This window comes from Erinaceus europaeus, chromosome 2, assembly GCF_950295315.1.
Source record: "Erinaceus europaeus chromosome 2, mEriEur2.1, whole genome shotgun sequence".
Taxonomy (NCBI): domain Eukaryota; kingdom Metazoa; phylum Chordata; class Mammalia; order Eulipotyphla; family Erinaceidae; genus Erinaceus; species Erinaceus europaeus.
This window is the reverse complement of record NC_080163.1, coordinates 41,904,298-42,192,655: the sequence shown is the minus strand read 5'-3', so window position 1 is coordinate 42,192,655 and position 288,358 is coordinate 41,904,298. Positions and strand designations below refer to the sequence as shown.

Below are 288,358 nucleotides of genomic sequence, written 5' to 3'. Positions count from 1 at the left end.
TGATTTTCTTGGAGTCAGGGATTCCTGCTACTGTAAAAAAGGAGATATCTCTTCATGATTTCAGAATAGGGAAACTGTGTCCAAATTAATAAGTTATTAACTTTTTCTTTTCAGCATTATGTTCCCTTAAGAAAGAAGAAGAATTTGGCTCATTGAAAAAAAGATATCAAATTTTGTCCTGTCTTGGCCTATTTAATAGAGAACCTGGTTTTTATTCTAATAGAATCACAAAGTAGCTCATCCTTCCAGACACTGGGTGCCCTAGATCATTAGCCTTTCATTTCTTTTTTTTTTTCCTCCAGGGTTATTGCTGGGCTTGGTGCCTGCACCATGAATCCACTGCTCCTGGAGGCCATTCCCCCCCCCCTTTTTTTTGTTGCTCTTGTTGTAGTTTCGTTGTGGTTATCATTATTACCATTGTTGATGTTGTTCATTGTTGGATAGGACAGAGAGAAATTGAGAGAGGAGAGGAAGACAGACACCTGCAGACCTGCTTCACCACCTGTGAAGCGACTCCCCTGCAGGTGGGGAGCCCGGGGCTTGAACCGGGATCCTTACGTGGGTCCTTGGCTTTGCGCCACGTACACTCAACCCACTGCGCCACCGCCTGACCCCCTAGCCTTTCATTTCTAAAAGCTGTTTGCTTCAAGAACCTGTTAGCTTAGTTAGTTAGAAGCTATAGGGGCATTTTCCTCCAGTTCCAGGATTTGTCCAGTTATCTGACTCTTTATTGGTATAACTCTCATTAGCAAATAACATTTAAGCCATAAAAAATTACTTCATTTTTGAGACTTTCCTGGACAAAGGTATATGTGTGTGTATATGTGTGTTTGTTTTGTTTTATTTTTGTCTTTCTGCCAATACAGATTTCCTGACCACTGGCCCTTATATTTCATTTGGATGCTTGTCAGTTTGCTTCTTCAGGTACTGAATCCAGGGAGAACAATGTCCACTTAACCATCTACACACAATTTCCAAGCAAAGATTTGTCATCACTGTTTTATATCTGTGGTTTAAAAATATTGATTGATTTTGTGTCAAATGCTTTACTTGACACTAGTGCCTTTACAATGAGTAAGACACAGTTCCTGTCTTCAAGAAGCTCTTATCTTATGAAGCAGTCACATGTAAACAGGGCTTTAATGCTTTATACTTACACACACACAGAATCCTATGAGACTAATGATTAGAATCTTAATGGTCCTGGAGGAATCAGAGAAGGTTGTTTAGAAGCATTTAAGCTGAGTCTTAAAACTCACAATTTTGTAGATCAGTGACATTATTGGGTTGTCAGAAATGTTGTGATGTATTTTCCATGCAAATATGAGTCATGAATTTTTCTGATAACCCAGTGCTGTTTTCTATTTTTAAAATAGTGATTTAACAATGATCTACAAAAATATAAGATAATAGGAAAATAATCCACACCATCTCCACCACCAGAGTTCTGTGTCTCCATTCCCCTCCAGTGGAAACTGTAATAGTTCTCCCAAGGTCACAGATATGGATTGATTATATATTTAAATCAACCAACTAATCAATCTGCTTATCTATTTTTTTTTTTTTTTGCTCACTTCTACTCACTTCTATGGTTCTTCCTTCACTTCCTTCCTAAGTCATACCTACAACTATTAAAACTTCTGAGTGTCCTTCCTTTTTCTTCTTCCATCCCAGATAAGGGAAACAGTGCCTGACTTCCTTTTGTTTTCCAGATTCTTTTCCCTCTCATTGATAGTATAAAAACAAAAACAACTGGTGACAAATGTTTCTGGTCCCAGTGGAATAGGAGTTCAGAACCCTCTGGCTATATTTCCCCTCTGGAAATATGAACCAAAATTCTTTTTGGAGTGTAGAAGGAGGGAGTTCTGACTTCTGTAACTGCTTCTTAGATGTATATACACATTGACCAGTCAATTCATACCATGTTTCTATCTTTACCTAGTATAGTGGGCTCTGGAGAGGTGAGTTTCCAGGACATGTTGGCAAGGTCATCTGCCTAGGTAGTAGTAGATCAGGATGGGATTGTCATAACATCTGCAACTTAGTGGCTAAAAGGAAGTAAGATGTAAAGCAGGACAAAATGTTTAATAGTCAGGAACCAAAGAATTGGCATAGAGCAAATGAGAAGTGGAAAGAAGCTAGAAAGTCTATTTTGGCTACGTTGTAAGAGGTTCATGACTTTAGTAATCTTTGCTTGAGCTTGATGGTTTACATGGAGGTGAACTAGAAATCTAATACTATATTTTCTGTGTAATAGGGATTGTCTTTATACTCTCATTAGATAATTTATAATGTATAAGTTTAAAAACATTAAGGCTTAAGTTTTAAAAATTATATTTAGTTTTATTGATTTATGAGAAACACACACACACCAGAGAATTATTCTGTCACATGTAGTGCTAAGAATTGAACCTGTGACTTCACATATGCATAGCATGTGTTTAGTACCTATTGAGCCACTCCCTTGATAGGTTTTCTTTCTTTCTTCCTTCCTTCCTTTCTTTCTTTCTTTCTTTCTTTCTTTCTTTCTTTCTTTCTTTCTTTCTTTCTTTCTTTTTTAATAAAGTGAGAAATATTGACAAGACCAAGGATCATTATGGACCCAGGATAATTATGGGGTGCAGACGGTGGGAGGTCCAGCGTCTGTAATTGCTTCCCCACTGAACATGGGCGTTTCCAGCCTGTCTCTTTCCTTAGTGGAGCAGGACTCTGAGGAGGCAGGGCTCCAGGACACATTGGTGGGCTCATCTGCACAGGAAAGTGTGGTTGGCATCATAGTAGCATCTGGAACCTGGTGGCTGAAAAAGAGTTAAGATATAAAGCAGAACTAATTGTTGACTAATCTGAACCTGAAGGCTGGAATATTGAAGATGAAGATTTAGGGTCTTCATTTTGGAAAAAGCTAGTAGGTCTATTATAGGTATATTCCAAGGGGTTTATGACCCAACTAGTTTTTGCCTGCGCCTGATATCTAATATGCAGGTGACCTAAGTCACTGTCTGGGGGAGGGGGTGGTGGTGTCATAGTTGGAAAAAGGACCAGAAAACTGGGTCAGGCAAGAGAGTAGCTCCTAAGTATGGGGAAAGTATATAAATATTGTTAACTGTAAACCCCATCTATTTGATTTGGGGCCCATATTCAGCACAAGAGCCTATGTGACCTCTGCATCCCTGTAGGTCTGAGCTCAAATTCTGTGGTCATGGCTAGGAACAGTCCAGGCTGCTTGAATTTTAGGACCCATCTTCCTTGGGTGGAAGGTAGAGTATGTTGTCTAACTACTGGTCCTTGTTCGGGTGCCAGATGCCGGGATAGCCTGAGAGTGCTTCTTCCCGAGCATGTGTTCTCTAGGTTGGAGAGGACTCCACTGGAGCCAGCCTAGGCTGCTGTGTGGGAGAGGAATCAGGAACTCATGTCGGGATAGCGTCGCAGGAGAGAGACTCTGGGACTCGCGGAGCCGGAAGGCAATCCAATGTGTATTTAATCAGAAAAGAAGATTCTTTTATACATCCCAAGAAGGAAGTGGTAGGGTGTGACTAGGAGAGGGGGCGGACGAAAAAGAGAGTGCAAACCAGTGTGGATTAAATGGTAGAAAATGGGGTGTGACTGGGAGAGGGAGCAAAGTGAAAAGAGAGTGCGAACCAATGGGGATTAAACCAGTGCCTTGCAGACAGGGTGGGTCTCAGGTAAAAAAGTGATTATGTAAATAGATCACAGCATTAAGCAGTGGAGCAGGGTGGGGGGGAGCTGGCATACTTCCCAACAGTCTAACCTCCCTTTGGAGAATGGAATATTCCCTACCACTGTTGATCCACACTGAGGACAAGGTCCTATAGGGTCCACATAGGGGTCCATTATGCTATTCCTGATGGAGATGATCAGTGACAGTGGCAAAAGGGATCTGTTAGAGGTCTAGGCCCATCATTTCTATGTGGGAATTCCAGGACTCCCCAGCTAGGGCCCCAAGTGATAGGGTGGCCTGGTAGTGACTACAGAGTCATCATTAAAGTATACCAGCCTGTTGCCTTTATTCTTCTTTTGTAGTCCTTACTTTGACAAGGTTAGCTTTGGAGTGATTGAGGGATGTGTAATAGGAGGTAGGTGAGGAGGATATCTATGTCTAAGTAGAAACTATTTCATTAGGTACTTTATGGTGTCATTTTGGGTCTTTTTACTTGCTTGCTACATTTGTTGACTGACTGTAAACTATAGTGATGCACTTTTGCTTTAAGTTATATGTTTTCCTCTAACTTATGGATACATGTATATATGGCCTATCTCATGGGCCCTGGTATATATCTAGATTTTGAGGTTTGTTAAGAGGTATATCACTGGAACTGGAATTAAGGAGTCCTAGAAGCTAGGAAAGGTCTCACCAAAGTAATGAATCTGAAGAGTTGCCATTCCACACCCAATATCTCTGGGCACAGTCTGAAGTGAAACTTGCCAAGGTAGGTACTGGTTGCTTTGATTAGGTTGGGATCAGCAGATACATTATCAGTTGGTATGAACTGAGAAAAGCATGCAGCAAAGTGAGCCACACCCTAGAGACTACAAAACTGGGAGAAATATGGGCTTTCTAGAGAAAGGGGAAGATTCCTGTTGCCCTAGGGTCTAAGAAGGCAGTAGATAGTTATTGCTATAAACAGATTATTTGGCAATTGGGTTAATTTTAAAAATACCATTGTTAAGATTTTCTGTATCATACAAGACCTCACCACAATTTATATCCTTTTGTGCTAGTTAGATATAGCTATATCTTACAAAATAATACCACCAGTTGCATTTGTTCTGCCTGGTCTAAGCTTTTAGGAGATTTAATATTTCAAAGAACAAGTCATTATTAGAATTGTATTAACAATTTGAGCCCACTGTTAAAATTCAACCTGATTACCAATTTGAAGTCTTAATTGCTTAGATTGAAGGAACATGTACTCAGAGCTATGGTCTATGTATCAAAAACTTTGATACTTATGATCCATTGTTCCTATTTCATAGTAATTCGTGATTTGTGAGACTACAACTTAACAGGAGGAGAGTATATTAACACCATTCACACCACTAAAGGTCTATGTCCCTCACCACCCCACCCTCCCACAATCTTCTTCTTCTAGCATTTGCCCTTCTTCCGTAGCCAGTTAATGGCTTTGAAAGTGACTGGGATCCATGTGGATTCAGTCGGCTAGGAAGGATTGTCAGTTTCCCCAATGAATGGGTACTCACGGGATGCGCCATGGGAAGGTCGATCCAATGCATCTCACCCTCCCACAATGAAGCTGAACATCTATCGTCACCCTCCACCCAGAGATTTTTACTTTGGTGTCATACTCCAAACTCAGTCAGATTCTCTTTCTGTTTATTTTTTTCTTTTTTGTGTGTGGTCCATTAGCTTGTATGATAGTTTTCCATCCTTTCACTTTAAGTCTGTGTTTGTCTTGTTGGGTCAGGTGTGATTCTTGTATCAGCATATGGTTGTGTTGTGTTTTCTGATCCATCCTCCCACTCTGTGCCTTTTTATAGGTGAGTTTAAGCCATTGGCATTTATTGATATTATGGATTTAATATATTGCAGTTCATTATTCAACAGTTTTTTATTTGCTCTGATATATGGCAAGTATTTTGGGATGTTCTTGTTTATAGGAGGTCCTTTAGAACCTCTTTCAGGGCAGGATTGGTGATGGTTGCCTCTTTTAACTGTTGCTTGTCTGAGAAAGTTTTTATCTGTCCATCTAGTGTGAATGAAAGTCTAGCAGGATATACTATCCTTGGTTGAAACCCTTTTTCATTGAGAGCTCGATAGATATCTTGCCATTCTCTTCTGGCCTTTAGAGTTTGAGTGGAGAAGTATGCTGATAGTTTAATGGGTTTTCCGCTGTATCTATCTTTTTGTATTTCTTTTGCAGTCTTTAGGATCCTTTCTTTATCCTTACTTCTTTGCATTGTAACTATTATGTGTCCTGGTGTCTTTAGGCCAGGGTTGATTCTGTTTGGGACTCTCTGGACCTCTTAAATCTTGATGTCCTTCCTGTTGTTTAGGGCTGGGAAGTTTTCCTCTGTTAATTCCTCTAAGATGTTTACTTCCCCTTCCTCTCTTTCTTCCTCTGGTAGGCCAGTTATGTGGCCAGTTACTTCTTTTGATCATCCCATATGTCTCTGTTGTTTTCAGTCTCTCTCTCTCTCTCTCTTTTTTTATTTTCTTAAGAATATTTATTTATTAAAAAGGTAGAAAATTTTCAGGCTTGGGAGAAAAAACTCAAAAAACTAGTATAGCCATAGGCCCTTTGGAATATAACTAAAATATGCCTACTAGCTAGATACAAAATGGAGGACTCCCCCAACTCTTCATTTGCAGTATTACAGCCTTTAGGTTCATGATTAGTCAATGATTTACTTGGCTTTGTATGATAACTCTCTTTTCAGTCACAAGGTTCCAGATGCTAGCATGATGCCAACCAGACCTCCCTGGACACACAACCCCACCAATGTGTCCTAGAGCTCCAATTCCCCAGAACCCGCCCCACTAGGGAAAGAGAGAAAAAGGCTGGGAGTATGAATTGACCTGTTAATGCCTATGTTCAGCAGGAAGGCAAATGCAGAAGCCAGACCTTCCACCATCTGCACCCTCCAATGACCTTGGGTCCATACTCCCAGAGGGTTAAAGAATAGGAAATCTATCAAGCAAGGGAATGGGATACAGAGTTTTGGTGGTGGGAACTGTGTGGAGTTGTACCCCTCTTATCCTATGGTTTTGTCAGAGTTTCTTTTTATAAAAAAGAAAATAAATAAAAATAAATAAATAAAATTTAGATGGAAAAAAAGGTGAATTTGGTGTAGGGCACCAAAGTGAAAACCCTGGGTTAGGGGTGAGGGTGGATGTTCGGCTTCATGGGGTGGGGGGGGAGGATGGGCTGGGACAGTCTTAGTGGTGGGAAAGGTGTTTATGTACACTACTATTAATTTGTAGTCATATAAATCACTAATTAATATGAGGGGAAAATTGATTGTCTCAAACTTTTTTTTTCTGATGCATTTATTATTATTATTATTATTATTATTATTATTATTATTATTTTAAATTTCTATACTGGGGAATTACTGTTTTACATTCAACAGTAAATACAATAAATTGTACATGCATAACATTTCCTAGTTTTACATATAACAATACAACCCCCACTAGGTCCTCTGTCATCCTTCTTGGATCTGTATTCTCTCTACCCACCCATCCCAGAGTCTTTTACTTTGGTGAAATACACCAATTCCAGTTCAGGTTCTACTTGTGTTTTCTTTTTTGATCTGTTTTTCAACTTCTTCCTGAGAGTGAGATCATCCCATATTCACTCTTCTGTTTCTGACTTATTTCACTTAACATGAATTTTTCAAGGTCCATCCAAGATCAGCTGAAAACAGTGAAGTCACCATTTTTTTATAGCTTAGTAGTATCCATATATATATATATACCACAACTTGCTTAGCCACTCATCTGTTGTTGGACACCTGGGTTGCTTCCAGGTTTTGGCTATTACAAATTGTGCTGCCAAGAACATATGTGCACACAGATCTTTTTGGGTGGGTGTGTTGGGTTCCTTAGGATATATCCCCAGGAGAGGAATTGCAGGGTCATAGGGTAGGTCCATTTCTAGCCTTCTGAGAGTTCTCCAGACTGTTCTCCACAGAGGTTGGACCAATTTACATTCCCACCAGCAGTGTAGGAGGGTTCCTTTGACCCCACACCCTCTCCAGCATTTGCTGCTGCTACCTTTTCTGATGTATGACATTCTCACAGGAGTGAAGTGATACCTCATTGTTGTCTTTATTTGCATTTCTCTGATAATCAGAGACTTGGTGCATTTTTTCATGTGTTTCTCAGCCTTTCGGATCTCTTCTGTGGTGAATATTCTGTCCATGCCCTCCCCTTATTTTTGGATGGGGTTATTTGTTGTCTTGTTGTTGAGATTTCCAAGTTCTTTATATATTCTGGTTATTAGCCTTTTGTCTGATGTATGGCATATAAAGATCCTCTCCCATTCTGTGAGGGATCTCTTGGTTTGAATAGTGGTTTCTTTAGTTGTGCAGAAGTTTTTTAATTTGATGTAGTCCCATAGGTTTATGCTTGCCTTAGTCTTCTTTGTAGTTGGATTCGTTTCACTGAAGATGTCTTTAAAATTTATGTGGAAAAGAGTTCTGCCAATATTTTCCTCTAAGTATCTGATAGTTTGTGGTCTAACATCCAAGTCCTTGATCCACTTGTAATTTACTTTTGTATTTGGTGAAAAATAGTGGTTCAGTTTCATTCTTCTGCATGTTTCAACCCATTTTTTCAACCTATATTTTCCAGTTTCATTCTTCTGCATGTTTCAACCCATTTGCTGAAGAGACTCTCCTTTCCTCATTTCATAGTCTGGGCACCTTTGTCAAAGATTAGATGTCCATAGGTGTGGGGGCTTACTTCTGGACTTTCAATTCTATTCTACTGGTCACTGTGTCTATTCATGTTCCAGTACCAACCAACCAGTTTTGATTACTATGGCCCTATATTACAATGTGAGATCTGGGAGTTGATGCCTCCAGTTCTGTTCTTTCTTCTCAAGATAGTTTTGGCAATTCTAGGTCTTTTCTGGTTCCAGATAAACATTTGTAGCATTTTTGTCTAGTTTCCTAAAAATATGCTTGGGCTCTTGATGGGGATAGCATTAAATCTGTAGATGGCTCTGGGTAGTATATTCGTTTTGATGATGTTAATTTTTCCCATCCATGAACATGGAATATCTTAACACTTCTTTGTGTCTTTTTCAATTTCCTTGAGTAGTGACTCATAATTTTCAGTATACAAGTCTTTCACTTCTTTGGTTAGGTTTACTCTTAGATATTTTATTGTTTTTGTTGCTATAGTAAAAGGAATTGATTTCTGGATTTCAATTTCTTCTAACTTAGTGTTTGCATAGAGGAATGCCACTGGCTTTTGAATGTTAATTTTGTAGCCTGACACCTTACTGTATTGCCTGATTATTTCCAAAAGCTTCTTGCTGAATTCTTGAGGTTTTTCTATGTATACTATCATGTCATCTGCAAATAGGGAGAGTTTGACTTCTTCTCTTCCAATCTGTATGCCTTTAATTCCTTGCTCCTGCCTGATTGCTATGGCAAGAACTTCCAACACTATGTTGAATAGTAATGGTGATAGTGGTCAGCCCAGTCTAGTACCTGATCTGAGGGGAAATGCTTCCAGTTTTTCACCATTGAATATGATGCTGGCTGTAGGTTTGCTATATATAGATTCCACTATCTTCAGGAATTTTCCATCTATTCCCATTGTTAGTAGTGTTTTGATCATAAAGGGATATTGTATTTTGTCAAAGGTTTTCTCTGCATCTATTGATATGACCATGTGTTTTTTAGTCTTGTTTTTGTTGATGTGGTGGATCACGTTGATTGATTTACGTATATTAAACCAACCTTGCATACCCCACTTGGTCTTGATGAACAATCTTTTTAATATACTGCTGTATCTGATTGGCTAGAATTTTGTTCAATATTTTAGTATCTATGTTCATCAGAGATATTGGTCTGTAGTTTTCTTTTTTGGTTATGTCCCTGTCTGCTTTTGGTACCAAAGTGATGTTGGCTTCATAGAAGCTGGAAGGGAGTATTCCAGTGTCTTCAATCTTCTGGAAGACTTTTAAAAGTAGAGGTATTAACTCTTCCTTGAAGGTTTTGTAGAATTCATTTGTAAAACCATTTGGCCCAGTTCTTTTATTTTGGGAAAGGTTCTTGATAACTGCTTCAACTTCATTGGCTGTGATGGGCCTATTCATATTATCTAGTTACTCTTTATTTAATTTTGGAAGTTGATTATTTCCTTAGCTAGGGTTTGGATGTTGACTTCATTATTTCATCATTTTGTGCTTCACCCTTTGGGGGGCTTTTAGCTGGACTCTTGCCCTGGTTCATTTCTACATTATTTCTTCTTGTTGGTTTAACTATATATTACTATAACTATATACTATAACTATATTACTATAACTATATATTATATAACTATATATATTATGTTATGAGTTCCCTATCTCAGTACTTTTCAAATTACTGATCACTATTTCCTGCATTGACTTGTGTCTAAGTAAGGTAATTAAAGGGTTCATAGTGATGGAAGTGAACAGTTGTTTCAATAGTATTTTAATCCCTGATTTGGAGGTCGGTGGTTTAAAAGCCTTTTTTTTTTTTTTTTTTTCTTCCCTGTAGGCTATAGGAGCCTGATGGCTTTTAAACTTTTAAGTAGGATTCTTAGCTTAATCACTGACTCCTGACTAAGAGATAAAGCAGGGTGTGGCAGAGATAATCCAGTGGTTATGCAAAGAGACTTTCACAGCCCCACTGCTATGCCACTGAGGTATAGGTCTTCTGAGTTTCCTGGTTAGATATTTATCCCCTGGTGTTAGCCCAGAGCCTCCCTCCTGCTGCTTCTCCAGATTCTGAGGGCAGTAATGGAGACTCAGAGTTGCACTTCGTGAGTCTCCAGGGGGTTCTCTTCTCCCGTTAGCCATCCCCTTGTTGGTGGAACAGACTGGAGGTGGTGTCTCAACTGATAAACTGCCTGACTGTTACCAACTACTTAATCTCTCCCTAGGCTCCTCTCTGTCCACACGTGTTTGCACTCACCAGTGATTTGGTGGGTTCCTGAAGTCGTTCTAGTCCTATCTTGTTTCAGTCCCACTTGGTCTCCTTTGGTATTCCTAGTTGATCCAGGAGAGAATGTCTCGAACTTTTTAATTCACAGGCCACAGGCTGAGTCTTTGATAGGTTGACTCTCTTAAAAGCTTAGACCAGGGAAACAGAAGCAACTGGTGGCATAGCTATATACAAATAATGTCAAAGTACATAAATTACGGTGATGTTGTGTATGATACAGCAAATCCTAACAAAGGGATTTTTCAAAGTTAACCCAATTGCCAAATAATGTGATTATAACAATAACTAGCTATTGCCTTCTTAAACCCTAAGACAGCAGGAGCCTCCCACTTCCTCTATAGCGCCTATATTTCTCCCAATTCTGGAACCTCTAGGGTGAGGCACACTTTCTGCATGCTTCTCTCAATTCATACCAAATGATATTGCATCCCCTGATCCCAACCTAATCAATGCAACGAGTACCACCTCAGCATGCTTCACTTCAGACTGTGTCCAGAGATAGCAGGTGTGGAATGTCAACCTTTCAGCCTCATTACTCAAGTGAGACCTTCCCTTTCATAGGATTCTCTAATTCCATTCCAGGTGGTTTACTTCCTAACAAAGTCCCAAAACCTAGATATAGACCAGGTCATGTAAGATAGATTATAGGTTCAGATGTATCCATAAATTAAGGCAAAATATATACCTGGAAGCAAAAATACACAATAGTCTGCAGTGAGTCAGTATAAAGTTCCTAATGAAATAGTTTCTACTTAAATACCCTCCTCCCCTACTTCCTATTATACTTCACACACTCACTCCAAAGCTAACCTTATCAAAGCAAGGACTGCAAAAGCTGAATAAGGGCTAGAGAATGGCATACTTTAATGATGAATCTTTAGTCACTATCAGGCCACCCCATCAGCTGGGGCCCTATCTGAGGAGTCCTGAGATTCCCAAATAGACATGATGGGTCTAGACGTTGAATAGATTCCTCTCTACATTGTTACTGGTCGTCTCTATCAGGAACAACAATATAGACCCCTTTGTGGGCCTCCATAGGACCTTGACCTCAACGTGAACCAACAACGGTAGAGAATGTTGCATCCTCCAAAGGGAGGCTGGACAACATATTCTATGCTACACTAAGGAAGATGGGTCCTGATATTGGGGCAGCTTGGAATGTTTCTACTTATGACCACAGAATGTGAGCTCAGACTTACAAGGATGCAGAGGTCACATAGGCTCCTAAGCTGAATATGGGCCCCAGATCACATGAAATCGATGGGGTTTATAGTCAGCAATATTTATACACCTTTCTCATATTTTGGGAGCTACTCTTCCCTGATCCAGCTTTCTGGTCCTTTTTCCAGCCATGACATCATCTCCTCAGACAATAACTTGGATCCACCTGCATATAAGATTTAAGGCTTGGGAAAATAACAACAACAACAAAAAAAAAACCTAGTATAGCCACAGGCCATCTACAAAACAGAGACCCCCCTCCCCGACTCTTCATCTGCACTGTTCCAGCCTTTAGGTTCATGATTAGTCAACAATTTGTTTGGCTTTGTATGTTAACTCTTTTTTCAGCCACCAGGTTTCAGATGTTAGCATGACGCCAACCAGACCTCCCTGGACAGATAACCCCTCCAGTGTGTCCTGGAGCTCTGACTCCCCAGAACCCACCCCACTAGGGAAAAAGGGAAGAAGGCTGGGAGTATGAATTGACCTATTAATGTCCGTGTTCAGCGCTGAAGCAATTACAGAAGCCAGAACTTTCTCCACCCTCTCTATCCCACAATGACCTTGGGTCCATACTCCCAGAGGGTTAAAGAATAGGAAAGCTATCAAAGAAGGGAATGGGATATGGAGTTCTGGTGGTGGGAAATGTGTGGAGTTGTACCCCTCTTATTTTATGGTTTTGTCAGTATTTCAATATCTCTCTCTCTATCTCTCTATCTCTCTCTCTCTTTAGCTCTTTTACCTCCTTCTTAGTTTTCTCTAGCTGATCCTCTGTCTGGCTAATTCTGTTTTCTGCTTTTGTTAATCTGCTTTCCCTTCCCTCAGTTTTCTTCTTCAGTTCAGTAACAGTATTAGCTTGTTCTGATAGTTGGCCTTTTAGCTTAGCTATTTCACTTTTATTTATTTCAGCTCTAATTATCTCGAGGTAGCTAGTATTTTCCTTGAGGGTCTCATCTGTTGTTCCTTTATTTCTGATAGCCTTTTACTCAATAGTTGTTCTCATTTCTGTGATTAATAGTTTAATTATTGTTTGGATATCTTCCTTATTAATAGTTGCTTCTGGTTTACTTGGAATTTTTTCTGGGCTCCTGTCTTGATTCACTGTGGTAGCAGTTTTATTTGCTCTCGATTTAACCGTTATTATTATTATTATTATTGGTGTGGTTTGTATTTTTCTGTACTTTCATTTTCAGTTGTGTTGTGTGAGTAAAGGCCACACTAGAGTTTTTTCTCATATGAAGTCACAAACCTCAGAAAGTAATACAAAAGTAGCCAAAGCAAAGATTAATGTAGTTCAACCAAAATCAGTTAGCCAATCAACACCTCCACTTTTAAAACAAAATCAAACAATACAAAAAATAAAGAAAAAAGGAAAGGCAAGAATAGACAATTATGAAAATAAGCTGTCAATTATAAATTCTGGAGATAGTGGGAAGAGAGAGGAATGGAAAGAGGAGAGAGACATGGGGGGAGGGGAGAGAGAGAGATGGAGAGTCCACTCTGAGTCAGAATTCTTCTACAAGATAATTCATGAGGAAAAAAAGAAGAAGAAAGCAGTGAAAGAGATTTTTCAGATCAGCTAAGAGGAAAGAAAAAGAGAAGTGGAGAGAAGAGAGAGGAGCAAGTTCCTCCCACAGTGTGTAATACACCCAATCACCTATCAATGGAAAAAGCAGCAACAGCTAATTTTGCTCAACCCAGTGAGGGAAAAGAGACAAGCACAAATAATAATAATAATAATAATAATAATAATCCCTAATAGTCAGTCTGCATATTGAACCAGTCCTGATTGGCTCCATGCAGCCTCGTCCCCTTCCTAAACCAAGCTAAAATAAACAATTACAAGAAGCAGTAGTGGAGGCAAACAGGTACTCTGATTCAGGCAAGACCGAGGTCCTGATTTGTCAGGTATTCTGTCATTTAGATAGAGCTCCAGCCCCCTTAAAAAAAAGCCTTTGCTAGGGGGAAATATCCTCCTAGTCCTTTGAATGATACCTCTGCTGATCCAAGAATCTTGATAAAGAAATTATCTCCACAGGAGTCTATCAGAAGTAGCTGGTTTGGAGGTTGGTCTTGTGTGTGTGTGTGGGGGGGGTTTAATAGGGAAATAGCAAAACAGAGAACTCCAGCCAGATCCCTGTTTCCTTTGTCCTTTTCAGCTTCTGTTTGCCAGCCCAAATATGGATTACAGGACTCTTTCATTCCTATCTGCCTACCCAGTGCACCATTACTCCACCACTGACCCAGATCTCCTACCGTCACCTGAACTTCCCAATTATTTATTTATTTATTTAATAACTTCTTAAAAAATATGTATTCCCTTTGTTGCACTTGTTGTTTTATTGTTGTAGTGATTATTGTTGTTGTTATTGATGTTGTTGTTCTTGGATAGGACAGAGAGAAATGGAGAGAGGAGGGGAAGACAGAGAGTGGGAGAGAAAGACACCTGCAGACCTGCTTCACCGCCTATGAAGCGACCCCTCTGCAGATGGGGAGCCAGGGCCTCCAACCAGGATCCTTATGCCGTCCTTGCTCTTTGCACTGCCTGTGCTTAACCCGTTGTGCTACTGCCCTACTCCCATTTATTTATTTATTTATTTATTTATTTATTTATTTATTATAAAAGGGAAGCATTGACAAGACCATAGGATAAGAGGGGTACAACTCCACACGATTCCCACCACCAGATCATATCCCATCCCCTCCCCTGATAGCTTTTTCTATTCTTTAATCCTCTGGGAGTATGGACCCAAGGTCACTGTGGGATGCAGAAGGTGGAAGTTATGGCTTCTGTAATTGCTTCCCTGCTGAATATGGGTGTCGACAGGTCGATCCATACTCTCAACCTGCCTCTCTCCCTAGTAGAGTGGGGCTCTGGGACTTCCAAGTTTTGAAATAGCCTCCTTGCAGAGCTCAAGCCAGGTATTGTCTCTGAGTTTCCATCCTGGCTCCGCCCCCTCCTCCCTTGCTCCTTTTCTAGTTGATTCAGTTGTGATTTTTTAAAATTTATACTTAATATATATTTTAAATATTTAATTTATTTATTGGATATAGAGGAAAATTGAGAGGAAGAAGAGAGAGAGAGAGATACCAACAGCATGGTTTCACTGAAGCTTTCCCCCCTGTAGGTAGGAACCAGGGACTTGAATCCATATCCTTGAGGATTATAACATGTGCATTCAACCAGGTGTGCCCCAGTACCTGGCTCCCCTCAGTTGTGATATTGGATAACTTATTTGAGATCTTCGATGCTTGTTAATATGGGCCTGTGTTTCTTTAAACTTCTCTCTTAGAACAACTTTTGCTGCATCCCAGAAGGTCTAGTAGTTGAACTCTTCATTTTTATTGGTCTCCAAGTAATTTTTAAGTTCTCTTGATTTCTTCAGTGACCCAGGTGTTATTCAGAAATATGCTGTTTAGCCTTTATAATTTGAATGTATTTCTTTTTTTTTCCTCTTTGTGCTTGATTTCTGACATCACTGCCTCATGGTAAGAAAAGATACTTTTTATAATTTCAATGTTCACATATTTATTAAGGCTGTCTCTGAGTCCCAACACATCGTCAATCCTTGAGAATACTCCATGTGCACTTGAAAATAGTATTTATTCTTTTATTTTAGGATGAAATGTTCTGAATATATCTGTTAAGTTCATCTCATCTATGACTTCATTTAAGGCCTCTACTTTCTTATTGATTTTTTTGTCCAGGTGATCTGTCTTTTGCTGTGAGTGGTGTATTAAGGTCTCCTACTGTTACTGTGTTGCTGTGATGTCTCCCTTGATGTCAGTAAGTATTTGTTTTATTTATTTGGGTGCACTCAAAATGGGAGCATATAGTTTGATGATGGTCATGTTTTCCTATTTAGTCCTCTGACCAATGTGCTACCAAACTAGAGAACTTGAAAAAGATGGTGAAGTTTCTAGAAGAATATTACATTCTACAACTGAACCAGGAGGAATTAGAAAACATGAATAGACCAATTACAGCCAAATAAATTAAACCAGTCATCAAGAGCCTTTCCAAAAATAAAAGTCCAGACCCAGATAGTTTACAAATGAATTTTACAAAACTTTTAAGGAAAAGTTAATACTCATACTTTTCAAGCTCTTCCAAACTATCAATGACACAAGAATGTTCCCTAGCACCATCTGTGAAGCCAACATTATCCTGGTACAAAAGCAGACAAAGACCATGTTTTGAAACAGCCTTAGTTTTGAATGTTTTGATAAGTCTATGGCCATACTACCCTGAACACACCTGGTCTCATCCCATCTTTGATGAACATACGCTATGATATTGAACAAAATTCTATCCAACTGGCTACAGAAGTACATTAAAAAGACTGTACATCATGACAAATTGGGATTTATCCCAGGGATGCAAGGCTGATTATTTATGTAAATAAATAAATGTGGTCCACCACATTAACAAAAATAAAACCAAAAACCACATTATTATTTCAGTAGATGCAGAGAAAGCCTTTGACAAGATCCAATACACTTTCATCATCAAAACACTATAAAAATTGGGACTAGATGGAAAATTCCTAAATTTAGTTGAATCTATATACAGCAGACCTACCGCTAACATTATACTAATGGTGTGAGACTAAGTGCATTTCCACTTAAATCAGATACTAGACAGGACCAGCTGTTACTACTCAACATAATGTTGGAAGTCCTAGCCATAGCAATTAGGCAAGAGAAATGAATTAAAAGGAAACAAGTTGGAAGAGAATTCAAACTATCACTATTAGTGGACAATATGATAGTATACATAGAAAATTCATTTTTTAAAATTTCATTGTAACAGTCTCAACTATAAATGATGTCCCTATTTTCCTACACATAAACACAGACTACTCAAAACACTTTACAGATTGGCCATGAGTTTGTGTGTCTCAAATGTCAATCTTTGCCTCCAGGGTTATCGCTGGGACTTGGTGCCTGCACTATGAATCCACTGTTCCTAGCAGCTATTTTTTCCCTTTTGTTGCCCTTGTTGCTTATCATTGTTGCTGTTGTTGTTGTTGTTACTGATGTCTTTGTTGTTGAGAAATAGAGAGGAGAAGACAGAGAGGGGGAGAGAAGGACACCTACAGACCTGCTTCACCGCCTGTGAAGCGACCCCCCTGCAGATGTGGTACTGGGGGCTTGAACTGGGATCTTATGCTGTTCCTTGTGCTTTGTGCCATGTGTGCTTAACCCACTGCACCACCACCCAGCTCCAAATTTCAATCTTAGATACACTTCCATGTTCATTATTTATTGTAGTCAGTATATGTAATCAATCTAAATACCCATCAGTGAATGGACAAAGAAAATGTGGTGTGTGGAATATATAATATGATTGTGGTCTGGGAGGTAGCACAGTGGATAAAGCATTGGATTCTCAAGCATGAGGTCCTGAGTTCAATCCCTGGCAGCACATATTCCATAGTAATGTCTGGTTCTTTCTCTCTCTTTCCTTCATGAATGAACTTGGAAGGCATTAAATCAGACAAAGACACATATTGCTTAATCTTACAGGTGGAATGAAAAAAAAAAAGCTGAAATATATGGGAATAGGAACTCTTGTTACACTGTTGGTTGGAATGCAAACTGGTACAACCCCTATGGAAAGCAGTATAATTGTACTTAAATATCACTCTTAGTCTTCCAGAGGACATGTAAACTCTAATTCAAGGGGGCTATGCACTCCTGTGTTCATAGGTGCATTATTCGAATTAGCCATGGAGTAACCTAAATGCCCATTGACAGACAACGAGATAAAGATGCTCTGGTACATATATTCAATGGAACACTAGTATGCAGTTAAAAAGATGATATTGAGGGCATCAGGCAGTAGCACAGTGGGTTGAACACAGGTGGTGCAAAACGCAAGGACCTGCGTAAGGATCCCAGTTCCAGCCCCTGGCTCCCCACCTTCAGGGAAGTCACTTCACAAATGGTGAAGCAGGTCTGCAGGTGTCTATCGTTCTCTCTCCCTCTCTGTCTTCCCCTCCTCTCTCCATTTCTCTGTCCTATCCAACAATGATGACATCATAAACAACAACAATAATAGTAACTACAACAATAAAACAACAAGGGCAACTAAAGGGAATAAATAAATAAATATGATATTGTGTCCTTCTGGACAAACATAAAGAGTATAAGTAACATAAATGCCCAATTAACAGATAACTGGATAAAGAAGCTCTGATATGTACACTCCATGGCATACTATGCTTCAATTAAAAAGGATGATAGTGTGTCTTGTAGGACAAAATGGCTTCATCCATATGTGGAATATAGATAATTAAAACACATGAGCTAAACAACAACAACAAAAGAAGGAGTAGCCAAACTGTTCTAAGTCCTTGTAAAATCTCTAATTTGAAGGTTGGGATTGTGCACAAAACTTTGGTGGTGGGTATGATGTAGAACTATAATACCCCTGTAGTTTTATAATTTTGTAAAATATTATTAAATTACTAATAAAAATAGAATAAAATAATTCTCAAGCTCTTAGAGTTGACTGGTGGTTGCAGAGGCTAGATGGAGTATAGGGGCTGGAAACTGAAAGAGTTGAAGGGGACTAAAAGATATAAAGTTAGTAATTTGTTGAGGGGTATAATGTACAGCATAGTGACTATAGTTAATAGTGATATATTTTTTACTTGAAAGATTCTAAGAGTAAATCTTCAGTGTTCCCATTATAAGAAGTATTTAACTATATAAATTGAGTCATCTAGATTTATTATGAGAAGCAGTTTTCAAATACCTAATCATTATATTATACACTATAAATGTGTAATGTTTTAAGTCAATTTTATCTCTAAGTTTTTAAAAGTGAGTGTATATGTAAAGGTGTATGTGTATGTGTGTGTACATATGTACAACCTCTTTTGGTATTTAGGAATTTATTTATTTTTAATTTTTAATTTTTTTATTTATAGAAAGGAAACATTAACAAAGCCATAGGATAAGAGGGGTACAACTCCACACAGTTCCCACCACCAGACCTCCGTATACCATCCCCTCCACTGATAGCTTTCCTATTCTTTAACCCTCTGGTAGTATGGACCCAATATCATTGTGGGATGCAGAAGGTTGAAGGTTTAGCTTCTGTAATTGCTTCCCTGCTGAACATGGGCATTGACAGGTTGATCCATACTCCCAGCCTGTCCCTCTCTTTCCCTAGTGGGGAAGGGCTCTGGGGAAGCGGAGCTCCAAGGCACATTGGTGGGGTTGTCTGTCCAGGGAAGTCTGGTATTTAGGAATTTATTCTCTGCTCTTCTCTGCCATCTGGTGGTATACTAATGGAATATTGCATTTGGAAGGAAATAAGAATTTAAGCTATTGTAAAATGTGCAATCTTCTGATTTTGTGTCAAATGGTGAAGCTGTGCTGCAGGTATTGCTCTCTTCTTCTCTATCTCCCCCTTCTCTTTCTATTTCTCTCTGTGTCTATTCAGGAAAGTAAATACATATTATAGTGTATTTATATTATATATATTATATTATAATGCGTCTATTATATTGTATAGGTATATATATATGTATATGCATCTCTGAAGTCCTGTGCCCACACTCTGATAACTACCATAGTTCTCAAAAAGTCTGAGAGATAGCTTGGTTACTATTTTCTTCCAAGTTTGTCTCCTTTATTCATTGTAATTCCACATATGAATGAAACCATCTGGTAATTGTCTTTCATTTATTTACTCATTTCTCTAAGCATAATTACCTTCAGTTTCATACATTTCGTCTTGAAAAGAAACAATATATATTTTTTAAATTGCAGGTAGTAGTCCATTAAATATATATACCTAGCTTCTTTATCCAGTCATCTGTGGGGCATTCAGGTTGTTTGTATAAGTAGTGCATCTCACAATTATAGGGACACATATAGCTTACCAAATTGTTGCTTTTGTGTTCTTTGGATATAGGTCAGAGAGTGGTACTGCTGGATCATAAGGTATTTTTTTAAATTTATTTTTATTAGTGATTTCTAGTGATTTACAAGATTATAAGATTACAGGGTATTTAGTTCCACACTGCACCCACCACTAAAACTCTGTGCCCCTACCCTCCCAATAATAACCAACATAATTTTCACAAAGTCTTAGAGACAGTTTTTCTATTTCTGTGTTTTTTGTGTGTTTTGCTCATTTGTTTGTTTCTGGCAAGTTAATGTGTTTCAATTCTCTAGATTGCACATATGAATGAAACCATCTGTTAGTTGTCTTTCACTTCTTACATTAACTAAGCATAATCACCTCCAGTTCCGTCCATTTTGTCCTACAGGACACAGTATCATCCTTTTTAATTGCATAATAGTATGCCAGGGAGTATACATGCCATAACTTCTCTAACCAGTTATCAGCAGATGGACATTTATTTTACTTCCACTCTTTGCCTGTTGTGAATAATGCATCTACGAACATTGGGGTGCATATATCTCTTTGAATTAGTGTCTTCATGTCCTCTGGATACAGAGCCTGTTTCTGTCTGATGAGAGCCTGGTCATGCTGTCTTTATGAGTTACATTTTTTCTTTTCCCCAACATCCTGTAATGTTTTTTCTTTGTCCTTGACTTTCAGTAATTTTTCAGTGATATGTCTTGATGTGTGCTGTTTTGAGTTTTGGAATTTGGGTTTTCTCTCCTCTTTCTGAACATCTATGTCCTGATCATTCCCCACACTTGGAAAAAAACTGTTATTATTTCCTTGAATATACTGTTTGTTCCCTTGTCTCTCTTCTTGTAAATTCATATTACCCATATATGTGCCTTTTTAATGGAATCTGATGTTTCTAACAGAGTTGTTTCATTTTTCCTGCACCTTTTTTAGAGGTTATGGTCACTTTATATTTGAATTTTGAGATCTACGCGGCATGATCAAATCTATTTCCAGGGCTTCCCAAGTCTATATTCCTTTAGAGTGTCCTTAATATTCTGTAATTCTGTAATTTTTCCTTCAAACATTAATCTCTTAAAAGACTTTAGGTTGGGCGGGGGTAGATAGGATAATGGTTATGCAAACAGACTCTCATGCCTGAGGCTCCATCAAGTCTCAGGTTCAATCCCCCATACCACCATAAGCCAGAGCTGAACAGTGCTCTGGTAAAAAAAAAGACTTGGGGCCAGGTAGTGGTGCACCTGGTTGAGCACACGTTACAGTGTACAAGGACCCGGGTTCGAGTCCCTGGTCCCCACCTGCAGGGTCAAAGTTTCACAAGTGGTGAAGCAGTGCTGCAGGTATCTCTCTGTCTCTCTCCCTCTCAATCACCCCCTTCCCTCTCAATTTCTGACTGCCTTTATCCAACAAATAAAGATTTTTTAAAAAATTTACTTTAAAAAAAAAAAGACTTAGAGACAGGGGAAGGGCAGTAGCAGCAGGTTAAGCGCAAGGATCCCAGTTCCACCCCTGGCTCCCCACCTATGGGGGGTTGTTTCACAGGCAGTGAAGCAGGTCTGCAGGTATATGTCTCCCCCACCCCCCGTCTTCCCCTCCTCTGTCCATTTCTCTCTGTCTTATCCAATAATGACAACAATAGCAACAGCAACAAGGGCAACAAAATGGGAAAAATGTTCTCCAGGAGCAGTGGATTCATAGTGCCAGCTTTGAGCTCTTCTACCACATTATTTGGTCTTAAAAATGCTTCTTTATATTGTTGTTAAATGTCAGCAATTTCTATGAGTGTTCTGGTAACATATTTCTTAAATTATTTCCCTGATAATTTACCTGGTTCTGCATTTTTGCATTTTTGTCTATTTGTACAGTAGGCTCATTTTTTTTTTTTTTGTGATTTAATAATGATTGACAAGGTTGTGGGATAAGAGGGGTACAATCCTATAAAATTCCCACCACCGTAGTTCCACATCCCATCCCCTCCAATGGAAGCTTCCCTATTCTTTATCCCTCTGTGAATATAGACCAAAGGTCTTTATGGGATACAGAAGGTGGGAGGTCTGGCTTCTATAATTGCTTCTCCACTGGACATGGGCATTGGCAGGTTGATCCATACCTCCAGCCTGTTTCTGTCTTTCCCTAATGGGGTAGGACTCTAGGGAGGTGGGGTTCCAGGACATATTGGTGAACCTGCCCAGGGAAGTCAGGTTGGCATCATGGTAGCATCTGCAACTTGGTGGTTGAAAAGCATTAAAATATAAAGCAGAACAAATTGTTGACTAATCAGAAACCTAAAGGTAAGAATATAGATGGAATTTGAGGTTTTCATGAAGGAAGAAGCTAGTAAGTCTACATTAGGTACATTCTAAGGGGCCTATGACTTTACTAATTTTTGTCTGAGCCTGATAGCATGCAGGTGGGCTGAAAGTATTGTCTGGAAAGATGGTGTCAGAGTTGGGAATAGGACTAGAAAGCTGGATTAGGGCAGAGAGTGTCTCTGGATACAGTCCGAAGTGAAACATGTTGAGGTGGCACTGATTGCATTGATTTGGTTGAGATTAGCAGATGCAGTATCCCATAGTATGGATCAAGAGAAGCATGAAGGAAAATGAGCAAAGCCCCAGAGATTCCCAGAATGGGAGAAATATGGCTTTTATAGAGAATGAGGACAGTTCCCTGATAGAGATAGAGACAGAGGGAAAGGTGCCTCAGCATCAAAGCTTTCTCCAGACTGATGGGGCCAGGATAAAACCTAAATCATTTGAATGACAATGCAGACACACTATCCCAGTTAGGTATCTTGCAGATATCACCTGGGAACAAGACTTAACTGCCTGCAGTCTCCCCTATTTCCTGAGTTTGTTGTGTGGCTTACCATCATAGCACTGGTATCTGGTGAACACCATGTCTCTTCTCCAAAGTCCTTTCCTCTCCCTTCTTCTGGTCAGTGGTCACATATCCCCACCTACCTTCAGATAATAACATGTCCTCCTAGAAATCCCTGCTGTGCTCTAATGAAATTTGCTGTGATACTTTGTTATAATATTTGCTGTGTTAGGGGGACTCATTTCATAGGTGACTATTTGACTTTTTAAAAAAATTTTCTTTATTGGGGGATTAATGATTTACAGTGCACAGTAAAATACAACAGTTTGTACATGCGTAACATTTCCACACAACAATACAATCCCCACTAGGTACTCCTCTGCCATCCTGTTTTAGGACCTGAATCCCTCCTCCCCTACCCCAGTCTTTTACTTCGATGTGATTCACCAATGACTCTTTGACTTTGACTCTACCTCCAGAAGTCTGTGATTCCAAAATTTTGGTACCATCAAATCACAGCAGTAATTGTGAACATAAAAATTTAACTGTGTAGTGGGGTAAGTGCACATGGCATGAAGCTCAAGGACTGGAGTAAGGATCCTGGTTTGAACTCCTGGCTCCCCACCTGTAGGGGAGTCACTTCACAAGTGGTGAAGCAGGTCTACAGGTGTCTGTCTTTCTTTTCCCCTCTCTATCTTCCTCTCCTCTCTGGATTTCTCTTTGTCCTATACAACAACAACAAAAATAGCCTCCAGGAGCAGTGGATTCATAATGTAGGCACTGATTGCCAGCAATAACCCTGCAGGCAAAAAAAAGGGGGGAGAAATTTAACTGCCTGTGATATTTTCCAAATTCGCTACCTCTTTCTTTTCCCTAATTACTTTATCAATTAAATATTATTTACAGGAGTGTTTACCACAGCGGTACTGTTTCACATACCTACAAGATAGGTGTCTGCACACTTCATCCTCTACCAAATTATCATCTTCCTCTATCATAGGACACTGGGCTTGTGGCATCCTTATAATCCCCTCTCTTCTTCTGCAATTTGATTTTCTGGATCTGCTGTGGTAAAGCACAGTGGTAAAGGACAGTCAATTAAAGTTTCATCCTGTGGTCTGGGAGGTGGCGCAGTAGCTAAAGCACTAGACTCTCAAGCATGAAGTCCTGAGTTCAATCCCCGGCAGCACACGTACCAGAGTGATGTCTGGTTCTTTCTCTCTCTCCTATCATTTCTCATTAATGAATAAATAAAAATATTTTTTAAAAAAGTTTCACCTTGGGGGTCAGGCAGTAGTGCAGTGGGTTAAGCACACATGGTGCAAAGCGCAAGGGCCGGCGTAAGGATCCCGGTTTGAGCCCCCATCTCCCCATATGCAGGGGAGTCGCTTCACAGGCAGTGAAGTAGGTCTGCAGGTGTTTATGTTTCTATCCCCCTGTCTGTCTTTCCCTCCCCTCCCCATTTCTCGCTGTCCTATCCAACAATGAACGGCATCAACAATAACAATAATAATAATCACAAGGAGGCTACAACAACAAGGGCAACAAAAAGGAAAAAAATGGCCTCCAGGAATGGTGGATTCATGGTGCAGGCACTGAGTGAGCCCCTGAAATAACCCTGGAGGAAAAAAAAAAAGAAAAGTTTCACCTTATGTTTTTCTTGCTTTTCATGTGTGTTCCACATGTGAGGATCAGTCCTACTCCTTTATGGTTGTTTCCCATAATATGATCACATTCACTTGTGTTCATGTGAGAGTAAAAAAGATTTAATCATTTTTTCCCCCACAACTGGGTAGTATTCCAAAGGGGATGGGGGACTATAGTGGGAAAGGAAGTGCAAGGAAGGGGATTCTGGCCAGAACAATATGACTATACTGGGAAAGACAGATTGAGGAAGGGGCTTCTGGCCAGGAAGTCTGAGTTTACAATGTGACTATAATGGGAATGGAAGATTTAGGAAGGGGCTGGGAAGTCTAAGCTAATTTTGAAGAAAAACGAGGGATAGTTGTAGTCACATAGACATGTGAAAGTCAGGGATCTGTAGTCAGACTGCACTGATAGACATCAATGAAAAGGCTACAACCAACTGGGCTATTTCTCACAACTTGTTACATGGAAAACTGAAAATTGTTTGGAGGCAGGACAACAAAGCAGCAGCAGCTGTGTTCCTCTCCTCTCCTCTCCTCTCCTCTCCTCTCCTCTCCTCTCCTCTCCTCTCCTTTCCTTTTTTCTCCTCTCCCAGGTCAACTAGGAATACCAAAGGAGATCATCTGGGACTGCAACAAGGCAGGACTAGAATGACTTCAGAAACTCACAAAATTACCGATGAGCACAAATACTTGTGGCTTGTGGACAGAGAGGAGCCTAGGGAGAGATTAAGTAACTGGTAACAGTCCAGCAGTTTACCAGTTGAGGCACCACTTCCAGTCTGTTTTACCAACAAAAAGACTGCTGAAGGGAGGTGAGGACTCCCCTAAGACTTACCAAATCTAACTGTGAAATACCCTCAGAGGCTGGAGCAGCAAGGGAGCAGCCCTGTGCTGACACCTGGAGACAGAGAACTAACCAGGAAACTCAGGAGAAGAGCTACACCTCGATGGCCTAGCAGTGGGGCTGTACAGTGGGAGCCTTTCCACATTGTTCTCCTGATGAGAACATGGTTAATAATTGCCTCAGAACCCACAGACTATAAATAGGACTTGTTTAGGAACTCACAGGGCCCAGAAATGCTGCCTCATTTGGCAGAGCAGCTGAATTTGTTGGCTGCACTGCAGAGAAGAGAGAGATGAGATCCAGAGCGAAGAGGGAACACAAATCTTTATTCGCACGGGCACCTCAGAGTTGGGTGAGAGCGCAGTGGTTCGGGCCATGAGGAGGTATCAAAACTGCCTGCCTCCCAGACCACCCTCCCTTGCATCTAATCACCAATGTGAAAAGCAGGCAAGAGAGACGAGGGGCGTAAGAAGAAGGGCTTTATAGGGCAACAACCAGGAATGACGTGTCGGGACAGGATTGGTTCAAAAAGGCACTTCGAGAGTATTGCGGGAAGTGGCAAAGACTGAGGGGACAGCTTGGCAGATGTGACTGCATCTGCATAATTCCCAAGCAGAACTGAGCCCAGATCTTTGGATGCTTGGGGTATGAGAGTCTCTTTGCATAACCACTGTGCTGTCTCTCTCCTATCCTGCTTTATCTCTTGGTCAGCAATAAGTGATTAAACCAAGAAGTCTACTTATATTTTAAAATCCCTCAGGCTCCCATAGCCTACAGGGAAGAAAAAGAACAAAAGAGGCTTTTAAAGCCACTGTGTTCCAACTCAGGGATTAAAATAACATTGAAACAACTGTCAGTTTTCACAACTGTCAATACGTTAAGTACCTTACTTAGACACAAGTCAGTCTATTCAAGAGTCATCAGTAATTTGAAAAGTACTGAGAGAGTGACCTCATAACACACTATATAGAATGGTTAGGGTGTTGAACGGTAGTGCAGTGGGTTAAGGGCATGTGGCGCAAACCACAAGGACTTGCTTAAGGATCCCGGTTTGAGCCCCTGGCTCCCCAACTGCAGGGGAGTCACTTCACAATGATGAAGCAGATCTGCAGGTGTCTTTCTCTCCCACTCTCTGTCTTTCCCTCCTCCCTCCATTTCTCTCTGTCCTATCCAACAATTAGAACAATAAAACAACAAGGGCAACAAAAAGGGGAATAAATAAATATTAAAAAAAAGAATGGTTAAACCAACAAGAAGAAATATTGGAGAAATGAACAAGAAATGAACCAAGAGTCCATCTAAAAGCCCCCCAAAGGTTGAACCACAAAATAATAAGGTCAACATCCAAACACTAGCTAAGCAAATAAGAGTTTGAAAGAACTGTCATCAGAAATGCAGAAATAACCAATGAGACTCTGTAAGAAAATACTAATTATCTCAAGGTTATTAGAGAGCTTAAAGCTGAAATAGCTGAGCTAAGAACACAACTAGCTGAACAAGCTAAAACAGGATCAGAATAGGGTAAAAAAAATAGATGATCTCTAGAAAACAATAGAGAGAAGAGAAAATAGAATCAAAGAGGCTGAAAACAGAATTAGCAAGATCGAGGATGAATTAGAGACAACTAAAAAAGAAGTAAGAGATCTCAAAAAGAGATTAAGAAATACTGAAAACAACAACAGAGACCTATGATATGACTTAAAAAGAAATAATATACACATTATTGGCTTACCAGAGGAAGAAAGAGAGGGATGGGAAGAAAGCATTCTTCAGGACATAATAGCTGAGAACTTCTCTAATCTAGAAAATGTAAAAGATATAAAGGTGCAAAAAGCCCTGAGGGTCTCAAACAAAATTAACCCAGACTTAAAGATACGAAGACACATCATATTTAGAATGGAAAGGAATGAGGATAAAGAAAGGATCCTGAAGGCTGCAAGAGAAAAACAAAGAGTCACCTACAGAGGAAAGCCCATAAGATTAGCAGCAGATTTCTCCACACAAACACTAAAGGCAAGAAGCAAATGGCAAGATGTTTATTGAGTGTTCAATGAGAAAGGCTTTCAACCAATACTACTTTATCCTGCTAACTGTCATTCAGACTAGATGGAGGCATAAACACCTTCTCAGACAAGCAACAGTTGAAAGAACCAACTATCACCAAGTCTGCCATGAAAGAAGTTCTGAAAGGTCTCTTATAAACAGTCATGCCACCAAAAGTATGCCATATATCAGAACACTCTAAAAATCTATAAGAATGGCATTAAAATATCTTCAATCTTTGATATCAATAAATGTCAATGGCCTGAATTCACTATTAAAAGGCACAGAGTAGAAAGATGGATCAGAAAATACAACCCAACATTATGCTGTCTACAGGAAACCCATCTAACTCAACAAGACAAACACAGACTCAAAGTGAAAGGATGGAAAACTATCATACAAGCCAATGCCCACAAAAAGGGGAAGGAACAGCTATTCTCATATCTGACATAATAGACTTTAAAATAAATAAAATTTAAAAAGATAAGGGTGGACATTACTTAATGCTCAGAGGATCAATCAATCAAGAGGACTTAACAGTTATTAACATCTATGCACCCAATGAGAAGCCATCTATATACATCAAACATCTACTGAAAGAGCTACAGCAATATATTAACAGCAACACAACCATGGTAGGGGATTTCAACACCCCACTCTCTCAAACTGACAGATCATCCAGGCAGAAAATCAACAAAGAACTGAGGGAGCTAAATAAGGAGATAGATAAACTAGAACTACTGGACATTTTCAGGGTAATTCACCCCAAGAAACTGGAATACACATTCTAGTCAAGTCCACATGGGTCATTCTCAAGGATAGACCATATGTTAGGCCACATAGAAAGCATCAGCAAATTCAAGAGCATTGAAATAATCCCAAGTATCTTCTCAGACTACAGTAGAAAAACTAACACTTAACAATCAACAAAAGATTAGTAATAGCCCCAAAATGTGGAAACTCAACAGTACACTACTTAACAACTCTTCTTTGATTTCAAAGAAGAAATCAAAATGTTTTGAGAGTTCAATGAAAATGAAGACACAAGCTATCAAAATATTTGGGATACAGCTAAGGCAGTATTGAGAGGGAAGTTTATAGCCATACAAGCACAGATTAGGAATCAAGAAAAAGCACAAATAAACAACCTGATTGCACACCTTAAAGACCTAGAAGAAGAAGAACAACAAAGGGACCCTAAAGCAACCAGAAGGACAGAAATCACTAAAGTTAGGGCAGAAATAAGCAACACTGAAAATAAGAAAACCACACAAAAGGTCAACAAAAGTAAGTGTTGGTTATTCAAAAGAGTGAACAAAATCAACAAACCTTTAGCCAGACTCACAAAACATAAAAGGGAGCATACCCAAATAAATCAGACTGTAAATGAAAGAGGAGATATCACAACAGACACTACAAAAATTCAACATATTATGTGAGACTTCTGTGAATAACTATATACCACCAAGCTAGAGAACCTGGAAGAAATGGACGATTTCCTAGATACCTACCAACTTCCAAAACTAAGTAAAGAGGAAGTGGATAATATGAGCAGGCCCATCACAGCAAATGAAATTGAAGCAGTTATCAAGAACCTTCCCCAAAATAGAAGTCCTGGACCAAATGGTTTTACAAATGACTTCTAAAAAACCTTCAAAGTAGAGTTAATACCTCTACTTTTAAAAATATTTATTTCCTTTTTGTTGCCCTTGTTTCCATTGTTTTTGTAGCTATTATTGTTGTTAATGTCGTCATTGTTGGATAGGACAGAGAGAAATGGAGAGAGGAGGGGAAGACAGAGGGGGGAGAGAAAGACACCTGCAGACCTGCTTCAATGCTTGTGAAGCAACTCCTCTGTAGGTGGGGAGCCGGGGCTCTAACCAGGATCCCAATACCTCTACTTTTAAAAGTCTTCCAGAAGATTGAAGACACTGGAATACTCCCAGTATCTATGAAGCCAACATCACTTTGATACCAAAAGCAGACAGGGACACAACCAAAAAATAAAACTACAGACCAATATCTCTGATGAACATAGATGCTAAAATATTGAACAAAATTCTAGCCAATCAGATACAGCAGTATATTAAAAAGATTGTTCATCAAGACCAAGTGGGATTTATCCCAGGCATGCAAGATTGGTTTAATATACATAAATCAATCAACGTGATCCACCACATCAATAAAAGCAAGACCAAAAACCATATGGTCATATCAATAGATGCAGATAAAGCCTTTGACAAAATACAACATCCCTTTATGATCAAAACACTACCAACAATGGGAATAGATGGAGAATTCCTGAAGATAGTGGAATCTATATATAGCAAACCTACAGCCAGCATCATATTCAATGGTGAAAAACTGGAAGCATTTCCCCTCAGATCAGGTACTAGACAGGGCTGACCACTATCACCATTACTATTCAACATAGTGTTGGAAGTTCTTGCCATAGCAATCAGGCAGGAGCAAGGAATTAAAGGCATACAGATTGGAAGAGAAGTCAAACTCTCCCTATTTGTAGACAACATGATAGTATTCATAGAAAAACCTCAAGAATCCAGCAAGAAGCTTTTGGAAATCACCAGGTGATACAGTAAGGTATCAGGCTATAAAATTAACATAACAAAAGTCAGTGGTTGGACAACCCAGGTGTCCAACAACAGATGAGTGGCTGAGCAAGTTGTGGTGTATATACACAGTGGAATACTACTCAGCTATTAAAAAAGATGACTTCACCATTTTCAGCTGATCCTGGATGGAGCTAGAAAAATTCATGTTAAGTGTAGTAAGTCAGAAACAGATGATGAATATGGGATCATCTCACTCTCTGGTAGAAGTTGAAAAATAAGCAGAAGAGAAAACCTGTAGAACCTGAACAGGAGTTGGCGTATTGCACCTAAGTAAAAGACTCTGGGGTGGGTGCTGGGGAAAATACAGGTACAAGCAGGATGACAGAGGACCTAGTGGGAGTTGTATTGTTATATGAAAAACTGAGAAATGTTATGTATGTACAAAATATTGTATTTACTGTGGAATTTAAAACATTAATTCCCCAATAAAGAAATTTTTAAAAAGAAATAATCAAAAATCAAAAAAAAAAAAACCCCTGAAAAATGTTACATGTGTATTGTGGGAGTACGTGAAAGCTTGGTAGAGCTTAGGGAAGCTCTCCCATCCTTGGATGGAGGTCTGTAAAGACACCCCACTTGTTAGCCTCTCTCCTTATAGAGATGAGGCAAGAGGGAAAAGTCTCCCAGACTCAGTTTCTCCTTGTTAGTCTCTCAAGCTCCAGAAAGCCTACAAGCCTCTCACACTTAGTTTCCCCTGCTAACAGCAGGCCAAATGGCTGCCTGCTTTAGGGTTCACTCAAAGTTCACACATACACTTCACCTTTTGATCATAAAGGAGAACGTACTCTATCATACACCCCCAACACCAGACAGTGAAAAGCCCTAAATCCTATTTCCTTGTGTTCTTTGATATCTATGATTTACATCAAGCTTTGTTTTTCTTTTCTCTATCTCACCTTACTGGCTTAACCCTTATGCTTCTCTCAAATGCCTTTGGATAATTAACCTGCCTGCATCATGGAGACTAATCATTTTGACCTTTATGTATCACATCAATTTTTGTCATACCAGCCCCCTACCATAGGGGAAAGTTGACCTTTAAGAAACCTGTAATTTCTGACATATGTGAAAAATGTTCTTTGTTTAACTCTCTATATAAATCTGTACCATCTCCAAATAAATGAGTGTTTGTACCAGAATACTCCCAGATGCCTCCTTTCTATATCATGCAGTCAGTAGAGCTGGTGAGGGAAGATCAGAGACTTATCCCTTGGCTGGATCCACTTCACATGAGTGCCAGCAGTGCATAAACTACTGTATTTTACTGTTGACTGCAAACCATTAATCCCCCAATAAAGAAAAAACAATAACATTTTTAAATGTAGGTTATAAAGACTGAATAAATAATCCTAATTACCTCCCACAAAAAGAAAATCTTTTGTATAGTCATTATGCTATCTCCCCAATCTCTCCTTCCTTTCTCCCTGTCTTTATTTATCTTTGCTGGGCTAGCTTTGTGGGCGGGAGAGACGGCCAGGGACTCATGGCTGAGCTGGGAACGCAGTTCAATCTTTATTGATGAGCGAGAATGCAGTGCAATCTATCTAATCTCGCTTCATTAGAAAATCCTGTCCTTTATATCTCCTGAGGCGGAAGTGTCAGGAAGAGGAAGTACGTAGGATAGCGGGTGGGGAGAAGGAAAAAAGCGTGAACCAGTGGGGATTAAATGGTGGAAAACAGGATGTGACTAGGAGAGGGGATGGAGTGGAAAAAGTTCAAGAACCAGTGGGGATTAAATCAGTGCAGGTCTCAGATGAAACAATGATTATGTAAATAGACCACAGCCTTAAGCAATGCAAGCAAACCTAACATGATGATTAAAACAGAAGGGGTCTTAAAGCAGTGTTGGGTAGTATGCCAGCTCCCCCTGGCTTCTGCTTAACCAAGCACCGGTATGCCTGTATAGGGATTGATTTGATCCCATTCAAAGCTTTGGTCTATTTACATAAATCACTTTCACATTTACATAAAGCACCACCTTCCCTCCAGGGCATTGGTGGTTTAGTGGTAGAATTCTCACCTGCTCTGCCCCCTCTCCTTGTCACACCCTAATCTTCCACCAGTCACTTTTCGCTCCACCCTCTCTATGTCACATCCTGTTTCCACCCTACTTGGAGAGTATAAAAACAGCTGCTCTTCTGATTAAAGACACTTGGAAATTGCTTTCAGGCTCCGAGGGTTCCAGAGTGTATCTCCTGCGAAGTTAGTGCAGCACGAGTTCCTGATCCCTCTCCCACGCAGCAGCCTAGATCCGCTCCAGTTGAGTTCTCTCCAACCCAGAGAGCACTAACTCGGGAAGAAGCACCCTCAGGCTATCCCGGCAAAGCAGAATTAGAAGCAGACCAATATAGCCTGTTTTTTCTTTCTTCCTCTTTTTTTCCATCTCCCATCCCTCCCTCTCTCCCTTCCTTCCTTTTCTATCCTCCCCCTTTCCCCCCTCTGCTTGTTTACTTTTTCTTTCTCCTATTTCTTTCTTCTTTCCTTTTCTTTTTTCCCTTTATTTTCTTTTCTCCTTTCTTTTCTGATACAGAGAAGTCAGAAGCATGGAGAAAGTGAAAGATACTACACCACCAAAGCATACAATAACTTTCTTAACCACACAGATCTGTTGCTGGACACTTGAGTTATTCCACCATGAATGTAGATTTTCATAGATTTCTTTTTTTCCCCTTATGTTGCCCTTTTTAAAAAATTGTTGTAATTATTATTGTTGTTGTTACTGATATCATCATTGTTGGACAGGACAGAGAGAAATGGAGAGAGGAAGGAAAGACAGAGAGGGGAGAGGAAGATAGACTCCTATAGACCTGCTTCATCACCTGTGAATCAACTCCCCTGCAGGCTGGGAGCTGGGTGCTGGAACCAGTATCCTTAAGCAGGTCCTTGAGCTTCGCGCCACATGCACTTAACCCGCTGCACTACCACCTGACTCCTTTCTTTTTAAAATTACTTTATTGAAGGATGTATGTTTTCCCTGTTCTACATAACAGGTGTCTGCTACATATGCTTGTCATCACTTCCCCTCATCCAGGATCCCAGACCTCCCTGTCTCCATATCTCATACTCTGTTCCTTTCCCAGAGCCCCTTGCTTTGGCGCATATAGCACCCCCCAGCGCAAGCTTCATCTCATGTTCTCCTTTCTAACTGTCTCCAGGTTTTACTTACATGTGGAGTCATCTACTATTCATCCTTCCCTTTCCCACTCAATACTTTTACTTCTGCTTCTAGAAAAGATTGAAATTTTAGAGTTTCTGCTTAAAAAATTTTTTTCTTTGGCTTGTCTTTTTTTTTTTTTTTTTTTTTTTTTACCAGAACACTGCTCAATTATTACTTTTGGTGGTGTGGGAGGATTGAACCTGAGACCTCTGATGCCTCAGGCATGAAAGTCTTTTGCATAACATACTGTCTTCCCCACCTGATTTTAGAGTGTCTGTTGAGATGTCTAGGTCTTTGATAGTTACCATCAACCAACATTGATTGTATCACTCTTTTCTGCCCTCCCTTTTTCCTTTATGTTTTCTTTTGTTGCTATTGTTTGAGTTCCCTTTTCTTTTCTTTCTTTTTTGCCTCCAGGGTTATCGCTGGGGCTCAGTGCCTGCACTATGAATCTACTGCTCCTGGAGGCTATTTTTTCTCTTTTATTGCCCTTGTTGTTTATTGTTGTTGTTATTGCTGTCCTTGTTGTTGCACCGGACAGAGAACTTGAGAGAGGAGGGGAAGACAGAGAGGGAGAGAGAAAGATAGACACCTGTATACCTGCTTCACGCTTGTGAAGCGACTCCCCTGCAGGTGTGAAGCAGGGAGCTGGAACCGGGATCTTTGCGGTGGTCCTTGTGCTTTGCACCATTTGTGCTTAACCTGCTGCACTGCCTGGGCCCCCTCCTGATTTTTTTCTTTTTCTCTCTCCTCTCTCTCTCTCAGAAGAGCGCTGATCAGCTCTTGTTTATAGTGCCGTGGTAGATTAAACCTGGGACTTTGGAGCTTCAGGCATGAGAACTCTTTGTACAACCATTATGCTATCTACCTCTGTCCATTATTCCTGATTTTCAGATAATAAAACTTTTAATGGTTAAGCGATTTGCCCAAACTGATACAACTTGGTGCTCATATAGTTAAGACTTAAGTTTGTGCCCCAAACTGGAAATCTCTCTTCCTTTGAAACAAATTCCTTAACCAAAGAAAATTTCAAGAAATTTTATATCAGAGACCCTCAACCTATCTTAACACTTTTGAGAAAATGTTTTTTTACTAGACTGTACCCACCTCAGGAGTATAGTTGCACATCTTCCCAAAATATATGCTAGCACACTTCACTCATCAATGTGCCATCTCCCTCTAGTGGAGGGCACTTCCTCCCTTTGCCTATTTGGTTTCCCTCCCTCTTAGTAACCTCAGATCTGCAGATGTGGAACACCAGTTTATGTTTCATCCTGTTTTCTCCCTTGTTTTGTTTCTTAGATTCCCACATGAGTGACATCATCTGGGTGTTTTTTTTTTTTTTTGCTGTTTTGATAGTGCCAGAGAAGGCTGAGAGAAAGAGTGAAAGAGACCAAAGCATAGAAGCTTCCTTCAATGCAGTAGGGGCTGGTTCAACCTGGCTCACACATATGAGAAAGCTGTCTACTATCCAAATGAGCTGTTGAGTATTTTACCAGCCCAGTCATCTAGTATTTAACTTTCCCCTTTTGGTTTATTTTACTAGGTATGATCCCCTGTAGTTCCATGCAAAAAATTATTTTTTCTGTCTCCAAGGTTTTCGGTTTGTGTGATCCCACTGCTCCCAAATGGATTTTCTTTCTCTTTCAGACTGGGAAGGAGAGAAACAGAGGCAAAAGGAGAAACACCAGGACACTGGTCTATAGCTCATGCAGCTCCCCCACCCCCCATGCAAGCTACTCCATGTGGTCCCCTGGAGTTTGAGCCTAAGTGTGTGTTCTACTGGGTGAGATATCTATTCTTAAGCTAAGTAGTATTTTGTAGTGTTATGTATACTGTATATGTTATATGTATATGTTATATATACTGTAGTATGGGCTATTCCCAAACGTTGTCTACTGTTAATAGTGCTGGAATACAGGTGTGCATATATCTTTTCAGATTCTATTTTTTTTTGTATGAATACCTAGGAGAGGGATTGCAGAATCAGATGATAGATTTACTTTTAATTTTTTGAGGAATCTTATTACTGTTTTTCATAGAAGCAATAAGTTGTACATTCCCACCAACTGTGTATTAGGGTCTTCTCCACATCCCTGCCAGCAGTCACTGCTTCTGACCTTTTAAAAGGTTATCCCCACAGGTGTGAGGTGGTATCTTAGTGTTGTCTTGATTTGGATTTTCCTGATTGAAAGTGATTAGGAGCAATTTTTCATATGCCTGTTGGTCATCTCAACCTATCTTATTTCTGATTGTTTTTGATTAATAACTGGCTTTAATCGAACCTGTGCATTTATTGCCCCGTGAATGCTCTGTAACTTGTTTCCTCTGGATTTTGTTCAGGTAAACTCCTTGTTGACATGTGAATCTTGCCTCTGACTCTGCTGGAAGTCCAGTGCATGTCCCAACGGTCGGTCACAGGTCACAAATCGTTCCCGACTGTCTCGCGGGGACCTGAGTTCTCCTCCTCCTCCTCCTTTTTCCTCAGTGGGTCCCGCATGGCTTGTGGGCTTCTTGATCAGAGGAAACAAGTCCTTGAAGTATCTTTTTTGCATTCCCACCTGAGGGCCTGTGAGGCAGCAGGGGGGGGGCATGTGCCCGTCAAAAATACTTTTATAGACAGGGAAGGCATTAGTTGGAAAGGAAGCACAGGATAATGCAGACACGTCAAACGAAACGCGTTCACTGATGCAAAATGAAAATGTCTGCGGTCAAACTGAGGCGGCGCAGAGGGGTGGGTGCGGGGCTCCAGCAGGGCTGGTGGGCGCTCAAGTCCACAGGGTCATCCAGGGGCCTCGCCCTGGGGCAGGATCGCGTGTTAGTGTTTTAGGTGAACAAAAGCGTAGTGGTCGTGCAGCTCACCGTAAACGGTCAGTAACCGCCTCCTCCGACCAGGCCTCACCCCTCCATCTTTGTGTGGACGGCAGTGGCGGGATGCCAGGGGCGCCAGGTGGAGAAGCAGCGGGTACGTCCCCAACCCCTACAGTCTGGTTTTCAAAAAGCCCGCGTGGGGCCCCAGGTTATATCCGTTGGGAACGGCCCCCAACGCACCCCGCTGCGCCTCCCCCCTCCCCGCCCCAGCTCAGGGTGGGAGGCGCGGGGGCGTCTGGGCTCCTCAGACCGCGGGCGCCGGGTCTGGGTTAGGTGCGCAGCCGGGGGCGCGCCTGTCCAGTGGTTCCCGAAACGGAAGTGGGTGCGGAGGTATCGCGGTGATTGGCTGGGCCGAGACGTCTCTCAAGGGGCTGGCGCGAACGCCACTGCGGAGTTGGGCGGAAGGGGGGGGGGGTTTACGGAAAGGGGCGGGGGGAGTCATTGGGAACAGCCGCGGGGCGGGGCGGGATGAATGGGTGGGGTGCGCAGAGCGGAGGGAGACTCCCGGTCAGGGCGCACCAGGGTATCCGGGTGTGACAGCGAGGCGCTAGGAGTGGTGGCTGGAGTAGCGCAGACCCAGGGCTTGAATAGACCGCGGAGGGCGGGGAGCCCGTACCAAGAGCAGCGCCGCGGCGCGGTAGGCGGGACTAAGGAGTGCGAAGCGATGATTGGCGGGCTGCCCTGCGCGTCCGTACGTCGGCGGTGACGCACTCCTCGGGGAGGGTGCGCGCGCCTTCAGCGGCCTCTTTGTGTGGTGCCCACATAGGGGAGCGGAGGTGGCTGTCCGGGGAGCGTTCCAGTCTCCTCGGCTCGCCCTCTAGCCGGCACCTCTCCCCTTCCCTCCCCCTTCCTCATCACCTCCTTCCCTCCCCCTTCCCTTCTTCCCTTCCCCGTCGGCGGGCGGCGGCTGGGCCCAAAGCTGTGAGGAGGCCTCCAGTCAGCGATAACGGCGACGACGAAAGCTCGGAGCTCGCAGGCCGGGGGGAAGGCCCGGGCCCTGGAGATGGAGAATTCCCAGCTGTGTAAGCTGTTCATCGGCGGCCTCAATGTGCAGACGAGTGAGTCGGGCCTGCGCGGCCACTTTGAGGCCTTTGGGACTCTGACGGACTGCGTGGTGGTGGTGAACCCCCAAACCAAGCGCTCCCGCTGCTTCGGCTTCGTGACCTACTCCAACGTGGAGGAGGCCGACGCCGCCATGGCCGCCTCGCCGCACGCCGTGGACGGCAACACGGTGGAGCTGAAGCGGGCGGTGTCCCGGGAGGATTCGGCGCGGCCCGGGGCCCACGCCAAGGTGAAGAAGCTCTTTGTCGGGGGCCTGAAGGGAGACGTGGCGGAGGGCGACCTGATCGAGCACTTCTCGCAGTTCGGCGCCGTGGAGAAGGCCGAGATCATCGCCGACAAGCAGTCGGGCAAGAAGCGCGGCTTCGGCTTCGTGTATTTTCAGAATCACGACGCGGCCGATAAGGCCGCGGTGGTCAAGTTCCACCCGATCCAAGGCCATCGCGTGGAGGTGAAGAAGGCGGTGCCCAAGGAGGATATCCACTCCGGCGGCGGCGGCGGCGGCTCCCGCTCCTCGCGGGGCGGCCGGGGCGGCCGGGGGCGCGGCGGCGGCGGCGGCGGCCGAGACCAGAACGGCCTGTCCAAGGGCGGCGGCGGTTACAACAGCTACGGAGGTTACGGGGGCGGCGGCGGCGGCGGCTACAACGCCTACGGAGGGGGCGGCGGCGGCGGCGGCTCGTCCTACGGGGGAAGCGACTACGGGAACGGCTTCGGCGGCTTCGGCAGCTACAGTCAGCACCAGTCTTCCTACGGGCCCATGAAGAGCGGCGGCGGCGGCGGCGGCGGCGGCGGCGGCGGCGGGGCGGCAGCAGCTGGGGCGGCCGCAGTAACAGTGGACCCTACAGAGGCGGCTACGGCGGCGGAGGGGGAGGCTACGGAGGCAGCTCCTTCTAAGAGAGAAAGTGAGAAGTGGGAGTGGCTGTCGGGGGCCCGCGCTCTGCGACCCCGAGGGGGTCAGCCCCTGCGTCCCCTCCCCTCCCAGCGCCTTCCCCAGGTACCCTTGGAGGGGGGTGTTGCCCCATTTGCCTGCCACCTCCCTCGTCTCCCTCAGAAGATGGACTGGGCCCCACACACACATTTTTGTGTTACAGTCATTGATGGACTCTATTTTTTTATTATTACTTGGACCTTGGTCGATTTTATACTAGCAAAATGTCTTGTTTTAATTTGTGTTTTTTTTGGGGGGCGGGGAGGGAGTGAACTTGCTGATTCTGTAGCAAAACCTGGGCGGGAGTTGGGGAGGTGGGGGGTAGTTCATTTTGTTGTAAGGACTTGATACCTGGCTACAGCGTTTTTTACAAAATCTACTTGGATCCCATGCCTGAAATTTGGAAGCATATGTACAAAAATCATTTTTACGTTTTATTTTTAATAAATCATTGTGTTTGACCGTATATGTCTTAACATTTTTTTTCTAGGAGCCACTCCCGTTTCGTTTTAAGGAATGCTAGCTGAAAATTTTTCCTGTTGATTATATGTATTTAGAGAAGCTTTGAAAGTGTCCTGTTGGGTTTTCCCCCCTCCTTTCTGTTGCTCTGCTAGTGATGTTGAATTTTATCCCTTACAGGCAAAACTTGAAGTGAATGTGGCATTTTAAAATCTAAAAAGTTTCTTGTGCATCCATCTTTTGTACTGAGCAATTTGCTTATCATCTTGACACGGTCACTTATTTCTATGATAATTTACTTAAAAGTATGTACTGTGTAGTTCTAAAGAAATAGTTTGTGTTAAGCATGTGTTATAATTCATATAAACTTTAAAGTTTTTCAGATTGCCTAGTTTCATCTATTTTCCTGATTTGTCTGCTGTGGTTACAAATAAGGGTTATATTTTATCAAACTAAATGCATTTTTTTTGTGTTTTCAGAGCAGGCTTTTTTTTTTTTCTTCCCTTTTTTCTTCTATAGCTGAACTGTTGTCCTATTGGAAATCCTTCCCCCAACCTTTGTAGCACCATCTACTGGCAGAATGGCAGGATATCTGCAGAACAATTTGTTAAAAAACTTGTGTAGGACAGTTGTATCAGATAAGTTTTGCCATCAGGAATCTGCAGATTTTGGTTACACATTTACTTGTAACTAAGATGAGCTTTGTGGAAATACAGTTAACAGTCTATATCACAATTGCCCTGAGATTTGAAAATGTAAACTGCTATGCATAGCTTGGGCAATGGCTCCAAACTGCAATGACAAGTATTGAACCAGCTTTGTGTACTGGTATCATAGGTGCAAGTTGTAAAGCAAAATATCTGTGTATTCTGCTTGGTTACCAAATGTATATTTGTAGCCCTTTCATGCTATAGAGTTCAAGTTGTTGTTTATTAAAAAAACTTGATATAGGAGAAAATTGCCTTCCTGGATAGAAATATAGAGTAGCAACACTTATGAATATCACAAATAAAGAATTCAATTCTTTACATAATTGAGTTAAGAGTATGTATAACCTGGTGGGTGGGTTCAGAGTACTTACTAGTTGTTTTCTAAGCATAATTGAAATACTGCAGTTGAGACCCCCAAAGCTGTACTTGGAGCTTTCTGTAATGTGAACACTTAACCAGGTGTGCCACCACCTGGCCCCAACTTAGCTTTCTGAAGGGAAGGTTTTTCTACTTAAAGAAATACTTAAATATTCTTAATCTCATTCAGTTCTTGTCACAGTTTAATTCTTGTGTGAATTATGACAAGTTTTTGTTTTCTTAATTGCCACTCATCTATGTTCAGGAGATCTGAAGAAAGGTCAGTTGCTAGGCAAGATTATAGTTGGGTAGTAATCACTTTAACATGGGATAACTGATGTATAAGTACTTGAGTATGCTTGTATCACAAATGTGGTAGATGTATTTGCACATTAGCTATTTGATGGGTTTTATTTGATGTTCCAGTCTGAAGAGTTTCTGTTGTTAGGATACTGAAGGTGACTTAAGTATCAATGTGATTCTCTCCTTTTTACTAAGTGGGAAGATCCGTTTTTTGGATCAAATTGAGTAGTTGGCTTTTGGAGAGTTTTTCAGAGTCTGTAAGGTTATTCTTCTATTCCTAATTTACTGACTTCTAAAACATGTAAAAGAATTTTAGTATTCTCTGGGGCCAGTTGTCATGTATCTTGCCTTTACAAATTTCTGTAACCTGGGTTGGTACTTAATGAAGGTAGAAACAATGGTATTTGTTTTTTTCTGAATTCCCAGTCATTTTTTATTTAAGCATTAATATTTTGGCATGTAGAATGTGTGTGTGGCAACTGGCTATGTGTTTTGATTCCTTTTACCTTTATGAACTATAAGCATTTTTCAAGCTTAAGAGTTGGTTTCAGCATCTAGTCAGTATTTAATAGGGTGTTTGTGTTATATTTGAATCTACTTTGAAAGATTGATTAAAATTCAAGTGAACTTAATATTTTTCCCCCTATTTTGAAGAACTGTTGTATCCCAGTATATTTAGTATAACTGGCAATCGCTAGTTTGAAGAATCTTGCAAGATACTAATTTCATATAATAAGTTTATGAATGGTCATTATTCTTTGGCAACTAACTGAATATACTGATTCTCTTACAGTGATTTGAAAAGTTGATTTCATGTTTCAGAATAGATTTTGTTTAAGCTAAGGATTGAGGGTACTTGACTGAGCAAATTTGGTTTTTGGTAGTTTGCTGAAGATCAGATAATACTATCACCTAATAGACTTAGAAATTTATGTACCTTTTGTAAGTGTGTTTAAATTATTCCAGTTTGAAAATTTACATATTATTATAGATGTTGTATGTCTGCTTATTGAAAGTGGATATTTAGTTAGATGTTGGGACTGGTTTTATGAGAACTGCATTTAGACAGTGTATGGAATTTATCCAAAAAGTTAATATTTTCACTTAGGGTAAGTTTCTTCCATATTAATTAACATTAATGTAAAATTTTGATTGCTGGGAGAAAATTCCATCTGTTTCCTATTATAGAAAGCCTCTACTTTGCCCTATTTTGACTTTCTGGAAAGGGCAACAAAGATCGACTTTGAGCCAGGGTAAAATGATGCATTTGAGTTTAGTGTCTTACTGCAGATGACTTTGATCAGAATTGTGTTGTGCATCCTATTGAAAGTGAAAATATATTGAAATTTTTTCAATAAAAGTCCCTTGAAAGAATGAAGTCTTAAGAAACAATTTCTACTGTATGTTAATTAAAATTTTATTGTATAATTGGATTGTACTTAAAGTCATAGGAAGTACTGAATATTGAATCTTTGGACTAGTATTTTTGAAACTGTTAAATCTAAAATCTTAAACTGAATTAAACAAAAATTCATTAAGAAAGCCATACTACATCAGGATCCAAAAGGATAATTATAGTTAATAGGTATATATACAGCTAGGGTTTTTTTTGCATGTATTTAACTTTTTCTTTAAAATGCAATTCTATAGTACTGTTTATATGTATATTAACATCCTTGCATATCAAGTCAAATACTTCATTCTTTTTATTTTTTGTGTATGTTCATTGTTACAGTTGTACCATATGAGACAATGAATATTAGATTTTTTCCCCCCAAATTTTGCTGTTTAGAATAATGCAGTGATTATCCTTGCAGAAGTTTTGACCTCAAGTACATACTTCTTGGTTGATGACTTGGCTACCTCAGAATTAAATGTGCTAGATAAAGACAGTGCATCGTTTTCTTATATGTATTTTTTGAATTCTCTTAAAGATATAGAAAAACCTATATACTCATAAGCAGCTTAAAAAAAAAAACCTTAGGGTAAATTGAACTACAATTTTAGTGACCCAATTGCCAAACCAAGCAAAGCAGGCGACAAATTTAATAATTCCCATTATATGAGAACTGTTAAGTTACTGTCCTCCCCTTTTGTCCAGCGTTATTACAGAATAATTTACCAGTTTTTTCCATGTAGCATCTGGATTTATCACCTAACTGCCTAAGAAAGATTCCATTTGTAGTGCTTGCTATGTGACTTGTGCTATTAAGTACTTGACATGCATCATTTCATGAGGTGATCCTACTTTGTTTTGTATATTAATAATAGGCATACTTAATGTGCCTAAAATCATGTAGCTATTGAAGACAAATAGCAACACATATATATGTGTGTATGTGTGTGTGTGTATATATAATTTTTATTTGCTATTGTGTAGACATGTTGAGGGGGAGAGATAGGAAGAGAGACACCTGCAGCCCTGCTTCACCATTTATGAAGCATTCCCTCTGCAGGTGGGGACCAGGGACTTGAACCTGGAACCTTGTGCACCATAATGTGTGCGCTTAACTAGGCCCAATATGACACCGCCTAGTCCCAATATGTATTTTTTTAAAAAAACATTTTTTATCTTTATTGGATGGTGACAGAAATTGAGAGGGATAGAGGAGAGAGATATAGGAAGAGAGAAGACACCAGCAACCCTGCTTCACCACTTGCAAAGCTTACCCTCTGCAGGTGGGGACCAGGGGGCTCAAATACAGGTCCTTGTGCATTGTAACATGCACTCAACCAGGTATATCGTCACCTGGTACCTATATATTTTTAAATAAGATACTTCATTTACATGGGAGTTGGGCGGTAGTAGCAGTGGGTTAAGCGCACATGGCGTGAAGCACAAGGACCAGCATAAGGATCCCGGTTCAAGCCCCTGGCTCCCCACCTGCAGGGGAGTCGCTTCACAGGCGGTGAAGCAGGTCTGCAGGTGTCTGTCTTTCTTTTCTCTCTGTCTTCCCTTCCTCTCTCCATTTCTCTCTGTCCTATCCAACAACGACAACATCAGTAATAACTACAACAATACAACAAGGGCAACATAAGAAAATAAATATTAAAAAAAAAGATACTTCATTTACATGAGAGTGAAATGAACACTGCTTAACTCTGGCTTATGGTATCTGGGGACTGAACCTGTTACTTTGGACCTCGAGGATGGAAGCCTGTGGCACTGCAGGTGGTCCTGTCTTTCTTGCCCTTTTTGCTTTCTTACTGTAAAATGAAAAGTTGTTGATACTTTTTCTCCCCATGCCCAGAAGTAAAATAGTTTACCTACTTCTACATCTTCATCATATGCACAGATAATTTTTTTAGAAAGAAACTGGGTTTTCTATAGAGTTCTACATACATGCTTTTAACACCAAAGTTTACATGCTCTTTAATGTACTATGGTATGTTGTGGGATAGATACAGCCTAGTTTGTTGATTAGCATGTTTCCAGTTTTTCTGCTTTATAATTTAAAACATGTAGGACTTATGTTAAACATTTATAGTCTTATCAAAGAAAAGGAAGTAATAGCCCAGCTGAAGCTTTTCATTATGAACCCTGCAACTAAATGCTAGTCTACAGTCTTCATATTTTGGTTTTATTTTGTTATTTCCCAAATTTTGTCCACAGATTTGATTAAAACATGTAACTACCTGCATTAAAACAAGTCCTGCAGTGGAGTGATGGACTTAGAAGTATAAAGCTGTGAGTTTAAGCCCCAGCATCACATGTTCAAGAGTGATGCTCTGGTTCTATTTCATACATTAATCTTTAGAAAGTCCCTTAGTGTCTTCATATTATGAAAGGACTGTATATATACTTGAGGATTGAGATTTTTTTTTTTTTAAATTCATTTTTCTTTTTGGTAAGGGTGTGAGATGGAGAGATACCCCAACACTTTTCCACTGCACATGAAACTTCACTCTTGGATTTATTTTGCATCCAGAAACGTCATTTATTGCCTTTTCCTATTTTATCTAGAATAAACTGCATCATATTTTACTTGGGTACTATTAGAGTAGTACAGAAACTAGTTTATTTTTTGTGATCTCTAGGACTTCATTCCAAACTGAACTTTTCAGGTAGAAATAGAGGCAAAGAAACCACAGTAACAAAGCTTTCTTCAGTGGACTGGGGACTGTTCTGTGGTGTGTGTGCTTAGCCAGGTGTGTCACTGCCTGGGCACCTGGGGCCTGTTCTGTAACCCTGGACCATGCACGGTGCAAAAAAGCACACTCCCCCAGTGAGATTTTGCCAGCTGTTAGTTCAATTTTAAATATATTAAATTGTTTATTAAGCTGTTTAGAAAGTGAAAACAATTATAGACTGAAAAGGGTATCTTGAAGGGTTTGCTCTGATCACAGCAACACTATAAACTTAAATTTCCGGTTGAGCTGGGTGGTGACTCACCTAGATAAGTGCATGTGTTAGTATATTCAAGGCTCCAGGTTCAAGGCTCCATCCTTACTTGCAGAGGGAAAGCTTCATGGTGAAACAGGGTTGCAGGTATCTTTGTCTTTGTCCTCTATTTAACTTATTTCTCAGTTTCTCTGTCCAATTATCAGGTAAAATCAGGTTAAAAAGAAAGTTTCCAGTTGAGATGTGGATTCAGATGGTACTATTTAATCTTGGTAATCAATTTCATTTTACTTTTTGTAGGTAGAGGCAGAAAGAGTGAAAGACATAGCACTGAAGCTTCCCTCAGTGGAATGAGGGTGGGCACCAACCTGGGTCATGCATATACCAAAGCAGCACTCTGTCCGACTGAGCTATTTTGCTGACCCAAATCAGTTTTTTTTTGACTTTGGACTTTATTTTCTTGTGAAGATTATATTCGCTTAGAGACTTTGTAATCTAACAATGTTTCTTACTTTACCTTTTTAAAAAAAATAATTTTATGGGGTATGTTAATGGTTTACAGAATAGTATAGTCATTGGCACATGGGTACAATTTGGTCATCTCCATGTCTTAGTTGTCTAGAGAATACTGTCACTTCCAACAGGCTCTTATCTACCATCATACATCAGGACCTTATATACTTTCTACTCCACCCCTTCCCCAGAGTTCATAGCAATATGCAACACCTCGATCAAGAATCACATTGTGTTTTCCTTTTCTATCCTTGTTTCTTAAATTCCACCTATAAATGTATCCATCCTTCTCTTTTTGGTTTATCTCACTTAACATAATTCTTCCAAGCTCCATCTAGGATGAGGCCAAAGAGATGACTTCATTTTTGATGACATGAGTAGTTATCCACTTTGTATACATACTACAACTTAGCTGCTCATATGTTATTGGCTATCTGGGTCATTTCCAAGTTTGGGCTATTACATATTGTGCTGCTATAAACATTGGTTTAATTGTATCTCTTTAGATGTTTTTTTTATTTTTTATTTCCTCTATAAATTCCCAGGAGAGAAGTTGCTGGGTCATAGGATAGGTCTTTTTCTAGTGTTTTGAGAAATCTCCAGGCTATATTACAAGGACTGGACTAAGTTACAGTCCTACCAGCAGTGTAGAACAGTTCCTTTCCTCTCACATCCTCACCAAGACACCTGTTTCTGCCCTTTCTAATATATGACATTCTAACAAGTATAATGTGGTATGTCTTTATGTGCACCTTTTCATGTGTCCATTGGCCCTTAGGGTTTCTTTGGTGAAGATTCTGTCTGTGTTCTCCCCATTTTTTAAATTGCTTTTTGTGTTGCTGAGTTTAGAGAGTTGTTTATATATTATGGTTATTAACCCTGTACCTGATATTTAGTGTGTGAAGATCTCTCATTCAGTCTCTGTTTTGGTAATGGTTCCCTTTGCTGTGCAGAAGCTTTTCAGTTTATTTTTCCCCCATGGGGTGTATCACTAGCTTCTGGTGAGAATGGGGTTTGAACCTGAAGCTCTGTCTGCCTCAGTCCATGTGAGTTTTTTTCTTTTTTTAATTTATTTTTTGTTTAAGAAAGGATTAATTAACAAAACCATAGGGTAGGAGGGGTATAACTCCACACAATTCCCACCACCCAATCTCCATATCCCACCCCCTCCCCTGATAGCTTTCCCATTCTCTATCCCTCTGGGAGCATGGACCCAGGGTCATTGAGGGTTGCAGAAGGTAGAAGGTCTGGCTTCTGTAATTGCTTCCCCGCTGAACACAGGCATTGACTGGTCGGTTCATACTCCCAGTCTGCCTCTCTCTTACCCTATTAGGGTGTGTCTCTGGGGAAGCTGAGCTCCAGCACACATTGGTGGGGTCTTCAATCCAGGGAAGCCTGGCCAGCATCCTGATGGCATCTGGAACCTGGTGATTGAAAAGAAAGTTAACATACGAAGCCAAACAAATTGTTGAGCAATCATGGACCCAAAGCTTGGAATAGTGGAGAGGAAGTGTTAGGGAGGTACTCACTGCAAATTCTAGTGTACTTCTGCTTTCAGGTATATATTTTGCACTTGTTTATGGATACGTGTGAACATATGCTCTCTCTCACAGAAACTGGTGTATATCTAGGTTTTGGGACTTTGTTAGAAAGTGAACCACCTGAGATGAAATTAGAGTGTACTATAAAAGGAAAGGTCTCACCTGAGAGTAATGAAGCTGAAGGGTTGTCATTCCACACGTGAAGTCTCTGGACACAGTCTGAGGTGAAGCATGTTGAGGTGGCAATCGTTGGGTTGGTTAGGTTGTGATCGGCGGATGCAATATTATTTGATATGGATTGGGAGAGGCATACGGGAAAGTGGGCCCTATCCAAGGGTTCTAGGACTGGGGGAAGTAGGGGCTCTATAGTGGACATGTGAGGTTCCTGCTGTCTTAGGGTTCAAAAAGCCAATCGATAGTTAATGTTATCATCACATTATTTGGTAATTGGGTTAACTTTGAAAAGTCCTTTTGTTATGGTTTGCTGTACAGTACCCAGTATCTTGTATATAGCTGTGCTATTGGATAAGAAGTCTTTCAATTTGATATAGTCTCATTCACACCCCATCAGCTAGGGCCCTAGTCTAGGAGTCCTGAGATTCCCAAACAGACATGATGGGCCTAGACCTCGAATAGATTCCTCTCTCCATTGTTACTGGTCATCTCTATCAGGAACAACACAATAGACCCCTTTGTGGGCCCCCATAGGACCTTGCCCCCAACGTGGATCAACAACTGTAGAGGATGTTCCATCCTCCGAAGGGAGGCTGGACAACATACTCTTCCACCTGAGGAAGATGGGTCCTGAAATTGGGGCAGCTTGGAACATTCCTACTCATGACCACAGAATTTGAGCTTAGATCTATAGGGAATGCAGAGGTCACATAGGCTCCTAAGCTGAATATGGGCCCCAGATCAGATCAAATAGATGGGGTTTACAGTCAATGTTTATACACCTTTCTCATATTTTGGGAGCTACTCTCTTCCCTGATCCAGCTTTCTGGTCCTTTTTCCAACCATGACATCATCTCCCCCAGACAATAACACCTGCATATCAGATGTCAGGCTTGGTAAAACAACAACAAAAAACTAGTGTGGTCATGGGCTTTTTGGAATATAACTAAAATAGGGCTACTAACTATCTACAAAACGGAGTTCCCTCCAACTCTTTATCTGAACTATTCCATCCTTTAGGTTCATGATTAGTCAGCATTTTGGCTCTATATGTTAACTCTTTTCAACCACCAGGTTCCAGATGCTAACATGATGCCAACCAGACTTCCTGGACAGACAACCCCACCAGTGTGTCTTGGAGCCCCGCTTCCACAGAACCCCCACCCCACTAGGGGAAGAGAGAGACAGGCTGGGAGTATGGATTGACCTGCCAACACCCATGTTCATCAGGGAAGCAATTACAGAGGCCAGACCTTCTGTACCCCATAATGACCCTGGGTCCATATTCCCAGAGGGATAAAGAATAGGAATGCTATCAGGATGGGATGGGATACAGAGTTCTGATGGTGGGAATTGTGTGGCATTGTACCCCTTTTATCCTATGGTTTTTGTCAGTGTTTCCTTTTTATAAATAAAAATAAAAAAAGAAGTCTTTGAATTAGATATAGTCTCACTGGGTTATTAATTTATTATTATTATTATAGGGTTTTTTTTTGCCTCCAGTGTTATTTCTGGGGCTAGCTACCTGCATTATGAATCCACTGCTCCTGGCAGCCCATCTTTTTTCATTGTTGTTGCTGTTGTGGGATAGGATAGAGAGAAATCGAGTGAGGAGTCCTGCTTCACCACCTGTGAGGCGATCCCCCTGCAGGTAGGGAGCCCGGGGCTCGAACTGGGATCCTTATGGGTCCTTGCACTTTGTATTATGTGTGCTTAACAAGGTGTGCCACTGACTGACTCCCAGTTTATTCCATCCATCCTTCCTCCACCCCTCCCTTTCTCCTCTAGGGTTATCACTGGGGCTCGGTGCCTGCACTATGAATCCACTGCACCTGGAGGCCATTTTTTCCATTTTCTTCTTGTTATTGCTGTTATTGTTGGATAGGACAGAGGGAAATCGAGAGAGGAGGGGAAGACGGGTAGAGAAAGACATCTGCAGACCTGTTTCACTGCTTGTGAAGCGATCCCCTGCTACAGGTGGGGAGCTAGGGTCCCTCAAACCAGGATCCTTATGCTGGTCCTTGTGCTTCACTCCATGTGTGCTTAACCCAGTGTGCTACCACCTGCCCCCCTATTTATTTTTTAGTCAAAGATATTTTAATGGGAGAAATATATAGAGAGGCACAGAAAAATGCCAGAACACTGCTCCCTTCTGGTTTATGGTGGTGCTGGGAATTAAATCTGGGACAACTTTCCCAACATTGTTTAAGAGACTATCCTTTTGCCACTTTATGTTTTGGGCCCTCTTGTCAAAAAAATAGTTGTATGTAGGTGTGAATGGATGATTTTATTATTTTTTTAGTCATATTTAGCAGTAACAAGACTAGTTCTTACTATTAAAAAATGTATTGAGTATTAGCTAAATAACAATCAGCCCTTGTTCACAAGATAGCCACAGTTTGGGTGGTGAGGATTTTATTAATTTTTAATGAGCTGGGGTGTGCACGATTTCACTGTTGAAGGGCTGCTATTTTTGTTTTTTATAGAGATAGAAATAGGGACATGTAGGGAGTCGGGTAGTAGCGCAGCGGGTTAAGTGCAGGTGGCACAAAGCACAAAGACCGCCATAAGGATCCCGGTTCGAGCACCTGGCTCCCCACCTGCAGGGGAGTCACTTCATAAGCAGTGAAGCAGGTCTGCAGGTGTCTATCTTTCTCTCCCTCTCTTTGTCTTTCCCTCCTCTCTCCATTTCTCTCTGTTCTATCTAACAACGACAACAACTATAGTAACTATAACAATAAGACAACAAGGGCAACAAAAGGGAAAATAAAGAAATATTAAAAAAAAAAAAAAGAAATAGGGACATGGAAGCCCCAGAACTGTCCTTGGTGGCATGACACTCTGATGGACTGTACTCATGGAAAGACATGCATTTTATCCAGTGATTTACCCCTTCAACTCCATTAAATATTTATAATTATATTGGATTTTATAATTTTTTATAAATTTATAATTTAGTAGATTTTAGATATGTATGAGTAGTAATAATGACTTTCTCTGTGGGTTAAGGCAAATGTTACAGAAGAGATATTTGAACCTTTGTTGATATAAATCAGGCATCAAAAGACCTTATGCCAAAATACAGATCATGTTTTGGTACCAATGCATTTTTCCTGCTAGGTTGCAAAGACCTTGAGATCATATCCACTTTTTATTATTTTACAGTATTTTATGATTTGTGAGTTTTCCTAGATGTTAGCAGTGAAGGCAGTTCAACGGAAGTGTAACTTAAAGTTTTCATTGGTAGAAATACAAATTAGTTGAAATCTTAAATGGGAAATGATTACAAATAACTCCTTTAGTGTATTCATGTGTATATTCTAACCACTAGGGCTCTGCACCTGTGCAATTCCACTGGAAGAGAGGCACTATAGCATTGCTTCACTGTTAATGAAAGCTTCATCTGGTACAGGGACTTGAAACCTGGCTCTTCTGCATGGTAAATTTTATGCTCTACTGAGTGAGCTATCTCCTGGCCCCTAATTCATGTTTTACAGACCCACCCCTTTATTAAGCTACAACTTAGCAGTATAGTCAATATGCTCAGCTTTTATTCTTATATGTCTCCTTCTATTTTGACTTTTTTACTTATTAGCTTACTACATTTTAAAATTCAATTTCGCTAGAATATAATTTGCAGCCAGTTTCTGATAAAAAGGAAACTAAATTTGCTATAATTAAAATGTTCTATGTGCTCTAAATCTCACTTTAAAAATAAAACTGACATAATTTGGGGAGGCAGTTTTCAAAAATAAGTGGGCATGAATTATTAGCCTCAAGTTGAATTTGAGTTTTGCACATCATGAATCTTTTTGATGTTTTAATTTAGTCTCTTACTAAATATAATGTTTGAAAATATTTTGGGAAATAGAATTTATGTTCATTTCCACGAGGAGCACACAACTGGGGAAAGTGAATCTTGACATTGGAATCTAATTTTGGGTGAATTTCATATTTTCACTAAATGAGAATGTAAGTGCTACCAGATAAAACTGTAATGATGAATAAATATGTTTAAAAATTGTTTGCTTTTTTGTTTAAGTAACTGGTTTTCTTTAAAAAGAAACCTATGTGAAAAGGGCTGTATTGTCATCTACTCTAAAATCCTTTGATGTAAACTTTTACTATTTAAATAATGTGCTTATTTCCCTTGTATTTGCCATCAGTCTCATCAGTTATTTTCTTGCTTCAAAGTCTGGAGATACACAGCAGTGAGACAAATACAGTTCCTGTCTTCAGATAACTTGGCATGCTGGTTGGTTTTCTTTTTAATTTTATTTATAAAAAAGGAAACACTGACAAAACCATAGGATAAGAGGGGTACAACTCTACACAATTCTCCCCCCCCCCCCCCCCATGAAGCTGAACATCTACCTTCACCCTCCACTCAGAGATTTTTACTTTGGTGTCCCACTCCGAACTCAGTCAGATTCTGCTTTGAGTTTCCCTTCTCAACTTCTGTTTATGAGTGGAATTATCCCATACTCATCTTTGTCTTTCTAACTTAGCTCACTTAACATAATTCCTTCTAGTTCCATCCAAGATGGGTCAGAGAAGGTGGGTTCATTGTCCTTAATAGCTGCATGGTATTACATTGTATATATATATACCACAGCTTTCTCAGCCACTCATCTGTTGTTGGGCACCTGGGTTGCTTCCAGGTTTTAGCTATTACAAATTGTGCTGCTATGAACATAGGTGTACACATATCTTTTTGGTTGGGTGTTATGGAGTCCTTGGAGTATATCCCTAGGAGAGGAATTACTAGGTCATATGAAAGGTGCATGTCTAGCCTAGTTCTCCACAAGAGGTTGGATCAATTTACATTCCCACATTCAGTGCAGAAGGGTTCCTTTTTCCCCACAGCCTCTTCAGCATTTGTTGCTGCTGTCCTTTTTGATGTATGCCAATCTCACAGGGGTGAGGTGGTATCTCAGTGTTGTCTTTATTTGCATTTCTCAGACAATCAGTGACCTGGAGCAATTTTTCATGTGTTTGTTAGCCTTTTGGATCTCTTCTGTAATGAATGTTCTGTTCATATCCTCTCCCCATTTTTGGATGGGGTCACTTGCTTTTTTGTTGCTAAGTTTGCATTTTTGTGTATTTTGGTTGTTAGTCTCTTGTCTGATGTATGACATGTGTGATCTCCCATTCTGTGAGGGGTCTCTTTCTTTGTGTGATGGTTTCTTTGACTGTGAAGAAGCTCTTCACTTTGATGTAGTCCCATTGCTTTGTTTCTGATTTAGTTTTCCTTGCAACTGGGTTTGAATCATCAAAGATATCCTTGATATTTAGGTGGGAAAGTGTCCCTCTAAGTATTTGATAGTTTCTGGTCTAACATCCAGGTCCTTGACCCATTTGGAGTTGATTTTTGTTTCTGGTGAGATAAAGTGGCTCAGTTTCTTTCTTCTGCATATTTCAACCCAGTTTTCCCAGCACCAATTATTGAAGAGAGCTTCCTTTCTCTATTTAATACTTTTGGCTCCCATATCAAAGATTAGATGTCCATAGGTGTACAGGATTGGTTGGTTTTCTTCCTCTCTGTCTTTTCCTCTCTCCCTCCTCCCTCTTTCTCTCTCCCTCCCTCCTTCCATCCCTCTTTCCTTTTCTACCAGATCATTGCTCAACTCAGGCTTATAGTGGTATGGGGGAATTGAACCTATGAGTTCAGTCTTAGGTATGAAAATCTTTTACATAACTTTTTAAAACATTTTTTTATTTATAAAAAGGAAACATTGACAAAACCATGAGGGGGTATAACTCCACACAATTCCCACCATGAAAACTCCATATCCCATTCCCTCCCTTGATAGCTTCCCTATTCTTTATCCCTCTGAGAGTATGGATGCAGGGTCATTATGGGGTACAGAAGGTGGAAGGTCTGGCTTCTGTAATTGCTTCCCCACTGAGCATAGGCGTTGACAGGTCGATCCATGCTCCCAGTCTGTCTCTTTCTTTCGCTAGTAGGGCGGGGCTCTGGGGAAGTGGGGCTCCAGGACACATTGGTGAGGCTGTCTGTTCAGGGAAGTTTGGTTGGCATCATGGTAGCATCTGGAACCTCGTGGCTGAAAAGAGAGTTAACATATATAGCCAATCAAATTGCTGACTAATTATGAACCTAAAGGATAGAATAGTGTAGATGAAGAGTTGGGGGAGGGGGTTCCATTTTGTAGATAACTAGTAGGCATGTTTTAGTTATATTCCAAAAGGCCTGTGGCTATACTAGTTTTTTTTTTCCCCCTGGGCCTGAAATCTGATATGCAGGTGGATCAGTTATTGTCTAGGGAGATGATGTCATGGCTGGAAAAAGGACAAGAAAACTGTATCAGGGAAAAGAGTAGCTCCCCAAATATGGGAAAAACGTATAAATATAGTTGACTGTAAGCCCCATCTATTTTATCTGATCTGGGGCCCATAATCAGCTTCTGTAATTGCTTGCCTGCTGAACATGGGCATTGGCAGGTCGATCCATACTCCCAGTATATGTTAATTTTGTATCCTGACACCTTATTATATTGCCTGATAATTTCCAGGAGCTTCCTCCTGGATTATTTAGGTTTTTCTGTATTTACTATCATATCATCTACAAATAGAGAGTTTGACTTTTTGCAATCTGTATCTCTTTAACTCCTTGTTCCTGCCTGAGAAAAGGTTATTATTATTATTTTTAAAGAAATGCCTGAATAATTTAAGCCCAGTGTCAGGATTCAATCAGTTTACAAATTTGAAACATAGATAATTGAATGTATGTTCAGAACTGAAATCTAGGTAGTCAAAAGACCTGAAATATTCAGTCTATTTTTCCCCTGACATACTGAGTTAATAGTGATTTATAGGCTTATATGTTATTAGGGGTATAGTTTCACACTGCTCCCACCACTACAGCTCTGTTTCCCCACCCCCAGCCCCCATTGTATGTTATGTCCCACATATTACTGAAGTCATCTGATTTTGGCCCTCCTCCTGGCACATTCTGCTTAACATTATTTCTTCCGGTTCCAGTCAAAGTATAATAAAAGATAGTTCATCATCTTACAATTGCATATCATTCCATTGTACATATAAATTACAACTCTTTTTTTCCCCCTTTTCCAAATCACTTTATTGGGAAATACGATGATTTATAAGACATTTGTTACATTATTACATTTCATTTCTTTCTCTCTCTCTCTCTCTCTCTCCGCCATAGTACTGCTCAGCTTTGGTTTATGGAGGTATGGGGAACTGAAGCTGGGACTTTGGAGCCTCAGGCTTGAGAGTCTTTTTGCATAACCATATGCTATCTACCCCTGACCTAATTATCTTTATTTATTGGAAGGAGACAGCCAGAAATTGAGAGAGACGGGGGAGATAGAGGGAGAAAGAGAGACACCTGTAGCACAATTTTAACACTTGCAAAGCTTTCCCCCTGCAGGTGGGGACCAAGGACTTGAACCCCGGTCCTTGCACATTGTAACATGTGTGGTCAACCAGGTGTACCACCACCCGGCCCCATGATTACATTTTTAGCATGTGTGCTCAGCTAAGTACGCCACCACCTGCCCCCCCCATGATTACATTTTTAAAGTATTTTTTTAAACCTTATTTAATTTGATAGAATAGAGAGAAATTGAGAGGGAAGTGGGATAGAGAGGGAGAAAAGGTGACACCTGCAGCCCTGCTTCATCACATGTGAAGTTTCCCCCCTACAAGTGGGGACCAGGGGCTTAAACCTCCATCCTTGAGCATAGTAACATCTGCAATTAACCAGGTGCGCCACTCCTGGCCCTGATTACATTTTCTTATGTACACCACTGCCTCCAACAACTAAATCTTTCTTTGCCATCATGCATTGGGTTCCCACATCCAATTAACTTTACCTGTTCCCCTCATTTAGCATCCATGGCTGTGCTGCAGTAGACCACAATGTACCTTAAAGTTTCACCATGTTTTCCCTTTCTGTATTTCTCAAGTTCACTTGATACCTCACTATGAGTTAAGGCCATCCATCACATTCCACAGATGAGGTCATCCATCTCCTTCTGGTTTATCTTAACATTATTCTTTCAACTTCCATCCAAGATATAGCAAAAGGGAAGATTTCATTATTTATTACATCTGAATAATATTCTATTGTATCTTTATACCACAGCTTTCTTAACCACTCAGCTATTATTGGACATTTGGGTTGTTTCCAAAAATTGAGCCACTACAAATAGTGCTGTTGTGGATATAGATGTACATAGATCTCTTTGGATGCCTAGGAGGGGAATTGTCAGATCATGCATAGTAGGCCTACTTCTAATATTCTCAGGAATTTCCAGACTATTTTCAACAGGTGATGAACCAATTTACATTCTCACTAACGGTAAGAAGGGTTTTTTTTTTTCCTCTCTCTCTCTCTACATCCTCACCAGCAGTTGTTTCTATTCTTTTTAATGTATGACATTCTCATTTGTGTAATGTGGTATCTCACCTTGATTTGCATTTCTCTGATAATCTGTCACTGAACATTTTTTCATGCTTGTTGGCCATCTGGATATCTTCTTTAGTGAAGATTCTGTTCCTGTTTTTCCCCCATTTTTAATTTGTTGTTTTGTGAATTTTGTGGGCACTTTATATATTTTAGTTATTAGTCCTTTGTTTGATACATGGTACTTAAAGATCTTCCCCCCCTATTTATTAATGTGTCTTTTTGTTTTGGTGATGGTTCCTTTTGCTTTACAAAAGATTTTCATCTTGATAGTTTTATTGGTTTATTTTTATTTTCCTTCCAGTTGGGTTTTAAATTCCAGAAACATTTCTGAAGCAGACATCACGTACTGCTCTGTCAATGTGATCTTTGTATTTGACTTATTTATTTTTTAATTAAAAATTTTTTTTTTACCAGAGCCTTGCTCATCTCTGGTTTAGGTGGTGTAGGGGATTGAACCTGGGACTTTGGAGCCTCAGGCATGAGAGTATCTTTGCATAACCATTATGCTATCTATCCTCATTGTATTTAATGTTTTGGTCTAAAGTCGAAGTTTTTTATCCATTTGGTGCTGACTTTTGTGCATGGTAACATATGCTTGTTCTCTTTTATTCTTCTACATATTTCAACCCAAGTTTCCCAGAACCATTTGTTAAAAACACTTTTTTCTCCATTTTAATGTTCTGGGACCCTTGCTATTAACTAGTGGCTTCCAAATTTGGGTTATTACAGATAGTGCTGCAAGGAACATAGGTGTGTATAGACCTCAATAGTCATTTTCATTTGAAATAGTGTATTATTTCCTTTTCAAGTGTAAAAAAATTGGAATCCACTCCATTGTTATTTAATGTACATTCACTGATTAAAATTTAGATTTCATTTCTTTTTTATATTTATTTTTCCTTTTGTTGTCATTATTGTTTTTTTATTGTTGTAGTTATTATTGTTGTTATTGATGTTGTCATTGTTGTTAGATAGGACAGAGAGAAATGGAGAGAGGAGGGGAAGACAGAGAAGGGGAGAGAAAGATAGATACCTGCAGACCTGCTTCACTGCTTGTGAAGTGACTCCCCTGCAGGTGGGGAGCCGGAGGCTCGAACCGGGATCCTTATGCCGGTTACTGAGGATACCATATGAAAGGTGCATTTTTTTTCTTTTGGTGCTTGTGTTCCAGATGTAATTTCTTTCTTTTTTTTAAACTTAAAAAATCTTTTATTTATTTATTTATTTATTTATTTATTTATTTATTTATTTATTAGCTAGAGACAGAGAGAAATGGAGAGGTGAGGGGGGATTGAGAGGGACAGAGGCAGAAAGACACCGATAACCCTGCTTCACCACTTGTGAAGCTTCCTCCCTACACATGGGGACCAGGAACTTGAACCTGGGTCCTTGAACACTTTAATGTGAGTGCTTAACGAGGTGTACCACAGATGTAATTTCTTCAGCGTAGGCATCTCTAATACCTAGACGTTTAAGAACATACATTTTGGCATAGAATAGACTGGGTTCTATTCTGACCCTTTACTTTCTACCTCTGCCATGAAGGCAAATCAATTCCAAATGAATCTCCAGACCTCTTTTCTTATTTACTGGCCTTACTGAGTCTGAATGTTTCATTCCTTTATTTCCTTTAAAGAAAAAAGAGCCAAAGCAATCCATCATGAATGTGGGCAGGTCATACAGGAGAGAAATAAGGTTGACTTGAACAAATTGGCCTGAAACATAGTTTCCTTATTTGTAAAGAAAGAGATTACTGCTATTTGTCTTACTATGTGTCTTGCTATGTGTCAGAGTTGGGAAGAGGATAAGGTTAGAAAACTGGCTTATGGCAGAGAGTAGCTCCCGAATATGGGAAACATCTAAATATCACTAACTGCAAGCCCCATAGATCTGACCTAGGTCCTATGTCTATTTATATTCAGCACAGGAGCCTGTGTAACCTCTGCATCTCTGTCAGTCTGAGCTCACATGCCTTAGTCACAGCTAGGAACATTCTAGGCTGAATTAATTTGAGGACCAGTATTCCTTGAATGGCAGTGTGTCCACACAGCCTCCCTTCATAGAGTGGGGCAATTTCTACCACTGTTGTTCTACGTTGAGGGCAGTGTCCTGTAAAAGCTCACAAGAGGGCTTATGATGTTGTTCCTGGTGGAAATGACCAGTGATGACTGAGAGAGGGATCTGTTAGAGGTCTAGGCACATCATATCTCTGTGGGAATCCCAGAATTCCCTGACTAGGCCCCAGATGAAGGGGGGCTCTGTTAGTGACCGAAAGGGCCATCATTAAAAAGTGTTGGTCTCTTACCTATATCCAGCTTTTGTAGTCCTTACTTTATCTGACAGGGCTAGGCATAGAGTGATTGAGGGAAGTAAAAAGGAAGTTGGTGAGGAGAATATCTAGGTCTAAGCAGAAAATTTTTGATTAAGTACTTTATGGTGTCTTTTTTTAGGTCTTTCTACTTGCTTGCTGCATTTATTGAGTCATTGACTCACTATAGACTACTGCACACTTTTACTTTAAGATATATGTTTTCCTCTAACTTATGCATGCATGTGCATGTGTGCCCTATTTTATGTACCCTGGCCTATATCTAAGTTCTATAACTCTGCCAGGAGGTATGCCACCAGAAATGGAACTTAGGAGTTCTGTGAGTTAGGAAAGGTCTCACCCAAGTGTTGGAGCTGGAGGGTTGACATCCTAGGCCTGGCATCTCTGGACACAGTCCAAAGTGAAACATGTCAAGGTGGCCCTGGCTGCATTTATTTGGTTGTGATTAGAGATGTAGTATCAAGTGGTATGGATCGAAAGAAGCATGAAATAAAACAAGTAGAGTCCCAGAGGTTCCGTACAAGATCTTACCATGATTTATATCATTTAATGCTATTTACAAATAACTATATCTCTATATCTTATATACTGATAAGACTTGTTGCTTTTGGTCTCCCTGGTCCAAGATTATAGGTGATTTAATATTTTTTAAAAAGAAAAAATTATTAAAATGCATTAACGATTTGAACCCAGTATTGAAATTCAATCAGTTTAGTAACTTGAAACCTTAAGTGCTTAGATTGAAGGAATATATACTCAGAACTGGTCTGTGCATAAACAAGCTTGAGCCATTTATTCTACTCCCCCCTTTCATATTGGTTAAATAATGATTTATAAGACTATTATTAAGTTAATAGGATTATATATTAACACCATTTCCACTACTCAGGGTCTGTGTCCCTCCTCCTACTCCCCACCTCCAGTGGAGCTGAAAATCTACCCCCGCCCAAGTTTTTTACTTTGATGCAATACTACAACCTCAGTCAACTTCTGTTTGGAAATGCAAGTTTTTAAGGATTTTGCCTCTTACATGAATCATGAATCTTGTCAGGATTCTGAGTAGATGAATTTCATGATTAACTTGAATTGGGAGTCACTCTAGTTTTAAGATTCCTATTCTATCATCATTATTGTTGTTGTTATTTATTATTACTATTAATTGAATAGAGACAGACAAATCGAGATGGAAAGTGAACATAGGGAGGGAAAGAGAAAGAGAAACACTTGAAGACCTGCTTCACCACTTGTGAAGCTTCCCTAGTGCAGATGGGAACTGGGGGCTTGAACTAATGTCCTTTCACATTGTAACATGTGCACTCAACAAGGTGCACCACTACTGGGCCCCAAGATTCCTATTCCTTTTGATATAGTTGCTTTCAATGAATATTTGGAAAGAAATTGTAATAACTTTGACTACTTACATTATTTATATTTAGGGGTTATTCCCACTGTTACTTAACTAACAACATAAAGGGGGTTCACTATGTCTAAATAGTACAAACAATATGATTTATACTACCTTCTTATTGGGGAGCCTGAGATTTTGATATGTTCTCAGAAGAAGTTGCCTATACAACCTTGAGTACTGAGGTCCAGGGTGGAAACATCGTGTCTTTTGTGTGACCTCCTCATGATAGGAAAAGGACATGACTACTACACATAGATTCTTCCAGATTACTAATATGTATTTTCCTCATGTAATTAATTATATTGTGTATGCTTAATACATGGATATGTTAAACTTTACTTATGGGTATAACACTTAGCAGTACTAAGTTCTATTTATAAATTCTAGCTAACCTATGAATATAATGTCAATTTGGGTGACTCAATACTGTGTGTGTGTGTGTGTGTGTGTAGTGGAAAACACTGTGATTGTGGGTAGAAGGTACAATTTTGGAAAACCTATCATATAGGTTATCCAACTTTTGTCTAATAGGACTCTTCTAAGTGGTTTCTATTTTGCTAATTCCCTTGCTTTTCCCAAAAACTCTTGTCTTTTCACTATTGAAGCTTCCAGCAATTTTGAGCACTTTCTAACATGTTTTGAACATGGAGAAACTTACTGCCATCATGCAAGTCTATTGTATAAAAGTTTATAAAAGAGAATACCTTGAATAGGTCTTTAAAATAATCTGAGTGAAAGCAGTTGTTGAGAGTAGGCACTGTCATAAAAAGTCACAGGAATAGAGACTTCTTCTTCTTCTAGCGTTTGCCCTTCTTCCGTAGCCAGTCAACAGCATCAGGTTGAGCCTGATGTAAAGTTTCGAGTCCTCCTTTGAATCTGGAGAGGTGGCAGTCGTTGACTATGTGGGTCATAGTCTGTCTGTAGCCGCAGGGGCAGTTCGGGTCGTCTCTGGCTCCCCAGCGATGGAACATAGCGGCGCACCGGCCATGGCCTGTTTGATAGGGATTGAGGAGGGCCCAATCATAACGTGCTAGGTCAAAGCCGGGTTGATGCTTGCAGGGGTCTGTGATGAGGTGTTTGTTCTTTACCTCAGCTGACTGCCAGCTCTGTTTCCAAGAGACTGGAACAGAGAAGTTCAGTGTAGGCGTAGGGGACCAGATTGGGTGACGAGACGTCAAGCGTTGGACAGGGTGGGCGAAGATATCCGCGTATATTGGCAGGTCCGGTCGAGCGTAGACGTGGGAAATGAACTTAGATGATGCCGCATCCCGACGAATATCTGGTGGGGCGATGTTGCTAAGAACTGGCAGCCATGGAACCGGGGTGGAACGGATGGTTCCAGAAATTATCCTCATGGAGGAATATAATTTGGAATCGACCAAGTGGACATGGGGGCTACGGAACCATACTGGGGCACAGTATTCTGCAGTGGAATAGCATAATGCCAGAGATGATGATAGAGACTGAGGAAATAACTCAGCTGGTAGAGCAATGGCTTTGCATGCCTAGAGCTCCTGATTTGTTTTCTGGCCCTACAGTGATGCTCTGGTTTGTCTCTGTCTCTTTTTATTTGTCTTATGTGAAATTCTCTCTAAAATGTAATAAATCTTAAAAAAAAATCATAGAAGGCGAGGGAGATAGCATAATGGTTAGGCCGAAAGGCTTTCATGCCTGAGGCTCCAAAGTCCCAAGTTCAGCCTCCCAAGCCACCATATGCCAGAGCTGAGCAGTACTCTGTTTAAAAAAAAAAATAAATCACAAAAATTAAAAACAAAAGTAATCATAGGAACAGCTGAATAGAAGCACGTTATTGACTAGAAAATAGACCTGAAAGCATGTCAAGCCAGCCAGCTCAGTTGTAGAATCATTTTCAAAATGAAGAAATGAGGATGTGAGCTTTAAGCCAAGTAGAGTTAAGGTGATGTAATAATTTATATGTACTTAGGAACTTTTTAGGGAAAATTACTTGTGAGGGAGAAAGGTGAGTATGGTAATAAGAAGTTGATTGTAGGTAAAGGTGGGTTCCATAGTGCAGCCCTAATTGACTAATTCTTTCCAGCTGGGAATCTGAGAATTCTTACTAGTACAAAGGCAATTGTAAAACCCCCCCTTTTTTTTTTTTTGGTTCAGTCAAAACTAAATGAATGCTCTCACATAAATTAAACTATAAGCCTTGACTCCTTCCTTAATCCCAGAGTCTACCTCAGTTATGATAAAAACTATATGGAATGCCTAGAATGGACTTCCTAGCTTCTTTCTACCATAACATCCCTATTCTCATCTGCTCTACTCCTACTTTTTTTTTTGTTGTTCATTAATCATTTTGTTCTGCTTTATATCTTGCTGTCTTTCAGCCACCAAGCTGCAGATCCTATCATGATTCCATCCTGACTTTCCTATGCTGACGACCTCACCAGTGTGTCTTGGAACCTCACTGCTTCAGAGCCCTGCCCCGCTAGGGAAAGATAGAAACAGGCTAGGGGTATACATAGACCTGACAACACCCATGTCCAGTGGAGAAACAGTTACAGAAGCCATAATTCCCACCTTCTGCACCCCCAAAAGAATTTTGATCCATACTCCCAGTGTGGGAGAAATGGTAGGGGAAGATGACTAGAAGGCTCTGAACTCTAACTCCATCGGGACCTGGAGAGAGGAAGAAAAAGGGAGGGACATTTGGATGTAGTAATAGGTGTATGTGTGACTTGGAAAGGAAGTGAAGATGGGACCTAAAAAAAAAAAAGGCCATATATATATACAAATATAGACAGATAGTTATAGAAATAATAGTTAACTTATATCTGTAACCTTAAGAGAACTGCTGTATCTTACAATGGAGGGATTGGGAATCCAGGACTCTGGTAGTGGGAACGGTGTGGAGTTGTATCCAGTTATCTTATAATTTTTTAAATTAATATTAAATTACTAATAAAAAAGGCAAATAAAAATCAAACATAAAAAACTTGCATAGAAATTAGGGGGAAACAACATACTGATAATGGAGCAAAAGTAAGAGTTACATCTAACTTCTCAGGATCATGTAATAAAAACAATTGAAGTTAAGTGTTGAGAGGATAAATATATCAATCTAAAGTGGTATATACACTAAATTTTTTCTTCAAAAGTAAAGGAGAAACTAAGTATTTTTCAGCAAACAAAAATTAGGAAAATTTGTCAGTAGATCTGTCTTTAAAGAAACGGTACACTAAGTACATTAATGGGGAGGAAAGTAACAAAAGCAGAAACATACATAAGACAAAGCAGTGCATTACCCAAGTGAGCTATTTTGTCAGCCTTACACAACTGAGTAACAGGGCCGGGCAGTTAAGTGGTTAAGTGAACACATTCCAGTGTGACAGTACCTTGGTTTAAGCCACCTATCCCCACAAGCGGGGGGGAAAGCTTCACAAGTAGTGAAGTAGTACTGCATATGTCTCTCTGTCTCTAACTCTCTGTACCTCTTTCTTCTAAATTTCTCTCTGTCCTATAAAATAAAATAAAGTTAAAAAAATAAAACAACTGAATAACAGAAGAGTCTAAATAACACAAGAATTCAAAAGAAAATTTTAAATATTTTGAGTTGTGAAAATGAAGTGAAATATTTTGAGAAGTTAAATGTTTTTTGCCAAATATGTCAAAATTTGAGGGATATAACCAAATTTTATATTAGATAAGATAGATGGTTTCACTCTTATGTTGAAGATGAAAAATTAAAGCAAATAAACTAACAACAAAAGTAAACTTTCAGACTGTCAGAACAAAGTGCTTCCTTTCCCAGAATGGAAGGAGGAAAGAAGCAGAATGGAAACTGGTTTTTAAAAAATATTATTTATTTATTTATTTATTTATTATTGGATAGAGACAGAGGGAAGTTGAGAGGGGAGAGGGAGACAGGGAGAGAGAAAGAGAAATAGCCCGCCTTTACCATTTGTGAAGCTTTCCCCCTGCAAGTGGGGACCAGGGACTTGAACCTGTGTCCTTGTGCGCTCTAATGTGTGTGCTTAAAGACCAGGTGCACCACCGCCTGGCCCCAGAAACTAGTTTTTAAAATGATAATCAAAATGTAGTATACAAAAAATAGTTTGGAAGACAATGTGGACATCCTTTAAACAAAAATGAAATTACTGTATGACCCAGCAATACCACTCTTAGGTATTTATCCAAAAGGCACACCAACACTTATCCAAAGGGGCATAAGTGGCAGAATATGTTAACCCAGTCTCCTTTTGGAGAATGGGGTAGTCCCTACCATTGTTTATCCACATTGAGGGCAAGGTCCTGTAGAGGCTCACAAGAGGGTCCATTATGTTGTTCCTGATGAAGATGACCAGTGAAAAGTGGAGAGAGGGATCTATTAGAGGTCTAGGCCCATGATGCCTATGTGGGAATCCCAGGATTCCTTTACTAGGACCCTGGATGATGGGGTGGCCTGGTAGTAACCAAAAGGGCCATCATTAAAGTAATCTGGTCTCTTCAGGCTGACTTTTTTCATGACAAGGCAAGTGCACTATCTAAAGAAGCTATTTTTTTTGAACCCTCTTCTGAGTTTCTATTTTGTTTCTGATTTTGAAGCTTAATGAGGGTCTACTACTTGGTGCCACAGAAAAACAAACTATTGACGCACCTTCTGCATGAAAAGACAATCTATTGCCCTTGGAACTTACAATTGGAGGCTAAAATATTATTCAAATCAACTTTTCTGTTTTCTAAAGGCTGAAATAGTGCAGATTAAGAGTTGGAGGGGCTCTCCATTTTGTAGATAGCTACTAGGCATATTCCAAAGGGCCTGTGGCTATACTAGGTTTTTTTTTTTTTTTTTTTTTTTTTCCCCTGAGCCTGAAATAGGATGTGCAGATGGATCCGAGTTATTGTCTGGGGAGATGATATCATGGCTGGAAAAAGGACCAGAAAACTGGAACAGGGAAGAGAGTAGCTCCCAAATATGGGAAAGGCATATAAATATTGGTGACTGTAAACCCCATTGACTTGATGTGATCTGGGGCCCATATTCAGCTTAGGAGCCTATGTGACCTCTACATCCCTATAGATCTGAGCTCAAATTCTGTGGTCATCAGTAGAAACGTTCCAAGCTGCCCCAATTTCAGGACCCATCTTCCTCAGATGGAGCAGAGTATGTTGTTCATCCTCCCTTTGGAGGTTGGAACATTCTCTACCACTGTTGATCCAAGTTGAGGTCAAGGTTCTATGGGGGACCACAAAGGGGTCTATTGTGTTGTTCCTCATAGAAATGACCAGTAACAATGAAGAGAGGGATTTATTCGCAGTCTGTTTGAGAATCTCAGGACTCCCAGACTAGGATGGGGTGGCCTGATAATGACTAAAGAGTCATCGTTAAAGTATGCCTGGAGGCTATTTTTTTCCCTTTTGTTGCCCTTGTTCATCATTGTCATAGTTATTATTTGTATTGCTGTCGTCATTGTTGGATAGGACAGAGAAATCGAGAGAGGAGGGGAAGACAGAAAGGGGGAGAGAAAGATAGACACCTGCAGACCTGCTTCACCGCCTGTGAAGCGACCCTCCTGAAGGTGGGGAGCCAGGGGCTGGAACCAGGACCCTTTTGCTGGTCCTTCCACTTTGCATCATGTGCACTTAACCTTGTGCATTACAGCACCCCCCCCCACCCCCCCCAGTAATTGGTTTTAACTATTTCATAGAAGGAAAAACCAGTTAGGTACAGGATGGGAATGTGAGTCCCTACTGCTGGCTCTTTCATTTTCCAAATTTACTTCTACTATACTAATTGCTGAGAAAAGACCAGTGGTTAATTTTTAAAATTATTTATTATTTATTTTGGTTAGCAGCAAAGAAATTGAGAGGAGGAGAGAGATAGGGAAGGAGGGAGTGAGTGAGAGAGAGAGAGAGAATGAGAGAGACGCCTGCAGCACTGTTTGACTGCTTGTGAAGCTTCCTCCCTGCGGGGGGACTGGGGGCTTATAGTGTGTGCACTAAACCAGGTATGCCACTGCTCAGGCCCCCAATAGTTAATTTTGACAAAACTGATAATTTTAATAGCTCACCTCCTTCTGTATCTTAGGACCATATTAGACAACCTATTCTTTTGGGACCATGATTTCAATTTCAGAGTGCTGGGGAGGAAAATACTTTTCCTTCTCCTTTTTTTAAACTCTTGGCTGAGACAACACCTGTGTAAAAGGCAGATAAACATGAGGAAAACAAAGATTCAATAACACCAGTACCTTTGTACATGGTAGAGAACCAGGAACATTGACTAACTTGCTGAAATGGCCTCAGCCACTTCCTTAGAAACATCTTGCCTAAAGATAAAAGTTGTTGGGGGTAGAGAGGAAGACTGGCTATGGGAAGGTACCAAGAAGGGCATAATAAACAAGGGTATGGTTGTTAAGTAGCTTTAAGTTGCTGCCTTCTACATTGTAATAACAGATTTGGCTATCTCTCTCTTCCAGTACAGTCAGGGAGACATCCTAACAATTGGAGTTTTTTTAATTTATACATGGAAAATAGCTCTTATAAGGGTAATTTTAGGGGGCTGAATGGTGGTGCACCTGGTTGAGTGCACATATTACAATGTGAAAGGACCCGGGTTCAACCCCCTGGGGACCTCACCTACAAGGGGAAAACTTTTTGAGTGGTAAAGCAGTACTACAGCTGTCTCTTTCCCTCTATAGCTCCCTATTCCTCTCAATTTCTCCGTCCTTATCCAATAAATAAATAAAGATAATATTTTTTTAAAGAAAGTGTAATTTTTGTTCATTTTTCAGAGATTTTTCCTAGGTAGCTTTTTTTCCCCTTAAAAATAACAAGCTTGGGAGTATGAACCTGCCAACACCCAAGTTCAGCGGCGAAGCAATTACAGAAGCCACCTTCTGCACCCCACAATGATCTTGGGTTCATATTCCCAGAGGGATAAAGAATAGGGAAGGTATCAGGGGAGGGGATAGGATACGGAGTTCTGAGGGTGGGAATTTTGTGGAGCTGTACCCCTCATCCTATGGTTTTGCCAATGTTTCCTTTTTATAAATAAAAAAAAGAAAAAAAATAAACCTCAGTTAAATTAAAAAAAAAATAACCAGCTTAGAATAATCTGTAATACCAAAGAGAACAGTGTGGAATGACAAAATTTTCTCCCATACATGATTCACAGTTTCCCTCAGATCTTTCAGTCTATATATTTTAAGGTATGGATACTGCTATTTTCAGTTGGTAGGCTTCTTGTTTGCTTCTCTCCACATAATCTTGTTTATGTATTTTTGACAAGAGCACCACTTAACACTGGTTATTGTCAGTGCTGGGGATTGAACCAGGGACCTCTTGCAAACAAATCTTTGTGCAACCACTGTGCTATTTCCTCTGCCTTCTGACAAGTTTTACTCATAGTCTTATATTCTTATGTAGCAACATTTTATTTATTTTAAAATATCTTATTGGAATTAGTTTATAGTAAATAGATGGTACATTTGTAAAATTTTTCAGTTTCCTGCAAAACACTCTGCCCCTATAGCCTAGGTTCCTCCTCTATAGTCTTGCATCAGAACCTGAAAGCCCCCAATCTCTCAGACTCCTTTACTTTGGAGCAATGCACCAAACCCAGTCAAAGTTCTGCATTGTTTTTGCCCTTTCTGTTCTTATTTCACAACTTCTGTTCATGAGTGAGATCATCCCATATTCATTCTTTTTCTGGCTTATCTCACTCAACCTGATTCCTTTAAGCTTCATCCAAGATGAAGTGAAGAAAGTTAATTTATCATTTTTCTTTATAATTTTTATTGTATTTATTTATTGGGTAGAGACAGTTAAAAATCAAGAGGGAAGGAGGAGATATAGAGGAAGAGAAGCACTGCTTCACCATTTGCAAAGCTTTCCCCCCACTGGTGGGGATCAGGGGTTGGAACCTGAGCCCTTGTGCATTTTAACATGTACTCAACCAGATGTGCCATCACCCAGCCCCAAATTCATTTTTCATTGTTGAGTAGTATCTATCTATCTATCTATCTATCTATCTCTCTATATACATATATATATACCACAACTTACTCAGCCATTCATCTATTGAATGCTTCCATGTTTTGGCTATTTTGAATTGTGCTACTATAAACATAGATATGAACAGATATTTTTTGGATAGGTATGTTTGATTCCTTAGGATATATCCCCAAGAGAGGAATTGTAGGGTCATAGGGACATATTGTCCATTTCGAGCCTTATGAGAGTTCTCCAGACTACTTTCCACAGGAGTTGGGCCAACTTGCATTCCCACCAGCAGTACAGGAGTGTTCCTTTACCAGCCCCCATCCTCACTCCACACCCAGCTTCTCCAGCATTTGCTGTATCCCTTCTGATGTGTGACATTCTCACAGCGGTGGAGTGGTATCTCACTGTTGTCTTAATTTGAAGTTTTCTGACAATCAGTGACTTGGAGCATTTTTTCATGTCTGTTGTCCTTTTGGATCTCTTTGCTCAATATTCTGTTCATATCCTATCCCCACTTTTGGATGGGTCTTTTTTTTTGTTGTTGTTGCTGAGTTTGGTGAGCTCTATACATATTTTTGTTATATGACATGTAAAGATCCCATTCTGTAAGGAGTCTTTTTGTTTGGATGGTGATTTCTTTTTCTGTGCAGAAACTTTTCCATTTGATTTTACATTTTTATAACAACTTTTAGACATTTTTTTTACATGTGGTTAGGAAAAATGGCCATTGAGGAAGGTAACATATATATTTTGTCTCTTGGATGGCATTACTAGGAATTTAACCTAAGGAAACAATTCAATGAAAGGAAAACAGAAGTGATGATGGAACTTGAATTTGGGAATTCATGCTTGAAAGTCCAACACTGTACCATTTTCTGGTCTGCCTAACTCTTGTTTAAAATTTTTAAATGGGAGGCTGGGTGGTAGTACAGCAGGTTAAATGCACGTGGTGCGAAGCACAAGACTGGCGTAAGGATCCTGGGTCAAACCCCTAGATCCCCACTTGCAGGGGCATCATTTCACAAGCATTGAAGCAGGTCTGCAGGTGTCTGTCTTCCTCTCCTCTCTTGATTTCTCTCTGTCCTGTCCAACAACAGCAGCAATAAAAGCAAAGGCAAAAAAATGGGGAAAATGGCCTCCAGGAACGGTGGATTTATAGTGCAGGCACTGAGCCCCAGTGATAACCCTAGAGGCAAAAAAAAAAAAAAAGAATGAAATCATAAGAAATTAAAATTATCTAGTTTCAGTTATTTACTCCTTTCAAAGCTCCACAGAATTAACTACTAAATTCCCATCTTTATTCTTTTTTTTAAAATTTTTTTAAATATTTTATTTTATTTATTTATTCCCTTTTGTTGCTCTTGTTGTTTTATTGTTGTAGTTATTATTGTTGTTGTCATCGTTGTTGGATAGGACAGAGAGAAATGGAGAGAGGAGGGGAAGACAGAGGGGGAGAGAAAGATAGACACCTGCAGACCTGCTTCACCGCCTGTGAAGCGACTCCCCTGCAGGTGGGGAGCCGGGGTTTGAACCGGGATCCTTCTGCCGGTCCTTGTGCTTTGCGCCACCTGCGCTTAACCCACTGCACTACAACCCAACTCCCTCCCATCTTTATTCTTTTGCTCCCTCCTTCCTTAAATTGACATTGTCTATTTCTTCCACCAAAGACTTACCATATTACTTTTACTTCTATTCTGTCATGTCTGTTGATTTTAAACTTTTTGTCTGTACGGAATTTCCCAAGCTTGTAAGCTCATTAGCTTTTTTCTTCTATTTAATTTTATAGGCCAGAGAGAAATTGAGAGGGCAAGGGAAGATAGAAAGATACTAAGGCGGGGATAGATAGCATAATGGTTATGCAAAGTGACTCTCATGCCTGAGATTCTAAAGTCCCAGGCTCAATCTTCCACACCACCATAAGGCAGAACTGAACAGTGCTCTGGTAAAAAAAAAAAAAAGAAAGAAAAAAAAAAAGAAAGAAAGATACTTGCAGCTTTGCTTCACTGTTCATGAAGCTTCCCTCCTGCAAGTGGGGGCTAGGGACTTGAACCTAGATCCTTGTGCATGGTAGCGTATGCACAACTAGGTGTGCCACTGCTTATACCCTCACTGGATTTCTAATTATGTGGTATTTATGTTGTAGTTCCTTGGTACACCCAAAGTATATTTATTTGTTGGTGTATCTATGCAGAACATACAGTCCATGAGACTGAATTATAAACATGCATTTACAAAGGTAGAGCGTGGCCAGAATGCTTGATCTTATTGTACAAAGATTTTAAGAATGTACCTGTCCATTTTTTTTGCATCTGCTGGATCTGCTGACTTTACTGTATTCTTGACTTCTTGTCTGTCTCATCTATACTTTACCTTTTAATGTAAAACAGTCCAGTTTCTTTTGTACCCAGAATGAACTCCAAAAGTGAGGCAATATTTTCAGCCACCAAATTGCAAATGCTATCATGATTCCACCCTGACTTTTCTGCACAGATGGACAACCTCTCTAAATGTGTCCTGGAACCTTACCTCTCCAGAGCTCTACCCCATAAGGGAAAGATAGAAACAAGCTGGGAGTATGGGTTGATGCCCATGTCTAGTGGAGAAGCAATTACAGAAGCCAAAACTCCCACCTTTTGTACCCCCAAAATAATTTTGATCCATACACCCAGTGGGAGAGAAATGATAGGGGAAAGATGACCGGAGGGCTCTGAACTCCAACTCCAACTCTCTGGAGAGAGAAGAGGAAAACTGGAGGGACATTTGTATGTAATAATGGGTGTATGTGTGACTTGGAAAGGAAGAGAAGATGGGCTCATAGAAATAAAATAGGCAAATATATACAAATATAGACAGATAGTTGTAGAAATCGCTAACCCATATCTACAAACTTAAGAGAACTGTTGTAGCTTACAGTGGAGGGATTGGGGATTCAGAACTCTGGTGGTGTTGTCTTGTAATTTTGTAAGTCAATATCAAGTCACTAAAAAATATATTTAAAGTGAGGCAATAGAGAGAGAACTAATGCAGTCAATTTAAAGTCGCAAGTAATTATGAAAAAGTTAAAATAGAAATTGAGATGTGGGAGTCAGGCGGTAGCACAGCAGGTTAAGCGCACGTGGTGCAAAGCGCGAGGACCAGTAAGGATACCGGTTCGAGCCCCCGGCTCCCCACCTGCAGGGGAGTCGATTCACAGGCAGTGAAGCAGGTCTGCAGGTGCCCATCTTTCTCTCCCCTTCTATGTCTTCCCTTCCTCTCTCCATTTCTCTCTGTCCTATGTAACGATGATGACAACAGACATTAATAATAATAACAATAATAACTACAACAACAATAAAAAACAAGGGCAACAAAAGGGAAAAAAAAAAAGGAAATTGAGATGTAAAGGTTTACCAGTAGAGGGCACCAGCTGTAGGTTGTAGATTCCACAGAGGAATTAATTCTCAGACAGATGTTAAAAACATGAGTGCTTGCAATGTACTGACTTATGTAAAACACCTTGTTTGCTTCACTTTTCTTTGACTCATTAGGCATCCAGTGGTGTGTGCAGGATCAGTCTTGGACTAGACCTAGTTGGTAAGCTAAGGGCCCAGAGGAGTCCTGGAAAGATTTTTTTTTTTTCTGAATTTTTGTTTATAAAAAGGAAACATTGACAAAACCATAGGATCTCATGCTTGAGAGTCCAATGCTTTATCCATTGCATCACCTCCTGGACCACAACAATACCATAGGATAAGAGGGGTGCATCTCCACACAATTCCCACCACCCAATCTCCATAACCCACCCCCTCCCCTGATAGCTTTCCTATCCTATATCCCTCTGGGAGTATGGACCCAGGGTCATTATGGGCTACAGAAGGTGGGAGGTCTGGCTTCTGTAATTGCTTCTCCCCTGAACATGGGCATTGGCAGGTTGATCTATACTTCCAGCCTGGAAGGATTTTTATAATAACAGGTGTTTGGAAGCCTTGGATACCGGCCTATATATATATATATCTTTAGCGGTTTAAATGCCATTGTTTTCCATTCAATCAAACATATGAGGGTCTTCTTTCACACCCAGTTTAACTCCATCTCATGGGTGATACTGAATCAAGGGTTTTCTTTCTCTAAACATCTTTTGACTTCTGTGAAATGGAGGTTAAATAAGACTGGGGAGGTCATATCAGAGTGGTCTTGGAGGTGAGGCTGACTGATTCTTTGGAGTTGTGGTAAATCATTTAATTCGGAGAACTTAAGTTTCTATATATTTAAAACAGATAATAGTTCCTCTCACAAGACTGTTGTGAAGATTAAGTGAAAAGGGTAAAAATAAACTCTAGGTCTAGGCTAGAGTAAATAACTAAGGGGTGAAAGCTGTTGCTGCTATTCAGGACTTGATTTCTTGTGTCAGGAAATGATGGACGTGCAACAGTTTTTAAGTATAAAGCATGCAGCACAAGTGCCATGGAAAGAGCATGAGTTCTCCCACTTTCAGAGGTAGGGAAGTCTGAGGGAAGTCAGGTGTTGCTCTGAATAAGGACTGTACAATTCTAATGGTTAGAATTCTTTTTATTGCTCTAAAGTATGCACAAGAGTTACCTGCTGCCCAGGCCTGAATTTACAGGCTAGGAGTGGAGCCTGGCCCTACAGTGTGGACTTTTTCCTAGATTTATCTAAGTATAATTTACACAAAATAAAATTAGCTGGGGGTTGGGTGGTAGTGCAGAGGGTTAAGTGCACGTGGCGCAAAGCACAAGGACCTGTGTAAGGATCCGGGTTCGAGCCCTTGGCTCCCCACCAGCAGGGTAGTCGCTTCACAGGCGGTGAGGCAGGTCTGCAGGTGTCTTGTCTTTCTTTCCCCCTTTCTATCTTCCCCTCCTCTCTCGATTTCTCTCTGTCCTATCCAACAACGAACATCAACAACAATAACCACAACAAAGCTACAACAACTTGGGCAACAAAAGGGGGAAAAAATGGCCTCCAGGAGCAGTGGATTCATGGTGCAGGCACTGAGCCCCAGCAATAACCCTGGAGGTAAAATAAATAAATAAAATAAAATTATCCATTTTTTTTTTTTTTTAGCATTTACTTTGATAAAAGATAATAGTTTCAGACAGTCATCTGAGTATCACCATAGTCAAGATATGGGACATTTTTATAACTTAAAAGTTTCCTTGTACCTTTTGATTTCCTGATGCTTACAATTTTAACCAGTTATACAGATGATTAGGATGCTATATGTGGAGTTACTATACTGTGTTAAGGTACCTGTAATTGTGAAGAGCTGGAGTTCTAGAAATGGAAGGTAAAAGAATGAAAAGAAGCAACCTAAAAAGAAGGGATGATTGACCTATCCCCAGCTATGCTGTCCTCCTATTATTATTATTATTATTGATTTAATAATGATTGACAGGATTGTGGTATAAGAGAGGTACAATGCCTTACAATTCCCACTACCAGAATCCCATATTCCATCCCCTCCATGGGAAGGTTCCCTATTCTTTATTCCTCTGGGAGTATGAATCAAAGATCATTATGGTGTGCAGAAGATAGAAGGTCTGGTTCCTGTAATTACTTCTCTGCTGAACATGGTTGTTGTCAGGTTGATCCAAGCTCCCAGACTGTTTCTTTCTTTCCCGGATGGGATAGGACTCAGGGGAGGTAGGGTTCCAGGACACATTGGTTAGGTTGTCTGCCCAGGGAAGCCAGATTAGAGTCATGGTAGCATATGTAACTTGGTGGATGAAAATCATTAATATATAAAATAGAACAAATTGTTAATAATCAGAAACCTAAATGTAATAAATAGAGAGGTGGACCTAATGGTGTTCGTGTGGGAAGAAGCTAGGAAGTCTATTTTAGGGATATTCCAAGAGGGCCATGCCTTTACTATTTTTCTCCTGGGCCCTACAGTTAATATTCAGGTGGGCTAAAAGTATAGTCTGGGAAGATGGTATCAGAGTTGAGAACAGGGCTAGAAAGCTCCATCAGGGCAGAGGGTAACTCCCAAAGCTGCCCTGCCATCTTGAGGGAATGTAGATTGTAGAGAAGAAAACTTTCTAGACCTAACCCAGTTAAGAAAAAAAGAAGAAAAAGAGAAAAAACACTGGCATCATAGATAGTATCAGAGAAAAATCTATAGATAGTAGACTGCTGTTATGGTCTGTCTTCTCAGTCTGTCTGTCTCCCTCTCTATATATCTAAAATAAAATAAATGAGTAAAAGAAAAGAACCTTGGAAAAAAAAAATAATAGCCTGCTTCTTTTCCCAGTGTAGTTTCTTTCTAATCTATGTAGAGCTGAAGAATTCTAAATTAGTTGGTGTAGCTGAATGGGCAAATTACTTGGGGAAGGAGAGTTGGGTTCTCTAGGTACTATTGGTAAACGGTGAAAGAAGCCTAGGATATGGGAAGAGGGGAAGGGATAATATAATAGCTGGTCATTCCATGGACCACTTCCTTTAGGTAGACACCATCACTTGGGTTCCTTTAGCTTTCCTCTACTGTAAGAAGTTGACAGTAACTCTCCTGAATCTGAGTTCAGTTAGGACTATTAGTTTAGAATAAATAGGCTAAGGCTGTAGCCCAGAGAACAACTAGATAAAATGAGAAAAAAATGTGAAGTGTGGGTTAAGGAGACAGTTCAATGTTAAGGGAAAGGACTTAAATACCTGAGATCCCAGGGGCTTAGTCCTTAATATTGCCCCATAACAGAGCAAAGCAGTGCTCTGGTCTCATTCTCTCTCATAAAATAAATAAATAAATAAATAAATAAATCTAAAGAGTAACTCTGAAACTAGAAAATATTAGATTGGAAGTTTGTACTACAAGTCTAGAAACTGATTCTTGACTCAGCTTTGACATTACTTTTGCATTTCTGAATATTCTGTGCATCTCTTCTGGATAGAATAAGTGGTGAACAAACTGAGCAGGTGGTAGTAACTATGGTTTCAATATATAGACTGTATTGATATAGGTTAGTTTGTCAAAGGCATTTACAAAGGAAAGTTTATAAAAGTTTTACTGGCTATCAGTATTTGTATAATGAAATCTGAATATGCTTACTTCTTTTTTTAAAATTTTTTAAAAAATTTAATTTATTTATTTTCTCTTTTGTTGCCCTTATTGTCTTTTTTTATTGTTGTTGTAGTTATTGTTGTTGTTATTGATGCCATTGTTAGGACAGAGAGAAATGGAGAGAGGAGGGGAAGACAGAGAGGGGGAGAGAAAAACAGACACCTGCAGACCTGCTTCACCGCTTGTGAAGTGACTCCCCTGCAGGTGGGGAGCCGGGGGGCACAAACCAGTATCCTTAGGCCGGTCCTTGCGCTTTGCACCACATGCGCTTAACCCGCTACGCTACCGCCAACTCCCATATGCTTACTTCTTATGTATTTACTTTTCTGATTTGTTTTTTTACCCCTTCTCAGGCTTGATAGATGCGGTGCCCCCTCCTTCCTGTATGGTGAAGTCACAAATAAGTATATGAAGTTGTGAAAGAGAGACTCATTTTTACATCCCTTTTATGAATCACTCTGTTGTCTTCCTGGTGGGTGTCTGTACTCTGGCATGTATTCTGGGTTTTGGTTTCCTTATTTGTGATGTTAAGTTTCTCCTGACCCTTGTTAGTCACCTCAAGAGGAAATATCTGGAACAGAGGCTCAAGGCTGATTAGAGAAGGAAGGGACACATAGGAAGATAGGAGCAGGCTTGTTGTAAAGGAAGAAGTCACATAAGGCTGCAGAGCGTAAATAGAATCACCCAGACCTCTTATTTGAGAAAGATTGAGTTTGAGGAATGGCCTCATCTAAGAGTGCATGTAAGTGTCAGGGGAGCTAATCATTGAGAATAACATACAAACCAGGTTAATTCAGGAGGCTATATGAAGTTTAAATTACTCAGTTTCTATAACCTTGGTGTCCCACTTCCCCTCTGATGTTTTCAGGGCTTTGTAGTAGAGAAGAAATTGAATACATTAAACTGGTTCTAATTTAAAAACAGTGATTTTTTAGATTTACTTAAAATCTCTCATATTTTCATCATGTTACCCTACTGAAACCACCTATAAAACTATGCACAGTAAAAACAAATCTTTAAATAACTTTATAGATTCATTAAAATGAGATATTTAAAATATCTCTTTTGTTTTTTATTATTATGTGAATTAAGAGCTTGGGGGCCAGGTGAGGGTGCACATGGTTGAATGCACATGGTACAATGTGAAAGGACCCAGGTTCAAGCCTGTGGTGCCCACCTGCAGAGGGAAAGTTTTGTGAGTGGTGAAGCAGTGATGCAAGTGTTTCTCTGTTTCTCTTCCTCTCTATCTCTACCTTTCCTTTTGATTTTTGACTGCCTATCCAATAAATAAATAAATATAAAAAAGCTTGGACTGTAGAGATTATCTGGCCCTTTTCTTTTCTTCATTATTATTGTTATTTAATTGCTACCAGGGTTATTGCTGGGTCTCAATACCTACATGATGAATCTACTGCTCCCAGTATCCCCCTTCTCCCCCTGTCTTATATTTGATAGGACAGAGAGAAATTGAGAGGGGGAGGGGAGGCTGAGGGAGAGAGAGAGAGAGGAGAGAGAGGAGAGAGAGAGAGAGAGAGAAGGAGAATGAGAGAGAAAGAGAGACTGAGACCTGCAGCACTGTTCTACAGCTTGTGAAGCTTCCCCTGCAGGAGGGGACTGGGGGCTTGAATCTAGGTTCTTGCACATAGTCATATGTATGCTCTATCAGGTCGCCCCCTAACTTTTCTTATGGATGAAGGCTGAGGTCCAAGCTCATGAGACTTGTTGAAAGTCATTTGGATAGTGGAAATATAGAACCTAAAAAGTGTTATGTGTGACATGGAGGGTTTCCGGAATGGAGATACTCATGTATGATTTTTTTTTTTTTTTTTGCTTTCAGGAATATTGCTGGGACTTGGTGCCTGTACTACTGATCCACTGATCCTGGTGGCCATCTTAAAAAATTTTTTTTATTTCAATGTTGTTGTTGTATACTATAGAGAAAAATTGAGAAAGGAGGGGAAGACAGAGAGGGGGAAGAAAGACAACTGCAGACCTCCTTCATCACTTGTGAGGTGACCCCTCTGCAGGTGGTAGTGGTGGTGGTGGTGGCTAGAACCCGGGTCCTTGTGCCAGCCCTTGGGTTTCACACTATGTGTGTTTAGCTCGGTGCACTATCACCCGGCCCCCACCACCAAGAAACTTTTTGCATTTTTCCCCCTCTGTGTGGCTAATTGAACTACTAGATTGATTGCCCTAGTTCCCTTTACACTGTGACTAGAATACAAAGATTGGCCTCTTACCTTTCCCATGTTAATGAGTCCGTCTAAATTGAGGCTCAAACTGCAGATTATAGAGTAGGGGATCTTGGCTGGAGATAGTAGATCAGTGGAAGGCTTATTAATTGGAGTCACAATTTAAGTCAGATTTCAGGATGGCAGACTTTAGAAAGATATTTTAGGGCTGTCCTATGGAATATCTCATCTATCAGTATGATCTTGGGAAATACATGTTGTACTGGTATGGCTCTTCTGCAAGATACCTTGGCCTCTTGTAGTAAAATGCAGCTTGTTTCATTTTCATCTGTTTCTAATAGTTTCCTCTTCCTAATTTCTTTCTATGTTCTTCCCACTTTTATTACCTCTTCTCCCCATCTTATCTTCATCTCTCCAGACACTAAGAGCTTCTATAGATTTGGGAAGGAGGAAATGGAACATGGGCTGTGACCTACATGTTCATTTCCCAAGGTAGATAAACTCCACAGCAAGCCGCTGAGGGGCCTCCTCATTCCAGCAATCTGGCAGGGCTGACAGACACAGCCTATGGGGACAGGGGGAAGGTGGGGCCCAGAATTTCTTGGGCTAGTTGAGAACTGCCTGACCCTTTGCAATTTTGTCAAGAAGAGGCAAGAGCCCCTGGACATGGGCTAGTTGCTTAGGCTGGGTATGTCTGGGCAGATGAGGGGGCAACCGGAAAGGTGGCACTGCAGTTGGATCTCTGGAGCTGAAGCTGCTGCCGCTGCCGTTCCTAGGAGACGCCAAGCAGCAAGCCCGCGGGGGAGGGGGAGCAAGTGGGTTGCTGCTTTTAGCTGCTGAAAGGGCTGCAGGGAGCTCTGGGTAAGACATTTTCTGCCTCCGCTGCTTCTGCTTCTGTTTCTGCGGTAGAAGCTGCCACTAGTAAGTCAAAGGAAGGAGGACTGAGAGGGAGGAGGCTTCATTTGCAGCCATGCTGAATCACTGCTGTTGATCAGAACTCCAGCTAGTTGGCTGGGAGAACTGAGAGCAGAAAAGGGAGCTAGGATCCCGGGGTGCATGCACAGTTCAACGGTTGCCATCCGGGCCGGGCCTCGCACAATGGAGGGTGAAAGGTATGTATGTGTAAGTGTGTGTTGTGCGTGTGGGAGTGTGTTTAAATGAACGTGTGCTTGCGGGGATTGTGTTTACATTGGTTAGGCAGGGTCTGAAGACCTGAGGGATGATGGATCCCAGCAGGCAGCAGTCAGAGTAGGGAAACCCCCTTCTCCAGTGATCTGGCTTCCGCAAAGTCAGATCTCTGTTTGCTGGGCAGTGGAGCACCCAGATAGAAGGGACTTCCTGGCTGGTGTTTGGGAATTCTTTCAGCCTGGACTGAATCTGGATTACCGATTTTAGGCTGTTTCCAGGAGGCGTTTCCCTTTCTTGGATAGTTTCCCGGGTGTTTTTTTCTTCTTCTTCTTCTCATTAGTGGGGGCTTTTTGATGTCACAGTTGGGCTGGCCTGGCATAGAGCACTTGCACGTTCACACTGAAGTGTTTAGATGTTTAGCAAGCATGCTATAATGATGTCTTTACTGAAAGTGTGTGCGTGCACCCACAATTGTGTGTCTTATTACCATTACATTCACGTAAGACTGAGAAACTGAGAGATGACACTTGCTCTGAACTGATTCTTATTTGTACTGAGATGGTTTCTGAATGATACTGAAAGAGGTGTACTTGCTCCTTCCACCAAGACTTTTATACAAAATAGAGATCAACAGAAGGGATTTTAAGTACTTTTGTTGAGCTGGATCTCACAAGGGCTTATTTCTTGGTGGGCAAATGCAAATCAATATTTTAAATGATCTGATTCTTTCAGCGAAGTTGCTTAATGCACCTTAGAGGTGGGTTATTCTTCTGTCTGTGATAAAACATCTCATACTGTGCTGGCCTCTTTATTCTTGAGGTCTATGGCTGGTAGAGAACAAGGCTTGCTTGGGAGGGGGCTGGCCATGGCAATGTACCACTGAGCTGTTGCTCTGATGAAGGTGATAATCTATTTATTGGTTAAACAGTAAGAGGCCCAACTAAATCAACACTGGGGAGAACCTCAAAAGGAGTCTGGCAGTAGGTAGTGTAGCAGGTTAAGCACACGTGGTGGAAAGCGCAGGGACCAGGTGTAAGGATCCAGGTTCAAGCCCCGCTCCCCACCTGCAGGGGTCTTGTTTCACAGGCGGTGAAGCAGGTCTGCTGGTGTCTATCTTTCTCTCCCCTTCTCTGTCTTCCCCTCCTTTCTCAATTTCTCTCTGTCCTATCCAATAATAACTACAACAATAAAACAAGGGCAACAAAAGGGAATAAATAAAATATTTTTAAAAAATACTTTCCTGTGCATGGATTGTTATTCTGTGATACGGTGATGCCATTAAACCTCTCTAGACTTTATTATAACTGGTATGATTGTTAGGTGTCCTCTAGGACACCTAACCTAGGGATACTTTTCTTGTTATGTCTCTCACAGAGTCTGGGACTTTTTAGACTGAGTGTGCTACACTGATGCAGGTTCTTCCTTGGCACTCTCTGTAATGGGATCTTAGTGAGGTACTTACTTCCTGTAGGCTATTGGGTAACAGACTATCTGAATTCCTGTCTCTCAGATTTTGGGCAGAGATTGGTGGTCTCCTTAACCTTCTTCTATTAGTCTGATAGCTGACTGAAGGGCTGAAGTGATTTGAAGGTTAAGAGGCTTGAACCAGGCCTAAATTTGTTTAATTTCTGTGTGGCATTTGGGTCTGAATAGTCTTTGTGAAACTAGCATCAGCTGATCAAAGTATTGCTTGCCAAGCATTTTTGGACACATAATGTATTTTACCTAGGATGATATTAAGAAATGTAATAAGGCCTTGCCCCCCAAGGAACCCTTTGTTCCTCAACACTTTAGTGCAATAGCTGATGTCCAGGGCTTTAGAGCACCTGTTTTGGCTTTTCCTCTACTAGAGTTAGAGTAGGTAGGACATTCAAAGTGAGTAGTGTTCAGTACTTACCAGGTCATCCAGCTTATAACCTTTTGTTCCCATTCCAAGTTCAGTTTGTCATGCCAGGCACTCAAGTTTTCTGAAATCTGACCCCCATAGCCCTTCCCACTGCTTACCATTGTCCCACCATGCGATCTGCTAGTCTCCTTTGTGGTCATCCATTTTGTATTCTAGTCTCTTCAGTCCAAGATTCTTAGTTCTAGAGATTCTTTTGTTTGGAATTCCTTTTCCTCTTTTCAAAAGTTACTCATCTGTTAAGGCTAATTTGGAGCTTCACTTAGTTTTGCTAACTTCAAGTTTCCTAGCCTTAATCCATGTCCTAAGACCTCTAGTGTATATTTCATTATTGGATATTGAATAATAGGCCCACTCACCAGATCTTTCTGTTCATTTGTTTCATATATTTCACAAATTCCCAGACTTGGAGACAGTTCCTCAAGGAAAAGGATCGTGCTTTGTACCTGTGAATACTCCTCATTGAATACTGTGTGACTGCACACATAGTGGGTTCTAGGCATCAGCTGATCAACTAACTGATAATTTTTGTGGAACGATCTGATAACTACAAAGAAAGTTGTCCAGAGAGGAGGTTGAAGCCTCTGATCAATAGCTTCATCCTTGTATAGCAACCTTATTATCATATCATGGGTAATTGACTCCATGGAATTCTTTGAGGTAGGGGGAAGAGAGAGGGCAGTGATCTTGTTTTATAAGTACTCTGGGAAACCCAGGGCCAGAGAAGCCACATCACTGGCCTGAAATCACATGTCAATCTTCTAGAGACTGGAAGGATCCTGAATCTAGTGCTTATTCCACAACTAACCTGCTGAAGCTTAGTTGGGACTGTTTATAAGCATCATCATTATTTTTTTAAACTGAGAAATTTCTAATAACAGTCTTCTTTCTTTGCCGTGAGGGGATGAAAAGAACTTCTACTTTGAAAGGGTATTACTTGAAATTATAGATTTGGAATAACAGAGCTTGCAGTGACTCTACTTCATAAACTATGTGGCCTTGAATGTGTTACTTTCTTTTCAGAATCAAGTTTTCATTTTGTACAAAGGGAATACATATACCTCATAGAGCTGCTGTGAGGACTGAATGAGGCAATATGAATAAAGCATCTAGTAAAGTCTTTCAGAGGCAGAGGAAGACGTCAGTGAATGATAGTTGTTTTTATCATTGGTGTTTGGCTAGTACCCTGTTTGCTGTGACTTATGCAGGGATATGATCAAGCTTATTTTATGACTTCCCTATTTTTTCATTCAGAGATTATATGGGATTATTATTCTGAGAAAATTAGAGAGATTATTAGGCCGTCCTTTTCATTCTTCCTAAAATCTCTTTTTAGATAACATACCACATAAGGTTAAGTATTTTCTCTTCTGGGTTTCACTAAGACCTAACCTACTCTAATCCTCCTTTTTATAGGTTCTCTGGGGCACCCAGATACCGTAGTGATTTGGATTCATGAGCTGCATACACTTTTATTTGGATAGAAATCTTAAGGTTTTTTTTTTTTGTGTGTGTGTGTATTTCCTAAATCTGCCTTCTCTTTACAAGATATTCTGGTACTAAATTTCCTATTTTCATCTGTGATGTGATCAGTCAAAGAAAGATGACTTTGTCTTCTTTTACAAAGGGATAGGGTCACTGGCTCTCAGTGATAAATTGTGTGCTACTGTGCATGTGCACAGAGCAGATAGAGACATTGAAAATAGCAGTCACCCTTGCTAATGGGATTTTTTTTACAGTTCTTCAAATCAGCTTTGTGGGTGGATTAAAATAAATAAATAAATAAATATCCATATCACACGAGGTACCTAGAATAGTCAGATTCAGAGAGGTGAAAAGTAGACTTGTGGTTGCCAGAGAGTGGAATAAGGAGGGAATGGGAATGTTTAATGACCATAGCATTTTAGTTTGGAAGAAAAAAAAGTTCTGCTGATACATGGTGCTGATGGTAGCACATCCACAATGACATGAACTAAACTATTCACTTAAAATTGTAAAAAGAAAAAAGAAGTTAGAGTGTGACTCAGGAAGTGACTTAGGGGCTAGAGTGCTGTACTTGAAAGTGCAGGGTCCTGAGATCCACCCCGAGCACTACATATACAAGAGTGATGCTTTGCTTACCATCTAAGAAATCAGGACTATAAAAAGCCATGAGAGAGAGAGAGAGAGAGAGAGAGAGAGAGAGCTAATATGGTTCCACTCACATTGGACTCAGAGGGAAAAATACTGAGAGATACTCAGCTCAGACTCATGGTACTAGAGATTGACCCTGGGACCTTAGAACCTCAGGCAGTAAAGTCTTTCTGCATAATTACTAGGGTGTCTCCCCAGTCCATAGAACTGACAGGTTTTTAGTTAACATACAATACAGTGCTTAGTCTGATAGCAGTGGGGTGGGGGGAGGGAAGATTGACAAGTGGTGAAATAGTGTAGTATGTGTCTCTCTTAATTTGGGGCTGCTAGAACCTCAGACCTCTTGCTGCTCTGAGAGTTGGCCAGGGGTTGAGAGATATCTGAGCATTTCTGGGTCCTGATCTGGGGTTGGGGAGTCCTGACTTGGGGTTCACTGTAATGAAGCTGAAAGATTGGGTTGTTTTTACCTCTCAGTCTCCTGTGATGATAAAACTCTAAGTCTTATTCAACTGATTTGATTTCCAACAAGGAAATTAGAATTCCAGTGTCTGGAAAGGCTACTGTTGGTTTCAGTGGAGCCTGTTCCAGTCACTATTGTAATGCCTCTGTGTGTATTGTTCCATCAAATCTGTGTTGGGCATTCAGTTCAGGTTCCACTTGTTACCCTTGTTTCTAGGAGACACTCACTGTGTGTAACTGATAGATTAACTCAAAGGTTGGAACAGTAAAAAAAGAGTGATGCTTTGGCTCTTTCTCATACATAAATCTTATTTTATTTTATTTTTTTTTAGCAGAGCAAAGCTCAGCTCTGGATTCTGATGGTGCTGGGGACTGAACATGGGACTTCAGAGCCTCAGGCATGAAGTCTTTGGTATAATCATTATGTTATCTCCCCTGCCTCATAAATTTTCAAAAAATAAAAAAAAATTACTAGTGTGGTAGGGTTGGGAGATAACTCACCTGGCAGAATGCACACTTTGCCATATATGGGGACTCAGATTTGAGCCTGACAGCAAGTGGGAACACTTAGTCCAGCTGAAGCTTCATGGATGGCAAAGCAGTATTGTTACATCTTTCCTGCTCTCTTCCTCCTTCTGTGTTTATTTCCCCCTCTCTGTGTATATCTGAAATTTAAAGGAAAACAAACAAACAAACAAACAAACAAAAACACATCAGGAGTAGTGGATTGTGAAGGTGCAAAACTCTGGTGACCAAAACAAAGAATAAAAAAAAGTTAGAATTGTAAATTTCATATTATTATGGCGTTTTCCCCCTCCATCAGAAGCATATGTATACACCTGCTTGAAAAGGCTACCAGGTGCATAGCATTATGCCACAGATATGCCAGCAGCACACACAGGGAGAAGGGCTGGCAGTTCCTTACCAAAGAGTGCCTGCCCTTACACTCTGGGGAGCTTCAGAGCCAGAAGGAACTGAATTTTTCCCCAACTTTCCCCCAACTTTTTCCCCTTGTCTAAAAAATGTCTCACCCCCCAGAGATGTCATGATTTACAGAACTGTTGTTCTATAAATGCTGAGTTTTGCAATGACAGCTGAAATTCTGGAAAGCTCTTGGCCAGATCAACTATTAAACATTCTGGCCTTTTCTTTCTTTGCTAGGTATGTTGTTGAGTTCTCTCTTGCTCCTTATTGTCATGTGTAGAAAATTTTTTAGAAGTTTTTTTCTTTTCTTTTTTTCTTTCTTTCTTTCTTTCTTTCTTTCTTTCTTTCTTTCTTTCTTTTTTTGGTATTGTTGCTACCTGAAGCAAATGTGTATTTCAGTGATAACTGAAACCAAGCTTCCCATTTTTGAAGAGCTTTTTGGTGAAGTAAGCTTTTCAATCATAGAAACAATGAACAATGAAGTCAGTGAAAGAAGGATATTGATTTCCTCACACCCAAATTTGGGTTTTTAGGATTTTGCTCATTAGGTTTTAGATTATTAACATAAATCTGTACAATAACACTTTGGGCCAATTTTTAAAAACAAGTGATTTATTTGATAAAATTTGCAGTAATTACAACTGACATAAATTTATTGTAATTTCTAGATAAATCCTAAAAAATGATTAAATGGAAGGATATTACTATACCATGTAGAAAGTTGCATGAACATGCTTTGTTCTTAGGTTTTTAAAATTAATTTTATTACTATTATTATTATTTTAATGTATTTATTCATAAAATGGAAGCAGTGACAAGACCATAGGATAGTAGGGGTACAGTTCTCACCACCAGAGCTCTGTATCTCATCCCCTCCCCTGATAGCTTTCCTATTCCTTAACCCCTTGGGAATATGGACCCAGGGTCACTATGGGGTGCAGAAAGTGGAAGGTCTGGCTTCTGTAATTGCTTCTCTGCTGAATATGAGCGTTGACAGGCCAATCCATACTCCCAGCTTGCCTCTCTCTTTCCCTAGTGGGGCAGGGCTCTGGAGCTCCAGGACACATTGGTGGGGTTGTCTGTCCAGGGAAGTCCAGTTGGCATCACGGTAGCATCTGGAACCTGGTAGCTGAAAAAGAGTAACATATAAAGCCAAACAAATTGTTGATTATTCATGAACCTAAAGGCTGGAATATTGCAGATCATGACTTGGGTGTCTCCGTTTTGGAAATAATGAGTAGTTCTATTATAGGTATATTCCAAAGGGCCTGTGACTTTATTAGTTTTTTGCCTGAGCCTGACATCTGATATACAGATGGACCCAGGTTTTTGGTTGGGGAGATGATGTCATGGCTGGAAAAAGGACTAGAAAGCTGGATGAGGGAAGAGTAGCTCCAAATATGGGAAAAGTGTATAAATATTGTTGACTGTAAACCCCATTGATTTGATCTGGGGCTCATATTTAGCATAGGAGCCTATGTAACCTCTACATCACTGTAGGTTCGAACTTGCATTCTGTGGTCATCAGTAGGAACATTCTAAGTTGCACCAATTTCAGGACCCATCTTCCTCAGGTGGTAGATAGAATATGTTATCTAACCCCCCTCTGGTGGATGAAACATTCTCTACCATTGTTGATCCACATTGAGGGCAAGGTCCTATGGGGGCCCCCAAAAGGGTCCATTATGTTTTTCCTGATGGAGATGACCAGTGATAATGGAGAGAGGGATCTATTTGGGGTCTAGGCTCGTCGTGTTTGTGTGGGAATCTCAGGACTCCCTGACTAGGGCCCCAGATAGTTTTTTCCCCTATAAAGTCAGTGAGTATCATCTTAGGCAAGTATAGTATTTAATAATTTATAGGGGTGCTAGAGATGTGCTAACTATACGCCTTGTCTTGATGCTGAATGCGAGCAACTACTAAAGCAGCATGATGAGTCGGGCGACCCAGATGTGGCTGACCATCTCATTGCCTCCCTGGATGCAGCACGCCAAGCCTGCTGGCAACAACTCACGGAAAGTCTGAACTTCACCCACTCAAGTAGGAAGGCCTGGAAGCTTCTTCACAGACTGGGTGGCGGTAGCCAACCCCCTCCCGTCTCCCATCCTCCCGTATCTCCAAACTCAGTGGCCAGTCACCTAACTCAAGTTGGACGTGCTAAGATCGACCCAGTCTGGAAAAGAGAAATTTCCCATGAGTGGTCATCCCACTTCCGGTTATCTTGTCCATCTCCAAAACTCTCTCCCTTTACACTGTCTGAACTGGAAGACGCTTTGAAGAGGGTTAAACTGGGAACAGCTGCTGGCTATGAGAACATCACCCCAGAACTCATTCTTAACCTGGGCCCCGCGGCAAAGAAGTGGCTCGCTTCATTCCTGTCCCACATCTTGGAATCTGAGTCTATGCCCAAAGTTTGGTGTCGTGCGAAGATTATAGCGGTTTTGAAACCAAAGAAAGACCCAACACTGGCCGCCAGCTATAGACCAATTTCTCTCCTCTCTGTGTGTTACAAACTCCTTGAGAGGCTGCTTCTGTCATGTATTTCTCATCTTACAGAGAAATTCCTATCACCCGCCCAGGCTGGTTTCCGCCCAGGAAGATCTACCTGCGAACAAGCCCTGGCCCTCTCAACTTACATTGAAAATGGATTCCAGAAGAATTTAAAGACGGGTGCTGTCTTTGTTGATCTCACAGCAGCCTATGACACGGTCTGGCAACGTGGTCTCCTAGTCAAGATCTCAAGATGCCTGCCTCCATGGGTGGCCAACACTATATCGTTTCTTCTCCAAAACAGAAGATTCCGGGTGCATCTGGGTGACAAGCCTAGCAGATGGAGACTTGTCTCAAGTGGCCTCCCCCAGGGCTCTGTTCTGGCTCCTACGCTATTCAATATTTACATCAATGAACTCCCAGAAACTTCTTCAAGGAAGTTCATCTACGCCGATGACATCTGTTGTGCAACTCAGGCATCAAAGTTCGACACCCTCGAGGAAACACTCACGAAAGACATGTTTCTGATATCTGATTACTGTAAAAAATGGCGACTAATCCCTAGCACTGCAAAAACGGTATCATCTGTTTTCCGTCTACACCATGCCTCGGCCTCGCGTGAGCTTAATGTGCAGCTTGGCGATACGAGAATCCGGCATGAAGCCCAGCCAGTCTATCTTGGCGTTACTCTCGATCGCACTCTGTCATTTCACAAACATCTCATAAAAACTGCAGCAAAGGTGGGCGCGAGGAATAACATCATTGCAAGACTGGCCAGCTCCTCATGGGGCGCGAGCGCTTCCACACTACGATCATCATCTCTGGCATTATGCTATTCCACTGCAGAATACTGTGCCCCAGTATGGTTCCGTAGCCCCCATGTCCACTTGGTCGATTCCAAATTATATTCCTCCATGAGGATAATTTCTGGAACCATCCGTTCCACCCCGGTTCCATGGCTGCCAGTTCTTAGCAACATCGCCCCACCAGATATTCGTCGGGATGCGGCATCATCTAAGTTCATTTCCCATGTCTACGCTCGACCGGACCTGCCAATATACGCGGATATCTTCGCCCACCCTGTCCAACGCTTGACGTCTCGTCACCCAATCTGGTCCCCTACGCCTACACTGAACTTCTCTGTTCCAGTCTCTTGGAAACAGAGCTGGCAGTCAGCTGAGGTAAAGAACAAACACCTCATCACAGACCCCTGCAAGCGTCAACCTGGCTTTGACCTAGCACGTTATGATTGGGCCCTCCTCAATCGCTATCGAACAGGCCATGGCCGGTGCGCCGCTATGTTCCATCGCTGGGGAGGCAGAGACGACCCGAACTGCCCCTGCGGCTACAGACAGACTATGACCCACATAGTCAACGACTGCCACCTCTCCAGATTCAAAGGAGGTCTCGAAACTTTACAGTATCAGGCTCAACCTGATGCTGTTGACTGGCTACGGAAGAAGGGCAAACGCTAGAAGAAGAAAAGAAGGGGTTTTCAAACTCTCATACCAACTTTTCTAAAATTTCTTTTTAACACATGGGCATTTATTGCATTTTTGAAAAAATTGTGACATAATTTTCCTTTTTTTTTGTCTTTTGCCTCCATGGTTATCGCTGGGGCTCCAAGGTTATCGCTGGGCCTCAGTGCCTGCACTATGAATCCACTGCTCCTGGAGGCTATTTTCCCCATTTTGTTGCCCTTGTTGTTATTATTACTGTTATTATTTCTGTCATCATCATTGTTAGATAGGACAGAAAGAAATGGAGAGAGGAGAAGAAGACAGAGAAGGGGAGAGAAAGACAGACACCTGCAGACCTGCTTCACCGCTTATAAAGTGACCCCCCTGCAGGTGGGGAGCCAGGGCTTGAACCGGATCCTTATGCCAGTCCTTGTGCTTTGCACCATGTGTACTTATCCCACTGTGTCACTACCAGGCAATTTTTCTATTTTTTTATATGCAAAAAAGGTGTCATGACCTTTCGGACAGCCCAATATTATAGCTATTATCTAATACACAAATGGAAAAGCTGAGCTCTCCTGTTCAGTCCAAATATAAGACTGGATTCCAAACTGCCTTCCTCTTTTCCTTTTTTTTTTTTCCTAATGCTATCTGTCTGAATTTAAGTGCTTCATTTTTTACATTTTACATTTTCACATAGTTTATTTAAGAGATTTTTCCACTATAGGCCTTTAGGAAAGTGGTCTGTGAAATGGGCTCTTAGGAATGCAATTATGATCATACCTATTCCTGAGCTTCATAATTAAGGGGTATATTGATAGAGATTGCTGAAGCCACTGAACAGCTTTGAGGAATCATAATGGACTTGTGTGAAAAGTACAAGTTCTGTACAGTTAATAATACTGACTTCAATAATAATACGATTTCCTACAATCTGGAGAGTAGTAGTATTATTTCACAGGCCCCAGAAGATTCAGTCATTTTTTTGTTTGACTTAGTTTGACCATACAGTGGGTGGAAACTCAGAGAATAGGACAGAAGGATTTAGCTCCTCCTGACTTGATGGTATGTGGACATGATCCTAAAGTCAGTGGACATGGCTGCCGAGAGTATAAGCCATAGAGTCAGATTGATTTGGGTTATTGTTAGTTATTCACTCAGTAATACTGTGTGACTTATTTATTTATTTATTTATTTACTTATGAGAAAGATAGGAGGAGAGAGAACCAGACATCATTCTGGCACATGTGCTGCCGGGGATCGAACTCAGGACCTCATGCTTGAGAGTCCAAAGCTTTACCACTGCACCACCTCCCAGACCACACTGTGTGACTTTTTGACAAGTTTTATCTTAGTGCCTCAGGAGACAGTGGTGCTAACTTACATCTTAGGATTGTTACAAAGATAAAATGCTTTAGGGGATGTAGAGTACCTTAACATTTCATCAACTTTCAGTACATGGTAACTGTCATTATGTCCATGAGTGATTGTGGAGAAACAGCTTGATATTGTGAACTGAGGTGGTGCCATACCATAAAGAATCTGAGATTCTAGCAGTCTATGCATAGGTGATATTTCGTGATGATAGGACTATGCCATCAAATCTTGAATCTTGCTATCTAGATATCTTTAAGTGTCAGTTCTTCACTAGTCCAGAACTAAACATCTATGCTTAATTGTGAACTTCAGGATTAGCATACATACTAGATCTCTGATTTGCTTAGTCTTGTAGGTACAAAAAATCCTATCTCATCTGTGTCTCACTGCTGCCCAGTCTTGGAGTCATATAGTTAGAGTGCCATGTTATTGTTTTATCATGAGAAAATTCCTAGCAAGATGTTCCTGAGGGCTTAGTACCACTTTATTGAATCCTGACGGAGAACCATGGGGAACACCAAGTTGATCAAAAGATAACATAAGTAACTAGGGGCTGAATTATGACATTTGGGTATTCATAGGTTCCTTCCTCCACAACAAGAATCTAACCTGAGGGCGGGGGGGGGGGGAGATAGCACAATGGTTATGCAAACAGACTGTCATGCCTGAGACTCCGAAGTCCCAGGTTCAATCCCCCGCATCACCATAAACCAGAGCTGATTGGTACTCTGGTAAAAAACAAAACAAAATGAAACAAACAAACAAAAAACAACTAACCTGAGGCTGTTGTAGGACGCTTTATAATTAAATTATTTTCTTTTCTAGTTTGGATGAGCTGGCCCAAGAGCTTTCTCTGTTTGATTCTTCTTTTTTTGGTTTCCTTTTCTAAAGGGTACTTTCTTTGTTAAGGTATTATTTTAATTATTTAATTATTTTATTTATTTTAATTTAATTATTTTATTATTTATTTATTTATTTAAAGTATTTAATTATTTTAATGCTTCCAGCATAGTTTAATCCCAATTCAGAGTTGCTTTCTCTTCTTCACTTATCTCTGCTTCTCTTTGTTCTGGCTCATCTGTAGCTTGAAGATAATGTGTTTGGGGGTCTATAAGTGTGTGTAGTGGACCAAATTTATCCCATGTTGCCTGCCTGAATTTTATTTGCATGTCTTGAGTACTTAGAAGGGATTCAGTTGCATCTAACCGTTCTCTTTCTGTTCTCTCACACAGTAGATGCCCTCGGGTTCCTTATTTGTCAGACACCCTCAAAACACCGCACAGTCAACATGCTCATAGGCTTTTCTCTGCCATGATAATGAGCTTTCTTGGTGTCCTTTAGTTTCTATTTATTGACCAAAATTTCCTTAGGACTGGGTAGAAACTGAGAATTGATATAGTAAGCAGCAATTCTTTTCACTTTATTCTAACAAATTGAAGCTGTATTTCTCTCTCTCTCTCCTTGTCTTCCTGTTTGTGTAACAGCAACGCTGAGGACTGAACTGGCTCCCCAATGGGAGAGAAGAAATGGGAATTTGAAAGAGACAAAATCATAATTATTTTAATGAGGGAAAGTTGATGACTATGCCTCATTTAAATATGTCCATTTATTTGCTCAATAACTACTTATTGAGCATTTGTTATGTGCCATATGATAAAAACATGGAGAGAGGGAGTCGGGCTGTAGCGCATCGGGTTAAGCGCAGGTGGTGCAAAGCACCAGGACCAGCATAAGGATCCCGGTTCGAACCCCGGCTCCCCACATGCAGGGGAGTCGCTTCACAGGCGGTGAAGCAGGTCTGCAGGTGTCTATCTTTCTCTCTTCTTCTCTGTCTTCCCCTCCTCTCTCCATTTCTCTCTGTCCTATCCAACAACAACAACAACAATAATAACTACAACAATAAAACACCAAGGGCAACAAAAGGGAATAAATAAATAAAATAAATATTTAAAAAAAACATGGAGAGAGACGTTTATATTTTGGATTTTAAAGTCTAGTGTAGGTAGTTGAATACTGGAGTCAACATTCACCCAGTTGAATAGTTGATTGTTCAGTTCTCAGGAATATTGTGAGTAAATTCTTAAGTATAGGCTATGTTGAAAATTAAATGATGTGATCTGCTAATAAATAATATTAAAAACAGCATCTGGGAGATAGATGTATTTTATGCCATGTACGTTGTTCTTAAGTTTAAGAACAAGCACCATAGGGGAGCATCATAGTACCAGAGAAATTTCCACTCTGCCTTTCTCCTCACTTTTTCTCTCTATCTAAAATAAAAACATTGAAAAAGTTGGCCCAGGAACACTTAGACTGCACATGCATGAGAACTAGAACCACATGAAATTGTATGAAAAGCAAATGTAATGAATACTCAAAATTAATCACTCTCTAATTATTTTACTGTTACCACTATCTTTTAGCTGACATTGATTTATTTTGTCTAGTGGAAATACTCTGTGGTGGTTTAATGTTATGTTCCTCCACACCTCTTACCAGCCCTCACATTCAGTGATATTATGTTAGTAACTTGAAAGCTGCCATGACAGGAGCATTTATACCATGGAAATTGGTAAACATTACAAATCAGGACTTCCTTCTTCATAACCAGTTGTTAAGCATTTACTAGCACACACTATGTGTGGGAGATAGAGCAGTAAGAGATAATTACAATATTTACACAGGGAAGTACAGAGTATTGTAGGGACACAGAGGAAAGATTAATCTCATGAGTAGTAGAAGATGATAGGATTTCTAGCAGAGGTTTAAAGATCTCCTAGGAATGAGTTAACTCAGGACAGAGTTAAAGAGTTTGGTATAGTTAGACAGTTGCAAACATTTTTGTGATGTTGTATCACAAATTCTAGGTTAATGATGGGATTGTGAAGGTCTGGGCTAGATGTCTGAGATTTATTCTGAATGTAGTAAGGAACCAGTGAGAGGTTTCACATAGAATATACCTCATTTACACTGACATTCTGTAAAAGTCACCGTGGAACTGGGAGAAGTTTATTACAGTATCCCAAACAAGAGTACATGATGGCCTGCAATGGGGTTGTAGTTGTGTCCATGAGAAGGGAGCAAGGTGAAGAGATATTAAAACACAGGATTGATAGGATTTATGGCTATATTTGAGGGGTATGAAAAAAAGGAGAGAAAACACTAAGGCTGACATCCTAGTTTCTACCTTGACTAGCTGAGTGTGGTTTGTTATGCTTTCAAGATAGAGAATAGAAAGAACAGGCTTGAGGGAGAATGAATGCTATGATTTAATGTAAGTTTTGGGTATAATATACTCTGCGAGATCTGAGTGGAGAAGGGGTAGACAATATGTGTCTAGATTTTTTTTTTTTAATGTCCACCAAGGTTGTCACTGGGTTGAGGTGCCTGCACAGTAAATCTATCATTCCTGGTATTTTTTTTTTTTTTTTACCAGAGCACTGCTCAGTTCTAAATTATGGTGGTTCTGGGAATTAAACCTGGAACTTTTGCTGACTCAGGCATGTAAGTCTTTTTGTATAACCATTACACTGTGTCCCCAGCCCTCTTTCTTTCTTTTATTTTTTAATTTTATAGGACAGAAATAAATTGAGAAAGGAGGGAAAGATGAGTGGGAGGAAGAAAGAGAGACACCTACAACACTGCTTCTCCACTTGTGAAACTTCCAACATGCAAGTGGGGACTGGGGACTTTAATCCAGGTCTTTGTGCATGGTAACGTGTGTTCAAGTGGGTGTGCTACTTACTACCTGAGTAGGGCAAGAGAAAAGGCCATGGGAGGTAGTGTGCACTCAGAAGAGTGACTAATATTTAAAGTATACATGCTAATTTAGAACTCTTTTTTTTTTAAATTTCTTTATTGGGGAATTAATGTTTTATATTCAACAGTAAATACAATAGTTTGTACATGCATAACATGCTCCAGTTTCCCATTTAACAATACAACCCCTACTATGTCATTTATCATCCTTCATTCTCCCTACCCACCCACCCCAGAGTCTTTTACTTTGGTGCGATATGCCAATTACATTTCAGGTTCTGCTTATGTTTTCGTTTCTGATCTTGTTTTTCAACTTCTGCCTAAGACTGAGATCATCCCATATTCATCCTTCTGTTTCTGACTTATTTCACTCAACATGAATTTTTCAAGGTCCATCCAAGATCGGCTAAAAACGGTGAAAACACCATTTTTTATAGCTGAGTAGTATTCCATTGTGTATATATACCACAACTTGCTCAGCCACTCATCTGTTGTTGGACACCTGGGTTGCTTCCAGGTTTTGGCTATTACAAATTGTGCTGCCAAGAACATATGTGTACACAGATCTTTTTGGATGGATGTGTTGGGTTCCTTAGGATATATCCCCAGGAGAGGAATTGCAGGCTCGTAGGGTAGGTCCATTTCTAGCCTTCTGAGAGTTCTCCAGACTGTTCTCCACAGAGGCTAGACCAATTTACATTCCCACCAGCAGTGCAGGAGGGTTCCTTTGGCCCCACACCCTCTCCAGCATTTGCTGCTGTTACCTTTTCTGATGTATGACATTCTCACAGGAGTGAAGTGATATCTCATTGTTGTCTTGATTTGCATTTCTCTGACAATCAGAGACTTGGAGCATTTTTTCATATGTTTTTCGGCCTTTTGGATCTCTTCTGTGGTGAATATTCTGTCCAAGTCCTCCCCTCATTTTTTGGATGGGGTTACTTGTTGTCTTGTTGTTGAGTCTGGCAAGCTCTTTATATATGTTGGTTATTAAACTCTTATCTGATGTATGGCCTGTAAAGATCTTCTCCCATTCTGTGAGGGGTCTCTTGGTTTGGGTACTGGTTTCTTTTGTTGTGAAGAAGCTTTTTAATTTGATGTAGTCCCATAGGTTTATACTTGCCTTAGTCTTCTTTGTAATTGGATTCAATTCATTGAAAATGTCTTTAAAGTTTATGCGGAAAAGAGTTCTGCCAATATTTTCCTCTAAGTGTCTGATAGTTTCTGGTCTAACATCCAAGTCCTTGATCCACTTGGAATTTATTTTTGTATTTGGTGAAATACAGTGATTCAGTTTCATTCTTCTCCATGTTTCAACCCATTGTTTCCAATACCATTTATTGAAGAGACTCTGCTTTCCCCATGTAATAGTCTGGGACCCTTTGTCAAAGATTAGATGTCCATAGGTGTGGGGCCTCATTTCTGGGCTCTCAATTCTATTCCACTGGTCAATGTGTCTATTCATGTTCCAGTACCAAGCAGTTTTGATGACAATGGCCCTATAATACAGTTTGAGATTTGGGAGTGTGATGCCTCTGGTTCTGTTCTTTTTTCTCAAGATTGTTTTGGCAATTCTAGGTCTTTTCTGGTTCCAGATAAACATTTGTAGCATTTTTTTCTATTCTAAAAAATGTGCTTGGGATCTTGATGGGGATAGCATTACATTTGTAGATGGCTCTGGGTAATATATTCATTTTGATGATGTTAATTCTTCTAACCCATGAACATGGAATATCTTTCCACTTCTTTGTGTCTTTTTCAATTTCTTTGAGTAGTGACTCATAATTTTCAGTATACAAGTCTTTCACTTCGTTGGTTAGATTTACTCCTAGATATTTTATTGTTTTTGTTGCTATAGTAAAAGGAATTGATTTCTGGATTTCAATTTCTTCTAACTTAGTGTTTGCATAGAGGAATGCCACTGGCTTTTGAATGTTAATTTTATATCCTGACACCTTACTGTATTGCCTGATGATTTCCAAAAGCTTCTTGCTGGATTCTTTAGGTTTTTCCATGTATACTATCATGTCATCTGCAAATAAGGAGAGTTTGACTTCTTCTTTTCCAATCTGTATGCCTTTAATTCCTTGCTCCTGCCTGATTGTTATGGCAAGAACTTCCAACACTATGTTGAATAGTAATGGTGATAGTGGGCAGCCCTGTCTAGTACCTGATCTGAGTGGAAATGCTTCTAGTTTTTAACCATTGAGTATGATGTTGGCTATAGGTTTGCTATATATAGACTCCACTATCTTCAGGAATTTTCCGTCTATTCCCATTTTTTGTAGTGTTTTGATCATAAAGGGATGTTGTATTTTGTCAAAGGCTTTCTCTGCATCTATTGATATGACCATGTAGTTTTTGGTCTTGCTTTTGTTGATGTGGTGGATCACATTGATTGATTTACGTATATTAAACCAACCTTGCATGCCTGGGATAAACCCCACTTGGTCATGATGAACAATCTTTTTGATATACTGCTGTATCCGGTTGGCTAGAATTTTGTTCAATATTTTCACATCTATGTTCATCAGAGATATTGGTCTGTAGTTTTCTTTTTTGGTTGTGTCCCTATCTGCTTTTGGTATAAGGGTGATGTTGGCTTCATAGAAGCTGGCAGGGAGTATTCTAGTGTCTTCAATCTTCTGGAAGATTTTTAAAAGTAGAGGTATTAGTTCTTCTTTGAAGGTTTTGTAGAATTCATTTGTAAAACCATCTGGTCTAGGACTTTTATTTTGGGGGAGATTTTTGATAACTGTTTCAATTTCACTAGCTGTGATGGGCCTGTTCATGTTATCCACTTCCTCTTTACTTAGTTTTGGAAGTTGGTAGGTATCTAGGAAATCGTTCATTTCTTCCAGGTTCTCTAGCTTGGTGGTATATAGTTGTTCATAGAAGCCTCGCATGATATGTTGAATTTCTGCGGTGTCTGTTGTGATATCTCCTCTTTCATTTACTATCCGGTTTATTTGAGTCTTCTCCTTTTTGTGTTTTGTGAGTCTGGTAAAGGTTTGTTGATTTTGTTTACTCTTTCGAAGAACCAACATTTACTTTCATTGATCTTTTGTATGTTTTTCTTATTCTCAATGTTATTTATTTCTGCCCTAACTTTAGTGATTTCTGTCCTTCTGGATGCTTTAGGGTTCCTTTGTTGTTCTTCTTCTAGGTCTTTAAGATGTGCAATCAGGCTGTTTATTTGTGCTTTTTCTTGTTTCCTAATGTGTGCTTGTATAGCTATGAACTTCCCTCTTAGTACTGCTTTAGCTGTGTCCCAAATATTTTGATAGCTTGTATCTTCATTTTCATTGAACTCTCGAAACATTTTTATTTCTTCCTTGATTTCCTCTTTGACCCAGAAGTTGTTAAGAAGCGTACTGTTGAGCTTCCACATTTTGGGACTATTACTAATCTTTTGTTGATTTTTAAGTGTTAGTTTAGTTCCACTGTGGTCTGAGAAGATGCTTGGGATGATTTCAATGCTCTTGAATTGGCTGATGCTGTCTTTGTGGCCTAATATATGGTCTATCCTTGAGAATGATCTATGTGGATTTGAGTAAAATGTGTATTCCAGTTTCTTGGGATGATTGACTCTGAAAATGTTCAATAGTTCTAGTTTATCTATCTCTTCATTTAGCTCCCTTATGTCTTTATTGATTTTCTGCCTGGATGATCTGTCAAGTTGAGAGAGTGGGGTGTTGAAGTCCCCTACTATGACTGTGTTGCTGTTAATATATTGCTGTAGCTCTTTCAGTAGAAGTTTGATGTATTTAGATGGCTTCTCATTGGGTGCATAGATGTTAATAATTGTTAAGTCCTCTTGATTGACTGATCCTCTGAGCATTAAGTAGTGTCCATTCCTATCTTTTTTAATCTTATCTATTTAAAGTCTATCATGTCAGAGATGAGAATAGCTGTTCTTGCCCTTTTTTGTGGGCCATTGGCTTGTATGATAGTTTCCATCCTTTCACTTTGAGTCTCTGTTTGTCTTGTTGAGTTAGGTGGGTTTCCTGTAGACAGCATATTGTTGGGTTGTGTTTTCTGATCCATCTTCCTACTCTGTGTCTTTTAATAGGTGAATTCAGGCCATTGACATTTATTGATATCAAAGATTGAAGATATTTTAATGCCATTCTTGTAGAGTTTTAGAGTGTTTTGATATATGTCCTATTTGTGGTGGTCTGATTGTTTATAGGAGACCTTTCAGAACTTCTTTCAGGGCAGGCTTGGTGATAGTTTATTCCTTCAACTGTTGCTTGTCTGAGAAGGTTTTGATGCCTCCATCTAGTCTGAATGACAGTCTGGCAGGATATAGTATTCTTGGTTGAAAGCCTTTGTCATTGAGCACTCGATAGATATCTTGCCATTCTCTTCTGGCCTGTAGTGTTTGTATGGAGAAGTCTGCTGCTAATCTTATGTGTTTTCCTTTGTAGGTGACTCTTTGTTTTTCTCTTGCAGTCTTCAGGATCCTTTCTTTATCCTTATTCCTTTCCATTCTAAGTATGATATGTCTTGGTGTCTTTAGGTCTGGGTTAATTCTGTTTGGGACCCTCTGGGCTTCTTGCATCTTTATACCTTTGATGTTGTCTAGACTAGAGAAGTTTTTAGCTATTATGGCCTGGAAAATGCTTTCTTCCTCTCCTTCTCTTTCTTCCTCTGGTATGCCAATAATGTGTATATTGTTTCTTTTGAAGTCATCCCATAGGACTCTGTTATTGTTTTCAGCATCTACCAATCTCTTTTTGAGATCTCTTACTTTTTTAGTTGTCTCTAATTCATCCTAAATCCTGCTAATTCTGTCTTCAGCCTCACTGATTCTATTCTCTCTGCCCTCTACTGTTTTCTGGAGTTCATCTACTTTGTTACCCTGTTCTGATACTGTTGTAGCTTGTTCAGCTAGTTGCATTCTTAGCTCAGCTATTTCAGCTTTCAGCTCTCTAATAACCATGAGATAATTAGTATTTTCTTCCATAGTCTCATTTGTTGTTCCTGTATTTCTGACTATAATTTTTTCAAATTCTTTACTCACTCCTGTTATTATTTCCTTAGCTAATGTTTGGATGTTGAACTCGTTATTTTGTGCTTCACCCTCTGGAGGACTTTTAGCTGGACTCTTGTCCTGGTTCGATTCTCCAATATTTCTTCTTGTTGTTTTAACCATTTTATATATTATGTTATGAGTTCCCTTTATCAGTACTTTTCAAATTACTGATCCCTATTGCCTGGATTGACTTGTGTCTAAGTAAGTTAATTAAAGGGTTCACAGTGGTGGAAGTTAACAAGTGTTTCAATAGTATTTTAATCCCTGAGTTGGAGCTCGGTGGTTTAAAAGCCTCTTTTTTTTTTTTTTCTTCTTCCCTGTAGGCTATGGGAGCCTGAGGGAAGACTATCAATTGGCTTCAGCTTAATCACTGACTCCTGACCAAGAGATAAAGCAGGGTGTGGCAGAGATAATCCAGTGGTTATGCAAAGAGACTTTCACAGCCCCTCCGCTATGCCACCGAGGTATAGGTCTTTTCCTGAGTTTCCTGGTTAGATCTCTGTCCCCTGGTGTCCCTCCCTGTCGCTGCTCTAGATTCTTAGGGTAGTAGCAATGGAGACTCAGAGTTGCACTTGGTGAGTCTCTGGGGAGTCCTCTCCTCCCTTCAGCTGTCTCCTTGTTGGTGGAGCAGACTGGAGGTGGTGTCTCAACTGATAAACTGCTGGACTGTTAGCAGTCACTTAATCTCTCCTTAGGCTCCTCTCTCTTCTCTGTCTCCAGCCACACGTGTTTGTAATCACTGGTGATTTAGTGGGTTCCTGTGGTCATTCTAGTCCTGTCTTGTTTCGGTCCCGGGTGGTCTCCTCTAATTTAGAACTCTTATAGTTAATAGTTTACATGTATTGGTTTATAGTTTGATGAATAGCCAACATTACTTTTATTTTTTCTAAATTGCAGGAGATGGTTGTGCAGACTAACCCATTCTGCTTACTGTCTATCATCAGTAAGGGCGAGTGAGAGTTTTAGAATTAATAGATGACACATATGTAATAAGGGTCTACTGTGGGTATGGTCCTGCATTGGGGACAGGCTAAGTCATGTTAATAGTCCTCTGACATACAGATCTTGTACACTAGGAATGTTGCATCTGGTAGGAGAGGGATCTCTGCTAACATTTGTACCATGAAAAGATAAGGCAACAAAGAAGGCAGACTTCATAAACCTTATACTGGTTTGGACACAATAATGACACTCTATGCTTTCACGGCTGGGAGGAAGTCTTAGCTAGTTAGGTAAAGAAAGGACTATAGTGGTCTGGGAGGTGGTGCAGTGGCTAAGGCACTGAACTGTCAAACGTGAGGTCCTGAGTTCAATCCCTGGAAGCACATGTACGAGTGATGTCTGGTTCTTTCTCTCTCTCCTCCTATCTTTCTCATTAATAAATAAATGAAATCTTAAAAAAAAAAAAAAGGACTAGCAAAGCTTGATAAAGGCAAGAGATGGGCTCACTAAGTGATGGGCTTTTTGGTCAATACCAGATCACACAATCATCTGAGGCCCTAGTTAGGGAAACCAAGGATCCCCAGACAGATATTATGGGCCTAGACCTCTAATAGATCCCTTTCTCCACCATCACTGGCCACTTCTATCAGGAATATCATCATAAGCCCTCTCTTGGGCCAGTCCTGGAACTTATCCTCCCTATAAAGTAGCAGTGGTAGGGACTGCCCTACACTCAGAGGGAAGCTGGGTCATTCTACCTTGCCACTTGATGAAAACTATTCCTGAGGAGTGTAGTCTAGAATGTTCCTAGCTGTGACCGTGAACTGCAAGTTCATACCAACAGGGACTCAGAAGTTTCATAGGATCCTGTGCTAAATATGAATATATGGGCCCTGAGTTAGGTTGATGGGGTAAACAGTTAATTTTACTCATAGGTTTTCTTTAAATTTTTAAAAATCATCTTTATTTATTTATTGGATATAGACAGCCAGAAATCAGTAGGGAAAGGGATGATATATATGGAGAGAGAGAGACAGAGACAGAGACAGACAAGGTGGGGAACATAGCATAGTGGTTATGCCAACAGACTCTCATGCCTGAAGCTCCAAAAGTTTCAGGTTCAACACCCCTCAACACCATATGCCAGAGCTGAGCAGTGCTCTGGTGTTTCTCTCTCTCTTTCTCTCTCTCCCCCCCCCCACTCTCTCTGCATCCCTCTCATAGATAAAATAAATAAAATATTAAGAGAGAGAGGAGAGAGAGAGAGAGACCTGTAGCACTGCTTCACCACTTGCAAAGCTTTCCCCCTGTATGTGAGGACCAGGGCTTCAAACCCAGGTCTTTGAGCATTGTAACATGTGTGCTCAACCAGGTGCACCACCACCCAGTCCCTAGTCATAGATTTTCTTTAACTTTGGGAGATATTCTCTGCCCTAATCCAGCTCTATAGCTCTATTCTAAATTCTGACACCATCATCCCAGACAATATTTTTGTCCACCTCCATATTAAGCTATCAAACTCAAGCAAAAACTACCAAAGTCATAGGCCCCCAGGAACAAATAGATTTCTCAGCTTCTTTCCGCCATAAGACCCTATTCTCATCTGCTCTATTCCTACCTTTTGGTTTCTGCTCATTAATCATTTTGTCCTGCTGTATATCTTCTTGCCTTTCAACCACCAAATTGCAGATGCTTCTATGATTCCATCCTGAATTCTTTGAGCTGATTATCTCACCAATGGTGTCCCAGAACTTCACCTCTCCAGAACCCTAACCCACTAGGGAAGGACAGAAGATAGAAACAGACTGGGGTATGGATTGACTTATCAATGCCCATGTCCAGCAGAGAAATAATTACAGAATACAGAACTCCTACCTTCTGCACCCCAAAAAGAATTTTGGTCCATACTCCCAGTGAGGGAGAAATGATAGGGGGAGATGACCAGAGGGCTCTGAACTCCAATTCCATCAGAACTCGGAGAGAGAAGAGGAAAAAAGGAAGGACATTCCGAAGTAGTAATAGGTATAGGTGTGACTTGGAAAAAAAGAGAAGACAGTGCCATAGGACAGAAATGGCAAATAGATACAAATACAGACAGATAGTTATAGAAATAATAATCCCATATTGCAACCTTGGGAAACTAGCTTCCAATGGAGGGAATGGGGATACAGAACTTGGGTGGTGGAATTGGTGTGAAATTTTGGCCCTGTTATCTTATAATTTTGTAAATCAATATTACTCACTAATAAAATAAAACAGTAAGACAAACATAGGACAGTATTTTACAGGCCAGTTGAATTGTAGGTCAGAAATACATTTTTTGTTTATGTGAAATAGTTAATGTCTGTCCACCAAGATTTAGTTTTATTAGTTCACTGTCAAAAACTTTTAGTGGCTGCCCAATAAATAACCAATTTTAAATTTTACTTCTTTTCCTAGTATTTAAATATTACCTCAGTTTAAAAACAACATGCATACTGAATAATTGTTTACTGTTTCATAGTTTTTGGATTTATCTCAGGAAACAGGTGTCTTTTAGCATTGGAAAATATGTCACTTGCCATGTTCAAGGTTTAAATAGGAAATTCTATGCTATGATCTAAATAGACCCATAAAACACTTTGTAAAATTCAGTATAACTTATGATCGAAAAAAGAATAAAATACAAAGGAATTTTCTTAATTTGATTAATGGCATCTGCAAAAATTCTACCACAATGGGGCAACCATTAGAAACATTCTTAAAACAAGGATGATGATAACAATATCTACTAGAGCACATTTGGTTCAACATTGTGATCATCTTAGTGAAAAAGTTCTTTCAAAAATATATTAGAGGGCACATCTGCATGAGTGTACATATCACAGTGTATAAAGACTCAGGTTCAAGCCTCTAGTCCCTACCTGCAGTGGGGGATCCTTCATGAATGTGAAACAGTGCTGCAAGTGTCTCTCTCCCTCTCTGTCTCTTCCTTTCCTCTACCTTCCAAGATAAATAAGTAAAACTATTTAAAATAAGTTAGGGACTTTAGAAACTGAAAGGATGAAAAACCCTCTGGTGTTATATGTAGGTAATTTTGTCTATGTAGAATACCTGATTGAGTCCATGCACAAAAAGAAATTGGGAGTATTTGTTAAGGTAGCTGAATAGAAGATTAATTTTCAAAAATCAATTGCATGTAAACTATACAAATATAAAGAAATTAAAAATATAGTGTTTTTAAAAAGAGACACATTACTATTACAAATTAAACTATAAATTACAAAATAGCAACAAAAATGATAAAAGACACATGCTATTACAAATAGCAACAAAGCTATAAACACGTGTTGCTATTATAAAATAGGAACAAAAACTATTAAATTTAGTAAAATGTGTATGATACTTTTAGGTTTTTTTTTTTGTTGTTGTTTGTTTTTGCCACCAGCATTACTGCTGGGGCTCGGTGCCAGAACTATGAATTCACTACTCCTGGTGGCTATTTTTTTTTCTTTTTATTGGATAAGACAGAAATTGAGAGAGGAGGGGGAGATATAAAAGGGGAGAGAAAGACATCTGCAGTACTCTGCTTGGCTGCTTGTTAAGTATCTCCCCTGTAGGTGGGGAGCCAAGGGCTCAAACCCAGATCCTGGTGTGGTTTTTGCGCTTCTTACTATTCTATGTGCACTTAACCAGACACACCACTGCCCAGCCCCCTACTTTCAGTTTTTCACTTAGAAAAAGTTTCAGTGGAAAAGTTTAAGGAAGGCCTAAATAATTAGATGCTGTTTTGTTTTCATGGGAAGGAAGAAATAGTAATAAATAATAATAATAATAATGTCTTTTTTTTGCCTCCAGGGTTATTGCTGGGGTTTGGTGCGTGCACTATGAATCCAGTTCTCCTGGTAGTTACTTTTTGCTTCTTTTTTTTTTTTTTTCCTTTTCCCATTTTATTGTATAGGACAGAGAGAAATTGAGAGAGGGGGGTAGAAAGGAAGAGAGAAAGATAGACACCTGCAGACCTGCTTCACTTTATACAGGTCCTTATACTAAGTACTATGAGTGCTTAACTGGGTGCTCCATCACCCAGCCCCCATAAAGGTAGCTATTCTATTCAAGTTGGTCTGTAAATTCAAAATAGTTTGTATCAAAATCCCATTAGAGTCTTTCATGGAACTTGACAAGATGGTATTAAAATTTTTAAAAAAGAATAAAGAAGCAAAAATAGTTTACATATGTGACACATTACAATAGGACTAAGGAGCTGCCCTATTATCAGGCTTTAAAAAAATTTTTTTTATTTATAGAAAGGAAACATTGACAAAGCCATAGGATAAGAGGGGTACAACTCCACACAGTTCCCACCACCAGACCTCCGTATACCACCCCCTCCACTGATAGATTTCCTATTCTTTAACCCTCTGGGAGTATGGACCCAAGATCATTGTGGGATGCAGAAGGTTGAAAGTCTGGCTTCTGTAATTGCTTCTCCGCTGAACATGGGCGTTCACAGGTCAATCTATACTCCCAGATCAGGCTTTTTTAATGAGGCTACAGCAATGAGCTACTGGAAACAGTGACAGGCAAAGCCTAGAAACAGACTTTGTATATTTAGAACTTTTACATTCTACCCACGATGACATGGTAGATAAGTGGGAAAATAAAGATGTTTCAGGAATTAGAAATGAATTAGATCCCTTTTCACATTGGGACTTAAAATCAACATCAGAAAAATAAGTGCTTACATGTTAAAAGGGAAAATGTTAAATTTTTGGTAGAAAAGAGAAATTAATAGTCTTTCTCGTTTGGAGTAGGGAAGGATTCTGACTATAAAAGAAATGATGCTTGTGGTCTTTCTTAAAGGAAGTTTTTCATTTTTGTTTTTTTATTTTTCAGGTTACTCTACCAACTTGATCATGTTTTTCTGTTTTGAAATTTTCTTTACCTCCATAAACACACAATACCAACCATTGGCTTTTAGTCTCTTGTAATACTTATGTTTCTGTATTCAGCTAATGTCTTTGTACCCCATCCTAAATTTCTGATGTCTGTGGCTTACATTTGCATATTTAATTGAGGTGGAGAAGACAAAGGAAGGATCTCTTGTAGTCAGACACACTCTATGTGACATATTTGATTGTGCTTGAATGTTCCAAATGGTTACAAAACCTGCTGTGAGATCAGTGCAGTTTCAATTTGGAGAACATTTCTCTTAGTCACAGCAGTCCCTTTCTTGAGGCAGCTTACAGACTCCAGTGGTGGCACAGGCAGAGGCCTACTAAACAAAAGCAAAGAGAATTACACTGAGTGAACCATGGGTCACCAAATCTACAGAAGTGAAGAAAGTTCTCTTGCTATTAGCAAAGCAAAGTTTAGCCTAGTCCAAATAAAAGATGTCAAGATCCCAGACATGATCTCTAGAATGAATAGTTTCATCAGTTTGGGGAGACAGTGCTTTCCTTACTTATTCTTTTGATTTATTCTCCACCCCACCCCACCATAAAGTTGAACTTTATTTCTTAATAGTAATTTCACCACACCAGGCTGGTAGACCATTGGGATTTGAATGTTTTGTCTTCAGTAGAGGGCATTGAGATTATGAGTGACTCTTGCTTTTCACCACTTACTCACTTAGCCCACACAAAATTTCTTTTCCTAACAATTAGACTCTTTGTCTTTTTATAGGATTGTACATCTCCAAAGTTTTCACTCTTGCCTCAGTGTTTTCTGTACCATTGGGCAATGTGATCCTTCTAAAGCATGAATAGGAACACCTGATTTCTTCCCCATTTCTCTGATGAAAACCCTCTGATCACTTCTCATTGTTTCAGAATCAAGTCTAAGTTTAGAATTTACAGAACTTCTTATTCTCTTAACCTTTTCATTTGATTAGATCTTCTAATTTTACTAAACTTCTAGTACTTTGAAATGTCTTGACTCTTTTTGTACTCTCTTTGTACATATGGAATACTGTTTTCCTTTTTTTACTTAATTTCTATTCTTTAAGATTTCTGCTTTTCTTTTAACTTTTAGGAAGTCTTCCTTTAATCTGAGAGCACTTGGATTATCCATCCTCTGTGCCTCTGTAAATTATATCCAGTCATAGTATTTAAGGCATGCTATTTTGACACGAAGGAGGTAGCTTAGCAGTAGAGTGCATGCTTTACATGTGTGATGTTCTGGATTCTATCCACAGAACTGAATACCAGTAAGACTGAAAAAAAAAACCTCAATCACAAATGGTGCTGAGCAGTGCTCTTCCTCTTCCCCCTCTCCTTTCCTTCCACACTATTAGAAAAGATGTGATGGTTAAGTATGTTTACTTGACTTTCTCCTCCACTAAACTGAACTTTCTAAGCATAGCAACTGCACATTATTTGTTTTTATTTCATATATATGTATATATATTAATTTTTTTATTGTCACCAGGGTTATCTCAGGCTCTGTGCCAGTACTATGAATCCACCACTCCCCATGGCCATTTTTTTTTTCTTTTTTCCCTTTCTATTTTATTTGACAGGTCAGAGAGAAATTGAGAGGGGGAGATAGAGAAGGAGGGAAAAAGATAGAATCTGTAGACCTGCTTCACTGCTTTTGAAGCTTCCCCCCTGCAGGTGGCGAGCAGGGGCTCAAACCCAGGTCCACACACATGGCGATCTATGTGATTGACTGGGTGTGCAACCATTTGGTTCCTTTACTTCAAAACATTATATTTAAATATAATGCCTGATAGATAGTAGGTTTTATTAAATATTTGTTGAGCTACCATCCCTATAAATTGAGTATCACAGTGCTTATTCTCCCTTTCTATTTCTTCAGTGGACAGGACATATAAGAGAAAAGTCCTTCTACAAAAAACATACAGATGCAAGTCAAAAAGGAACTAGGTACCAGAGAATGTACTTTACATTGGAAAATTTTGGAGAAATGCATTTCCTTCCATGCTGACTTTGTGGTGAAGATAAAAGACTAATAGATGCTCCTGGCAGATGAGAAAATGCATGGATTTATGGCAGTTGAATGAATGGGTTTACCAGCATTTGATCTTTACTTACTCTTCCCACTCTTTTTCCTATTTACAGCATCAAGCCGAAGTCTCAACCCCCAATACAGGCTGGGGATGATGAAAAGAACCAGAGGACAATCACTGTCAACCCTGCCCACATGGGGAAGGCGTTCAAGGTTATGAATGAACTGCGGAGGTACTTTTCCTATTTTGCCTGTGCCCTTTCGGAAGAAACTTGCTGGGTGAGCGTCATCAGGGACTGAAAACAGAAGTCAGTACACCACCATCTAATAATGCATCCTCACTTCCCCCATGCACTCTCAGACAGTTGGTTGGCTTCTCCTTTCAAACACTGATTAAGACAGAATGGCTTTCAGAAAACTACATGTATCATTTTAGTGCTTAATCACAGGGGAAAAATTCTTTATGAATGTAACTTTCTGTTCATAAGCTTGATTTCCAACCAAATCAGCTGTTTGAAGACAAATAATAGAATGATTGCAACACCTACACACAATTGCAGAGTAAAGATTGTAGGTGCTGTGCATTTGCTTTTGGTTTTTCTTTCTCATTTTTTGGTCTGAACTTAGCTTGTGAACCACACAAATGAAAGTAAGTGGGATTGAACATTGTTAAGGAAGAAGGAAAATGCAGATCTACTCATATATATCTGAGCTAATGATGATGGGTGTGCTGGTTATTTGTAAGGCTGCTTTTTATTTATTTATTTTTATTTTATTTTTTAAATCTTTTTAAAAAATATTTATTTTATTTATTTATTCCCTTTTGTTGCCCTTGTTGTTTTATTGTTGTAGTTATTATTATTGTTGTTGTCGTTGTTGGATAAGACAGAGAGAAATGGAGAGAGGAGGGGAAGACAGAGAGGAGGAGAGAAAGACACCTGCAGACCTGCTTCACCGCCTGTGAAGCAACTCCCCTGCAGGTGGGGAGCCGGGGTTCGAACCGGAATCCTTATGCCAGTCCTTGTGCTTTGCGCCACCTGCGCTTAACCCACTGCGCTACAGCCCGACTCTCAAGGCTGCTTTTTAATCTCTTTTAGTGTAAGTAAGAAACATTTTATATACTTAAAAAATTAACTTAAATATCACTTTGTTATAGGATTGTTGTTGTCCTAGGGGTATATTCTACATTTTCCCAAGATAAGTGTCAGTACACCTTACCTTTCATCAAGTTGTCATCCTCCTCTACCATAGTGCACTAAATCTCTAGGTCTACCTTAGTAGTCCTCTCTCCTCCTGTAAGACTCCATTTGTTGTGACAGACTACGATGTGAATATTAGATGAGCTTGTTGTAAGACAGGTTAAGGCACTGGGTATCTGCTGGGCTAGCTTTGCTGGAGAGAAAGACAAGGAATTTGTGGTGGCATGGTAATACAATTCTTTATTGATGAGGATGCTCCAGAGTCGGGTGTGAACACAGTGGGTTTAGGCCACGTGGAGCCAGCAAAATGGTCACCTCCTGCTCTGCATGCCAGCCCTTCTCCAGGTCTTCTCCAGGTCGGGACGTGGAAGAGAGAGAAAAACCAGGAACAGCAGCTGGCTTTATAGGGTAAAAATGGAAGTGGCAAGTCAGAACAGGATTGGCTAGAAAAGGGGGTGGAGAAAACAAGGCACTCTGGGAAGGTAGAAAGCTTCCATAGCAGCTGTTGTGAAGGTTCTAACCAGTGGGATTAACCAATACCCTGCAGGCAGGGCAGGCCTCAGGCAAAACAATAATTATGTAAATAGACCACAGCATCAGTGTTGGAGCAGAGCAGAGGGGATGCCCGACAGGTATCTCCTCCTGTACAAAGGCTGTTGTTTACAATCTCTTCCTTATGAGAGTGCTCAGAAGCTTTCTGGTCCATGCCATTACTTACCACATATGCCATTCATTTGTGAACTGTAATTGTAAATCTCTTCTTTGGTTTTATCTTTATTTCACGAGCTCCCCGATGACAAGGGAGAGTTTTGAATCATTTTACTTTCTAGTTTCTGATTCTTCATAGGAAGAACTTCATGCATTCACCAGAAATCTCCAGTGGCACTGGCTAGACTCTGGGTAGGTGGGTGGTGGTACAAAGTAAGAAATATAAATAGATAAGTGAAAGTGAACTTCCTATAGTACAAATAAGTGTTATAAATAAGGGATACATCAGTTGCTTGCCAGTTGGCAGGTGTGTAGAAATTGTTTGTTTCTTTTTAAATTTTTTAAAAATTGTGGTCCGGAAGGTGGCACAGTGGATAAATCATTATATTCTCAACCATGAGGTCTCGAGTTCGATCCCCAGCAGTACATGTACCAGAGTGATGTCTGGTTCTTTCTCTCCTCATATCTTTATTTATTTATTGTACAGAGATAGCCAGAAATTGAGAGGAAAGGGGATGATACATACATATATATACACACACACACACACACACACACACACACACACACACACACACACACACACATATATATATATATAGAGAGAGAGAGAGACACCTGCAGCCCTGCTTCACCACTCACAAAGCTTTTTCACTGTAGGTGGGGACCAGGGCTCAAACCTGGGTCCCCTGAACATTGCAACATGTGCACTCAACCAGATGCACCACCACCTGGCTCCCAGTTGTTTGTTTCTTAAAGAGTACTGTTGAAGTCAGCATGTTAGTCTGAAGCTTGGGAAACACTTCCTACAGGAGATGATGCTTGTCATAATTTTTATTTCAGTGTATTTTTATTGGTGATTTAATTTTATAAGATAATAGGGGTATAATTCCATATGGTTCCCACCACCAGAATTCTGTGTTCCCATCTCCTCCATTGGAAACTGCAGTAGTTTTCCCAAGGTCCCCAAATAAATATATTATCTATCTATATCTATGTACCTATATCTATATTTATTTCCAATTTTTTTAGTAATCTTGGCCTTTACTTCCTTTCTGTCACCCATACACCTATTACTACTACTGGGAGTCTTTTCTGTTTTCTTTCTGTGTTTCTTTTTTTCTTTGCTTTTTAAAAATTTTATTTATAAAATGGAAATATTGCCAAGACTATAGGATAAGAGGAGTATATTTCTACACAATGCCAACCCCCAGAGCTCCATTTCCAATCTCCTCCCTTAATAGCTTCCCTATTCTTTATCCCTGTGGGAGTATGGACCAAGGATCATTATGGGGTGCAGAAGGTGGAAGGTCTGGCTTCTGTAATTGCTTCTCTGCTGAACATGGGCTTTGACAGGTCAATTCATAATACCAGCCTGTCTCTCTCTTTCCCTAGTAGGGCAGGGCTCTACAGAGGCAGGGCTGCCATACACCTGATGGGGTCATCTGCCCAGGGAAGTCCAGTTAGCATCATGGTAACATCTGGAACCTGGTGGCTGAAAAAGAATTACGATAGAAAGCAGAACAAATTGTTGACTAATATTGAACCTAAAGAATACTGCAGATGAAGATTTAGGGTCTTCTTTTGGGAGAAAGATGGTTGGTCTATTTTAGGTATATTCCAAGGGGCCCTTGACTTTGCTAGTTTTTGCCTGAGCCTGACATCTAGTATGCAGGTGGACCCATGTTATTATCTGGGGAGATGGTGTCATAGTTGGAAAAAGGACTAGAAATCTGGATCAGGGAAAAGATTACCTCCTAAAAGTATATAAATATTGTTAACTATAAACCCCATCGATTTGATCTGGGGCCCATATTCAGCAAAGGAGTCTGTGTAACCTCTGCATCCCCTGTAGATCTGAACTCATATAGTCATGGCTAGGAACATATCAGGCTGCACTAATTTCAAGACCCATCTTCCTTGGGTAGTAGGTAGAGTATGTTGCGCAATCTCCCTTTGGAGAATGGAACAATTCCTACCATTGTTGATCCATATTGAGGACAAGGTATTATAGGGGTCCATAAAGAGGTACCTTATGTTTTTTCTGATGGAGATGACCAGTGACAGTGGAGAGTTATCTGTTATAGGTGTAGACCCATCATGTCTGTGTGAGAATACCAGGAATCCCAGATAGGGCCCCAGGTGATGGGGTGGCCCGGTAGTGACTAAAGAGTCATCATTTAACGTATGCCAGTCTCTTGCCCTTATTCAGTTTTTGTAGTCCTTACTTTGACAAGTTTAGCTTTGGAGTGATTGAAGGCTGGGTGGTAAAAGGTAGGTGAGGAAGGTATCTAGGTCTAAGTAGAAAATGTTTCATAGGTACTTTCTGATATCTTTTTAGGTCTTTCTATTTGCTTCATTTATTGAGTCACTGCAAATTATTTTGCTTTAAGGTATATATTTTCCCCTAACTTATGGATATATGTATATATGCCCTATCTCATGGACCCTGGTCTATATCTGGGTTTTAGGTTTTGTTAAGAACTGCTCCACCCTAAATGGAATTCAGGAGTCCTATGAACTAGGAAAGGTCTCACCAGAGTAATGAAGCTGAAGAGTTGACATTCCATACCTGACATCTCTGGATGTAGTCCGAAGTGAAGCATGCCGAGGTGGTACTGGTTGCATTTATTAAGTTGGGATCAGCAGATGCAGTATCAGTTGCTATGACCTGAGAGAAGCATGGAGGAAAGTGAGTCCCACCACAGAGGTTACAGGAATGGGAGATGTATAGGCTTTATAGAGAAAGGGGAAGATTCCTTCTGTCTTAGGCCAGGGAGAACAGAAGCAACTGGTGGTGTTACTTTATATATTGATGGGGTTTACAGTCAACAATATTTATACCTCTTTCCCATATTAGGGAGCTACTCTCTTCCCTGATCCAGCTTTCTGGTCATTTTTCCAGCCGTGACATCATCTCCCCAGCAATAAGTTGGATCTACCTGCATATCAGATTTCAGGCTCAGGGAAAAAAAAAAAACCTAGTATAGCCACAGGCCCTTTGGAATATAACTAAAATATGCCTACTAACTATCTATAAAATGGAGGACCCCCCCCCCAACTCTTCATCTGGACTATTCCAGCCTTCAGAATCATGATTGGTCAACAATTTGTTTGGCTTTGTATGTTAACTCTCTTTTCAGCCACCAGGTTCCAGATGCTAGCATGATGTCGACTACACTCCCCTGGATAGACAACCCTACCAACGTGTCCTCAAGCTCTGCTTCCCCAGAGCCCCACCCCACTAGGGAAAGAGAAAGACAGGCTGGGAGTATGGATTGACCTGTCAACTCCCATGTTCAGTGGGGAAGCAATTACAGAAGCCAGACCTTCCATTTTTTGCATCCCACAATGACCTTGGGTCCATACTCTCAGAGGGTTAAAGAATAGGAAAGCTATCATGGCAGGTGATGGGATACAGAGTTCTGGTGGTGGGAACTGTGTGGAGTTGTACCCCTCTTATCCTATGGTTTTGTCAATGTTTCCTTTTTATAAATAATAAAAAAGATACAGCTATATATAAGTAGTATAAAAGGACATAAATTATGGTGAGGTCTTATATGATACAGCAAATCCTAACAATGGAATTTTGAAAGTTAACTCAATTACCAAATAATTTGGTTATAGCAATAACTATTTATTGTATTCTTAAACCCTAATACAGCTTTTTAAATTTTTTAAATTTATTTTTTATTTAATAATGACAAACAAGACCATACGATAAGAGGGGTATAATTCCACACAATTTCCAACACCAGAGTTCCCATCCCTTCCATTAAAAGCTTTCCTATTCTTTATCCCTCTGGGATTATGGACCTAGGATCATTATGGGATACAGAAGGTGGAAGGCCTGGCTTCTGTAATTGCTTCTCTGCTGGACATGGTTGTTGGCTGGTTGATCCTTAACCCCAGCTTGTTTCTGTCTTTCTCTAGTGGGGCAGAGCTCTGGGGAAGTTGGGTTCCAGGACACATTGGTGAGGTAATCTGCCCAGGGAGGTCAGGTTGGCGTCATGGTAGTGTCTGCAACTTTGTGGCCAAAATAAGTCAGAAACAGAAGGATGAATATGAGATGATCTCACTCTCAGGCAGATGTTGAAAAACAATATCAGAAGAGCAAAAACAAGTAGAACCTAAACTGGAGTTGGAATATTGCACCAAAGTAAAAGTTTGTGGGGTTGGTAGGGGGCTGAGTACAGGTATAAAAAGGATTAAAGGACCTAGTGGGGATTGTATTGTTATGTGGAAAACTGAGAAATGTTACTAAGCTTAATCATTGCCCATTTCATCCATTTTGTCCCAAAGGACATATTATATATATATATTTTTAACTGTTGAGTAGTCTTCCATTGAGTATATGTCCCATGACTTTAAAAAATATATTTATAATCTTCAAATTAGTGCTTTTTATCCATTGTTAAAGGGTCCTTCCCTCACCAAATCTACCTAAGTATTCTTCATTGTGTTCCCCTCCCTGATATTTTAAACCTTAAACCAGGAAAATGAAAATATATGCACCAGAGATTATGTGGGCCATTTGCTCAAAAATGGATGACCCTGACCCCATGCAGAGACTGATGTCCATTTTTATTTACTTCTAAGGCCCTGCCTTCACTTCCTTTCTAAGCCACACTTACACCTATTACAACTTCCAAGTGTCCTTCCTTACTCCACTTATCACTCAGATAAGCGAAACTGCCTGACTTCCTCAGGTGTTGTTCTTCACACTTATTTCCCTCTCAATGATAGTGTAAAACCAGAAGGTTTCTAGTCACCAATGTTCTGGGTCCTGGTGGAACTGGGGTTCAGAGGCTTCTGGTCATTTTCCCTAATATTTTCTCCTCTAGGAGTATGGACTAATATTCTTTTTGGGGTGCAGAAGGAAGGATTTTTAGCTTTTGTAATTGTTTTTCTGCTGGACATCAACACTGGCTGTTTGATCCGTATCTAAAGATAGTCAGAGCCTATCTTTCCCTAGTTGGGTAGGGCTATAGAGAGGGGGAGATTTCAGGACACATTGGCATGGTCATATGCTTAGGAAGTCAGGATGAGATTGTAGTAGCATCTGGAACTTGGTGGCTGAAAGGCAGCAAAATGTAATGCAGGACAAAATGCTTAATAAACCAGGACCAAAAATTAGAAATAGTGCCAATGAGAATAGGAACTGTAGGGTAGAAGAAAGCTAAAATGCCTATTTTAGGTATGTTCCTTGGAGTTCAGGACTTTAATAATCTTTGCTTGAGTTTGATAGCTAACATGAAAGTGGACTAAAAATATTGTCTGGAAGTGTACAACAGAACTTGAAAGCTTGAAAGCCTTGAAAGGGTTAGGGCAGAGAGTGGCTCCCAAACTTATATCCCAAAAGATATATGTAAATTCACAACAGAGGCAGTATAACAGGATAATAAATCAGAAGACACATCAAGGTATACAAGCAAAGTCCTAGGGGTAACACTTTTATTTATTACATTTATTTATTTATTTATTTATTTATTTAATATAGACAGAGTGGTAGAAAGAGACCACAGAACTGAAGCTTCCTTCAATGCAGTGGGGGCTGGGCTCAAACTTGAGCTGTGCACATAGCAAAACAGCACACTACTAAAGGGATCTATACCACTAGCTCCATTGTTAACGCATTGGAAAATATCTTTAATTTAAAGTATGTGTTTCAGTCTTCCTCTCCTCCCACTTCCCTCTTACCAGAGCACTGCTCAGCTCTGGCTTCTGGTGCTGTGGGTAATTAATTGAACCTGGAACTTTGGCTTGTTCAACTAGTTGTGCACTTAGCTTTGCTAGTTCTGTTTTCAGCTCTCTGATTACCTTGAGATAATTAGTGTTTTCTTTCAGAGTCTCATTTGTTTTTCCCCATTTCTGATGACATTACTTTCAAAAGCTTTTCTCACTCCTGTAACTGTTGCATCAGTTAGTGTTTGGATATTCTCTTCTTATGTGTTTCCATCTTTTGGGGGCTTTTATCTGGACTTTTGTCCTGATTAATTTCTCCAGTGTTTCTTCTTGGTTTAACCATTGTGTTTAGTGTGATACGACGTTCCTCTCTCAGTACTTTTCAGTCCTCTCATCTCACTTGCCTGGATTGACTTGTGTCTAAGTAGGGTAGTAAGAGTTCACAGTTTTGGAAATTATCAGTTCTTTTAATGTTATCTGAATCCCTGAGGTGAAGCACAGAGGTTGTTAAGCCTTCTTATCTTCTTTATATTCCCAGCAGGCTATGGGATCCTGAGGCCTTTTTAAACTATAAGTAGATTGTTTATGTTAATCACTCACTTATAATCAAGAGATAAAACAGGGTGGGGGATAGATAGCACAGTGGTTATGCAAAGTGACTCCTATGCCCCAAGGGTCCAAAGTCCTGGGCCTAATCCCGGCCTCACCCCCAACTGGAGCTGAGCTGAGCTGCACTCTGTGGTCCAGTGTTTCTGAATAAATTCTTGTTTCTGAGGGAATTATTCACCTTTTCCCTTTATTTATCATGAGACTGATGTAAAAAGGCTCCTACTATGTAGCCACAACTCCTGACCACCAGGAGTGTAGATTTTCTACTGAGTCATCTGGCCAGCTCTTTGTCCCTCTGCTGGCAGTATAGGGCTTCCTTGCTGCTGTTCCATCCCCTGAGGGGAAACAGCAGTGGAGACCCACAAATGTAAATTGATGAGGCTTAAGTTCTCTTCCCTTCAGCAGTCTTTGTTGATAACACTCAGGCCAGATGTGGTGTTTCAACTGGTAGACTGTCAGACTGGCACCAGCTACTCCCGAGTAGGTATAGACTTTTAACCCCAGGAATCTCTCCTTAAGCCCCTCTGTCCACGAACTACATATATTTTCACTCACCTTTGGCTTGGTGGGTTCCTGGAGTGATTCTAGTCTTATCTTGTTGTGTTCTCCAGTGATCCTCTTTGCTATTCCTAGTTGAGTTAGGAGTGAAACCTGGGACTTTGGATCATAGCCATGATAGTATCTCTGCATAACTATTATGCTATTCCTCCCTCACTTTTTCTCTTAGTACTAATTTACATATATGAATATATATATACATATATATATATTACTAAGTGTTCTATTATAAACTGCTCTGTCACAAGTATGGACTCTGAAGATAAGCATCATGTTTTCAAATCTTGATATCAGTAATCATTAGCTGTGTGACCCTGGACAAGTTAATAAGTCTTCTTGAGCTCATCTTTCAACCATGAAATGAAGCTAATATTAATTCCTGTCTTGTTAAAGAAAGCTAATGAGTAAAGTTCTTAGAGCAGTAAAAATACACATACTACTTGTGCTAAATATTTGTGCACATTTACTGTTATTTCTGTAGAATGAGGCTCTAGAAGTAGACTTGCTGATTTCAATAGCATCTAGCATAATGAAAACAATACCTATTATTTATATTTTGTTATGAGCCTTTGACAAACAGTGAATATTCTGTAAGTGTTAGCTATGATGATAATGAGATGTTAAGCATTGTGTTCAATTACAGGAATAAGGTGGTAGATAAGGAAATCAAAATCTTGCCCTTTATTGAAAATTGCATTCTATTGTTAAAAGGTTGTATCAAACTCCATGGTATTTAAAATGGCTAATTTTTGAAAACTAGTGTAGAGTGGGTGGTATGGAGGTGGGTGGGGAGGGGCCTGAATAACACGTTATTATTGATCTTGTCAGTTTAATGGTAACTGGAGAGAGGCATACTTTGGTTTGATGAAGCCTTGAGCAAAGCATCTTGCCATCTAGGGATTAAGCTAATGAAATGTTACATGATATTCTAGGCATCTGGGGTTGTTTCTTGCATTGTTTTCACATTCTCATCACTCATTCTTAAGCTATTTTAGTTCAAGCACACATGTTCTTTGCAATTTATGAATCACACAATTCATGAGTTTCCTATTTGTTTTACTTTCATGGTTGAGAAGGACTGTTGGTATGGCAACTACTCAGCTTTCCTTTTCCTTATACATTTCATTGCTCTTCACTGGCAGAATCAGCAGCTTCTCGGTAGCAGAGCCCAAGTAGCTCTTTGACTTATGCCTTAACACTGAGCTAGTAATTGGAGGTATGGTCCTTTTTAGAATAGCAACCCCGTCTTAACTCTTTTTCAGAAAAATGAATAAGTAAGTAAATAAATAAATAAAATAGCAACCCTTGATCAGGTATGAAAAGGAGAGAAAATCTTTTCTTTTGTTTTATAACTTTTTATTTATAAAAAGGAAACACTGACAAAAAACATAGGATAAGAGGGGTAAAACTCCACACAGTTCTCACCACCAGAACTCCGTATCCCACCCCCTCTCTTAAAGCTTACCCATTCTTTATCCCTCTGGGAGTATGGACTCAGCGTCATTTTGGGGTGCAGAAGGTGAAAGGTCTGGCTTCTGTAATTGCTTCCCCACTGAACAAGGGTGTTGACAGGTCGATCCATAGTCCCAGCCTGTCTCTCTCTTTTCCTAGTGGGGCAGAGCTCTGGGGAAGCAGGGCTCTAGGACACATTGGTGGGGTCATCTTCTACATCATCTTGAGCAAGTCGTTTAAGTTTTTTTTAAATTAATGATATAATAATGATTAACAAGATTGTGGGATAAGAGGGGAACAATTCCATATAATTCAGTTTCAACCACCAGGGTTCCATAACCCCCTCCTCCATTAGAAGTTTCCCTATTCTTTATTCCTCTGGGAGTATGAATCAAAGATCTTTATGGGGAACAGAATGTGGAAGGTCTGACTTCTCTAATTGCATCTCTGCTGGACATGGGCATTGACAGGTCGATTTATACCCCCAGCCTGTTTCTATCTTTCCCTAGTGGGGCAGGGACCTGGGAAGGCGGGGTTCCAGGGCACATTGGTTAGGTTGTCTGCCCAGGGAAGTCTGGTTGGCATCATGAAACTTGGTGCCTGAAAAGAACTAAGATATAAAGCAGAACAAATTGTTTAATAATTAGGAACCTGAAGGTAAGAATATAGCAGATGAGATTTGGGGTCTTCAAGTTGGAAGCAGCTAGGAAGTTTATTTTAGGTATATCCCAAGGGGCCCATCACTTTACTAATTTTTGCCTGAGCCCAACAGCAAACATGCAGTTAGGTTAAAAGTATTGTCTGGGAAGATGGTGTCAGAGTTGAGAAGAAAATAAGGTTAGAAAGCTGGATCATGGCAGAGAGTAACTCCCAAATATGGGAAAAGCATAAAAATATCTTTAATTGCAAACCCCATCGATCTGACCTAGGACTCATGTTTATTTATATTCAGCACAGGAGCCTGTGAAACCTCTGCATCTCTGTCAGTCTGAGCTCACATTTCTTGGTCACAGCTAGGAAAATTCTAGGCTGCACTAATTACAGGACCAGTCTTCCTTGAATGGCAGAGTGTGTTTACCTAGTCTCCTTTTGGAGAGTTAGGCAATTTCTACCACTGTTGTTCTACATTGAGGGAAGTGTCCTATAGAGGCTCAGAAAAGGGGTTATGATCATGTTCCTGATGGAGATGACCAGTGGTGGTTGAGAGAGGGATCTGTTAGAGGTCTAGGCCTATCATATCAATATGGGAATCCCAGGATTCCCTGACTAATGCTCCAGATAATGGGGTGACCTGGTAGTGACCAAAAGAGCCATTGTTAAAGTGTTCTGGTCTCTTGCCCTTATCCAGCTTTTGTAATCCTTACTTTACCTGACAGGGCTAGGCTTAGAGTGATTGACAGAAGTGAAATAGGAAATTGGTGAGGAGGGTATCTAGGTCTAAGTAGTAACTATTTGATTAAGTGCATAGTGGTGATTTTTTAGGTCTTTCTACTTGCTTGCTGCACTTAGACTTGCTGCACTTACAGTCACTGTAGACTATTGCACACTTTTAGTTTAACTTATGGATATATATGCATATGTGCCCTATCTCATGGGCCCTGGTATATACCTAGGTTCTATCACTTTGTTAGAAAGTGGGATACGGAGTTATGGTGGTGATAATTGTGTGGGGTTGTACCCCTCTTGTCTTATGGTTTTTGTCAGTGTTTCCTTTTTGTTTTTTTCCTCCAGGGTTATTGCTGGGCTCCGTGCCTGCACCATGAATCCACCGCTCCTGGAGGCCATTTTTTCCCCCTTTTGTTGCCCTTGTTGTTATAGCCTCATTGTGGTTATTATTATTACCATTGTTGCTGTTGTTCGTTGTTGGATAGGACAGAGAGAAATGGAGAGAGTAGGGGAAGACAGAGGGGGAGAGAAAGATAGACACCTGCAGACCTGCTTCATTGCCTGTGAAGCAACTCCCCTGCAGGTGGGGAGCTGGGGGCTCGAACCGGGATACTTATGGCTGTCCTTGCACTCTGCGCCATGTGCACTTAACCCACTGCACCACTGCTGGACCCCCCAGTGTTTCCTTTTTATAAATAAAAATTAAAAAAAAAAAGAAATCAAAACTTGGAATACACACACAAAAGAAAAAAAAAGAGAAAGAAAAGTGCACCACCCAAAACGGAACTAAGGAATCCTATGAGCTAGGGAAGGTCTCACCTGAGTATTGGAGCTGGAGGGTTGACATCTCAGGCCTGGAGTCTCTGGACACAATGGAAGTGAAATATGTTGAGGTGGCACTGGTTGCACTGATTTGGTTGAGGTCAGTGGATGCAGTATCCAGTGGTGTGGATCAGGAGAAGCATAAAGGACAAAGAGCAAATCCCCAGAGGTTCTGGAACTGGGGCATCTTGACAGTCTTAACCTTTTATTTCACCATTGCAGAGTTTTCATCCCACATTTTTTTTTAATGATCTGCCATTATGCCTTTATTACTAGTTGTAAACCATTCCACGATACTAAAATGTGTTTTTTTTTTTCCTTCTTGGTAACAGTTTTGTACAACTCAGTGAGTTTTAGAGAATAGATCTCTGCAACAACAATAAATTGGAGTATTTTCATTCCCCCACCCAAGCCAAATCTTGTCTGCTATATCAGCAATCTCCCTATTCTCTCCACTCACATCCCTTTAGCCTTAGGAAACCAGTAATTGTTGGTATGTTTCTAATTCTGCTTCTAAGACCCCTTCTGTTTCATTGGTTTAATCCCCCCTGCTTAACACTGTATTCTATTTACATAACCACTGTTAACTAAGCACCGGCATGCCTGCAGGGCATTGGTTTAATCCCCACTGGTTCATGATGTCTTTTTGCTCTACACTCTCTCCTTGTCACACCCTGATTTTCACCAGTCTCTTTTCGCTCCACCCTCTCTACGTCACATCCTGTTTACGTCACATCCTGTTCACCCTACTTGGTGAGTATATATATAAGGACAGGATTGTGAATATAGTTTTAGTTTAGTTTTAGATGGCTTAGATTGTCCTGCGTTCCGCATGAATAAAGACTGATCTGCGTACCACTCAGCCATGAGTCCCTGGTTGTCTGTCTCCCACCCGTGAAGCTAGTCCAGCATACTGGCACCCAACGTGGGGCCAGCAACTAATCTACTTTCTGTATCTCTAGATTTACCTATCCTAGAATCATACAACATGTGATCTTTTGTGTCTGGCTTCTTTCACTTACTATAAAGAATTTATGGTTCATTCATGCTATAGTATGTCTCAGCATTTTTATCCTTTCATAGTTAAAATATATATTTAGTATGACTGTATCACATTTGGCTTTTTGCTATTGTGATAATGCTGCTTTGGACACTTATATACAAGTTTTTGTGTGGATATTTTTTATTTCTCTTGGATATGTATATATCTAAGAGTGGATTTTCTGGATCATTATATTTACCTCTTTAAAATGTAGTCTAATATTTTCTAAGGTGGCTGCACTATTTTACATTCCATAGTTTTTTTTTTCAGGCAGAGGAAGTCAGAGATACAGAAAGAGAAAGATACTACAGCCTGGTTCCTCCAGTGTGGTGGAGGCCAGGCTTAAACCTGTTGTGCGTATGACAAAGCAGGTGCACTTTCGAGGTGAGCTATCTTACTGGCCTGATGCCCAGTTTTATTCTTTTGTTTGTTGATAGCCAGTTGTTACATTATTACTTATTGAAACCACTGCTCTTTCCTAGTTGATTGGACTTGATTCCCTTGCAAAAAAAAAAATCAATTGACTATGAAAGTGAAGGTTTATTTCTGGACTCTAAATTCTAGTCCATTGATCTATATGTCTTACTTTACATTAATGTTGCATTTTCTTTAGCTTTGTGGCAAATTTTGAATTTGATAAGTACAAGTCCTTAAACTTTGCTATTTTACATGATTATATTTTATACAAAGCCCTCCCCTTTCTCTTCTTCTCTGCCTCCAGGGTTATCCCTGGGGCTTGGTGCTGGCACTATGAACCCACTGCTTCTGGATGAATTCACTGCTCTTGGTGGCCATTTTTTCTATTGGATAGGACAGAGAGAATTAAGAGGGTGGGGGAAATAGAGAGGGAGAAATACAGGTAGACATCTGCAGATCTGCTTCCCCACTTGTGAAGTGTCCCCCCCTGCATGTGGGAAGCTGGGGAGCTTGAACCTGGATCCTTGTGTGGGTCCTTGCACTTAGTACTATGTGCCCTTAGCCTGGTGCGCCATCACTTGGCTCCCTTCTCTCCCTCTCCCCCTTTCAACTTAGTTTCTCATTCTCTCTATCCAATAAATAAAATAAAATATTTAAAAAAGCAGAGTGTTTGATTATTAGAAAATTTACTTTGATTTTTAATATATAACATTTATTCTTTGGGAGCATAACTGAGTATAAATTAGAATACATTAAAACTGAATTTACTGGGGTCGGGCGGTGGCGCAGTGGGTTAAGCGCACGTGGCGCAAAGCGCAGGGACCGGCGTAAGGATCCCGGTTCGAGCCCCTGGCTCCCCACCTGCAGGGGAGTCGCTTCACAGGCGGTGAAGCAGGTCTGCAGGTGTCTATCTTTCTCTCCCTCTTTCTCTGTCTTCCCCTCCTCTCTCCATTTCTCTCTGTCCTATCCAACAACAAAGCAATGTCAACAATGGCAATAATAACCGCAACGAGGCTGCAACAACAAGGGCAACAAAAAGGGGGAGAAATGGCCTCCAGGAGTGGTGGATTCATGGTGCAGGCACCGAGCCCAGCAATAACCATGAAGGAGAAAAAAAAAAACAAGAAAAAAAAACTGAATTTACATTAGTGAAAAGAAAATATTGCTTTGACCATTTTAGAACCCTTGAATTTCCATTTAAGTTTTAGATGCCTCCTGTCAGTTATGCAAGAATAAATAGGTAACTTGATAGAAATTGTGTAAAATCTACTATAAAAGGAAAGGTCTCACCCAAGTAATGAAGCTGAAGGGTTGTCATTCCACACGTGGAGTCTCTGGACACAGTCTGAAGTGAAGCATGTTGAGGTGGCAATCGTTGCGTTGGTTAGGTTGTGATCGGCGGATGCAATATTATTTGGTTTAGATTGGGAGATGCATACGGGAAAGTGGGCCCTATCCAAGGGTTCCAGGACTGGGGAAGTAGGGGCTCTATACTGGAGATGTGAGGTTCCTGCTGTCTTAGGGTTCAAAAAGACAATCGATAGTTAATGTTATCATCACATTATTTGTTAATTGGGTTAACTTTGAAAAGTCCTTTTGTTATGGTTTGCTGTACAGTATCCAGTATCTTGTATATAGCTGTGCTATTGGATGCTTCTAATCTACTTGGTCTAGGCTTTTGAGAGAGTCTGCATATCAAATACACAGCCTATATATTAAAAGGATTCAGTTTGTGTTTTGAGAAACTTTGAGACATACAATTGATTTTCCCCCTCTCATATTAATTAACTACTGATTTACATGTCTACATTTTGCTAGGAGTGTACATAAACACCATTCCCACCACCAAAAGACTGTGACCCATCCCTCCCACCCACTCCCACCCCCCACTGGCCCAGGAAGCTGCATGTCTACCCCTCACCACTGGGTTTTTACTTTGGTGCCCTACTTACAATTTGATCATGTCCTGCTTTTAGTTTCCCTTTCAGATCTTCTTACTCAACTTCTGTTGATGAGTGGGATCATCCCATACTCATCTTTATCTTTCTGACTTAGTTCACTTAACATAATTCCTTCTAGCTCTGTCCAAGATGGGTCAGAGAAGGTGGGCTCATTGTTTTTGATAGCTGCATAGTATTCCATTGTGTATATATACCACAGCTTTCTCAGCCATTCATCTGTTGTTGGGCACCTGGGTTGCTTCCAGGTTTTAGCTATTATGAATTGTGCTGCTATGAACATAGGAGTACACACCTCTTTTTGGTTGGGTGTTATGGAGTCCTTGGGGTATAACCCCAGGAGAGAAATTACTGGATCATATGGAAGGTCCATGTCTAGCCTTCTGAGAGTTTTCCAGACTGCTCTCCACAGAGGCTGTACCAATTTACATTCCCACCAGCAATGTATAAGGCTTCCTCTGTCCCCACATCCTCTCCAGCATTTGTTGCTGCTGTCCTTTTTGATGTATGCCATTCTTACAGGAGTGAGGTGGTATCTTAGTGTTGTCTTAATTTGCATTTCTCTGACGATCAGTGACCTGGAGCAGTTTTTCATATGTTTGTTAGCCTTTTGGATCTCCTCTGAGGTGAATGTTTTGTTCATATCCTCTGCCCATTTTTGGATGGGGTCATTTGCTTTTTTGGTGCTAAGTTTGCTGAGCTCTTTATATATTTTGGTGATTAGTTTCTTGTCTGATGTATGGCATGTGAAGATCTTCTCCCATTCTGTGAGGGGTCTCTCTGTTTGTTTAATAGTTTCTTTGGATGTGCAGAAGCTTTTCAATTTGATGTAGTCCCATTGGTTTGTTTCTGCTTTAGTCTTCCTTGCAATTGGGTTTGATTCATCAAAGATGTCCTGGAGGTGTATGTGGGAAAGTGTTTTACCAATGTTTTCCTCTAAGTATTTGATTGTTTCTGGTCTGACATCTAGGTCTTTGATCGATTTGGAGTTGATTTTTGTTTCTGGTGAGATAAAGTGGTTCAATTTCATTCTTCTGCATGTTTCAACCCAGTTTTCCTAGCACCATTTATTGAAGAGAGCCTCCTTTTTCCATTTAATCCTTTGGGCCCCTTTATCAAAGATTAGATGCCCATAGGTGTTGGGATTTACTTCTGGGATTTTCAATTCTGTTCCACTGGTCTGTGTGCCTATTTTTGTTCCAGTACTATGCTCTTTTGATGATGATGGCTTTATAATATAGTTTAAGGTCTGGGAGTGTGATGCCTCCATTTCTGTTTCTTTTCCTTATGATGGTTTTGGCAATTCTAGGTGTTTTAAGGTTCCAGATAAATGATTGTAGTGTTTGTTCTATTCTCTTAAAGAAGCTTGGTGGAACTTTGATGGGTATTGCATTAAATTTTTATATGGCTCTGGGGAGAATATTCATTTTGATGATATTTATTCTTCCAATCCATGAGCATGGGATGTCTTTCCATTTCTTGGTATCAGTTTCTATTTCCTTGAGTAGCAACTCATAGTTTTCAGCATACAAGTCTTTCACTTCTTTGGTCAACTTTATTCCTAGGTATTTGATTGATTTAGCTGAGACAGCAAATGGGAGTGATTTCTGGATGTCTTCTTCAGATTTAGTGTTTGCATAAAGAAATGCCACTGATTTTTGTACATTGATTTTGTAGCCTGATACCTTGCTATATTGCCTAATAACTTCCAGTAATTTTCTACTGGATTCTTTAGTTCTTTCTATGTATACTATCATATCACCTGCAGATAGTGAGAGCTTGACTTCTTCCCTTCCAATCTGTATTCCTTTGATTTCTTTCTCTTGCCTGATTGCTATGGCAAGAACTTCCAATAATATGTTGAAGAGTAACGGTGACAGTGGACAGCCCTGTCTAGTCCCCGATCTGAGGGGGAATGATTTCAGCTTCTGTCCATTGATGTTGGATGTAGGTTTGCTATATATAGACTCCACTATCTTGAGGAATTTCCCATGTATTCCCATTTTTTGTAGAGTTTTGAGCATGAATGGGTGTTGGATTTTGTCAAAGGCTTTCTCTGCATCTATTGAGATAATCATGTGGTTTTTGGCTTTGCTTTTATTAATGTGGTGAATGACATTGATTGACTTATGGATGTTGAACCAGCCTTGCATTCCTGGGATGAATCCCACTTGGTCATGATGAACAATCTTTTTGATGTGTTGCTGTATCCGGTTGGCCAAGATCTTGTTTAATATTTTGGCATCTATGTTCATCAGAGATATTGGTCTGTAGTTTTCCTTTTTTGTTCTGTCCCTATCAGCTTTTGGTATCAGGGTGATGTTGGCTTCATAAAAGGTGGAAGGGAGTATTCCTGTTTCTTCAATCTTATGGAATAGCTTAAGAAGTATGGGTATTAACTGTTTCCTGAAAGTTTTGTAGAATTTGTTTGTGAAGCCATCTGGTCCAGGACTTTTGTTGTTGGGGAGATTCTTAATAATGGTTTCAATTTCTTTGTCTGTGATTGGTGCATTTAAATTTTGTAGTTCTTCTTGGTTCAGTTTTGGAAGGGCATATGTTTCTAGGAATTGTTCCATTTCTTCCAGATTCTCTAGCTTGGTGGCATATAGTTCTTTATAGAAGTTTCACAGGATTCTCTGGATTTCTGTGGTGTCAGTTGTGATATCTCCTGCATCGTTTACAATTCTATTAATTTGAGTCTTCTCTCTTTTTTGTTTGGTGAGTCTGGCTAGGGGTTTGTCAATTTTGTTTAATCTTTCAAAGAACCAACATTTGGCTTCATTGATCTTTTGTATGGTTCTTTTATTTTCGATGTTGTTTATTTCTGCTTGAACTTTAGTGATTTCTGTCCTTCTGGTTGCTTTAGAGTTCCTTTGTTCCTCTTCCTCTAAGTCCTTGAGGTGTGCAGTAAGGTCGTTCATTTGAGCTTCTTCTTGGTGTTAAATATGTGATTGTATGGCTATAAGTTTCCCTCTCAGTACTGCTTTAGCTGTGTCCCAAACATTTTGATAGGTTGTGTCTTCATTTTCATTTGTTTCCAGGAACATTTGAATTTCCTGCTTGAGTGAGTCTCTGACCCAGTGTTTCTTAAGGAGTATGTTGTTTAGTTTCCAAATTCTGTGTCTTTTAATAATTTTCTGTTTGTTGTTAAATGTTAGTTTTACTCCACTGTGGTCTGAGAAGATACTTGGGATGATTTCAATGCTCTTGAACTTATTGATGCTGTCTTTGTGACCTAACATGTGGTCTATCCTTGAGTATGTGTTATGTGGATTTGAAACGAAGGTGTATTCCAGTTTTTTGGGGTGGAGGAGTCTGAAAATGTCCAAGAGGTCTAGTCTGTCGATCTCTTCATTCAATTCTCTTGTATCTTTATTGGTTCTCTGCTTTGTTGATCTGTCTAAGTGTGAGAGTGGGGTATTGAAGTCTCCCTCTATTATTGTATTACTATTGATGTATTTTTGAAATTCTTTCAGTAGGTGCCTAATGTATTTAGATGGTCCCTCATTGGGTGCATAGATGTTAAAAATTGTTAAGTCTTCTTGGCTGATTGATCCTCTAATCATTATGTAATGTCCTTGCCTATCTTTTATTACTTTATTTAATTTAAAATCTATCGTGTCTGAGATGAGAATGGCTGTTCCTGCCCTTTTTTGTGGTCTGTTAGTCTGTATGATAGCTTTCCATCCTTTCACTTTAAGTCTGTGTTTATCTTGTTGTGACGGATGGGATTCTTGCAAGCAGCATATGGTTGGGTTATGTTTTCTGATCCATCCCCCCACCCTGTGCCTTTTGATGGGTGAGTTTAAGCCATTGACATTTATTGATATTATGGATTTAATGTATTGTAGTGCCATTGTTCTAAAAAAATAGTTTTCTCTGATATATTGCAAGTATTATAGTGATGTTCTTGTTTATAAGAGGTCTTTTAGTACCTCTTTCAGGGCTGGCTTGGTGATGGTTGCCTCCTTTAACTGTTGTTTATCTAAGAAGGTTTTGATCCCTCCATCTAGTTTGAATGAAAGTCTAGCAGGATATATTATCCTTGGTTGAAACCCTGTTTCATTCAGGGCTCGATAGATATCTTGCCACTCCCTTCTGGCTTTTAGAGTTTGAGTGGAGAAGTCTGCAGATAATCTTATGGGTTTTCCCTTGTATGTGACTTTTTGTTTCTCTCTTGCAGCCTTTAGGATCCTTTCTTTATCCTTACTTCTTCTCATTGTGACTATGATGTGTCTTGGTGTCTTCAGGTCTGGGTTGATTCTGTTTGGTACTCTCTGGGCCTCTTGAACCTTGATATCCTTTCTGTTATTCAGGTCTGGGAAGTTTTCTTCTATGATTTCCTCTAGAATGTTTGCTTCCCCTTCCTCTCTTTCTTTCTCTGGCAGGCCAATTATACGAATGTTACTTCTTTTGAGATCATCCCATATGTCTCTGTTGTTGTTTTCAGTGTCTCTCAATCTATTTTTAAGCTCTTTCACCTCTTTCTTTGTTTTCTCTAACTCATCCTCTGTCTGACTAATTCTGTTTTCTGCTTCTGTTAGTCTGCTTTCCCTTGCCTCAGCTTCTTTCTTCATTAGAGCTATTTCAGCTTTCAGTTCTCTAAGTGCCTCAAGATAATCAGTATTTTCCTTGGGGGTCTCAACTTTTGTTTCCCTAATACTGCCATTCCTTTCCTCCAATGTTGTATTCATTTCTGTGATTAATAAGTTTATTATTGCTTGCATACTTTTCTTATCTATGGTTACTTCTGGCTGATTTGTAGTTTCTTCTGGACTCTTGTCTTCATTCATTGCAGTAGCAGTTTTATTTGTTTTTGATCTACCCATTTTTTTATTTATGTGTTTCTTTTTTTTTTATGCTCTGTTGTTCCTCAGTTGTTGTGTCTTGGGTACAAGTAACACTGTACTAAATACCTTTATGACAATTGCACTCACCAACCTCCCGAATTACAGTAGCAACTGAAGTAAGTATTGAAGTAGTTTAATCGTTACCAGTTAGCCAAACAATTTATCCAGTCCGTGAAAAAAATAGTAACCAAATCCCAGTGAAGAAAGAGAAAAGAAAAAGAGGATAGCAAGAATAGACAGTTATGCAAATCTACTATCCACCGTATATTCTAGGGTCAACAAGAGGGGAAAGGGAACTAGAGCAGAGATACACACATAGAGAGTCCACTCTGAGTCAGATTTCTTCCCCAAAGTAATTCACAAATTCAAAAAGGCAAAGAAGAAGGAAGAAGTGTATGACAAGATTAAAAAAAAACGAGAGAGAGAGACAAGAGAGAAAAAAGGGAGAATATAAGAAAAAGAGTTGTAATTAAAGAGCAGTGCAAGGAACTTCCCAAATGTGTATCAGTGAATTCAAAAAAGTACCCTGTTTGGTGGTGTGGGGTATCCTGCTAGGAGCTGGTCCCCACGGACTGCTTATGGCGGGGTGGGGGGAAAGGAGGTATGCTTGAAAATTAAAAGGAAGAAAAAAGAATTTTTTTCTCCTACTCTAATTCTTAACCCAAATTAAGTTATAGTCACCTCCTTGTCACCGCTATGACCCCTTATTGGCTGGCCTGCTAAAGGCAGAAAATCCTACTGTTTTCAGGGGATGTGTTCGGATCTCAGTGGCTAGCAGCTTCTCAGTCCGCCATCTTCTAGGAAACCCCCCCCCCAGACTTTTTTTAAAGGATTTCTCGAAAATGAAAACTAGCTCCAAGTCCTTTGATCCAATGAGAGCTATACTTAAGAGGTCTTTGGATCTGCCCTCAGGGTCGCGGTGGTCCCTGGAGACTCCCAAGAGAAAGCCCCCGAGCTATAGTGCTCCCTCCGGGTCCTCTGCCAGCCGCCCAGCAGCGCTCTGCAACTGGCGGAGGAGCCGCCTTCCCGGGCGGAGGACAATGCCCGGCGCACCCGCCTTGCCCGCCGCCGCCTGGGAAGTCTGGAGCAGCCCGCCTGCTAGTCCGTGCCACCTTTACTCTAATTCTTAACCCAAATTAAATTATAGTCACCTCTTTGGTGTCACCACTAGGACCCCTTATTGACTGGCCTGCTAAAGGCAGAAAATCCTACCGTTTCCAGAAGATGTGATCAGAGCACACGCTGCTAGCAGCTTCTCAGTCCGTCATCTTCCTGGAACCCCCGGACATGCTATTCTTTTGGTTTTCTTTTTCACTAACTGATTTCTCATCCTTTTTTTTTTTATTTAAACTTGTTCTTCTCATTCACCTTCGAGTGGTCCACCTTCGATAGTTCTCACTATCTTGCTTATAATATTACATTTCAATTCTTTAAATTTTTTTATTCACTTTTCTACTTTATTGAAGGGAGGGGTTTAATGGATCACAGTAAAGTTGTTGACACAGAGGTACTTCCTCCCATCTCCCCATGATAGTATCTACAAGACACTCTTTCTCCAAATCAAGGCCCATCATCATGCACCAGGACCCCAGAGCCTCTCCATCCCATCCCTTTCCCTCCTTTTCCCAGTCCTTTTCTTTGATGCAATACACCAACGTAGTCAAAGTTTATTTTTTAAATTTTTCATTAGTGGCTTAATGTTGATTTACAAAATTACATGTTAATTACATGTTACTATATCCAAATGTCCCACCCTTTTCCCTCTTCTCTCTCTGGGTCCTGGTGGAGTTGGAGTTCAGAGCCCTCTTATCTTCTTCCTCCTATCACTTCTCCCCTGCTGGGAGTATGGATCAGAATTATGTTGGGAATGCAGAAGATGGGAGTCCTGGCCTCTGTAATTGCTCTCCTCTGGACATGGATGATCCATAACTGCAGCCTGGCTGCCTTTCTCCCTTCCTTCCTTCCTTCCTTCCTTCCTTCCTTCCTTCCTTCCTTCCTTCTCCTCCTCCTTTTCTTTCTTTCTTTCTTTCTTTCTTTCTTTCTTTCTTTCTTTCTTTCTCTCTCTCTCTCTCTTTCTTTCTTTCTCTATTTCTTTACCTCCAGGGTTATTGTTGGGGGCTTGGTGCCTGAACTATGAATCCACTGCTCCTGCAGCCATTTTCTCTCTTTCTTTTTTTGAAAGGACAGAGAGAAATTGAAAGGGGAGGGAGGGGAAATAGGGAGAGAGAAAAATAGACACCTGCAGACCTGCTTCATTGCTTATGAGGTGTTCTTCCCACAGGTAGGGAAAGGGGACTCAAACCTGGATCCTTTAATTTTTTTTTATTTATCTTTTTTAAAAATTTATTTATTAATGATAAAGATAGGAGAGAGAGAGAGAAAGAACCAGACATTACTCTGGTACATGTGCTGCTGGGGACTGAACTCAGAACCTCATGCTTGAGATTCTAGTGCCTTAGCCACTGTGTCACCTCCTGGACAACTATTTATCTTTTTTAAAATTTCTTTATTGAGGGATTAATGGTTTACAGTTGACACTAAGATACAATTGTTTGTACATGTGTAACATTTCTCAGTTTTCCACATAACAATTCAACGCCCACCAGGTTCTCTGCCATCATATTTCAGGACCTGAGTCTTCTACCACACCCAAGTCTTTTACTTTGGTGCAATACACCAACTCCAGTCCAAGTTCTGCTTAGTGTTTTACCTTCTGTTCTTGTTTTTCAACTTCTGCCTGTGAACGAGATCATCCCATATTCATCCTTCTCTTTTTTTTTTTTAATTTTTATTTAAGATTTTTAAATATTTATTCCCTTCTGTTGCACTTGTTTTATTGTTGTAGTTATTATAGTTGTTGTTATTGATGTTGTTGTGTTGGATAGGCCAGAGAGAAATGGAGAGAAGAAGGGGAAGACAGAGAGGAGAGAAAGATAGACACTTGTAGACCTGCTTCATGGCTTGTGAGGCAACCCCCCTGCAGGGGGGCAGCTGGGGACTCAACCCAAGATCCTTATACCAGCCATTGATCTTTACACCACCTATGCTTAACTGCTCCACTACTGCCTGACTCCCCATCCTTCTTTTTTTTTTTTTAATTTATTTCTTTATTGGGGAATTAATGTTTTACATTCAACAGTAAATACAATAGTTTGTACATGCATAACATTCCCCAGTTTCCCATTTAACAATACAACCCCCACTATGTCATTTATCATCCTTCATGGACCTGTATTCTCCACACCCACCCATCCCAGAGTCTTTTACTTTAGTGCAATACGCCAATTCCATTTCAGGTTCTACTTGTGTTTTCTTTTCTGATCTTGTTTTTCAACTTCTACCTGAGAGTGAAATCATCCCATATTCATCCTTCTGTTTCTGACTTATTTCACTCAACATGAATTTTTCAAGGTCCCTCCAAGATCGGCTGAAAACGGTGAAATCACCATTTTTTGCAGCTGAGTAGTATTCCATTGTGTATATAGACCACAACTTGCTCAGCCACTCATCTGTTGTTGGACACCTGGGTTGCTTCCAGGTTTTGGCTATTACAAATTGTGCTGCCAAGAACATATGTGTACACAGATCTTTTTGGGTGGGTGTGTTGGGTTCCTTAGGATATATCCCCAGGAGAGGAATTGCAGGCTCATAGGGTAGGTTGATTTCTAGCCTTCTGAGAGTTCTCCAGACTGTTCTCCACAGAGGTTGGACCAATTTGCATTCCCACCAGCAGTGTAGGAGGGTTCCTTTGACCCTACACCCTCTCCAGCATTTGCTGCTGTTACCTTTTCTGATGTATGACATTCTCACAGGAGTGAAGTGATATCTCATTGTTGTCTTTATTTGCATTTCTCTGACAATCAGAGACTTGGAGCATTTTTTCATGTGCTTCTTGGCCGTTTGGATCTCTTCTGTGGTGAATATTCTGTCCAAGTCCTCCCCTCATTTTTGGATGGGGTTATTTGTTGTCTTATTGTTGAGTCTGGCAAGCTCTTTATATATGTTGGTTATTAAACTCTTATCTGATGTATGGCCTGTAAAGATCTTCTCCCATTCTGTGAGGGGTCTCTTGGTTTGGGTACTGGTTTCTTTTGTTGTGAAGAAGCTTTTTAATTTGATGTAGTCCCATAGGTTTATACTTGCCTTAGTCTTCTTTGTAATTGGATTCGTTTCATTGAAAATGTCTTTAAAATTTATGTGGAAAAGAGTTCTGCCAATATTTTCCTCTAAGTATTTGATAGTTTGTGGTCTAACATCCAAGTCCTTGATCCACTTGAAAGTTACTTTTGTATTTGGTGAAATACAGTGATTCAGTTTCATTCTTCTGCATGTTTCAACCCATTGTTTCTAACACCATTTGTTGAAGAGACTGCTTTCCCCACTGAATTGTCTGGGCACCTTTGTCAAAGATTATCTAATGTGGGGCCTCATTTCTGGGCTCTCAATTCTATTCCACTGGTCAGTGTGTCTACTCATGTTCCAGTACCAAGCAGTTTTGATGACAGCGGCCCTATAATATAGTTTGAGATCTGGGAGTGTGATGCCTCCGGTTCTGTTCTTTTTTCTCAAGATTGTTTTGGCAATTCTAGGTCTTTTCTGGTTCCAGATAAACATTTGTAGCATTTTTTTCTATTCTCCTAAAAAATGTGCTTGGGATCTTGATGGGGATAGCATTACATTTGTAGATGGCTCTGGGTAATATATTCATTTTGATGATGTTAATTCTTCCAACCCATGAACATGGAATATCTTTCCACTTCTTTGTGTCTTTTTCAATTTCTTTGAGTAGTGACTCATAATTTTCAGTATACAAGTCTTTCACTTCGTTGGTTAGATTTACTCCTAGATATTTTATTGTTTTTGTTGCTATAGTAAAAGGAATTGATTTCTGGATTTCAATTTCTTCTAACTTAGTGTTTGCATAGAGGAATGCCACTGGCTTTTGAATGTTAATTTTATATCCTGACACCTTACTGTATTGCCTGATGATTTCCAAAAGCTTCTTGCTGGATTCTTTAGGTTTTTCCATGTATACTATCATGTCATCTGCAAATAAGGAGAGTTTGACTTCTTCTCTTCCAATCTGTATCCTTGAATTCCTTGCTCCTGCCTGATTGTTATGGCAAGAACTTCCAACACTATGTTGAATAGTAATGGTGATAGTGGGCAGCCCTGTCTAGTACCTGATCTGAGTGGAAATGCTTCTAGTTTTAAACCATTGAGTATGATGTTGGCTGTAGGTTTGCTATATATAGACTCCACTATCTTCGGGAATTTTCCATCTATTCCCATTTTTTGTAGTGTTTTGATCATAAAGGAATGTTGTATTTTGTCAAAGGCTTTCTCTGCATCTATTGATATGACCATGTGGTTTTTGGTCTTGCTTTTGTTGATGTGGTGGATCACATTGATTGATTTATGTATATTAAACCAACCTTGCATGCCTGGGTAAACCCCACTTGGTCATGATGAACAATCTTTTTGATATACTGCTGTATTCGGTTGGCTAGAATTTTGTTCAATATTTTCGCATCTACGTTCATCAGAGATATCGGTCTGTAATTTTCTTTTTTGGTTGTGTCCCTGTCTGCTTTTGGTATCAGAGTGATGTTGGCTTCATAGAAGCTGGCAGGGAGTATTCCAGTGTCTTCAATCTTCTGGAAGATTTTTAAAAGTAGAGGTATTAGTTCTTCTTTGAAGGTTTTGTAGAATTCATTTGTAAAACCATCTGGTCCAGGACTTTTATTTTGGGGGAGATTTTTGATAACTGTTTCAATTTCACTAGCTGTGATGGGCCTGTTCATGTTATCCACTTCCTCTTTACTTAGTTTTGGAAGTTGGTAGGTATCTAGGAAATCATCCATTTCTTCCAGGTTCTCTAGCTTGGTGGTATATAGTTGTTCATAGAAGCCTCGCATGATATGTTGAATTTCTGCGGTGTCTGTTGTGATATCTCCTCTTTCATTTACTATCCGATTTATTTGGGTATTCTCCCTTTTTTGTTTTGTGAGTCTGGCTAAAGGTTTGTCGATTTTGTTTACTCTTTCGAAGAACCAACATTTACTTTCGTTGATCTTTTGTATGGTTTTCCTATTCTCAATGTTATTTATTTCTGCCCTAACTTTAGTGATTTCTGACCTTCTCGTTGCTTTAGGGTTCCTTTGTTGTTCTTCTTCTAGGTCTTTAAGATGTGCAATCAGGCTGTTTATTTGTGCTTTTTCTTATTTCCTAATGTGTGCTTGTATATCTATGAACTTCCCTCTTAGTACTGCTTTAGCTGTGTCCCAAATATTTTGATAGCTTGTGTCTTCATTTTCATTGAACTCTTGAAACATTTTGATTTCTTCCTTGATTTCCTCTTTGATCCAGAAGTTGTTAAGAAGCGTACTGTTGAGCTTCCACATTTTGGGACTATTACTAATCTTTTGTTGATTATTAAGTGTTAGTTTAGTTCCACTGTGGTCTGAGAAGATGCTTGGGATGATTTCAATGCTCTTGAATTGGCTGATGCTGCCTTTGTGGCCTAATATATGGTCTATCCTTGAGAATGACCCATGTGGATTTGAGTAAAATGTGTATTCCAGTTTCTTGGGATGAATGACTCTGAACATGTCCAATAGTTCTAGTTTATCTATCTCTTCATTTAGCTCCCTTATGTCTTTATTGATTTTCTGCCTGGATGATCTGTCAAGTTGAGCGAGTGAGGTGTTGAAGTCCCCTACTATGACTGTGTTGCTGTTAATATATTGCTGTAGCTCTTTCAGTAGAAGTTTGATGTATTTAGATGGCTTCTCATTGGGTGCATAGATGTTATATATGTTTATATTTTTGTTGTTGTTATTGTTGTCATTGTTATTGGATAGGACAGAGAGAAATCAAGAGAGGATGGAAGACAGAAAGTGTGAGAGAAAGATAGACATCTGCAGACCTGCTTCATTGCTTGTAAAATGATGCCCCTTCAGGTGGGAGCTGGGAGCTTGAACCAGAATCCTCAATCCAGTGCTTGTCCTTTGCTCCACATGTGCTTAACCTGCTGAGCTACTGCCTGACCCCCTGTATTTAACTTCTTTCCCTTCCCTATCAGCTGGCAATTTTTTTTCCTTGCCATTGACTTTTGATAGTTTTACAATAATGTGCTTTGGTGTTGGTCCTTTTGTATTTATAAATCTAGGTGAGTGTTCTGCCTCCTGAATGAAAATGTTCTGTGAGTGTCCTAAGTGAGGGAAATTCTCAGCTAAAATTGCTCTGAAAATGGACTCTGGGCCTTTGGCCTTGTCCTCCTCTTCAGTTATACCTATCACTCTTATATCCAATCTTTTGATGGAATTTGCAGTTTCATAGTGTCATTTAATTCTTTTTGAACCTTTCCTCTCCCTCATCTTTAAATTGAAAGAGTGGACAAATGGTATCTTCTAGATTAGAAATTCTTCTGCATGTGTGAGTCTACTTCCTAAGCCTTCTACCTGAGTGTGAATTGCAGTCAGTGTCCTTTATTCCTTGGAGTTGTTTGAAAATTTTCTTTCATGCTGCCTTATTGCTTAGTGAATTCTGGTTGAAAATTTACTTTCAAGCCCTGAAGATTCTTAGCAAACTCTGTTCTGAGTTCATCTCTGGTATATTTTAACTACATGGTAAAATTCTCTTTCAAGTCTTGCTTAGATTCTTGGAGAGTCCTCATAAAGAGCTTTCTGTAGTCTGTCTCTGATAGTTTCTAAATCTGTTTTTCCTTGGAGCCCCTCTGTTCTGTTCCTATCTAACTGATATGGCATGGTTAGCTGTTTAGTTCTGTTTCTCTGTTTGTGCACTTATTGTGCTGGTTATTGCTGGCCAACAGATAGTGCTATTGTGATCTCTAGACTTCTCTTGTTTTTATGATCCATGGTGGGTGGGGTGGGGTGGGTTTCATTGGGCTGTCTTGTGGTCCCAAATGCTCTCTGATTTTTGTTGTGTCTTTGCCTTAAATTCAGAAGGCTAAAACCTCCCTGAGTCAAAGCTTGAGAGGTTTGAAGCTCCCTTCTCTTTTTTTCTGGCACTAGGAAGGACCTTCCCTGCTTGCTAAAATGGCCAAAATGACACAACTTGGCATTATGCTTCCCAGAGCTCTGGTTTGACTGTGTTGTTCTTTCAACCTGCACCCCTTTTGGCCCCAGCCACATGGAGCTGCCACCTGAAGCTTCAGATATTTCAGCTGTAGATTATGAGTTCAATTGGGTGTCCTGCATTTATTTGTTGTTATTTTTTTTTGGGGGGGAGAGATGATCTAATCCCAGTTATTCTATGGCCATGACTCCTGGAAGTCCCCTATTATTTATCCCCTGTGAGTGTGGACCCAGGATCATTATGGGGTGCAGAAGGTGGATCCTTGAGCACAGTGATATGTGTGCTTAACTGAGTGTGCCACCACTTCTGGCCCTCCTCCTGAAATCTTTATAAACGTGAAAATACACAAGCTGAGCCTACTCATGTTGGTAGTACCTTTTTTTCATAAGAACTTTTACCCAAATTGGGGTCAGGCCATGGTGCACCTGGTTAAGCACACACTCTGCAGTGTTCAAGGACCTGGGTTCAACCCCCTGGCCCCCAACTGGGGGGGCACTTCATGAATGGTGAAGCAGGGCTTCGGGTGTCTCTCTGTCCTTCTCCCTCTTATCTCCACCTTCCCTCTCAATTTTTCTATCTCTAGCCATTAATCAATAAATAAAAATTTAAAAAGAAGTTTTACCCAAATTAAAAATGTTTAGACTGGGGACTGGGTTGTTGTGCACCTGGTTGAGTGCATAATTACCAAATACAGTGACCAAGTTTAAGCTCCTGGTGCCTACCTGTGGGTGGGGGGGGAATCTTCATGAGTATTTAAGTAGTGCCACAAATGTCTCTTTTTCTCTCCCTCTCTGCCTACCCTTACTCTCTCAATATCTCTCTCTCTATTCAACAAAATAAAAATAAATAAAATATTTAGAAAATACGTAGATTGCCCTCAGGTGACATTTACAATCCCATGTGATCCCCATGATGTATGTCCCAAGGTAGCTAAGAAGATTAAAACAAACAAACAACTAGTAATATCAACTGTGCAGTAATACTCTCATAGTCAGGAGCAGTGACATCTTTGTTTTAGTTATTCTGATTAATTTTTATAATATTTGTGAGTAGGGTCTGTTTCCCCCAGTTTTTGTCTCTTGGTGTCCAGATGTCTTACCTTTTCTACAAGTATACTCATGGATACCTTATTCCATCTTCTGAACATTTCCTGATCATCTTCCCCTTCACAAAGCATGATGATACTTACTGTACCCACAGCCAGAACTGGATTGAAGATGCAGGTTTCTGTGCATTTGGGTCATCTGAGCTTCATAGATCAGATGATCTCCAGAGCATTTGTGTGTCTAGTCTTCTCGGACTTTATTATTCTATTTATCTAATAAATGAATGTGTACTGGTGTCTTATAGCTGGAAGTTATTTAATATAACAGAGGTGAGGTAGAAATATGTAATTTCTGTCAACCTTGATAGGTTTATTATATTCATCTTAGTATTCACATAGAACCTAGTCATGACCTTTGACTTCTCAGAACAGTTGATCTATCCCTAAAACTTTAACCTGAAGGAAATATTAATACACCCTAGAATTTAGAAGTATGGATTCTGAGGCCTATCAAGTCTTATCTCCAATGCTCTCTTTCTGACTCTTGAGAAATTTGTGTAACATTTTCGGGAATCAGGTTCTTTACATGTAATGTGGGGAATAGTAATAGCCCTACTTCTTAGGATTATAGACAGGATTAAATGAAGTAAAATATATATTAAAAAAAACCTGCTTACAACAGTGTTTTGTATATACAGCTCTATAAATGCGAACCATTATGTTAATAGTAGACTTATTATCAATCTAGAAGACTGGTAAAAGAAAAATTCTTGTCTTGATCTAGCCGTGTAGCAAACTTTTGACCTCCAAAGTGGTCAAATATTCATTCTGTTTATGAGTTTAGGTTTATTTCAATTCAAAATTATCAAATAAACATTTAAGGGCCTATTATTTGCTAGGTATGCAGCCAGATTTCTAGGTAATGCCAGTCATCAAGCCCATATTGGAGTCTGCAGAGGAGTGGTGGTGACAGATAAGTCAAAAGGTAGTTTTATTAATATTAAGAATATTCATAGGGACCTGATGGTGGCTCACCTGGCAAGCACATGTCACCATGCACAAGGACCAGGGTTCAAGCCTCCAGTTCCCACCTGCAGGGAGGAAGTTTTATGGGTAGAGAACCAGTGATGCAGATGCTCCTCTTTCTCTCTCTCTTTACCCTCCTCCTCTCTCAATTCTCTCTCCTGCCAAATAAAAAAGATAAAATTAAAATTAAAGAAATTTATTCTTAATAATTGCAGTGATTAAAATTTGCACTGGGTTTTTATGAGCACTATGTGTTCAGAAGGAGTCTCCCTGGTGATCATTTTACATTTGAATGAGAAGAGAAATACCTGAATCCTCTAGATTTGACTGGCCTTAGTGTGGTCTTTTATAGGCAATGAATCCTGTCAGGGAAATTATTTTTCTTTTTTTTCAAAATAATTTATTATTGGGTAGAGATAAAGAGAAACTGAGAGAGGAGATGGAGGGAAGGAGACAGAGAGACACCTGCAGCCCTGCTTCACCACCCATGAAGCTTTCCTCCTGCAGGAGGATTTGTGCACTTAACCACGAGTGCCACTGCCTGACCCCCATTCAGGGAATTGTTAGTACTTACTCTCTGTTGGCACATTTTACTGACGTGCTCAAGCTCTAGGCATTCATTAACTCATTCGGACTTTTTCCCCAGTGTTCCTTTCTTAATCAGAACTAATGAAGTTGGGGAACAGAGAAGAACCCTGAATTTCATCTGTAAAGTAGTTGCGTCTCACTGTTTGCCTTAGGAAAGCACAAATGTCTGGTCTATTAAAACTTGGAATACTCTGAGTTCATTTCAGTATCTACCTCAGGCTAGGGCAAGTCTTTTTGATAGGGATAGTATAGAATTTGGTGGGAGAAAAATATCCTGGGGTCAGGTGCTGGTTAAGCGCACATGGCGCAAAGCGAAAAGACCGGTCTAAGGATCCTGGTGGGGAGTCAGGCGGTAGCGCAGCGGGTTAAGCGCAGGTGGCGCAAAGCGCAAAGACTGGCATCAGGATCCCAGTTCAAACCCCCGGCTCCCCACCTGCAGGGGAGTCACATCACAGGTGGTGAAGCAGGTCTGCAGGTGTCTGTCTTTCTCTCCCCCTCTCTGTTTTTCCCTCTTCTCTCTATTTCTCTCTGGCCTATTTAACAAGGACATCATCACCACCAACAATAACTACAACAATAAAACAACAAGGGCAACTAAAGGGAATAAATAAATGAATAAATATAAAAAAAACGATTAAAAAAGGATCCTGGTTTGAGCCCCTGGCTCCCCACCGGCAGGGGGGTTTCTTCACAAGCGGTGAAGCAGGTCTGCAGGTTTCTATCTTTCTCTCCCTCTCTGTCGTCCCTCCTCTCTCTTAATTTCTCTATGTTCTATTCAACATCAAGGGCAACAAAATGGGAAACAAATGACCTCCAGGAGCAGTGGATTCGTAGCGCAGGCACCGAGCCCCAACAATAACCCTGGAGGCACAAAAAAAAACCTCCTTGTATGACTAGGGGTGGGTGCTGACTGGTGCTGTGACTCATCTTGTCCCCCCCCCGCTGGTGTCTTACAGTAAGCAGCTGTTGTGCGATGTGATGATTGTGGCAGAAGATGTTGAGATAGAGGCCCACCGTGTGGTCCTGGCAGCCTGCAGCCCTTACTTCTGTGCGATGTTTACAGGTATGATGAGGGATGAACAATAACCTATGCTTATGGGACTAGTGCCCCACTAGGAAAATCTCAAGGGTGGTGTGTGAGGGGAGGGGGGAAAAGAGGAGGCTGTGGCACATCCCGAGGGGCTCCTAGGGGCCAGATTCTGGTTTTCTCATGGAAGAGAATTTCAATGAACCACATCTCAGCAAGACCATTTGGGCATGTAGCCCCTTGTCCACCACAAAGGAAAAGGAGACAAAATTATATAATAAGGGGGCTGGGTGGTGACGTACCTGGTTAAGCACACACATTACAGTGCTCAAGGACCTGGGTTCGAGCCCCCAGTCCCCACCTGCAGGGGGAAAGCTTTGTAAGTGGTAAAGTCGGCTGTAGGTGTCTATCTGTCTCTCTCCCTCTCTCTAGCCCCTGTCTCTCTTGATTTCTGACTTTCTCTATCCAATAAAGATAATACAAATTAAGATAATACAAATTAACAAAAAAAGAAAAAATTGGAAACACCAGCAGTCCTGACTGTTCATTAGTTGTCAGATTTTGGCTTGGATTATGATCATATGACGAAGCTTCCTAAAAATGTAGACTCCTGGGGCCAGTCAGTAGCACAGTGGGTTAAACGTATATGGCATGAAGCACAAGGACCACCATAAGGATCCCAGTTCAAGCCCCCGGCTCCCCCACCTGCAGGGGAGTCGCTTCATAAGCGGTGAAGCAGGTCTGCAGGTGTCTATCTTTTTCTCCTCCTCTCTGTCTTCCCTTCTTCTCTCTATTTCTTTCTGTCCTATCCAACAATAACAGCTATAACACCAAGGGCAACAAAAATGGGAAAAATGGCCTTATGGATTCATAGTGCATGCACTGAACCCCAGCAAAAAAAAAAAGTAGGCTCCTGGTCTCATCTTCAGACCTTCAGATCTCTTATTTGTTAGGAATGGAACTGTAAAAAGGCAAGAAATTTGCCCAACTTCATACAATAATTGTGTGGAACTAGGCTTGTTGACTTCTGGCTTCTGGCTATACTGGCTAGCCCACACTTGCTTTTCATTAGTTAGTTCTTCTACCAGGGGCCATAGGCTTCCTCTGATCTTTATAAGATTGTGGGGGAGATTTGGGTGAAGTGATTATGAGGCTTAGAGGGAGAGTAAGATTGAGTACTATTCATTGTCAGTCTATACACCCAGACTATTTCTGTCTTTCCCTCATGATAACTGTTTCTATTTAACTCACTATTGATTCCTCGTGGTCTAGATGATCTTCCATGTAGTAGGTACTCAGTGAAAATTTGCTGAATTTAAATTAACAATATATTTTACCTATATTTTAATATCAAAATCATATCTCTATCTTAATTCTAATACAGTAGCTTCATATTTACACAAATTGAAAATGCATTTCCTTATTGTGTTGGAAATCAGTTATTTCTAATATTTTGCTACTATAAATGAAGTTTTCAGGGGGCTGGATGGTGGTACACCTGGACAGCCTGCCCTGTCTTGCCCAGTACACCTGGACAAGCTCACATAGTATTATGTGCAAGGACTTGTACCCAAGGAACAAGATTCAAACCCCCTGCAGTGAGGACACTTTACAAGTGGTGAAGCAGTCTGCAGGTGTCTATCTTTCTTTCTTCCTATCTCTTCTGCCACTCTAAATTTCTCTGATTTAGACTTAAAGTGTTCTTACTTTCTATCCCTTGGGTTTACATTGTATTTGGAGGTTCTATATACCAACCCCATTTCTAAGCCAAATCAGTAACTTCTAGTAAATGTGAAACTGAGGTCTGAGTGAGTGTCCATAGAGACTGATAAAGGGCAGCCAATCTATGAGAAGATTTGATGTGGGCAGTTAACCAAATTGTCCTCCATGCTTTTAACATAGTGTAATTGGAAACACCAGCAGTCCTGACTGTCCATTTTTCCCCTGTGAAAATGGAATATTTATGATCCTTTTCCCAATACCCTCCTCATTTAGCACATCAATCCCTGTAGTAACTAATTTTCTGGAAGTGTTTAGTCAACTTTTTTCTCTTTTTATGGTGTCCTTTACTATGAGTTTGCTGTACTATAGTGTTTTTATTCGATATGGGTTCTTTATTGTAATACACATACTTTAAAAATGACTCCATTTTTGAAAATTTGACTGGGTATGGTATATTGCACCAAAGCAAAAGATTCTGGGAAAGGAAGGAAAGAGATGGGATAAAGGGACATTGGGGCCCTGGTGTACAGTGGGGGGAAGGCCCTAGATTGGGGTTACATGTGTCTCCCAGACACCTATCAAGGGGAGATGAGAGGTTGTACCTATGTGTTAAAGTCTATAACGTAAGCCATTAACCCTTTAGTTAAAAATATGACTCCATGTTTTGGTGTTAAAGGAATTGAGGTCTAAAGGATATATGGACTAAGAGTATTATGCCCAGGACATTTGAACTTCTGTCTCAAAAGAAACCTTGGTAGTAAGCTCTCTCCTGCTTCTCTTGTATTATGTGTAGTGATTGATTGCATTAGCTTTTCCTCTTTCTTTCTTTCTTTCTTTCTTTCTTTCTTTCTTTCTTTCTTTCTTCCTCCCGTTCTCTTTCCAGCCTCCCCTCCCTCTTCTCCTTCTTCTTCTTCTCCTCCTCCTCCTCCTCCTCCTCCTTCTTCTTCTTCTTTTTTAAGAAATGTTACTGTCCAATTTTATTAGACTAGGCTGGTATTCAACTGGTATCTTTGAACTTATGGAGAGTAGAAATAGAAGAGGTCAGAAATATGTTCAGGGTAAGAGACAAGGGACTTGAAATTTGAATGAAATCAACCATTTAAGAAACAGAACACTGAGGGTTTGTCTTTATTACCTTCCAGGCATACGCTCATTCCATAACATCTTTGTTTTGCCTGTATTTTATGCCAGACTATTCCAGACTTGACCTAGTCTGTGTATTGGGTGATTGCATGATATATATATATTTGAATAGCTTATAGCTCAGCAAGAGTTAATCCAAGGTGATGGAACAGGATAGCGATATCACCAACATTTACTCCTTTCTTTGGCTAAAGAGAACCTTGACAGAAGTTGTGGAGTAGTGGTTGTGGTTGTTGTAGTGGTAGTAGTGGTGGTATCAGTAGAAGGTAAGTTTGTTTTCTGGAAGTTTAGCCCCTAGGAGTAAGTAACTGGTTAGAATAGTTCAGGAAATAAAGGGTTTTTGAAGCATCTGTAGCTGCTTGTGGTTAAGATAGAATGACCTCAGCTGCATGTGACTACTAGAATCTGTTTCCTGTGGACTAAATCTCCACAGCACAGAGCTTCTTCTCCCTGTTGCTAACATAACCACATTCAAGCCAGGCTTACTTTTCTGACTTAGAAGACCAAGTTGTATAGTAAGGAGCATATACAAATATATTGCTCTTGCTGCAGAAATTACTATGTCCCTTTTTTAAAAAGTTAGTGATTTAATAATGGTTTATAAAATTCTAAGATTACAGGGGTATAGTTCCACATGACACTCACCACTAAAGTTCTGTGACACTCCCCTGCCCTCAGTAACCACTATAGTTGGCACAAAATCTCAGACATAGCTTGGTCACTTTTTTGACGTTTCACATTTTGATGTGATAGGTGAAAGATTTATACGATTTATACGATCTGAAGAGAAACCTGAGTATATATTTCATTTATGTATGTAGGTATGCATGTATTTTTATTAGTGATTTAATAGTGGTTTACAAGATCATAAGATTACAGGAGTCTAGTTCTACACTGCACCCACCACTACAGCTCTGTGTCCTTCCCCACTCGATCCCTCCCATCCCCCTCAAGGATAACCATCATAGTTTTCCCAAAGTGTTAGCAACAGTTTGACATTTTTTGAAAAACAAGTTCATGTGTTTCAGTTCTTTATACTGCATACATGAAAGAAAATGTCCAGTAATTACCTTTCAGAAAAATACAGCCATGGTCACTTTTTAAATGTTCTACATAAAAGTGAAGCCTTCTAATAGTTCTCTTTTACTTTATTACTTACTTCACTAAGCATAATCATGTCTGTCTTGTCCCAGAGGATACAATACCATCTTTAAAATTGCAGAATAGTTTTCCATTAAATATATTTCCCAAAGCTTCTTTATGTAGTCTGTTGATAAGCATTGAGGTTGCTTCCACTCCTTGGTAATTGTGAATAAAACAGCTATGAACATAGGGGTGCATATATCCCTTTGAATTAGTGTTTTCATATCTTTTGGATAGATACCTTGGAGTGGTATTACATAATCATAAGGTAATAAATGGCATTTTTTAAAGAAAAGATAGTATTTGGCTGTGGTTAAAACAGGCCTGTGTAGCACCTTGCAAGAGAGACTGGCACTTGGACACTGACCACTATCCTATTATGGTATAGATGAATTAATCAAGAAGGTCTTGGAATAGATCTATTTGGACACAGAGAGTATCCCAGACTGGAAATTCAGACCATCTTTGGAGAGACCCATTAGTAAGGAATGCTTTATGAATGTTCTCAAAGGAAGTTTGGAGTTGTTGCTGTGGATACCTTACTGACACTTTAAGCACTTAACAGAAAATTAGAAATTTTAGAGTCATGTAAAGAAGCAAGAAAAAAAATCACCTAGAAAATTGTGTCATAGTATTCTGGATCATAGACTCCTTTGAAGCTCTGATAATGGTCTCTTATTTCCACCCCTTACCCCTGAAAAATAAGACTTCTCACATATCACATATATATATATATTTTTTTTTCATACAATTTCAGGAGTTTCCATTTGTTTATTCCAAACTTAAAAAAACTAACATGACTCCCAAGCACAAATTTCACAGGAGAAATAATTCAAGTCAGGCACTGTTTTCATGTTACTATAAGGGCTTCTAAATCTCTTGGTTCACATAGGCAGGCAGGTTCTTTTTTTTTTTTTTAATTTCTTTATTGGGGGGTTAATGGTTTACAGTCAACAGTGAAATACAGTAGTTTGTACATGCATAACATTTCCCAGTTTTCCCAATGACAATTCAACCCCTACTAGGTCCTCCTCTGCCATCATGTTTCAGGATCTGAACCCTCCCCCTTACCCAAGTCTTTTCAATTTTTCTTCCTTACTAGTCACATATACTACTTCTGAGTGTCCCTTTTTTTTTTTTTAAGTTTTTTATTTTTAAAATGGAAACACTGACTAGACCATAGGTTAAGAGGGGTAAAATTCCATGCAATTCCTGCCACTGGAACTCCATATCCCATTCCCTCCCCTGATAGCTTTCCTGTTCATTAACCCCCTGGGAGTATGGACCCTGGGTCATTATGGGGTGCAGAAGGTGGAAGGTCTGGCTTCTGTAATTACTTCCCCGCTGAACGTGAGCATTGGCAGGTCGACCCATACTCCCAGCCTGTCTCTCTCTTTCCCTAGGGGGCAGGGATCTGGAGAAGCGGGGCTCCAGGACATATTGGTGGGGTCGTCTGCCCAGGGAAGTCCGGTTGGCATCATGGTAGCATCTGGAACCTGGTGGCTGAAAAAGAGTTAAGATAGAAAGCAGAGAAAATTGTTGATTAATTATGAACCTAAAGGCAAGATATATTGCGGATGGAAATTGGGGTCTCCATTTTGGTAAAAGCTAGTTGGTCTATTTCAGGTATATTCCAAGGGGCCCAACTAGTTTTTGTCTGTGCCTGACATCTAATATGCAGGTGATCTAAGCTATTGTTTGGGGGTAAAGGGGTGTCATAGTTGGAAAAAGGACCAGAAAGCTGGATCAGGGAAGAGAGTAGCTCCCAAGTATGGGGAAATTATATAAATATTGCTAATTGTAACCCCCTTGATCTTATCTGGGGCCCATAGTCAGCACAGGAGCCTATGTAATCTCTGCATCCCTGTAGGTCTGAGCTCACATTCTGTGGTCATGGCTAGGAACATTCCAGGATGTTCCAATTTCAGGATCCATCATCCTAGGTTGATAGGAAGAGTATGCTATCCAACCTCCCTTCGGAGAATGGAACAGTCCCTACCACTGTTGACCCATATTGAGGGCAAGGTACTATAGGGGTCCACATAGGGGTCCATTATGCTGTTCCTGATGGAGATGACCAGTGATAGTGGTAAGAGGGATCTGTGAGAGGTCTAGGCCCATCATGTCTGTGTGGGAATCCCAGGACTCCTTGACTAGGGCCCCAAGTGATGGGGTGGCCTGGTAGTTACTAAAGAGTCATCATTAAAGTATGCCAGTCTCTTGCCCTTATTCAGCTTTTGTAATCCTTTGTCTAATAAGGTTAGCTTTGGAGTGATTGAAGGCTGTGTAAAAGAAGGTAGGTGAGGAGGTTATCTAGGTCTAAGTAGAAAATATTTCAGTAGGTACTTTGTAGTGTCTTTTTAGGTCTTTCTGTTGGCTTGCTTCATTTATTGAATTACTGCAAACTACTGTGCACTTTTGCTTTAAGGTATATGTTTTTCCCCCAACTTCTGGATATATGTATTTATATCTCATCTCATATGTCTATATCTAGGTTTTGAGGTTTGTTGAGAAGTATATCACCCAAAATGAATTTAAGAAGTCCTATGAACTAGGAAAGGTCTCACCAGAGTAATGAAGCTGGTAGGTTCACATTCCATGCTTGACATCTCTGGACGCAGTCCAAAATGAAACATGCTGAGGTGGTACTGGTTGCATTGATTTGGTTGGGATGAGCAGGTACAGTATCAATTGGTATGAGTTGGAAGAAGCATGCAGGAAAGTGATCCTAGCAGTTTCAGGACTGGGAGAAATACGGGCTTTATAGAGAAAGGAGAAGATTCCTGCTGTCTTAGGGTTTAAGAAAGCAATAGATAGTTATAGCTATAACCAAATTATTTGGCAATTGGGTTAACTTTGAAAATCCCATTGTTAGGATTTTCTGTAGCATACAAAACCTTGCCGTAATTTATGTCCTTTTATGCTATTTACTTATAGCTGTGTCTTGTAAAGGAACACCACCAGTTGTGTTGTTCTCCCTGGTCTAAGCTTTTAGGAGATTTAATATTTCAAAGAGAAAATAATTATTAGAAATGTATTAACAATTTGAGCTCTCTGTTAACATTTATTTAAAGTTTTACTTTTACTTTTATTTATTTATTTATTCCCTTTTGTTGCCCTTATTGTTTTATTGTTGTAGTGATTATTATTGTTGTTATTGATGTCATTGTTGTTGGATAGGACAGAGAGAAATGGAGAGAGGAGGGGAAGACAGAGAGGGGGAGAGAAAGACAGACACCTGCAGACCTACTTCACCACCTGTGAAGTGACTCCCCTACAGGTGGGGAGCTGGGCGCTTGAACCAGGATCCTTATGCTGATCCTTGCACTTCACCCCACCTGCGCTTCACTCGCTGTGCTACCGCCTGACTCCTGAAAAATTTAATCTGATTACTAATTTGAAGTCTTAAGTGCTTAGATTGAAGGAACATATACTCAGAGCTATGGTCTATGTAGCAAAAAGTTTGAGACATTCAATCCATTTTTCCCTCTTTTATAAGTTGAATAGTAATTTGTGAGGCTACAAATTAATAGGAGTGTATATTAACACCATTCCCACCAACAAAAGTCTGTGTCCCCCCCCCCCCCCCGCCAGTGTAGCTGAACATCTACCCTCACCCTCCACCCAGAGATTTTTACTTTGGTGCCCTACTCCAAACTCAGTTGCTTTGAGTTTCCCTTTCTGTTCTTCTTTCTCAACTTCTATTTATGAGTTGGATCAGCCCATATTCATCTTTGTCTTTCTGACATAGCTCACTGGACATAATTCCTTCTAGCTCCCTCCAGGATGGGTCAGAGAAGGTGGGTTCATTGTTCTTAATAGCTGCATAGTATTCCATTGTGTAAATATACCACAGCTTTCTCAGCCACTCATCTGTTGTTGGGCACCTGGTTTTCTTCCAGGTTTTAGCTATTACGAATTGTGTTGCTATGAACATGGATGTAAACATATCTTTTTGATTGAGTTTTATGAATATATATAGGATATATTCTTAGGAGAGAAATTACTGGGCTATATGGGAGGTCTATTTTTAGTCTTGTGAGGGTTCTCCAGACTGCTCTCCACAGAGGTTGGATCAATTTACATTCCCACCAGCAGTACAGAAGAGTTCCTTTGTCCCCACAGCCTCTCCAGCATTTGTTGCTGCTGTCATTTTTGATGTATGACATTTTCACAGGGATGAAGTGGTATCTCATTGTTTTCTTTATTTGCACTTCTCTGACAATTAATGACCTGGAACAATTTTTCATGTGTTTGTTAGCCTTTTGAATCTCTTCTGTAGTGAATATTCTGTCCATATCCTCTGCTCATTTTAGGATAGGGTCATTTGCTTTTTTGTTGCTAAGTTTGGTGAGTGCTTTATATATTTTGGTTATTAGTCTCTTATCTGATGTGTGGCATGTGAAGATCTTCTCCAATTCTGTGAGAGGTCTCTTTATTTGGGTGATGGTATCTTTTGCTGTGCAGAAGCTTTTCAATTTGATGTAGTCACATTGCTTTGCTTTTGTTTTAGTCTTCTTTGCAATTGGCTTTGTATCATCAAAGATGTTCTTGAGGTTTAGGTGGGAAAGTGTTCCACCAATGTTTTCCTCTAAGTATTTGATACTTTCTGGTCTAACATCCAGGTCCTTGACCCATTTGGAGTTGACTTTTGTTTCTGGTGAGATAAAGTGGTTTAGTTTCATTCTTCTGCATGTTTCAACCCAGTTTTCCCAGCACCATTTATTGAAGAGAGCCTCATCCCTCCATTTAGTACTTTGGGACCCCTTATAAAAAATTAGATGTCCATAGGTGTGTGTGTGGGGTAGTCCTGGGCTTTCAATTCTGTTCCACTGGTCTGTGTGCCTATTTTTGTTCCAGTACCAGGCTGTTTTGATGATGATGGCTTTATAATATAGTTTGAGATCTGGGAGTGTGATGCCTCCATTTCTGTTTCTTTTCCTTAAGATTGTTTTGGCAATTCTAGGTGTTTTATGGTTCCTTATAAATGACTGTAATTTAAAAAAATTTATTTATTTATTCATAAGAAAGATAGGTGGAGAGATTGAGAAAGAACCTGATATCACTCTGTTACATGTGCTGCCGGGAAGAACTGAACTCAGGATCTCATGGTTGAGAATCCACTCTGCCACCTCCCAGACCACGATTGTAATTTTTTTTAAAAGGTCCAAGTTTTTAAACGGAGAATTAGCCATCTTTGATTATCTTTAGCAATGTAGTTGACAACTGAACCTTATTAGTAAACTATCAAATAGTTGTTTAGAGAGATAAGTTTAACTTATGATTTCCTTGTGTTTGTGGTTTAGTTTCTTGGAGTAAACTCAGAGAGATTGTGAGAGTCTGAGTTAAGCGTAGAAGAGAAATTCTTTCCCTGTTTATACTTTGCCTCTTCATTCTGCTCAGGGCTCTTTGTGTGAAGCCTTTTCTCTGTCTTTTGTCTTCTACCAGAACCGAGAAGACAGACAGATTGGAAGGTCTCTGGTCTATCTGATCTGGTGGTGAAAGGAGCAGCCAGGGCTTGGAATGGTTTCTTTCCCTGGTTTTCTCCTATTCAAAGTCATTCACATCTAGAACTGTGTCAAGATGGGGACTATACATTAGTGGAGGAACTGTGCAGTTCATGCAACTTGGAGGTGGGTGTCTGTAGCCCACATGCTGTACTGTACTTCTTCTTCTTGGCTCAGTGCACAAATTCCAGAGTGAAAACAACCGCCCAGGCCCTATTTTTACACTCACATAAGAGCTCCTGAATTCCTGTTCCTGCAGTCATAACCACCCCCCATCTCTCCCATTCCTTCCCTCCCCCCTTCTTTCCATTCTCCCTCCTTACCACTCCCTCTCTACCTCCACCCTTTCTTCCTTTCTCCCTTCTTTCTTTATATTGGCATTGTCACCAGGGTTATCACTTGGTCTCAGTGCCTGTGTGATGACTCCCCCAGTGATAATTTATCTTTTTCTTTCTTTTGACAGGTCAGAGAGATATAGAGAGGGATGGGGAAAAGTGAGGAAAAGAGAAAGTGTATCACTGCTTCACCAGCCATGAAGCCTCCTCTGCTTCAGGTGGGGCCAGGGACTTTAATCTTGGTGCTTGCACATGGTAGTATATGCACATTACACAGTGTGCCACATTCTTATATCTTGCCTGTCTTTTCCTCTGGAAATGTGCTGCCCTTATTGAATGAAATTGGCTCCAGATAAACCTGTGAGCTATAAGTAGAAGGCTGACTGGCTGAAGAAAGGCGCCTCAGAACTGTGGAGATGTGATGCCATTGCTGTCTTAATTCATTGGTTAATTTCTTTCTAAGGTTTTATTAGGGTCTCTCACTTCTTTAGCTAGTCATCTGCTGATGGATATTTAGGCTGCTTCTACTTTTTGGCTATTGTGAATAATGTAGCTATGAACACAGGGTGTATATGTCCCTTCTAATTAGTGTTTGAGTATCCACTGGATAAATGCCTAAGGGTGCTGTATCATAAGGTAATTCCATTTTTATTTGTTTAAGGACTGTCCATAATGTCTCTCAAAGGGGCTGTACCAGTTTTTACTCCCACCAACAATGTAACAGAGCTCCTTTTTCTCCTCTCCAACACCTGTCATTTACTGACTTATTGATGGAAGTCATTCTCTCAGGCGTGAGATGGAATCCAAGTATAGTTTTAATTTGCATTTCTCTAATAATAATGAAATGGACCATTTCTTTCTATGTCTCTGGCCATATGTATCTCTTCTATAGAAAACTGTCTATTCAGTTCTTTGGCCTTCTTTCTAATTTTTTATTAGTCATTTAATATAGCCCCCTTTTTATTGGGTTATTTTTTTTGTCTTGTTGAGTTGTACCAGTTCTTTATAGATGTTTGATATTAGTTGCTTATTGGATGTGTGATGTACAAATATCTCCTCCCAACTAGTGGGTTGCCTGGTAATTCCTGTGTAGTTGTGTTTGATGTGTAAAACTTTTTAGTTTTACATAGTTCCATTTATTTACTTTTGTTTTCACTTCATAGGCTGATGAGGTTGTTTCTCCAAATATATCTTCGATGTAAAAGTTATACAGTGTTTCACCAATGTTTTCTTCAATGTATTTTGGAGTTTCTTTGATCTATTTTGATTTGACTTTGGTGTATGGTGTTAAGTGGTGGTCTAGTTTCACTTTTCTGCATGTGACTATCCAGTTATCTCAACATTTGTTAAAGAGAACTTCTTTTCCCCATTGAATAGTCTTGTCTCCTTTGTCATATACTAGATGGTTGTATATGTGTAGGTTTATTTCTGGGTTCTTGATTCTGTTCCATTGACCCCAGTGTCCATTTTTATTACAGTAGCACACACTGTTTTAATAATTATTGCTTTCCTACAATTAGTTACACTCACACACACACACTATTAGAACATACGTTTCTTGAAGATATGTGCAAATCTTATTCACTTGTCCTGCCCTGTGTGTAGAAGTTTATAGAAATTTTTTATTTAACAAGTTATTGCCTTCAAAATAGGAAGAGGCAACAGATGTAGTGGGTAATGCTTGGATTTGCAGGGAATCACAGACCCAAAGTTAATATGACCTTAATGTCAGCTGGTTTATCTTCCTCTATGTCTACATCTTAGAGTAGATGGGATAGGACAGAAAATTATTGCCTAGGTCTTGCTCATTATGTTTTTGTTTTTGACTCTAGGTGACATGTCTGAGAGTAAAGCCAAGAAGATCGAAATCAAGGATGTGGATGGGCAGACACTGAGTAAGCTGATTGACTACATCTATACTGCTGAAATTGAGGTTACCGAAGAGAATGTCCAGGTAAACTCAAGCCCAGCTTTTAGCTCAGTGTATTATTACATATTCAGGGCCCACTTTCTTATATCATCATTTCATTTATCCCACATAACAATTTATTGTAACCAGAGAGGGAACTAAAGCTATAGGTTGGGTGACTTGCCCTAGATCAGGGCATGTAAAGGACCCATAAACTCATATCTGGGGCAGAGGGTAGATAGTATAATGGCTATGCAAACAGACTGTCATGCCTGAAGCTCCAAAGTCCTAGATTCAATCCCCTGCACCACCTTAAGCCAGAGCTGAACAGTGCTCTGGTTAAAAAATTAAAAAAAAAACAAACCTCATATCTGCCTAGCTAATCATGGTACCCAATCACTCAACCACTACCTAGTGTCTCTGAATGAACTTGGACTTTGAGACAGAAAAACTTTAATTCTCATTGTTTCATACAGTTTATGAAGGAAGCCTAAGAAATCTGGATAATATACTTCTCCCCAGTCATCTTATCAATCTTATCATTTCAGGGTTTTCGAGTATTGTGGTTCTGCTATTTTTTTTTTTCCTGTTTCAGTGTTAGTCAACTAAATGCTTATGGGGCCAGGCAATGGTGTACCTGGAAAAGTGCACATGTTACTATGTGCAAGGACCCAGGTTCAAGTTCCTGATTCCTTCTTGCAGTGGAGAAACTTCATGAATGATGCTTCTTTATCTCCCTTTCTGTATTCTCTGCCCCTCGCAATTTCTTTCTGTACTATCAAATAAAAAATAAAATCTATATAAAGTTACTAAATGTGTATGAGCACATGGAGGTGTCAAACACCTGTGTCTTAGTTGCCTGTGCCTTTTTCTTCCTTTGCTGCCCCACCCTCATCCTTATCCATCTGGAGTCTTAAAAAGAGGAGCCATCTTAAATGCTGCTTCATCCAAAGCATATCTCTTTTCTGCCAAGACTCCCCAGCATGCTTCAGTAGGAGAGACAGTTGATAGTGTGGCCCATTATGGAGCCCTTCAAATCACTGGGATAAACATAGGATGTAGTGGTCTGGGAGGTGATGCAGTGGATTAAGCATTGGACTCTCAAGCATGAGGTCTTGAGTTCAGTCCCTGGAAGCACATGTCTCAGATTGATGTCTGGTTCTCTCTCTCTCTCTCTCTCTCTTTCTCTCTGTCTCTCCCTTCCTCATTAACAAATAAATAAAATCTTAAAAAAACACAGGATATACTATTTCTTGTTCTTAAGGATTATACTATTAAAGTGATACAGATGATATGTAAGAAGTTTTGTTTTTTATTTTTTAATGCAATTTGTATCTATTTTATTTATTTATTTATTTTTGCTAGCAGGGTTATTGCTGGGTCTCAGTGCTGGCACTATGAATCCACCACTCATGACAGCCATTCTTTCCTTTTTTTTCCTTTCTAATTTTTATTAGGTAGGACACAGAGAAATTCAGAGAGGACAGGGAGATAGAAAGGGAGACAAAAAGAGACACCTGCAGACCTGCTTTACTCCTCATGAAGTGGACCCCCTGCAAGTGGGGAGATGGGTTTGAATCCTGGTCCTTGAGCTTGGTAATATGTGTGCTTAACCTAGGTGTGTGCGCAACAGCCCACACCCCTCCCCCCTCCAGATATCTCTCTAGCCATTTCGACGATATTAATTCATTTCTTTGTATCTTTTCATATTTCCTTGAGAAGAGTCTTATAGTTTTCAGTATAAAGGTCTTTCACTTTCTTTGTTAGGTTTATCCTTAGATATTTGATTGTTTTTGCTGCTATGGTGAATAGAATCTATTTCTGGATTTCTTCTTCTGGTTGGGTGTTTGAATAGAGAAAGGCTACTGATTTTTATACACTCATTTTGTAGCCTGCCACCTCACTATATTGCTTGATAATTTCCAGGAGTTTCCTACTAGATTCTTTTGGACTTTCTTTCTTTTCTTTTTTCTTTCTTCCTTCCTTTCTTTCTTTCTTTTTCTTTCTTCTTCTTTTTTTTTGCCTCCAGGGTTATTGGTTATTGTTAGGGCTCAGGGCTTGCACTATGAACCCACTGCTCTTGGAAGACATTTTCCCCATTTTTGTTGCCCTTGGTGTTGTTATTGCTGTTCTTGTTGGATAGGATAGAAAAATAAAGAGAGGAGAGTAAGACAGAGAGGGGGACAGAAAGACAGAAACCTGCAGACCTGCTTCATTGCTTGTGAAGTGACCTCCTCAGCAGGTGGGGACCCGGGGGCTCGAACCCAGGATCCTTGCTCAGGTACTTGAACTTCATACCTTGCATGCTTAACCCACTGCGCTATTGCCCAGGCCTCTCTTTTGGATTTTCTATGTATACTACCATATCATTTGCAAATAGTGACAGTTTGACTTCTTCTTTTCCAATCTTTAATCTTTATCCTTTTACTCTCTTTCTCTTGTCTGATTGCTATGGGTAGGACTTCCAAGACTATGTTGAATAATAGAGGGGATAATTAGGTGATGTTCCACTCTGGAACCTTATTGCCCTGTTTTTTTTTTTTTTTTTTCAGCATTGAGACTTAAATTTTTAAAACAAAATTTCATTAGTGATTTAATTGATTTACAAAATTATGAAATGATAGGGGAATAATTCCACTCTGTTCCCACCACCAGAGTTCTGTATACCCATTCCCTTCATTGTAAATTGCAGTAGTTCTCCCAAGGTCACAGATATAGGTTTCCTTTACATCTATAGCTATCTATATTTATATTTATATTTCCCCTTATTTTTTTCCTATGTTTCTGCCTTCACTTCCTTTCTAAGTCATACCCACACCCATACCCATTACTACTTCCAAGTATCCTTACTTTTATCCTCTTCTCTCTCAGGTAAGAGAAACAGTGCTTGATTTCTTCTAGTGCTTTCCATAGTTTTCTTCATTTCAGTGATGGTATAAAAACAAGGTTCCTGGTGACAGACACTTCGGGTCCTGGTTGAATTGGCGTCCAGAATCCTTTGGTCATCTTCCCCTATCATTTACCCCATGGGATTATGGGCCAAAATTATTTTTCGGGTGCAGAAGGTAGGCGATCTGGCTTCTGTAATTTTAGCATTAAGACTTCATGCATATGATTTGACAAATCCCAGGCCAATTTTTGCATTTTAAGAGTTTGTATATGAAGACAGAAAGAGAGAGAGACAGAGAGAGGGAAAATTAAGGAGAAAGAAAGACTCCATAGTATTGTTCCATCATCAGAATTCACTCTGGTGCTGTGGTGCTTCGATGTGATGTTGGGGTTTGGACTTGGGACATGCCCATTGGGGTGAGAAATGTCCTGGTTCTTGGCCAGGTATTTATTTTATTATTTTATTTTTATTTATTTTTTTGAAATTTTGGTCTAACCCAGTAGTAAGTAACCTCTACAGTATTAGTTATTTTAAGGCAAGTAATTAGCAGCAGATATCATGATCGGGTGACTTTGAAGAAAATAGCTTTATATTATTACTTTTAAAAACTATTTGTGGGGGCCAAGAAAGCAGGCCTAAATAAACATGTGCAGGTTCAGAGGATATGCATGAGTAGCAATGTAGATATAAACTGAGGATGGTGATGTGGGTCCTGCCTTAGTGATGCCCTAAATTACTGAATGTTCTAAATTTGTCCTTTCCTACTGCAGGGCAAGTGAAGACATGGGACTCAGTGGACTCTGACCAGATCAAACACTTGCTCTTTCAGCCTCTGATTTACTTTCCCTCGATTTTACCAGAGCTTGTTCAAAGCCTCTGCTGACACCCTGCTTCAAAGATCAGTTTTCTTATCTATAAAATAAGAATCATTGTAATAATTCTCATTCTGTTGAGTAGTCATGCGTCAGACTTTCTGCATTATTGGTTCTACCATTTTCCTTTTTCTTTTCTTGGTTCTACCATTTTCTTATTTATTTTATTTTATTATTTTATTTTTTAATTATCTTTCTTTACTGGAGAGAAACAGCCAGAAACCAAGAGGCTAGGGTGAGATATAAAGGGATAAAGACATCTGCAGCACTGCTTCACCACTCACAAAGCTTTCCTCTACTGCAGGTGGGGACTGGGGGCTTGAACTGATTCCTTGCACATTGTAACATATGTTCTCAACAAGGTGCATCACCACTCAGCCCTGGTTCTACGATTTTCTTGCTGCGTGACCCAAAGCAAGTTGCTCATGTTCTCTGTGTATCAATGTATTCATATATAATATGGGCATAATAACAATACTTAACCTGATTGGTTAGTGTGAGGAATTAATGAGTTAATAATGTAGATAACAGAATAGTATCTGGCAATAGTAAACAATACATGTTGTTATGGGAGGCTGCGTGAGGTGATGAGTGATGGAGTTGCCTATTTACAGAAGGCTTTGCCTAGTTTCATCTCTGCATAAGTGTAGATAGATACTGGGAGGGAAGGGAATTAGTTGGGAGATAGGAACTATGTAAGGGGCTGGACAGCAGAAGTCAGCCTGATCTGTCCTGGAAGTGGTAGAAAGCTTCCCATGTGAAGGATAGTTTGGGATACTTCCTGACTAAGGTATGCATAAAATTCTCCACACGGGCAGATATTAGCAATTGCTCCAAGGACCCTTCAAGGGACATGTTCAATAGCCAAGTAAAGGTAGAAGCATTGATCTATTAAAGAATTGATCTATTGGGGCCAGAGGGTGGTGCACCTGGTTAAGTGCACACATGATAGTGTGCAAGGACCCGGGTTCAAGCCCTTGGTCCCTACCTGCAGGGGGAAAGCTTCATAAGTGGTGAAGCAGAGCTGCAGGTGTCTTTGTGTGTCTTTTCCTCTCTATCTTCCCTTCCCCTCTCAGGTCTCCATCCAATAATAAATAAATGATTTTTTTTAATTAAAAAAAGAATTCATCTATTAAAGAGTGTGTGAGGCTAATATATTGTTTCAGTCCTTCTTCCTTTTTCTTATACTTTCTTTCTTTGTTTTTCTATTTTATTGGATATGACCGAGAAAAGTTGAGAGGGGAAGGGAATATAGAGGAGAGAGGCAACTGCAGAGCTGTTTCATCACTCATGGAGCATCTCCCCATGCAGGTGGGGAGCGGGGGCTTGAAACTAGGTGCTTGCACATGGTAATATGTGCTGTTAACCAGGTGCACTGGTCCTCAGTCCTTCCTCCTTCTTCATGGAAGATGTGTGTGTGTGTGTGTGTGTGTTATGACTGTCTGTCTTTTTCAGAGAGTGTCTGATTTTTCTCCTCTTCTTTCTTTCTTCCCTCTTTCCCTTTATCCCTCTCTTTCTCCCTTCACCCCTATCTCACTTCTAATAAACACATTTTCTGAGTTCCAGACCTGCAGACCTGCTTCACCACTTGTCTGCAAAATACTTTTATCCCTAATCTCCATTTCTACCATCATCGGTGCATTGTTTTATCTAATTCTAGTCACAACTGAAACGTTCTATGTTAATCTTTTGTTTACAACTGAAGAAATGTATGTTCAAAGGTGTCAAATATCTTACCATGGGTAGTAAAGGGGTAGACTTGGGAGTTGAATCCAGCTCTCTCTAACTCACAGCCTCTGTGTTCTGTGGATGTGGTGAACTTGAATTTTTTGTTAAATGAGTGATCAGAATCTTGACTTTAGCCTGGAGTGGTTAATAACAGTTAATTTAATTGAGCACACTCTGATGTACTGAATGCCATATTAATTGCTTCAAATGTGTTGTCTATCTCATTAGAGCTGCATAAAAAGCCTTTAAGTTAACACTATTTTTATATTCACTTGGCTATTGAGGATACAGAGGTCAATGACCCCTTCATCACATGACTAGTAAGTGGAGAAATCAGAATCTGAAGTGGCATATAAGTTTTTCTTTTTTAAAATATATTTTATTTATTAAAGGCATATTTTTTATCACAGTGCAGTTTTGCTAACTTTTTCTGTTCATCTGTATACTTCTCTTTTTTTCCTCTCTCTCTTCTCTTTCTCTCCCTCCCTTTCTTCTTTGTCTTGACAAACTTTTATTTTTTTACTATTTTTGTGTTAAGACATAAAGACTGGCATAGACTCAGGGTCAGCCAGTCACCTGACTTCTGGCTGGTGCCCTTCTTCTATGCATGGGCTTGCCTCCCTGAAATTCCAGGAGTGGGTACTTTCTGAATCAGGATATTTCCTTTTGTTTTTGTTAAAGGAAACAAACTCTGTGACGGGATATCCTTTGCTGTGTTTTCATATTATCCAAAGGGGGGGGGGTGCTAAAAAGAGCATAAAACATAGAGAGGAGGCTTCCCTCCAGCCCCCAACCGGGAAGATCTTTGCTGAGAGTCAATGGAAGTCATTTCATTTCTTTCTTTCTCTTTTAAACTTTATTTATTTATTTATTTATTCCCTTTTGTTGCCTTTGTTTTATTGTTGTAGTTATTGTTGTTTTATTGATGTCGCCATTGTTGGGTAGGACAGAGAGAAATGGAGAGGAGGGGAAGACGGGGAGAGAAAGATAGACACCTGCAGACCTGCTTCTCCTCTTGTGAAGCGACCCCCCCTGCAGGTGGGGAGCTGGGGGTTTGAACCCGCATCCTTATGCAGGTCCTTGCGCTTTGTGCCATGTGCGCTTAACCTGCTGTGCTACCGCCCGTCGCCCAATGGAAGTCATTTCAAGGCCTGTTTCCAAATAATGGTGAGAGGCAAGTTGAAAGTTGTTTGGCAGGGGGGCCAGGTGGTGGCGCACCTGGTTAAGTGCTCACATTACAGTGCACAAGGACATGGATTCAAGCCCCTGGTCCCCACCTGCAGGAGGAAAGCTTCATAAGTGGTGAAGCAGGACTGCAGGTATCTCTCTGTCTCTCTCTCTACCTCACCCTCCCCTCTTAATTTCTCTCTGTCTCTTTCCAATTATAATAAATAAATAAAAATATTTAAAAAAAGAAAAGAAAGTTGTTTGGCTTAAAGGTCATCTTCTTTCCTGTTGGTGGTCCCAAGAAACTCTTTCTTAGGTCTCATTCTACTTCTTCCAGGAGCCAAGAGGTACTGTTCTAGAGATTCCATCATAATAGACTGGCTTCAGAGCCAAGGACCCAGTGTATATAGACAATGGAGTAGTGCATAGCTATAAGATGAGATCTTGCCACTAGTGACAGTCTGAATGGAGTTGGAGGGTGGTATGATAAGTGTTGTGATTCAGGCAAAGTCAAATTCTAGATGTTTTCACTCATATGTGAGCTATAAAGAAACAAAGTAAGGAAACAGATAAAATCAATTAAAAATGAATTCTTGGATTCAGACTGCAGAACTGAGGTTACTAAAGAGGGAAGGGAGGGGGCCAGGTGGTGGTGCACCAGGTTAAGCAAAGGGTAAAACCCTGCACAAAGATTTCTGTTCGAGCCCCCAAGTCTCCCACCTTGCAGGGGTCACTTCACAAGCAGTTAAACAGATCTGCAGGAGTCTCTCTTCCTTTCTCAATTTCTCTCTGTCCTATCCAATAAAATGGAAGAAATGGCCTCCAGGAGCAGTGGATTCATAGTGTAGATACCAAGCCCCAGTGATAACCCTGGAGGCAGAGAGAGAGGGAGAGGGAGAGGGAGAGGGAGAGAGAGGGAGAGGGAGAGGGAGAGGAAAAGGGAGAGGGAGAGGGAGAGAGAGAGAAGATATAGGGGGCACATATGGTAGAAGAGGTCCAATTGAATATGGGGAAGACAGTATCACACAGTAGGAGATCAAGAGGAGAAACATGAAGAAATACAAGCTAAGTCCCAAACAGAGGTTCCAGGACTAGAAGAAATACAGATTTTTTTTTTTCCACCTCCAGGGTTATTGCTGGGGCTTGGTGCCTGCACCACAAATCCACTGCTCTTGGAGGCCATTTTTTTCCCTTTTTGTTACCCTGGGTGTTTTACCATGTTGTGGTTATTACTATCGTTGTTATTGATGTAGTTGTTGTTGGATAGGACAAAGAGAAATGGAGAGAGGAAGGGAATGCAGAGAGGGGGAGAGAAAGATAGACACCTGCAGACCTGCTTCACAGCCTATGAAGCGACTTCCCTGCAGGTGGGGAGCCGGGGGCTCAAACCGGGATCCTTCCCCTGGTCCTTGCACTTTGCGCCACATGCGCTTAACCGACTGCACTACCGCCCGACCCCTAGAAATACAGATTTTAAAGAGAGAGGGGAAAAAAAAGAATGTGGTGAAGGGATTTGGACATGGTGTGACAGTTTACATTTGATGAGGTGTTAAGCACTCCTGAAAATATGTACAGAGATGAAATCCAATGTTATTTCAATAAAAAAAAAGAGCAGAAGCAAAATAGAAGTAGCAATTGAGTATAGAATTTGGTTTTTGGTTAGTAGTCTTGTTACTACTGTTGATTGAGGGAGTTAGTTGCTGGCAAGATAAAAGAAAAGGAAATCCTCTCAAGACCCTTGTTGATATGATAGGAGGAAGTGAAGATTGTCACTTTTTTTCCTTCTCTGGGGATTTATTTTTTGTTCCCATGGTGTCTGGCTCTTAGAACTCTTAGAACTCTTAGAACTGCTTGAGACCTCCATTTATCTGACATTCAAGGGTTTGAGCAGTGATGTGCCTCATAGTCTCCAACCTTCCCCATCAACATTCTGAATTCCTTTGCTTTTCTTCATGCCTGCAAATAGTGGGAAGAAAAGGGCTTTTGACTCATTCATAATCACAACAGAAGATCAAAGAGAGGGAAGGAGCAATTAGAGAAACCACAGACTCCTTTCATTTTAAGAAGTTAGCTTGGGAATACTTTTGGGCAAGGATAGACCCAAACATGATGGGGGAGCTGTGATGGAGCAGTAGAAGGCTTTACTTTGGCCTGCTAAGTGGGTTTTGTAAACAGTAGGGAAGTTGAAAATTGTATTAGTTGCTCACCCAGAGTGGTTTTAAAAACTGAACGTATAAGATAAGGAGTGTGTTTAGCAAGTATTTATTGTTTTTCTAGATAGAGAACTTGAGAATTTTTATTTATGTTAAATTTTAAGTAGACAGTTTTTAAGTTTTTTTTTATTGGGGGATTAATGTTTTACACTGGAAAGTAAATACAGTAGTTTGTATGTGCATAGAATTTCCCAGTTTTCCACATAGCAATACAACCCCTACTGGGTCCTCTGCCATCATGTTCCAGGACCTGAAAATTTAGATGGAAAATAGTTCTTCCAATATTTTCCTCTAAGTAGTTGAGAACTTGAGAATTTAAGCGCTAAACTGTGCCACTATCCTTGAGGTAAAGAGATGAGGTGTGTGCCATTGACTTGATCTCATCTGGAAAAAGCAATGTGGGCCAGACTTGACTCTCAGAAATCTTCCTCTCTGAGCCTAAGGGTCACAATTCCACTCCTGTGTCTTCTGATACCTAATCCGTTTAGGATTTGTACACTGCTAAGCAGGCTGACCAACATTTGATTACTCTTTTCCAGCAGGACTCTTTGGGAACTGATTAAGGGTTCCTCATCTCTAGTGAACAACCACACAGTTTGTTCAGGACTGAGAGCTTTCCTAAAGCACATGTCCTTGAGTGCTAAAACAGTTTCAGCAAACCAGAATGATTGGTCAATCTGTGACCCTAACTCTAGGCAAGGGTTTGTAGGTGAATTGGTTTAGGGGAGTGTCATGGAGGTCATTTGGGGGTGTGAAACACAGATATTCATTCCTGGTATGTTCTCAGCAAAAAATGGTTAATGGTTTTCCACTTAACTAGCAGGCAGAGACTAATCTGGCCCTGGGATCTGTTTGGCTAGTTTGAGCAAGCTTACAGGCTAATTGACTTTCACAGTTTATGGCTGTCTAGTGGAGGCAGTGGCTACTTAGTGGGGCTGGAGCTCAGGTGGTTAGATTTGGAGCCTTGTCTGGCTTCACTTCTGGTCTAAAATTCTCAAGTGCTGGAGATTTTATTGTTTTCATTGTCTGGAATGAAAGAAAATGTCAAGTGGTTCAGAAGATATCTAGGATGTGTTGCTGAGTTGTTTCTGTCCTTCTGGGGATAATAGAATATTGGCAGAGAGAGGGTGGAGGAAGTGAAGAGGAATGGGAGGAATGTTTTCTAGAACTCAGCTATTGTGAGGAAGAAGTTTAAACTGCTAGATAGGAAGAGCTTTCTTTGCTGAGAGCAAATTATGACTACTGATAATAAAGGCTCTTCATGGTTTCTCTGAGTGGGCAGGAAAAATGACCAGCCATCCTGGTTTTAGCACTGGAAGTTCAATGTTTTCTTTCCTGAGAAAACAAATTGCTAAGTCTCCACTAGTGGAGGGTCAAGGTTTGTCTGCACAGAGCTGTTTTAGGAGGTCAGGGCCCAGAATTCATATCACTCAAAATGGTTTTTTTTTTGTGGTGCCTGAATCAAAAAAGCCAGTGACAATCTGTAGCTGATATCTTTCTGGATAATCTATGTCATTGAGAACAGTTGGGATCTGGCTGTCCCAACCTTTCTCTCTGAGATCCCAGCTTGTGATAAGAACAGAGGCCCAGCATACATGGTTGTTCCTGGGATGAAATGAATATGTCCCTCCCCCATCCAGTTAAACAGCATAAAATCAGACAGAATATTCTACTTCTTGAGAAGTTCCTTCTATACTTGCTATCTGTTCCTCAGGGCAGGGGTGAGGGGAACTGAGTTGGGATCAAGCAGGACTCTGACCATATCTTTTAGGTTTAAACCCAGAGGTTTTGGCAGCTGTGAAAAAGTTGTAGGAAAATACTGGGGTTGGCAGTCTAAGCACCTATTTGGCCTGTTGAAGCCAGTCTTTCCTAGCTTTTAGGAAAAACACATGCAGGTACACCTGAGCAAGAACTCTTTCTGCCTTCTTGGATACAGTATAAATATGGTTGTATCCTGTGACCTTTTAAAAGGAAATTCAGTTCTTTCTCAGATTGTATGCAAAGATGTTATTTAATATTTATCTTCTGAGAGCAAGGAGTGTGATTGCTTGAGCCCCAAAGGATTTGGAGGTGTCTTTCTTCTTTCAGTAAATCACAAGCTCCATAAGAGAAAAGTCTGCTTTATTTTTCTTACCACTGAATCCCAGAGCCTAGACTAGTACCTGATACCTAATTGCTCAGTAATTAAATGGCAAACCAGGTAGTGAGCTTTGCTGGAGAGAGAGACAAGGAACTCATGGCGGCATGGTAATACAATTCTTTATTGATGCTGACAACCCAAAGTCAGGTTTAGGCCACGTGGAGCTAGCAAAATGGCTGCCTCCTGCTATGCATTCCAGCCCTTCTCCAGGTCGGGATGCAGAAGAGAAAGAAAACGAAACCAGGAACAGAAGCGGGCTTTATAGGGTAAAAACAGAAGTGGCAAGTCCGGAATGGGATTGGTTAGGAAAGGGGGTGGAGAAAACAAGGCACTCTGGGAAGGTAGAAGGCTGGCGGGATTAATGTACCCTGCAGGCATGGTTGGGGATCTTTCAGGCAAAACAATGATTATGTAAATAGGCCATAGTATCAAGCAATGCAGGGGAGGTGGTGTAATGCCCAGCACACCTGTGGAATTTTAGGAGCTTCTTATTGTTCAGGTCTTATCTCATATCTACTTTAAAATTATTTTCTAGTGTGACCCCAGAGATCAAATCCAAGAATGTATGCAATGTGATCTACTTTTGAGCACATCCCTTGCACAATTTTTGGTTTTATTATTTTTATTTTTGATTTTTTTTCCAGATTTAATTTTTTTATACACAGGGGTGGAGTCTCTGGGGTCTGGTTCATGATGGTGGAAAAGGACCAAAGTTGAGGGTGAGAGCATCTTTGCAGATACCTGTCATGTGAATATGAATTTGTACCCATGTGTCAACAACTATACTATAAACTATCAATCCCCTATAAAATTATAAAAAAAAGATACACACACACCCATCCTAGAGCAACATCAGAAATTAAACCAGCAACTTCAGACATACAAGTCTAATGCCTATTTCCCTGGCTACAAGTTTATATCCATTAATTTACTTTATTTTTATGAGCAAGAAGAATTGATGCCAAAGCATTGTTCCACCATCTTTGAAATTCTACTTGTTTCTGTCCTTAGCACTGTTATGAGGAGCTAGAGATCAGAGTAAGCACCTCATGCATGGTAACTCATGGTAAAGCACGTGTAAGTTATATGTTATGCCAGCCAAGCAGCCTCCCTGACCCCTCTTCCCCACCCCACTCTTTAAGTTAGAATCTTTGGAACTGAGACCCAGGAATCAGTATTATTAAACCTATCTAGCTGATTCCAGAGTGTAGCTAAATAGAAGAACCAGTTTGCCTTAGTCAGCTAGAGCTATCAAATTAATAATACCATAGAATGGGTAACTTAAACAGTAGACATTTATTTTTTCACAATTTTGGAAGTAAGAAGTCCAAGGTCAAAGCTCTAGCAGATTCTGTTTCTGGTGAGAACTCTTTTCTCTGACTTTGGAAGGTGTTCTCTCTGTTTTCCTCAACAGGTAGAGAGTTCTGGTCCCTCTTCCTCTTCTTTTAAGAGTACCAAGCCAGTGAGATTAGGTCTCTTTTATTCTGAACTCATTTAGCCATTACCACCTCCTCACAGGTCCTTTCTTCATATATAGTCACATTGGGGGTTAGATTCATTGTGGGGGGGGTATGTAAAAAAAACGTTCCACAGATATCTTGTTACTCAAAGTCAGGTGCATTGACCAGCAGCAACTTGTCAACTCGAAGCTCCTTAGAAATGAATGTTTTATTTTGCTTCCACCCTCAACCTGTTGAATCAGAATCTGCATTTTAGGGCCAAGAAGGTGGCTAAATTGCTATAGAACACATATTTTACCATACTCAAGGCTCCCTGGTATCATATGTACACCACAGACAGCATCACCATTGAATTAGGGCAAGTTCAGTGATAAAAATATTTATATAAGGTTCTGGTTCATTACCCTGTACCAAAAGGAAATAATTTTCATTTAAATAAATTTTCTAGGAAGATCAAATATATTTCAGTGGCACTTGGGGTATAAGAAGTGGAAGTAGTGTGTGGCTAGAGTTGCTGTGAGGACCAGGTCTGAACTATGGACGTAATTGGAAAGGCACAGGCGGTCATGCAAAGACCTTGAACACCATGTGTAAGACTGGAATGATGCTTCAGGGAGATGAGCTCTGCTTGTGTACTCTATCTCAGATCCAGTGTTTCGTCTTCTCCTCCAGGTGCTACTCCCTGCAGCCAGCTTGCTACAGCTCATGGATGTTCGGCAGAACTGCTGTGACTTCCTGCAGTCTCAGTTGCATCCCACTAACTGCCTGGGTATCCGAGCTTTTGCAGATGTGCATACCTGCACCGACCTTCTACAGCAGGCCAACGCTTATGCCGGTAATGGGAGTCAGTCTGCTGGACCTTTTCAAAGCTTGTGGATTTAATAACTTGGCAGTGAGCTTCTCAGAGATTATAGGAAGTGTGCTCTGCTGTGAAGTTTAGTCAGGGAGACATATGTGGGAAGATGAGTAACAATAGAAACATTTAGCTCATTGCCAAGTGGAATATATGTAATTGTCAGATGGATGGTATAGATAGTAATTTTCTTTAAAAATATTATTTATTGGATACAGACAGAGAATAATCTAGAGGAATGAAAGAAAGAGAGAGGGAGGGGAGAGAGAGAGAGAGAGAGAGAGAGAGAGAGAGAGATGCAGCTCTGCTTCACTGCTTGCAAAGCTTTCCCCCTGCATGTGGAAACTGGGGTAGGAGGGGCTTGAACCCATTTCTTTGTGCATTGTAACATGTGTACTCAACGACGTGTGCCAACACCCAGCTCCCCAGACAGTAATTTTCATGAGAGGAGAAGAAGATATCTGAGAAAAATTCTTTGAGAAAGAACAAACTGAGGGGCTAATGATGTGGCTTGGTGGTAGAGTATACCTTTTCCTTATATGAAACCCTGGGTTTGATCTTTAAAACTATATAATATGGTGGAGTAGTGTGCTCACATGTCTCAATTAAAATAATCTGTCTTAAAAAACTAGAGTAGTCAGAAGATAGTACCTTCTCATATACATGGCCCAAATTTGAGTCCCAGTACCATGTGAAAGAGCTATGTTAATGAGGTAAGCTCCAGTACTGTCATCTAGTACCAAGCCTTTCTCTGTGTTTCTCTTCTGTCTGTATCTGAAATAAAAAGAATGAAAAAAGTTGACCAGGAAGCTATGAAACTGCACATGCAGGAGGTCTTGGCTCTGAAATAAAAGAAAGAAAAAAATGAAAAAAAAAAAAGGGTAAATTGAGTTAGGTCTTAAACATTTTCCATTTTGAGCCAGAAAAATAGTTCACATGGATAGTGCATCTACTTTGCCACACATCTGACCCAGGTCTGGGCCCCACTGCATTGGAAGAAGCTTTTGTTCCATAGAGTATCCCTTCCCCCCCCCCCGAAAAAGTCAGCTTGGAGCAGTAAGGCCCTGGTGACAACAAAAAACATTCCATTTTGATCAAAGTACTCTATTAATCCTATTTTAAAAGTCAGATATCTTTGCAAGGGTGATAATAAAAGTCTTTTCCATTCTGTATTTCCACAACAAGTCTTTCAAGTGCCACTCATTTTATTTATTTACTTATTTATTTATTTATTTATAGAGAGAGAAATTGAGAGGGAGGGGGAGAGAGATGCCTGCAGCCCCACTTCACCTCTCATGAAGCTTCCCTGCTGCAGGTGAAGACCACAGACTTGAACTCTGGTCCTTAAACATGGTGATGTGTACACTCAACCAGATTTGCCACCACCTGGCCCCTCATTTTAAAGTCCTATAAGAATTAAAATTCAGTGTCTGATTCAGTTAAATGCTGCTCCATCTGCTATTGACTTTCATTTATCTAAATATTATGTCTGTACTACTTTTGGGTGGGCCTTGTTAGTTTTAGACAACATATGTTGACTTCTCAGAGATTGGGTTTACCTATACTTGTGTTTTCTCTTGTATATATGTGTTCTTCCCCTCTCTATTCTCACGATGTATTTCTAAAACTGTTAAGGTCTGTATCTATAGTTTTTTAAATATTTATTTATTCCCTTTTGTTGCCCTTGTTTTATTGTTGTTATTGATGTCATCGTTGTTGGATAGGACAGAGAGAAATGGGGAGAGGAGAAGATAGAGAGAGAGATAGACATCTGCAGACCTGCTTCACCTGTGCTTAACCCACTGTGCTACTGTCCAACTCCCATATTTACAGTTTTTAAAAGTTTGATAGAAAATAAATTATGAATTCTCTTTTTCTTTTGTATAGCATTACTACCATCAATTCTTGAAAGTCAAATGTAACTAAAAAGCTCTTTTTAGTTCAAAAATAATCTGTTGATTCCATTTAATTTTTCTTGGAGACATTCACCCTTTTAGCACCTTCTATCCTGTTAATTAATGAGGTTTTGGGAGGGTGTAGCAATGAATATGAATGGTAAATCTTCCATATTTAGCTGAGAAGAAATTTTCATTGGTATTTATTTCAACTTAAAGATAAAAATAATGAGTGGTCATTTTTACTGATAGATGCAGTTTCAGCCACTTCCTTCACTTTCAGTAAAAACATCTGCCCAAATAAACACTATCATGGCTGCTGTTCTATGTCTCCTGTCCAGGTCATTGTCTGGAAATTAACCAAGCTATGTATCTGGCTGCTCCCTGTGTTGGGTTAGCCCCTTGCTTTATAAGGCAACAAGAATTGGCTCTGTTTGTTGACATCCCATTGTTTTCTGATTGAACTCTGATTCCAGGAACCTGCTATATAGACTTTTTTTTCTCCCTCAGATTTGTTTCTGAAGACACAGTAGGACAGGTTGTTAAGATGATTGATGATAGTTTTTGTGAAGAACATTTTGTGAAACTCAGTTTTGAATTTTGCCAACTCTTCTGGCTCTGAACCCTGAACCCCCTGTTTCTTTTCTGTTCTCTTATTCCCCCCTTCCCTAGCACACCCCCATTCCCCTTTTCACTTGTTCTCAGGGGGCTCTTCTCTCTCTAGAGAGGACACTTTCTTAAAGGAAGTGCTCAGGTTTTGCTTCAGTAGGAGTGGAGACTTGGCCTGGGCCTGGTGGCTTCACCACCTGCTGGTGCAGCGACAAAGGAGAGTGCTTAGATGCCAGGAATTTTGCCTCCTTTTTCTTGTCCCCCTCCTAGCCCTCTCCTTCCAAGCAGTGTGTGCATACATGTGGGCACATTCAACACATGCCCATCCTTTTGTAGTTGGCTGCCACATTATCTGAGATTTGGTATATCTGCTGAACCACACCTTAACAAAGGCTCCTATATTCTTCTGGCTAGGATATCCCCCTGCTTCCAAATTTATGTTTTCTCCCTTTGTCACTTTCACTATCTGGTGATATGGGGGAATGCAGTTGAGAATACTCAGTGACTTGATGTTGCCTGATTCTGATGCTATCACCATGATTGGGCTCTATCAGTGTTATTGGCTGCCAAGTGTGTGTGCAGATTATTTCTGGCTAACATTTATTGAGCTCTCACTTTGGGTCATACCTTGTGCTAAGCAATTTGTGTGCATCATCTTGTGCAATGTGTACAGCAGCTAAGGAAACAGAGGTGCAGAAAAATTAAGTGATCTGTTGGAGTTGCACAGCTGATAGAGACAGAGGCAGGATTCAAACTCAGGTATTGCTGACTACAAACCAGTTCTTATCACTGTTGTATTTTATTGCTTCCAGGTCCTATTAGGATATAAAGGCAGTCCTGTGAATTGGTGACAGGAGAATGGTGTGTGTGTGTGGTGTGAGAGTGTAACTGGGATCCCTCACACATGCATGATTTTACTGTTCGGGGGCCAAGTCTTTCATTTAGCTAAAGAGAAGAAAGAGAGAGAGAGAGAGAGGCAAGAAACAGCCCAGCACCACAGCTTCCTCCAGTGCTATGATACCCACATGCCATATTGTGTGGAGGCTCGAATAGGAACTGTGTGTATGGTAAGGCATGCACCTCACCCAATGAGCTATCTTTGGGCCCCTCTTGGCTGCTATAGTTGACATTTTCCATTGAAGTGTGAGTCTGGAGGCCTGTGTCATATAATCACCTAACAGCTAGACAGTGTAGACAGATGACCAGATGTCTCTGGTAGATTCAGGGTATTTAATCAACCCTGGGTGGGGAAGTGAGATGTGGATGCTTCCTTTTCCCTCTCAGGTGGCTGCCTTCTAGAAGCATGTGGAATTTGCATGTGTAAACTTTCTTACTTTCCCTGACTCAGTAAGTGTGAATTCAGACTAAGCGACTCCTTCCTGTGGTGCAGGCATTCTGTGGCACCTGTGACTATCTCTTCATAACTTTCTTTGCAGCCCTCAGCTGTACACAGTAGGGAAGTCATGTTTTTAAGGTGATATGGTAATGCAGGGATTAATAAGACTGTGATGTAAAGACATTAAAGGAAGTGTGTGAAAATAAGACTGCATTGTTTAGAGAAGAAAGTCAAAACTCATGGCCCCTATTTATTCCACTCATGTGGGCCTGCTTTATTTCTTTGGTTTTATAACCCACAGAAGATGGAACCTGGCATTCTCTGCCAGTTATGCCTCTGAGGCCTTTGCCTTCTTGGCCTACCATTAGTGTGAATATGTGAACATCTGCTAGGGTCACACACAGGGGCAGTGTCACATCTGTGGTCACAGGATTCCCTGGATGTAAACTTTGTGCTAGGAAGTTATTTTTGACCAACTACAATGAAACCTTCCAAATGAGACTAAAAGTCAGAACTGCCAATCCCTTGGAGCTGAGGGACCTTGGGTCCATTATCTCTCCATAGTGTGGTGTGGGTGGTACATGACTTGAGGCTGGGTAGAGAGGGAGAGGAGCCTTCCCAGAAGTGGTAGGACTGTGCTCTGGAGCCTCGTAGAGCTGGGTTCTAATTGAGCGATGAGACTCCTTGAGTTGCTTTTACTGCCTCTGACAGCCATGACATATAATTTGGAGTAGAAGAACTATTTCCCAGGGTCATAGATATAGTTTGAGTATTATTTCCATAATTTTAACATTTTTTATTATTAATGATTTAATAATTATCAAGATTGAAGGATAAGCAGGTGTACGTCTGTTATTTTGTAATTATGTAAATCACTAATAAAAATAAAAGAGATTGGGGCCGGGTGGTGGTGCACTTGATTGAGCACACGTATTACAATGCTCAAGGACCCGGTCCTCACCTGCAGGGGGAAAGCTTTGCGAGTGGTGAAGCAGTGCTGTAGGGGGTCTCTGTCTCTCTTCCTCTCTATCAAGCCCTTCCCTTTTGATTTCTAGCTGTCTCTATCCAATAAATAAAGATAATAATAAAAAATAAGAGATTTAAAAAAGAAATTGATATTGCTCTCTAAAAAAAAAGTAACTTTTTTGTGAGGGACTAAGTTTTTTTTTTATCATTTTGGTCCCTGATGGGGGCCTCTTCACCATCCCTCCTCAGCTTGGCTACAGTTCTGAAAGGTGCTCAGTTTCAAGCAGCTTTACTTCAAAATCAAGACTGTACCAGCTGGTCTCTTGGGAAGAGGCTCTTTGCTCTCAAAAGCCTAGTTCTGATGGAATCACCAGCTTCCACTTTGTTGCCATATGCATCCTCAGCAGCCCCTGGTTCCAGCCCTTGATGACCTGGCCTGTGCCCAGGTTGTTAAAAAAACGCTTTCATTTCCCAACTTCCCTTTGATGGGATAGTGGTCCACTTGCTTCTTGACCCTAATCCACATCTTCCCCTTGTTCCTGACACCCACAGCCATGGACAGAGCACTTAGGCAGACAGATAGCACTTTTTTCACTTTTTTTTTTTTTTTACTCAAGCACTGCTCAGTTCTTGTTTATAGTGATGCAGAGAACTGAACCTAAGACTTTGGAGCCTCAGACATCAGAGTCTCTTTGCATAATGATTATTCTATTTACCTCCTTGGATAGGCACTAAGTTGGACCTTATTTGGGGGGACTGATTACTCCCCTCAGGGTAGCTTTCTTTTTTAAAAAAAGATCAGTTTTTGCTATTGCAGTTCCCACTGGTGGGGGTTTAGGACCCAGAACTCTGGGGTGGGAGTGATGTGGAATTATTTCCTTCATATCTTATAAGTTTGTAAATCACCAATAAAAATAAAATAAATCAGTTTCTATCATCTGAGATGTCTTCAGCCCTTGGTGCAGACATTGAGGGATGGATACAGTGTGATTTGGGGCATCACATCTTTCCACACAGCTGCCTGCTTGGTTTCCTGTTTGGACCAGGCCTGCCTCTTCCTGCTTTAGCAATTCCCTCCTGCTGCCTGCAGATGTAGTTTTCCCCTAGGGGTATGCCCCCAGATTTTTGTTATCAAATATGTCATTCTGGTGATGGGGGGAGGGTGGGTCTGACTCTTCCAGTTAATAGTATTCGTGTCAGAGTCCTGCTGGGTGGCTAGTGAACCCTGGTCTTTTGTATTGACTCTTAGACCTCATTATTGTTTTTCTCCGAGACTGTTTAATCTTTAACCTCAGAGGCCAAGACCAGGTTTATGGGCATGTTGCTGTTTGGTAATTGGACAGTCATGCACTGGGCCATCAGCAGAGCTGATTGGAAGGGATGTTAATAGGACCTCATAATGAAATGGCAATTAAAATTCTTTGGATATGCTGTTTACATCAGCCTGCCAAAACTGAGCTAAAACCCTCCAGCCATGGGATGGAAAAGCCTTTGGATTTCACGTGTTCATGGGAAGAAATGCCTCCCCTCCTTTTTGATTGGTTGAGTCATTTGAGATCATGGAATGAAGTGATTAGACTAAGGGCAGCACAAAAGCCTGGACAAAGCACTTAAAAAAAAAGCATGAGTTTCTGACTCAGTGAAGATTGTTTTTGTGAAATTGTTGCCTTTAAATTGTCATCATAAATTGATGATGGTGGTGGTGGTCGGGGTAAGAATTGTGCCTTTTCTGAACACTTGCAAGATGCTAGGCATGGAGCTATACAATTCTTAGCTGCTATCTCATTTTGACCACTTATAAGAGATAGTTATTATTATAAGAGATAGTTATTATTATTATTTTTTACAATGTATGCATGAAAAACTGGAATTCTAGAGAGGTTTAATAACTTACCCAAGGTCACATTAATTTAAGTGGCAATGCCAGGGCTCCTGAAGAGGTTACCTGACTGTAGCACCTGCACTCTGAGCCTCCTACTCTTCATATCCATCCAACCCAGTACAACCTCTCTGTCTACGGTGGCTGATTTACTCCTCTTCCTTTGATTTTCTGCTTCTAACTTGAAGGGGCCAAATTAAGCAATAGTGCAGACCTAGCTTTTGTTGCTAGCAGCTCTCTTTCTTTAGGAAATATCCATAGCTCCTTCCATTTTCTGGGTAGCAGGGAACTCTGGTATTAAGTTATATCATTGATAATTGAACAGGTTTTTTTTTCTTGCCTCCAGGCTTATTGCTGGGGCTCTATGCCTATACTACGAATACACTGCTTCTGGTGGCCATTTTTCCCGTTGTTGTTATTGGACAAGACAGAGAGAAATTGAGAGAGAAAGGGAAGATAGGGATGGGGAGAGAAAGACACCTGCAGACCTGCTTCACTGCTTGTGAAGCAACCCTCTTGCAGGTGGGGAGAGGGGCTTGAACCGGGATCGTTGAGCAGGTCCTTGTGCTTTGTACTTTGTGCGCTTAAACCAGTGTGCTACTGCCCAGCCCCCAATAACTGAACAGTTCTGATATAGCCCATGTGCTGTATTGGGGGGGGGGTGGTGGAGGGAGAGGGAAAAGTAGGGACAATTTATTTCTAGAGTTAAGTCAGTTTGGAAAGAAAGTTCATAGATCACCCTCCCCAGGAAAGGTGGCTGTAGTAATATTAAAGTTTGAGCACTGGGGTCATGACCTTTTTGTGAAGAAAGAAGTCAAGGTAAGTCTTTCTTACTTCCCTGTGGGAGTTGAGTTTCCTTCTAAGAGCAGGAAAACTGTGGGTCTTGAAAGCTAAATATTGACTTAAGAAAGTTTACCTCTGCTCTCCAAAAATAGAGTAATAGGGGTCAGGAGAGAAAGCAGGTAGGGTTGGAGAGAGACTTAAAATAAAAATAAAATTAGATATTTTAAAAATAGCAATATTTCATTAAAAGAAAAATGTTTTGAAAGAATTTCTGTTTCATTTGTGTGTTCACATGTGCCAGTCAGTTTTTCTTGTAGTGTGTGTGACCCGTGATTCCAGAAATACTCACATTTGTTCACTGGGGCAGCTGTCCCTGGTCATAAAGGATTTTATTGCATCACTGCAGGTCAAAGAAGTTATATATGGGGGGTCAAGTGGTAGTGCACTGGGTTAAGCACACATAGTGCGAACTTGCAAGGACTGGCAGAAGGATCTCGGTTCTAGCCCCTGGCTAATCACCTTGCAGGGGGTCTCTTGACAGGCAGTGAAGCAGATCTACAGGTGTCTATCTTTCTCTCCTTCTCTCTGTCTTCCTCTCTTTTCTCAATTTGTCTCTGTTCCATCCAACAGCAATAGAAGCAGCAACAACAACACCAACAATGGAAAAAAGATGGCCGCCAGGAGCAGTGGATTCATAGTGCAGGCACTGAGTTCCACTTCTTCTTCTTCTAGTGTTTGCCCTTCTTCCGTAGCCAGTTAATGGCTTTGAAAGTGACTGGGATCCATGTGGATTCAGTCGGCTAGGAAGGATCATCAGTTTCCCCAATGAATGGGTACTCACGGGATGCACCACAGGAAGGTCGATCCAATGCATCCCCTGAGTTCCACTGATAGCCCTGGAGGCAAAAAAAAAGTTATATATGGGTTATCAGTTTCATTTGTTGTGGGATTATAGTTTAAATGAACCCGATCAAAGTCCTAGGCTTATTTTCTCCTTCAAAATGTTAGAAATTCTTTTTTTTCTAGATCTTGCATTCAAATGAAACCCTGATATTATACAATATATTACTATTCATTCTGTTTGAATATGAAACTAAAATTCATTAAAAAATGAAGATACTCATAAAAGGGTCTAGGTGGTGGTGCACTCTGTAGAGCATACATGCTACTATGTTCATGGACCTAGGTTCAAGCCTCTGGTCCTCTTCTTAAGGTAGGAAGCATCTTGAATGGTGGAGCAATGCTGCAAGTATCTCTCTTCTCTCCCCTTCTCAGAATCTATGTAGTTAAGGAAAAAAAACCCACTGGGGGCTTGATGGAGTTGTCTAAATCCCAGTGATAACCATGGTAGCAGTAAACAAACAAACAAACTAATAAGACTTATTATTCAGGAAGTTTTGGTTTTAGAATGTTGTTATCTATTTGCTACTATGTGATCTGAAGACTGTAAACATTATAAGCTTCCATTTTTTCCATCAGTTAAGTGGGGATATTGATACTCCTCTCAGCAGCATTTTGAGAGAGGACACTATATACATACATATATATGATGCCCAGCACAATGTTAACTATTATCAGGAAATTCCTTCAGTTTTCTCCAGCCATACTGAATAAAAAGTAAATGGTTACTATTCAGTGGAAATGCACAGAAATAAAAAATGCACATCTCAGTATATTTCAGTAAAAACTGGCATACTTCTATGACCAGTACCTTGGGGTTTTTCTTGTTCTTGCTCTAGTCAGTGAGCTATCCCTCCATTGGATTCCTCTTTTTTGTTTTTAAACAGTCATTCATTCATTTTGAGAAAGAGAATGAGAGAGAACCAGAGCACTACTCATCTCTGTCATAAAGTAGTGTCAGGAATTAAACCTGTGGTCTTTGGAACCTTAGGCATGACAAATTGGTGCTCTAGTAGACTTAACTGTCTGTCCAGCTTTGAGTTCTTTATGTATATAACATTGAATTTTATTTTTCAATGATCGTGTAAACTTAAAAAGAAGTCAAAGGTGTGCAATTCTGGTGGAAATTTTATTTCCCTTCTGAATTCATTCTCTGCTCTCTACCCTTCTTGATCCTACTTTGTATCCAAAAAGACCTGTTTGAATTATACAAACCAAAATTCCTTGCTTTTACACTGGCTTCTGGTTAAGATTAGGCCAATAGCAGGGAAGGGGAGGGCAGTGGGAAGTGCAAGGAAAGTGAGTCATTTTCCTAACTCCATTACCTCCTAGACTCACCTCTGCTTTCTTAAAAAGACTCAACTCAGCCCTCAGAATGTTTCCTTGGGAATATGTCAATCAACTTCATATTGTTTTGACATTAGAAAGATATGTGTGTTTTCTTTGGTGAGGAAAGGATTTGAACTTATCTGTGTACCCCACCCTCCAGATAAATAGGAACAGACCCATTCTGTGTCTTAGAGAATTTGGAACATAAATGGTGTATGCTACTTGTAATAAAGCCTAGTTAATTAGAACTTTTTCTTTTTTTTTTTTTTTTGCCTCCAGGGTTATTGCTGGTGCTCAGTGCCTGCACCATGAATCCACTGCTTCTGGAGGCCATTTTTCTCCCTTTCGTTGCCCTTGTTGTTGTAGCCTTGTTGTGCTTATTATTGTTGTTGTTGATGTTGTTCGTTGTTGGATAGGACAGAGAGAAATGGGGAGGGGAGGGGAAGACAAAGGGGGGAGAGAAAGATAGACACCTGCAGACCTGCTTCACCGCCTGTGAATCGACTCCCTTGCAGGTGGGGAGCTGGGGGCTTGAACTGGCCGGATCCTTGCGCTTTGCGCCACGTGAGCTTAACCTGCTGCTACTGCCCAACCCCCTTAATTAGAACTTTTAATTGATTTTTAGAACTCTTAATTGATTGATATTTTTCCTATGCCTCATTCCTCTATAAGGAAAGATAGATAGATAGATAGATAGATAGATAAGATTTATTATTGTAGAATTCCCCAATTCAAGGGGCTAGCTCATATTCAGTAGGTAAATCTTCTTCCAGTTCTTACCTGACCCCTAGGATTTAGCTTTGCCTGCCTCCTCATGTGTCTCCTAGCTCACGGCACAGTTTTCCTTACTTAGTGCATGCTCACTAACCATTGCTTAGCTGAATGGAGACACACCCTAGGTTCAGTTACATGGAACTATTGTTTCTGTCCAGATGGACTTCAGATTTTGCTGATTGCACTCGTGCAGTCATGGCCCCAAGAACTTTGGGTTGCAGTTATGGGCGCCTTGTCTTACCCATCTTACAAGCCCATAGGCTCCTTGCAGGCATTAACTCTTTCTTTATTTTGAAGAAATAATGCATGTAGCATCACAATAATGCATTCACATTAACAGTTAATAAGCTTTTACACAATGGTCTCTGTAAATGTGAATGGCATATACTTGCTTATTTCATGCCCACACATTACTATAGATAAGTGTCATTATTAGCCTTATTTAGTAGATGAAAAAACTGCAGACTTAAGAAACTGAATAATCTATATCTCTTGAAATTTTATTAAAAGTTGAACTCAGTGGAATTAAAATGTGTCTCAACTACTAAATGATTTAATTCTTATGTGGAGTATAAAGAATTGAAACACCTGAAATTGGAAAAAAAACATAAGTAGACAGACTCTAACATTTGTAAGAACTATAGTGGTGGGCACAGGAGTTTGGTGGTGGATATGGTGTGGAGCTAAGAAAGAAGGAACCTAGAGTCCAATATTTCAGTGCCTCTGAAGGTGAAAAATGGAGCTGGTGACTGCTTTCTGCTTTGATTGATCTGTGAGAATTTCAGGTTTGCTCACTAGTCTCCCCAAAAATACACATCACTATACTTTGATTTTCTTCCTTTTCAAAAATCAAAATGGTTTACATTAGTCTCAGGAGCTGTGAAAACATACTTTTACAGCCTACCATTTTGTTCTTCTACCTCATGCTGTTATCTTCTCTCTTTTACCTCCTCCCAGTATCTGGTTTTTGGGTCACAGATAAAGGCAGGAAGGCTAAGGTGTTAACTCTGTTTTGCCTGACTCTTTCTGAGCTCAACTTTGTCTGGCTCACAGAGCCTCCATGACCTGTATACCTGTTTTGGTTTAGTGACTATTCCTATTCCAAGCTATTTCTTGGGTGTTAGCAATAGATGAGTGACTTCTGTTTGGAATGAAAAGGATATGTAGTGAGATCATTCTGTATTTCTCTCTCTCTCTCTCTCTCTCTCTCTTGCCTTTTCTCATGTAACATGGTATCTTCAAGTTCCATCCAAGATGATGCAAAAGAGATGATACTGTCATTTTTAACAGCTGAGTTATCTATAACTTACAATCTTTTTAGCCACTCAGTTGGACATCTGGGTTGCTTCCTGGTTTGGGCTATTACAAATTGTGCTGTAGACATAGGTATGAATAGGACTCTTCTTATAAGTGTTTTTTATTTCCTTTGGGTAAACCCCTAGAAGAGAAATTGTTGTGTCATAGGGTAGGTTCATTTCTAGTGTTATGAGAATTCCTGAGTTTCAGGAAGGACAAGGTTGAATTGTGACCTCAGTGATTTCATTAGGCCTGTGAGGAGTGTGTGGGGAGCCCTCTCTGACATATGAATTTTTTTAAATAATTTGATCATTAAGCATAAAGTATCAACATTTTGGAATTCTGGATGAAGGGTATATGTAAGTTCTTTGGATCGGAAATTATTTCATTATAGGAAATTAAAATGATTTTTGCACAATATATTTAAATGTCAGGTTTCTAGTCCTTTTTTAATTTTTTAAAATTTATTTTCCCTTTTGTTGTCCTTGTTGTTTTATTTTTGTTGTTGTTGATGTTATTGTTGTTGGATAGGACAGAGAGAAATGGAGAGTCCCCACTCAGAAAGGGTGAGAGAAAGATAGACACCTGCAGACCTGCTTCAATGCCTGTGAATCGACTCCCCTGCAGGTGGGGAGCTGGGGCTTGAAATGGGATCCTTATACCAGTCCTTGCGCTTCTTGTGCTTCGTCCCATGTGCATTTAACCTGCTGTGCTACCGCCTTTTTTTTTTTTTTTTTTTTTAGATTTTTATCATGGAGGGTAGCATTAGTGGTTTATATAGCACAGTTGTGGATACTATTCCTCATCTTCCTGTAATAGGTGTCTCCCAAATATTTTCACCCTCAACTTCACTGCTTTTCCATTGTCCACCATCATGTATCAGGACCTTAAAGTCTCCTCCCTGCCCCACCCCCCCAATACATTTCCTTCTTTCCTTCTCTAGAGTCCTTTGCTTTGGTACAATACACCAAACCCAGTCCGAATTTTACTTTGTGTTTCCTCTTTTGTCCTTGTTTCTTAAGTTCTAGCTATGAGCAAGATGAATGTGAAAGATTAGCATGCTCCAATTTTTTTTTTTCATCATGTAGCTGTGTCTCCCAGGGATGGAGGCTCTCTGAATTTCACAGTAGGAGTCAGCCAGGTCAAATGGATGTAATCTTCAGTGAGATCTGGGGCATTTAACTTCCTAGAATCATCTCACAAGCTCTTATGCCAGAAAGTGGCACTGAAGAGGGAAGGGGAGAGGCCTAATACTTTTAAAAAATTTTTATAATTTTTTTTAATAAAATGGAAACACTGACAAGACAATAGGATGAGAGGGATACAGTTCCACACAGTTCTCACCACCAGAACTCCATATCTCATCCATTCCCCTGAAAGCTTTCCTTTTCTTTATCTCTCTGGGACAATGGACCCAGGATCATTATGGAGTACAGAAGGTGGAAGGTCTGGCTTCTGTAATTGCTTCCCTGCTGAACATGGGCGTTTACAGGTCGATCCATACTCCCAGCCTGTCTCTCCTTCCCTAGTGGGGCAGAGCTCTGGGGAAGCAGGGCTCCAGGACACATTGGTGGGGTTGTCTGACCAGGAAAGTCTGGTTGGCATCATGGTAGCATCTGGAACCTGGTGGCTGAAAAAGGCCTGATTCTTTTTTTTTTTTGCCTCCAAGGTTATTGCTGGGGCACAGTGCCTGCACCATGAATCCACTGCTCCTGGAAGCCATTTTTTTCCCCTTTGTGTTGCCCTTGTTGTTGTAGCCTTATTGTGGTTATTATTGTTTTGTTGGTGTCATTCGCTATTGGATAGGACAGAGAGAAATGGGGAGAGGAGGGGAAGACAGAGAGGGGGAGAGAAAGATAGACACCTGCAGATCTGCCTCACCGCCTGTGAAGCAACTCCCCTGCAGGTGGGGAGCCAAGGGCTCGAACCTGGATCCTTATGCAAGTCCTTGCGCTTTGTGCCATGTGTGCTTAATACGCTGTGCTACCGCCTGACCCCCAAAAGGCCTGATTCTTAAAGGTCAAGGATCACAGATGCTTCTTAGGATGATGGTGCAGGCTTATGAGGGAATTAGGAAAGGATCATGTTCTCAGGCAAAAACTAAAGCATTTTGTGATCATTAGAGTCTGCTGCATGATGAATTATCAACTTGTGTTCTAGCTTACCTCAAAAAATTTGAATAGTCTTCTTTCTTTCTCTTTCTTTCTTTCTTTCTTTCTTTCTTTCTTTCTTTCTTTCTTTCTTTCTTTCTTCCTTCCTTCCTTCCTTCCTTCCTTCCTTTCTTCTTTCTTTCTTTCTTTCTTTGTTTGTTTCTTTCTTTCTTTCTTCCTTTCTTTCTCCTGAAATAAATGATCTCACTGATATTTTATTGCATCCATAATAACACGTTGGTGATCTAGGCGAATGTCAGGGTAGAAATTATCCCTGATATCTCTCTTCTGTGAACCTCACACCTGTGGATTTTGTCTTGTTCTAGTTGTTCCTATATTTCCCTCCATCTTACAGGTTCAACTATCTATCTTATTCTACACTATCTATCTTATTCTCCATCTAGGTTAATGCTTAGTTGGGCCTCATTGTGAACCAGAGATGTGCTATAGTAGGCTTGACTTTGGATAAATAGAGTGACCATTTCCACCATCCTTCTAATGTTTACTTACTGTAGTACCCCTAGCCACATAGCATCTCTGACCCACTTTCGTTTGGCTGAGTGTAACAGGGACACCATCTGCAACTCTGCCAGTTTGTGCCTTGAGAGGAAATGAGCTCTATTAAATATGAAGGTCCCACTGAGGCTTTTCTACAATGCCATTATTAATCTCATAGAGCATGGGAAAAATATAACCTCATGTCTCTCTGCCCCATTTTAATCTGTGTCAATGTTCAGGACAGAGAATCACATAGAAAGATGCCTTCAATGCTGAATTCAAAGGTTAGTTTCCCTCCAGCTAGGATGTCCTTTTTTTTTTTTTTTTTTCTGCCTCTCTCCCTGTTCTTCTTCCTCCCCAACAAAACTCCCAGGATTCCATTCTGAATTCACAGATTGTGATGACTTTGTCCTATGGAAGGGAACGAATATGTTATAATTTTGTTTTATGAACTTATGTGTGTGTGTGCTTTGTTTTTGTTTTTGTTTTTGAACAGAGCAGCACTTTCCAGAGGTGATGCTGGGGGAAGAATTTCTTAGCCTAAGTCTGGACCAGGTGTGCAGTTTGATATCCAGTGACAAGCTGACTGTTTCTTCAGAAGAGAAGGTATGGCATTGACCCTTTAGTTAAACTGGAGCCTCACTTGGGAGATGGTCATAGGGGAGAATTGTGGTTCAGAGAGACATGGTTCTGTGATGTTTACTTGGGTGTATAGCCTTGAGAAGTCACTGGATTCTAAACCTCATTTATTTATATGTAAAATGTGCATTCTAACAATTCTTCCCTTGTGGAGTTGTTATTTGAGATAACAAGCATAAAATACTAAGTACAGTATTTGGGAAGTGGCCAATAATTGGCACTTGTTAGTGTAATAGCCACAATCCTCTGTTTTGAGATCCCATTTGCAATAGTTATAATGTCAGTTTTGCCATTGATAATGTTTAATACTGAGTAAATTATACCTTAACTCTAAGCAAAGAAACATGACATGTACATGCTCTAAAAGTTGTCTATAGTAGCTACCATTAATTCATTTCCTTGTATGTGAATTGCTTTTTCTGAATAATAGTTTGGAGCATGAGTATTTTCACATTAGTGATATTTTACATCATATTTTTTTAGAAGTTACATATAACTGCAGTTATGTGATTTTTTTCAGAAAAATTGCTTCTCCTCCTGATCTTTTTTATACTTTTAATGTTGTTAGGATAACTTTGAGACTTATCAAAGAATAGTGAGGTTTAGCCTCATTTTCTCACCTGTGAAACCCATTGTTCTGTTTCCCCTTAATAGATCACATATTGCTGTAAGTTAAATAGCTGTATGCTTTTGACAATTTGATATTTATTATTTGAATTCTAGCCCTTAATTTTTGAGAATTCAGTGACCTATTCTAGGAAATTGGTACTTTCTATTCCCTTTAATTATATTGCACAATGGCAGGCGATCTCTTGAAAGCAAAATAATGTGTTCTTTCAATATTGCATTCCAGTGACATTTTGAGTATATCTGAAGTATAATCAGGAATCTTTATTTAAGCTAAATTTCGACTGTATTCACTGTTAGCATTTGCTGAAAACTCAGCTAGGTTGGTAATCAGATAACCTGTGTTAAGCTAAATCCACTTTTAAACAGCAGTACCAGCTATGTTATAACTTTCTTCCCTGCCTGAAGTTGAGTTATTTCAACATTATATAATATTAAAATAACATATAATTAATTTAGAGATATTAAAATGCAAAAGTACTGTGTATCCTGAAGGAGAGGAGATGTGGTTTTTGGTATGAATGTTTGTAAGTGGCAGTGGCTGATGACAGGCAGCTTTTTTATTGTGGATTTGAAAGTACAGGTTCTGCAGGCAGAAACTGAGTTCAAATTCTAACTTCACTCTGTAAACTAAGTGACTTTGGACAAGCTATTAATCTCTCACCAGACTGTAAGTATCACATATAGGGATTGTGTCTAATAATGATATTGGGTTTATAGGAACTACTTAAAAAAGTTGTTGAATGAAAGAAGATCACTAAGTTTAGTTTCCTTATCTATATGAGGGGTAATGATAGTATAGTATCAATCTCATAGAGTTGTTCTGAGGATGGAATTAAATAATACATGAAAATACTTAGCAAACAGGAAATATTTTGAGGAGGCCAGAGAAAAAGTTAACAAAAAGTTCCACCTGAACCCAACCAATCAGAGACGAGCAGGCCCTGAATATTGAGAAAGGAGAACAGCTGTTGACCCAAAACCAACTGCTCCTTGTTCCGCGTAAATATTTCCACCTGTACCCACCCTGTGATAACTATAAAAAGGTGGAATGAGAAATTATTGGGGTCGCAGACTCTCCCCTCTCCCCTTGCATAGAAGGGTGTTGGCAACTCAAGCTTAAGCTTGCTAATAAAGGCTCTTGCTATTGCATGTGATTCTGGTCTTCTTTGCATAAGATTGGGACTCGAACTTCTGGGCATAACATATTTGTTAATAAAAGGTATGATTGTTTTTTCTCTTATTGTTCCTACTACTATCTACTAATGTTATTACTATTGCGATCACTGTTACTATTCCTACTATTAATAGTGCTATTATTGTTAATTATTACTATCAGTACCATTATTGTTGCTTTTAGTAATACTATTCTGCTGCTTTTACTTTTATTACTACTGTTATTACTACGATTACAACCATGCCACCACTATAAATTTTACTACTAATAGTAATAACTACTGAGGCTTTTCTCAAGGAGAAGCTCTTTCCAGAGATCATATTTGCTGAGTGGTTGGTGTGACTGGAGCTCAGTACATATCAGGGATTGAGAAAGGTAATGCCCCTGGATCCCCAGAACCCTCAGGAAAAGGCCCTGTCTTGGTCTCTCCCAGCATTCAGAGACTGTTCTTCTTCCAACATGCTTTTGCCTATGCCCTGTGTCCTTGGAAGATGCTTAGTTATCTCTGTGTTACATTCATTGCCCCAGAGGTAGGTATTCAGCAGATAGTTCCCCAGGAACTATTCATTGCCCCAGGCAGGCTGGAGCTAACCTGTGCTTTGAACTAGATGAAATTATTTTGACATCTTCCCAGAAAATAAGAACAAATGTGAGTACTGGAAGTCAAAAGGGCATGCATCTTTGGTATTTTCTCTCCTGTTTTTCTTTCATGGTGTGATTATTGAAGAGCTTCTGTTACTGAGGAATGATAGCCATCTAGGAAGGAGTTGTGGTATCTCTAATTCCTTGCATAGGGCTTTTCTCATTCTTTCCGATCCTTACTCCCACTCCAAATAGAAGAAAGACCCAGAGTAGCAGACCCCTCCTGTTCTGTGATTCTTCTGCATGGGATGTGGTGTAGAGTCAGAGCTGAGCCTATGAACAGATAGATTTATTCTGTTTCCTTTTGAGACCCTCAGGTGGGTTCTCACTAAGGACAGTCTCAGTGATTCAGAGTCAGGGTAAATAACCCATTGGGACAAATACAATTGAGGAGAAAGAAAATGATCCCTAAGTTCTAGTTGAGGTTTGCCACTGAATTGGTGGCTACTGGACTTTTCTGAAGTTTTGCTTTCTTTGCTGGTAAGTATGTTTCTCAGGCATTCCTTGCCTTCTTAAGAATTACTACTGATATTTTTCAGAGTGAACATTAATGTGGAAAATAGCCAACATTTTATGTACAGATCAGGAAAAAAATACTTAAATCTCTTTAATAAATCAAGATTCATGCCAAGTTGGCATTATGACAACTAGAAGTTCTTTTTTTTTTGCATAATCTCATTTAATGTGTTACTGTCTACTAAAACTCTAAACAGGTCAAATTCTTATATCTCTTAGAAGTACTTGGCTTCTTGCCTCTCAGGATCATTAGAATTGTGAGTCCTTCTGTCTGAACTCCAAGCCTCTTTTGCCAGGGGTGTGTGTGGGATGTGGGCTGGAATTCTTGACCAGTGGGCTGAACATGAGTATTTGCCACCCAGGCATTATCCTAAGATTGAACTTACACACCCTGCTGCATTGGCTGAACAGTTGGCAGCCCTGACTTACTCTGAGGTCAGCAGTTAAAGTTACCAACTTTGTAACCTACAAATAATGCTCTGACCTGGACCCTGCCTCAGCTTGTTACTCTTTTCACTCTTCTCTATTAGAGAGTACAAGTCACTTAACAGCTGTGAGCAGAATTCCACAGCCCTGTGAGCAAAAACCTACCCAGACTGTCCATCATTCTCCAGGGACATTTCACACATCACTTAAATGATGCTTTTATTGAAGTAAGTTCACAGAGGCATGAACAAGTACAAAGTACACAGTTCACAAAGCAAAACACTCACACAACTAGCACCCAAATCAATAACTCTGAACACTTTTTCTCAGCTACTCTCTCCCACTCCAAGAAGCATAATTCCAATCTTTACTTTTTTTTAATCTTGACTTTTCTTGCTCTCTTTTCTTTTTCTTTCTTTCCCTTTCCCTTTCCCTTTCCCTTTCCCTTTCCTTTCCTTCCCTTCTCTTCTCTTCTCTTCTCTTCTCTTCTCTTCTCTTCTCTTCTCTTCTCTTCTTTCCTTTCCCCTCCCCTCCCCTCCCCTCCCCTCCCCTCCCCTCCTCTCCCCTTTCCCCTTCCCCTTCCCCTTCCCCTTCCCCTTCCCCTTCCCCTTCCCCTTCCCCTTCCCCTTTCCTTTTTTTTCTTTCCTTTTATTTTCTTTACCAGAGCACTGCTCAGGTCTGGTTTATGGTGGTGCAGGAGATTAAACCTGGGACTTCAGAGCCTCAGGCATGAGAATCTTTTTGCATAACCATTATACTGTCTTATCCCTGCTGGGCTAGCTTCATGGGCGGGAGAGAGACTCTGGGACTCTTGGAGCTGGAAGGCAATCCCAAGTGTGTTCAAACAGTGAGCAGCTGTATATATACTCACCAAGTAGGGTGGAAACAGGATGTGATGTAGAGAGGGTGGAGCAAAAAGAGAATGGTGGAAATCAGGGTGTGTCTAGGAGAGGGGGCGGAGCAAAAAGGGAGTATGAACCAATGGGGATTAAACCAATGCCCTGCAGGCAGGGCAGTTCTAGTGGTTATGTAAATAGACCACAGAGTTAAGCAGGGGGAAGCTGGCGTACTGCCCAACATATCCCCACCTTGACTTTTTGTAAACCAGTTTTGACAGTTTCTGAATTTTTTAAGAATTATTATTTTTATTTAATATTTACTTATTTATTTATTCCCTTTTGTTGCCCTTGTTGTTTTACTGTTGTAGTTATTATTGTTGTTATTTATGTCATCATTGTTGGATAGGACAGAAAGAAATGGAGAGAGGGGGACAGAAAGAGAGACATCTGCAGACCTGCTTCACCACTTGTGAAGGAGCTCCCCTGCAGGTGGGGAGCGAAGGGCTCCAACTGATATCCTTATGCCAGTCCTTGTGCTTTGTGCCACCTGCGCTTAACCTGCTGTGCTACCGCCCAACCCCTAGTTTCTGATTTTTTTGTAAGTGCAGTAGTGATGTGTGTGTGTGTGTGTGTGTGTGTGTGCGTGTGTACGTATGTACATGTGCACATGCACTTTTGTGTCTGACTTCTTTTGTCCAGCATACTGTTCAGTATATCATCGAGTATGTCTTCCAGGTCCCTGCTCTTTATTGCTGAACCCCCAATTCAGCTGAGAGACAGGTGAGTGATACTTAGGTATTATTTTTTGAGACCTTTTAGTTTGGTGCCAGGAAGAATGAAACCAGCCAACCATAGTGTGTGTGTGTGTGTGTGTGTGTGTATGTGTGTGTGTTTGTGTGTGTGTAGTTTCTTTAAAGATATCATTTATTTGAGAAGGAAAGATAACCAGAACATGACTCTGGCATATATGGTGTTGGCAATTGAATTTGGGACCTCATGCTTGCAATTTGGATATTCTACTCACTGTACAGCCTCCCAGGCTGCAAGTAGTACTTGCTTTTAGTCAACATTTATTTATTTATTTTTTTAAAACTACCCTGGAACATTTTATTTTAAGTTTTTGGGTGAGGAAGACCTCATGGAAAAGGGAGTATTTGAGCTAAAATTTGGATAATTAGAGTAGGGTTTTGAAAAGTTATCCAGGCTGAAGGAATTATAGGAATAAATCTGTGTGGGGGTTGGTGGTCACAGAATTTTGGTGGTAGGTGCAGGATGGATCTATATCCCTGCCATCTTATAATTTTGTGAAACATTATTAAGTCACTGATTTAAAAATGAAAAAAATAAACTGTAGGTATAAAGATTCAACTTGGAGGGAAATTAACCCACACAATGAGAATCAAGGGCCTTTGAGGGAAGAGTAGTAGGCTATGAGGTTAGAAATAGAGTAGAGGTTTGCAGATAGGGTTAAAGAAAGGGACTTTTCTTTCCTACGCCAGTGTTTAGCTTACTGTGTGCTTTAAAACTAGTGTTATGAAATGTGTATAGGTGCTTAGTTTAAGAAAAAAAAGGGGGCTCTCAGGTCAAATGCACTTAATAAACAGTAGCTAAACAAAGGAAACAAGTTAGGACTGGGGAATAACTCAGTGGGTAGAGTGTATGCCATACCATGCCCTAGGTTTGATCCTCAGAACCACATGGAGGCACCATGGACAGTACCAAGGGGACTCTATGGGTGGTGGAGCTTTCTATCTATCTCTTTTTCTTTATCTGTTTGTTGCTCCCTTTCACATGTGAGAGGTCCTGAGTTCATTGTCAGGGCAGTATAAAATAACCTCCAAACAAACAAACAAACAATCCCCAAAGAATCTCCATTAAGAAACTTCAAAATCTGTCAGAAGTTTTTAGAATTTTTTTTCTTTTAGTAATTCGATAATAGTTTACACACTTACAAGATTTCAGGGATATAGTTTCCCACCACATCTACCACCACAGTTTTGTGCCTCCTTCACTCTCAACTAGCATAGTTCTTTCAAAGACTTAGAAACAGCTTGGTTGCCTATTATTTTTGTGTCCTGTTTCATTTCATTTCACTCCTTTCTTTCCTTCCTTCCTTCCTTCCTCCTTTCTCTAAGTCTGTATGCTTTAATTATCTATATTTTCCATATGAGTGAAACCATTCTATAGTTGTCTTTCACCTCTTTATTTATTTTACTAAGCAAAATCAGAGTTTTCATTAGTTAATGTTAATGAGCTTTGTGACTCTTTATCAGACATTTGGAAGTGTGGTATTATGTGTTCCTGTCGTATGCTTACATTGGTTTGTTCTAGCCCTCCCCCGCCAAGAGAATTGGATCAGTCCTGTTAATTTCGCGGGCCTGCTTGGCCCCGCCCCAAGGAACCCCGAGAGAGGGTTCCTGAGTCCGAGAGTAGCTGAGTTCCTGAGTTCGAGAGGAAGAGAGAGAGGGCCAGAGGGTGCCCCAGTAAGAGAGTTCCAGAGTTCCAGAGTGAGAGAGTTCGAGGGTTCCTGAGTTCGAGAGTAAAAGAAAGAGTGCTTGCGCCACCTCAAAGAGACAGCAGAGTTCTGTTTGGTGATTAGTTTGTCTTAGTTTGTGAATCGTTGTTCCTGAATAAAGAAATACAGCTTCCCTGCCCAGCCGTTGTCTCCGCGTCTCTGTTCACCACCACAAAGCCAACCCGGCCGGCAAGAGCCTCCGAAAATTTTAACAACATGTTCCTCAGGCTCTTCTGTTCCTTGAAACCCTTTGCTACAGATTGCCTCCTGTTTCTGGTATCTTGAGGATTATGTTAGCAAGAATAGTCTTGAGGCTGCCTTTCCTTAGTTACTCAAATAGTTCAGAATTTATCTATTATATCTGTCATTCTTTCTTTTGACAGTTAATTTCATTAATGGTCTGTAATTAAAAAAAATTTTATATTTGTATTTATTTATTGGATATAGATAGCCAGAAATGGAGAGGAAAAGGGAAGATGGAAAGAGAAATACCTGCAGCACTGCTTTACCACTTGCAAAGCTTTCCCCCTGCAGGGGACCGGGGGCTCTAACCCCGGTCCATGAATGTTGTAACATGTGCACTCAACCAGGTGTGCCACCACCCGGCCTGATGGTCTGTAATTTTTGTGAGTCCATCTATATAGGTTATATTTGTCTGTGTTGCCCTGGACTATGGATGTGTCCTAACAGGACAGATTTTCTGATTTGGAAATAAAATTGTATTAATTTTTGTCTTAAATATCCCTTGTACAGCCTGCATCAAGTCAATTCAAATGCCACATTTGTATGTACATAAACCTAGGGTTCTACTTTATTGAAGATTCTTCCTCCCCATTGTCGCTTGCTGTCGTGGCGGTGGTGGGACACAGAAAAAGGAGGTTTGGAGCAGAAAGGGAACACAATCCTTTATTTGCGAGGGGACCTCAGGGTTGGGGTGGGAAAGCAGCAGTTGGGGCCACGTGGAGCTAGCCAAAATGGCCGCCTTCTGCTACTCTCTGCACCCTTCGTCACCGAGGTGAAAAGCAGGCAAGAGAGCGAGGGGCGGAAGAAGAAGGGCTTTTATGGGAATAGATTTTGTGAGAATGGGAAGTGGGAGGAGTAACCATAGCACTCCAGGGTAGGATAATAACTTTCACGGGAATGGGAAGGGGGAGGAGTAACCAAAGCACTCTATCACAGGGAATTGACAATGCCCTGAGGGCACAACATGGTGGAACAGGCACTCTGAGAATGTCCCAACTCTCACTCGTGATAGCAATAGCCTGAGGAGACAACATGGCAGATGTGACTGCATCTGCACAATTTCCCAGCACCCCATGTCACAGGAGATGACAAATTTTCTTTGCCTTCCATAGAAGAGATGTAGTTCATTTAATCCTTGTTTTGCAAGTGGGGTTCACTGTGCTCAAAGAGCCTGTGCCCTAGATACTCCACCCAATGGAATGCTCACTAACGCCCGTATCTGAATTATCTGTGCTTGCGAACCATTTTAGCCCGAACTTCCTGTTTCCATACTCCTGAGTTGAAGTTCCCAGTCATTTACCTCTAGCTTTTAAGTATGGATTAAATATTATTATTTTTGTTGTTGTTGTATATGTCAGTTTTGTGTGTTTGGAGCCACTAGGGAATTTGCTTCAAAGTCAGTTCAGTCCACCATATTGACTGTAAGGCATTCACTATCCTGTGTCCAACTCCAAACTTTTCTAGGCCTAGTAGCACTGAAGTAGCTTAGGAGCTTTGTAGTACTTCTATCAAATCATTGTGCACCAGTCATCTTCCTTTTGCTTTACATAATTGTAGTGAAAGTTTTCTTATTGCATAGGCAGTAGAAGAAAGCTTAAGAGCAATTTCTAAACAATGTGGTGTCACTATCAAGTTTGGTCATCACTTTTAATTTAAGTGAAGTAATTTATCTGACTGTGTTGTTGTAGGACGAGAACAATTAACAAAAAAAAAAAAGAGAGAGAACAATTTACCCATTCATTTCTGCATTTAAAAAAAATTCCCACCACCAGAGTGCCATATCCCATCCTCTACACTGGAAGCTTCCATATTCTTTATCCCTCTGGGAGTGTGGACCAAAGATCTTTATGGGGTGCAGAAGCTGAGGTGAAGAAAGTGAAATCAGGGGCCAGTCAGTGGTGCATCTGGTTAAGTGCACACACTACAGTGTGCAAAGACCCCTGGTTCAAGACCCTGGTCTTCCCTACAGGGGGGAAGTTTCACAAGTGGTGAAGCAGGGCTGTCTCTCTCCCTCTCTGTCACCCTTCCATTTCAATTTCTCTCTGTCTCTACCCAATAATAAATAAATTAATTAAAAAATAGAAAGTGAAATTACGACTTTTAATAGCTGAGTAATATTACTTTGTGTATATATACCAGAACTTTCTCAGTCATTCATCGGTTGATGGACACCTGGCTTGCTTCCAGTTTTTGGCTATTACAAATTGTGCTGCTCTGAACATATGTGTACACATATATTTTTGAATGGGTGTTTTTGGTTCCTTAAGATATATCTTCAAGAGAGGAATTGCAGGGTCATAGGGAAGGTCCACTTCTAGCCTTCTGAGAGTTCTCTAGACTGTTCCTCACAGGGGTTGGAGTAATGTACATTCCCACCAGCAGTGCAGGAAGGTTCTTTCTGCCTTAATTAACCATCTCAAGCAATATTTATTGAAAGATGGAGAGATAGCTTATCAGGTAGGTTGCCTGCCTTGCCATCCCAGGCACCACATGGGAGGCACTGTGATACTGAAGGATGCTCTGGCGCTTATCCTCCATCTTTGTCTCTTTGAATGAAAAAGTGGCCCAGAGTGGTGAAATTGTGCACATAGGAGGCCCTGCCTGACTCTGAAAAAAAAAAAAAGTTATTGAATACTTTCTATGTGACAGTGTTGGTCACAAGAAAAACATCCACACAGATAAATAAGTTCCCTGCTTTTGTGGAACTTACCACCTGAGGAAGACAGATTTTACCAAATATGTACACAAAGAGGCACAGAGCTATAAACTGAGCTGTGGAGGTGAAAGTACAAGGTGGCATGAAAGTATAGACTGAAAGTCAGTGGCTGTGATTCATTGCTGTCCTGTCAATGGAGCTGGGGATTTCTGAGCAGCCCTCTTTTCCACTTTCTGCCCCACTCATGCCCTTTGTGTGTAATGCGCTTTCTCCTAGAGTCCCTGTGAGTCTGAAAAGAAGCAACTACAAGTACAAACTTCTTGAGTGTCAAATAAAGCCCTGAAATGATGATACCTTCAGAGAGGTGAATACTAGGCTAGGCTTTCTAGAGTCTGGGGAGCCCTTCAGGCCGGGAAATCTCCCAGGCAGTGTTAAACTGGTAGATATTTAATAACTAATCTCACCCCTCCTCCTAAGTTTTAAAAGCTCTGATTTGCATGCTGATTCATTTGCTAATTTCCACCAGGATGTGACTGTTTACAGCAAGGTTGTTCAAACTACCAGTGTAATGTTACTAACCACTAAGTTGAGAAGAACCTTTTGTGATGAGCTCCAGCTCCAGCTCCAGCATGCCGTTGCTGCTCTCAGCTGTCCCCAGGGCTGCGTGTGGCAAAGAGATGAAAGTATGGTTAACACGATTCTTGTTCAGCTCTGGCTTAATGAATGAGAGAAATCCCAAAGAATCATTACTGTGTCTAAAATGTTGTTTACTTGATTTAAAATCAACTTAGTGGATTTGGCCAATGGAATTGGTTTAGTTCCTGGGAAAGAAAAAGATGCCTTGGGGGTGGGACTGGGAATGTTTCAGGATGGAATGGAATTTTACATTTGGAGGTATAGAGGGTTGTGTTTAGGGCTAAATATTTAGTAATGCAGTTTCCTGGCCCAATAGTGTGCCCAGTTTTTCAAGTAATTGTGCTTCCGAGGTACAATATTGTGTAACATAAAAACATGGGTTTTTGGAGTTAGGGATAAGTTCATGTCTTAGATCTACTATTCCTGGCAGTGGCTTAGCTTTTTAAAGCTGCCTCCTCACCTATAAATATGAACAATGATATCTGCTTGACAGAGTTTTTTGGTGGATTTAATCTGATCATGCACATAAAATTTCCTATGTGTATATATATATATATATATTATGTATACTGTGTTTTACACACACACACACACAGACACACACACATATCAATCACAGTTGTCCATTGCTTTTGATAAAGCTAGCCCTTTTTCAATCTCAAGTAACAAATTGTGTCCATATTCAAGAATTTTCCCTCTGATGTTGTGTAACTTAGCTCCCTCCCCACTGCCTCCTGCCCTTGTGTTTTGCTGAGAATCATCTTAACTGGACCAAGTCACCACCTTGCCAATTTTAGTTTGAGTTCCTGTTCTGGTTCTCAGAATACATTTTAAAAGCAGGGATCAGTGCTCCTAGTCTTCTGGCCTCTTCCTGACCTTTGCTTTCATACATACAGGTACAGTCTGGTTTACCTACTCTTATAACTAGAGAGGAGGGGCAGAAAGACTGGGTTCATCTGGTGTTTTCTAGTCAAAACTTGAACTTATGTCTGAAGTACGGTGACCTAGAGACTATGAAATTTGATTTTCTTCGACTCCTTTCCACATAACAACTTTTCTTTGCACTCAAGAAATTGGTTCAGGAACATGAAGCAGTGAGGAAATGATGATATTTTGTTGTTCCAAAGTGAAGCTCTAGGCAAGCTTTGTAGGCAGCTGACTATTTTATTGAGGTGCCCATGAAAATTACTTTCCTCTGAGTAGACATAACCTTGTCCCATGACTGCAATCTCTGCCTAGATTTTATACGCTAGTGGTTGACATACTTTTCTAATAACAAAGCATCAGGAAATAAATATTTTAGGCTTTGTGGGTTGTGACTGTCCTGCTGTAACCGCAGACAATATAGAGTGAGTGCGACTGTGTTTCAGTAAAATTTTATTTATGAAAACAGATGGCAGGCTGAGTGTGGCCTGTGGGCTGCAGTTTGCCAACCCTTTTGACAAGTAGATGCTTGAGAGACAGCTGAAAGCAACAAGCAAGAGCCTGATATTGAGGCTGGGTTTGTGTGCACGTAGCTCTGCTGCTTTCTAATTCTAGACATGGGGAAGTCACTTAATAAGGGGCAGGAGTTTCTTCTCTTTGGACTCTTGGGAGTGGAGGGAGACTGTCTACAAAGAGTCTGATGTAGGGTCTGGCCCATGGTGAGCACCAGCTGCTGCTGTTCCACTAACTTCTTGATGGGAGGAGCTGTTGGAATTGATTTTTAGTCATATGGAAGGCTAAGTCTAGTTGGGAGTTTACTTGCTTATTTTTAAGTGCAAAGTCTAAATGTAAAAAAGAAAATATGTGGCCTTCTGTGGCTGCTTAGAAGGTCACTGTTGTTTCCCCAGTACTGTGGCTTTCACAGCTGAGTAGGTAAACAGTGCAGCTAAGTGGAACCAGTCAGACAAGTCAAGCCAAAAAGAAAGATAAGGTTAAATATCGACTTTAGCACACTCAACTTGTTTTGTAGCTTTTATAACAAAGACTAAGCTGGTTTATGAAGAAGAATGGAATCAGTAAACCCACTCAAGGGCTTGCAGCTCCTTCAGCACAGCTGCCTATCAAGCATTTGCTCTGTGCCTGGCATTTTGCTGGGTCTCAGATTTTACCTCTTCAGATGGTACAGAGACAGCAGATACACTTCTCATTCTGTAAAAACTCAAAGTATATAAAAGATTATTAACAGTAGAGTAGATAATTACAGTGCAGAGCAGGACAGGACTGTGGCTACCTTCATCGAATCTAGCAGAGGCAGATTTCTGCAGCATCCTTTGGTCTTTGCACCAGGGCTGGAGGGAAAGGGGGTACCAACAGGTAAGAAGGCACTACAGTGCCAAAGCCCCAGGCCAGAGGATGCTGCAGAAATCTGTCTCTGCTAGATTAGGTGTAGGTAGCCACAGTCCTATCCTGCTCTGCACTGTAATTATCTACTCCACTGCATCCTCGTATGCTTATTTTGAACCGATTTGTCTATCTGTTCATTAAAAAGTAGTTAATTAAGGAATATGTGCCAACAAATAAGACAAGAGTTCCTGTTCTCATGCATCTTAAGGGCTTGCTAGTTGAAAAAAAGTCAGTTACTATGCTATGAGGTTGAGGGACATAACATTATAAAAGTAGATAACTAAAAGCAAATAGACTAGGTAGGAACTTTCCACGGTAGATGTGTGTGTGTGTTTCCATACATACAGTTATTTTATGTACAAATGGAACCAATGACACATTCATGCTACTCTTTCCATTTCATTCATTTCTCTCTCTCCTTCCCTTTCCTTTTGGAATGATTCCTTTTCTGCTTCTTTGCCCAATTTGAGTATGTTCTGCCTGACTTACTATATATTTAGGTCATTCTAGATTTGGAGTAATAGGTTTATTATAACATGTACAGTCAGCAATGTCTGGGGTTTTTTTTTTGTTTTATTTAAAATATCAAACAGGTTAAATACCTTTATATATGACCTGTAATTATTGTCCTTCTCTTATCTGGTTGAGAGAATTATTTAATAGCTGTCAATTCTTTGCTGAAGTTACATGTGTTGATTTTCTTTATAGGTCTTTGAAGCTGTGATTTCATGGATCAATTATGAGAAAGAGACTCGTTTAGAGCACATGGCAAAGCTAATGGAACATGTCCGACTCCCTCTCCTACCTAGGGATTACCTAGTACAGGTGAGTGCTATGTGAAGAGCAGACACTTCCTGCTCACCTAGACATCTAGGTAGAGTAAGGAGCAGCCTTGGTTGTGTGGAGTGAATATAGAGCTTTATGAGTTTTCTTTTATGATTGAAGGTACCAACCTACTGGGTTAAGTGTGAGGCATGGTAATATAAGGTCTTGGAGGATAGGTTTAAGCCCATATAGATTTACTTTTAAAAAAAAATAATTTTGTTATTATTAGTTTATAATATTATAAAATTTTATAGTACAATTTCACCTCTTATTGTACTTACCACTAGAGTTTTATTTATTTATTTATTTATTTATTTATTTATATTGGTGATTTAATAGTGATTTACAAGATTTTAAGATAATGGAGGTATAATTCCATACCCCTCCCATTCATTAAAGTTCTGTGTCCCTACCCACCCCAGCCTTCAGTGGTTATTAACACCATAGTTGTCCCAAGGTCATACTTACAGTTTTCTCTCTATATATAAATATATTTTTCTTTTTTCGTGTTTATGTGTTTCAGTTTTCTATGTTCTACTTATGAGTAAAATCATCCCATAGTTGTCCCTCCTTTCCCCTCTTCCTTCTCGGATAAGTGAGACAGTGTCTGACTTCCTCAGGTGTTCTGTAGAATCTTTTCCCTCTCAGTGGTTTCACTACAAGAGTTTCACATTTTGGTTTAAATTCTGCTATACTACTTGCTAAATTTAAATTTAAATTTAATATATTTAAAAATATTTATTTATTGCATAGGACAGAGAGAAATTGAGAGGGAAAGAGGAACTAGAGGGAGAGAAAGAGAGACACTTGCAGCATTGTTTCACTGCTCAAAGTCTCTCCCCTGCAGGTGGGGTCCAGGAGCGTGAACCCAGGCCCTTACACATGGTAATATTTGTGCTCAACTAGGTTTGCCACTGACTGTCACCTTAGTTTAATATATTTAAAAAATATTTATTTATGTATTCCCTTTTGTTGCCCTTGTTGTTTTATTGTTGTAGTTATTATTGTTGTTATTGATGCCATCGTTGTTGGATAGGACAGATAGAAATGGAGAGAGGAGGGGAAGACAGGGCGGGAGAGAAAGATAGATACCTGCAGACCTGCTTCACTGCCTGTGAAGCAGCTCCCCTGCAGGTGGGGAGCCGGGGGCTCAAACCGGGATCCTTATGCCAGTCCTTGCACTTCATGCTACTTGCACTTAACCAACCGTGCTACCGCCGACTTCCCTTAATTTAATATCTTTAAGTCTCAGTTTCTTCTTACATAGAAGAGATATTAAAATAGAGTCCAATAGAATTGTGAATTCTGTTGGAGTTCTAAAGAAATTGTAAATATGTAATCAGGTTCTATCATGGCATCATTAGCAGTTAGCTACTTTAGTGACTTAGTGGCAGAGCACAGGACTTGCATGCCTGACCCCTGGGTTCAACCCCTTGCAGTGAGTCTGCTGAGTCTATCTCTCTCAAAATGAATTAATCTATCTTTATGAAAAAGATTCAGAGTCAAGAGATGAAAATGTATCCTTTATCATGTATGAAATCTTGGTCTTTATCTCTGATGTCATCTGAGAGTAACAAGGACAGTCAGTACCAATGGAACTGCATGAATGGTGGAGCTGTGCTTTCAAGTCTCTCTCTCTCTCAAATATAAAATAAAAATCAGTTCAAGGAGGCAGCTCAGTGGTAGTGTACATGTCAGAGACTTTGAGTTCTTTCCTTGATGCTGCATTAAAAACAAAGATAAATAAAGCAGAACAGTTGCTACCATGATGCCCACCTGACTTCCCTGGGCAGACGGCCTCACCAGTGGAACCCCACCTCTCCAGAGCCCTACCACACTAGGGAAATATAGAAATAGGCTGGGGGTATAGATTAACCTGCCAATGCCCATGTCCAATGGAGAAGCAATTATAGGAGCCAGACCTTCCATCCCATAATTATCCTGTGTCTGTACTCCCAGGAAGATAAAGAATAGGAAAGCATCCAGTGGAGGGGATGGGATGCAGAACTCCAGTGGTGGGAATTGTGTGGAATTGTACCCCTCTTGTCCTACTGTTTTGGCAATCATTATTAAATCAATAAAAAAGGGAGTTGGGAAGTAGTACAGTGGGTTAAGTGCACATGGCATGAAGCTCATGGACTGGCATAAGGATCCCAGTTCGAGGACCCAGCTCCCCACCTGTAGGGGAGTCACTTCACAGGCAGTGAAGCAAGTCTGCAGGTGTCTATCTTTCTCTTCCCCTCTCTGTCTTCCCTTCCTCTCTCCATTTCTCTCTTTCCTATCCAACAATGTCATCAATAACAACAATAATAACTACAACAATAAAACAGGGGAAAAAAAGAAAAATATCAATAAAAAAGAAGTCAAGAAAAGATATAAAATAAGTTAGCTGTTTTTATTGTATTGGACCAAAGCAAGAATAAAGCAAAGAAATCCAAAAGGTTTCTGTGTTCCCTTCTTCATTTAGTTTTAAGCAACTTGGGGTCTCAATTTATGACTAAAATTTATAGGTACTTGGGATACTTATTGTTTCTATTTCCTCTGAGAAAGAAAAGAATGGACTGTGGAAATAACATAATGGTTATGGAAAAGACTTTAATGCCTGAAGCTTTGAGGTCCCAGGTTCAGTTTCCAGCACCACCAGAATAAGCCAGAATTCAGCAGTGCTCTGGTGTCTAACCTGTCTGTCTCTCTGTCTCATTAAAGTGAATAAACTATTGGGAGTTGGGCGGTAGAGCAGCAGGTTGAGCGCACGTGGCACAAAGCGCAAGGACCTGCATAAGGATCCTGGTTTGAGCCCCCAGCTCCCCACCTGCAAGGGAGCCGCTTCATAGGTGGTAAAGCAGGTCTGCAGGTGTCTTTCTCCCCCTCTCTGTCTTCTCTTCCTCTCTCCATTTATCCCTGTCCTATCTAACTACAATGACATTAATAACAACAATAATAACTACAACAATAAAATAACAAGGGCAACAAAAGGGAAAATAAATAAATAAAAATTAAAATAAATAAATAAACTATTTTTTAAAAAGAAAGAAAGGAAAGAAAAACTAAGAATTTTAGGGTGTCCCTATGGTATCACATCTTTTCTCACTTAATCTTTTCTTTAATTCATGATTTTATTAATTAAAGGTTAAGACTTCAGAATAATAAAAATTATCAGTAATAAAAAGATGCATGTTGATACAGGGCTGTATCAAAGAACACATATAACAATTTTAATGTATAGGTACCTAAAAATAGCTAACAATCTTTTTAGTAACCCAGTGATGCAAAGATTATAAATCTTTCTACCCACATTCATTGCCCCTCTTTTACAAGTTTGGGCCTTAATATCTGTGGAGGTTAACATTTATCTGGAGTCACCAGCTGGTGGGAGGAAGAATCAGGATTTAAATCTAAGCCTATCCACACACTGTACTAATCAGGCTGCTACCTTTACCCCTCTGTTTTGTTGATCATCTATATGACTTACTTTGTACAGCAAATGATATTAAATCCTTCTACAAGCTGGTAGAGGATAAAACTTAAATGTATGTGCAAAGCATTGAGGCAGTAGACCAGTCCTCAGCTTTCACAAAAAGTTTCTAAAAGAATTAGAAAGTGAAATAAGGATAAGAGGAGATTCAGCAGCCTGCAGCCTTGCTTTGTCATGTCTCAGCTATAGAACACTGGGAAAATACGTAACTTTTTTAGACCTCATTCTTCTCAGCTGGTAAAAATAGTACCTGGCCTCCTAGGATTGGGGAGAGGTTGCAATAATCTACATAAACTGGTAACATTTAGTAGATGTTAGACACTGCTGCCTTCATCCCAGTGCTTGCTGCCACCAGTAGTAGTAAGAGATATCATGTTCTCACAGGCACATACAGAGTCCTCAGCTTATGACCCAAGAGGTCAGTACAGTGTTCTTGGAGTAGATGAACTTGAGTCTTAAGGTTATACCAGTGGCACTTATATCAGTGCCACCTAGTGGTGACATAGCCTTCCTGAAGAAAAGGTTTTCTAAGTGGAGGGACTGAAATCTGTCTTGAGGAGAAGGGGTAGAGAAGGAGGAATGGAGGAGAAAGAGAAGGATGCAGAGGAGGAGTAGAAAGAATAATACTGCTCAGCTGTTGCATATGGTGATGCTAAGGATTGAACCTTTGACCTCTAGGGCTTAAGGAAGGAAAAGTCTGGTGTGCTACTTCTGCACTGTTGCCTCAGCCTCCTTTCCAGCTTTTCTAAAGACCCCCTCCCACCATTTTCATTTCCTTTTTTTTAAATTTAATTTTTTTTTGCTTCAAAGTTAACACTGGGGCTTTGTGCTAATACTGTGAAGTCACAGCTCCTGGTGGCTATTTCCTCCTACCTCCCCCCCCCATTTTATTGGATAGGACAGAGAGAAATTGAAAGGGGAGGGGGGGAGGTAGAGAGGGAGAGAGAAAAAGAGACACTTGCAGACCTGTTTCACTGCTTGTGAAATGTCCCCACTGCATGTGGGGAGCGAGTGCTCGAACTGGGTTCCTTGCACATATTACTGTGTGTGCTTAACCAATGTTCCACTTTCTACTTCCCATCCCATCTTCATTTCTTAATAGACTTTAATTAAAAAGTTTATGATTTATCACAATAGGGCTCAGTCTTTCATTGGGAGGAAAAAAAAAATACTTCCAAGAGAATGGAGCATTCCTAGAGAACATCTTTGGGGGAGGACTGCCTTGCCAGACCTTCTTGTCCTGCAAGCTCCTGTGCTGCCTGTCAGGTGATCTTCCTGATTACATTTTTATTTCTAGGTACAAGGACTGTAGGACCTAGGGGAAACTGAGCCAGGTCGGTGCATGACCAGCTTGAGAGCTAATTGAGATGAGGAGGTCCTTTGCATTATCTGACTAGACCTGAGCACCTTGGGGTTAGAACCTTTGTCTCTCTCTCTCTCTCTCTCTCTTTCCTTCCTTCCTCCCTTCCTTCCTTCCTTCCTTCCTTCCTTCCTTCCTTCCTTCCTTCCTTCCTTCTTTTCCTTCCTTCCTTCCTTCTTTTCCTTCCTTCCTTCCTTCTTTTCCTTCCTTCCTTCCTTCTTTTCCTTCCTTCCTTCCTTCTTTTCCTTCCTTCCTTCCTTCTTTTCCTTCCTTCCTTCCTTCCTTCCTTCTTTTCCTTCCTTCCTTCCTTCTTTTCCTTCCTTCCTTCCTTCCTTCCTTCCTTCCTTCCTTCCTTCCTTCCTTCCTTCTTTTCCTTCCTTCCTTCCTTCTTTTCCTTCCTTCCTTCCTTCTTTTCCTTCCTTCTCTTCCTTCCTTCCTTCCTTCCTTCCTTCCTTCCTTCCTTCCTTCCTTCTTCCCCCCCCCCTTTCTTTCACTTTTCTGTCTCCAGGGTTATCACTGGGGCTCAGGGCCTGCACTACGGAATCCACTGCTCCTGGCGGCCACTTTCCCTACTTTTGTTACCCTTGTTGTTATTATTGTTGCCATTGCTATTGTTATGTTGGATATGACAGAGAGAAATTGAGAGAGTGGGGGAAGACAGAGAGGGGGAGAGAAAGATAGACACCTGCAGACCTGCTTCACTGCTTGTGAAGCGACCCCCCTGTAGGTAGGTAGCCAGGGGCTGGAACTGGGATCCTTTTGCCTGTCCTTGTGCTTCATGCCATGTGCACTTAACCCACTGGCTACCACCCGGCCCCCCCTTTGTCTTGTTTATGATCCCCCTCCTACCCTTCACCTCCCACCCCCCAGAGTTCAGCACTTGGCTGCCCTACCAGGAGATTTCAGTCAGTGTTGGCTGTTGGATAGCACTGACTTTCCCCAACAACTCTGAAGTCCACACTACCCCTTACAGATGTGCTACGTGATGATCTGATCTGTGTCAAATGGTGGAGAATTTAGAGTCACAGTACCAGCATGAGTTTACCCCAGCCTTACTCATGAAACATGTAGGATTGCAGAACCTCAATTTAGACTTACTTATTAAGTGCCTGCTCAGAATCGTTACTCTGGAATAAGAAGCCATAATTCCAGCTTTCATAGGTTCAAAGAGAGGTCAGTAAATGCAACCTTTGTGCAGGACCTTCTTTATCCTCCCATAAAACTGAGATATTATCTCTTAGATAAGATATTATCTCTTATTATATATTAGACTGCAACACACTAGCTAGTTTTCTTCCTGAGGCATTCACTATAAGAAAACGTATATGAATTTTTTTAATTTTAAGGATGCACTTATCTTGTGATATATATGTATATTTTTTCTGGAATATGCAGTTCTAGGAATCAAGCTGAGTGTCTTAATCATGTAAATCCCATACTCTAACCACTTCCTTGGCTGCTGAATTCTTTTAAACCAACACTTACTTTGCTCAGTACTTTTAAAGACTGTTTGCTGAATTTTTCCTTCTTTCCCTACATCATCTTCTCTCAAATATCTGTTCATTTTACTCCCAACATTATTTATGCAGAAGAGGTTTTGTGGCTACGAATTAGTTTTGTTTTGCTTAATCTCATTTAAGCTTTTATTTTCACTTATTTTATGCTGACTTTATTCCCAGGCCTTTTTTTTTTTTTTTTTTTTTTTTTGCTTCTGAAGCTTCTTCTAGGATGTCTTTTTCTTCTTTGTAATCTTCTTTTCTAGCACAAGAACAATTTAAAAAATATATATATTTGCTTACTTATTAATGACATAGAGAAAGATGAGGAAAAGGACCAGAGCATCATTCTATCATTTGTGATTCTGGAGATCAAACCCTGGACCTCACACTTCAAAGTTCATTGCTCTAGCCACTGTGCCACCTTCCAGGCCATACCCATAATCTCATTTAAACCATAAACACAACCAGTAAGGTTGTGGATAACTTTAATGTGTCAATTTTTTTACAAATGTAGAAATTGAGGATCGGAGGAATTGCGTTAGACTGAAATTTATGTCTCTGATACTAAAGCTTAAGTACTTATTCTAGTGTGCTTTTGAATTACAGGTGAGCACTTAGTTGTAATTCTGTGAACTTCTTTTTTTTGGCTTCTGAGAAGATGTGGTATGGGAATGGATGAATGTGGGAGTTCAGGGAAACAGCTTGAAAAATATGGCTGAGCTCTGCTTCAGTGTCACCTACTGGTGACAACAGGTAATGACTTATTGACAATAGTTAACCTATTGGTTATTACCTCCAGACAGTTGAAGAAGAAGCTTTGATAAAGAATAATAACACCTGTAAGGACTTCCTCATCGAGGCTATGAAATACCATCTGCTCCCTCTGGATCAGAGGCTCTTGATAAAGAACCCAAGGACCAAGCCCAGGACTCCAGTGAGCCTGCCAAAGGTAAGCCCCAGTCCAGTCACTGTCAAGAACTGGAATTGTGTCCTGTTAAAGTGGATGTGTACTCACTACTGCCTCTCAGGCTCGCCTCTCCCCACTTACTGCCATGCATCTTGGTTTCATTTCCCACCAAGGAGCTGGGGTCTGTTGGTTGCTCTGGAGTCTACTATCTCTCTCTTTGGGGGTCTCTGTCATCAGGAAAGTTTGGTAATAACTCAGAACCCTGTCCTCTTCACTACTGAACTGAGATGATCATTGAAGTTCTTTCTGCTTTGGTGTTGGAGTAGTGTTTCTAGCATCTAAACCTGATGCCTAAGGGAAGGTCCCAGCTAAACCAGAGGAAAGGTAGGAGGAGAGAAGAGGAGTGAGTCCTGTTGGCTCACGGACTGCAGAGTAGGCAGTTCCAGAAGTTATTTAGGCTGTTGCTTTCCCCTCCTCTTCTTTCCAGCTGGCTTCCCCTACTCCACACCTGCTGTTTCCAGGAAGCATTTCACAGGGCTAGAAAAGCATGTTGTGCAGATATTATATAGAGAGAGAGTTTATTGGGGATAGTGACAGAGATAAGTTGAGAGTGAAGGGGGAGATAAAGATGGAGAGAGAAAGACATATGCGACACTGCTTCCTTGTTCATGAAGCTTTCCCCTGCAGATTTCTACTCTTTTTCACTTCCTAATCTTTCTTTCTCATTGGTGGTTTTCAAACTACCACTGTTTGTGCATCTTGATTATCTTTGCCTGGTATACTTGCTGCTTAGGGGTTTGCTGAAACAAATCTTCTGCCTCAACCCAGACATGTTCCTTTGAATGGATTTTGGTGTTAACTTTGCAGGCCCATACACTAGGGTAAGAAGGACTCTCACTAGTTGGTAAGAAAGACTGACTGGTTGGGACTGCCTTCTGCCCAGATCACTGGTAATGGAAAAGAATTTGAACACATACTCTATTCTTGTCAGAACCTAGGTTGTTCCTTTCACTTTAAAGAAGAATCTAATGACTGATGTGTTAGGGTTAGAATCTTGATCTGTAAGGGGTCTGGAAAACTTCTGTGTTACCACTTGCCAATTTCCCAGGCTAGTCTGTGGTAGTGAAAATTCTCAGACACGAATTGCTTGTCATGTTAAAGAAGAGGTACCAACTTACCTTCACTCCCATGGTTAGGCTAGTAAAATCAGAATCATTCACATGAAAGAAATGATGTTATGTATGTTTATTTAAGAACTGTTAAATGTTTATTTAAGTGCTTTATATCACCTCCAAATTATTCTGCATTAAGCTTCCTTCACATTTTCAGAAACTGATGATCTGATCTGATGATCATTTTCAGAAACTGATTCACCAGCACCTCTTAATTAATGTTTTGAGATCACTGTGAGTTTTGAATATTAAAAATTATAGCTCACCAGTGATTTTATGAATTCAAAGGCAGTTTTTTAAAAAGCCTTATCGTGTATTATTTTTTGCCTTTCTACTCATGGTTTACTTGAACATTAACTTTTTTGTTTTTGCATTTCTACAATGTTGTTTCTTTGTTATTCTGAAAATTCTCAGAGATGAGTGTTGAATTTTCTCCAGTGTGATGCTACCTCCCCACCCCTAGTAGGAGGCTCAAATTGGGATCCTTATGCCAGTCCGCTTAACCCACTGTGCTACCGCCCAACACCCAGAAAGGAAACATATTTCAAGGAGAGGGAGCAACATGTGTGAGGCTGTGGTGTGCTTGAGGTTAATGCTGAAAGAAAAAAAAAATTGTTGGATGTTGTTCATCTCCCAAATCATATTTCAGAGAAATCTTTGTAATAGATTCACCTTCATTTGGCTTTACCAACTCAAAGCAAAGAAGGACCATGCAAGTTCTAGGTATGATTATGAATGCTTTTCCCTGAAGGAGTGGGTTGGACATTGTCCAAATTTTGCCAAGATTGTGCTCATTAAATATCTACCTTAAGCTCTTCATGGATACCCATTTAACTAAAGACTTACAGATGGGAATTAATGTACTATTTAGTTCTCCACACAAAGCAGTGGACCCTCTGAGCTGAAGGCATGAAGTATAGTTAAATGCAGGGCATTTATTTCCAGAAGTAGTAATAGCTCTAAGCCTTGAATATGTGTCCTGGATGTCTTTGGGATGTTCCTGGTTGTCAGAACTGATTTCTGAGTTTGCAGAAAGTGGCCACCTATTTTTGGCCACAGATAGACTGATGACCAGTGTCCACCCATGAGTATAGTGAGTGAGTCTTATCTTGGGATCTTGGAGGCATAAATGGTCATCTTAAACATTGGTTGACAGCTGTGGTTCTGTCTTCCTATATGAGGGAGACAGAAGATTTCTGTGAGCTTAAGCAGACTTTTATGGCCACTCCTCCAAAAATAAACTGTGAGGAAGTAGATAACACTGTGATAATTCACCCCTTATCAATGGGGCTACATTCCAAGATCTTCAGTAGGTGTCTGAAACTATGGATAGTAATGAACCCCCCCAAAATGCTGTTTTTCACCATATAGATATAATGTCATTAAAGTGTATAAATTAGGTACAGTAAGATATAAACAGTAATAACTAACAACAGAATAATATCAATAGCTTATTATAATAGAAGTTATGGGAATTGGTCTCCCCCTGTCAAAATAATATATAGACTATTTTCAGACTATGGTTGACTGGATAATTGAAACTGAGGAAACAAAGTGATGGGCAAAGGGTAACTACTGTAATGACAAACTTTTTTAGTGGCACATCATCTTCAGATAGATCTCTACTGCCCAAGGGTCAGCACCATGGTTATCTAAATAAGAATGCAAAACAGTAATGTCAGCATCTACTGAGAACTTACTTAAAATGCAGATTCTCAGCTCTGCTCCAGAGACATTGAATCAGAAACTCAAGGGTAGGACCTTGAAGTGGTTTTGCTGCCCACTGAGGCTGAGATCCAGTGGAATAAATAAAATAGGGGACAGTTAATAAGAAAATAAAGTGACTTATACTGCTTATCTGTGACTTTTACCCCTTTCTCTCTACATAAGAAAGCACTTTGGGGGGAGTCGGGTGGTAGTGCAGCAGGTTAAGCGCATGTGACGTGAAGCGCAAGGACCGGCATAAGGAACCCGGTTCGAGCCCCTGGCTCCTCACCTGCAGGGGAGTCTCTTCACAGGCGGTGAAGCAGGTGTCTGCAGGTGTCTGTCTTTCTCTCCCCCTCTCTGTCTTCCCATCCTCTCTCCATTTCTCTCTGTCCTATTTAACAAAGATGACATAAATAATAACAACAATAACTACAATGACAATAAAAAACAACAAGGGCAACAAAAGGAAAAATAAATAGATATTAAAAAAAAAGAAAACACTTTGGGATATCAGTGAATGAGAGTGATGTTATTATGGGAATAGCCACCACTTTGTACAAGCTTGTTAAATATGAAAATATTATTATTATTATTGTAATTTCATTAGTAATGTGTGGCAAAAGTCACAACCATGGAGAGACCACAATCTAGTATTAAAGTTCTTTTGACATAGTCTAAACAACATCTTCCTTTTTTTCACCCTCACTACTTCACATAGAGACCAGAACCAATATTTCATGAAATAGCACTGTTACTATATTTTATGTTCTCTTGCAAGTATGATGACAACATCTATTATATTGATCTCATTGCCCTTTAATGAAATGTGAGCTGTCTATCATGACTACGTATATAAAGCAGAAGGCTCTGGGACTGACTTCACTTTTGTGACAGACTTGACTTTTAGATTTTTTTTTTTTTGCCTCTAGGGTTATTAGTGGGGCTTGGTGATTTGGGGCAACATCTTCATGTGTGTTGCCCTATAAATAGGCTGTTACCCATGGCCCACTAATAATAAACATGTAAATGTATCAGGGATTGATCACCCATGAATCCTGCTGTTAAGAACACTTGACTAATGTCCACTTGCTTTTCTGGAGGTCATGATTGTGGTGGGAGGCCAGGCACCCAAGGCTATACGCAGTGTGGAGTGTTATGATTTTGAAGAGGACCGGTGGGACCAAATCGCTGAACTTCCCTCCAGGAGATGCAGAGCAGGTGAGCAGCACCACCTCCTCAAGCCAGCCTACCTTTCTCCAGTGTGTCCCTGCTTGGTGTGGAAATCGTGGAAATCACGTACTTTGGTTTTCCTAAACAGTCATGTAATACATAAGATTCTTTTCCCTTCTCTACTTACCCAGTTTCTGACTATTTATTATCTTTGGGGTTAGTGCTCATGTTCTTAGGGACATCAACCTAATCCAGGTATTTGGAAATAATAACAATAATAATAGCAAATATGAAAAAATACCCATTGAACCTTATAATAATTTCCAAATATCTAAATTTGGAGATTGCTTTCTGGGGTATATTTCACCCCTGCCTTCCTCCTTTGTTGTTTCTCATCAACAAGAGTAATCAGTCCCCTAAGATTACCCTTTATCTTGATTTCCTGTGCCTCAGGTGTGGTATTCATGGCTGGCCATGTATATGCTGTGGGTGGGTTTAATGGCTCTCTGCGAGTGCGGACAGTGGACGTGTATGACGGTGTGAAGGACCAGTGGACATCCATAGCCAGCATGCAGGAGCGTCGGAGCACACTGGGTGCAGCTGTACTTAACGACCTGCTCTATGCTGTGGGAGGATTTGATGGCAGCACTGGTAGGTCCAAGACATCATCCCTAACCCTCCTAGCCTGGGACATGCCTTCTTTGCAACTCTGACTTGTTGAGTTCATTTCTTTGGCCAACTTCCTATTCTCCATAGCTGCTGCCCTTAAGCACGTGTCCGTCCTTCCTCCAACTAGCTTGGGTTCCAGTGCTTCCTACACAGAGACTGTATGACTTGTCATGTGCTATCACTTCTAGGCTTCTAGGGATGACTTTATATTCATAAGCACCCAGTTTTTCCCTTCCCAGTATGTGGGAACCTATATACATAGAAGAAGAAACTTAGAAAGAATACTTAGCTAGAAGCTGTGTCATAACTGTAACTGGGATACTCCACTGGATAGCGGAGGGGGCATGAACCCTGGAAAATATATCTGGCTAAGATCACACAGTACTGCTCTTTCTCCTTTATGAGGAGAGTTTCTTTGCTTCTAGTTTTTACCTATCTGAAAAATTAGAAATGACTAGTGGATAGTGGACTTGGAGAAAATAACTCCACTGTCCTTATAGATCCAGGTGGATGTGTCTGTGGACAGTAATCTGTTAAATTAAAATTGAATGTTGCCCCCCACCCAGGGATATAAAAAATTTTATTATGTCTCTGAATTTTGATTCGTGTCTTCACATATTGATCACCTTGTGCAGCCTTCTCTTTGGTTCACCCATATATTTCTAGGGTTGTAAGCTTTTCTAGAGGCTTCCTCCAGTGATTAGGATATGGGAATAGTGAGAACAAAAGAATAGTGGCATAGTTTCTTTTAAAAATTACTTTAAGTTTTAAGCAGAAAAACTGATTAAACTGTGACTTGAACAAATGAGAAATTTTGTTTTAATCAAAACAAGAAATTCAGAGGTTGACAATTACTTAAATAGACTATATATCCAAGGATATTTGGGCCAGATTCTGTAAGTCTCTTGGCCTTATCCTTCTGACCATAGGATGTCTGTTATAGTTACAACTGATAGATTTGGGTTCCCAGGAGCAATAAGCAGGAAGAGCTAGCACCTATATCAGAAGGCAAAGGTTATTTCAGAAATCTCCATCGGATTTCTGCTTAAGAGTCATTGACTTGTCACCATCAGACAGTCTGAGATAAAAAGTTTTCAGTTTACCAGCATCTAAGGTAGAGAAAGACAAGGGGAAAACAATGGAGATGCAATAGATAATTGGTGAGGCAACGTTGGTTCTTTTTCCACTCTGTAGGTATGATGTGTATTTGCAGGCTGTTCCCCTACACCACCCTCTCCTAATAGCTTACCTCTAAATCAGATGTTGGTGGTTTGCTCACATAGACATATTGCAGATGTGTTTCAGAGAGGTGCCAAGACTGCATGGTAAGGCAGAACTGGTGCTGAGCCCCCTATCATTCCAGCCCCCGTATTTGTGCTCCTCCATCTTCTCTGTTTCTTAGCACAACAGGCTGAGGCCTGGCCTCCTAAAAATCATGACTCTCTTATTTCGCAGGCCTAGCGTCAGTGGAAGCCTACAGCTACAAGACCAATGAGTGGTTTTTTGTGGCCCCAATGAACACACGGAGGAGCAGTGTGGGTGTAGGCGTCGTGGAGGGTAAGGTGCAGTGGTGGGCAGTAGCCTGTCCTTGCCTTGGTATACGGATTTTGTCCTTGTGCTTTGCCTCTGTGCCTCTATGCCTCCTTTCACTGCTCTGAGTTAGGTGCTAGTACCTTGACTTCATAGATGAGGAATGTTAAAACCCAGAGAAGTGAAGCTACTTGTAAGGAGACTTGTAAGGAGATAGCTGGGCTGGAGGGGTAGGATAGAAGGAACCTAGAGGGAGAAATAGCAGTCTGTTGCTTTCACCACTTGTCATTAACTCTGTTATAAGGGAGAATGGAAAAGTGTGTGGAATTCAGAGCCAACATAGATTCAGGCACTGCATGCCAGGGTCTTAGTTAATGACAGAATGCATCTACAATGGTGGCCATAGTACTTAGCCTGGGTATGTGTAAGGCTTTACCACCAGGTTTGTTCCAATGTAGTCTATGGCGTTTATAACAATGATATCATATAACATCAGATATCATATAACATCTTAGGATGTATCCCCTCTGTTAAACTGCACATGACTGTATAATTCAGTGATATAATGTGGAGGAGGTGACAGCCAACTCTGCTTCATTAATTTTGTCTTCATGTTTTTTATATTCAACATTAACAGAATCTTGAGAGAAGTGAACACTTTCCCCCAGTATTACAGTCACTGCAGGGCGGGCTAGTGGTGGGGTCTTGCTCTATACAGGAGATGTGAATGGATGGAAGTAGGAGAGAAAAATGAAGTCTTTAGTTTGTTCATTGTAGTTTATGACCTATAGAGTTTCATATCCCCTTTCTCACTTTGTTCCCAAAATCCTTCTGAAGGGGATAGGCAGACTTTAATTTTTTCCATTTTCCATTTGGAGAAACTTGAATTCCAGAGAGGTAAGCAATGCACCCAGAGTTAATAAATAATACAGTTATTCCTTGAACCTTGATCTTCTGATTGCTAACCTGGTGCTTTTTCCACTGTGCTACATTTTTTAAGACAATTATCAGACATGTTAACAGGTCTTTCATAAGTCAATGAGTACAATAAATTATTGCCTAGAATATTATTTGGACTAAAAGGTACTCTTTTTAGTCAAGACAGCCATGGTTTATTAGTCCATCCTAAAGTGGGATATTAGCTGGAATACCCATGTTATGTTTTCAGACACATACATAGATCTGTCTTGTTCTCATGTGTGTACATACACAAGAACACACACACATACTTTTTTGGGGGAATCTTACAATAAGTTAGACATTAATAAGAGTCTTGCTGTATTTCTTATTTACACCAATAAGTCTGGTTTACATTCCCATTTAAAAGCATATTTCCTAACATATTGAATAAATAAGTCATGTTAGTAAGTGCAAGGATGTTGTCCTCCTACCAAGATAAATTGTTTCTTACCATCTCATTTTCCTAGTGGAACAGAGATTGATTCATCTGCCAAACGTAAGTGCTTTGTCCAGTCCTAGTAGCCTATACTCCCCATCCCTTACCCTGCTACTTAGTCAGTAATATCAAACAATAGATTAGGCATTAAAAGTAGCAACCTCCTGTTAATAGGCTTGAGGAGAAACCCTGAGTGGGTATTTTTTCAGCTGATACAGGATTAGAATGGTTGATGGGGTTATAGGAGGTATCTTAATGGTAGTAATTTAAAATGTTCCCCTTGACAAAAGTTTCTGTAAGCTTGTTCTGTATATGGAAGAAGTACTGTTTTGTAGCATGCCCTGTTGGCTGTGTGAGAATGTGTTTCCTTTGCTTGTCCTGAATTTGAAGCCTTCTGACTATGGGTCTTGCTAGTGCAGCAAAGTCCAATTTATACTTTTGGAAGAACGTCAAAGAGAAGATCTTTATCATGACCTTGTAGATACACTGTTCATATCCTTTCTGTCCTTCCTCTTGCCATCTTATTACCATAGTTGTATAGTCTCAGCAACACTGACATGAAAAATGGAGGAAGTTGGGACCATTTGTTACTGTTGTCTAGAAGAATCCCTAGTTAGGAAAAGGGACAGTGAGGATCAAACTTTAGGCAGAAATTCCCGAGAGAATAGAGATTGTGGTTAGGAGAACAAGGATTCCAGTACACTGAGGTTGCCCCCAGTTGCCCCCTGACCTTTCTCCTTCCCACTAGGTCAGACAGTGATGAGTGGTGGGCAGCTGTGTGGGTGAGTCAGAGCAGCTAGGCCTGCACACACCACTCTGAGTCAAGTGTTTTTCTTCTGACTCAGGTGAAGGGTGGAGCATACTAGGAAGAAGGTTTCCCTTTCTTTTAAAAGAGTCAGTTGAGGAGACTGCAGGGAAGAAAATGAAACCAGTTTTGATGATGATAAAAGATGAAATACTTTTATATTTGGTATGGTAATAGCTCTGATGCTGGAGCATAGTTTTGAACCCAAGTCTTTCTTTCTAACCTAAAATAGTTGCAGATTTCACCTAGAGTGTAATCTTGGTATTAATCTATTAGGAAAGCATGTAGTGACAAAAACAAAACACATGTTTTGATGAAACAACTCTATTGATAGGACTTAGATTTGCTGTGTTTAGTTTACAGCTAGTGGTTCCTTGTTATAACCTCATGGTCCCTATAGGTGTGAAGCCTGCATATGAGGTAGGACTCCCTCCCCCCAATTCTTACACACACATGAGATCCTCCTTTTGTATTTTAAGTTTGTATGTCAGACCCAAAATGTTTGAATGTCTGCTCTGGGTTAACTCAGACACCAATTTCCTACCCTTTTGTCCAATGTCATGCCTAGCCTTGGGCAGTTATGATGCACTTGGATAACATCTTACTATATTTCTATTTAAAAATAGGCGAAAGTGATTGAGGGCTCTTATACATAGCTCAGAGCTCACAAGGGAATATGCAGAGAAACTCCAGCCACCCCAGCCCCCAGCACACTTACAGAAAGCTCCAATTCACCCACCTGCTGTAGGTGTGAAAGGAGTACAGTTGTGGTGAAGACTGTGTGTGAAGAATATTTTTGTTTTTATTCTGTTTGCTATCGTGAGCCTTTAGCCAGAAAGTCAGACTGTCTGCCTCTAACAGGGGCTCATCTAGCTTTCCATCTCTCAGGTGCCTTGCTCTGGGGGAGATCTAACATATGTACTGGCAAATCAGCAGAACCCTAGAGATACAGAACATAACTTCAAGTTGGGGTTTTGGGGAGACTTTATCAAGGAGAAAGCTCAGTAGTGCTTCTAGAGAGCTCATGACTCATGACCAAGTAGCAGAAGACATATGTGAGGGTTCTTGGGTAAGGTGATAGTCTCCCTAGAGGGAAGGTGCCATTGATGCTGATGGTGCTGAAGGTGTCACAGTGAGTTAAAAGTGGAGTTTCTATTTTGATGTGCTAGCACCATCCTTAGCCGCTTTGTCTGTTCCAGGAAAGCTATATGCTGTCGGAGGTTATGATGGAGCTTCCCGCCAGTGCCTGAGCACCGTGGAGCAGTATAACCCAGCAACCAACGAGTGGACGTATGTGGCAGACATGAGCACTCGCCGTAGTGGTGCAGGTATGGGGTGTAAGCTCTATTTTCTCTGCTCACAAAAATAGTTTCTAGATCAACAACTGGGTGCCAGGTTGAGCTCACATGCTACCATGCACAAGGACCCAGGTTCAAGCCTCTGGTTCCCACTTTTAGGGAGGAGCTTCATTGGCAGTGGAACAGTGATGCAGTTTGTTTCTCGTTCTCTCTCCCCTTCCTGTCTCCCTCTCTATTTCTCTCTGTCTCTATCAGGTAAAAAGAAAAAAAAAAAGGAAAATGGAGGAAAAGACTTCCAGGAATGGTGGAGTCATATAAGCTCCAAACCCAAACATAACTCTGGTGACAAAAAAGACTTTACATTCTATTTTTTGTTTGTTTGTTTTTAACCATTCTCTACTCCCCCCACCCACATACATTTCCACTAACAACTTTTCAGCCCAGCACAAGAACTTTTAAGTTAGCCTTCCTCAGGAAATCAGTATGCTAGAGGATAGATGAGATAATATTCTGTTCTGTGAAAGTGTTTGTATCATCTCTTTAAAGTAAATGTTTGTCACGTGTCAGCTGCTCTCCTAGTAAGCATTTTCTGTTTCTCATTTTGTTTCATTCTTACCACAGTCCTAAAACATAAGTACAGAATTAATTCTACTTAACAGATGTAGAAAGTAATTTGACCAGAGGAATAATTTGTTCGGTGTCATATCATTAGTGACTCACACAGTCAGCATTCTCACTCAGATCTGAATCCAGAGTTTTCCTGTTGGAGCCTAATTTATTAATCTCATTCTTCTGAAGTCATAGAATCAGCATACTAACTCACTCTCTATGTTCGATGTTCAAATACAATTTATTGGAGCATTCCTATATGCATATAAATTATGTACCCCTTACCTTGATTTCCCCCCACTTCAACCTGCTCTGAGAAGAGAATTGCTTTCTCAGTGTGAACCACTTCCTCTTCCTGTAGAAAGACTTGGAGTTCTATGATCTTCTGGGATTTTCCAGGAAATGGATCAATAGCCCCTTCTTCCCTGCTTTGTCTTTTGCCATCATTTTATAGATCCAAAGGAAAGGTCTGGGAAGGCAGACAGAGCTCCTGAGCACTGAGCACTGGCTCTCTGTGCTGGTTCCTGTGGCGAGTGATGACCAACTTGGGTCTGGTAGGAAGACTGTGTGATTTACGGGAAAGGAAGACCCCACACACACCTGTTTTTCCCTTTCTCTTTTTGTATTTTTTAGTTGTGATCTCATTTTATAGTATGAAGCACATGATCACTTCCTCAGTATTCTTTAAATATTGATATTTTAATGATTTCCAGGAACTCATATACACTTACTGTTTAGAAAAAGAAAAGCTATATGATTCTATTTAAGAAAATTTCATATTTCTGGAAATATTTTTTCAACAGATTTTGCTGGGGCTTGGACACTGCTTCTGTTGTTTTTTTCCCCTTTTATTTTTTAAATTTATTTATAAAATGGAAATATTGACAAGACCATAGGATAAGAGTGGTACATTTCCACACAATTCTCACCCCCAGAGTTCCATATCCCGTTTCCTCCCTTGAAAGCTTTCCTATTCTTTAACCCTCTGGGAGTATGGACTCAGGATCATTATGGGGTGGAGAAGGTGGAAAGTCTGGCTTCTGTAATTGCTTCCCCGCTGAGCATGGGTGTTGACAGGTTGATCCATACTCCCAGCCTGTCTTCTCTTTCCCTAGTGGGATAGGGATCTAGGGATGTGGAGCTCCAGGACACATTGGTGAGGTTGTCTGCCGGGGAAGTCAGATTGGCGTCATGGTAGCATCTGCAACTTGGTGACTGAAAAAGTATTAGATATAAAGCAGAACAAATTGTTTATTAATCAGGAACCTAAAGGCAAGAATATAGCAAATGAGATTTAGGGTCTCCGTTCTGGAAAAAGCTAGTTGGTCTATTCCAAGAGGTTCATAACTTTACTAGTTTTTCCTGAGCCCAATAGTTAACATGCAGGGGGACCAAAGGTATTGTCTGGGGAGATGGTGTCAGAGTTGGAAATAGGACTAGAAAGCTGGATCTGGGAAGAGAGTAGCTCCTAATTATGGGAAAAGTATATAAATATAATCAACTGTAAACCCCATCAATTTGACCTGGGGCCCATATTCATCATAGGAGCCTGTGTAACCTCTGCATTCTTGTAGGTCTATGCTCACATTCTGTGGTCATGGCTAGAAACATTCTAGGCTTCACTCATTTCAAGACCCATCTTCTTCAAGTGGTAGAGAGTGACAGAGACACACAGAGAGAAGGGGGATATTCTACAGAACTGCTCCATGCATGTGAAGTTTCTCCTCTGAAGGCACTCCCATGTGGTGGTCCAGGGCTCAAACCTGGGACCTTGCACATTTGAGTATGTGCACTCTGCAAGGTGAATAACCTGCCAGCTTCCTGGCATGTGCTTCTTTTAAGGACCTGTCACTGCTGATTCCAATGAATTGGCCCAGTCATTTGGATTAAGTAACTGGAAATTAAAGTTTGGCATACTGTGGATTTTTTTAAAAAATTATTTTTTAAGGAAATATTACTTTCCAAAATTGTTGTCATGAAGCAAGAGCCATCTCACAGCTCCCCCCAACAGGTGCTAGCGTACCTCATCCACCACCATATTGCCATCTGAAACCTATGTTTTATTTCTGGGTCTGCTAAGACTTGCCTCTGGCCCTGAGCAAGTGCCTGCCCTTTTTTGAACTCTAGTTCCCAGGTGTGAAATGAGTGGGTTGCTGTAGATTTTCCCTGGGGGCCAAGTCTATTTACAGATTTTACAGCTCTTCTTTCATAAATACTGAGTAATTCGGGTTTATGAAGTCTTGTGTACTCCTAGAGCTCCTCCATGTGGCTGGAGATGGGAGAGCATATTCAAAACCTGAGGCTGTAGGAGCAGCTCAGCAGGAGTGGAGCATCAGCACACTTTGAGCTATGTGGCTGCTTCTAGACAAAAGGTGTAGAAGGGTAGCCTTGCATGGAGCCAGGAGCATAGGCCTGCCTTAAAAAGTTCAGGCTCGGGGAGTTGGGAGGTAGCAGGGTTAAGTGCACGTGGCACAAAGCGGAAGGACCGGCCTGCAGATCCAGGCCCTGGCTCCCCACCTACAGGGGAGTCTTTTCACAAGCGGTGAAGCAGGTCTGCAGATGTCTGTCTTTCTCTCCCCCTCTCTGTCTTCCCCTCCTCTCTCCATTTCTCTCTGGCCTATCCAACAATGATGACATCAATAACAACAATAATAAAAACTACAACAATAAAAAAATTAAGTGTTCAGGCTCATCTTGTGCACAGAACTGTCTTTGGTAGCTGAACTGTTGTGTCTCTGCCTTTGTGCTTCCTGGTTGGGTTTTCTTTAGTGTTTCCATTCCTGAGATGGGAAGCCCTCACTTTGGAAGTCAGGAAACCAAATACTTATTGTGGTGGATGTCTTTTGGTGATTAAAGATCAGAATATTTCAGCCTCTCACTTCCTGACATGGTGAGACATCCTTCAGGCACCCCTGTGTCTCTGTGCCCAGGAAGATTAAGGTGTATGGAAGGGACTCCTAAAGGGCAGTGGTGTCCCTGAACGCCTAGCTGGCTCCTTGCTTCCTTGGAGGGTGTGGACAGGGCCAGCAGAAGGTCAGAGGAAAGAGACCATCTCTTTTCCCACACCTGAGTCCCATGTGTGACAATCCTGCTGTGCCTGGAGACAGCTTCAGAATACTTGGTAGTTATTTATTTATTCATTTTTTTATATTTTAAAATTTATAAAATAAAAAATAGTGACAAGACCATAGGATAAAGGGGGTACAATTCCACACAATTCCCACCACCAGAGTTCAGTATCCTGACCCCTCTTTTGAATGCTTTCTTATTCTTTGTCTCTCTGGGAGCATGGGCTCAGGATCATTATGAGGTACAGAAGGTGGAAGGTCTGGATTCTCTAATTGCTTCCCTGCTGAACATGGGTGTCAGCCCATACTCCCAGCCTGTTTCTTCTATCATTCCCTAGTGGGGCAGGACTCTGGAGAGGTGGGGCTCTAGAGTATGTTAGTGAGGTGGTCTGCTTGGGGAAGTCAGGTTGGTCTCATGGTAGCGCCTGCAACTTAGTGTCTGAAAAAGCATTTAGATATAAAGCAGAACAAATTGTTAAGTAATCAGGAACCTAAAGACAGGAGTATAACAGATGAAATTTGGGGTCTCAATTTGGGAAAAATCTAGTAGGTCTATTTTAGGTAAATTCCAAGGGGCCCATGACTTTAGTAATTTTTGCCTGAGCCCAATAGGTAAAATGAAGGTGGGCTAAAGATATTGTCTGAGGAAATGATGTCAGAGTTGGTAATAGGATTAGAAAGATGGATCAGGGAAGAGAGTATCTCCCAAGTATGGGAAAACTATATAAATATTGTTAACTGTAAACACCATTGATTTGATCTGGGGTCTCTATTCTGTCCAGGAGCCTGTGTAGTTTTTAAACCCAAAGCCATTGGACAGCTATTATTTGCACAACACCACCATCTGCTGTGAATTTAAGGCACTGCAAGGACCTAACGCTGGCATACATATTTTGTAATTCAAATGGTATTTGTAAGGAAAGCAGACACAGACAAGGCAAACATGGTCTTTGTCCATATAAAGTTTGTTTTCTGAAAGTGGAGTCATTGGGTATAAAACTGGGCTGCATATATAACCCGTTCATCCCTCAGGTACTTTTTCTTGAATTCTAGACTGGTGTTTCTGGAATGAAATTCCAAGAATCTGTTATTTATTTATTTAAAATTACCTAGTGGATTATGATACAACCTTCCTGTGGAGTTGAGTACTTTGCGATCCCTGTCCTCTCCACTTCTCTCTGTCCTTTCTAGTAAAAAAGAAAGGAAATAAGAAAAAGGGACAAAATGGTTGTTAGGAGTGGTGGATTGATCATTCAGTCACATTGCCTCATAGATAATCTTGATGGCATTAAAAAAAAAAAAGTGGAGGTCCATACTCCTAGAGGGTTAAAGAACCAGAAAGCTATTAGGGGATGGGATGGGATATGGAGTTCTGGTGGTGGAAATTGTGTGGAGCTGTACCCCTCTTATCCTCTGGTTTTGTCAGTGTTTCCTTTTTATAAATGAAAAAAAAATTAAAAAAAAAAAAAGTGGAAAACCTGAACCCAGAAAGAAGGTTCACCAACCTGTAAGTTAAAGGCACAGGTTCAGAGCCATGTGTCCCAGCCTCCAAGGCTTTTTTCAACTTCTTTCTGACATTTATTTCCTTGATGTATATTAAAGGACTTTTTTAAAGGCTATACTACAACTTCTAAGTGATGTATTTGGAGTGCTTTCTGCAGGCTTGTTAACTGTTGGGCATTATGCCAGCTCCCCTGCATTGCTTAATACTATGGCATATTTACATAATCATTGTTTTACCTGAAAGATCCCCACCCATGCCTTCAGGGTACATTAATCCTGCCAGCCTTCTACCTTCCCAGACTGCCTTGCTTTCTCCACCACCTCTCCTAGCTAATCCTGTTCCCAACTTGCCACTTCCGTTTTTACCCTATAAGCTTGCTGCTGTTCCTGGTCTCTTTTCTCTTTCTCTTCCGCATCCTGACTTGGAGAAGACCTGGAGAAGGGCTGGCGTGCATAGCGGGAGGTGGCCATTTTGCTAGCTCCACATGGCCTAAACCCAATGTGCTCACATCTAACTCTGGGGTGTCCACATCAATAAAGAATTGTATTACCATGCTGCTACGAGTTCCTCATCTCTCCAGTGAAGCTAGCCTTGCAGTTAACAAGTGACTGAATGCCCTAGAAATAGATACGGTGGCAGAGAAAACAGCTTCTGCTTCAAAATAAGTCTCCTGGGGGTCGGGCGGTGGCGCAGTGGGTTAAGCGCATGTGGCGCAAAGTGCAAGGACTGGCAGAAGAATTCCGGTTCAAGCCCCCGGCTCCCCACCTGCAGCGGTGTCGCTTCACAGGCGGTGAAGCAGGTCTGCAGGTGTCTATCTTTCTCTCCCCCTCTGTCTTCCCCTCCTCTCTCCGCTTCTCTCTTGCCTATCCAACAATGAACAACATTAACAATGGCAATAATAATAACCACAAGGAGACTACAACAACAAGGGCAACAAAAGGGGGAAAAAATGGCCTCCAGGATCAGTGGATTCATGGTGCAGGCACCGAGCCCAGCAATAACCCTGGAGGAAAAAAAAAAGTCTCCTAGTCATGCTATCAGTGCACCTGCTAAGTAGCTAGTTTCAGTGTTTAATTCTGTGTTTCCCTCAACACCCCACCAGGCAGTTACAGAGCTTTACACCTGTGTTATTCTACTCCTCCTTATGGACTCTTTTACTTTCTCTCTCTTCTTTTTCCCTTTCAGTCACAGAAAGGGATAGAGTTATAAATGATGGAGAAAATGGCAAGAGAAAGAAAGATAATATGTACCACTATACCATTCACGAAGCTTCTCCTGTACATGGTACTTCAATGAGCTTGCTAGGGACTTGAACCTGAGACCTTGTGTATGGTAAAGTGTGTGCTTTATTGGTGAGCTATCTCTCAGCTCCCAATTTTTAATTCTTCGTGACTAGTATGAGGAAAAGAAATGAAAGTAAAACGTCATAGAAAAGTGAGGAAAGGGAATCGGGCAATAGCGCAGTGGGTTAAGTGCTCGTGGCGCAAAGCACAAGGACTGGTTAGGATCCTGGTTTGAGCCCCCAGCTCCCCACCTGAGGGGAGTCGCTTCACAGGCAGTGAAGCAGGTATGCAGGTGTCTCTCTGTCTCTCTTCCTCTCTATCTCCCCCTTCTCTCTCAATTTCTCTCTGTCTCTATCCAATAACAAATAAATAAAAACAAAAGAAAAGTGAGGAAATATAGTTAGACAAAAAAGAGAGTTTGTAGTATTATTCCAATATTTTCTTCTTTGCATGCAATCTTTTCTCTCTTTGCCCCCCCCCCCAATTTATACACACATCTTTTTTTAAAAAGTGGCATTATTTTTGCTTTGTGCTTACAGAATTTTAGGCTGATAATCTTATGGGTCAGGCAGATGTCATTATGTTTGCTTCCAGATGACACTGAGGTCCCGTGTAGTTATATACTGGCTGAGGGTACACAGTACACCAACTCAAGTCACCCTACTGCTAATGACTACTCAGGGCTGAATGTCAAGCCTCTTAGTATCTGGTCACTATTACCAGCCTGAGACTAGAAACTGTCCTTTGCCTTTCAGGGGTTGGGGTCCTCAGTGGACAGCTGTATGCCACTGGTGGGCATGATGGGCCCTTGGTGAGAAAGAGTGTTGAAGTGTATGATCCTGGAACAAATACCTGGAAGCAGGTAGCAGACATGAATATGTGTCGGCGCAATGCAGGTAATATGATCTCCCCTTCCGTCTCCCCTCGAGTGTTGCACTTTTCCCTGCAAGTACTAGCTTTAAAGAGAGGCAGCAGTGAGACTCCTAGAGTCTGTTTCTGAGCTTGTACTCTGAACATAAGGTGCCAATTTGCTGAGTAGTGCTGGTCCAGGGGAGGGTAGAACATGGAACCCTTCAATAAGCACAGCCTACTTCCCCCCATCTCCTACCCCCTTGGGCTTAGACATAGAGAGTTCCTTCCCTACCAGTGAAGGGTGATAACATTCAAAACACACACACACACACATACACACACACACACTGGGGGGGGGGGGTATTGGTTTTTGTGAGTCCATGCTGTTCAAAGACTATTTTGTAACTAAGTTTAGGGTTATGTGGCCTTGGCTCACCATATTCCATATTTCAATTTCTTTGGCTATGAAACTCACTTCCCACCTGAAACCCTCTTTTTGCTTTCAGGGGTAACCGTCCCAGACATCTGTCTGATAGCCATTGGGCTGCATACTTTTCCCCCTCCTTTGTACTTCCTGTCTCCCCTTCCTGTAGGCGTATTTTACCCTCAAGTATTTAAGTGTCTTTTTTTCTGCAACCTGGGACCTGACACCCCTATAAACTACTTTCTTTCAGAACTTTGTACTATCTGCTGTGTCCTATTTTGGTGTATTTAATTTTACACCAACTTATTCTATGAAAGTATTGACTTAGCCTGCTTTCCCAGGTTGGAGAGACAAGTGATTTTTTTAGGCAGGAGTATTTCCTTTTTACTCATAGTACTTATTAGCTAAGTTCATTTGTAGCTGACTTGTTGGAAGCATACTCAGAGAGGTATTTATTAATTTTCTCATTGCCTAAGCCTGCTGTGATATAAATTAGCCTTATATCATATGAGTGAGGAATTACATAGTCCTCCTGACAGTAGTCTATCTAACAGTCCAGTAGTCAAGTTTAAGTGTAAATGTATGTGTATCTACATATATCCACATTTAGATGTTTCTGTTAGTTTATAACAGAAGTAATAACACCCTCTGTTTTATGGATAGCCTTTTATAGCCATTTTAGAGTCTTTTATGAATATCTTATTATAATGTTAAGTATATTTGCATGAATTTTTTTCTTTAAATTTTTTTTTTAAATATTTATTTTATTTATTTATTCCCTTTTGTTGCCCTTGTTGTTTTATTGTTGTAGTTACTATTGTTGTTGTCGTTGTTGGATAGGACAGAGAGAAATGGAGAGAGGAGGGGAAGACAGAGAGGAGGAGAGAAGGATAGACACCTGCAGACCTGCTTCACCGCCTGTGACGCGACACCCCTGCAGGTGGGGAGCCGGGGTTCGAACAGGGATCCTTATGCCGGTCCTTGTGCTTTGCGCCACCTGTGCTTAACCCGCTGCACTACAGCCCGACTCCCTCTTTTTAAATTTTTATTAGTGTTTTAATAATGATTAACAAGATTGTAAGATATCAGGGGTACAATTCCACACTGTTCCCACCACCAGAGTTTTGTGTCCCATCCCTTTCATCGGAAGGTTTCCTATTCTTTATCCCTCTGGGAGTATGGACCCAGGGTCATTATGGGGTGCAGAAGGTGGAAAGTCTGGCTTCTCTAATTGCTTCCCCGCTGAACATGGGCATTGACAGGTAGATCCATACTCCCAGCCTGTTTCTATCTTTCCCTAGTGGAACAGGGCTGTGGGGAAGTGGGGTTCCAGGAAAGTCAGGTTGACATCATGATAGAATCTGAAACTTGGTGGCTGAAAAGCTTTAAAATATAAAGAGGAACAAATTGTTTAATAATCAGGAACATGAAGGTAAGAAAAAACAGATTAAATGTGGGCTCTTCATGTTAGAAGAAGCTAAATCTATTTTAGGTATAGTCTAAGGGGTCCATGATTTTACTAATTTTTTGCCTGAGCCCAACAGCTAACATGTAGGTGAGCTGAAAGTATTATCTGGGAAGATGGTGTTGGAGCTGAGATTAGGACCAGAAAGCTGGATCAGGGCAGAGAGTAGCTCTCAAATATGGGAAAAGTATACAAATACCATTAAACCCATCAATCTGACCTAGGGCCCATGTCTATTCTTATTCATCACAGCAACCTGTGTAACTTCTGCATCGCTGTAGGTCTGAGCTTGCATTCTGTGGTCATAGCTAGGAACATTCTAGGTTGTACTAATTTCAGGACCCATCTTTCTCGAGTGGCAGAGTAGGTTGACCCAACCTCCTTTTGGAGAATAGGGCAGTCTCCACCATTGTTGTTCCACATTGAGGGCAAGGTCCTGTAGAGGCCCACAAGAATGTCCATGATGCTGTTCCTGATGGAGACGACCAATGATGGAGAGAGGGATCTGTTAGAGGTCTAGGCCCATCATGTTTATGTGGGAATCCAGGCTAGGGCCCTATATGATGGGGTGGCCTGGTAGTGACCAAAAGGGCCATCATTAAAGTGTGCTGGTCTTTTGCCCTTATCCAGCTTTTGTAGTCATTACTTTAATTGACTTAGACTTAGAATGATTGATGGAGGTGAAATAGAAAGTAGGTGAGGAGGGTTTCTCGGTCTAAGTAGAAACTATTTGATTAAGTATTTTATGTTGTCTTTTTGTAGGTCTTTCTAATTGCTGGCTGCACTTATTGAGTCACCACATTGCACTGGATTTCAAGTGGCTATATAATAATTTAATTTATTGGACATTTAAGTCTTTGTCATCCTTTCTATAAACAATTAGACTATTACAAATGATTCCTATAGCTGATCAATGTACACATATAAAATCCTTATACAGTCAGAAGTAGTCACTGAGAGCAGTTGCATTTAGACATTTCCATTAAGGAAGCTGGTGTTGTGTGTACCCTCAGCCAGCACTAATAGGTATGGTCACTTAAGAGTATTTTGAGTATCATCAAACCCTTCATGTAGTGCTTTTTTTTTTGTCATCACCAGTATTTCATCACTCTGAACTGATTTTTTTTTTTTTTCAAATAAAGAGTGACAGAGTCAGAAGCAGAGGGAAAAAGGGAAAGATGCCACAGCCCAGAAGCTCCCTCCAGTATAGCAGGAGACCAGACAAACCTGGGCTGTGCTCTTGACACAAAGCATGTGCACTGTCTGGGTGATCTGTCTTGCCGGCCTCCCCTTAATCTGAGTTTGAAAAAAATATAAATATACTGGGCGATTATCATCTTATAAAATATTGATGAACAGTAGTTGTATTTTTCTATTATTGACCCTCTGCTTCATTAAACTTTGCCCTAAATCTCACTTATTCCATGATCAGGGGTGGGAGGAGCACCTTGTTCTGGCAAAGGGTTTTCCCCAGTTTTCTTTTTTCTTTTACTTATTTTATTTGATAGGAAAGAGAGAAATTGAGATGGAGGGGGAGATAAAAAGGGGGGCGAGAGAGAGAGGCTGAGAGAGAGGGACTTGCAGCACTGTTTCACCACTTGTGGGGACTAGGGGCTTGAACCTAGGCCCTGTGCATATATGTAGCATGTATACTTAACCAGGTGCTCTACTGACTGACCCCACTGAGTTTTTTATTTAAGTCTCAATCCAGTAAAGAGATAACAGGTAGAACCATTAGCTTCATACAGTATGGATATATAGAGAGTTTTAGGCCTTATGATCTAGCAATTCCACTCCTAGGCATTATCCAAAAAGTAATAACACTGATTAGAAGGGATATATGTACTCCTATGTCCATAGCTGCACTATTCATAATAGCCAAAATAGAAAGTTAACCAAAATGCCCTTCCACAGATGACTGAATAAAAAAGTTATGGAACATACTCAGTGGAATACTACTCAGCAATAAAAAAGATGATTTTACATCCTTTGGGATAAAATGGATAGAACTCGAGAATATTATGCTTAGTGAAGTAATTAAGGAAGTAAAGGAAAACCACAGGGTGTTTTTACTCATATGTGTAATTTAGAGAACTGAACACACATACTTGAAACAAATAAACTTATTAGCTACATACAACCCATATTTAGACTATGGAAAACTATAGTGGTTCCCAAGGGGGTGGGGGTTGGGCACAGACTTGCAGTAGTAGGAAAGCTGTGAAATTATAAATCTATTTATTTTATATTCTCATGAATCACTATTAATGGGGCATGCCAGAGGGGAAATATATGTAACACTTCAAGTTCTCTAAAAACAACATAAAAAAAATTAAGTTGTAAAAAAAAAAGTGAGAGAGAATCAGGGAAAAAATTTACCGAGTAGGAGCTTTATATGAAACTCTCTGCTCTCATATTCTGTAGCTTAGTATGGCATGAGAAGTCTGAGAGGGCAACATTCCAGAAATGAGGGACCCTGCCCACAATTGAACATATTATAGGACTGGCACCCTGGGAACATCAGGGTGATATCACCAGCCTCCTGATGGCTTAGGGAAGTGATTTAGAAATGGACTAGAAGTGGTGTTAGTAGCTCTGTTAAACAAAATCAAACTAGCCGATTCTCTGTTGTGTTTCCATGGAAGAGAGGAAAGGAATCTCTAGAATATCTGGAATTGTCTCACGGATTTCTCTCCCTTAGTGCTCCTGCAGCTCTTGTTTCTTATGGTCTCTGATTCCAGGGGTCTGTGCCGTGAATGGGCTCCTATATGTGGTTGGAGGAGATGATGGATCCTGCAACTTGGCTTCAGTGGAGTACTATAATCCTGTCACTGACAAATGGACACTGTTGCCCACCAACATGAGCACGGGGCGCAGCTATGCAGGTCAGTATACATCTTAGGCACCTGCTGTCACCCCAACAGCAGGGGCAGGCTCCTGGTGCTGGTGCTGCGCAGTGTTGGGGAAGATAGTTGTAAGCTTACTTGACTTGGAACTGTGTGCCTCCTTTGGGCCTGACAGGTAATTGTCTATTAATGTCACCATACCTTCATTCTGCACCCATAACAGATATGAATAATTAATACTTACTTTCTCAGCAAACTTAAATGTAGCCTCAGACTTCTTTTTAGCACAATGCTCCTGGGAGTCACTTGCATCTGATCCGAGTTTTCATATTTTTTTAGTATGCCATTGCTTTTCCTAATTTGTTTTCATACGAGATTGCTCGGTGAACTAGGATATAGTTCTTATTCTGCAGAAGTTTAATTGGGAAGCTAAGACCTATATACCCAAAACAAAAAGTATAAGATGATGTATTCTAAGTTCTCAATGGAGTGACCTATGTAGACTTTAGGAGCATGATAGGTGAAAACGGGAAAGGGACACTTCCTTGAGGAGGCAGGGTTTCCTTAAACTCTGAGGCTGAGTCACAGTCATACCAGTAGCTGTCCTTTGCTGGGTATTCCTCCCTTGTTCTGGTTTCCAGTGTGTTAGGCACATTGTATATGTGCACAGGCATCTTTTTAATAACGCTCTGGCTGACTGGAACCACATCCTTCCATTTAACAGAGAATGACATTGAGGTTTAAGAAGTCTAAGGAATGTGCCTAAGACCATGTGACTTAAAAGCAAAACAAAAAAAGACAGAATCAAAGTTTATTCTCAGTCATGTCATCTTGGGTCATGGGGAGCTGAGTAACTACTACTTAAGGAAGTGGCTATTAGAGTTACATTTGAATTTGAATTGCAGTTCTGCCACTAGCCTATGGGGCTCTGAGCAAGGTAATCATTTTGACTGTACCTCTGTTTTCTCAGTTTTAAAATGAGAATAAAATTATATCAAGTCTCTTAAGGCTTTGGGGAAAATAAAGTATGTTAAAATGTGGAATGGGTTTAGCACAAAGCCTGCCTAGCATGTAGAAACTCCTTAGTAAATGACTGTGATTATTATAAGAACCCAGGAAATAGTCTAGAAAGATGATAATTCTCTTTGGAGGAATTCAAGGTTTTTTTTTCTTTGTATCTTCTGCATATCCCCTAAAAAGAATACTATACTTTCATATTCAAAAGAGAATTTATATAAAAAACAATGTAGGAGCCTGTTTAATAATACTACTACTAAATTACTTAATTAAAAAAACCTTGAGAAAGAGAATCCTGAGGTGCATGTATGATGTTCTTAAGGTCAGGTAGTGGACTAGGTCTGCTTCCTCTGAACTTGTTTCTGCACCTTTATCCAGGATTATCATCAGATGGATGTCTGAGTAAAATCTCTCCATTGAGGGTATCCTGAGGTCTCTTTTAGCAATGTTCTCACAATCTCTTCTTCAACCAGAATTTTTATAACCATGAGCTCCAGTTATACTTAATTAAACTAAAGCTCCAGTAATACTTATCTGTTTTTTTCTGTTAATTTTTTTATTGGTGGTTTCCTATTGATTTACAAAGTTGTAAAATAGGGGTATAATTCCATACATTTCCCACCACCAGAGTTCTGTGCTCCATCCTTTCCATTGGAAGCTTCTCTATTTTTTTAATCCTCGGGATATGGACCAAAATTCTTTTGGGGGTTCAGAAGGTGGATGTTCTGACTTCTGTAATTGCTTCTCCTCTGGACATGGACATTGGCAGGTCAATACATATTCCCAGTCTTGTTTCTATCTTTCCCTAGTTGGGTAGGGCTCTGGAGAGGTGAGATTCAAGGAAGCACTGGTGAGTTTATTTGCCTAGGGAATTAAGATGGGATCTTAGTAGAATCTGCAACTTGGTGGCTGAAATGTAGTAAAATGGAAAGCAGGACAAAATGTCTAATAAACAGGAACCATAAAGAAGGAATAGAGCAAGTGAAAGTAGGGAACTTAGGGTGGAAGGAAGATAGGAAGTCTATTTTAGGAATGTTCCTAGGAGCCTATGTCTTAGTAATCTATGAGGATAGACTAGAAATACTGTCTGGGAAGTTGAGAGTAGAACTATAAAGTAGGATTAGGGCAGAGAGTTGCTTGCAAACTTGAAGAAAATACATAAATATGATTAACTGTTCACCACACTGACCTAACCCAGGGTCCATATCTATTCATACTTAGCACTGGAACCTGTACAACCTCTGAGTCCCTGTCAGACTGAGCTCACAGTCCATAGTCGCAGCTGAGAACATTCTTGGCTGCACTCATTTCAGAACCAGTCTTCCTCAAGTGGTAGAGTAGGATGACTCAGCCTCTCTTTGGAGAGTGGGGCAAAGGACTTATCTGTAAGTTAAGATTTTGCTTAACTGCTGGTACCAAAGAAACTGACAAATACTTGTTTGAATAAAGGAGGAGTGCATTTGTTTCAGGCTGAACGAAGTCCTGGTGACTCAGACTGTCATTGAAGAACTAGACTTTTCCTGTCTGCTTACCAATTTTATCAAAAACTTCTGCTGTCCTTTGTGTCTTGCAAGAGCATTTTAGGCATTTATGGGGCAAGGAACAAAAATTAAGTTGTGACTATGGTAGACTTGCATTTAACAATTGTGTTGACCAAAACTAGGTCACCTGGCACTTTTAGCTGTGAAGTAATTTGGTAATCTGAATGCTTAGCATGTTGGTTTTTGTTAATAGAGACAGAAGGGATATTGACTAAATCAACTAATGGTACATGGCCTATAATCTTAATGTATTATAGCAGGAATTTACAACTGTAGACAAAATGAGGTGCTAAGTTTGGTTTGACTTGGCTAAGGCTACAGCACATACACAGACATGTCTAGAGTATTTGGGGAAGTATATTGGCCTCTTCACCTTCATGTATAGTTTCACTTTCTGCAATTTCAGTTACCAACAGTCAACCCCATTCTGAAAATATTGTGTGCCATTAGATATTTTGAGACAGAGAGACCACACTCATAAAAATGGTATTGCAGCATATAACTTTGGTGGTCAACAGAATCACTTCAAAGTCCTATCCCCTGAGTCTCTCTCTGAGTGACAATATCTGGAGCAGAGCTGAGAATCTGCATACTAAACAAGTTCTTAGGAGATACTGATGTAGCCATTCTGAGTTCTGACTTAGGTAACCTCTGCTTAAATCCATGGCAATAAGGATTTGATGATGCTGTGCCATCCACAAGTTTTGCAGCCCAGTAGGCCCTCTTCCTCCATCATTTTGTTTCTATGGTTTCAGTTAGCTCCCCAGTCAACCTCAGACTGAAAGCATTACATACCTATTTTGAGAGGGAGAGACTATGTTCACATAACTTCTATTGTAGTCCACTACTAAATTGTTCTGTTTTATTGTTATTATTGTCATTTTCTTACTGAGCCTAATTTGTAAAATAAGTGTTTTCATAAGTATGTATGTATAGCAAAAAACAGTATGTGTAGTAAAAACCAGTTTTACCATAAGTACATATATATATAGCAAAAAAAATTAAATTATTTATTTTTGTTGTAACATTGATGGGGGGGATAGTACTGGGCAAAGGAAATGTTTTTCTAGAACTTGCTTCCTGTAAGTGTTGTTTCACTTAAAAATCTTAATTTATTTGAATCTGTTGTCAATATTGATATCCCTAATACAATCTGCAACTTTAGGTATCTAATGGGTGTCTTGAAAAGCATCCTATGTGGATGGGGGTAGGGGTTTACTGTACTGCAGGGGTTTCTCCATTAGATGACAGTAAATACTGTGGAACTTTGAACCAAAGGAAGTAAATGAACTTGCTTGAGGCCAGATGGAAGCTTCACTGATCAAGGATGGAAATTCAGTTTTTCATTAACACAGTCCACTGTTGTTTCTAGTTCACTTCAGTGTCTTCTAAAAGTGAACAGTCATCATTTCTCCTTTTTAAAGTTTTTATTTTTTATGGGAGAGAGAAAGAATCAGAACACAGATGAAATTTGGAATAAGACAACTGGAGGATGAGCGAGTGGCCCCTGGGACCTCAAGCATGCAAGTTGGTACTCTAAGAGGTTGAGCTATCTTCCTGTCAAGTCTCTTAAAGTGATACAAATTTAGAGCTGCACTGCTGTCTATATTTCTCGTAAGGGTGGAATGTGAAGATTGGGAAGGAACATCATTACAGTATGAGAGGAATCTATGATGAGACAATGTGAGACTACTAACCTAAGATTTTCACAGGCTGCTCAGGGTTCCAAAGATCTTGTCAGGATTTAACCTGTCAGACCAGGAAAGGGTCCAGAGACCCTTCAACATTTGGGTATAAATTGTGCCCATTTCCCTTGCTACGACTTAGAATGTATTGTTGGGTTGTTGGAAAAGTCATAATGCATTCTTATATAAAAATGATGTCATAACTTTTCTGACAACCCAGTAGATTCACAAATTTCTTTGGATTCTAAATAACTTTGGAGAAGTTAAGGGGATAACTTTCTCCATTCTCATGACTTAGGTGTTGCTGTGATTCACAAACCCTTGTGACCCCAACTCCCACTGCCAGGAGGTGGAGGAAGGCAGGGTGCTTCCTGTGACTCAGAACAGCTGGACCCTGAAGCTGGATGCTCCTCATTGTGAGACTGTGCACTTTGTAGTGGAGCAAGAACTACCCTCCTGGACTCAGCTGAGTGGCATCCTGGACCAGGACTATTGACCTATCCTATCTCCTGCTTTCTTTGCTACCAGAGGTGTTTTGGCCTCTGCCCTGAGCAGTGGGCTCCTGATAGCTCTGGGGAGTACTGTTTTTAAAATTGTGTGTGTGTGCATGTGTGTGTTTCTGCAGGGACAACAGATAACCTGGACTGTGTGTGACAGTGAGTATGTGTGTATGTTTATATGTGTGTTTGTTCATGGTATTTCACAAAATTGGGGGAGGGTGTGACAGCCTACTGGATTTATTTACTACTGATCTTTCTGCTATTACTAAAATCAAATCAAAGAAACCTCTCTTTTGGATTTGCCCTGAGGGGCCCCTGAGACTACTAAAGCTGCTGTTTTCTGGCTGTCTAGTTGGACAGGAAATGTCAAAAAATAGCCCACGAGAGAGGTAGTTCTCTTACCATGCCCACACTCTGGCCTTAACTACTGGCAGAGGCACTGGGTGTTCGGGCAGCTCCACTGTGTCCTCTGTGTGCTAAAACTAGGAACCATCAGGTCTCCCAGCCTCCTTGGGCATCTTTTTTGGGTTCTCCTCCAGGAAGCAGATGAACTGCTCTGTCTTTGGCCTACCGGCCTTTGATGTCATGTAATTCTAAGTTTGGGAGATTTTTGCTTCTTCAGTTGGGAAAAATAGCTCTACAGAGAAGCCCTAAGCAACTCATTAGAGAAAAGAAAAGACATATATATAGAACAAAACCAAAACCAACCAAAGTGGTAAGGATTTAGTCTTTGCCTATAATGGTCTCAGAGAGGATCCTACTTCTGTGTTCTCCTGAAATAGGAGAGTCCCTTTCATGGTTATTTTATAGGCTTATTTAACTCACAACATCCCATTATAATTTTAAAAGTATTCGGGTTTGGAGGATAAACAAAGGGCCATCCTACCTCCAAATCCAAAGGTAGGTCCTTCCTCACTTTGGCTGGGACCATGTTGCGATTCAGATCAACAGAAATGGTATCAAAGGATGGTTGGGACAGGCTCTGGTCTAGGCACATTGTAATGATAGCTGAGTATGTCTGTATTCTTGTCTTCATTTCCTTGTGCTTCTTCTCTGTTCTAGGCCCTGTATCCTCTCTCCAAGCCCCAGGAAATCTCCCTTCTCCTTGCTTCCCCAGTGGGGCCCTATTGTGTAATCTTTCTCAGAGGTACTTGCATTTTGAAAGAAAAACTTGACAAGTACTTTGTTAATTCACAGGTGAAATGATTAACAATAGAGCTTCAAGCATCTGGAGGGGGTATGTGAGAGGGTACATGAACTCATTTGCACTTAGAAGAACAACCACAGAACTGTGCTATTTGTTGTTATGTTAGCAAGTTGTTATGTTAGAATTTCCAGCATAAAGGCAGGGCAGGAGAGAAGGTCTTGTTTCTAGAGGACGATTTCATGCATAAAATGCTGCTGTTTAACCCTCTTGGATGTCAAGCTCTACACACACAGGAAACCTAAGGACTTTATGCACCCTGATGTTGGACATCTAGTACAGTGGGGCTATTTCCAAATTGCTGTTTCTTTCACCTCACCACTACAGTTAGGAACCCAGGAGCCTCTTCAGCTAGCTGGCCACTCTGTGTATTTACTGTATATTTATTGTACACTAAACACTCAACTCTTTGAAGAAGAAACTCCTGATGAATAGATGTCATTGCAATGAGACATTTGGAGAGCACCCAGAATATTTTCTTACATTCAGGAAAACATTCAGCTTTGGTGAATCTGGGAGAGAAGTCTGCAACGGAATGAAGGCATGCTTTTAATTGGGTGCTATGATCCCACGAGACACTGGAAAGGATTATGATTTCAGAGCTCTGTCCTGACTCTGGAGTTGAAGTTGATGAAATGAGAATTTCCTTCCAAATGTTCTTCCCTCTCTGAGGAAGGTTTGGAACTTTGTTTTGTGTGATGGGGATGAGGTTGGGGTTAAAGGTCTGATGTGTACTGTTCACACAGCTCCTGATTTCAGATAAAACATGACTTCTCCATCTCCTCTCCCAACATCTTGAAGCTGGACTTCCATACTTAAGTGAGGCGAGGCTATTGTTTGTCTGCCATCTTTCCAGATGGAGTTCTTCCTCTGAAAGCTAGCCAGCCATATGTTCTGTTTTTGGATATTTGCTATTGGTTCCACCTCACATCTCTCTTCCTAGGAAGCACTGCGGTGCTGGTAGTGCTGCTGAGGCCATGTTCATTTTATCCTCATGTGTCCTTTCTCATGGGGACTAGAACACTGGCATGTCATCACCAAAAAGCCAATTTTCTCTAGCTACCCACAGATGCCATCCAATACCTGCTGTTTCTCTGTTTCCAGGTACGATTTTTTTCTTTTGACAGTGACCACAACAAAGTATTTTTCAAGTATATCATATAGCAGGTGAGTTTCTTGCTCCTCTGCCACCTCCACCCACCCTTCTTCTGGTGGTCACAACTGCTTGTGAATGCAACATTGCCAGTGGCATATCTGAACTTTAGTCATAGCGATGAAATGGATGAAATGGCCAAGATTAGAAGCAGCTTGACGCCACTTGGATACTGATTTGTATAGCATAGAAGTTGGACTCTGAATTCCAAAGTTATTTCTCTTAAGTACCCAATGGCATCTCTCCATCTAAAGAAGTTGCAGTATTATGCAAATCAAAGTGACCTCATTCTCTGCTATGCAATAAGAATATTTCATTCTATTTCATGACAAACCAGTTGCAATATCCCCGAAGATGCTTTTTGAGCTGTCTTACTTTGATATGTGTTGTGTAATGTTTGTATATTCCTGAGCCAGATCCTTTCAGATTGCCTTTTTATAAAACTGAAGCTATAGCTTTCAGGCTAAAATTTTAATGTAGATATTTTTATAAGGTAATTTTTCTGGGATATTTTAATTGCTTTTTATTATCCATGATAATGAAATGTTATGTTCTATATTTCTTTCCCTCTCAAACATAATTCATGCCTATTGCTCTCTCCCCTTTGTTTCTAGCTTTTCCTAAATTGATTTCTTCATAGCTCCAGGTAGACTTTCTATTTGACTTGAAGTCTTCTTTCTTGTGCTACATCTAAGGGAAATGGCTGAATTAAACACACAAACAAACAAACAAACAAACATAAAAAGACTTGAATTACACAGGGGCTAACATGAAATTTGACTTAGCACTTACCTTTCTATAGAGACTGTCTGCTTTGAGGGGACTCTGCTAGTTAGCCCATCTCTTGAGCCTAGAATGCTGAGGCGTGGAGAAGCTTCAGAGAAAAGGCATTCTCCTCTGGCATATATTCCTAGGACTTTCTGAAGTCCAGCAGACTAGTCTTCTGTCCTTCTGAGTTTTATTCTTACACAGCTTCCAACAGCTTAAGATCTTTGCTATTGGATAATGTTCCTTTTGGGAACATCTTGTCTCTGAACTTTACAAGGGGTCTCTTCTCACGATCCCCATTAAGAATGTGTTAAACCTGTTTTGCAGAAGCTCATACTACACTTATAAATGAATTGATTTTTGAGCTGTATTTATCTGCAATTAGCTTCATTTAAAAAATGTTGTTTTTTTTTTTAATTATTGGGACAGATGCCATTTGAATTGCCTCCGTGCTCCCTCCTTGCACCTTGATGGATCAGGTTGGGAGGTCTAGCAAACTCATATTCCAGTTAGCTGGAGTTTTTGGGCTTGCTTTGTCCCAAGAAGCAAGGAGGTTGGAATGTATTTTTTAAAGTATTTGCACTATTTAGAATCTTGAGCCCCTGTTCTACTGTGCTTTGTATCTACTGATAAAGTAGGAGAACTGGCAGCACTTCTAACATTTGGAAGTGTAAGGGGGCATCTTTCATAGTGGATAACCACAACCTGTAGCCCCATGAAACTTGTCAGGGCACTCAGTGACATGTGGATGCAGCATCAGCCAAGGCCAGAACATGTGTGACTGTGGCATTAGGAGAAACAAATTGCCCTAGTGCTATGCTCTTGCCTTGATTATGAGATTCCATATTATTTCCCCTCTTTTCAGGGGCAATAGTAGACCACTGTTGAACTTGTTTAGCTTGCATGTGATGTGTAAAATCCATAGAGAAAGCTCAAGACACTGAATGTGTATATCTGTGTGGGTGCTTTGTCCAGTGGTTGTTCTCAGGCAGGCAGATTTGATCACTGATACCCCATACATGCAACACATTGATCTGGGATTTTCTGCTTGGATGTAAGGGACCACATAGCTTCTAAAAGAATACTTGTCACATGCTTGATCAGTTACAGTGGTAGGTGAGGAAACAGTTCTTCAAATGTATTATTTTAACAGGACTCATGTTCTATTTTCTCATACTTTGTTACTTTAATTTTAATAAAAGCTGGACTGTGAAAACCTTGCTCAGTATTTCATTTTTGTCATTTTACTTCTCCACTATGTCTCAGACATAAAATGGACAGATTTGGGGGATGAAAATATAGCTCACAGTTTAGTATGCATGCCTGATTGTGGCACAACCCAGGGACACAACACCAGATTCAAGCCCTGCCACCATGTGAGAGGTGCTACGGGACTTATGGGACTCTAATACTACGGTGTCTCTCCCTCTGTCTGTCTCTCTGCCTGAATGAGAAGTGGTCAGGGAGTGGTGGAATCAAACAATCACACATCTACAAGGCCCTGACTCTGAAAAAAAAAAAAGATTCCTATGTGTCTTCATATTTAAACAGTTTTCTTTTTAAGATCTGCTAGGTTTGGATTCCTTTGGTTTCTGCCCTCTGGAATGATCTGCATGAAGTTTCTTCAACAAGCTCCAGAAAAGCCAGTTCCTCTAGTAGATGTTTGACAGGGTGGGCAACGACTCGGTGGCCACTGAGTGTGCTGGTCTCAAGTAGGTGAGGATATAGACATTCAGCTGTAAAAAATAAACATCAGTTTTAAAGTTTGTTATAAGACTTAAAGGGTTCTAAGATTTTGTGAGAAGTATGCCCCTGGCAATCTTATAACATTATAAACCATTATTAAATCACAAATAAAATTTTATTAAATGTTTATAAAGTATCAACATTTATGCAATTATAATAAATAGCATTTGTTGAGTACTTACTGTGTGTGAAGCACTTTTGTAAGTGCTTTGCTTAAAATAACAGTTAATCCTTTTCACAGTCTTGCCAGTTACTATTATTATCTTAATTTTGCAGACATAAATACAAAATATGAAGAGGCTAAACAACTTGCCTAAGTAGCAATACTACAGAGGGATGGAGCCAGGATATTAATAAAAATTGGGAGTTTTTTTAATTTTAATTTTTTTAATTTTTAAAAATTTTTTAATGTTTAATTTTTATTTAAGAAAGGATAAATTAACAAAACCATAGGGTAGGAGGGGTACAACTCCACACAATTCCCACCACCCAATCTCCATATCCCACCCCCTCCCCTGATAGCTTTCCCATTCTCTATCCCTCTGGGAGCATGGACCCAGGGTCATTGTGGGTTGCAGAAGGTGGAAGGTCTGGCTTCTGTAATTGCTTCCCCGCTGAACATTGGCATTGACTGGTCAGTCCATACTCCCAGTCTGCAAAATTGAGAGTTTTTGTACTTAATTCTGTCATTCCAGCTATTAGGAGGTGAGCAGGGGGAGCTGACAAGCCCTAAGAATCCCTGGGAAGTTCGAACATGGGTCAAGAAAACACTGCAGTATTAGTTTTCAGGCCAGCAATATCCCTCTTTTACATTGATGTAAGTGAACCATTGTTTATGAAAATGATAGTAGCTTTGGCTACTGCCAGGCTAGTGTGGGGGTGTTTCTTCTCAGGCATGTACTCTATGGTTGGAGGGAACGCGATTGGAGGCAGCTGGAGCTCCTACTCACTCAGCGATGCAAGAGATGACCCAGGAACTGAGCTGGTGGTGGTGAGGTGGTTCAAATTCTTTTTTTTTTAAATTTTATATTTATTTGTTTATTTATTCCCTTTTGTTGTCCTTGTTGTCTTATTGTTGTAGTTATTATTGATGTCGTCATTGTTGGATAGGGCAGAGAGAAATGGAGAGAGGAGGGGAAGACAGAGAAGGGGAGTGAAAGACAGACACCTGCAGACCTGCTTCACTGCCTGTGAAGTGACTCCCCTGCAGGTGGGGACCCGGGGGCTCAAACTGGGATCCTTCCTCCGGTCCTTGTGCTTTGTGCCACCTGCGCTTAACCCGCTGCGCTACCGCCCGACTCCCGGGTCAAATTCTTTATTCATCATCATGCCCAAGCTCTTAAAGCCCGGAAAACGAAGCTGAAGGGTTGACATTCCATGCCTGACGTCTCTGGACACAGTCTGAAGTGTAACATGCTGAGGTGGTACTGATTGTATTGCTTAAGTTGGTATCAGGATTAGTAGATGCAATATCAGTTGGTATGAATTGAGGGAAGCATTCAGGAAATTTTGTTGTAGTCCCGTTGCTTTGTTTTTGTTTTAGTCTTCCTTGCAATCGAGTTTATATCATCAAAGATGTCCTTGAGGTTTAGGTAGGAAAGTGTTCCATCAATGTTTTCTGTTGTTAAAAATTTCGGATGGCTCCAGCTGGCTGGGCTAGCTTCACGGCGGGTAACAGAGACGCAGAGACAATGGCTGGGCAGGGAAGCTGTATTTCTTTATTCAGGAACAACGATTCATAAACTAAGACAAACTAATCACCAAACAGAACTCTGCTGTCTCTTTGCGGCAGCACAAGCACTCTCTCTCTTACTCTGGAACTCAGGAACTCTCCAACTCTGGAACTCTGGAACTCTCGTACTGGGGAACCCTCTGAAACTCTGGCACACTGGAACTCTCTCTTACTCTGTAACCCTGAAACTCTCGAACTCAGGAACTCAGGAACTCTCGGACTCAGGAACCCTCTCTTGGGGTTCCTTGGGGCGGGGCCAAGCAGGCCCGCGAAATTAACAGGACTGATCCAATTCTCTTGGCGGGGGAGGGCTAGAACAAACCAATGTAAAGCATACGACAGTTTTCCTCTAAGTATTTGATAGTTTCTGGTCTAACATCCAGGTCCTTGAACCATTTGGAGTTGACTTTTGTTTCTGGTGAGATAAAGTGGTTCAGTTTCATTCTTCTGCATGTTTCAACCCAGTTTTCCCAGCAACATTTATTGAAGAGAGCTTCTTCCTTCTATTTAATAATTTGGGCTCCTTTATAAAAAATTAGATGTCCATAGGTGTGAGGGTTTAGTTCTGGGCTTTCAGTTCTGTTCTACTGGTCTGGCTTATTATTTTCCAGTACCAGGCTGTTTTGATTATGATACCCTTATAGTATGGCTTGAGATCTGGTAATGTGATACCTTCATTTATTATTATTTTTCCCTCAAAACTCTTTTGGTGATTCTAGATGTTTTCTGGTTCTATATAAATGATTGTAATTTTGTTTTATTTTCTTAAAAAACTTGGTGAAGAGTAATGATGATAATGGACATCTATATCTAGTCCCTGATTTGAGGGGGAATGCTTTCAGCTTCTGTCCATATATGACATATGATGCTGGCTGTAGGATTGCTATATATGCACTCCACTAACTTGAAGAATTTTCCATTGATTCCCATTTTTTGTAGTGTTTTGAGCATGAATGGGTATTAGATTTTGTCAAAGGCTTTCTCTGCATCTATTGAGATAATCATGTGGTTTTTGGTTGTGCTTTTATTGATGTGGTGAATGATGTTTATTGACTTATGTATATTGAACCATCATTGCATTCCTGGAGCAAATCCCACTTGATCATGATGAACAATCTTTTTGATATACTGCTGTATCCAGTTGGCCTGGATCTTGTTCAATATTTTAGCATCTATGTTTATCAGAGATATTGACCTGTAGTTTTTTCCTTTTTTGTGTATACCTTTCTGCTTTTGGTATCGGGGTGATGTTGGCTTTATAGAAGGTGTAAGGGTGTGTTCCTGTTTCCTCAATATTTTGGAAGAGCCTTAAAAGTATAGATATTAACTGTTTCCTGAAGGTTTTTGTAGAATTTGTTTATAAAGCCATCTGGTTCTGGCCTTTTGTTGTTAGGATGATTCTTAATAAAGGTTTCAATTTCTTTGTCCGTGATTGGTGCATTTAGGTTTTGTAGTTCTTTCTCAGTTTTGGAAGGGTATATGTTTCTAGAAATTCTTCCCTTTGTTCCAGATTCTCTAGCTTGGTGGCATATAGTTGTTCATAGAAGCTTCATATAATTTTTTTTGGATTTCTGTGGTGTCTCTTGTGATATCTCCTCTATCATTTACAATTCTGTTTATCTGAATATTTTCCCTTTAAGTGAATTTTTTAAGTGAATCTGGCATAGGGTTTTCCAGTTTTGTTTAGTTTTTCAAGGAACCATCATTTCGCTCCATTCATCTTTTGTAAGGTTCTCATAGTTTCAATATTGTTTACTTGCTCTCTAATTTTAGTGATTTCATTCCTTCTGATTGCTTTAGGTTTCCTTTGTTCCTCTTCTTCTAATTCTTTAAGGCATGCAGTAAGGTCATTTACTTGAGCTTTTTCTTTTTCTCTAATGTGTGCTTATATGGCTATGAGTTTCTCTCTCAGTACTGCTTTAGCTGTGTCCCAAATATTTTGATAGCTTGTGTCTTCATTTTCATTTGTTTCTAGGAACATTTGAATTTCTTGCTTGAGTTCCTCTTTGACCCAGTGGTTACTAAGTAGTATGTTGTTGAGTTTCCAAATTTTGTGACTTTTACTAATTTTCTGTTTGTTGTTGAATGTTAGCTTTACTTCACTGTGGTCCGAGAAGATACTTAGGATGATTTCAATGCTCTTGAATTTGTTGATACTGTCTTTGTGGCCTACCATGTTGAGGATGTGCTGTGTGGATTTGAAAAGAATGTGTATTCCAGTTTCTTGGGATGAAGAACTCTGAAAATGTCCAGGACATCTAGTCTATCCACTCTCTTTGATTAGTTCTCTTGTTTCTTTGTTTATTCTCTGCTTAGTTGATCTGTCTAGGTGTGAGAGTGTGGTATTGAAGTCTCTGATTATTACTGTGTGTGTTACCATTAATATAGTTTTGTAGCTCGTTCAGTAAGTGTTTGATATATTTATTATAATAGTAACTATCTATTGCCTTCTTAAACTTTAAGAAAGCAAGAAACCTTTCTCATGCTCTATAAAACCTGTATTTCTCCCAGTCCTGGAACCTATCCAGTGGGGATTGTTTTTCTGTATGATTCTCTTGATCCATACCATTTGATACTGCATCTGCTGATCTCAACCAAATTAATGCAACCAGTACTACCTCAACATGTTTTACTTCAGATTGTGTCCAGATATGTCAGACATGGAATGGCAACCCTTCAGCTCCATTACTCTGGTGAGACCTTTCCTAGCTCATAGGACTCCTTAATTCCATTTGAGATGGTGCACTTCCTAACAAAGCTACAGAATCTAGATATAGACCAGGGCCCATGAGATAGGGAATATGTACATGTGTCCATAAGTTAGGGGAAAATTTATACCTTAAATTAAAAGTGTGCAGTGGTCTTAAGTGACTCAATAAATGCAGCAAGCAAGTAGAAAAACCTAAAAAAAAGACAACATAAAGTACTTAATCAAATAGTTTCTGCTTAGACTTAGCTACTCTCTTCACTTAGTTCCTATTTCACTTCCTTCAATCACAATAAGTCCAACTGTGTCAGATAAAGTAAGGAATACAAAAGCCGGATAAGGGCAAGAGGCCAGAGCACTTTAATGATGGCCCTTTTAGTCACTACCAGGCCACCCCATCATATGGGGCCCTAGTCAGGGAATTCTGGAATTCCCACATATATATGAATGTCCTTTTTAGACCTCTAACAGATCCCTCTCTCCATCATTACTTGTCATAAACCCTATTGTGGGCCTCTATAGGACCATACCTTCAATGTGGAACAACAATGATAGGGACTGCCCCACTGTCTGAAGGGAGTGTGGGTCAACACACTCTGCTACTCAAGGAAGGCAGGTCCTAAAATGAGTGCAGCCTAGAATGTTCCTAGCTTGACCATAGATTGCGAGACCATACCTACAGGGATGCAGAGGTTACACAGGCTCCTGTGCTTAATATGAATAGACACAGGCCCCAGATCAGATTGATGAAGTTTACAGTTAATGGTGGCTGAGCATTTCTTGTGTGCTTCCCTGTCCTGTCCCTTCCTTGTGGTCACTGTGAGGCAGGTATACAGAGTAAGATGGACAATTAGTCTGTGCCTCACTGTATGCATACCTCTTGTGGAATGGCATGGGGATTTGACTTGGTTATGAAGTTTCAAATATACCTGTTCAGGAACCTAAACCTATGCTCCCACTCAAACTGTATAGTTGTAGGCCCCTTGAGGATGTTGGGGACTATGTTATGTGTCAGGAGACAGATAAACATCACAGAGGATCACACATAGCTTTAGACTAGAGACTTAAGGTACAAGTGGATGCCTCTGCTACCCCCAACCCCAAAGAATACATTTGGTAAAAAAGGTATTGTGTGACAAGAAGTCATAGTCTAATTACCTTCCTGTGTATCCTCAATGCCTAGTATATTCATGGAAAATATTCATGGGAGATGGAAAAAAGGGAATGTAGGGAGGTCTTAGGTGGTGGTCCTTTCACTTCTCTTATCTCCTTCTTACTCTCCTGGACTGGCTTCTATCTGTGGCTGTGTTCTTTCTACTGGTTCAGATTTAATCTCCAATAAGTTGATTATGCATCTTTGAGTCAGTCTCTTCACTTCTCAGTGTCAGTGTCTCAACTCACAAGTTTTGTGAGAGTGTGACAAAAATCAACACAAAGAAGTCACTAAAATGTAGAAGGCAGCCACTTCAGCATGAGATACAGTACCTGTAGAATAAGAGGCCCAGTTTTCTGCTCTGACCTTCAGTTCTGAGCACACTGGACAGTACTTCAGGCACCAGCAGCTGGGAGTGTAAGTTCAGGCAAGAAAGACACGAGAGAGACAAGCTCTCTACACCAGGGCCCTGTCTAAGGGGCACACCTGTAGGGTTTAATTCTTCAAGGAGGATGTGAAACAATGTCAAGGAGTCTGATTTAACTCACTTGAAAAGGGGCCACTTGGCTATCTTCTGTTTGGCTATGTTTGAATCCTTTTATTCCCACCATCTCTCTGGATGAGGATCAGGGCATGTCTCATGAGTCCACATTATCATTAAGGAATGTGGGGTCTAGTAGGCACAAAATATAGCTGAATGTATCACTAAGAAATTTCAAACATGGTCTGAGTTGATTTCTAGAAAAAGAAACAACCAAAACCCCAATGAGGTAGCCAAGGCTACCTGTTATTTTAGGCACTTTGTCAAGGCAAAACATGGGGTTTCTTGGTGCTTGCATATAGTAGGTGATTTATTATTGTATATTATAGGAGTATATAATTCCACACCATGTTCAACACCAAATCTCTATGTCATTCACCCTTATAATCAACATAGTTTTCACAAAGTCTGAGAAACATCTGGCTGTTCCTTTTTTCCTTAAGTTCACTTGTTTCAATTACCTATATTTCACAAGTAAGCAAAACCATTGAGTTGTTGTATTTCACTTCTGTACATAGCCACTTCTAGTTCTATCCAACCACCCTAAATGATACAATACCTTTTTAAATTAAAGAGTAGTATTCCACTAAATTGAAGTGGGTGATTTATTGTTCTTAACAATTATTACTTCCACTATTCACTTTATAAAGATGAGACAACTGAAGTTAGAATGAAGTTAAGTAACTCACATTCCAAGAGTCAGTAAGAACTCAAAATCAATCACAGAAGATTACATTTGGCTCCATGTAACAACAAAATGACTACAGTGGTTTAGCCAAAGTTGAGTTGTTTTGTCCACATAACAGTAAGTGCACAGGCAGGTCTTCCAGGTGGGCATAGCATTTCCATGATGTTATTGGTATTCCAGGTTCTGTCTTTTCTGTTATTCTTTAATTTATTAAAAAAAAACTTTAAAAAGAGTGAGAAGGCAAAAGAGGGAATGTCTGTAACAGAAAAGCAAATTCTTTCCAGAAATTTCAGGTAGAACAGCAACTATATCTTTAGCTATGCCCCAACTGCAAGAGATTCAGGACTGGCAAATGCTTTGAACTTGTCACAATGGTGCTCCAAACAGAGTTCTGCTGAGTAGAAAGAATGCAAGGAAACATTGAGGAGGAAAGTATAAATGCTGGCTACAGTCAATGTTCCTTTCAAGTCCCCTGTCTTTGAATAAAATTATTTGCCACTCTACCAGTCATCTTAGATTTGAAGTTAAAGTGCCCATCTTTATGCTCATTGTAGAATATTTGGCACCATAGTTGTTTTGGCTGAACACTAAACTTGTATAGTGCCCCTGGTTAGTAAAGACTCAGTATACTCCCTGTGTGCTTGGTATCTGCCTAGGAGATATAGACTTGGGCTTCTGGGGTAGGACTAGACAAAAAAGGATGAGTCATCTTCCTCACTGGCATCATTGGTGCCTATTTTATAGGATAGATGGGGAGTCTTAAGCAATGCAGTCCTTTAGGAACCTGTTGCTGAGATTTTAGGAGCTTATCAGCCAGGGAAGTTTTCCTGAAATGTTGATTGAGGAGGCCTTTCTGGTATAAGATCTATGATCTTTATTTCAGGAATGATCCATGTGTGCAGCATCATAAATCTTTCTAGGCACTAACCTGGGAAATGAAGGTGTGAGATTTGGTATTGGCTTCTTAGAGGCAATTTCTCCTTGCTCCTTTGTCCTCCAGTTCTGCAGGACATCTTCACATTTAATGGTGGCCCATTAAGTGACATCCCAAGCTGTGCTCAGCTAAAGGAGGTCACAAAAATGATGTGCTCAGTATGGCTGTCAGGGACCTATTATCCTAGTTCTGTTTTTGCCAGTTGTGGCTTCCTTTCTAGCTGTTGATATCATAAGGGAGGGCATATCTGAGTTGAAGAGTCTGGTTTCAGTCACTTGAAAAGGAACCACTTGGCTATCTTCTGTTTGACTGTGTTTGAATCCTTTTATTTCCACCATCTCTCTGGATGAGGAAATCACCAGTGAGTCCAAACACGTGTGGCTTGTGGACATAGAGGAGCCTAGGGATAGATTAAGTGGCTGGTAACAGTCCAGCAGTTTACCAGTTGAGACACCACCTCCAGTCTGTTTCAAATACAAGGGGACAACTGAAGGGAGGAGAGGACTCCCCTGAGACTCACCAAATGCAACTGTGAGTTTTTTGCTACTGCCCTCAGAATCTGGAGCAGTGGCAGGGAGGCCCTGTGCTGACACCAGGAGAATATCTATACCTCGGTGGTGGCCTAGCAGTATGGCTGTGAAAGTCTCATTGCATAACCACTGAATTATCTCTGCCCCACCCTACTTTATCTCTTGGTCAGGAGTCGTGATTAAGCTAAGAATCCTACTTATAGTTTAAAAGCCCTCAGGCTCCCATAGCCTCCAGGGAAGAAGAAGACCAAAAGAGGCTTTTAAGCTACTGAGCTCCAACTCAGGGATTAAAATAATATGGAAACAACTGTCAATTTCCACAGCTGTGAACTCTTTAATTACCTTACTTAGACACAAGTCAATCCAGGCAAGAGTGATCAGTAATTTGAAAAGTACTGAGAGAGGGACCTCATAACATACTATATAGAATGGTTAAACCAACAAGAAGAAATATTGGAGAAATGAACCAGGACAAGAGTCCAGCTAAAAGCCCCCCAAAGGGTGAAGCACAAAAAATAATGAGGTCAACATTCCAAACACTAGTTAAGGAAATACTCACAGGAGTGAGTAAAGAGTTTGAAAGAATTGTCACCAGAAATGCAGAAACAACAAATGAGACTCTAGAAGAAAACACTAATTATCTCAAGGTTATTAGAGAGCTGAAAGCTGAAAGAGCTGAGCTAAGAACACAAGTAGCTGAACAAGCTAAAACAGTATCAGAACAGGGTAACAAAATAGATGAACTCCAGAAAACAGTAGAGGGGAGAGAGAATAAATGAGGCTGAAGACAGAATTAGCATGATCAATGATGAATTAGAGACAACTAAAAAAGAAGTAACAGATCTCAAAAATAGATTGAGATACTGAAAACAACAGCAGAAACATATAGGATAATTTCAAAAGAAATAATATATGCATTATTGGCTTACCAGAGGAAGAAAGAGAGGAAGGGGAAAAAAACATTCTTCAGGACATAATAGCTGAGAACTTCTCTAGTCTAGACAACATCAAAGACATAAAGGTTTAAGAAGCCCAGAGGATCCCAAACAGAATTAACCCAGACCTAAAGACACCAAGACTCATCATATTTATAATGGAAAGGAGTAAGGATAGGGAAAGGATACTGAATGCTGCAAGAGAAAAAGAGTCACCTACAGAGGAAAACCCATCAGATTAGCAGCAGACTTCTCCACACAAACATTACAGGCCAGAAGAGAATGGCAAGATACCTATCAGGTGCTCAATGATAAAGGCTTTCAACCAAGACTACTGTATCCTGCTAGACTGTCATTCAGACTAGATGGAGGCATAAAAACCTTCTCAGACAAGCAACAGGTGAAAGAATCAACTATCACCAAGCCTGCCTTGAAAGAAATTCTGAAAGGTCTCTTATAAACAGCCACACCACCATAAATAGGCCATGTATCAGACCACTGTAAAACTCTACAAGAATGGCATTAAAATATCTTCTATCTTTGATATCAATAAATGCCAATGGCCTGAATTTACCTATTAAAAGACACAGAGTAGGAAGATGGATCAGAAAACAACCCAACAATATGCTGTCTACAGGAAACCCACCTAACTCAACAAGACAAACACAGACTCATAGAAAGGATGTGAAAGTATCATACAAGCCAATAGCCCACAAAAAAGTGCAGGAACTGCTATTCTCATATCTGAGATGGACTCAGGCATAGAGTCTTTTTACACAACCATCAGATTATTTCCCCATCTCATGGTTGTCTGTTGTCTTAAGAAAGCTTCACCTAGAAATGGCCCTACCCTGTGATCCTGCAATTCCTCTCCTGGGGATATACCCTGTGGAACCCAACACACCCATCCAAAAAGATATGTATACACATATGTTCTTAGCAGCACAATTTGTAATAGCCAAAACCTAGAAACAACCCAGGTGTCCCACAACAGATGAGTGGCTGAGCAAGTTGTTTTATATATACTTAATGGAATACTACTCAGCTATAAAAAATGATGGCTTCATCATTTTCAGCTGATCTTGGATGGACCTTGAAAAAATCATGTTAAATGAAATAAGTCAGAAACAGAAGGATGATTATGGGATGATCTCATTCTCAGGCAGAAGATGAAAAACAAGATCAGAAAAGAAAACACAAGTAGAACCTGAACTGGAATTGGCATATTGCACCAAAGTAAAAGACTCTGGGGTGGGTGGGTGGGGAGAATACATATCCAAGAAGGATGACAGAAGACATAGTGGGGGTTGTATTGTTATATGAAAGACTGGGAAATGTTATGCATGTATAAACTATTGTATTTACTGTCAAATGTGAAACATTAATTCCCCAATAAAGAAATTAAAAGAACTGTATTGCCAGTAGTCCTAGTACCCCATTGTGATCCCAAGCCAGGCATCGACGAATCCATCATGACATTCATGCAGTCATGGCTGACACAGCAACAGATAGCCAATCAAAGTTATCGCCAGACATGAAACTGAGTTGTTATGTCAGTTTTTAGTACTTTTCTCATGGAACAGCAGGAAGTTTACCTGGTAGATTATGCCCCTTACTGTTCTCAGTATCTTGGATTTGAGTCCTGACATCACCAATCACAGCACAAAGGTGGGGACGGGGCTCCAGGCATCATAGAGCAGTACTATGGTGTTCTCTTCACCTTACCTCTCTCAATAAAAAAAAAAAGAAAGAAAATTGGGTCCTGGGAGGCCCCTGATTAGTTGCACAATACTGTGCATTTGTAAGGTCCTGGTTCATTCCATAGTACTGCATTACAAATAAAAATACTTGTCCTTATGTTCCCCTGCCCAGGGTAACCCTCATAAAATGTTCCAAGAATGGGGTATGAATGCAGAGAATTGTTGTTAAAGTTCGGAGGCTCCAGCCGGCCAGGCTAGCGTTGCAGCAGTAGAGAGAGACTCGAGGACACACGGCTGGGCTGAGAAGCTGCAGTTTAATCTTTATTCACAAACTGGCAAATCACACCATGTGCTTCCCCATCATACTTCCTCTGCTGCTGCTGCTGGGACTCTGGATGTCCTTAGCATAGGGGGAGGGGAGAAAAAGGGGTGCAAAACTAGCAAGGGCCAAACCAATTCTCTCAGAGTTGGGGGGAGGGGGAACAAACCAATATGAATCATCGAGGTATCAACTATAATAAACCTCTAACTTGTTACAAGTTCAAATTAACCACAAGAAGCAGATTGTGTTTCTTTCACCGGAATCCCGGAAAAACCATCTGAACCCCTGCACACCCTGATGTCACCCACTAGACAGCACGACTACAGTGGCACACCTCCTGAAACCCTAGATGTCACTTAACGTGATCTGAAAAACCTGATACACAGACTCCAAGGACAGAACTTTCTCAATGCTTGCTTGCCGTTCCTGCTTCTGATTTGCCTGTCACGTGTTGATGGTTCCAGCTGGCTATCTACAGAAAAGCAGAATTCCAGCGACTGACCTCCCTCACGCAGCGTCTCATCCCCTGCCAATTCTTCCCCTAGCCATCTACTTTGGACTGAGACTTGTATCAGACTTGCTGGCATACCATATAGACATTTTACACAATTTTAAAGCAGCTTATTTCCCTTCACGCTGCTGGTTTTTTATAGACTGATCCTGAGTAGTTCATAGACTTTACAGACTGTTGCCTTGAGGACTATACAATGCCAAATAGCCCCTCTGTTTGGTGGATCATGCCCTCCTGCCTCCCCCTCATTATGTACCCTTGCCCCTTCCCCCCCCAAGCAGGGAACGTTCCTTTACACACCAATCCTTCCCTTCACTTCACACTGGCTTTTACTACTCCCCTACTTGTCCCTTCCTGTTTTGTTGTATCATTTAGGTTTATGCCCAAAAGGTTTCTGCTCCATGATAGTCTTTTACAGACTTTGAACCATCTTATGCTATTACTAGGTAGAAAGATAGAAGAGATGTAGAAGAAGATGGTGGACTGAGAAGCTGCTAGTGACTGAGCTCTGACCACATCTCCTGGAAACGGTAGGATTTTCTGCCTTTAGCAGGCCAGCCAATAAGGGGTCATAGTGGTGACACCAAGAAGGTGACTATAACTTAATTTGGGTAAAGAATTAGAGTAGGGAAAAAAGGGAAAAAAAAAAAAGGAAACAAAAATTTTTTTCTTCCTTTTAATTTTCAAGCATACCTCCTTCTTGGCCCCCACCCCCCATAACCAGTCCTTTTCTTTACCAAATTACTGTCCCACCAGGGAGTATCATTAATTATAAGTCTATACCCTTCTGAAACCTCTGGCCTTTTTTCTTTCTAAGTAGCCAAACCCCCCCACCTCAACCCACATAGCTAATTAAATAATTAAAAATAAATACATTAAAAAACCCTTTCCTTTCACTGCCCTTTTATGACTGTTCTTTTTCTTATCTTTTTCTTTCTCTCTCTCTCTCTCTCTTTTTTCTTTTTCTCATTCTTGTCATCCCTTCTTCCTTAATCCTACAGCTTCCAAAGTCACAACCTCCCGCCCCCACACCAACAAACAGTGTGCTTTTTTAAATTCACTGATACACATTTGGGAATTTCCTTTCACTGCTCTTTAATTACAGCTCTTTTTCTTATCTTTTCCCTTTTCTCTCTCTTGTCTCTCTCTCTCTTTTTTTAATATTGTCATACACTTTTTCCTTCTTCTTTGCCTTTCTGAATTTGTGAATTATTTTGGGGAAGAAATCTGACTCAGAGTGGACTCTCTATGTGTGTATCTCTGCTCTAGTTCCCTTTACCCTCTTGTTACCCCTAGAATATACAGTGGATAGTAGATTTGCATAACTGTCTATTCTTGCTATCCTTTCTTTTCTCTTTCTTCACTGGGATTTGGTTACTATTTTTTCACGGACTGGAAAAATTGTTTGGCTAACTGGTAACGATTAAACTACTTCAATACTTGCTTCAGTTGCTACTGTAATTCCTGAGGTTGATGAGTGCATTGTCATAAAAGTATTTAGTACAGTGTTGCTTGTACTCAAGACACAACAACTGAGGAACAACAGAGCATAAAAAAAGAAACATATAAATCAAAAAAATGGGTAGATCAAAAACAAATAAAACTGCTACTGCAATGAATGAAGACAAGAGCCCAGAAGAAACTACAAATTAGCCAGAAGTAACCATAGATAAGAAAAGTATGCAAGCAATAATAAACTTATTAATCACAGAAATGAATACAACATTGGAGGAAAGGAATGGCAGTATTAGGGAAACAACAGTTGAGACACCCAAGGAAAATACTGATTATCTTGAGGCAATTAGAGAACTGAAAGCTGAAATAGCTCTAATGAAGAAAGAAGCTGAGGCAAGGGAAAGCAGACTAACAGAAGCAGAAAACAGAATTAGTCAGACAGAGGATGAGCTAGAGAAAATGAAGAAAGAGGTGAAAGAGCTTAAAAAGAGATTGAGAGACACTGAAAACAACAACAGAGACATATGGGATGATCTCAAAAGAAGTAACATTCGTATAATTGGCCTACCAGAGGAAGAAAGAGAGGAAGGGGAAGCAAACATTCTAGAGGAAATAATAGAAGAAAACTTCCCAAACCTGAATAGCAGAAAGGATATCAAGATTCAAGAGGCCCAGAGAGTACCAAACAGAATCAACCCAGACCTGAAGACACCAAGACACATCATAGTCACAATGAGAAGAAGTAAGGATAAATAAAGGATCCAAAGGATCTAAAGGCTGCAAGAGAGAAACAAAAAGTCACATACAAGGGAAAACCCATAAGATTATCTGCAGACTTCTCCACTCAAACTCTAGAAGCCAGAAGGGAGTGGCAAGATATCTATCGAGCCCTGAATGAAAAAGGGTTTCAACCAAGGATAATATATCCTGCTAGACTTTCATTCAAACTAGATGGAGGGATCAAAACCTTCTTAGATAAACAACAGTTAAAGGAGGCAACCATCACCAAGCCGGCCCTGAAAGAGGTTCTAAAAGACCTCTTATAAACAAGAACATCACTATAATACTGGCAATATATCAGAGCAAACAAAAATTTTTTTGAACAATGGCACTACAATACATTAAATCCATAATATCAATAAATATCAATGGCTTAAACTCACCCATCAAAAGGCACAGGGTGGGGGGATGGATCAGAAAGCATAACCCAACCATATGCTGCTAGCAAGAATCCCATCTGTCACAACAAGATAAACACAGACTTAAAGTGAAAGGATGGAAAACTATCATACAGGCTAACGAACCACAAAAAAGGGCAGGAACAGCCATTCTCATCTCAGACACGATAGATTTTAAATTAAATAAAGTAATAAAAGATAGGCAAGGACATTACATAATGATTAGAGGATCAATCAGCCAAGAAGACTTAACAATTTTTAACATCTATGCACCCAATGAGGGCCCATCTAAATACACTAAGCACCTACTGAAAGAATTTCAAAAATACATCAATAGTAATACAATAATAGTGGGAGACTTCAATACCCCACTCTCACACTTAGATCAACAAAGCAGAGAACCAATAAAGATACAAGAGAAGTGAATGAAGAGATCGACAGACTAGTCCTCTTGGACATTTTCAGACTCCTCCACCCCAAAAAACTGGAATACACCTTCTTTTCAAATCCACATAACACATACTCAAGGATAGACCACATGTTAGGTCACAAAGACAGCATCAATAAATTCAAGAGCATTGAAATCATCCCAAGTATCTTCTCAGACCACAGTGGAGTACAACTAACATTTAACAACAAACAGAAAATTATTAAAAGACACAGAATTTGGAAACTAAACAACATACTCCTTAAGAAACACTGGGTCAGAGACTCACTCAAGCAGGAAACTCAAATGTTCCTGGAAACAAATGAAAATGAAGACACAACCTATCAAAATATTTGGGACACAGCTAAAGCAGTAATGAGAGGGAAACTTATAGCCATACAATCACATATTAAACACCAAGAAGAAGCTCAAATGAACGACCTTACTGCACACCTCAAGGACTTAGAGGAAGAGGAACAAAGGAACTCTAAAGCAACCAGAAGGACAGAAATCACTAAAGTTCGAGCAGAAATAAACAACATCGAAAATAAAAGAACCATACAAAAGATCAATGAAGCCAAATGTTGGTTCTTTGAAAGATTAAAAAAAATTGACAAACCCCTAGCCAGACTAACCAAACAAAAAAGAGAGAAGACTCAGATTAATAGAATTGTAAACGATGCAGGAGATATCACAACTGACACCACAGAAATCCAGAGATTCCTGCGAAACTTCTATAAAGAACTATATATATGCCACCAAGCTAGAGAATCTGGAAGAAATGGAACAATTCCTAGAAACATATGCCCTTCCAAAACTGAACCAAGAAGAACTACAAAATCTAAATGCACCAATCACAGACAAAGAAATTGAAACCGTTATTAAGAATCTCCCCAACAACAAAAATCCTAGACCAGATGGCTTCACAAATGAATTATACAAAACTTTCAAGAAACAGTTAATACCCATACTTCTTAAGCTATTCCATAAGATTGAAGAAACAGGAATACTCCCTTCCACCTTCTATGAAGCCAACATCACCCTGATACCAAAAGCTGATAGGGACAGAACTAAAAAGGAAAACTGCAGACCAATATCTCTGATGAACATAGATGCCAAAATATTAAACAAGATCTTGGCCAATCGGATACAGCAACATATCAAAAAGATTGTTCATCATGACCAAGTGGGATTCATCCCTGGAATGCAAGGCTGGTTCAACATCTGTAAGTCAATCAATGTCATTCACCACATCAATAAAAGCAAAACCAAAAACCACATGATTATCTCAATAGATGCAGAGAAAGCCTTTGACAAAATCCAACACCCATTCATGCTCAAAACTCTACAACAAATGGGAATAGATGGGAAATTCCTCAAGATAGTGGAGTCTATATATAGCAAACCTACAGCCAACATCATAATCAATGGACAGAAGCTGAAAGCATTCCCCCTCAGATTGGGGACTAGACAGGGCTGTCCACTGTCACCGTTACTCTTCAACATAGTATTGGAAGTTCTTGCCATAGCAATCAGGCAAGAGAAAGAAATCAAAGGAATACAGATTGGAAGGGAAGAAGTCAAGCTCTCACTATTTGCAGATGATATGATAGTATACATAGAAAGACCTAAAGAATCCAGCAGAAAATTACTGGAAGTTATTAGGCAATATAGCAAGGTATCAGGCTACAAAATCAATGTACAAAAATCAGTGGCATTTCTTTATGCAAACACTAAATCTGAAGAAGAAGACATCCAGAAATCACTCCCATTTACTGTTTCAGCAAAATCAATCAAATACCTAGGAATAAAGTTGACCAAAGAAGTGAAAGACTTGTATGCTGAAAACTATGAGTCGCTACTCAAGGAAATAGAAACTGATACCAAGAAATGGAAAGATATTCCATGGTCACGGATTGGAAGAATAAATATCATCAAAATGAATATTCTCCCCAGAGCCATATAAAAATTTAATGCAATACCCATCAAAGTTCCACCAAGCTTCTTTAAGAGAATAGAACAAACACTACAATCATTTATCTGGAACCTGAAAACACCTAGAATTGCCAAAACCATCTTGAGGAAAAGAAACAGAAAGGAGGCATCACACTCCCAGACCTTAAACTATATTATAAAGCCATCATCATCAAAACAGCATGGTACTGGAACAAAAATAGGCACACAGACCAGTGGAACAGAATTGAAAGCCCAGAAATAAATCCCAACACCTATGGGCATCTAATCTTTGCTAAGGGGGTCCAAAGGATTAAATGGAAAAAGGAGGCTCTCTTCAATAAATGGTGCTGGGAAAACTGGGTTGAAACAAGCAGAAGAATGAAATTGAACCACTTTATCTCACCAGAAACAAAAATCAACTCCAAATGGATCAAAGACCTAGATGTCAGACCAGAAACAATCAAATACTTAGAGGAAAACATTGGTAAAACACTTTCCCACATACACCTCAAGGACATCTTTGATGAATCAAACCCAATTGCAAGGAAGACTAAAGCAGAAACAAACCAATGGGACATCAAATTGAAAAGCTTCTGCACTTCCAAAGAAACTATTAAACAAACAGAGAGACCCCTCACAGAATGGGAGAAGATCTTTACATGCCATACATCAGACAAGAAACTAATCACCAAAATATATAAAGAGCTCAGCAAACTTAGCACCAAAAAAGCAAATGACCCCATCCAAAAATGGGCAGAGGATATGAACAAAACATTCACTACAGAGGAGATCCAAAAGGCTAACAAGCATATGAAAAACTGCTCTAGATCACTGATTGTCAGAGAAATGCAAATTAAGACAACACTAAGATACCACCTCACTCCTGTAAGAATGGCATACATCAAAAAGGACAGGAGCAACAAATGCTGGGGAGGATGTGGGGACAGAGGAACCCTTATACATTGCTGGTGGGAATGTGAATTGGTACAGCCTCTGTGGAGAGCAGTCTGGAAAACTCTCAGAAGGCTAGACATGGACCTTCCATATGATCCAGTAATTCCTCTCCTGGGGTTATACCCCAAGGACTCCATAACACCCAACCAAAAAGAGGTGTGTACTCCTATGTCCATAGCAGCACAATTCATAATAGCTAAAACCTGGAAGCAACCCAGGTGCCCAACAACAGATGAGTGGCTGAGAAAGCTGTGGTATATATACACAATGGAATACTATGCAGCTATCAAGAACAATGAACCCACCTTCTCTGACCCATCTTGGACAGAGCTAGAAGGAATTATGTTAAGTGAACTAAGTCAGAAAGATAAAGATGAGTATGGGATGATCCCACTCATCAACAGAAGTTCACTAAGAAGATATGAAAGGGAAACTAAAAGCAGGACATGATCAAATTGTAAGTAGGGCACCAAAGTAAAAACCCTGTGGTGAGGGGTAGACATGCAGCTTCCTGGGCCAGTGGGGGGTGGGAGTGGGTGGGAGGGATGGGTCACAGTCTTTGGTGGTGGGAATGGTGTTTATGTACACTCCTAGCAAAATGTAGACATATAAATCAGTAGTTAATTAATATGAGAGGGGGAAAATCAGTTGTATGTCTCAAAGTTTTTCAAAACACAAACTGAATCTTTTTAATATATAGGCCGTGTATTTGATATGCGGACTCTCTCAAAAGCGTAGACCAAGTAGATTAGAAGCATCCAATAGCACAGCTATATACAAGATACTGGATACTGTACAGCAAACCATAACAAAAGGACTTTTCAAAGTTAACCCAGTTACCAAATAATGTGATGATAACATTAACTATTGATTGTCTTTTTGGACCCTAAGACAGCAGGAACCTCACATCTCCACTATAGAGCCCCTACTTTCCCCAGTCCTGGAACCCTTGGATAGGGCCCACTTTCCCTTATGCCTCTCCCAATCTATATCAAATAATATTGCATCTGCTGATCACAACCTAATCAACACAACGATTGCCACCTCAACATGCTTCACTTCAGACTGTTTCCAGAGACTTCACGTGTGGAATTACAACCCTTCAGCTTCATTACTCGGGTGAGACCTTTCCTTTTATAGTACACTCTAATTTCATCTCAGGTGGTTCACTTTCTAACAAAGTCCCATAAACTAGATATACACCAGTTTCTGTGAGAGAGAGCTTATGTTCACACGTATCCATAAACTACTGCAAAATATATACCTGAAAGCAGAAGTACACTAGAGTTTGCAGTGAGTACCTCCCTAACACTTCCTCTCCACTGTTCTAAGCTTTGGGTTCATGATTGCTCAACAATTTGTTTGGCTTCGTATGTTAACTCTCTTTTCAATCACCAGGTTCCAGATGCCTCCAGGATGCTGGCCAGGATTGAAGACCCCACCAGTGTGTCCTGGAGCTCAGCTTCCCCAGAGACACCCCCTATTAGGGAAAGAGAGAGGCAGACTGGGAGTATGGACCAGTCAACGCCCATGTTCAGCAGGGAAGCAATTACAGAAGCCAGACCTTCTACCTTCTGCAACCCTCAATGACCCTGGGTCCATGCTCCCAGAGAGATAGAGAATGGGAAAGCTATCACGGGAGGGGGTGGGTTATGGAGATTGGGTGGTGGGAATTGTGTGGAGTTGTACCCCTCCTACCCTATGGTTTTGTTAATTAATCCTTTCTTAAATAAAATAAATAAATAAATAAATTTTTTAAAAAAGAATAGATGTAGAGATATTGTGAAGAGATGGTTGAGCAGGCTGCGCTTAAACCTATGAGATGAATCCCTACAGGTAAGTCTCTCTCTCTAAAGAGGGGTTGAGCACAGGGGAACACATAAATCTCACAAGGTTGGCAGCCATTTAAGCCTTCCCTCCTCCACAGAAAGTCCTACATCTTCCCACCTGAGCACGGCACTCTTTAATATCATTTAAGCCTGCTCCATTCCATTTTTCTTTACTGTGTCCATTTAGATAGAAGGGGAAAGGAGGAGATGATGCTGAGGAATTATTCTGATGCAGTCTCCACCCCCAGGTTTTACCACGCCCCACGAAATCCTAGCAGTGCCACCTTCAACCAATCCTGCCCCCACATGTCACCCCTGGTTGTAGGCCAATAAAAGGTCACCCCCCCCCCCCGGGCTCCTTTGGCTCTCAGTGCTCTCTTCCTTCTCTTGCCCTGTGGTGAGGTAGTGGGGACAGCCATTGTTGGCTGACTCCACGTGACCTGAGCCACCCCCCCATCCTATAATAAAGATTTGTGTACCCCACTTGCTCCGGACCTCCTCTCTCTTCTCCGCGGTGCAGCCTGACACCTGGCCACAAACAACAACAGAGAATCATGTCTTAGAAATCTGCTACATTTGTCAAAAATTTATGAAATGAGATATGTAAAATAGTGAAATGCCTCACAACTTCCCATTCTTCCTAACAGTATATAAAATTTGTAGTGTTTCTTGAATTGGAGAAAAAAAAAAAACATTTGAAACCCATGAGAAGTGTTGTCTGTACCCTCTCCAAAACAGCTATTTTTCCTTAAAAAGTTACCTTCTAGGCAGGCAAGATGACTCACGTGGGCAGTGTGCCTGTTTTGTCCAGCTTAATACCTGGGCTTGAACTTGGCCCTCACTCTACTGGAGGAAACTTCGTGCCATAGTATCATTTCCCTTTTTCTCTCAGTCACTGTCTCTTCTTATCTATCTGAAAAAGTCAATCCAGAGTGGTTAAATTCTGGTAAAGAAATAAAAAAAAAAGTTCTTTTCTTCCATTACTCCCAGATGCTAGCTAGTTGCTTTTCCTTATGTATGTGAAGGAGCTCACAGATTTCAATTCGTTCCTGTCCTATAGTATCAGAAAATACCTTACTCACACACCAGAGGCCCACCCCTTTGATCTAGAAATACCAGTAGTTTAACAACCAGTCTTGAAATTCTCCTGTGTACTAGATATTCCTCTGAGTCATTTATCTATCAACTTATTTGCTCTTCACAACATTTCTGAGAGCCTAGTACTAACACCCCTATTATATTGATGAGGAAATGACTTGGAGTGGTCAAGTAACTTATCTAATATTGAACATATAGGACATGACAGAGTTAGGATTCAAGTCTATGTCTGTCTGGAACTGAAGCCTTAGCTATTATCCTTCCTGACCTCTTTCTTGGAGGCTATGGATTTTCTTGATTTGGTTCTTATAGTAGGTTCCTCTGCAATTTCCCTTGCTTTCCACATGCCCTTTATTGAACTAAATCACTTTTCAATTTATTTTCCCTTTCCCTCTCTTAGCTCCCTCTCTTCTTTTGTACCATTAGTTTGCAAAGACTAGGCATTTTTTTTTCTTTTTGTCATCACCCTGCTTTAGCACTTCAGGTTGATTCTTTCAGATAGAGAGGCAAAAGACTTTGTGAGAACTATGGTGATTATTTTTGGGGTGAAGACAGAACTTTGATGGTGAGTGTGGTATGGAATTATATCTATATAATCTTATAGCCTTATAAACAGTTATTACATAACTAATAAAATATATTACATTTTAAAAAGAAAGAGACAGAGGGAGAAAATAAAAGACACCACAGTATGGACGCTTCCCCCAGTGTGGTGGGGCCAGGCTTGAACCTGGGTTATGTGACTTTTTCGTGACTTCTAGGTGACTAATCTAAGTCAGGCTATTTCAAATATATATTTTCTTATGCTTATTCATTTTATTATAAATTTAACAGGGATTTACAAAATTATAAGAATTCAGGGGTATAATTTCACACACACTCGGTGTGTAACTCACAACACCTTCCACCAAAGCTTTGTTGTGAGTTACACACCATTGTTCTCAAAAAGTCCAAGAGATAGTTTGTTTGCCATTTTTTTTCTCAAGTTTGCTTGATTTAGTCATTTTGTATTCCAGAAATGAGCAAAACCATCAGATATACACTTCAATGTGAGGAAAAATATCTTCAGTATTTCTGGCATGTTGTGCTAAGACAGAAACTGTATTTTCTTTATATACATACCTGGTGGCACTCTCTGCTTGGTTCTTTTTACCTTTAATTTTTGGAGGAGGCTTGAAGATGGCTTTCTCACATCCCTGGGCTGACAAAATTCAATTCTGGTGGTGCCCCATGGGCTACGTCTTCTTACTTAGCTCTCAGCCTATAGAGATCCAATTATATGTAGCTCTGACTTTGGGCCTACTCATTGGGTAGACCCCAAACCTAATGGGAAGGCTTCAACCCACTGGACCGGGCCCAAGCGAAGGGGACCAACTTCTCAGCAGTGGCTGACATTTCAGATGATCCTGGCAGTTTTGATTTCCTTGTAACCTAGCACAGCTTGGTTTTGACCTCCTTGGTATTGGTTGGCTTTCTCTGGTCTCCCCTTGTGTACTCACTTGCTTGGCATTTATTATTAGACTGACCATTGTGTTATTCTGTGGAGAAAGCAGATGTAGACCAGCAGCATGGAAGTCTTTATTCCCTGCCCCCATCTGCTTCCCACAGAATCCCTATGCTGACAATTCCAGCACCATTTTTGCAGAAGTGCTGTCTCGAAATGGCAGGAGAGAGGCAGAGCACTCCCAAGGTCTCAGCATAATTTGGTTTTATTACAAGGGTTTTCATTTTGATGGCAACATTATTCTTTTCATGGAAGAAATTATCTTCAAATTATTTAATCTTACTCTTTTATCTCTGGGGATACTTTGGAGTCTATTGCTACAGTCTTTACAGATTGCTGGAAAATAGCAAGTCTGTCTATCGTTTTCATCATTCTCTCAGGCTCACATTTGGAGGGGGAGAAAGGATCTTGTTACCAAAGAGACATTTGGTCCCTGAAATAATCCTGAAATATCTGAGCTTGCCAGAATAGAAACACTGAGATTCTTTTTATTACCCCAGTGGAAAATATTATCAGCCTACAAAAAGAGCTGAAGGTTCCTGTCAAGGAGGGCTCTGAAGGCGATAGACTCAACCCTCTTTTCTGGTGTAGCATGTGTTGCCATAAATTGCAGATCCTGGGCAGAAAATTCATTTTTAATTAACAAAAACATTTGTCCTGGAATGTAGTAAGCGTCAAAAAATAGTAGCAAGTTAAGCTGTGAATTCTAGGGAGGACTTTGGAGCTGAGGGCAGAAGAAGGCCCCTCAGGAGTGAGTGCCACTTAGTTTGGACTCCAGGACAGTGGTGTTGTGTCCCAAGCTCCCAGTCCAGAGTAGTCATGAGGGAAAGTGTAAGGCAAAGGTTTCCTGGGTGGGGGGGGTCTGAGCCCAAAGCTATGTGAGTTTCACCGGCTTTTCCAGTCAATGTCAGGAGTGGAGCACACCTGGTCCACTGTGTTCTCCCAGCAGTCAGGTAGTCTGCAGAATATCCTGAATATTGATGACTGAGGGAAGATTTGGGATCACTTCTGGTTACTCAATAGGAAAGCCGACCAGGACACCATATAGAAAGGTAGGGACAGGAGCACAAGGTAAAGGAAGCCACTTCAGATACAGATCCATTGTCTCTTGAATGCTCTACTTAGGGTGGCCCTCCCAAGCTCTGCTTGTCTATCTGGATTTGGTGGCTTTCCTTCTAATAACCTTTGCTTTCTAGCCTCTCTTCTCCAGCAGGGTGACATCTCCCAAGGGATCCTCATTGCTGATGTTTGGCAAATGCCCCATCCAGAATGGCAGTTCCATGTTTATGCTGGCATGTTCATCTTTAAGAGGAGACCCTGGCATAATTTCTGGTCCAGAATGTTTTCTGAGTTAATGAATGGTAAAATTCTCATCAGTATTACTTTTATAGGAAGAAATAAAGGGAGGGTGTGGAATGATGAAGCATACACTGGATCAGGGTTCAGACCTTCCTGATGCAGGCCTCCCTGGCTACAGAGTCCTGGGTAAGTCACTTTGTCTCTCCAAGTTTCCATTTGTACATTGTTGGCGTGGAGACAGTGATTGCAAAAGACTGGTGAAGAGCCAGTGAGCTTGAGATAGTGATGATGATGTGGAGGTTGAGGGCTTGATCCCATTCTCCTGCATGTGGATGTGGGTATGCTCATCCAGAAAGGTTCTTGGACAGGCCTAACATGGTCATTGTAATTCTCAGCAGGTTGGCGGAACACTTGATAGTATGCAGCATAAGCAGACTTTACCATTATTGTCTCATTGAGTTTCTGGAAGAATCTATGTAGTCAGTGTTATTATTGTCATTCTCATTTTGAAGATGGGGAGGCTCTGCCTGAGAAAGAGGAAGGGAATTTTTAGATTTTCAAGATTGTGATTTCAGTGATTAGTCACTGGGGCATCAGTGTAGTCACCAAGCTTCACTGCTTCTCTGTGTCTTGGAGAAACCTGAGGACAGTGGGTTGGATGACAGGGTGAACCTTCCTCACAAAGCTGCAGAGGGAAATGATGTCCTCCCCAAAGGCAGGAGGAGGGGGGAGCCCTCAGATTCAAGGTACACCAAAGGCCCCAGGTTAGTCAGTACCTGACTTTAGTTTTTTATTTACTCCTCAGTTTCATCCCTGCAGACTACTGGGGGCTTGCTGTCAGGAAGAGTACCTAGAAGGGCTAGACTGGAGTTTGAGTCCTCCTTGTCATTTACAAGTTGATTAGAAGGGTAGTGTTACTGATCTAAAATGTTGCTGCAACTGCCAACAGGTGCTTTTAAATGTAGCTTTATTATCATTGCCAGATTGATGGAACCAGCAGCCCTGGGCTGGATGTCGTAGAGAACAGGAAGCTGCTTTGTGAACATTTAGTGGGGCCGGACCTATGAAGGGTTGGGAGTAGTCTGGAAGTGGAGAGCCACCCAACCCAAGTCTGTTGTCTCTGCCAGACTTGGTGCCTTCCTGGTAGAACCATCACCCTTTCTATTTTCTGGATTAGGCATTTAACAAAGGCAAATATATGTATTAGCCCTATCTAGAAAAGTTGAGATAAAGGGTGGTATTTAGAAATAATTAGTATGCATTTCTGTTTGTATTAGGATTTTTCATTCTCTTTCTTGTGCTGCCAAGACTTCATATCTCTGCAATTCTACCAATGGAGTCAAAGTGCCAGTTCCCAGCTAGGGCTCCCTTGAGTGGAAATTAGATGAAACCTTTAAAAAACGGATATATATAAATAAAAACAGATACCTGCAACCTTGGGAGAACTGCTATAGTTTACAATGAATGGAGGGGATGGTGTGGAGTTGTACCCATGGGAGGGTGGAAGATAGGGGAGCAGGTACCCAGAGCTGTTCTTGGTTTTCTTTTTCTTTTTATTTATTTATTCCCTTTTTTTTTGCTCCTGTTCTATTGTTGTCGTTATTATTGTTGTTATTGATGTTGTTGTTGAGTAGGACAGAGATAAATGGAGAGAGGAGGGGAAGACAGATAGGGAGAGAGAAAGACAGACACCTGCGGACCTGCTTCACCGCCTGTGAAGTGACTCCCCTGTAGGTGGGGAGCGGGGGGCTCGAACCGTGATCCTTATGCCAGTCTTTGCACTGGTCCTGGCACTTTGCGCCACGTGCTCTTAACCTGCAGTGCTACCGCCTGGCTTCCTTGGTTTTTTCAAATATGGGAAAGTGGTATTTCTGTTTCTGGGACTCCTTGTGAGCAGCCACCCCTGGAGCTGCTGCAAGGTGTAGGTGGGAGGATATTGACTCCTGCTCTTCTCAGTTTTCTTTGTGACTCCTTCCTTCATCCCAACCCCTGCCTAAAATTCTACCTGACTCAGTGTATCTTCCCTCCCCACCCCCTCCCAATCTGTTTCCTTCCTGGGCTACCCTTCTCTCTTGTCTGGGAAGCATCAGCCTCATGGCTCATCTCTGTGCTTGCATCTTCAAGCCTCTCCATCTCTGCACAACAGCCAGCATGGTCTTTCCAGGAGGAGGCACTGCTCTATCACTGACTAGTCAGTGACTCTCCAAGGTGCTGGCAGTGTAACCATGCTCCCTGAACAAGCCTGCAGAGCTCTGCTGGCTTCTCCAGGTCCCTCTCTTCTTACCCACCTCAACATACTCTTTTATACTTACCTCCCTTCAGAACTACAGATTCCAGGGCTTTGAAGATGGTGTTCTCTCACTTTGTAATCTTGACTTCTCCACCCTCATTTTCTTTTTTTGACAAATTCCAGTTCATGTTTCTGCTTAAATGTCTTTTACTAGACCTTCCACAACCTTGCCAAACTCAATTAAATTGCTCTGTGGGATATTTTCATGATACATGTTGCTTCATGGTACCCATCACAATAATTTTTTTTTAGCTGCTCTATTCAGGGTTTCTAGCCTATGAAATTCCTGAAGTTAGTCTTTTATTGAGAATGACACTGGTGACCATTTGGTCCTCAAAATTGCTGAGCAAATGAATGAGGTTTCCTTATTTTCCATGTTTTAGGCTTATTCTATTGCTTCTCTCTTCCATCCTGTCTCTGGAGAAAACTCCCTTGTAATTTTGGAAACTTGTGAATGTCAACTGTACAGTGAGTTAACATATGAAAGAATTTCCCATACACACAGACATCAGGTGCCAACTACCCTGTGTCCCTATTCACTTCTGGTCTTCACCAAGGGCTGTCACCTTTCCCTGGGAGTGTGCACTGGGTCTCCCTGCTATTCTGCATGGCACTTTGCTCACTCTGTGTTTGTTAGCATGTCTGACTTTCCTCCCAGAGTTCAGGAGCTCTTTCCTTCAAGGGCTCCCTGTCCTTCTACCATATGGACATACTCAATTTTCAGTATGTACTTGGTGAGTACCAGGCACAGTGCCAGGCCCTGAAGGGAGCAGCTAAGAGTACAAGCTGTTAGTCAGAGAGACCTAGATTTGACTGATTCCCCAGCCCTTAACTTCCTAGAGGTGTGACTTCAGGTCAGTTACTTTACTGCTATGTAGTCTTCTCGTCTGGAAAGCAGGGATGATAGCAGTGCTTCCATAATAGAGCCATGGGAAGGACTGGAAAGTACTTAAAGGCACATGAAAAGAATCCCAGATTGTGGCCACTGGTGCTGTTAGTCAATATTAAGAAAGGGGAGTTAACTTTGATTGGATCAGACACTTCAATAAATGCCCTCTGTAGAGGGCTTTGACTTTTGGCTCCATAGGGTCTTACTGTGAGGACAGAGGGACAAAGATGTTCTGTGGGGAGGCACACAAAAAGCTTGTGGTTCTTGGGCTCCCAGGAAATTTGTCTGGGTTGTGCTTATGTGGGTCTCCCATTCAGTATATGGGAACGCATATGCTGACCGAGGGTGCATTGTCCTGGGGTCACATGGCTAGTGAGTCTGGTCTATATTCTGAAATGACCATAGGGAATTTTACCTGGAGAGAGGCAAAAGAAACTTCCATTGGGGTTTGTGCTTCCTAAAGATATTTCTCCTTCCGTGGCCCACATGGACTTCAGACAAAGGGGTTGGCTCCTGAACACTAGGGGGAGAGCTAATGGTAAAGGTGACTGAGGTGAGCAGGGAAGACAAGATTCAAGTGTTCCCTATCATGGCATGGTGGAATGGCTTCTTTGTTTTGATTCAAAGACAGATATATACGTTACAGATTATATATATGCCAGACTAGCTTCATGGGCGGGAGACAGACGACCATGGACTCATGGCTGAGCTGGAAAGCAGTATCTCTTTATTCAGCACAATCTAAGCTATCTAAACTATCTCTAATCACAATCCTGTCCTTATATATACTCGCCAAGTAGGGTGGAAACAGAATGTGACATAGAGAGGGTGGAGCAAAAAGAAATTGGTAGAAATCAGGGTGTGACAAGGAGAGGGGGCGGAGCAAAAAGAGAGTATGAACCAGCGGGATTAAACCAATGCCCTGGAGGGAGGGTGGTGCTTAGTTAACAGTGGTTTATGAATAGAGACAGAAGCTTTAAGCTGGGGGAGCTGGCATACTACCCAACACACACACACACACACACACACACACACACACATTTTATATATATGTGTGTGTGTATATATATATGTATATATATATATACATATATATATACACACACACATATATATAATTATATTGCCACTAGCCACTAGAGTTATCTCTGGGGATCAGTGACTACATAAAAAATCCACCAATCCACCACTGCTGGTGGCCACTTTTCCCTTTTTGTTTTTAATTTGATAGGACAGAAACTGAGAGGGGAGGGTAAGAGAAGGGTGAGAGATAGAGATATGTAGAAAGATAGATAGATAGGTAGAGAGATTGACTTGCAGCTGCTTCACCACTCATAAAGCTTCCTCCATGCAAGTGAGGAGGAGGGACTCGAATCTTGGCCCTCACATGGTAATAATGTATGTGCTCCACAGACCAGTGGAATGAAATTGATGATCCAGAAATATGCCCGCATATATATGGCCAACTAATTTTTGACAAGGGGGCTCAAACCATGAAATGGTGAAATGAGAGTCTTTTCAGCAAATAGTGCTGGGAGAATTGTATTGAAACATGTAGGTGAATGAAGTTGAATCGTCACTTATCACCATGTACAAAAAGTCAACTCCAAATGGATCAAAGACATGTTAGGCCAGAAGTTATCAAATACATAGAAGAAAACATTGGCAGGACACCTCAAGACCTATGCTTCAGAAAAGCTTTTAAGGTTTCAAATCAACAGCAAAAAAATAAAAGTGAAAATAAATCAACAGGACTACATCAAACTGAAGAGCTTCTGCACAGCAAAGGGTTTCACCACCCAAACAGAAAGACACCTGATAGCATGGGAGATATTTATACAACACACATCAGACAAAGTACTAGTAACCAAAATACATAAAGAGCTGAGTAAACTAAACACACACACACACACACACATACACACACACACACACACACACACACACACGCAACTCCACAAGAAAATGGGGCCAGGACATGGGCATACATTTCATTGAAAAGGAGATCCAGAGGACCAACAGATATATGAAGAAGTACTCAAAGTCATTGATCCTCAGAGAAATACAAATAAAAACAACACTTTACTCCTGTGAGAATGTCATACATCAAAAAGGACAGTAGGGGGCCAGCCAGTAGTGCAGCAAGTTAAATACACATGGCACAAAGCGCAAGGAATAAGGATACCTGTTGGAGCCCCTGACTCCCCATCTGCAAAGGGTTGCTTCACAAGTGGTGAAACAGATCTGCAGGTGTCTATCTTTCTCTCCCTCTCTCTGTTTTCCTTCTGTTTATTTTCTCTCTTTATTTCTCTCTGTCCTATCCAACAACAGGGATAAACAACAATGGCAACAAAAGAGAGCAAATAGCCTCCAGGAGCAGTAGATTTGTAGTACTGCTCCAAGCCCCAGCAATCACTCTGGAGGCAGAAAATAAAAAAGAAGGAAAGAAAGAAAGAAAGAAAGAAAAAAAGAAAGAAAGAAAGAGAAATGACAAATGTTGGAGAGAATGTGGAGGTAAAAGGACACCTCTTCACTGCTGGTGGGAGTGCCAAATGGTCCAACCATTGTGGAATGCAATCTGGAGACTTATCAGGATATAAGAAATGCACCTACCCAATGACCCAGCAATTCCTTTCCTGGGGATTTACCCAAAGGAAACAGAAATACCTATGAGATGAGATCTATGTACATTTATGTTCATAGCAGCACAATTTGTAATTGCCAGAACCTGGAAAAAACCCAGATGTTCAAAATCAAATGCATGGCTAAAAAAATTGTGATATACATATATATGTATATGTATATATATACACATACATACATACATACATATACACAATAGAATATGACTCAGCTGTTAAAAATGATGAAGTTGGGGCTGGGTGGTGGCAAATCTGGTTGAGCACACATGCTACAATGCGCAAGGACCCAGGATCGAGTCCCGGTCCCCACCTGCAGGGGGAAAGCTTCACTAGTGGTGAAGCAGTGCTGCAGGTATCTCTCTGTCTCTCTTCCTCTCTATCCCCCCTTCCCTCTTGATTTCTATCCATCTCTATCCAATAAATAAATAAAGATAATTTTAAAAAAATTAAAAAATGATGAAGTTGTCTCCTTTGCATCCTTTTGGATGAAACTTGAGGACATCATGCTGAGTGGGATAAACCAAAAAGAGGATGAATAGCAAATGAGCTCACTTAGGGAGAACACAAAGTGAAACACGGACTGGACATGTTGCACCAAAGCAAAGGACTCTGGGAAGGTGGGGGGAGGGGGAGAGGCAGAAAACTTTGGGGGTTTGGTACATAATGAAACTGTATGTATATGACAGTGACTGCACTGTAAAGTATTAACCCCCTCAAAAAATTTTAAATGTGTGTGCTCAACTGACTGTGCCACTGCTTGGTCCCAAAATCACCAATTATTAGAGATGGAGTAGACCTTAGAGATTTTCATATTCAAGCTTGTAACTTTGTAAATGAGGAAGCTGAAGCCCAGGCAAGTAATCTTGCTTTGCTATGACCCAGTGTCCTCATTTATGACTTGAGGACATTGGCATCTCCTGTAAGGATATGGTATATGTGCTAGGTCCAGTATAGTGCTTGGTATAGAGTAGGTGCCTAGCAAGATGAATTTTTTTCTTTGTCCGCATGCCACTACGAGTTTCTGCTAGATATTTATTTATTTACCTCCAGGGTTATTGCTGGGGCTCAGTGATGGCACTACAAATCCACTACTTCTGGCAGCCATGTTTTTTTCTCATTGTTTTCATTAGTTAGGACAGAGAGAAACTGAAAGAGGAGGGTGAGACAGAGAGGAAGAGAGAAAGATAGACACCTACAGACTTGCTTCCCTGCTCACAAAATGTCCACCCCTGCAGGTAGGTAGCAGGGGCTTCGTACTATGTATGCTTAACTAGGTGCAGCACTGCCTGGCCAAATCTCTTTTATAGCAGAGATAATAGTGATGAAGAGTTTAAGTCTTCAAATCACAAAATATGAATCTAAATTCTTTTCCTATGACTACTGGGAAAGGACCAACAACAATCTCAAACCTGGGCAAGTCATAGGACTTCTTGGGAATCAGTTTTCTCATCTTCTACCCAGGAATATCTACCTACTCTCCTCACTGGTCAGGCAGAAAGCTTGAGTAAAATCACCAAGATGACTTCAAAATGTCCAAAAATGCCTGGACATGCCCTACTGACTCTATATCTCTTTTATCTCTCTCTTTTTTTTATCTCTTTTTGCCCTATAGTGGATTTTCTGCTAAGGATATCTTATGGAATGAGTGGTGAGTGTTAGTAAGAACTGGAGTTTGATTTGGTCCTGTGAGTGTGTGTTAGATTGACAAAGACCTTGAACTTGTCTAATTCCTTCCTGTGGGTTTTCTTCCTCTCTCTCTTCCTCTTCCCCCACCCCCAAATTCTGATTTGTGTGGAAGCCAGGTCTTCTTTCCTATATTTTAATTCCGGTAATGATCTGTGTACCCAAGATTGAACCATTTCTAAACTGGCTGGTAACAATTTCAGACTTATCAGGTGAGAGCATTACAATCTGATACTGATTCATAAGAGCCAAGGATTGAATTCTATTTCAGAAGAGACAAGTCTCTGGTTTATTTGCACAAAAAGGAGCAGTTTAGTCTGATGCATGTGACAATGTTCTTTTAGAAAACAGTAGTGGTAATTGCATTTTTCTCATGTACAGTTAATCACATCTTTTAATATATTTTTTTCTCTAATGGCTTTCATTCTTTTATCTTCCAGGCACTCCTGGTAAATTCATCTCTTCTTTCTTATTAACACGCTCATTAATCCCCAGACATTTATTGTGCTTCATTAGTCAGGTTAGAGGCTTAACAAAATTTGGGATTTAGAACAATTAAAGTTACAGACATATCAGAATCATGAAGTAGGGAATTTCGGTCTGCTGATGGTTTCATTGCAGCTGAGGTTTTTTTTTTTTTTTAAAATTTTTTATTTAAGAAAGGATTAGTGAACAAAAGCATAAGGTAGGAGGGGTACAACTCCACACAATTCCCAACACCCAATCCCCATAACCCACCCCCTCCCCTGATAGCTTTCCCATTCTCTATCCCTCTGGGAGCATGGACCCAGGGTCGTTGAGGGTTGCAGAAGGTAGAAGGTCTGGCTTCTGTAATTGCTTCCCCGCTGAACATGGGCGTTGACTGGTCGGTCCATACCCCCAGTCTGCCTCTCTCTTTCCCTAGTAGGGTGCGACTCTGGGGAAGCTGAGCTCCAGGACACATTGGTGGGGTCTTCAATCCAGGGAAGCCTAGCCAGCATCCTGGTGGCATCTGGAACCTGGTGATTGAAAAGAGAGTTAACATATGAAGCCAAACAATTTGTTGAGCAATCATGGATCCCAAGCTTGGAATAGTGGAGAGGAAGTGTTAGGGAGGTACTCACTGTAAACTCTAGTGTAGTCCTGCTTTCAGGTATATATTTTGCAGTAGTTTATGGATACGTGTGCACATAAGCTCTCTCTCACAGAAACTGGTGTATATCTAGGTTATGGGACTTTGTTAGAAAGTGAACTCCCTGAGATGAAATTAGAGTGTACTATTAAAGGAAAGGTCTCACCCGAGTAATGAAGCTGAAGGGTTGTCATTCCACACGTGAAGTCTCTGGATACATTCTGAGGTGAAGCATGTTGAGGTAGCAATCGTTGCTTTGGTTAGGTTGTGATCGGCAGATGCAATGTTATTTGGTTAGGATTGGGAGATGCATACGGGAAAGTGGGCCCTATCCAAGGGTTCCAGGACTGGGGGAAGTAGGGGCTCTATAGTGAAGATGTGAGGTTCCTGCTGTCTTAGGGTTCAAAAAGACAATCAATAGTTAATATTATCATCACATTATTTGTTAATTGGGTTAACTTTGAAAAGTCCCTTTGTTATGGTTTGCTGGACAGTACCCAGTATCTTGTATATAGCTGTGCTATTGGAAGCTTCTAAGTCAGAAAGATAAAGATGAGTATGGGATGATCCCACTCATCAACAGAAGCTGACTAAGAAGATCTGAAAGGGAAACTAAAAGCAGGACCTGATCAAATTGTAAGTAGGGCACCAAAGTAAAAACCCAGTGGTGAGGGGTAGGCATTTAGCTTCCTGGGCCAGTGGGGGGTGGGAGTGGGCGGGAGGGATGGGTCACAGTCCTTTGGTGGTGGGAATGGTGTTTATGTACACTCCTAGCAAAATGTAGACATATAAATCAGTAGCTAATTAATATGAGAGGGGGAAATCAATTGTATGTCTTAAAGTTTCTCAAAAGACAAACTGAATCTTTTTAATATATAGGCTATGTATTTGATATGCGGACTCTCTCAAAAGCCTAGACCAAGTAGATTAGCAGCTGAGGTTTTAAGGATGAGGGAATTGCGAGTGGAGGACAATTTGAGTTCACGTTCCTTTCTGAATATTGGAGCACTCAGCCAAGTGACTCAGTGGAATTTTGTGAGATGAGACTTGCTGGTTTCAAAATGTGTTTTCTAACAAGTATGATCCTGAGATTAACTGTATCAGGGTCCATAACACTGTAGTGTTTAGAGTTTAAAAGTGATTATTTTAAAATCTTGTTCTTTCATCAAATATTTTTCAGCTTATAGTACTTTTTCTTCATATGTAAAGTGTAATGTTAGGGGTCCAGGAGGTGGTGCACTCGGTTAAGTGCATATAACACCATGTGCATGAACCTGGGTTTGAGCCTCCACTTCCCACCTGTAGCGGGAACACTTCAGGAATAATGAAGCAGGTCTGCAGATCTCTCTCTCTCTCTCTCTCTCTCTCTCTCTCTCTCCCTTTCTCTCTCTCTCTCTCCCTGTGTGTCTCTGTCTCCCCTCCACTCTCAATTTTATTTTGTTCTGTCAAATAAAGTGAAAAGAAGGAATAGGGCAAAATGGCCACCAGGAGTGGTGGATTCATAGTATGGCACTGTGCCCCAGTGATAACCCTGGTGGCAATTAAACAATAAAAAATGGAAATATTAACAATAACACTAGTAGTAAGAAGAATTCTCTTTAGTGAATATTATGTCAACACTATACTGCATTTCACATGAATTTCTCATTTGATTCTCAGGTGAGACCAGAGAGGTCTAATTGTTTCCTCATTTTACAGATGAGAAATTGGGGAGCAGAGAAGGTGCTTCTCTGTACTGATGGATACACAGTGAATGGTAGAGTCAGAGTTATAGTGTAATAGAATAGACACTGAGTTGGGATCAGAGCCTTAGATTCCAACCTTGATCATCTCACAAATTATGAAACTGAAAGTCACAAACCTCTCTGGGATTAAAAATAATTTTGTTGTTTTCTTGTAAATGAGTACAATGGAATACATAATTCTTATTTAATTCTTTTCTATCTCTAGTATTCTAGAATGCTGAGAAATTATATTGTGTACAAAAATGGCTCCCACCAAAGTGGACTGCATAGCATTATCTATTATGCAGAACACTCCAGATGGCCTTGATTTCTAGCTGTGACCTCTCTGTGTCAGTGCCTATGATTACTTTGCAGAGAAGTCCTTCCCAGACTCTGAGTAGTCCTCAGTCATCTCACACTCCAATCCCCTTGAACATTGCCCTCAATTTTGCAGTTTCTCCACATGTGCTCCAAAGCACAGGCAGCACGTAAACAACTAGCCCAAGAACAATAATTCTGCTTCTCGGTATTGAGGAGTGTATCAATTTTCTGTAATTCCTTGTAGCAGAGTGAACATACATTAAAGAGTTCAAGTGTTTTGAAAAATAAGCTATGAAGAATTGTTATCTGCTGAAAGAACTGGCAATTTGTCAACTTTCAGTGGCTGAATGGCTGAGTGTACTCTGTGTGGTACGTGTTGTCACTTCTGTTCTCAGAGAAGAATGGGCAAGGGGAAAGGGGGCCAGAGAAGAGAGTCCCCTCTAAATCTCTCAAAGAAAAAGTAATCTGACTGTTGGAAATGTGGTAGGATTTTTGTAAGAATATGAAAGAATCTATGTAAATTGTGACACATAGGTCTCGGTTTTCATCAAGATATATAATAAAAACAAATCCATGAAAACTGTGGAGTATCACAAATCAATCATACTGTGAGTATCTATCTGTGGTTCTCATTCAGCCCCTAAGAACTTATTTATTTGTATCAATACCATCAAATCTGTGCACCACACTGATACACTTAGTAAAGTTCTTACTTTCTCTAAAACTTTACAATTTATATTTTTAAAATATCTTATTTATTTTACCTTAATGAGAGAGAGAGAGAGAGAGAGAGAGATGAGAGCAGTGCTTTGTTGGGACTATGTGTAAGCCTGATAGAGCTTAGGGAGAACCACCCCCGTCCTTGGATGGATGTCTGAGAAGATAACCTCTTGGTAAGTCTCTCTCAACCGAGGTGAGCAAAAGGGGGGAAACTCAGACTTAGTTCTTTCCTTCTTGACTCTCAGGCCCACAGAAACCCCAATACTTCCTTCCATTAACTGCAGGCCACATGGCCACAGATTCACTTATTCAAAGTCACCTTCTGATCACAGAAGAACACACCTTATCACACACCTCAGACCCAAGACGAGAAATTAAAAACTACATGGCTTTTTGATATCCATCTTCTTTCTGTCTCACCCTTCTGGTTTAACCCCTATGCTTCTATCAAATACCTTTGGATAATTAAGTTGCTTGTGTCATGGAGAATAACTGTCTTGTATCTCATCAATTCCTGTCATACTAGCCCCCTACCATAGGGGCAAGCCAACCTTTAAGAAACCTGTAATTTCTGACATATTTCAATAATAATTCCCTTTGTTTGGTTTTCTATTTAACTCATGTCCACCTTGCTAATAAATGAGTTCTGAGCACACTGGAGAGCTCCCCTGTGTCTTTTACTTCATATCATCTCTGTCGTGAGCAAGAAAGAACCGGTCCGTTACCTTTCCCCTGGAGATCACCCCACCAGAGACCCGACAGTGCTTGGCTCCAAGGTCTGAGGTTCAGTTCCCAGCACCACCTTGGAGCTTCAGACATAAAAGTGTTCTGCATAACCATCATACTGTCTCCCCAGTCCTCTACTGATCATGTTTCAATGATGGGTAATTGTGACTTCCTGATGACTCCAAACTATTTGGAATACAAAATAGAACAAAACAGAAACTTATAAAAGACTTTACATATATTTTAGTCTCTGAAAGACTGCAAATTATCTTTTTCTCTCCCCTCCCCTTTATCTTCCTCTTCTTCCTTCCGTCTTTCTTTCACTACTGACTTTTCTCTCATATTATTATTATTACTTGGAAAGAGTATACTCAACATTTATCACCACCCCAAGTTAGAAGAAAAACTGTTGGTAATAAAGATCTGAACCATGGACAGCACCCCAATGCTGTTGGGCACCTGCTTCTCCAGATTTATCCTTCATGCCACTTCTTCCTTTTTTCAGTGTTCTAAATATTATTATTATTTTTTTTTAATTTATTTTTTATTTAAGAAAGGATAAATTAACAAAACCATAGGGTAGGAGGGGTACAACTCCACACAATTCCCACCACCCAATCTCCATATCCCATCCCCTCCCCTGATAGCTTTCCCATTCTCTATCCCTCTGGGAGCATGGACCCAGGGTCATTGTGGGGTACAGAAGGTGGAAGGTCTGGCTTCTGTAATTGCTTCTCCACTAACATGGGCGTTGACTGGTCAGTCCATACTCCCAGTCTGTCTCTCTCTTTCCCTAGTAGGGTGGTTCTCTGGGGAAACAGAGCTCCAGGACATATTGGTGGGGTCTTCAGTCCAGGGAAGCCTGGCCGGCATCTGGAACCTGATGGCTGAAAAGAGAGTTAACATACAAAGCCAAACAAATTGTTGAGCAATCATGGACCCAAATGTTGGAATAGTGGAGAGGAAGTGTTAGGGGGGTACTCACTGCAAACTCTAGTGTACTTCTGCTTTCAGGTATATATTTTGCACTTGTTTATGGATACGTGTGAAATATGCTCTCTCTCACAGAACCTGGTGTATATCTAGGTTTTGGGACTTTGATAGAAAGTGATCCACCTGGGATGGAATTAGAGAATGCTATGAAAGGAAAGGTCTCACCCGAGTAATGAAGCTGAAGGGTTGTTCCACACCTGAAGTCTTTGGACACAGTTTGAGCTGAAGCATGTTGAGGTGGCAATCGTTGCGTTGATTAGGTTGCGATACAGCAAACCCTAACAAAAGAACTTTTCAAAGTTAACCCAATTACCAAATAATGTGATGATAACATTAGCTATCCATTGTCTTTTTGAACCCTAAGACAGCAGGAACCTCACCTCTCCACTATAGAGCCTATATTGCCGCCAGTCCTGGAACCTTAGGATAGTGCCCACTTTCCCACATGCCTCTCCCAATCCATATCAAATAATATTCCTTCATGTCACTTCTAATGACATCAGCTTAGAGTAAGACTGCAACTTGTAAAAAGAAGTGATATATTTCTTTGTAAGCTTATTTAAAAAAGAAAGTGAACTACTGTGTCTCCTGTTGTTCTAGGACAGAAAGTGTCTTATACCTGAGAGTCTGACAATCCCAACTAAAATTTTGGTAGAAAGTTTGTTGTTACCTATGAGAAAGAACAAAGTGACTGAGACTGAGAAAGAAGGAGGAGGAGGAGGAGAAGGAGGAGGTAAAGGAGAAAGAGGAGAAGAAGAAGAAGAAGAAGAAGAAGAAGGAGGAGGAGGAGGAGGAGGAGGAGGAGGAGGAGAAGGAGAAGGAGAAGGAAGAAGGAGAAGGAGAAGGAGAAGGAGAAGGAGAAGAAGAAGAAGAAAACAGAACTGACTTTGACTGCAGGCTGTGGAACGAGTTGGTGGAGAGTAGTACATAGTTCCTCTTGGTGTTTTAGTCAGCTTGGAGTTCATAGGAGTCATTTGTGAAACTGATGTTAATTTTTTTCTCATAGGAATAGAACATTAAAGGGCTGAAAAAAAAGAGCTGGACAGTGTCACATTCAGTTGAGTGCACATATTACCAACTACAAGTACCCAGGTTCAAGCCCCCCAGTCTCTACTTGCAGGGGAAATGCTTCACAAGTGGTTAAGGAGTGCTACAGGTGTCTCTTTTTCTTTCTCCCTATCTACCCTTTCCCTCTCAATTTGTCTTTGACCAAAAAAAAATGATATGAAATAACATGTAGTTGGCTGCCACTGTTTTGCTGCCATTTACTCATATACTTTATATAATGTAGAAAAGCTAGGGGAGTAACAATCTAAAATATCAATAATATTATGCAATATTTCCCTCTAAGTATCTGATAGTTTCTGGTCTAACATCCAAGTCCTTGATCCACTTGGAATTTACTTTTGTATTTTGTGAAATATAGTGGTTCAGTTTTATTCTTCTGAAAGTTTCATCCCATTTTTTTCAACACCATTTGTTGAAGAGACTCTGCTTTCCCCATTTAATAGTCTGGGCAACTTTGTCAAAGATTAGATGTCCATAGGTGTGAGGGCTTACTTCTGGGCTCTCAGTTCTATTCCACTGGTCACTGTGTCATGTTCCATTACCAAGAAATTTTGATGACAATGGCCTTACAATAAAATTTGAGATCTGGGAGTGTGATGCCTCCAGTTCTGTTCTTTCTTCTCAAGATTATTTTGCAGTTCTAGGTCTCTTATGGTTCCAGATAAACATTTGTAGCATTTGTTCTATTTAATAGTCTGGGCAACTTTTGTTGCTATAGTAAAAGGAATTGATTTCTGGATTTCAACTTCTTCGAACTTAGTGTTTGCATAGAGGAATGCCACTGACTTTTGAATGTTAATTTTGTAGCATGACACCTTACTGTATTGCCTGATGATATCTAAAAACTTCTTGCTGGATTCCTTAGGTTTTTCTATGTATATTATCATGCCATCTGCCAATAGGGAGAGTTTGACTTCTCTTCCAGTCTGTATGCCTTTAATTCCTTGCTCCTGCCTGATTGCTATGGCAAGAACTTCCAACACTATGTTGAATAGTAATGGTGATAGTGGGCAGCCCTGTCTAGTACCTGATCTGAGTGGAAATGCTTCCAGCTTTTCACCATTGAGTATGATGTTGGCTGTAGGTTTGCTATATATAGATTCCACTATCTTGAGGAATTTGCCATCTATTCGCATAGTTGGTAGTGTTTTGATCATAAAGGGATGTTGAATTTTGTCAAAGGCTTTCTCTGCATCTACTGATATGACTGTGATTTTTGGTCTTGCTTTTATTGATGTGGTGGGTCACGTTGATTGATTTACGTATATTAAACTAATCTTGCATGCTTGGGATAAATTCCACTTGGTCATGATGAACAATCTTTTTAATATACTGCTGTGACTGGTTGGCTAGAATTTTGTTCAATATTTTAGCATTTATGTTCATCAGAGATATTGGTCTGTAGTTTTCTTTTTTCATTGTGTCCCTGTCTGCTTTTGGTATCAAAGTGATGTTGGCTTCATAGAAGCTGGAAGGGAGTCTTCCATTGTCTTCAAATTCTGGAAGACTTTTAGAAGTAGAGGTATTGGTTCTTCTTGGAAGGTTTTGTAGAATTCATTTATAAAGCCATTTGGTCCAGGCCTTTGATTTTTGGGAAGGTTTTGATAACAGTTTCAATTTCATTAGATGTGATGGGCCTGTTCATGTTATCTACTTCCTCTTTATTTAGTTTTGGAAGTTGGTAGGTATCTAGGAAATTGTCCATTTCTTCCAAGTTCTCTAGCATGGTGGCATATAGTTGTTCATAGAAGCCTTGCATGATACATTGAATTTCTGCGGTGTCTGTTGTGATATCTTCTCCTTCATTTACGATCCCATTTATTTGGGTCTTCTCTCTGTTTTGTTTTGTGAATCTGGCTAAAGGTTTGTCAATTTTGTTCACTCTTTCGAAGAACCAACATTTACTTTCATTGATCTTTTGTATTGTTTTCTGATTTTCAATGTTATTGACTTCTGCCCAATGCTCTTGAATTTGCTGATGCTATCTTTGTGGTCTAACATGTAGTTTATCCTTGAGAATGACCCATGTGGACTTGAGTAGAATGTGTATTCCAGTTTCTTATGATAAATGACTCTGAAAATGTCCAATAGTTCTAGTTTATCTATCTCCTCATTTAGCTCCCTTATGTCTTTATTGATTTTTCTGCCTGCATGATCTGTCAAGCTGAGAGAATGGGGTGTTGAAGTCCCTTTCTATGACTGTGTTGCTGTTAATATATTGCTGTAGCTCTTTCAGTAGATGTTTGATGTATTAGATGGCTTCTCATTGGGTGCATAGATGTTAATAATTGGTTAAGTCCTCTTGATTGACGGATCCTCTGAGCATTAAGTAGTGTCCATTCCTATCTTTTTAAATTTTCTCTATTTTAAAGTCTGTCATGTCAGATATGAGAATAGCTGTTCCTGCCCTTTTTTGTGGGCCATTAGCCTGTATGATAGTTTTCCACCCTTTAACTTTCTCTGTTTGTCTTGTTGAGTTAGGTGGGTTTCCTGTAGACAGCATATTGTTGGGTTGTATTTTCTGATCCATCTTCATATTCTGTGTCTTTTAATAGGTGAATTCAGGCCATTGACATTTATTGATATCAAAGATTGAAGATATTTTAACTCCATTCTTGTAGAGTTTTAGAGTGTTCTGATACATGGCCTATTTGTGGTGGTCTGACTGTTTACATGAGACCTTTCAGGACTTCTTTCAGGGATGGTTTGGTGATAGTTGATTCCTTCAACTGTTGCTTGTCTGAGAAGGTTTTTATGCCTTCATCTAGTCTGAATGACAGTCTAGCAGGATACAGTATTCTTGGTTGAAAGCCTTTCTCACTGAGTACTCGACAGATATCTAGCCATTCTCTTCTGGCCTGTAGTGTTTGTGTGGAGATGTCTTCTGCTTCTTTTATGGGTTTTCCTCTGTAGGTGACTCTTTGTTTTTCTCTTGCAGCCTTCAGGATCCTTTCTTTATCCTTATTCCTTTCCATTCTAAATATGATGTGTCTTGGTGACTTTATGTCTGGGTTAATTCTGTTTGGGATCCTCTAGGCTTCTTGAATCTTTATGTCTTTGATGTTGTCCAGACTAGAGAAGTTCTGTAATTGCTTCCTCACTGAACATGTGTGTTGACAGGTCGATCCATACTATTTCTATAGTTCCCTAGTGAGGCAGGGCTCTGAGGAAGCAGGGCTCCAGGACACATTGATGGTGTTGTCTGCCCAGGGAAGTCCATTTGGCATCATGGTAGCATCTGGAACTGGGTGGCTAAAAGAAGATTTAACATATAAAGCCAAACAAATTGTTGACTAATCATGAACCTAAAGGCTGGATTACTGCTGATGAAGATTTGGGAGTCTCTGTTTTGTAGATAGTTATCAGGCCTATTTTAGGTATATCCCAAAGGACCCTAGCTTTTTTTTTTTTCCTCAGCCTGACATCTGATATGCAGGTGGACCCAAGTTATTGTTTGGGAAGATGGTGTCATGGCTAGAAAAAGGATGAGAAAGCTGGTTCAAGGAAGAGAGCAACTCCCAAATATGGGAAAGTTGTATAAATATTGTTGACTGTAAACCCCATCGATGTGATCTGATCTGGGGCCCATATTCAGGTTAGGAGCCTACGTGACCTCTGCATTTCTGTAGACTTGAGCTTACATTCTGTGGTCATGAGTAGGAATGTTCCAAGCTGCCCCAATTTCAGAACCCATCCTCCTCAGGTGTAGCATAGAGTATGTTGTCCATACTTCCTTTGGAGGATGGAACATTCTCTACCATTGTTGATCCATGTTGAAGGTAAGGTCCTAAGGTGGCCCACTGAGGGATCTATTGTGTTGTTCCTGATAGAGATTACTGGTAACATTGGAGAGAGGGATTTATTCAAGGTGTAGGCCAATCGTGTCTGTTTGGAAGTCTCAGGACTCCCTAAATTGTAAATTGTTTTCTTGATTTCATTTTTAGTTCATTTATTAATATATATAGTACATTGTTGTTATATTTTGTAATCTTAATTATATTTAAAAAAATTAATTCTAGGGGCCAGGTGGTGGTGCACCTGGTTGAGTGCACATGTTATAATGTGTAAGGACCTGGGTTTGAGCCCCTTGTCCCCATGTTTAGGGGAAAAGCTTTGAGAGTGGTGAAATGGTGTTGTAAGTGCCTCTCTGTCTCCCCCTCTCTACCACCCCTTTCCCTCTCAATTTCTGGCTGTCTCTGTCCAATAAATAAAATAAAATAAATTAAAAAATTTAAAAATAAAAATTAATTCTAGCTTTTCTTTTGATAATTTTCTCAGAAGTTTCCATATGAAAGACCGTATGACCTCTCATCTTCCTGTTTCTTCTGAGTGTCATTTATTTATATCATTTACTTGCCTGATTTCCCTGACTCTAGAACATCTAATACAATAATGGAAAAAAGTAGTAAAGTGGACATCCTTTTGTTGTTCCTGGTCTTCAGGGGAAAATTTTCAGTTTTTCTACCACTGAGTATTGTATTACCTAGGTTTTTGTAGATGCCTTTGGTTATATAATTTTAATTTTGTCCCTAGGTAGTTTGTTGAGATTTTTATCATGAAACAGTGTTGGATTTTGCCAAATTGTTTTTCTGAGTCTATTTAGATAATCATGAGTTGTTTTCTATTTCTTCTGACAAACTGTATTATATGAATTTATTTTTAGATGTTAATTATCCTTTTTATCCCTCTCCACTCTTCCATATTTCACCTTATTATAGCCTTTATATTTTATTATATTATGTGCCTCCCCACTAGAAAATGGATAGTCTAATGAAAATAAAGCCTGCATCTAAGAATAGATTCTTGATTTGAGTTGGGGGGGGGGATCCTCGATTTTGTTGATAGCTAGTAGGCATATTTTAGTTATTGGCTATACTAGTTGTTTTTCCTTTTTTCTCCTGAGCCTGAAATCTGATATGCCAGTAGATCCAAGTTATTGTCTGGGGAGATGATGTCATGACTGGAAAAAGGAACAGAAAGCTGGCTCAGGGAAGAGAGTAGCTCCCTAATACGGGAAGGGGGTATAAATATTGTTGACTGTAAACTCCAATGATTTGATGTCATCTGGTGCTGGGGCTCACGTGGGGTGGCTCTGGCCAGGATGTAAGCTTACCGATTCTCCCTTTTTGGCTCTAAGGAGCTCAATGATCTAAACAAGAGACATCAGGGAGAATTTTGGTACAAACACTCAATTTATTTGGGGTGGGCTTGAGTATATATAGAAAGTTAAACAAAGAACATTTTTCAAATATGTCAGAAGTTACACGTTTCTTAAAGGTCAGCTTGCCCCTATGGTAGGGGGCTGGTATGACAAGAATTGATGCAATACATAAAGATCAAGACAATTAGTCTCCTGATTCAGGCATTTAATTACCCAAAGGCATTTGAGAGAAGAATAGGGGTTAAACAAGTAAGGTGAGATAGATAAGGAAGAATAAGACTTGATGTAAGTTAAGGAAATCAAAGGACACTGTTGGAATGTGTGATAGGGTGTGTTCTCCTTTGTGATCAGAAGGTGAGGTGAACTTTGAGTAAATGAACCTTAAAGCAGGCAACCATGTGGCCTGCTGCTAGCAGGGAGAAACTGTGAGATTTCTGTGAGCATGAGAGTCTAACAAGGGTCTAACAAAGCTGAGTCTAGAAGACTTTTCCCTCTTGGCTCATCTCAATGAGAGAGGCTAACAAGTGGGGTGTCTTTCCAGACCTCCATCTAAGGATGGGGAGAGCTTCCCTAAACTCTACCAAGCTTTCACATAGTCCCACAATCTGGGGCCCATAATCAGCTTAGGAGCCTATGTGACCTCTGCAGCCCTCAAAATCTGAGCTCACATTCTGTGGTCATGAGTAGGAACATTCCATGCTGCCCCAGTATCAACCCATCTTTCTCAGGTGTGTCATAGAGTATGTTGTCCATCCTCCTTTCGGAGGATGGAACATTCTCTATCATTGTTGATCCAAGTTGAGGGCAAGGCCCTATGGGGGCCCACAAAGGGGTCTATTTTGTTGTTCCTGATATAAATGACCAGTAACAATGGAGAGAAGGATTTATTTGAGTATGAGCCATCAGGTCTGTTTGGGAATCTCAGGACTCCCCAGTTAGGGCTCCAGCTGATGGAATGGCCTGATAGTGACTAAAGAGTCTTCATTAAAGTATGCCAGTCTCTTGTTTGCTCTTATTCAGTTTTTGCAATCCTTGCTTTGATAAGGTTAGCTTTGGAGTGAGTGAGGGAAGTGTAATAGGTAGTAGGTAATGAGGGTATCTAAGTCTAAGTAGACACTATTTCATTATGAACTTGATACTGATGCACTACAGACTATTGTGTATTTTTGCTTTCAGGTATATATTTTTCCCTAATTTATGGATACATTTGAACATGTGCTCTATCTTACAGGACCTGATCTATATCTAGGTTTTTGGACTTTGTTAGGAAGTGAACCTCCTGGAATGGAATTAGAGAATACTATGAAAGAAAAGGTCTCACCTGAGTAGTGAGGTTGAAATGTTGACATTCCATGCCTTACATCCCTGGACACAGTCTGAAGTGAAGCATACTGAGGTGGTACTCGTTGCATTGATTAGGTTGGGATCAGTGGATGCAATATTATTTGGTCTGAATTGATAGAAGCACGCAGGAAAGTGAGCCCCAGCCTAGAGGTTCCAGGACTGGGGGAAATATAGGTTCTATAGAAGAAGTAGGAGGTTCCTGCTGTCTTAGGGTTTAAGAAGACAATAGATAGTTATTGCTATAATCCCATTATTTGGCAATTGGTTTACCTTTGAAAATCCCTTTTTTAGAATTTGCTGTATCATACACAACATCACCATAACTTATGTCCTTTGACATTATTTGTATATAGCTGTGCTACCAGTTGCTTATGTTCTCCCTGGATTAAGCTTTTAAGACAGTCAACATATCAAAGACTCTGCCTATGTATTAAAAATACTCAGTCTGCTGTAAAAAGTTTGAGACATTCAATCAATTTTTCCCCTCTCATATTACTTAAATAGTGATTTATATGGCTACAAATTAATAAAGACTGTGTCCCATCTGCCCCCCTCCCCATGAAGCTGAACATCCACCCTCACCCTCAACTCAAGGTTTTTCACTTTGGTGCCCTACTCCAAATTCAGTCAAATTTGCTTTGAGTTTCCTTCTCTGTTATTCTTTCTCAACTTCTATTTATGAGTGGGATCATCCCATACTTGTCATTATCTTTCTGATTTAGCTCACTTAACATAATATCTTCTAGCTCCATCCAAGATGGGTCAGAGAAGGTGGGTTCATTATTCTTAATAGCTGCATAGTATTCCATTGTGTAAATATACTACAGATTTCTCAGTCTGTTGTTGGGCACCTGGGTTGCTTCCACGTTTTAGCTATTATGAATTGTGCTGCTATGAACATAGGTGTACACATATCTTTTTGGTTGGGTGTTATGGAGTCCTTGGGATATATCCCCAGGAGAGGAATTACTGGGTCATATGGAAGGTCCATGTCTAGCCTGTGAGAGCTCTCCAGACTGCTCTCCACAGAGATTGGACCAATTTACATTCCCACCAGCAGTGCAGAAGGGTCCCTCTGTCCCCACAGCCTCTCTAGCATTTGTTGCTGCTGTCCTTTTGATGTATGCCATTCTCACAGGGGTGAGGTGGTATCACAGTGTTGTCTTTATTTGCATTTCTCTGACAATCAGCGATCTGGAGCAATTTTTCATGTGTTTTTTTAGCCTTTTGGATCTCTTCTGTAGTGCATGTTCTTTTCATATCCTCTGCCCATTTTTGGATGGGATCATTTGCTTTTATGTTGTTAAATTTGTGTATCTCTTTGTATATTTTGGTGATTAGTCTCTTGTCTGATGTATGGCATGTGAAGATCTTTCATTCTATGAGGGGTCTCTTTGTGTGATAGTTTCTTTGGCTGTGCAGAAGCTTTTCAATTTGATGTAGTCCCATTGGTTTCTTTCTGCTTTAATCTGCCTTGCAGCTGGATTTGTATCATCAAAGATATCCTTGAGGTTTAGGTGTGAAAGTGTTCCACCAATGTTTTCCTCTAAGTATTTGATAGTTTCTGGTCTAACATCCAGGTCCTTGATCCATTTGGAGTTGATTTTTGTTTCTGGTGAATTAAGGTGGTTCAGTTTCATTCTTCGGCATGTTTCAACCCAGTTTTCCCAGCACCATTTATTGAAGAGAACTTCCTTTCTCCATTTGATACTTTGGGCCCCCTTATCAAAGATTAGATATCCATAGGTGTGTGTGGGGGTTTATTTCTGGGCTTTCAGTTCTGTTTCATTGATTTGTGTGCCTATTTTTGTTCCAGTACCAGACTGTTTTGATGATGATGGCTTTATAATATAGTTTAAGATCTGGGAGTTTGATGCCTCCATTTCTGTTTCTTTTCATCAATATTCTTTTGCCAATTCTAGGTGTTTACTGGTTCTAGATAAGTGATTGTAATTTTTCTTCTATTCTCTTAAAGAAGCTTGGTGGATCTTTGGTGGGTATTATGTTATATTTGTATATGGCTCTGGGGAGAATATTCATTTTGATGATATTTATTCTTCCAATCCATTAGCATGGGATGTCTTTCCATTTCTTGGTATCATTTTCTATCTCCTTGAATAGTGACTCATAGTTTTCAGTATACAAGTCTTTCACTTTTTTGGTCAGGTTTATTCCTAGGTATTTTATTGATGTTTGCTGCAACAGTGAATGGGAGTGATTTCTGGATGTCTTCTTTAGATTTAGTGTTTACATAAAGAAATTCCACTGATTTTTGTACATTGATTTTTGTAGCCTGACATCTTGCTCTATTGCCTAATAACTTCCTGTAGTTTTCCTTTTTTGTTGTATCCCTATCTGATTTTGGTATCAGGGTGATGTTGGCTTCATAGCAGGTGGAAGGGAGTATTCCTATTTCTTTGATCTTTTGGAAGAGCTTTAGAAGTATAGGTATTAACTGTTTCTGAAGGTTTTGTAGAATTCATTTGTGAAGCGATCTGGTCCAGGACTTTTGTTGTTGGGAAAATTCTTAATAACTGTTTCGATTTCTTTGTCTGTGATAGGTGCACTTAGATTTTGTAGTTCTTCTTGGTGTAGTTTTAGAAGGGCATATGTTTCTAGGAATTCTTCCATTTCTTCCAAATTCTCTAGCTTGGTGGATTATAGTTCTTCATATTCTTGAGTTTTAGGAGGGAGATCTTCATGGATCCTGAAATATTAATGCTCTCTACAAAATGTCAATGAGGGAAAAAGATAGAAAAAACTAAGTAGATAGGCTGGATAATTATTGGAATTAAATAAACAGGGAAGTGTCCTTTTAATATATATATCAGTCCTTGTTAAATTTACTTGAATTTTTGCCTCAGCAAAACAACAACCTATGGCCCTTCAGATCACTTTTTTTTCCTAAATATTTATTTATTCCCTTTTATTGCCCTTGTTGTTTTATTACTGTAGTTATTGTTGTTGTTATCATTGTTGGATAGGACAAAGAGAAGTGGAGAGAGGAGGGGAAGACAGAGAGGGGGAGAGAAAGATAGACACTTGCAATCCTGCTTCACCACCTTTGAAGTGTGTCGTATTTTAACAACAGAAGTGGCTCCCTTGCAGGTGGGGAACTGGGGGCTTGTACTGGGATCTTTACACCATTCCTTGTGCTTTACACCACTTGCGCTTAACCCACTGTGCTACAGCCTGACTCTCCCAAGATCACTTTTGAATATCACACATACTCTTGGTGCTACTCTTTCTGGGACTGTAGACAGTGGTGTTATTCATATAGTGTCTGGTGTGTAGTGCAAAGACAAAGAAAAGTCCGTTTGATTAAAAATGTATTTTGTGATAGTACTGAATTTGGTGCTGTTGTTATAGAAATGCGTGAAATATGTTTGTTACTTCAAAGAGCTTAGAATCAGTGAAGGTGGAGGGACAATTAAAACAGTTTTAAAGTATTCCCTAGAGGAATGAGGCTACTAATAGCAAGTGAGGGCTGAGCTTTTCTTAGACCATCTCCATTGCCATTTTTGGTTCAGATCATTAAAACCTCTCCTAAAATAGTGCAGGAAGCTTCTTTTAAAAATATTTACTTATTGGATAGAGACAGAGAGAAATTAAGAGGGAAGGGAGATATAGAGAGGGAGAAAGAGACACCTATTGCACTGCACTACCGCTTGAGAAGCATCCACCCTGCAGGTGGGGACCAGGAACTTGACCTTGGTTCCTTGTGATTTGTAGTATGTGAACTCAACCAGGTGGACTACCACCCATCCCTGTGTGGGACCTTCTAACCTCTTTGCTTCTACCTTGCTGCCTATGCAGTCCATTCTCAGTAGACTATCTATAGTGATCTGTTCAAAGATTAAGTATATATCTCTTGTCTGCTAACAGCCCACACAAACTACTTACGTTTTCCAGTTACTGCCCAGAGTTGCTCCCATGGGTTATAAGTTTCTTCCTGATCTGACCTGCTACCAACTCTCTGACCTCTTTTCGCTCTTAATGACACCCCAGTGTATACTGTGGCCTTCCTAATAGATCTTCTAACATATATCAGATTAGTTCTGTTCTCACTGGAGTCTTTGTATTTGTATTTCTTTTCCTGAAATTCTCTTTACAGATTTATCTCACACTTCTCAAAGCCCTCAACTGCAAGACCATCTCTAACTGCTCCCATAAACTAGAGACCCCCGTCACACCTCCGTCTTCAACTGAACTTGCTTTATTTCTCCTCCATACTACTAAATTATTTGCTTTTTGTCTTCTTTTCCCCCAAAACTAGATTGTAAGTTCCATGAAGTCAAAGATATTTATGCCCATTTTTCTCACTGTCATTATTATAATAGTTTAACTTGCCTCCTGAAATACAAAGGTACTCATTAAATATTTGCTGGCCTGCTTCATGTATTGCCATTCTGGAGAATAAATAGGAAGGACTTGGAGAAATAGGCTGGCAAAATAGTTTACCTGAATACTGCAGTGCTTTGCCATGTGTGTGACCCAGGTTCAAGTCTGGTCCCCACCACAGTAGAGGCAACATTGGTGCTGTGGTTTCTTTTTCTCTTTCTCTCTTTGCTCCTGTTTCTGTCTCTCCATGAAAAAGTCATCCAGGAGTAGGGAGGTGCTGGAGGTATTAAAAAAAAGAAATTAAAGAACTAAAGATCTGGGATATGATATCATTCCATCTATTTCAATGATGTGATTTTCTCACATGTAGAATTTGTTTGGACTAGATTGATGTGGATGCCCATTTTCATCCAGTCATCTCTGAAATAATGTAACAAAGAGGCAATTTTGGAGTCCAGAGTGGACCAAGGTTCTGTGCGAAGGGCACTGAGAGCTTTTAGCAATCTGAGAGTGAAAGAGTGCCTGACAGTTGGATGCACTAAAACCCATTATCAGGAAGTGAAAATGGTTTCTGAGACCACACCTTTATCATGCAAGTTTCCCAGCATAGTTTCAGAAGGCAGGTTCTCTTTCTTCCCAAGAAAAAAACCCTGAACCAAACCCCAGAGCTCAAAGTTGATTAGAGAAATGTCTAACATAATGTATTATTAATAGTTGTTGAGTGCCCTGTTAAGTGCTGTGAGCTTTAGAATATCTTACTTCTAGATAACTGTATTTAAAATTTTTTTATTTATTTAAATGAGACATTAAAAAAAACCATAGGATAAGATGGGTACAACTCCACACAATTCCCACCACCAGATCTCCATATCCCATCCCCTCCCCTGATAGCTTTCCTATTCTTTAACCCTCTGGGAGTATGGACCCAAAGTCATTGTGGGATGCAGAATGTGGAAGGTCTGGCTTCTATAATTGCTTCCCCGCTGAACATGGGCGTTGACAGGTTGATCCATACTCTCAGACTGGGGAAGCAGAGCTCTAGGACACATTGGAGGGGTTGTCTGTCTAGGGAAGTCTGGTCAGCATCATGCTAGCATCTGGAACCTGGTGGCTGAAAAGAGAGTTAACATACAAAGATAACTGTATCTTTTCCATTCTGCAGATTATAAAATTGTACCCCTCCTACCCTATGGTTTTGTTAATTAATACTTTCTTAAATAAAATAAAATAAAAAAAAATAAAAAAACAAAAAAAACAGGTGCTCAAAAAATGTTGTATAGAGTCATATAGCTGGTAAATGGACAAGTCTGTGTATTTTAATTCTATTCTGCAGAATTGTTAATCTCCCAGGTCATCCACCCTGCAACAAATATTTTACACGAGAGTAAAAATATATTTTTCAATTTCTATACTGTTTTACTTTCAGAAACGAGGTTTGGGATATTTCAGAAGCTGTAGATGTGTGTTTACTCACAGCATTGAGAACAGACAGGACACTTCTGTAACTGTATTAGTTATGATTTAGCATATAGTGTTATCGAAACTCCATTAAAGAAGTTACTAGGAGTGCAAAGGGCAGGAAAGATTATTTCAGAGTAAACACATTCTTTTTTTTTTTTTTTTTTTTGCCTCCAGGGTTATCACTGGGGCTCAGTGCCTGCATTATAAATCCACTGCTCCTGGAGGTCATTTTTTTCTACCTTTCTTTGTTGTTGTTGTTGTTGGATAGGACAGAGAGAAATCAAGAGAGGAGGGGAAGACGGAGAGGGGAAGAGAAATATAGACACCTGCAGACCTGCTTCACTGCTTTTAAAGTGAACCCCTGAAGATGGGGAGTTGGGGGCTCAAACCTGGATCATTACGCTATCCTTGCACTTCGTGCCATGCGTGCTTAACCCTGTGTGCCACCATGCGGCCCCCAGGTAAATACAATATTGACTGGACAATATATTTTCTATAATTTTGACAGTCTAGTTTCCAAAACTTTATTGAAAGGAGTCTGATATCTATTTGGGAGAGAGTTTGAAATAGCCCAAGTTTCCTTGGGGAATGATCAGGGAAATGAATACTAAAGTGTGATAATGAGTCTCCTGTTATTCTCCTATGGAAATAGAGGGCTAGACAAGAGGATATGAGTTCCAGAAAAAAGGGAATGTAGACCACAAGTAGTTGTAGGTTTCTCAAAGAATTTACCAACTTTTTTTTGTTTGTTTTTCAAGAAATAATAGTTCTTTTGGTTTTTTTTTAACAGGGTAACTGAGAATTGATTAGGGCTCAGCCTACAGACACTATTCCTGCAATGAAAAAACCAGCTGCTTTTTGATACACTGGTGTGAGTTCTGGACCACACTGTGACAACCCAAGGCTATGCCAAGGACACCTCTAGATTATATCATGGTTGGTGCTATGAGGCCATTTGGCTTTCAGAAGATGGTGAAGTCTTATGAAAAGGACAGTAACATATGAAGTTAGAGAAGCTATTCATGGGAGGAGGTAGCTTGCCTTAGTTCCTCTGTAAATTCCTTACATTTATACCTGTTATAATGTTTACCTCATAGAATGCTTCTCAGAAGGTCTTAGGCAACACTAGAGGAATGCTGGAAAATCTAAGATGTTACACAACCTTCAGGATATTGTCTGTCTCTCCCCTTTGTCCCCCACAATAGTTTTGTTTTTCTTTATAAGGCTATATAATGTTCTTGAAGTACATTTTACTATTTAATGTGAGGAAAATGCTCAGAACTGTCTTGAGGCAAAAATGAGTCTTAAGGGATGGGCTGTAGTGTATTTGGTAGTGCATATATGTTCTCTGCACAGATCTGGGTTTTTTTTTTAAATTTTTAAAAAAATACTTATTTTATTTATTTATTCCCTTTTGTTGCCCTTGTTGTTTTATTGTTGTAGTTATTATTGTTGTTGCCATTGTTGGATAGGACAGAGAGAAATGGAGAGAGGAGGGGAAGACAGAGAGGAGGAGAGAAAGATAGACACCTGCAGACCTGCTTCACCGCCTGTGAAGCGACTCCCCTGCAGGTGGGGAGCCGGGGTTCGAACCGGGATCCTTATGCCGGTCCTTGTGCTTTGCGCCACCTGCGCTTAACCCGCTGCGCTACAGCCCAACTCCACGGATCTGGGTTTTTAAGTACCCAGTTCCCACCTGTAGGTGTGAAACTTCATGAATGGTAAAATAGTGCTGCGGTTTCCTCCCCCCCCAATTTCTGTCTCTATTTAGAAAGGAAAGAAGCAGTGGAATCGAGCCCCACGCAGGCACTGAGCCCCAGCAATACACCTGGAAGGAAAAAAAGTGCATTTTGATTGTGTAATATGAGTTGTCAACAATTTATATCCTTTGTTTGAACTTGAGTTTAGTTCCTCCATTCAGTGAGAGTTCCCTTTCTTCCATCTGAATTTAATTGTTAGAGAAAGCTTATCTGAGATAAAATTACTACTGCCTAGAAGCTACTTAAAGCTCATGGGACATATTAACAGTGGCTTTATGTAGACAGTGTCATGACAAGGAATAGCTTTAAAGGTGACTACTGCAGCCACTGGGAAGACTAACAGTCCAGGTACTTGTGGTCCTGACCTTGGAGAAGATCTAGCTGCAGAAGTTGTGAGAACAGACAGGAGGTTGAGAGGGAAGGAGAAACACTCCATTGTGTGGGGGAGTGGTGGGGCTGACTGGAGATAATGCTGCTGTGCAGGAGATGTTGGGTTGCATGTATGCATCACAAGCTAATTAGGAGAAGAGATTAAGATGCTTTGGTGTCAAAATAGCTGTAGGGAAAACAACCTTAATAGCAGGTTGCAGATGAAAGAAAATGAAATGGGAAAGAAATGAGGATCATTTAAAAGAAAACAATCAGGCTGGAGGGAATGAAGAGAGGAGTATAAAGCAGAGCTTTTTTAAAAATTAAAATGTTGGCATGGGGTGGGTGGCATATGCATTTTAGATGAGCATCAGAGGAAGAGAGCCTAGTCCCATGTTTCCCTGACTGAGTGCTTGACATGTTCATAACCCTGAAGTTCCTAGGGGACAGAAGACAGAAGAAGGGAGGTGGCAAGTCACTTTCAGGGGATCACTTGAATGAAGTAGCTTCAGATGGTCAGGTGATCTGTCCCTACTCAGCCCCAGCTCTACTGCTCCCTGTGGTTTACTCTTCATTTCCCCTTTCTCATTCTTCATGATGATGCACGTTCTTTCCATACCTCCCAGAATTCCATTGGCATCCTCTGGTGGATGACTTTCAATTCTGGGTCTTCAGCCAAGACAGAGCCCCTTACTTCTTCAGTTGCTACCCAACCCTCTTATAATAATTTGCTCAACAGGGTTAAGTTGGACACTTCCTCTCCCATGCCTTCCATTCATGCTTCTTTGTAGGGACACGCATCTCAGCAGATGGTACCTCCATCCACATAATCAAAACTGAATCTTTCTTGACTCCTGTCTCTTCTTTTAGTACCCATCAGTCAGCCATTGCATTCTGCTGACTCCTTTATTTACATCTCAAATCAACTCATATTTTTCCTTCACTTCACTACCAGCATCTTGGTCATCACTTGCCTGTGTAACTGTAGTAACCCAAGAGTTCTTCTACTCCATTCTTCCCATTCCCCAATCCATTTTCTACACAGGGGTGCAGAACAAACCTCATCGTGTCCCTTGACTTCCAGAAACACCTTTAGTATTCCTTTACTGTTCTGGTTATTGCTACAACAAAACATTAGTCTGAAACTTACTGACTTTGAACAATTATTGCTTCACTATATCTTTTAAATTATAGGCCAGGGATTCAGTTAGGGCTCATCTGGGTGATTCTTCTGTTCTCTGTTAGAAGTGGAGGCCACTTTAGGTTGGTCTAAAATACAGGATGGCTCCATTCATACATGTGGTACTTTGGTGTGTGTGTGAGTATGGGGATGTTATAGGAGGGAGATCAGAAATATGGGTTTATCTGGGACTGTCAAATGGAACATATATGTGGCTCTTGCAGTAAGGTGATTTTAGGATTTTCTTACTTGGTAACTCATGACTTCAAGAATGAGAGTCCTAATAAACAGGAAATAAATTGCATGGTGTTTCTTGTCTAGCTCTTAGAAATCATATGGTGTCATTTCCACAGTACTGTATTGATTAAGGCAATTACCAGTCTGTCACATTTTAAGGAGAGAGGTGAACTATTCTACCTTTCAATGGGAGGAATACTTGTCTTTGAATTACTACAAGGATGAAGGATAACTTCTCTACTAGGGTATGCTTGTCCCCTCATAGATTTGCCTTCCTACTCAGCATCCCCTTCACTCACTGCGTTTCAGGCTCTAGAGCTCCAACTGTCTTAGCAAGGTATTCCTTGAGCAATACCACTCTTTTGCATTGTAAACTTTTGCATCTTTTAAAAAATATTTTATTGAGGGGGTTAATGGTTTATAGTACAGTTATTAGTACAATTGTTAATACATGGTTAAAATTTCTCATTTCCCTGGGAGTCGCGTGGTAGCACAGTGGATTAAACACAAGTGACTGCAAAGCACAAGGACCAGCATAAGGATCCCTGTTCCAGCCCCCGGCTTCCCACCTGCAGGGGAGTTGCTTCACAGGCAGTGAAGCAGGTCTGCAGGTGTCTATCTTTCTCTTCCCCTCTCTGTCTTCCCCTCCTCTCTCCATTTCTCTTTCTCCTATCAAACAACAACAATATCAATAATAACAATAATAATAACTACAACAATAAAACAACAAGGGCAACAAAAGGGAATAAATAAATAAAAATAGAAATTTTTTTTTAAATTCTCATTTTCCGAGAAACAGGCTGGGAAGTATGGATCAGCCTGTCAATGCCCATGTTCAGTGGGGAAGCAATTACAGAAGCCTGACCTTCCACCTTCTGCATCCCACAATGACCTTGGGTCCACACTCCCAGAGGGATAAAGAACAGGAAAGCTATCAGGGGAGGGAATGGGATACGGAGTTCTGGTGGTAGAAGTTGTGTGGAGTTGTACCCCTCTTATCCTATGGTTTTGTCAGTGTTTCCTTTTTATAAATAAAAAATTTTTAAAAATCTCATTTCCCATGATAGGTGTCTGCAAAACACTCTCATTCCCAAACTAGGTCCTTTTGACTACATGCATCAGAACCTCAAACACCCCTCCCTCTGACCCCTTCATTCCCTCCTCCCCCCAGAGTCTTTTGCTTTTGTGTTGTACAACAAACCCAGTTCAAGTGTTACTTAACATTTTCCTTTTTTGCATCTTGGTTCTACCTATTAGTGAGATCATCCCATGTTCTTTCCTCCTCCTTTTAAGAATGATCCTACCATTGTTTCATCTGAAGACCCTGTTTTCCTTTAAGTCTCTGATTAAGTGCTACTTCCTTCAGGAAGCCTTCCATGAATCTCTTGGTCTAGGCTAGGTAACTTACCATAAGGACAAATAGTACTCACTATATGTTATTCGAATTACTTGCTTAGCAGCATACATCAGTCACTATGTGGAAAGTTGTTAAAGCATAGGAGTATGTCATACTCATCTTTTTATTTTTGTAGTCCAATATAAGACCTGGAATATATTAATTAAAATATAGTTATTAGGGAGTCAGGTGGTAGCACAGTGGGTTAAGCTCAGGTGGTACAAAGTGCAAGCACTGGTGTAAGGATCCCAGTTCCAGCCCTGGGCTCACCACCTGCAGGGGAGTCACTTCACAAACAGTGAAGCACGTCTGTAGGTGTCTTTCTCTCTCCCTCTGTCTTTCCCTCCTCTCTCCATTTCTCTCTGTCCTATCCAACAATGATGACAACAATAACAATAATAATAATAACTACAACAATAAAAAACAACAAAAGCAACAAAAGAGGATAAATAAATAATAAAATAAATATAGTTATTGAATGAAACATCTACTTTTTGGATTTGTTTCTTCATGTAAACATTGAGAAGGCTGATTGACATCTCTGATTTGTCACCCCTATGGGAGACAGTTCATGCAATGTGCTCTTATCTCCTTCACTGGTTTCTTTTTTTCCTTTTTTTAAAAATTTATTATTGGACAGAGACAGAGAGGGAAGTGAGAGACACCTGCAATCCTGCTTCACCACTTGTGAAGCTTTCCCTCCTTGAACTGGGGCTTGAACCCGGGTCCTAGCGCACTGTGATGTGTGTGCTACTGCCTTGCCCCCTTCAGTGATTCCCTTAGTATAGATTATGAAGGATTCTGAATATGCAACTGGTCTCAGTAATAACAAGCGTTCTTATCCACTAGGGATGTACCATGGTGGGCACATCTGAGGGGAAGAGGCATTTTGTGTGCTATATGTTTGATATACTCAGATTAGCTCACCTCAAGCACTCTTCAGTGGCTTTAAGACACTGTCCTTATCACATCTGTATAGAATCTGATTTCTTTATTAAAAATACAACAGATGAATGACTGAGAAAGTTGTGATATATATACACAATACTCATCTATTAAGAATAATGAGTCCACCCTCTTCAACCCATCCTGGATGGACCTAGAATGAATTATGTTATGTGAGATAAGTCAGAAAGAGAAAGATGCATATGGAATGATCCCACTCATAAACAAAAGTTGAGAGAGAAGAACAGAAGGTGAAACACAAAGCAGAAGTTGAGTTTGAAATATTGCACCAAAGTGAAAACCTGTTGTATGTTTCATATTGGTTTGGTCTCCTTCCCCCCACCTCTGGAAGAATTGGTTTGGCCCTTGATAGTTTAGCGCCTCACTTTCTCCCTTCCCCCTATGTTATGTAGTGCGAGAGTTCTTGGCACAGCGGTGTGAGGAGAAGGATGCAGGACAGATCTGTGTGGTGATTGGTTTGGGTTGGTTTACGAATCGTTGTTCCTGAATAAAGAAATACAGCTTCCTGGCCCAGCTGTGTGTCTCTAGTCATCTCTGTCTACTGCCATGAAGCTATCCAGGCCTGCTGGAGCCCCGAACACTAATGACAAATGGCTCCCATGTGGGACCTGACCTACGCATTCCCCAGATAACTGAAGACTTTGGCTACCTATCTACAATGGCCTTCTTTTCTGCTTGTGAAGAGGTTTCCAAAGGCCTCTGCCCTTTCTTCATGAGACTGTTTCTGTGTTTCTGGAACATTTCTCTCTGTGCCACACACTGGTTTCTGCCTGCCGTTCACCCACAGGAACTGGCTCAATGCCGCATGGTGCGGGGCATTGGGCGTGGGCTCCCTCCATGCTGCTCGGCTGCCAGGAGCAGGGCAGCAGGCATGGCGGGCAGTGCTGCAGCCTATCCTGGCCACCACCCCGGGGCACCTCGGCCTGCGCCTTCTGCATGGCTGGCCCGCCTGCCCTCCTGCTATGAAGTCTGGGCAGATCCCAGACCACCCGGAGACCGCGGGCTCCCTGCTGGGACTGGGCCCCCTGGCCGAGATCCCCAGCTTGGATCTGAAGGCAGAGGAGCTAGAATACGCAGAGATTCATGCAGTGATGGCAACCTACAATTCCTAGAAGTGTAGCTGTGCGGGAGGCCACCTCTGGATGGTGACCCTCCCCAACAACTAAGACAGTATAGATCTAAACTCGTGTTTAAAATGACATGTCTTCGTAACAAAAGTTTGGCCCTTGCTAGTTTAGCGCCTCACTTTCTCCCTGCCCCCTATGTTACGTAGTGCAAGAGTTCTTGGCACGGTGGCTGAGGAGAAGGATGCAGGACAGATCTGTGTGGTGGTTGGTTTGGGTTAGTTTATGAATCGTTGTTCGTTTGGGTTAGTTTATGAATCGTTGTTCGTTTGGGTTAGTTTATGAATCGTTGTTCTCTGGTAGTCTCTGTCTACTGCCGTGAAGCTAGCCTGGCCTGCTGGAGCCCCGAACACTAATGACAAAAACCTCTGGGGGGGAAGGTGAGGGTAGATTTTCAGCTCCACTGTAGGGAGGTGGGGGTAGGGACACAGACCTTTGGTGGTAGGAATGGTGTTTATACACATTCCTATTAATTTATAATCTTATAAATCACTAATAAATATGAGAAGGGGAGATAGATTGAATGTCTTGAACTTCTTGATGCATAGGCTCCAGTTCTGAGTATACATACCTTCAGTTCAAGCACTAAGGTTTCAAATTGGTAACCTGACTGAATTTGAACAGTGGGCTTAAATTGTTAATACATGTATAATAATGAATTGTTTGAAATATCAAATCACCTATAATATTGGAGTAGGGAGGCCAGAAGCAACTGGTCTTGTCAGTATATAAGATATAGTTAATTATAAATAGCATTAAATGATATAAATCATGGTAAGGCCTTGTATGGTACAGCAAATCCTAACCATGGGATTTTCAAAGTAAATGAAATTTCCAAAAACTTGCCTATAACAATATCTATTGCCTTCTTAAACCCTAAGACAGCAGGAACTTCCCCCATTCCCTGTAAAACCCATATTTCTCCCAGTCCTGGAACCTCTGGGGCATGGCTCATTTTCCTACATCCTTCTCTCAGTCCATACCATTTGATACTGCATCTGATGATCTCAACCAAATCAATGTAACCAGTACCACCTTAACATGTTTCACTTTGGACTGTGCCCAGAGACATCAGGCCTGGGATGTCAACCCTTCAGCTCCGTTACTCTGGTGAGATCTTTCCTAGCTCATAGGACTCCTTAATTCCATTTCAGGTAGTGTACTTCCTAAAGCTGCAGAACCAACATATAGACCATGAAATAGAACACATGTGCACATGTATCCACAAGTTATGAGGAAATATATACCTTAAAGTAAAAGTACACAATAGTTTGCAGTGACTCAATACGTGCAGCAAGGAAGTAGAAAGACCTAAAAAAGGCAACATAAAGTACTTAATCAAATAGTTTCTACTAGGACCTAGATAACCTCCTCACCTACTTCCTAGTTCTCTTTCCTCAATCATTCTAGGACTAAATTTGTCAGATAAGGTAAGGTTTAAAAATCTGGACAAGAGTAAGTTAGGGAGTGTGATACCTTCATGTTGGTATGCATGAGACCCCTTCTGTTTCATTTGGTTTAAATCCCCCCTGCTTAACACTATTCTATTTACATAACCACTTCATTCTATTTACATAACCACTGTTAACAAGCACCACCCTCCCTCCAGGGCATTGGTAGTTCAGTGATGGGATTCTCGCCTGCTCCACCCCCTCCTTGTCACAGTCTGATTTTCACCATTCACTTTTCTCTCCACCCTCTCTATGTCACATCCTGTTTCCACCCTACTTGGCAAGTATATATAAAGACAGCATTGTGAGTTTTACGGTACCTTGAGTTTAGCTTAGCTCGTCTTAGATTGTGCTGCGTCCTGCATGGATAAAGAGATACTGCCTACAGCTCAACCATGAGTCCCTGGTCATCTGTTACCCGCCCGTGAAGCCAGCCCGGCGAAAACAACATAGCCCGTTGAAAACAACATATGGCGCCCAACGTGGGGCCGGACCTGCACAATTCCCAGATAAGTGAAGACTTTGCCTACCTATGCACTATGGTCTTCTCTTCTACTTATGAAGAGGTTTGCCAAAGCCTCTACTGTTTCATTATGAGACAGTTTCTCTGTCTCTGGAACATTTTACTCTGGGCCACACTTCGGTTCCCTGACCGGGAACTTTGGTTTCTTATGACCGGGATCATAGAGCTTGGGAGATGCATGGAGATTTCTCCTTGGACTTTCTGGATTCCCTCTCTCATGTTTCCTGAGGAAAAGGACTAAATTTTGCTCCAGGCCACAGTTTGGTTCTTTATGACTGTGATCGTAGACCTTGGGATATGCATGGGGATTTCCCCTGGGACTTTCTGGACTTCTTCTCGCATGTTTCCCATGGAGAATGACTACTCTAATTTGAGGAGTGTTCTCCAGTACCCTGGAAGTCCCCAAGAATGGAGACACGTGGTGGTTAGTTATACTCTCCTGATTGGATTCTTTCTTCGATGGGAAGATGCTTTTAAAAGTAGATGCCTGAAGCAATCCAGCAGGAACAGTCAGAAGCACCCTAAATGGAATTTCGAGGAGCTTTTTGGAC

At 40.4% G+C, this 288,358-nt stretch overlaps 2 protein-coding genes across 9 annotated transcripts; both read left to right on the top strand.

Moving 5' to 3' along the window:
* The first annotated feature begins 36,375 nt into the window (after positions 1–36,375).
* Positions 36,376–37,784, top strand: HNRNPA0 (heterogeneous nuclear ribonucleoprotein A0). The gene is given in 2 exon segments (XM_007517570.3): positions 36,376–37,685; positions 37,688–37,784. Coding segments are annotated over 2 exon segments (948 nt in total). The 5' UTR covers positions 36,376–36,830; the 3' UTR covers positions 37,781–37,784.
* Positions 37,785–76,210: 38,426 nt separating this feature from the next.
* On the top strand, positions 76,211–228,348 carry KLHL3 (kelch like family member 3). 8 transcript variants are annotated; one of them, XM_060178485.1, is made up of 15 exons: positions 76,215–76,483; positions 104,297–104,416; positions 136,585–136,691; positions 148,338–148,459; positions 161,557–161,719; positions 176,649–176,758; positions 190,105–190,221; positions 197,355–197,504; positions 201,442–201,559; positions 201,965–202,162; positions 203,636–203,737; positions 207,111–207,239; positions 214,429–214,569; positions 219,156–219,299; positions 223,802–228,348. In XM_060178485.1, the coding sequence occupies exons 2-15, from the start codon at positions 104,379–104,381 to the stop codon at positions 223,828–223,830; spliced, it is 1,668 nt and encodes a 555-aa protein (XP_060034468.1). In that variant the 5' UTR covers positions 76,215–76,483; positions 104,297–104,378; the 3' UTR covers positions 223,831–228,348. The 8 variants fall into 8 exon arrangements, with proteins under 8 accessions (XP_016041269.1, XP_060034468.1, XP_007517633.1 ...); XM_007517571.3 differs by having other exon boundaries at positions 76,215–76,734; XM_060178475.1 differs by having other exon boundaries at positions 76,215–76,734; positions 104,297–104,462.
* Positions 228,349–288,358: the final 60,010 nt, after the last annotated feature.

Bases quoted from the DNA above. Each gene is read 5' to 3' on its own strand.
- KLHL3 (XM_007517571.3), top strand. From the start codon at position 76,679: ATGCACAGTTCAACGGTTGCCATCCGGGCCGGGCCTCGCACAATGGAG. The intron at 161,720-176,648 runs GTAATGGGAGTC...GTTTTTGAACAG, and splicing joins GCAGGCCAACGCTTATGCCG to AGCAGCACTTTCCAGAGGTG. The intron at 197,505-201,441 runs GTAAGCCCCAGT...GCTTTTCTGGAG, and splicing joins CTCCAGTGAGCCTGCCAAAG to GTCATGATTGTGGTGGGAGG.